Source organism: Hyperolius riggenbachi, chromosome 8 (genome assembly GCF_040937935.1).
Source record: "Hyperolius riggenbachi isolate aHypRig1 chromosome 8, aHypRig1.pri, whole genome shotgun sequence".
In the NCBI taxonomy this organism is placed as follows: Eukaryota; Metazoa; Chordata; class Amphibia; order Anura; family Hyperoliidae; genus Hyperolius; species Hyperolius riggenbachi.
Window position 1 is genome coordinate 30,393,937 of NC_090653.1, and position 243,793 is coordinate 30,637,729.

A 243,793-nucleotide genomic window follows, 5' to 3' on the forward strand; every position below is an offset into this window, starting at 1 on the left:
CTTTAAGGTTCCTGGCATCAAAACTGTGTGAATGGAAGCAGTTTATCCAGCAAAGTGATGTGATTGGCCCTTTGTGGCTCTGCCTCCTTTGGTGAATTTAAATCCAAGTCACTTAATGACCTACTGTAGCAGGTTTGAGGTCTCTGCCATTAACAGTGGAAGAATGGGAGCATTTTAAATATCCCCCTTAAAAATCAATAGGTGGGTTATGATTGGCTGTTGTAGGCTCCACCCACTTTTCTGAATATTAATCCCAATCACCCAGTGGCCAACTGTGTCAAGTTTGAGAACCCTGTCATGAACAGAGTAAGAATGGCTGCAGTTTATATTTTCCCATGTAAAAAGTTGGCTGTTTTTGGCTCCGCCCACTGTTTCTAACATTGATATACAGTCACTTAATGACCAAGTTTATGAGCTTTGGTGTCCTTGTTATCAATAATTGCATTTTCCCATAGAAATTAAACAAATCTGGCTGGTTTTGGCCCTGCCCCCTTTTCAGAATTTGAACCCCAGTCACCCAATGACACAGACTGTACCAGATTTGAGGCCTGTGCCATTAACAGTGTAAGAATAGCAGCAATGTAAATATTCCAATTGAAAATCAATAGGTGAGTTTTGATTGGCTGTTGTAAGCTTAAGCTCCACCCACTTTCCTGAAGTTTAATTCCAGTCCCCCAGTGACCAACTGTGTCGAGTTTGAGAACCCTGCCATTAACAGAGTAAGAATGGCTACAGTATACATTTTTCCATGTAAAAATGTAGTTGTTGGCTCCGCCCACTTTTTCAAACCTTGACACACACACAGTTGCTGTATAACCAAGTTTGTGAGCTTGTGGTCCTTGGCATCAACAATTTATACTTTCCCACTGAAATGAAACAAATCTGATTGGCTGTTTGCGGCTCCACCCCCTTTTCAGAATGTGAACCCCAGTCACCCAATGACCAACTGTAGCAAGTCTGAAGCCTCTGCCATTAACAGTGTAAGAATGGCAGCAGTTTAAATATTCCCCTTGAAAATCAATAGGTGAATTTTGATTGGCTGTTGTAGGTTCCACCCACTTTCCTGAATATTTATCCCAGTCACCCAGTGGCCGACTGTGCAAAGTTTGAGAACTCTGCCATTAACCACTTCACCACTGAGGGGTTTTACCCCCTGACCACCAGAGCAATTTTCACCTTTCAGCGCTCCTTCCATTCATTCGTCTATAACGTTATCATTACTTATCGCAATGACATGAACTATATCTTGTTTTTTCCGCCACCAATTAGGCTTTCTTTAGGTGGGACATTATGCCAAGAATTATTTTATTCTAAATGTGTTTTAATGGGAAAATAGGAAAAAATTTGGGAAAAAATGTATTATTTTTCAGTTTTCGGCCATTATAGTTTTTAAATAATGCATGCTACTGTAATTAAAACCCATGAAATGTATTTGCCCTTTTGTCCCGGTTATAAAACCATTTAAATTATGTCCCTATCACAATGTTTGGCGCCAATATTTTATTTGGAAATAAAGGTGCATTTTTTTTCAGTTTTGCGTCCATCCCTAATTACAAGCCCATAGTTTATAAAGTAACATTGTTGTACCCTCTTGATATAAATATTTAAAAAGTTCAGTCCCTAAGGTAACTATTTATGTATTTTTTTTATTGTACATTTTTTAATTTTTTTTTTAATTACAAAAAAAAAAAAATTGGGAGTGTGGGAGGTAATGAGTTAATTTTTTGTGTAAAAGTAATTTATTTGTATGTGAAAAATGTTTAGGGTGTAGTTTTACTATTTGGCCACAAGACGGCCACAGTAACTTTTTGTTTAATGCGACCTCCAAGAGTCCTTCCGGACTCTTGGAGGAAGTACTAGGAGGCTGGGTAAGTGTTTTTTTTTTCACAAGGATCGCGCTGCTCATCGGAGAGCAGCGGATCATTGCGGGGCTTAGATCAATGAACGGGAATGGATTTTCCCGTTCATTGATCTCCGGGCGAGCGGCGGGCGGCGTGTTTACGAGCGGCGGGCGGCGTGTTTACGAGCGGGAGCGCGGGCAGCGGCGGGAGTGCGCAAAGTACGGATTTCTCCGTCCCTGGGGGTTAAAGGATGGAAAAAGGGACGGAGAAATCCGTACGGGCGGGGGTAAAGTGGTTAAAAGTGTACAAATGGCTGCAGTTTATATTTTCCCATGTAAAAAAAATTAGTTGTTGACTCCATCCACTTTTCCTAACCTTGACATAGTCACTCAATGACCAAGTTTATGAGCTTTGGGGTCCTTGGCAACAATACTTTAAATTTTACCATTGAAATGAAACAAATCTGGCTGTTTGTGGCTCCAACCCCTTTTCAGAATTTGAACCCCAGTCACACCCAATGACTGACTGTACCAGATTCGAGGCCTCTGCAATTAACAGTGTAAGAATGGCAAATATTCCCCTTGAAAATCAATAGGTTAATTTTGATTGGCTGTTGTAAGCTCCAAAGAGATAAAAACAACAAAACAGGAGGAGCGCTCCGTAGTGTGATACATTTTCATCAATAAAAAAATGCGCGAATACAGAATTGCACTTACTAGATATATACAGATAACAGGCATTCAATAAAGCATATAGCCTAAAACAGAACCGTCCCCTCATAAGAGAAAAACCTGGGGCTGTAGTGGCCAGCGGTAGTGTTGGGCGAACATCTAGATGTTCGGGTTCGGGCCGAACAGGCCGAACATGGCCGCGATGTTCGGGTGTTCGACCCGAACTCCGAACATAATGGAAGTCAATGGGGACCCGAACTTTTGTGGTTTGTAAAGCCTCCTTGCATGCTACATACCCCAAATTTACAGGGTATGTGCACCTTGGGAGTGGGTACAAGAGGAAAAAAAATTAGCAAAAAGAGCTTATAGTTTTTGAGAAAATCGATTTTAAAGTTTCAAAGGGAAAACTGTCTTTTAAATGCGGGAAATGTCTGTTTTCTTTGCACAGGTAACATGTTTTTTGTCGGCATGCAGTCATAAATGTAATACATATAAGAGGTTCCAGGAAAAGGGACCGGTAACGCTAACCCAGCAGCAGCACACGTGATGGAACAGGAGGAGGGTGGCGCAGGAGGAGAAGAAGGCCACGCTTTGTGAGACACAACAACCCCGGCCTTGCATGAGGGCAAGAAGCGTGCGGATAGCAGGCTTTGTACCGCCATGCAGTCATAAATGTAATAAAGATAAGTGGTTCAATAAACAGGGACCACGCGGCAACGCTAACCCAGCAGCAGCAGACGTGATGGAACAGGAGCAGGCGCAGGAGGAGAAGGCCACGCTTTGTGAGACACAACAACCCAGGCCTTGCATGAGGGCAAGAAGCGTGCGGATAGCATGCTTTGTACCGCCATGCAGTCATAAATGTAATAAAGATAAGTGGTTCAATAAACAGGGACCACGCGGCAACGCTAACCCAGCAGCAGCAGACGTGATGGAACAGGAGGAGGCGCAGGAGGAGAAGGCCACGCTTTGTGAGACACAACAACCCAGGCCTTGCATGAGGGCAAGAAGCGTGCGGATAGCATGCTTTGTACCGCCATGCAGTCATAAATGTAATAAAGATAAGTGGTTCAATAAACAGGGACCACGCGGCAACGCTAACCCAGCAGCAGCAGACGTGATGGAACAGGAGCAGGCGCAGGAGGAGAAGGCCACGCTTTGTGAGACACAACAACCCAGGCCTTGCATGAGGGCAAGAAGTGTGCGGATAGCATGCTTTGTACCGCCATGCAGTCATAAATGTAATAAAGATAAGTGGTTCAATAAACAGGGACCACGCGGCAACGCTAACCCAGCAGCAGCAGACGTGATGGAACAGGAGGAGGCGCAGGAGGAGAAGGCCACGCTTTGTGAGACACAACAACCCAGGCCTTGCATGAGGGCAAGAAGCGTGCGGATAGCATGCTTTGTACCGCCATGCAGTCATAAATGTAATAAAGATAAGTGGTTCAATAAACAGGGACCACGCGGCAACGCTAACCCAGCAGCAGCAGACGTGATGGAACAGGAGCAGGCGCAGGAGGAGAAGGCCACGCTTTGTGAGACACAACAACCCAGGCCTTGCATGAGGGCAAGAAGCGTGCGGATAGCATGCTTTGTACCGCCATGCAGTCATAAATGTAATAAAGATAAGTGGTTCAATAAACAGGGACCACGCGGCAACGCTAACCCAGCAGCAGCAGACGTGATGGAACAGGAGCAGGCGCAGGAGGAGAAGGCCACGCTTTGTGAGACACAACAACCCAGGCCTTGCATGTGGACAAAAAGCGTGCGGATATAGCAGCAATGCTTTTTGCCGCCATGCAGTCATAAATGTAATACAGATGAGAGGTTCAATAAACAGGGCCCGGAAACGCAACACCATCCCAGATGTTCATTGGTCATGTTACTTGGTTGGGGTCCTGGAGTGTTGCGTAGTCATTTCCAATCCAGGATTGATTCATTTTAATTTGAGTCAGACGGTCTGCATTTTCTGTAGAGAGGCGGATACGCCGATCTGTGACGATGCCTCCGGCAGCACTGAAACAGCGTTCCGACATAACGCTGGCTGCCGGGCAAGCCAGCACCTCTATTGCGTACATTGCCAGTTCGTGCCAGGTGTCTAGCTTCGATACCCAATAGTTGAAGGGTGCAGATGGATGGTTCGACACAGCTACGCCATCTGACATGTAGTCCTTGACCATCTTCTCCAGGCGATCGGTGTTGGAGGTGGATCTGCACGCTTGCTGTTCAGTGGGCTGCGGCTGCATGGGTGTCAGAAAATTTTCCCACTCCAAGGACACTGCCGATACCATTCCCTTTTGGGTACTAGCTGCGGCTTGCGTTGTTTGCTGCCCTCCTGGTCGTCCTGGGTTTGCGGAAGTCAGTCTGTCTGCGTACAACTGGCTAGAGGAGGGTGAGGATGTCAATCTCCTCTCTAAAGTCTCCACAAGGGCCTGCTGGTATTCTTCCATTTTGACCTGTCTGACTCTTTCTTCAAGCAGTTTTGGAACATTGTGTTTGTACCGTGGATCCAGAAGGGTATAAACCCAGTAATTGGTGTTGTCCAGAATGCGCACAATGCGTGGGTCACGTTCAATGCAGTCTAGCATGAATTGAGCCATGTGTGCCAGAGTCCTACCAGAATCCTCATCATCCTCTTGTGAGCGTTGTGATAGTTGTTGTGATGCATCATAGTCGTCACCTTCCTCCTGGTCTGCTTCTGCTGACCATTCGCGTTGAATTGTGGAAGTCCAACGTGCACCGCTCTGGCCCTCGTCAGTGGTGGCATGAAATTCCTGCTCCAACTCCAGCTGTTCCTCCTCCTCTTCTTCGTCATAGCTGCTGGGGCCAGCGTTCCCTGAGGCGGATGGCCTGATGTTGGTACCATCACGCTGATCGTTTTCTCCTTCAGATTCCCCCAGTTGCATCATGACAGCTGTTTCCTTGATTTTTAACATCGACCTCTTCAGTAAACACAGCAGTGGTATGGTAATGCTGACTGAAGAGTTGTCACTGCTCACAAGCAACGTGGATTGCTCAAAATTTTGGAGGACTTGGCAGAGGTCCAACATGTTGGCCCAATCGGATCCACAGAAGCTTGGCAGCTGGCCGGATGCGCCTCGGTACTGCGCCGTCATGTACTGGACCACTGCACTCTTCTGCTCGCAAAAGCGGGCTAGCATGTGCAGCGTAGAATTCCAGCGCGTAGGGACATCACACAGCAAGCGATGGTGGGGGAGATTGAAGCGCTCCTGCATCTTGGCGAGTGCCCCCGAAGCAGTACTGGAATTTCTACAATGTTTGGACACTCGACGCACCTTCAACAGCAGATCGGGCACGCCTGGGTATGTCCTCAGGAACCGCTGAACTACTAGGTTCATCACGTGCGCCAGGCAAGGGATGTGTGTCAGCTTAGCCAACCTTAAAGCGCGAATGAGATTACTCCCATTATCACACACAACCATGCCCGGTTTCAGGTCCAGCGGTGCCAGCCACAAATCCGTCTGTTCCTTTATTCCCCTCCAAATTTCCTCCCCTGTGTGCTGCTTATCCCCAAGGCAGATTAGCTTCAGCAACGCTTGCTGACGCATGCCAACAGCTGTGCTGCACTGCTTCCACGATCCTACTGCTGCTGGGTTAGCGTTTCCGGATGAGGTACAGCTTTGAGATGCGTTGGAGGAGAAGGAGTCAGAGAGGTAGGTGCTGCTGTTATCCAGTGGGAGGGACGGCGGTGCAGCTGTTTGTGGCGTGGGCAACACCCGTGCCGTAGCAGGTGAGGAATCGCTGCCAGGCTCCACAAGGTTCACCCAGTGCGCGGTAAGGGAGATGTATCGACCCTGGCCGAACGCACTCGTCCAGGTGTCAGTGGTGAGGTGAACCTTGCAGGCAACGGCATTCTTCAAGCTTCGGGTTATTTTGCTGACCACGTGCTCATGCAACTCAGGCACTGCAGAGCGTGCAAAGTGGTAGCGGCTGGGAACCACGTAACGTGGGATGGCCACTGACATCATGCCCTTGAAGCTGTTTGTCTCCACCAATCGATATGGCAGCATTTCGCAGGCCAGAAGCTTGGCTATGCTGGCTGTTACTGCCACGGCCCGGGGGTCATTTGCTGGCAATTTCCTCTTGCGCTCAAACATCTCCGACACAGACAACTGAACCGTAGCGCTGCACACGGAAGGGCTGTTGGTTGTTGTGTTTGATGAACACTGGGAGACCTCAAGAGCACTACTCCGGAAAGTGACAGTGTCAGCGTCGTCTGATGTTTGTGAATGTTGTGAACCACGCAATGGCTGGGCTACTGCTGCTGCTGAGGCGGGTCTGGTGGTGAGTCTGGTGAACCCAAGGGAGGCAGTGTTGTTTCTGGTACCCTGTCCTGACGCGTTTGCCCAAAGAGTGGGATGTTTGGATAGCATGTGACGGCTCATGCTGGTGGTGGAGAGGTTGTTAATATTTTTCCCCCTGCTCAGGCGGGTCTTGCACACCTTGCAAATCGCCATGGTAACATCCTCAGTGCAGTCTTCAAAGAAAGCCCAGACTTTGGAGCACCTGCCTCCTTGCTGGCGATTTCTGTTTGCTCCTCTTTTGCCTCTCACTTGAACTTCCACGCTTGTGGTGCCTGAAATTGCGCGCCGCCTACCTTGTGGCACAAGGCGAACTCGTGCAGCAGTGTGTTCTTCAACAGACTCATCTGTGCTGCTGCTACGACGGCGATGTTCTCGTTCACAAACAAAATCTGGGTCTCTGTCCACATTGTCCATACCCTCCTCTTCCATCTCCTCAAACTCGTCATATGTCATTGTGGGCCACCGCCGTGGAGTAGAGCTCCCCACAACAACCTCTGCGCAGCACACTCCAACGTCGTCTTCCAGATCTTGTCGGCCGACCTCCTGCAATTGCAACCCCTCCTGCCCAAATTGCTCTGGGATTTGGGTTTCCGAGTCCTCTTCGGACTCGCCTTGTATTTCAGTGCGCGGTGCATTTCCCACAGTTAACGGTTGTGAATCCAGGCACAACATTTCTGGCTGTTCCTCCATTGACCTTTGAAAGGTGGAAGTTTGTTGGGCTGGGAATAGCTCCTGCGAATACCCCATTGTGTCCTGAGGTAATTCATCGGACTGGTTATCTGGCAGTTGTGTGCGTGGTGTCGCTGCCGGTTGTGTCAGCTTTGTGCCCACTGGCTCCTTGTAACTGGCTGAGGACTCGGACCTCGTGCGTGATGTGCTGGTGCTGCTTAACCCACTGCTGGACGCTTGAGAGGTCATCCAAGTAATTATCTGGTCCTGTTCTTTTGGATTTGTGAGGGTTGTTGTCCTGGACAACATGGGCGGTATTGAGTGGGTTTTCTTGGGTGCTCCCCTGTGGCCTGTACGTGAACCGTCAGGGGAAACACCTCTTCCCTTGCCCCTCCCTCTTTCACCGGATTTCTTCCTCATTTCACTTATCCTTACAGTACACGCTGACTGGCAGCAGTACAGTGGCAGTACAGAAATGCTATACAGTACCACTATTCCCAGCAGCGACACAGAGCACAATGCTATACAGTGACGGGTGAGCGGTGTACCACTATTCCCAGCAGCGACACAGAGCACAATGCTATACAGTGACGGGTGAGCGGTGTACCACTATTCCCAGCAGCGACACAGAGCACAATGCTATACAGTGGCGAACGAGCGGTGTACCACTATTCCCAGCAGACACAGAACAGTACACAGAATGCTATATAGTGTGGCTGAACGAGCGGTGTACCACTATTCCCAGCAGACACAGAACAGTACACAGAATGCTATATAGTGTGGCTGAACGAGCGGTGTACTACTGTTCCCAGCAGACACAGAACAGTACACAGAATGCTATATAGTGTGGCTGAACGAGCGGTGTACTACTGTTCCCAGCAGACACAGAACAGTACACAGAATGCTATATAGTGTGGCTGAACGAGCGGTGTACTACTGTTCCCAGCAGACACAGAACAGTACACAGAATGCTATATAGTGTGGCTGAACGAGCGGTGTACCACTGTTCCCAGCAGACACAGAACAGTACACAGAATGCTATATAGTGTGGCTGAACGAGCGGTGTACCACTGTTCCCAGCAGACACAGAACAGTACACAGAATGCTATATAGTGTGGCTGAACGAGCGGTGTACCACTATTCCCAGCAGACACAGAACAGTACACAGAATGCTATATAGTGTGGCTGAACGAGCGGTGTACTACTGTTCCCAGCAGACACAGAACAGTACACAGAATGCTATATAGTGTGGCTGAACGAGCGGTGTACTACTGTTCCCAGCAGACACAGAACAGTACACAGAATGCTATATAGTGTGGCTGAACGAGCGGTGTACCACTATTCCCAGCAGACACAGAACAGTACACAGAATGCTATATAGTGTGGCTGAACGAGCGGTGTACTACTGTTCCCAGCAGACACAGAACAGTACACAGAATGCTATATAGTGTGGCTGAACGAGCGGTGTACTACTGTTCCCAGCAGACACAGAACAGTACACAGAATGCTATATAGTGTGGCTGAACGAGCGGTGTACTACTGTTCCCAGCAGACACAGAACAGTACACAGAATGCTATATAGTGTGGCTGAACGAGCGGTGTACTACTGTTCCCAGCAGACACAGAACAGTACACAGAATGCTATATAGTGTGGCTGAACGAGCGGTGTACCACTATTCCCAGCAGACACAGAACAGTACACAGAATGCTATATAGTGTGGCTGAACGAGCGGTGTACTACTGTTCCCAGCAGACACAGAACAGTACACAGAATGCTATATAGTGTGGCTGAACGAGCGGTGTACTACTGTTCCCAGCAGACACAGAACAGTACACAGAATGCTATATAGTGTGGCTGAACGAGCGGTGTACTACTGTTCCCAGCAGACACAGAACAGTACACAGAATGCTATATAGTGTGGCTGAACGAGCGGTGTACCACTGTTCCCAGCAGACACAGAACAGTACACAGAATGCTATATAGTGTGGCTGAACGAGCGGTGTACCACTGTTCCCAGCAGACACAGAACAGTACACAGAATGCTATATAGTGTGGCTGAACGAGCGGTGTACTACTGTTCCCAGCAGTGACACACAATGACTGGGGGGGACCCTGGCTAGCGTGGCTGGAGCGCGAACTACCCTGCCTGCCTACCCAAAGCTAAACCCACAGACAAATGGCGGAGATATGACGTGGTTCGGGTATTTATTTACCCGAACCACGTGACAGTTCGGCCAATCAGAGCGCGTTCGGGTCCGAACCACGTGACCCGTTCGGCCAATCACAGCGCTAGCCGAACGTTCGGGGAACGTTCGGCCATGCGCTCTTAGTTCGGCCATATGGCCGAACGGTTTGGCCGAGCACCGTCAGGTGTTCGGCCGAACTCGAACATCACCCGAACAGGGTGATGTTCTGCAGAACCCGAACAGTGGCGAACACTGTTCGCCCAACACTAGCCAGCGGCAGCGTTGGTCCAGATGGTGGATGGACATCAGGTCGCTCTCTGGGGTGACTGTGTGCAGGTATCGTCAAGACGCGTTTCGTCGTATTCACGCCTTCGTCAGTTAACGAACCTGCATGCACACTATACTCCTATATATACCAAAAAGAATGGAAATGCTTCCTAGGGTAAATTAGGGTTAACGAGGGTGAAAGGGCGGGAGGCAGGATTAGCCCCACACGAATGTGTGGGCTTATCTTTCAGCCACCCGGAAGGCTTGATAGTCTAAAGATATGGTATCAAATTAGCAAATTGTGTTGTTAAAATCAAAGGAAGAAAAAAAAAGAATAGCTAAATTGCTCATAACAGCACATACTTTAAGGCTTTAACGGTAAATAACAATAAGGCTTTAACGTTAAATAGCGATCTGCGGTTCTGTTTTAGGCTATATGCCTTATTGAATGCCTGTTATCTGTATATATCTAGTAAGTGCAATTCTGTATTTGCGCATTTTTTTTATTGATTAAAAGGTATCACACTACGGAGCACTCCTCCTGTTTTTTTGTTTTTATCTCTTAGTAGTCTGCTCACAGCCGAGCGTTAAATGAGCTGCTATTGTGTGATCCTTGCTGGTTCATATCGACCTTTTACCTGCAGTAGCGGCAAGATTTCACTTCTTTACTCTTTGTTGTAAGCTCCACCCACTTTCCTGAATATTAACCCCAGTCACTCAGTGACCAACTGTGTGAAGTTTGAGAGCGCTGCCATTAACAGTGTAAGAATGGCTGCATTTTATATTTTCCCACGTAAAAAGTTTAGTTATTGGCTCTGCCCACTTTTTCTGACCTTGACATACAGTTACTCACTGTGTTAGTTACTTTACAGAGGGCAGCATCTGTTGTTATCTGTGACTGCCTGTCATCTCTGCCTGACCCTATTGATTGCGTCCGTGTGTGATAGACTTTGATTGTCACTCTCGGTCACACAAGTTAGTTATCGGCTACCGTAGACTACACTACTAGTACTACTAGTATTAAAAAAAAATAAAAAAATAAAAATATTTTTTTTTTGGTAACTCACCCACGAACCCAGTCTCTATATTTAAGTTTACACCCTTTCCCGCCCTTATCTACATATATATTTTTTTGTTTTTCTTATTGTATTTGTATAATTGTATGATGACTGGCAGAGGTAGAGGCACCACCAGGAGAGAGAGCAGGATTGCCGCAGCCACTGCCAGCAGGTCTGTGACTGGTCCGCCTCCAGCCCAGGGCCAGCGCTACCATAGAGGCAAAGGAGGCAGCTGCCCCAGGGCCCCAGAGCTTGTAGGGGCCCCCAGTGGCTACAAGAGGAAAAACAATTTTTCAAATCGGCCTTATAGTTTTTGAGAAAATCGATTTTAAAGTTTCAAAGGAAAAAGAATACACATTTAAAAACCTGCCGACTTTAATGGTTAATAGCAAATCCACCTTAAATGCTAGAAACCCTAAATTTGCAGAACACGTTAAGGAGATCATTAGGAATAAGCGGAAAAAACAATTTTTCAAAAAGACCTTATAGTTTTTGAGAAAATCGATTTTAAAGTTTCGAAGGAAAAAAGTATACTTTTAAATGCGGTAAATGTCACTTTTAGTAGCAAACCTAACGGTAGTGTAATTTTACATGCATCAAACGAAAGCGCAATAAATTTCCTGATGGGGTTTCCAGGGGGTCTATACGCAGCCGCAACGCTTTGGCCAGGGATCGCTATACAGCCGCAATATGGCTGTATGAAGATCCCTGGCATTTTTTCCTATTTTCCCCAATTTTTTTTTTTTTTTTTTTTTTTTTATGTTTAGAGTGTGGGAGTTTTTTTTTTTTTTTTAAATTATATGGTGTCCCCCCTCCTGAAACTTTTTAACCCCTTGTCCCCCATGCAGGCTGGGATAGCCAGAATGTGGAGCTCCGACCGATTGGGACTTCACACCCTGACTACGGGTCTATTAAAAATGGCGCCAGATACCGTTTTTAAAAAATGGCGCCCCATAGAAATGCATTATTCAACGATAATTATCGTTTTACAGTGTTAAAAAATGGCACCGCCGGCCAAAACGTTATTTATCGTTTTTGTGCTAATTTTTTTTATCGTTTACGGGTAGCCCTAACTAATCCGCCGCATTCCCGACGCTCTATTCTAACTAAATCCCCCCCTAAATCCCCGGGGGGCAATCTGGCAGCGTTTCTCGAGTGAAGCAGGGCTATGAGCTGAAGCCCTGCCCCACAGGTGTCTGTCATCTGCGGAACTCCGCCTCTCCCCCGCCCCTCTCAGAGGAGGAAGACTGAAAGGGGCGGGGAGAGGCGGAGATCCGCCGATGACAGAGACCTGTGGGGCAGGCTTCAGCTCAAAGCCCTGCTTTACTCGAGAAACGCTGCCAGATTGCCCCCCGGGGATTTAGGGGGGGATTTAGTTAGAATAGAGCGTCGGGAATGCGGCGGATTAGTTAGGGCTAACATTGAAAACGATAAATTTCGTGCAGAGCAATTAAAAACTATAATTATCGTTTTTATATAAAACGATAAATATCGTTTTAAAATATCATTCTAAAAATGGCGCCATTATTCGGCTGGCGCCATTTTTAACTAGACGCCCCTGACTATACCAGCTGCAAAAAAGGTCCCCTAATGCCGATTTTTGTTCCGGGGTATATGTTGGGGGGGCCCCCCAGGTTTAGTTTGCCCTGGGGCCCCATTGTTGCTTAAACCGACCCTGCTCCAGCCACTGACCGCAGAGTTGTGGAGGAGGGAACAGAGGCGCAGCAGCAGCGTGTTGCATTCATCTTTGCCTTGGGTTGTCATCCCCGGCCCATTGCGGAGAGTCAGGCACAGACTGTGGTGGAAATGATGGCGGACCAGCAAGCCACCGTTTCCAGCCAGACCTCCAGCGCCAGCGACACCAGTGCCACCACTGCAGCAGCCGCCCTCCACCACCGCTTGAGGTCACGTCGACCCCAGCGACTAGCCTGCCCTCACTGACCTTGCTCTCCACCCCAGGGAGTGTGCTGTCTGTCCACAGCCAGTCCCTCTAGTGGACACTTTCAAAATAGCATTTGTTCCTTGCTGTATTATCCAGAAGTCATTATTATTATTATTAATATTATTATTTATTTATTTATAAAGCGCCAACATATTCCGTGGCGCTGTACAATGTAAGAAAACAAACAAGGGATACATAATGATACAGACAATGATATACATGGAAATATGAACACTGATACAAGATACAGCACTGCTGATTACAATTTGATTTAACAGGATGACTAAAATGTATAAATTTCTAACAGTGTGCAAGCAATTGAATTAATAACATTCCATGACACAAAAGGGTGAGGGAGGAAGTAGATGCTCTGTGAACAGGAAGAAGTTTGTTGTACAGGCCCAGCCAGATTCCCACTGTGCTGTTGCAATCCACATCCATCTATCCTTCATCCACGCCAATCCAAGCATCGTTGGTATGTCAAACCTCATCTTTTACCTATATCTGTAATGTAGAATGCATATTTGTTGTATACATGCATTTGTTAGAGCTTTATAGCTAGGCCATAGCTCATGTATGTTGGGAGATGCCTGTCACATGCTCTGAGATCTGTGTAGTACTTCTGCACACAGATCCATTCATCATTAGTGTTGTCCGGATCATGAACGATTCGGATCTTTGAAGTCGAATCATCCGAATCATCAAAATGAGTGATTCGGATCGAAAAAGGGGCGGGGCAAGGAGCGACACGCCCCCTCTCAGCGGGCAGCGGGGTCCTGGAAGCAGAGCAGGGATGGATCGCTGAGTTGGAGGGGAGCCAGCCTTGCAGGGAGACAGGTAGATGAGAGAGAGGGGACATGGGTGCCACTGACAGATATGTGTAGAGCACACATACTGGCTGCAATGTGCTGCTCATTACAGGCTGTCTGTTCCGTAGTTGTGCACAGTGATCACATTGGAAACTTTTGGCTCAGCTCAGCACAGATCAGTAACTTTGCAGGCACTGTGATAGAAAGGCAATATGATCCTCCTGCACTCTGCTCTAAACAGCTGCACTTCACTTCTGGGAATGCTTTGCTTTGGGGAATGCTTTCTTTCACTGCGACGTTTGCTTTCAAAGTACACAGATGAACATATAGGTGAAATACATGTAAAGCATATGATTGCAGCATGTGGGTATTGTGTGCAAACAAACATTTCTGCTCTCTGCTCGTCCCTCCTCCCTTCTCTGTCCACTCCCTGCCCTCTGTCCATCTACTCCCCTTCTCTGTGTCCATCTTCTCCCCTTCTCTGTGTGTCCACCCCCCTCCCCTTCTCCTGTCCACAGCAGGGAAAGACCTGTCCTGCTATTCATTTCACCCCCGAATGCTTCGGTAGTAAAATGATCCGATTCGAATCATCCGGATCATTGAAAAGATCCGAACTTCCCATCTCTATTCATCATGCTGTTATATATGTTCTGATCCATAGTTCATGATGTGATAGTTTCCTCATCTGCAGCAGCATTCTATGTTGCACAGTGAATTCTCATGCATATGATGTTTGATAGATGGTGTATTGTATGAATCCACACCTTTGCCAGGGCCGGCCTTAGACTTTTTGCCGCCTGAGGCAAATTTAGGAGAAAATTGCTGCCCCCCCCTCCATCCGTGGGGGCCGGCCGCCGAGCCGGAGGGGTAGCGGGCAGGTCGGGGGTATTGGGCCTAGCCCCCCTCCCTCCCTCGCCTAGGTCCCCCGATCTGCGCTTCCCTCCAGCTGTAATTAGGAAGCAGCCGCTTGCAGATCGTAAGAGGCAACGGGCGGGGAGGACTCACCTTATCCCCGTTCCATCGTGCGCTCCACTGACGTCACTTCCTGCATCACCGTCCACTTACAATACAGTGGGCGGCGATGCAGGAAGTGACGTCAGTGGAGCGCTCGCTGGAACGCGGAAAAGGTGAGTCCTCCCTGCCCGTTGCCTCTTACGATCTGCAAGCGGCTGCTTCCTAATTACAGCTGGAGGGGAGCGCAGATCAGGTGACCCAGGCGAGGGGGGGGGGGTCCGACCCCCCCTCCCCACCGCTAGGCCCAATACCCCCGACCTGCCCGCTACTAGTGTTGGGCGAACAGTGTTCGCCACTGTTCGGGTTCTGCAGAACATCACCCTGTTCGGGTGATGTTCGCGTTCGGCTGAACACCTGATGGTGTTCGGCCTTTTAAGTTCGGGTTCGCCCCGAACTTCTAATGGCCGCCGAACAGGGCCGAACAGGGCCCTGTTCGGCCGAATACTGCCCCCCTATGGGGTCGCAGGCATAAGGGGGGAGCATGCCCCGATCGCGGGGGGGGTCGGAAATTCCCCCCACCCCCTCCGCTAGCGCTCCCCCCTCTGCCCGCTTCCCCATACAAAAGTTTAAGCAAAGTACCTGTAGTGGATGGCCTGGCAGTGGGCGGCACTGTGGAGTGAGGAGGAGGAGCCTGGAGAGTGACGAGTTGAGGGAGGCCGGGCAGCGGGCGGTTCAGCGGAAGTACCCTTGTGGTACTTCCGCCCTTTCTCTGACCTCACGCCCGCTGCCCGGCCTCCCTCAACTTGTCACTCTCCGGACTCCTCCTCCTCACTCCACAGTGCCGCCCACTGCCAGGCCATCCACTACAGGTACTTTGCTTAAACTTTTGTATGGGGAAGCGGGCAGAGGGGGGAGCGCTAGCGGAGGGGGTGGGGGGAATTTCCGACCCCCCCCCCCGCGATCGGGGCATGCTCCCCCCTTATGCCTGCGACCCCATATGGCCCCCAAAAGCTGGATGTTCGGAAAGTTCGGGGTTCGGCCCGAACATGCCGAACATCTCGGCCATGTTCGGCGAACTTTCCCGAACCCGAACATCCAGGTGTTCGCCCATCACTACCCGCTACCCCTCCGGCTCGGCGGCCGGCCCCCCCGGGCGGGTGCTACCCCTAGTAGTTTGCCGCCTGAGGCAAATGTTTCACTCCACCTCATAAGCGGACCGGCCCTGACCTTTGCATTGCATGCATGGTCTGATACTATGCCTTTGTTTGCATTTACAGTTTTACCTTCTTTTGATCATTTACATTAAACAAGTTACCGGAACTTACGCAGTGTGATGATTGAAGGGCGAGTAAACTACCTGTGGAATTATTCTTCACAATAAGGGGAACAGGACAGTAAAACAACGGCTTCCACGGAGAAGGCCCTTGAATGCGATAGAGCAACGCGAGCAGAATAAGCGCTTCATCCGGGTGCAGCAACACTGCACAGACAGCATCACCTTGCAGCCACAGCTTCTACTTCAGAGTGACTGAAGGTACTGTCTCATAGACCCACACCTAGCAACACAAAGATGTCTGAAGTTTCACACAAGACTAGATCCAGAGTGTCACTCTCATCCAGACTCTCACATCGATCCCGTGCTTCTGAAGCTGCAGCACTAGCCAGAGCCGAAGCAGAGGCCATGAAAGCACAGATAGCATTTGCAGAACAAGAAGCAAAGATAAAGCAAGAAAAGGCATGTCTAGAAGCTTCACTAGAAGTACTCAGCTTGAAAAAGTCAGCAGCTGCAGCAACTGCAAAAACACAAGTATTAGAGGCTGCATTAGAAACTGACAACCACTTTAACGACAAACAACGCATCCAGTCTGACTTACAGCAAGAAGCTGCAATACGGCGTACTGAGGAATACGTGAGAGAACATTCACAGATACTCCATCAATCTGATCAAATCGCAGAAGATGGAAACGAGTACCCACACAGCAATGCAAGCTTTCCACTTCAGCAAAGTGTCCATCAGCAGAACGCTTCTTGCCAACACCCTCCCTTTACTGCAGACGCATCATGTTATGCCCCTCCAATGAGAAACTCCAGAGGTCAGATCTTCCAGGAAGATCCTGCAATGGACAGCAAGCGATGTGACACTCCACGCTACTGCTCAGATCCACCTGACGGCTACAGTTATCCTAGACCTCCAGTGAAAAAAGGGACTTATACTCATTCATCAGATGCGAGAATGATACCACCAGCTAATCACTATACAGACTCACTAGCTCATAACCAAGTCACATCAGATCTTGTAAGATATATGGCAAGACGAGAAATCATTTCTAAGGGACTTGTTCAGTTTGACGATTTGCCAGAGAACTTTAGGGCTTGGCGGGCTTCATTCAGAAATGCTATAGCAGATCTTAATCTCTCTTACAAAGAAGAAATAGATCTTTTGGTGAGATGGTTAGGCACTGACTCATGCAAGCAGGTAAAACGCATACAAGCTGTACATGTGAACGACTCCAGAAAGGGTTTGCAGATGGCATGGCAGAGACTTGATGAGTGCTATGGGGCTCCTGAGATTATTGAGGACTCTCTGTGGAATAGAGTAGACAGCTTTGGGAAAATCTCCAGTAAAGACCACATCAGGCTCAGAGAGTTAGGAGACCTGCTAATGGAAATGCAAGCTGCAAAGGAAGAAGGTGACTTTCCAGGTTTAGCCGTTCTTGATACAGCTAGAGGTATAAGTAACATTGTTCAAAAATTGCCAATTTCCCTACAAGAGAGGTGGATGACTCAGGGTTCCAGATACAAAGAACTGCACCGAGTGCTTTTTCCACCATTCTCTTTCTTTGTGAGTTTTATTACACAACAAGCAAAGATGCACAATGACCCAGGGTTCATCCTGTCCCCTCAGAGCTCTGATTGTCAGAGACTAGAGAAACACCATCACAAGAATGCTACTCATAGAACATCTGTCTCAGTGCACAAGACTGAGACTTCTCCAAATATACCATCACAGAAAGAGCCTGCCCATGCCAAGACAGTGGACCTTACCCAAGGTTGCACTATTCATCGCAAGCCCCATCCTTTGCATGAATGCCATGGCTTCAGGGTAAAGCCTTTAGTCCAAAGAAAGGCCTTCCTGAAACAAAATAACATTTGTTACCATTGTTGTACATCTACTTCACATTTTTCAAAAGACTGTGATAAGACTATTTGTTGTACAGAATTTGATAGCAATAAGCATGTGTCTGCTATGCATCCTGGTCCCACTCCATGGACTGTGAAGGCTGAAACAGAGGAAGAGCATGGCGGGGAGGGACAGGAAAGTAGCTCAGCACCAGATGTGTCAGCCATGTGTACTGAAGTTTGTAGAGAGAATCCACAAGGCAGGTCATGTTCAAAAATTTGTTTGGTCAATGTGTATGCTACAGGGCATAAGGAAAGAGCTATCAAAGTTTATGCAATCTTAGATGACCAGAGCAATAGATCTTTGGCAAGACCAGAGTTATTTGAGCTTTTGGGGTCAAAAGGTCACCAATTTTCCTATTCCCTCAGAACATGTGCAGGAGTGATTAACACTACTGGGAGAATGGTACATGGCTTTCAGTTGGAATCCCTTGACAGAAAGGTGTCCATTCCACTACCCACGCTGATAGAATGTGATGAAATCCCAGATGTTCGATCAGAGATCCCAACTCCAGAGGTTGCACTTCATCATATACATCTGAGACAGTTAGCCACTCAGATACCTGAGCTCGATCCTAATGCCTCCATTCTCCTGTTGCTAGGCAGAGATATTATCAGGATCTACAAGGTCAGGGACCACATTAACGGGCCACACGACTCTCCTTACACCCAAAGATTAGACCTGCAGTGGGTTATTGTGGGCAATGTATGTCTAGGTGAGGTCCACAGACCAGAGACAGTGCATAGCCTCTATACCAACACCTTAGACAATGGCAGGAGATCGCTGTTCACTCCTTGCCCAAACTACTTCACTGTGAAGGAAAGCTTCAATACAAGCACATCCTTGACCCTGCAGGCCTCATCTGTATGGAATTCCTCTTGTATGGAAGACTGTTTTGGACATAAAGCCTTTGAAATTACCAAAGAAGATGATATAATGGCTCCTTCCCATAGTGAGCTTGCTTTCATGGAGATAATGAAGAGCGGTTTCTACAGGGATGAAGACAACAGTTGGGTTGCTCCACTGCCTTTTAAAGCACAGAGACAACAGTTGCCAAATAACAAAACACAGGTTTTGCGCCGATTCAGGTCTCTTCAAAAAGCCTTCAAGCAGAAGCCTGACATGAAAGAACATTTCTTTGCCTTCATGGAGAAAACGATACAGAATGGCCATTGTGAAGTAGCGCCACCCCTTGATACAGAAGAGGAATGCTGGTATCTGCCTCTGTTTGGGGTATACCACCCGAAGAAATCCTTGCAAATCAGGGTGGTCTTTGATTCAAGTGCCCAGTGTGGTGGGATATCTCTGAACGACATCCTTTTGAAGGGTCCAGACCTCAAAAACAATCTCTTAGGAGTATTACTCCGCTTTGGAAAGGATGCCATTGCCTTTGTGGCTGACATTGGTCAAATGTTCCATTGTTTCCTGGTTAGACCTGAAGATAGGAACTTTTCAAAATTATTCTGGCATAAGGATAATAACCCAGCAGAAGACATCATCGAATGGCGGATGAAAGTGCATATTTTTGGCAACAGCCCCTCACCAGCAGTAGCCATTTTTGGCCTCAAACTCACAGCACGCGAAGCAGAAAGACAGTTTGGTGCAGATGCAAGAGAATTTGTGGAAAGAGACTTTTACGTTGACGATGGGTTAAAATCTCTTCCGACTGCGACACAAGCCATCAACCTTTTGAAGAGAACTAGAGAGATGCTGGCATGTTCCAACCTACTGGATAGAAAAGGTTGCAGATGACTGGCACTCGAAGGAGGCTGGAGCTGGCAGTCGGAATGTAGTTACCGAGCAGACTGTGCTCCTTACCTGGTGAAGATATCACACAGTATAGCCGAGAAGAAAAGCAGGTCTGGCACCAGTCTCAATGCTTCAGTGAATTTTTATTCCAACAGGTACAGTATAGCAAGGCACATGGAGGTACAAAAAGACCGCCTTTTTGTACCTCCATGTGCCTTGCTATACTGTACCTGTTGGAATAAAAATTCACTGAAGCATTGAGACTGGTGCCAGACCTGCTTTTCTTCTCGGCTATACTATGTTCCAACCTACGCCTACATAAGCTAGCATCAAACAGCACAGAAGTCATGATGGCCTTCCCTTCAGAAGATCGGGCAAGTGACCTAAGGGATCTTGATTTCAGTGCTGATGCATTACCCATTCAGAGAAGCCTTGGCATTAGCTGGGACCTCAAAAAAGATGTTTTGACATTCCAAGTATCACAAGAGAAAAGACCTTTCACTCGTCGAGGAGTCCTCTCTACTATGAACAGTGTATATGATCCTCTAGGTATAGCCGCACCAGTCACCATAAGAGGAAAACTTCTTCTTCGTAATCTCACTGCAGATACTCAAGAGTGCAGTGTTCTCCCCAGGCTCTTTTAGCCGGGTGCTCCACCCGGCTAGTTTTGGTGACCACCCGGCTGTCATCGGCTCACATCCTTCTATGCTGTAAGCAGAGTTGCTCACAGACAGGGACGGATCTAGGGGGGGGGGGCAGACGGGTCTCTTGCCCCAGGCGCAATTTGTTGAATTCTTAAAAAGGCGGCAAAATTTGGATGGGGAATGGCAGTTTAGGCGCCAAAACCTGATCTTTAGGCACCAAAACCTGACCATTAGGCGCCAAAACTGGATGGGGAATGGCAGTTTAGGTGCCAAAACCTGACCTTTAGGCGCCAAAACTGGATGGGGAATGGCAGTTTAGGCGCCAAAACCTGACCTTGCCCCAGGCGCAACTTGGTCTAGATCCGTCCCTGCTCACAGAAGCACTGGCCCTGCATTCTTATCTCTCCCCACCCAGCTACTATTTCATGCCACCCGGCTAATATTTCATGCCACCCGGCTGGAAAAAAATTCTGGGGAGAACACTGGAGTGGGATGCACCCCTACCTGAAGAGAAGAAACAGCAGTGGGAAGATTGGAGAGAATCCCTACAGCAGTTGAGACACGTTGAGGTATCCAGACCTTATGGGTCGATTTCCTGCTCTAATGCTTAGTATAAGGAACTTTGTGTATTCTCAGATGCCTCTGTCCAGGCAATAACAGCAGTAGCCTACTTAAAGGTTGTCGATGCTCAAGGAGAAGCTCACATTGGGTTCGTCTTAGGAAAGGCAAAGCTAACCCCACATCCAGAACTCACCATCCCCTGGCTGGAGCTTAGCGCAGCTGTCCTTGCTGTGGACATTGCTAAATTAATCACCACAGAAATCGACTTGAACATAGACACTGTTAGCTATTTCACTGATAGTAAAATCGTTCTGGGCTACATTTACAATGAGAAAAGAAGATTTTATGTGTTTGTCAGTAATCGAGTCCAGAGGATAAGAAGATGTTCGATCCCAAAGCAATGGCATTATGTGCCTACAAAGGATAATCCAGCAGATCTCGCCACCAGATCTGTCTCAACAGCACATCTACAAGACTCAATGTGGCTTACAGTTCCAACATTCCTACTCCAGTCAAATTCACTGTTCAAAAAGACTGAGACTGAGGCCTTCGACCTTGTTGATCCAACGATAGATACAGACATCCATCCTGAGGTAACAGCATTAAGTACCTTATATAGAGAGAAGAGACTAGGATCTGAGCGTTTTTGCCGATTCTCTAGCTGGAATACTTTGACACGAGCTGTCGCTCGTCTCATTCATATTACCCAACTTTACAAGGTGAAGACAGAAGAACGTCCTGAAAACTGCAATGGTTGGCACCTCTGCACAGGACCACATCTTATCGAGTTCCTCATTTCTGCCAGAATAACCATCCTCAAAAATGTGCAAGAAGAAACATTTCCTAGGGAGATCCTCTGCATTCAAGAGAAAAAGAGTATCCCAAATGACAGTCCACTTAGAGCTTTAGATCCCTTTATAGATGAAGATGGGCTATTAAGAGTAGGCGGACGTCTACGCAACGCAAATCTTGGACATGATGAGAAAAATCTAGTCATTATCCCCGGTCGACACCACATTGCCACCCTCATAATCCGTTACTAGCATACCCAGTCACAGCACCAAGGACGGCACATTACAGAAGGAGCTATTCGTTCAGAGGGGTATTGGGTACTGGGAGTTAAGAGGAATGTTTACAGTCTCATCTTCAAATGTGTTACCTGCCGGAAGCTCAGAAGGACCTGCAAAACACAGAAAATGGCAGACTTACCACCTGAGAGACTCAGCACAGATCCTCCATTCACTCATATTGGCCTAGATGTATTTGGTCCTTGGTCAATTTGCTCCAGCCTGCGCTTCCTCCCCGATTGGTGTTAGGCGGTCGCAGAGCAGGTAAAGGGCATTTAATGACAAGTTGTGAAAACATCGCCTAGGAGAAAACTTAAGTCCTTCTCCTGGTAAACTGGCCGCAGGATTTTAGGCCAAGTGTAATATTTACAGGCCCCGGAATAACCTTTGCCAACCAACCCTCCTCCTCTATAAACAGCAGCTTATAGCCCTCAGCAAAGTTGAATAAAACGTTTACTAGCTGCATTTATCAGAACAGTCCCTCTATAAACAATGTACATACATACATGGCGTGCCAGGAGATCGGATGTGCGGAAGAAGTAACACCATGTAGACAATAATAATCTTTTGTTTGATCACACCCATCAATGTAAAGTAAACCTGAAGATTTAAAAAAAAAAAATTCATACTTATGTCGGTAGAGAGAAGCCCCTGGATGCTCCACAGACAACAACAACAACAACAAACAACATCTGCAAAGCGCTTTTCTCCCGTAGGACTCAAAGCGCATAAGCATGGCTCAGGCCATCGTGGTACAGAGGAAGAATTTTACAAGTCTGGAAATGCCAGGCTAAACAGGTGGCTTTTCAGTCTGGATTTGAATAGCTCCAGGGATGGTGCTGTCTTTACTGGGTGTGGCAGGGAGTTCCAAAGAGTAGGGGCAGCATGACAGAAGGCTCTGTCTCCAGATTTTTTGAGGTGCACTCTGGGAGTGACCAGGTTTATAGAACTTGCTGATCTGAGGTTGTGAGAGGTGTGGTGCAGCTTCAGCAAGTCCTTCATGTATCCAGGGCCCAGATTGTGCAGGGATTTGAATGTCAGCAGTCCATCTTGAAGAGTATTCTCGATTCTACTGGTAGCCAGTGCAGTGAGCGAAGGCTCGGTGTAATGTGACAGTGGCGAGGCTGGTGTGTTAGTAATCTGCCAGCAGCATTCTGCACTAATTGCAGGCGACGCAGGTCCTTTTTGGGGAGGCCAGCATAAAGGGCATTGCAGTAGTCCAGCTGTGATGTGATGAAGGTGTGGACTAGGGTTGGAAGATCCTCTGGGGGAATCAGATGTTTAATCTTTGCAATGTTCTTCAGATGAAAGTAGGAAGATTTAACTACAGATGAAATTTGGTTTCTGAAACTCAAGTCCCCATCGATTAGTACGCCAAGGCTGCGCACAAGGTTGGAGCTGTTTATGTCTGAATTCCCAATCCTGATTGGTGTTGCTTTAGGATAGAGCTGTTTTGATGGCGAGCGCTGGCTTTGGACAAAAAGGACCTCAGTTTTGTCAGCATTCAGTTTCAACCAGTTATCATTCACCCATGCCTGTAGCTCAGCTAAGCAAGAGTTTGTTTTTGGGGTAGGGTCTGTTCCACCAGGTTTGAAGGACAGGCATATCTGTGTGTCATCGGCGTAGCCGTGGTACGTCAGACCTTCCCGATCCCCCAGGACCCCTCCGCCACCAGCTGCAAGCCCAGTGAACCAATGAGGGTTGGTTCAAACTAGTGATGATGGTAATCAGCTAATTAGGATTTCGCACATTTTCACGTACATTTTGGCAATTTCTCCTACACGTAATTACGATTTGTACTTTTCAGGGCCCGTTTTCTGCATGCAGATTCGCATAACCAATATAAATCAATGGGCCCGTTTCCACTTGTCAGAAATTGTGTGTGGTGCAGAAAAATATGCACAGCAGAGCCGTCGGAATTCGCACACCGCAAGGCTACTGTAATGTAATTAAGAGGAAAACGCATGTGTTTTTCGTTATGCAAATTTTTCATGCCAATTTGCGTACGTTTTCGCATAACTACTTTAGGACCGCCTAACGCCAATTGACGTCAAGTCCTGGGGCTGCACTTTGCAGGAGATTGCGCGCAGGCTGTGTGCGCATCTACTGCTCGGGGGGCGGAGCTCCGCCCCGCCTTGAGTCTCCAAGCGGCGGGAGACTGTTAGACGGCGTGATCGCCGTCTATTTACATGTACAGCGCTGTGATCAGCAGCAGCGCTGTACTGAGGACAGCCGTGTGACACGGCTGTCCCCTCCTGAGGCTGGGAAGTGATCAGCTGTCATAGGCTGAAGCCTATGACAGCCGATCATGCTGATTGGCTGGCGGGGGGAGTCAGGGAGGGAGCAGGGGAAAATAGATTTTAAAAAAAGCTAAATTTATTAAAAAATAAATAAAATAAATATTTATAAAAAAAAATAAATAAACAACTGTGGAGCGATCAGACCCCACCAGCAGAGAGCTCTGTTGGTGGGGGGAAAAGGGGGGGGGGGGGATTCACTCGTGTGCTGTGTTGTTTGGCCTTAAAGCTGCAAAGGCCAATTTAGAAATAATTAGACTGGTCTTTAGGAGGGTTTAACACTGCAGTCTTCAAGTGGTTAAAATCAATGTAAAAGCACACAGGCAGTGGCATGGTTAAATCCACATACTTACAGATGCAAATTTTAACGAGTTTTCGTGTTAACATTCGCATACAAACGCACATTTGCAACGGAATCACACCGCACTAGTGGAAACGGGCCCAATTTTCGCGTAAAATTTCGAGTAATTTTCACGTAATTTTGTGCCGACTTTAGCAGTGAATAGCAAAGTCCCTATACATGCTAGTGACATCAAAATTGCTGCATATGTTAAGAAGAATGGTGGGTACAAGTAAAAAAAGAACAAAAAAAAAAAAACACCTTGTCGTTTTTGAGAAAATCGATTTTAAATATGCAAACAAAAGAAAAATGGTTTTTAAACCTAGAAAAATGCCAATTTAAAAACATTTTTTCTTTGCTCTTTGCATTTTGCAAGGTCTTTTTAAAGATTTTTTTTTGTCTTGTACCCACTATGCTCCATACCATATATAGCAATTCTGGTAGCAATAGCATGTATGGGGACTTTGCTTTTAAAGGGGCAAACATATGTGCAAACATAGACAAATAAGAAGTACGTTTTTTTCCAGAGTAAAATGAGCCATTAATGACTTTTCCCTATGTTGTTGTCACTTACAGTAGGTAGTAGAAATCTGACAGAAGTGACAGGTTTTGGACTAGTCCATCTCTTCATAGGGGATTCTCAGGGATATATTTATTTTCAAAATCACTTAGTGAATGGCAGTTGCTCTGTATGTATGTGCCGCGATTACGCAAAAACGGCTTGACCGATTTCAACGAAACTTGGTATACAGATCCCTTACTAGCTGGGATGATATGTTCTGGGGGTCTCATGTCCCCCCTGCACACCTGGGCGGAGCTACAAACAGCCAATCAGATTTCACCCATTCAAGTCAATGGAAAAAATGTAAAAGGCTGTCATTCTGACAGTAGTCAAGCCAGAGTCCCCACACTTGGCACAGTGGGTCACTTGGTGACCGAGGGTACAAATCCAGGAAAAGTGCCAGCCATTCATTTTTAAATGGGAAAATCTAAACAGCAGCCATTCTTACACTCGCAGGGTTTTCACACTTGGCACACTTGGTCACTGGGTGACTGGGATTAATATTCAGGAAAGTGGGTGGAGCCTACAACAGTCAAACAAAATTCACCTATTTATTTTCAAGGGGAATATTTAAATTGCTGCCATTCTTACACTGTTAATGGCAGAGGCTTCAAACTTGCTACAGTCGGTCTTTGGGTGACTGGGGTCCAAATTCACTAAAAGGGCGGGGCCACAAACAGCCAATCAGATTTCCTTGGATAAACTGCTTCCATTCACACATTTTTGATGCCAGGAACCTGAAAGCTCACAAACTTGGTCATTGAGTGACTGTGTCCAGGTTACAAAAAGTGGGCGGAGCCAAAAACAACTTTTACTGGGAAAATATAAACTGCAGCCATTCTTACACTGTTAATGGCAGGGTTCTCAAACTTTGCACAGTTGGTCACTGGGTGAATGAGATTAAGATTTTGGAAGGTAGGTGGAGCCTGCAATAGCCAATAAAAATTCACCTTTCGATTTTCAAAGCGAATATTTAAGCTGCTACCATTCTTATACTGTTAATAGCAGATGCCTCAAACCTGGTACAGTTGGTCACTAGGGTTCAAATTCAGTAAGGGGGCGGAGCCACAAACAGCCAATCAGATTTGTTTATTTTTCAATAGGAATTGATACCAAGGACCCCAAAGCTGATAAACTTGATAATTGAGTGACTGTATGTCAAGGTTAGAAAAAGTGGGCGGCGCCACCAACTTAATGTTTTACATGGCAGGGTTCCCAAACTTGACACAATTGGCCACTGGGTGACTGGGATTATGATTCAGAAATGTGGGTGGAGCCTAAAACAGCCAATCAAAATTCACCTATTGATTTCCAAGGGGAATATTTACATTGCTACCATTCTTACACTGTTAATGGCAGAGGCTTTAAACCTGATACAGTCAGCTATTGGGTAACTGGGGTCCAAATTCACTAAAGGGGGTGGAGCCACAAACAGCCAATCAGATTTTTTAGATTGATTTCAGCCATACTGTTATCGGCAGGGTTCTCAAACTTGACACAGTTGGCCACTGGGTGACTGAGACTAATATTCCGGAAAATGGGTGGAGCCTACAGCAGCCAATCAAAATTCACCTTTTTATTTTCAAGGTGAATATTTATATTGCTGCCATTCACACACTCTTAATGGCAGAGGCCTCAATTCTAGTACAATCAGTCACTGGGAGACTGGGGTTTAAATTCTGAAAAGTGAGCGGGCCAAAAACAGCCAATCTGATTTGTTTCATTTCAATGGTAAAATGGAACTAATTGATGCCAAAGACCCCACAGCTCATAAACTTGGTCATTGAGTGACTGTATGTCAAGATTACAAATAGTGGGCAGTGCCAAAAACAACTAACTTTTTACATGGGAAAGTATAAACTGCAGCTATTCTTACACTGTTAATGGCAGGGTTCTCAAACTTGACACAGTTGGTCACTGGGGGACTAGGATTAATATTCGGAAAAGTAGGTGGAGGCTTCAAGAGCCAATCAAAATTTACCTATTGATTTTCAAGGGGAATATTGAAACTGTTGTCATTCTTACACTGTTAATGGCAGAGGCCTCAAAGCTGCCACAGTCGGTCATCAAGTGACTGGGGTTCAAATTCACTAAAGGGGTGGAGCCACAAACAGCCAATCAGATTTGCTTTTCTGTATAACCTGCTTCCATTCACACAATTTTGATGCCAGGAACCCAAAAGCTCTCAAACTTGGTCATTGAGTAGTGACTGTGTGTCAAGGTTACACAAAGTTGGCGGAGCTAAAAACAAATTTCACATAAAAATTACATTAAAAAAAAAAAAATTTCACTGGGAAAATATAAACTGCAGGCCTTCTTACACTGTTTATGGCAGGGTTCCCAAACTTTGCCCAGATGGTCACTGGGTGACTGAGATTAATATTCACAGAAGTGAGTGGAGCCTAGAATAGCCAATCAAAATTCACCTTTTGATTTTCAAGGGGAATATTTAAATTGCTGCCATTTTTACACTGGTAATAGCAGATGCCTCAAACCTGCTACAGTTGGTCATTGAGTGACTGGGGTTCAAATGCTGGAGAGGGGCGCAGGCACAAACAGCCAATCTGATTTGTTTAATTTCTATGGGAATATACAAATTATTGATGCTAAAGACCCCAAAGCTCACAAACTTGGTCATTGAGTGTTTGTGTGTTAGGGTTAGAAAAAGTGGCCGGAACCAACACAAGTCAAATACATACCCGGGCAACACCGGTCAATCAGTGGGTGGAGACAAATACAAATTTCACTGGGAAAATATAAACTGCAGCCATTCTTACACTGTTAATGGCAGGGTTCTTAAACTTTGCACAGTTGGACACTCAGTGAATGGGATTAATATTCAGAAAAGTGGGTGGAGCCTACAAAAGGGAATAAAGCTTCACCTATTGATTTTCAAGGGGAATATTCAATTGCTGCCATTCTTGCACTGTTAATGGCACAGGCCTCAAACCTGCTACAGTCGGTCATTGGGTGACTGGGGTTCAAATTCAGAAAAGAGGGTGGGGCCACAAACAGCCCATCAGATTTTTTTTATTTCAATGCTAATTATTGATGCCAAGGACCACAAAGCTCACAAACTTGGTCATTGAGTAAATGTGTGTTAGGGTTAGAAAAAGTGAGTGGGTGAAGCCGACACCAGCCAAATACATACCCGGGCAACGCCGGGCAATCAGCTAGTAAAGAATAAAATCCTTGCTGAGAATCCACTATAAAGAGATGGACTAGTCCAAAACCTGTCACTTCTGTCAGATTTCTACTACCTGCTGTAAGTGACAGCAACATAGGAGAAAAGTAATTTATGGGTCATTTTACTCTGAAAAAAATGTACTTCTTATTTGTATATGTTTGCACATATTTAAAATTTTACAGTTTTTCGCTGTAGTGCCCCTTTAACCACTAAATTTAGCACAACATTATGAAAAATGTTGCGAACAATTACGCAAAAAATTACACAAAATTCTGTAATATTACGATTACAATGCATAATTGCGAATTTTGATGCGAAATTTTGGCCCACCACTGGTCCACACTCTCCGGTGATCGGCAAAGTGCTGCTGCTAACGTATCCCTATGGGATCATTCTCACCGCAGTGTTTGCCATTTGCATAAATCTCAAACATGCTGCATGCAGCATTCGGAGGCCATTGTGTTGTGATTCCTGTTCTATTGAAATAGAATCACAAATCGCAGTTAAAACTCAAAATTTTGTGCCGCACAATTGCGATCGCAGTGTGAATGAGCCCTAAGAGTGAAGAGCTAGAAAACCGTGAAGAATTTGCAAGGCAGAGGGTCCTAGATCAGGCATGGGCAAACTTGGCCCTCCAGCTGTGAAGGAACTACAAATCCCACAATGCATTTGCCTTTATGAGTCACGACTGTGGCTGTAGACTCCTGCAATGCATTGTGGGACTTGTAGTTCCTTAACAGCTAGATGGCCAAGTTTGCCCATGCCTGTCCTAGATACAGATAAAGCAGTTATCATGAGTATGATTGCCCAAGTAAGAAAGTAATACAGCAAAGTCCCCATTATCTGGAATTCAGGCAATCGGAAGTCTCAACTAATCAGCATTCCTGAGGTGGTCCATGGGGACAGTATTTTTGCCATTTGCAGACTTTTGCGTGAGCGGAAGCAACTTGTCAAACCTCCAGGCGCCGTCTTCTACACTTTTGCAGCTTCCAGTTCTCTCTCCCTCCCACCCTTCCAATCGCCGCCGGCGTTAATACCCATCAGGAAATCCCGTTCTGAACAGGATTTCATGTAGGGCTTCCCCCATCGCCATGGCGACAATCGGACTGACGTCATCAACGTCATGACGTCAGGGGGTGTCCTGATCCACCCCATAGTGCAGCCTGGCGGTGATTGGCCAGGCTGCGCAAGGGGTCTGCGGGGGAGGGGGGGCCTCTTTCGCGGTGGATCGGCGACGAGCGGCGGCGATCGGGAAAACACGCAGCTAGCAAAGTGCTAGGTGCATGTTTTAAAAAAAAATGTATGCAAATCGGCCCACCAGGGTCTGAGCAATGCACTGCGACGTTACTGGTAATGCCCAGGTGGTTAACCCGAGGGCAGCATGGTGGTGTAATGGGTAGCTCTCTCGCCTTGCAGCGCCGGGGCCCTGGTTAGAGTCCCAGCCACAGCAGTATCTGCACAGAGTTTGTATGTTCTCCCTGTGTCTGTGTGGGTTTCCTCCAGGCTCTCCGGTTTCCTTCTGTATCCCAAAAACATACAAATAAGTTAATTGGCTCCCCCTAATTTGGCCCTAGACAAGGATACATACACTACACAATATATACATAGACATATGACTATAGTAGGGATTAGATTATGTGCCCCTCTGAGAGACCATTAAGTCAATATAGTCTGTGGAAGATGTTGGCGCTATAATAATACTGAGGGGTGTGGTTTTTATTGGTCACACCGCAGCTATAATGTGCAGTGCAAATTGTCGGGTGCTGTGACATCATTCCAAATGGGGGGGGGGGGGGAGGGGGAGGGCATCCTCACAAGCTTGCCTTAGGCAGCAAACAGTAGAACCAGTCCTGGCCGGGAGACCTGCACAGAGGATGCCAGAAAGCCACTGGAAGCTGCTAAACAGTAGAAGACGACACCTGGAGGATCCGTAAGTTGCTTTCGCTGCATGGTGGGAGGGTTGTGCTATTTCTGGCAAGTTGCTCCAGCAAGCGGGAAGCACATGGCATCATGATATTGGGGATTTTGCTGTACTTTCGAAAGGAATGACGAGTGACGAAGCGAGAGTAAGGGTGTGGCTATGTAATGAGTGGAAAGGCAGGAGACGGTAAAAGAGATCTCAGTGTGTGAGACAGGGGCGTTGCTAGGATCTGAAGGGATCCAGGGCATTTTGGGCACTCCTGGGAAATGGGTGTGGCCACACACCAGAATGTGGGTGTGGTCATGGATGGAGCCAAATGAACTTCACAGCGGTCTAAGTTGGTCCTCCCAGCAAAATGTTGGATACAGCCCCTGTCACAGGAACCCTAGTGGCTGACCGCACTTAGCCTTCTAAACGGTGCCAGCGCACAGATCGTGCGAACTCTGGTCGCAGTCAATGCGCAGGAACCGTTAAGAATTAGCCGCAGACAACTCAGAAGGGAGCCTGTGAGACACGGGTAATTACAACGTCACCTACTGGTTCAGAGTAAACTGCCACCACCGCGGTTACCATGGGACCGTGGAGCCCATTAACTGACTGATCCTGCGAATAAAACGGTTAAACACACGATATTCTGTCTAGCCAACAACAAACAAACAGTAGCGTATCTTCAGAGACCCGGGATCAGTCCTGTGTGTGCTGATAAGCAGGGTAGCAGACAGTGAATGACTTGGAGAAAGTCGTTTATTCACACAATATAAATAATTAATATATACAGACAATTATTAAAATCAACAATTATTAAAACAGTAATAGCCAGTATGAAAAATAAAAGAAGGGAGAAAAATACTTAGTTCCTGGAAAGATGTCCTTTTTGTGGGAAAAATCAGTTCTGGATTTCAATCAAAGTTCAGAGTTCAGACCAGGTGGATGCCAGCATATCCTCAAGCTGGCATCTGATGAGTGCAAGATGTTTCAGGCTGGAGGACACTGAGTTTGGGTCCTCAGCCATTCTTATGCCCCTGCTTCAGTAGGAGGGAGTGAGGGCGGGGAGCCATACACCCCCTTAGAAGATGAGATGAGCCCTCCCCTTATCCTGGGGGCTAGAAATCATATCTACCCATATGTGGGCTCTATCTCACAGAACCGTACAGGTCAGGGCAGATTTATTAACATTTTCAGGTCTGTCTCGATTTACCCAGCGCCCTGATACCAGACATGAGGGGTGGGACCCCTGTGGTATCATCAGGGCATTTTCAAACTGCCTAACTGGCAGTCCTTACCTCAGAATGTTCTGAAACTTCCTCAGAACCAGCACCGGGGCTCATGCTACACTTCCCCCACGTTTGGTGAAGCTGCCATCTCAGGAACCCCAGAAATATTACAGATCTGGGAAGTTATGGATTATGCCATGAGCCTCAGGTTAATTCAGGAGGTGTTCTAGCTGCTAACAGCTGACTTTCCTTTGATCTTTACTAGGGAGCAAAGTGTCAAGACCTCCCGTGGATTCGTAGCCTGCCTGGCTGTACCTAGGCATCCTTTGGTTAACCTCCTGAGCGGTATGGACGAGCTCAGCTCGTCCATCACCGCCGGAGGCTGCCGCTCAGGCCCTGCTGGGCCGATTTTCCCCAAATAAAAAGCAGCACACGCAGCCGGCACTTTGCCAGCCGCGTGTGCTGCCTGATCGCCGCCGCTCTGCGGCGATCCGCCGCGAGCAGCGGCGAAAGAGGGTCCCCCCAGTCGCCCGAGCCCTGCGCAGCCGGACCAATCAGTTCCGGCCAGCGCTAAGGGCTGGATCGGAGGCGGCTGACGTCAGGACGTCGGCTGACGTCCATGACGTCACTCCGCTCGTCGCCATGGCGACGAGGAAAGCCAAACAAGGAAGGCTGCTCATTGCGGCCTTCCTTGTTTGTTCTGGGCGCCGGAGGCGATCGGAAGAACGCCTCCGGAGCGCCCTCTAGTGGGCTTTCATGCAGCCAACTTTCAGTTGGCTGCATGAAATAGTTTTTTTTTTATTGAAAAAAACCCCTCCCGCAGCCTCCCTGGCGATCTCAATAGAACGCCGGGGAGGTTAATTAACATCTCCATGAGATCAGCTAAGTGTCACCTGGTTCCCAGAACCAAAAGGGGAATTGTGCCTTCCACAGGGAATATGTCCAAGCTAATTAACACCTTCCCCCCAGGCTGTCACTTCAGCTAAGACAGATCCCCCAGCTGTTCCTAGGCATAGGGATACTACACGTCAAATCTTGGTTCTATTGATCTGAGGCGCAATCGATGCAGGAATCGAGTGCGATCGTTCTTTTCTTCACGGGCGGTTCCAGGACGCGCCTGCGTCCCCACAACCGTCCGTGACAGCCCCCTTCTCCGTTAATACAAAAACAGAATGTAGCATATTGCATTAAAAGGCAGTGTTATTTAAAACTAAGCAGAGTTACCTGGCTTTGTGCTACCAGTAAATTGCTTTCTGCTGGACAGGCTGGCCTGCAGCCTGGTTATCTGACAGTTCCCCTATAGCATTCCGTGACCTTCTACTGGACTCCCTCCCATAATCCCACAGGCATCCCATTCAGGCACCACAGCTCCCAGCATGCCACCATAAAAGAACCACAGCTCCCTACATGCCCACATAGAGGCACCATAGCACCCAGCAGGGGCGTAGCAATAGGGATTGCTGAGGTTGCAACCGCATTGGGGCCCTTGGGCCAGGAGGGCCCCAAGGACCCTCCTTCAACTTCATTAGCTCTCTATTGGTCCTGTGCTCATAATAATCACTTCTATAGATACTGTGAATAGTGGTAATCATTAACAAGCTGTTCCCCATTCCCTTCTTGCAAATCTGACACACTGTAGTTGCCATTGGCAGGTTTTGGTGCGCCGTATCAATTGTTATGTATAGAGTGCTTGGGGGCCCCAATGTAAAACTTGCATCGGGACCCACAGCTCCTTAGCTACGCCACTGGCACCCAGCATACCTCCATTTGATGCACCACAGCTCCCAGCATGCCCACCATTGATGCAACACAGCTGGCTCTGTCTAGGGGACGTCCAGGGCACCCCAGAACAGATCCAGGGCACGTGCCACTGATCTTTGGGGCTAGCAACACCACTGTGAGGGTATGAGAACAAAGGACTCAGTCGGACCTGATGCATGTGAAGGGCCTCTGAAGAAGTGGGTATGGCCCGCGACACACGTGAGGTCTGGCAGGGCCCACTGTTCTCTATCTCACACACTGAGATCTGTCGATATTTTAAGCTGTACCATTGAATCATTGGTCGCAAGTAAAGGACTGTTTTTCTTGTTTGGGGTTTAGAGAGATGTCAGCAAAGAAAAAGGAATGGTTTGTTAAGTATAACTATTACTCAAAGCACATGTAGGGGTGATTAATCATGGGTGCATATTATTTTGGCGCCGCTCAGTTCGGTGACTGCTCTCACCGCTGCCGCTAAACTCCGAGGCGGCGTTAAATATTATTCCCCCTCCGAGTTGTCGAAACTCGGAGGGAGATGTAATTCGGGGTCTGGCAGCCGCCAGAGCCTCGTAATTACCGATACGCGCCCCACGCAGCATAGCATTGCTGCTATGGGGCGCCCAGTTTCGGCACTCGGCTCTCAGAGCTGCACGCCGGAATCAGCTGATCCAATTAATCATTACCAAACAGCATCAATGAAGACCTAATACAGCAAATGGACAAGGGCCCCTTAGATCCATGGCCCTGGTGATGTCATAACGTCTATATCTTGTATTGCTATACCACTGTTTCTCCGTTGCAGGGGTTTTTTCCATTGGCCATCCCTTGTAGGTACAGTGTATACGATGTTTAGAGAAGGTGTTTTCTAAATTTAACAGCAAATAAAAAGTGCTGTTTTACTTTGTTTAGTACTTTTGCCTCCCTGTCAGGTGACGTTTATATGTTTACTAACCCCGTAAAACTATTCCATATCTGTGTTGACCACCCCCTTCCGACATGATCACCAAGGTTACCTGGGCCTAAACATAACATCACCCCCCCCCCATCCAACAAACATCAATCAAATCCGCTTCCTTATAGATTCTCCCTACACCTCTATCCGCATAATCTTAAAGTGGACCTGAACTTGTGCACAGGACAGAAGGGAATCCTAGAGAAATGCAGCCTGTGTGTATTTAGAGAGTTTAGCCTGTCTAATTCACCCTCATCTGTGACTAATCACATCCGCAATTTGATCTCTCAACTTTGTCAGCTCAGGAACCCCCTCTGCCTTTGCAGAGCCGCTAATTTGTAAACATAGGATGTTAACCATATGTCTGCTTCCATGAAAGCAGGAAGTAGACACACTGCAGATTTATTGCAGGATTAGTATCAGCTGTAACAAAGAAATGTTTTTGGTTATTATGCTGTTGCTTATCTTTTAGAGGAGGGAGGAAGGTCTGAGGTAAGGTCCGCTTTAAAGCACACCTGAACTGAAAGAGATGTGGAGGCTGACATGTTAAGTTCCTTTTACACAATGCAGATTGCCTGGCTGCCCTGCTGATCATCTGGCCTGTACACACACTGGATTTATGTCGCCCGACGGGTATTGGGATCCAATCCCTCGGGCAAAATCACTGTACAGACGTGTAGTTGTCCTGCAGGCAGACTTTAGTCTGGCGTGTGTGTGACGTGTTCTGTTGCAATGTAGCGATCAGTGTAGATGTGATGTCGCTCAGCGAGTCGGGAGGACAAAGCTATTGGCCATCGCTCGGCCAAATTGATCCTCCAGGCAGATCGCTGGCCGGGTGGTGGTTGGGGGCTGCTGTGTACATGCCAGATTACCAGCAGAGGCGGACATTATCTGCCAACGTTAATCTAGCGTGTGCAAGGCCGGATTTAACATAAGGCAAAATAGGCACGTGCCTACAGGTGCATAAATAATGGAAAGGCGGCCCACTCCCCTCCCCGAGTGTCCCCTCCTTCCCGTCCCAAGTGGAGCATAAATTAGATGTTACTAACCCAGCTCTCCGCATTCCACTGCCCAGATCTCCCTTCAGTCAGTGGCACCTCTAGCTACCTTATACCTGGGGGCACCTCTGGCTACTTAGCATTAGGTAGCCAGAGGCACACTTAGTATTAGGGGACACCTGTGGCTACCTACACTGGGCAGGGGAAGTGAGAGAGAAGTTGTGCAGTTCGGCTTGGGATTGTTGGTTCATGGAGGGCGGAGTCTAAGGTGCCAGGACATCTGCACCTATAGGCTCCTGTGATGTTAATCGAGCCTGAGCGTGTGTACAGGCCTTGAAGTGGTCTGAAACTCTGACATAACATTCACTAAAAATGTGTTTTTCTACTTTTTATTACCCATACAGTTAATATATTTGCTTTTGTGCACAAGTAATATTGTCTGTCTACAAAGTACAAGTTTCCAAAGTGTATGTTTTTTTGCCCTGAACTACTACATTGGATTGTATTCTAACTGCTTTTTACTATATATTAAAATCTTGTAATGCTGGGCATACACTGCTCGATTTTGCCGCTCGATTCCGCGCCCGATCGTTTTACACGCTCGATTCTGCAGCCGATTCTCTTATCTTCTGCTCGATTCTCTTATCTTTTCCCATTGTCCTCCATGCAGAATCGAGCGCGGAAACGATCGGGCGGAATATCGGATATGTCAGAAATTATCTATCGAGCCATCTAAATGGCTCAGAATCGAGCCGTGTATTCCCAGCATTATGAGTTGTTCCTGAGCTGTGTGTGTGCATGGAGCAAAGACAGCTTCTTAGAAAGTGTTATTTGCTTGTTTCACACAATGTATCAACATTGGAATGTAAACAAAGATACTGTTATCTTCAGTTTGGATGTGGATTTGAAGCTGAATAGCAGGACAAAGGGCTTTGTTTAACCATTTCAGTGATGTTCTGCTAAAAAACTAAATTCAGATAGTAGTTTTCAAGCTGTGAGGAATCTTTTAGAGCTAAGTAGAAATGTTGACTTTCAGACCACTTTAATACGTTTAGCCGTAGACCCTGAACAAGCATGCAGCAGATCAGATGTTTCTGACTGAAGTCTGACTGAATTATCCACATGCCTGTTTCAGGTGTGTGCTTCAGACACTGCTGCCACCATAGAGATCAGCAGGACAGACAGGCAACTGGTATTGTTTAACCACTTCGCATCCAGACCTTGTTTTCCCCTAATGGACCAGAGCAGTTTTGACGCTTTTAGCGGTGTCCCTTTTTAATCAGCAATAACTTCATCTGTACTCGTGCCACTTAAATGATCTATATATCGTATTTTTCAAGACAAACTAAGCTTTCAGTAAAACTAAGTAAAATGTTCCTCTCTATGCATTTTAATGGGAAAAAGTGGGGAAAAAATAAAAAAAAATGCATTATTTCTCAATTTTGACCAATTTCTGTTTAAAAATAAAAACTGCTATTGACATAAAAACTGTGCCACCAGTTAAAGTCGCCCCAGTATAGATATCCAGATGTTTCCTCAGTATCACCCCCCCCAGTATAGCCAGATGGTGTCCCCAATATATGTGTCCCCTGTGTTTGCCACCCCCAGAATAGATTGACAGATGCACCCCCAGTAATAGTGCCCCTCTTTATAGCCAGATGTGTCCCCGGGATCAGGAGTACCCCATTATAGCCAGATGTACCCCCAGGATTAGCTCTGCCCCCCCCCCCCCCCCCCATTATAGCCAAATGTGCCATTAGTATTTGGTTATGCCCCCCCTTAGGTAATCAGATGCCCCCCAGTAAATATGTATCCCCACCTTTTACGTATCCTACTCCCGCCCCCCATTATTGATAGCCAGATGTGTCGCCCCCATCAGGCAGCCCCCTCCTTGCACAAATCATTAAAAAAAATCATCCAGCAAGCAGCCTCACTCACCTTACCCCGTTCCTGCGACTATCCTGAAGTCCGAGCCTCCGATCCCCGCTCTGCAGTCAGCCGCGTAATGCCGGTTACCCGGGTCCCGCTTGATGACATCATCAAGCTGGGACCCGGGTAATCGGCAATACACGGCACAATGCAGAGCGGGGAACGGAAGCTCGGGCTTCAAGATAGTCGCAGGAACAAGGTAAGGTGAATGAGGCTGCTTGCTGGAGGATTTTTTTTTTATGATTTCTGCACGGAGGGGGACAGATGAAGGATCGCTGCAGTTGACTACTGCAGTGATCGTTTATGGTAGGGGGGTGGTCTAATTAGCTACAGGGAACATGTTGCCTTTTACCAATTAGTAATGCAGCTGAAAGTGCCGGGAGGTGCGCTCTGAAGCGCATCCGAAGGTGCACAGCAGGGCTGCAACTTAGTCAGTATATCTACGTCATGGTGGCTTGGAGGGTGCCACAGATGATGTAGATATACTGTAGCAGTAGAGAAAGTGTTTAAAGTGGACCAGAGACCAGAGATATGCCAAAGTTTTATACATACCTGGGGCTTCCTTCATGCCCATCCGCACAGATCACTCCCATGCCGCCGTCCTCAGTCTTTTGCCTCTTTGGTAACTGGTCCTGTCATTTTGGCCAGTTGCGGCCGGTTGACGCATGCGCAGTGCGATTCTCCATCTCCCTCTGGCGGCAGTGAGCGACTGGGCACGACTGGCCAAAATGACGGAACCTGTTACCAGAAGGCTGAGGACAGCGGCGTGGGAGCGATCCGTGCGGATGGGGCTGGAGGAAGCCCCAGGTATGTATAAAACTTGGGCCTGTACTCGTCTCTGGTTTCCTTTAAAAGGAAATAAATATGGCAGCTTCCATACCCCTCTCACTTTAGGTTCTCTTATAAAAATTCTCACAATTCTAATCTCTAATGACAAAAATGTTTGATTTTGTTTCCTTACAGCACTACAGTGCAAACCACCTTTCTGGGTATATAATGTCCAAGTGTCACGGTCAGTTACCTGTCCAGGCGAGGCGGCTGGCACACACGAATGTCGGCAGGCGTCCGGGAGCATTGCGTCGGGTCTCCACTGTTGGCGAACGCCAGACCCCCAACAGTGGAGACCCGACGCAATGCTCCCGGACGCCTGCCGACATTCGTGTGTGCCAGCCGCCTCGCCTGGACAGGTAACTGACCGTGACACCCAGTGGCACTTAGCCACCAAAAGTCCAAGAAAAAACTTTTTTGGGGGGTGCTGCAAGATATGCCAGGTTGCTCTGGTAATAGTCTATGCAGGAAAATAATCATGCGCTCCCTCTTATCCACAATAGTCACACTAGATATTGGGAAGGAGAGCACTTGGGAAGGAGAGCACAGCAGAGCCAGTAGCCACTGGAGGATACACAGCAGCCAGAGAGGCGACGGGAGGGCCAACACCCCCGGAAGCGAGACTTGGTCACTTGAGACCTTAGGATCTGGTGAGTCTGTACCCGCAAGGGGATCTGCGTTTCCATATTATATCAAGTGTGACTATTGTGGATAAGGGGGATCGCATGATTATTTTCCTGCCTAGTAAGAAAATACATATTAGTCTTGTTTCTTGATATGTTCCTCGACCTGCATAGAAAATTACTGACTGTAGTTTGGGGGCTTTGACTCAACCACTCAAATTTGTACCAAAGTAATTTTTGCATCAAAAATGCTATTTTTGACTTTGAAGAAATACATTGGGCTTGATTCACAAAGTGCTAACTGTTAAGCACGGGTGTGTTAAACAGTTAGCACGTGAAGTGCCGTTCGCAGACTTTTGCGCACGCAACGTGCCGCGATTCGCGTGATCGCGGCACGTTGCGCGCGCAAAAGTCTGCAAACGGCACTTCACGTGCTAACTGTTTAGCACACCCGTGCTTAACAAAGTGTGATTTTATTGTGCTTTTTTTTCTTCTATTTTTAGCTTTAAAAGGTAATTTGCTATTAATTCATGAATGGCAAATTAGGCAAAAATTCTGTCAATTTTGGCTCACATTTTGGGAAAAAAAAATTTTAATATTCACATTGCAAAAATACAACAGGCTTGATTCACAAAGCGGTGCTAACTGTTAAGAAAAAAAAATCGCTAAAAATGCTGAAAATCATAAACATATTACAAAATGATTTTTAGAGACATTTTTGCTCGAAGGCTGAAGTTTACATTATTTTCGTGAAAAATAATGTGAAAAGAATATTACATTTTCGCTCTTCATTGCCAAATACTCAGAAAAGTAAGTGAGGAAATTTACAGTAATTCAAAGAGAGACGCAGCAAATTAAAGACAATATATGTATTTTTTTACGAGTCGGGCTGTAACATTTTATAGCTGTGAGGTTTAGTAATGACAAGCAATAAAGGCTGAACTTTATAAGCATTTATCTCAGGCAGTAAAGAGTTATGTCTTGTTGTTAGAAGAATGTTGTGAAGGAATACAACACATGGATCAGTGACTAGCTAGAGATCATGAGGCCCCATGGCAAAGCTTTCTTGGGGCCCTCAGATGTAGGTACTCTTAGGGCTCGTTAACATTGAGGGTGTTTTTGCCCTTCTTTCAAACGCAGGCGATCTTCAAAACCGCCCTAAGGACGCTTGTGCAATGATTCTCTATGACAGAGTTCACATGAGCCGTTTGTTTCCGATCTGTTTAGGAAAGCGCTGCCTGTACCATTTTTTAGGCGATTCCGCCTCAATGGAAGGTATAGGAAAACGCAAAACGCTCAAAAAATCTCTTTGTGCAGCGATTGCGTTTTTAAAGGAATACTATCGATTCACATATTTTTTTCAATTGACATAGGAATTGTTTGGGAAGTGCTGCTAAGGGCTCTTTCACATCAGACAACGTGAACAGGAGCGGTTCTCCTGCACGCGTTGTCTGCCTGCGGTGTTTCGTCGGGTATCTGCGGTGCGACGCAATCAACAGCGGTAGCTGGTAATTAAACGTGACGGAAAACGCCGGCTCGCGGGTGCGTTGGAGGAAAAACTGCGCCCGGGTGCGTCGGAACCGAAACGCATCGAAACGCAGCGTCGAGTGTGAAAGGTAAAATGAAAGTCTATGGACTTTCATCTTACCTTGGTTAACGCAAACGGCTGCCGTTTGCGTTAACGCACAAAGTCTGCCCTAATGTGAAAGAGCCCTAAGTACTGGTGTATACATTTTAGTAGCTACTTCTTTGTTTACTGTTAGCAAAATACTTTCAATCTTTACTGACGCCAAAACTGACAGCTGACTGAGCCATGAGGAGAGGGGAAATTCCCCTCACACTTGATCAGTTAACTCTATGTGTAGCTCTGTGTGTGAGAGAGAGAGACAGGACACAGGAGCTGCAGCTGTTGGGAGCTCTGTTTCTGACTGAAGTGGCTGAAGAGAGCAGAGGAAATGTAACTAATTGTCACAGCTTTTCATACTGTTTTTGCTTTCTGAGTTTGATATGTTTGATATTTGCTTTCTGTAGTCTGATCTGCAACTCTGACTGTGCATTGAAGCAGAAACACCCCTTCTGCAATTGATTTGTCCCAATATAGCTAAATCCTACCCTCAATAAATTACAGCTTTTGCCTCTGATATTTAACAGGAAAAGTAGGAAAATGTTTACACAGCTACTTAGACATTATTTGCACACTGTCATTTTAGAACACTTGGGTATCAATAGTATTCCTTTAAGCATAAATACATTGTATCTATTCTTTTCCGGGTCAAAGAGTTCACTTCCTGACTTGCGCCAGGGAGTGAATTACAAAACCGTTCGGGAAAAACACTTAGAAAACCGCTTACCACAAAAACGAATCGCCCACCCAAGCGCCGGGCATAAAACAAAGAAGAGAGTCAAAAACCACCCACTGCTAACGGCCACACGAATGGAACGCAATGTGAACAAGGCCTTAACCTCCCTGGTGTTCTATTTCCCCAGGATTTCTGTGCAAAAAGTGATCTCCTTTCTTTTCATTACCTTTTTTTCCCCCTGTAACTTGCCAAAATGTGTCAAGTATACAGTGCAGGAGAGTATTAACGTGTATGCACATCAATACTGCTCACTCTTTTGGAGCCCTGTCCCTCTTTCCTCCTCATTTGTCCCTCTTTCAGGACTTTGTCCCTCTTTCTATGTAAATATATATATTTCTCTACTAAAAATGTGTTTGATTGACTCTAAACTTTATTCCCATCCTTTCAATTGATATATTACTCATTGTAAAATGTTAATATGAAGGAAAATGAACCAGGATAGAAAGGACCGGTGTCATCTGAATTATAAAACAACATATTATTCTTATGAAATCTTTATGGTATGAGTGACTAGGGTTGTGATGGGGGCGTGGTTGGGGGTGTGGCAGGGGTGTTGCTTAAGTGTCCCTCTTTCTCATCTCAAAAAGTTGGGAGGTATGGTATAAGAGCTGGTCCACACTAGGTCCGGAAACGTATCTGTGGCTGCGTTTTTCAAACCTGATGAAAAAAGGAGTCCCGGATACTAATGTTGAAATTAGCAGCCAGCCTCACCCAAGTAAAAAACGGATCCGTCTGCGTTTGCGGGGACCCGTTTTCAAAACCTGAACGGAAGGTCCGGATCTGCTGCATTTTCACGCAACGGATCAGGACCACGGATACACGCAGGGGTAGTGAAAGTAATGAGAAAACGCATCTCCAGCTCCACAGGCAAAAAACGGATGTGAAAACGGATAGCCTGAGCTTTCTGATTGGCCCAAAAAAATCCTCCCACTCCTTCCTAATGATGGAGACGTTTTCTGTCAGGGAAAAACTGAACGGAAACTGATGCAAAACTGATGCAAAACTGATGCACTTTCATCAGTTTGCAGTACGGTGGGTACTTCCCCTAATCTTCCCCTGATCCAGACTGCAGTGTCCGTCCTGCAACTGTGCCTAGTGTGGACCTAGCCTAACTGTCAATACCGCTAGGGAGGTTAAACAACGGGACCTGCCCCTACTCTATGGATATTAGCTAATTGGGCAATTTACATTCTCATGCAATCAACACTGGGCCCTGAGACGAAGTCAGAGGTTGGAGAAACGCAAGAAAGTTAATGATAAATACACTAAAGGGAAGGTTCAGGGAGTAGCAAAAAAAATAGAAATCCAAATCCACTTACCTGGGGCTTCCTCCAGCCCGTGGCAGGCAGGACGTGCCCTCAGCGCCGCTCCGCAGGCTCCCGGTGGTCTCCGGTGGCGCCCCCAACCTGGCCAGGCCGGCTGCCAGGTCAGGCTTCTTCTGCGCTCCAAACTGCGTCTTACTGGTGCATGCTGACTTCATCGGACGTCCTCCGGGCTGTACTGTGCAGGCTCAGAACTACTGAGCCTGCGCAGTACAGCCCGGAGGACATCCGATGACGTCAGCGAGCACCAGTTTTAATAATATATTAAATAATAATATTTAACGTAATTGCACACGCTAGCTTCTAATGCCTAACGCTAACATACTCCCTCAGATATTATCTGAAGCCTAACCCTAATCTCCTTCCCAACAAACACCCCATACTGCTGCCTAACCTTAACCTCCCCCCAAACTGGGAAGATTGGACACACTTCTGAAGGCTATGAAAAGCAGAAAACCCCTATGGGGTACAGGAAATTAGGGATGGTCAACGAGATGATGAAGCGGATTCCTGTGGGTGGGGGGAGTGGAAACAGCATTGTTTTTGGTCGTACTAGGGCATCGGATCCTTAAAGGAGTTATTTCACGAATTAGGAAAAAAATAAAAAGTGGTTTATGCATAAACTATTAAACATCCTTCTAAAATAGTGTAAAACGTTTTTTTTTTTTTTAAATGAATGGTTTCATTAATACAACATGTAATGTAAACAGTGACGGATGACAGATTGTGAGGCTGATCCATTTGTTAGGGGTATTTTTTTTTTACTTTCAGTTCACAAATATAACTGCTGCCTGCCTAGTTTTCATTGGTGTAATCCATTTCTGGCAGGAATTGCTGTTACAGCTGTTATAATAAGGGCTTCGTATGTGTTTATTTGGCTGCAGAAGTGTCTGAATCGCATCAGAAACAAGCATGCAGCTAATCTTGTCAGGTCTGACAATAATGTCAGAAACACCTGTTCTGCTGCATGCTTGTTCGGGGTCTATGGACCCTTTCACACCATGGTGGTGCGGTATTTTTACCACACCCCACCGCCGGACAATGAAAGTATAAGAAGACTTTCATACTGCCACGGTATGACGCAACACAATGGAAGTGAGGTTTTATCCGCATCCCTGATGCTAGGCTTCTTCCCCACTTTGTGTCTCCTTCTGTCCCCCTGTGCCTTCTTCTGTCCTCTTTTGTGCCTCCTGCTGGCCCTCATGCCTTCTTCTGTCCCCCTGTACGGCTGTCCCTCTGTGTACATTCTTCTCTCCTCCTGTGCCTCCTTCTGTACTCCTTTGTGTCTCTTTCTGTCATGATTGCTGAATTTGTCTTGGAACATGCTGGAAGGTACATACTGAGGGAGGGTGGGTGAGCGTGAGCCTGCTAACATCCATGTACATTTGGCTCCACCCATAACCACGCCCACATTTGGCCACGCCCCTTCACCCATTGTGCCTCCTTCTGTCCCCCTGTGTGCTTCCTTCTGTCCCCTTTTGCCTCCTTCTGTCATCCTTTGTGACTTCATCTGAGCCTTGTGCCTCCTTCTGTCCCCCTGGGCCTCCCTATGTCCCCTTATGTGCCTTCTTCAGTCCCCCTGTGCCTCCTTCTGTTCCCCTTTGTGCCTCATGAAAGTGGAGCCCTTCCTATGTATATTTTCTGGTGAACGCTACCCACATTACGTTTATTTTCTGGTGAAATGCTGCCCGCATTGTGTATTTTCTGGTGAAAACGCTGCCACATTTATGTGTTTTTTGTGGTGTAATGCTTCCGCAATAAGTGTAATTTTTGATGAAACGTTGCCGCATTCTGATTATTTTCTGGTTAAACATTGCCTCATTACGATTATTTTCTGGTGAAACGCTGCAGCATTACGATTTTCTGGTGAAACGCTGCCGCATTACGATTGTTTTCATGGGGGGGGGGGCACATTGTGGGGGGGGGGGGGGACACCACAGGTTTTCTCACCTGGAGTGACAAAATAGCTAGAGGCGCCCCTGCTGGAAGCATTTAAAGTGGACCTGCACTCAGAACATCGTCTCTGCTCTGATAGATACACAACAGCATAATAACCTTTTCAACAAAAAACATTTATTTGCTACAGCTAATACAAAACCTAAAACAAATCTGCTGTGTTTCTACTTCCATATTCATGAAATCAGACATATTAACATGTTAACAGCCTGTGCTTTTAAATGGGCTTATCTGCCATCTCTGCCATGGCAGCCATGTGACACAGGAAGAGATCAAATTACAACTTGTGATTAGACACAAATGAGGGGGAATTAACAGCCTAAACTTTCTAAATACATTTCTCTATGTTTTCTTTATTGTCTTGTACAAGAGTTCAGGTCCACTTTAAATTCAAACTGAAACGTCACCTAAGTCTGGCATTTATGAACACCTGACTTATTTCTCCTGTAAGTAACAACACAGTCAGAATCAGAATCAGCTTTAGACATACCCGGAATTGTTTTTGGAGCACATGGCATGGCATTTGTACATACAAACATACATAAGAACTACGTGCATACGGTGTAGGGTAGGCTACATAAACATGAACATGAACATAGACATGTACATAGTGGGCGGCATTCAGTCAAACCGGGGTTATATGCAAGGGGAAAGGCACAAGTTGTCATGTGGGGTTCGAGTTCAGTTGGAGTACCGCTTGGGGGAAGAAGGTATTCCAGTGTCTGGTGGTTCTGGTGGGGACAGCCCTGTAGCGGCGGCCCAGTGGAAGGAGCCTGAAGAATCGACTGCCCGGGTGGGAGGGGTCGGTCGAGATCTTGGTGGCCCTCGTCCTCATCCTGGCCGTGTGGAGGAGATCGAGGGGTGGCAGTGGTAGTCCGATGATCTTTTCTGCAGTGCTGATTACTCTGTGGAGTTTGTACTTATTGCTAGCAGATGCCCCTGCGTACCAGACGATGAGGGATGAGCAAAGAATGGACTCCACGGTGGCAGTGTAAAAGTCCAGCCTGCAACCCTGTATTGAGACATATCTATGCGCTTTGAGTCCTATGGGAGAAAAGCGCTTTACAAATGTCATTGTATTGTATTGTATTATTATTGTATCGAGAGTTGGTGAAGGAATTTTGAACAGCAACATTTATACTTCGTCATATTACTATGACTAAGGGCGAACTCTGAGCCCGATACGCATCAGTTGTTACTGGATTTTTTTCGTGTCATTGCATGTGGTTTTTTTCAATAAAGTGTACCAGCTTTTATCTATCCCACTGTGCCTGCAGATCCTCCTTCTCCTGATTTATACTTACCTGGGGCTTCCTCCCACCCCAATGTACTGTGGGTGCTTCCTCATCGTCCTCCCAGGTGGCTCAAGCCCAGTACTACCTGGATGGAGGCGCGCATGTGACCGGCCCGCACATGTGCAGTGCAGCCCGACTGGATCCTATCACCAGAGAAAAATGTAGAAGAATGCCCAGGAGGACAGGCGAAGGAGCCACAGAGGCAGTACATGGGGCTGGAGGAAGTCCCAGGTAAGCATAAATGCCAGGGTTGCTCGGATAGCCCAGATCACGAATACGAGTGATCACAAGCATGACTCCGCCCACTTCCGCATTGACTCGTGGTCACGAGCATGACTCCGCCCACTTCCGTATTGACTCGTGACCACGAGCATGACTCCGCCCACTTGCGAATTGACTCGTGATCACGAGTAGAAAGGGATATCTGATTCGAGTGTGGTTTTGAGTCGAATAACCGCATGTAATCACTAATCATGAGTCGGTATTCGTGATTAAAAACCCGCCAAATTTAGCAGTTAATAGCAAAGCCCCCTTACATGCTAGAAACACCATATTTGTAGGTTATGTTAAGAAAAACAGTGGGAACAAGAGATACAATTTTTTTTTTCAAAAAGACCTTATATTTTTTGAGAACATTTTAAAATTTCATAGGAAAAAAGTATACAATTAAATGCGGCAAATGACAGTTACTGTAGCAAACCTAACGGTAGTGTAAATTTATAGATCAAAAGAAAGAGCAATGAATTTCCTGACGAGGTTTCCAGGGGGTCCGTAGACAGTGCATACGGACCCCCTGGAAACCCCTCCGGAGCCACAATGCTTTGGCCAGGGATCGCTATACAGCCGCAATATAGCTGTATAAAGATCCCTGACATCTCTTCCTATTTTTTTAAAACCTTTTTTGTTATGTTCAGAGGGTGGGAAATTTTTACAAAAAAATGACGTGCGGTCCCCCGTCCTGAGCATCTTTAACCCCTTGTTCCCCATGCAGGCTGGGACAACGAGAATGCGGAGTCCTGGCCGTGTGGGGCTTCACACCTTGAGCTATACCAGCCCGCATGGTCCATCATATATGGGGGGGCCCCGGGGGAGAGGGGCGGCCAAGCCTCCAATCCATAGACCAGGGGTTCTTCCCCACCTCCAGTGGTCCAGGATGAGGTGGGGGCCTGTTGTTCCCACTGTTCGTCTTATCGATATCCTGCAAATTTGTTGATTCTAGCATGTAAGGGGACTTTGCTATTAACCGATAAAGTCGGCAGGTTTTTAAATCACGATTCCGAATACCGACTTGTGATCACGAGTCTGGTAACAAGTGCGATCATGAGTGCATTCGTGATCGAGCGCCAACCGTGGATGCCGATCATGAACTCATGATCGCAAAAAACAGCTTGTGACCACTGATAAATGCTGCTATTTAAAATGTCAATAGTTCAGTTTAACCCTCCTGGCGGTATGAAAAATTCCGCCAGGAGGCAGCGCGGCAGTTTTTTTTTTTTTTAAATCATGTAGCGAGCCCAGGGCTCGCTACATGATAGCCTTCGGCGATCTCCGATCAGGAAAACCCGTTCAAATAACGGGACTTCCTGGAGGGCTTCCCCCGTCGCCATGGCGACGGGGCGGGATGACGTCAGCGACGTCGTGACGTCATTGGGAGTCCCGATCCACCCCTCGGCGCTGCCTGGCACTGATTGGCCAGGCAACGCACGGGGTCTGGGGGGGGGGGGGGGGCCCGCGCGCCGCAACGGATAGCGGCGATCGGGCGCAGGCCGGCGGCGATCAGTGTGCTGGCACAGCTAGCAAAGTGCTAGCTGCGTCCAGCCAGGAAGGTTAAGGATCCGATGCCTTAGCATGACCAAAAACAATGCTGTTTCCACTCCCCCCACCCACAGGAATCCGCTTCATCATCTCATTGACCATCCCTACTTTCCTTTACCCCCATAGGGTTTTTCTGCTTTTCATTGCCTTCAGAAGTGTGTCCAATCTTCCCAGTTTGGGGGGAGGTTAAGGTTAGGCAGCAGTATGGGGTGTTTGTTGGGAAGGAGAATAGGGTTAGGCTTCAGATAATATCTGAGGGAGTATGTTAGGGTTAGGCATTAGAAGCTAGCGTGTGCAATTACGTTAAATATTAGTGCACCAAAAACTACGGATTACCAGTCTAGTATTATTCAGCGAAAAGTCACTGGAAATATACAGCAGTGGCCAAACATTAGTCACATTTGTGCTTATTATAAAACCTGTTCTGGTGTGAATGATTCATGCCATTGTATTGTAAATGTGTTGGCGTGCTTGGAATTCTTGCCCTGCTGAGTGACACAGTTTCGGTAAAGCTTTACCTTTTGCTCAGGTAGCCTCAGATGTAGCTCTAGAATACTTTGATTGACAGAGAAGATCTTGGTTGAATTGCCGTGAGGTACCGTTGCTTTAAAAAAAACTTCCACCGCCATGCCTCACAGTTGGTGCAAGTTGTTTGTGCTGATGAGCCGAATCTCCATTTAAACTGACCCTTTCTGCGACACATGGCACACAGCTTCTATTGAATGCAGAGTAATCACTTCACATATCTTATGGTGGCCATACATGGTACAATAAAAATGTTTGATTATCCTGTATATTCAATCTAAATGATCGAATTGACTGAAAGTTGAAATTGTTTTTTTTTCGATCAAGAAATTCGAAAGATTATCCTGTTTTTTCGAGAAAAATCAGATCGGACATGCTGGAAAAATCTGTATATTCGATCTAACTGAATAATCGAACTAAATTATCTAATCGAAAAAAATTAAAAATTGTACCATGTATGGCCACCTTTAGTCAGAGCTAACGCACATAACAATTACCAATATTATCATTTGACTGCATTTTACTGCATCTTAACAGCGGCCATCGATTCCCTGACCAATTGATAGTTGAAACACATGGTATCTGCTTGGGGACCATGTGGCTCAACCTCTAAATTTGTCTGAACCGGAATACCATTATTCACTATTAGCGGTTCTGATGCAATTAGTATTTCTACAGCTGGTTTTACAATAATGTGTTCTCTATTACCACCTAGTGGACAAATAGCTGCTACACACTTTCTTTCACACTACCCATAAGATCAGTTATGGTTATTGAAAATTTTGGATATTTTGCAAAAAAAATTAGCATACAAACTTTTTTCACCTGTGTCCCTTGAGCATGCAAAAAAGACAATTTTACTCTGTGGTATTCCATAAAATTGCAAAATTTCAATGTGATAGCGCAACAATTAGGCCAATTAGTTAGGCAAACCTTGCAAAGTTACAAGACCAGATTAATTTTAACCACTTCCCAACTGAGGGGTTTTACCCCCTGACCACCAGAGCAATTTTCACCTTTCAGCGCTCCTTCCATTCATTCGTCTATAATTTTATCATTACTTATCGCAATGAAATGAACTATATCTTGTTTTTTTCGCCACCAATTAGGCTTTCTTTAGGTGGGACATTATGCCAAGAATAATTTTATTCTAAATGTGTTTTAATGGGAAAATAGGAAAAAATGTGGGAAAAAAATTATTATTTTTCAGTTTTCGGCCTTTATAGTTTTTAAATAATGCATGCTACTGTAATTAAAACCCATTAAATGTATATGCCTATTTATCCCGGTTATAAAACCGTTTAAATTATGTCCCTATCACAATGTTTGCCACCAATATTTTAGTTGGAAATAAAGGTGCATTTTTTTCAGTTTTGCGTCCATCCCTAATTACAAGCCCATAGTTTATAAAGTAACAGTGTTATACCCTCTTGACATAAATATTTAAAAAGTTCAGTCCCTAAGGTAACTATTTATGTATTTTTTTTAAATTGTACATTTTTTTTTTTTTTTTTAATTACAAAAAAAAAAAATTGGGGAGTGTGGGAGGTAAGGAGTTAATTTTTTGTGTAAAACAAGTTTATTTGTGTGTAAAGAATGGTTAGGATGTAGTTTTACTATTTGGCCACAAGATGGCACCATTACCAATTTGTTTCATACGACCTGCAAGCGTCCTTCTGGACTCTTGCAGGAAGTAGAAAGAGGCTGGGACTTTGTTAGTTTTTCACAATGATCGGGCTGCTCAGCCGAGCGGCAGCAGATCATTGCGGGGCTGAGATCAACGAACGGGAATGGATTTTCCCGTTCATTGATCTCCGGGCGAGCGGGCGGCGGCGTGTTTACTAGCGGCGGGCGGCGTGTTTACGAGCGGGAGCGCGGACAGCGGCGGGATTTCTCCGTCCCTGGGGGTGAAAGGATGGAAAAAGGGGCGGAGAAATCCGTACGCGCGGGGGTAAAGTGGTTAAATACATTGTGCTCTATTGCCATCTTGTGGACAGATGCATGCCACACACTTTCTTTTCTGCCTTTCTAGTTGCACAGAATCTCATTGCATTCTTTCCTAGCGTAAACAAAAATGGTGGCATAGCAACAGGGGATGCAGAGTTTGCGACTGCATCAGGGCTCCTGAACAAGAGGGGTCCACTAGGCCCTGTATTAGCTCTTCATTGGTGCTTTGCTGCTAAAGGTAACATTAATATGTGCTTAAAATGTGGGTAATTATTAAAGGACACCCGAGGCGAAAATAAACTCATGAAATAAACAATTGTATCTATCCTCCTTCTCCTAAAATGACATTTTAAGATATTCTACAGTTTTATTTTATGTTTAAATCAAATTTTTAAGTTTTAACTGTTTTATTGTTGACACATTCATTGAAGTATGCCAGAGCTAAAATCTATGAACTGTTGACCGTTTTTTGTCTCTTTCTTGCTCTTCGAAGCAATTTTCTGCTAGGAAAGTGTTTTATAGTTGGAATTTCTTATCAGTGACGGTCACGCTGTAGTCACTTCCTGCCCGAGTCAGGACTGAGTCAGCCACTTACCGTATTTTTCGCCGTATAAGACGCACTTTTTCTCCCCCAAAAATGGGGAGAAAAAGTCCCTGCGTCTTATACGGCAAAGGCAGGGAATCCCCAACTTAATAACGCCCGCCGTTCCGAACCGCCGACCCGCCGCCATGTTGGGGATTCCCTGCCAGCTTTCCCTATGCCGGCCCGAGTCTCCTGGCCCCCCCGGATGAAAATGTCAATAGCAGCGGCAACTTACCTTTGGCAGGCTCCTGCGCTGATCCTTTATCATCGCGCTGCCCCCCGCTAGCCTCCTCTGCCTCCCCCCTCTGTATCTGGCCCCCCCGGGTGAAGGAATAAGTATCGGCAGCTTACCTCCGCAGTGCGCCCACGATGACTGCAGACGTCCGTCGTCAGGGCACTTCTCGCTCTAGTGACCGGCTTTGAACTGCGTGTCATCAGTTCAAGCCGGTCACTAGAGCGAGAAGCGCTCTGAAGACGGACGTCTGCAGTCATCGCGGGCGCACTGCGGAGGTAAGCTGCCGATACTTATTCCTTCACCCGGGGGGGGCAGATACAGAGGGGGGAGGCAGAGGAGGCTAGCGGGGGCAGCGCGATGATAAAGGATCAGCGCAGGAGCCTGCCAAAGGTAAGTTGCCGCTGCTATTGACATTTTCATCCGGGGGGGGGGGGCCAGGAGACGCAGGTGGGAGGGAGGAAGGCTGGGGGGCACTGGAGGACATATGGGGGCACTGGAGGACATATGGGGGCACTGGAGGACACATGGGGGCACTGGAGGACACATGGGGGGCACATGAGGATACACAGGAGGACACATGGGCGGCACAGAAGGACACATGGGGGCACATGAGGACACATGGGGGGCACATGAGGACACATGGGGGGCACATTAGGATACACAGGAGGACACATGGGAGGCACAGAAGGACACATGAGGGCACATGAGGACACAGGACACATGGGGGCACATGAGGACACATGGGGGGCACATTAGGACACACAGGAGGACACATGGGGGGCACAGAAGGACACATGAGGGCACAGGAGGACACACAGAAGGACACATGAGGATATGGGGGGCACAGGAGCACACATGAGGACACACAAGGTTATGTACAAGACGCTCCTTGAATATGGACGCACCAGGTTTAGTAATTTTTTTTCCCCTGGTTTTTGCCCTCTAAACCTGGGTGCGTCTTATATTCCGGAGCGTCTTATACGGCGCGAAATACGGTACATACCTGATATTTAACTCTTTCAGGCAGGGAAAGGAAAAAAGGAACACAGCCTAGTTATTTGTGTGCTAGGCACTGTACATACACATGTCTATCTCATCATGTCACATGTCACTTCGGGTATCCTTTAAAGAGAACCTCTAACAACCCCCCCCCCCCCGCCTTCCAGTGGATACTTACCTTGGGAGGAGGAAGCCTCAGGGTCCCAATGAGGCTTCTTCGGCCTCTGAAGCTTGGAGCAATCCAGCGCTGGCTCTGCCGAAACCTCCTCCGACAAGCTTGACAAGCGATGACATATTTACCTACTGTGATCCTGCGCAGGTGCACTAGCAGCTCTACGTTCGGGCTAGGCGGAAATAGCCGAGCCGATCGTATCCGCTCTACTGCACAGACGCAAAGGACTTGCCACCGCCGATTGTTAGATTTGCATCCATTGATGCCTGCGTCACTTCCCTAGTTACAATGTAGCAACACATTTACTTCCTATAGCGTACTTATTGTACACAAATAGTAAGTGCTCAGTGGGGACATCTTGTGGACAAATAGTAAAATTACACCTACTGTGTTTAGGGAATAAAAATTGTTTAATATGTATGTCAAGAGGGCATATTATTATTCGTTTAAGGGCTAAAAATTAGTGATGGATATACAACTGAAAAATGCACCTTTAATTCCAAATAAAATTTTGTCACCATACATTATACTAGGGATATTATTTTAAGGTTGTAATAACGGAGACAAATGGGAAAATAAAATGTGTGGATTTTAATTACGGTAGCATGAATTATTTTAAAACTATAATGGACGAAACCTGAGAAATAAAAATGCATTTAGAATAAAATAATTTTTAACATAATGTACCACCCAAAGAAAGCCTAATTAGTGGTGGAAAAAAAAGGTATAGATCATTTTGTTATGATAAGTAGTGATAAAGTCATTGGGGAATGAAAGGGAGGAGTTCTGAAATGTGAAATTTCCTCTCGTCTATAAGGTGAAAAATACCCGCGGGCTGAAAGTAAAACTGAAGTGAGCTAAAATAAAAAGTTAGATACTCACCTATGGAAAGGGAAGGTTCTGATTCCCATAAAGCCTTCCTGGTCCTCTCTCCATTCTCTTGTTCCACCACTGGGCCTCAAAAAAGTTTTTCCACCAGATTGGTGGAATACGTCTTTGACCCTCCTCGGACAGGCCTCGGCAGTACTTGCTGAACAGTTCTGTACAAGCGCAAATTCGCACCTGTGTAGCACGTAGCCATTTGTCTTAGAAGGTACTTGGGTACATATGAAGCCTTTTGATTAGTCCTGAAGAAAGGTGCTGACTTTGAATAGGGGAACGAGCACACAGAGAGGGGACCGGGAGGGACTATGGTATCCAGTCTTCCCCCTCCATAGGTGAGTATATAACTTTATTTAGCTCACTTTACATTTGCTTTAAAGCGGTATTAAACTCTGACCTAATATTCGATAAAAATGTGTTTTCCTACTTTTTATGTCCCATACAGTTATCATATTTGCTTTTGTGCATAAGTATTAGTATTCATTTAGAAATGACAAGTTCCCAAAGTACCGTTTTATTTGCTCTGAAAAGCTGCCATTGCATTTTATTCATAACTGGTGTATTTATATTGTAATGTACTCAGTAATGATTTCTGAGCAGTGTATCAGTTCTGGACACATTAGAGGGAGTTTCTGCACTGCCAGGGAATGTTTACATTATTCTCTGCTACAATTATGTAAACACAAGATAATGTTAACACCAGTTTGGATGCAGATCTCCCTGCAGGGAGCTTTCTATTGAAAAAGTAAAAGTCCCTTTGAATGCTATTCTGCTAAAAATAAAAATGCTGGGTTTTATACCACTTTAAATCTTGTCCCACACTTAAGTCCTTCTCCTCAACTAATCATAATAAGATTCAGGATACTGTGTCTGACCTACAAATCTGTCCACAAAACCTGTCCAACCTACATTTCCGATCTTACTCAGAGGTACACACCTAGCTGCTCACTCCGCTCTTCCAATGAACTTCGCCTAACCGCCCCCGCATCACCCAGTCCCATGCACACCTCCAGGACTTCTCAAGAGCCGCTCCAACACTATGGAAATTATTTCCTACCTCCACCCATTAGGGAAGCCCCCCAGTGGCATAGCTAAGGAGCTGTGGGCCCCGATGCAAGTTTTACATCGGGCCCCCAAAGCACTCTATACATAAGTGATACGGCGCACCATAACCCGCCAATGAAAACTATAGTGTCAGAGGTGTAAGAAGGGGATGGGGAACAGTTTGTTAATGATTACCACTATTCAAAGTATCTATAGAAGTGATTATTATGAGCACAGGACCAATAGAGAGCTAATACTGTAGTTGTGGGAGAGCCCTATGGGGCCCCTCTGGCCCAAGGGCCCCGATGCGGTCGCTACCTCTGCACCCCCTATTGCTACGCCCCTGAAGCCCCCTCCTTCTACATCTTCAAGAAGACCCTCAAAACTCAACTTTTCACCCCCCCCCCCCCCTAACTAGTGCTCTAAACCCACAGCTGAACTCTGGTCCCCTATCTTTCGTGCCCCCACCCTTTCCTCTAGATTGTAAGCCTCCTTGTGTCTCCTACCTGATCATGCGCCTCCATTACTGAACATCCATCCCATGGATCTGAGTGAACTCTACTTGCCTAATCTCCATGCTCCCATCCAGTGACTGACTAAGCATTACCTGTACTCATACTGTGCTGCGTGATCTGGTTTGCATGTATTCCTGTATTGTCATATTGCTGTATGTCACCTCTAAATATTGTCTGTATCCTTAACTAACGCTGTGTAATATGTTGGAGCTTTATAAATTAAATAAATAAATAATAAGTAAGCCCTCTCCCTCAGTCTCCTCCAGCTACGCTGATGCCCCAGCACAAAGAATGCATACCCATATGTTATTGCACCATGTTATTGTCGCTGTTGTTCTTGGGGATCTTGCCTCAGAGAGAACAGAGTTCAGGGGAACTGGAGTTTGTTGCAGTCAATTCATTAGAGCAAGTTTTAGAATAATAAATAGCAAAATCCAGGGCCGGTTCTCTCATGAAGCAAGGTGAAACATTTGCCTCAGGCAGCAGAGATTACAGGGCAGCATGTTGTACTGTGTTTACACATTTACAGCATGCAGTCAGAGTAGGAGGAGAAGTGAGAGGAGAGCGAGGTGAAGAGGTCATCACTGGGGAAAAGCAGCTTGTTGTGCTGTGTGAGGAGTCTGGCAGTGAGTGAGGAGGGGGGAGACTGGAGAGCAGTAGTGTTTCATTTGACTTGCACAACAGAAAGGAGGAGGTGGCACTGCTGTCCTGACTGAGGAGGAATGGAGGTGGCACTGCTGTCCTGACTGAGGAGGAATGGAGAAGGTGGCACTGCTGTCCTGACTGCAGAGGAATGGAGGACGGCCGACTGGCTGAGGGTGAGCCATTTGTTTGTCACAAACTCGCAGCCAACCAGCCAGTTTGTTATTGTGTTGAGCTGCAGCATGTCATGTCTCAGGCTGTTGCATATGCTCCCTTGCTGACTGAAGCAGAGTGAATGATCGGGTGCTGTGCAATCATTCCAAAAACCGGTTGACAAGGAGAGAGAGAGTGAATGGATGACTATAAATAGCTATATCTATATACAGCTGAGCTCCAGGTAAACAGGTTGAAGCATCTCTCGTGCCAATAGACACAGTATGTCCAGCTCTTCTTGTGACTGACACAGCTCTAGACAGTGCAGCCAGGTCCCAGAGCCAGGTACCTGCTGTCACTTATCTGAGCTGCAGTGCAGACATACGCAGCCAGGTCATGGCATGCTGCTAGGAGCGCTCTGTGCCAAGGCACAGCGATGAGTCATCACTCTGCATCTCCTCCTGTCACACCGCTCACTACGTAGCATTAGCAGCGCGCATTGTACACTGCTGAGCCAGGGACTGCAGTAGATCCGAGGACTCGTACTGGCTGTATATAAGAAAATGCATTTATTCATGAGCTTAGAGAGGAACTGTAGTAAAAATAACGTCATAAATAAAATTGCTTCTTTTTTTACAATATTTATTTATAAATTATTTTCTCAGTGTTTACCCATTTTTTTCACCCCGATTTACCACAGATGACCCCATCTTTAGTCCTGCCAGGTGATTTCTGCGGAATGTTTGTTTCTGAGAGTTCTATGCCCAGATGGACAGGGCCGGTTCTTGTAACAATGGGGGCCCTGGGCAAAGTGAACCCAGGGGCCCCCCTGACAGATGCCCCTCTTCCCCCAACCATAAAGCAACATTAGGGCCCCTTTGTTGCAGCCATATTTCCCCACAGGGCCACTGAGCTGGCTGCACCCCCTCCCCACTTACCCTCAACTTAACCGTGGTCCTCCGGGCCCCACAATGCCTTCAACAGAGTAGCAACTCACCTGTCCCAGCAGGAATGCTCCTCTACATACCTCCCAACTTTTTGGGACGAGAAAGAGGGACTCTTAAGCCACACCCCTGTCACACCCCTAATCACGCCCCTGCCACGCTTCCTAGTCATGCATACCATAAAGATTTCATAAGAAAAATGTGTTGTTTTATAATTCAAACCACACTGGTCCTTTCTATACTGGTCCATTTTTCTTCATGTTAAAGAGACACTGAAGTGAAAAAAAATGATGATATTATGATTTGTATGTGTAGCACAGCTAAGAAATAAAACATTAAGATCAGATACATCAGTGTAATTGTTTCCAGTACAGAAAGAGTTGAGAAACTCCAGTTGTTATCTCTATGCAAACAAGCCATTAAGCTCTCCGACTAAGTTAGTCGTGGAGAGGGCTGTTATCTGACTTTTATTATCTCAACTGTAATTGAACTGTTTACTTTTCCTCTGCCAGAGGAGAGGTCATTACTTCACAAACTGCTCTGAAAGACTCATTTTGAATGCTGAGTGTTGTGTAATCTGCACATATTATAGAATGATGCAATGTTAGAAAAAACACTATATACCTGAAAATAAAAGTATGAGAATATTTTCTTTGCTGCTAATCTTCTAGTAATTATTCATAGTACACAACCAATTCATTATATCATATTTTTTTTTTCGCTTTAGTGTCTCTTTAACAATTTAAAATTAGTAATATATCACTTTAAAGGATAGGAATAAACCTTAAGAGTCAATCAAACACATCTTTTAGTAGAGAAATACATATATTTACATAGAAAGAGGGACAAAGTCCTGAAAGAGGGACAAATGAGGAGGAAAGAGGGACAGAGGGACAGAGCTTCCAAAGAGGGACTGTCCCTGCGAAAGAGGGACACTTGGGAGCTATGCTCCTCTGTCACCCACGCCCGCTAGGACAGGCGAAATGCTACTCTGCCAAATATGTGGCAGGGGAGCACAGTTAAGTTGGGGAGGAGACACATTGGGGCCCCTACAGGTTCTGGGGCCCTGGGGCAGATGCTCCCTTTGCCTCTATGGTAGTGCCGGCCCTGCAGATGGAGATAATGCTTGCTTGGTCATCAATGGCTTGGTTCATGAAGTTAAGCCTATGACGGAGCCAGGGGCGTAGCAATAGGGGTTTGCAGAGGTTGTGACTGCATCGGGGCCCTTGGGCCAGAGGGGCTAGAGATGAGCGTAATGACTTAATTATGATTTCGCGAAATTTCGCGTAATTAGTGTAATTACGATTATAGCCGTAAGTACATAATCGTAATGAAGAAGGATTTCGCGAAATTCCGCGTAAGCGTAATTTTCGCATTACAGTGGATATCGCGAAATTACGTTTGCCTTGCATGCAACCGTTTGTAAGCGTAGTTACATAACGTAATTTCGCGATAGTTCATATTACTGTAAGCGTTAATTTTCGCGTCGTTTTCGCGTTACGGAATGCTATTTCGCATATAAAATTCGCCCTGTAGTGATATTTCGCATCAAAATTCGCCATGCAGACGAAAATGCCTTTGGCGAAAATTCGCGAGCAACCCTGCTAACAAGTAATTACGAAATTCGCGAAATTACGAAGAAATGTGAAATTACGTTATGGTTTAACGCGAAATTACGTTATGGTTTAACGCGAAATTACGTTATGAACGAAACGCAAAATTACGCGTTGAAAATTACGCTTACGGTATTTTCAATTTTAATGGCAATTACGCTACCATAATTTCGTATTGTAATAGCAAATTTCGAATGCGTAATTATAGTAACGCGAAATTTCGAAAATTTTGGCTCAACACTGAGGGGCCCTCCCTCAACTACAGTATTAGCTCTCTATTGGTCCTGTGCTCATACTAATCACTTCTATAGATGCTTTGAATAGTAGTAATCATTAACAAGCTGTTCCCCATCCCCTTCTTGCACCTCTGACACTGTAGTTGCCATTGGCAGGTTCTGGTGCGCCGTATCAATTGTTATGTATAGAGTGCTTGGGGGGCCCCAATGTAAAACTTGCATCGGGGCCCACAGCTCCTTAGCTACGTCGCTGGACGGAGGAGAGGAGGGCGGCCAGGGACTACAAGGTAACACGCACAGCGGCCGCGGGGAGGGAGGGGGGAGCAGGCTGGGAGGCAACTATTCTAGCTACCTATACTGGGGCACCTATAACTGGCTACCCTATGCAGGGGGCACCTATACCTGGCTGGCTACCTACTTACCTATACTGAGGGTCAAAATTATCAGGTGCTGCACGATCCTTCCAATTCGGGGGGGGGGGGGGAGGGGGAGAGGGCGTCATCCTCACAAGTTTGCCTCAGGCAGCAAAGTCTAGACCCGTCCCTGGATAGCAGGATACATCCAATTTCAGTTTAGCTGAGCCGTGCTGAGTTTTCATGAACTCATGAAATGATGATTGTTGACAGAAAACGGTACTTCAATCATTTTGTCTCAAATGTACTCAGCTTACCTTTATACAAGAAAAGAAAAGAACAAGAAATATGTTGATGTCAGTGGGGTTAAATGGCAATAAACAGCTGCTATGCTGCACAGTGTCCACTAGATGTCACCAGCAGCACATTGTTAGTCGGACGCTTTGATTAGCTGACATAATATTGATGTACAGGGCAGGCAGCACAACCAACAATTATATGCGCAGTAAATATCATGTAAATGAGGGCTAATTGTGAGTTAATAGCCTCATATCGTCTCGCTCAGCGCTGTGTCTAAACAGGTACGGTAATGATGATGGGTGGGGGAGTCACCGCGAGCGCAGGCGATGACTCACCGATATTATAATTACATGGCGGGAATGCAGAGCGGCCTGGGAGCTCATCAACTCGCCACGCTAATGTTCTATCCATGGAAATCGACGCCCAGCTTCCACTTCTAAGCGGAATCAATAGACACCATGGGAATTCACCGAACACAGCGAAACGCTGTAACTCTCTCCTCGCCGCGAGCCATCGAAGAAGACACGTCCACTGAGCTCGCTGCATTCACCTGACTCCTGCGCAAACTGAACAACATGGCCACCGTGACAGGAAACGCAGCTCAGGGAGAGATAAACGAGCAGGAGGATACATCGGAGCAGGTACAATGGGCACAAGGCGCACTCGGTACTTGCGGCTAATGGACGATTTGGGTGTCCCATTGGCACTGTTGCAAATATCGGCTATTGGGCGCCCAAAGCAGAAATCTGGGCACCCAATAAATAGTGGGCGCCGGGCCCATCTAACTGAAATTTTTCATTACAGATTTATAGTTTTTGAAATGTTTTTGCCTTTTGTATTTACTTTTTTTTAAATTATAATTTTGTAATGTATCGTTTTTAAAATTATAAGGTCAGCGGGGGGGGGGGGGGTTAGGGTTAGCCGTCAGGATGTCAGATAGGGGGGTTTAGGGTTGGGTATCAGGAAAGGGGGTTGAAGGCAGTGCTGGGCCGAAATTACGCATGAGCGTAATTACGCATCGTAATTCAATGCAAAATTACGCGTAACTTACGGTCTTACGCGTAATTATTTACATGTAAGCCGTAAAGCGGTATCGTAATTACGCTGTCTACCGTAATTGCTAGGTATGCGTAATTTTACAATATATCTTACGCGTAATTACTAACGTACAACTCCCCTTTTCTAAGAGTAGCCAAACAGTCAACATTCTAAGCAACTAATAGTATCTTCTCCCGCCCTTCAGTATATAAGCGTACGTTTTGACGCATACGAATGATGTGTACGTAATAGCTGTCACATTGACGGCTATTGCATACACATCATCCGCATGCGTCAAAAAGTACGCATTAATGGATAATACGGCATTACGCGTAACATCGTAGTGTAAGCGCCTACATTACAGTATCCTTACACGTAACTGCGTAAGTTTACGCGTAATTACAGTGATGTACCGTAGATAATTTCCTACGCCGTAACCGTAATTGCGTAATGCGTAATATCGTAAAATTATGCGTAATGATCCGTAAGCGTAGATTTTTTTTCATTACGACCAGCACTGGTTGAAGGGTTAGGCGTCAGGAAGGGGGGTTTTAGGGTCAGGCGTCAAGAAGGGGGCTTTTAGAATTAGGCATTAGAAATGGGAGTTTTAGGATTAGGCATCAGGAAGGGGGGGGGTTAGGGTTGGGTATCAGGAAGGGGGGTTTAGGGTTAGGCGTCAGGAAGAGGGGCTTAGGGTTAGGTGTCAGGAAGAGGAGCTTAGGGTTAGGTGTCAGGAAGAGGGGCTTAGGGTTGGGTGTCAGGAAGGTGGGTTTTAGGGTTTGGAGTCAGGAAGCGGGGTTGTAAGGTTAGGCATCAGGAAGGGGGGTCTCAGGGTTAGGAGTTAGAAAATGGGGGTTAGGGTTAGGTGTCAGAAATGGGGGATTTAGAGTTAGGCCTCACGAAGGAGGTTTTTAGGGTTAAGCTTAAAGAAGGGGGGTTTTAGGGTTAGGTGTCATGAAGGGGGGTTTTAGGGTTAGGCGTCATGAAGGGGGGTTTTAGGGTTAGGCTTCAGGAAGGGGGGTTTAGGGTTAGGTGTCAGGAAGGGGGGTTTTAGGGTTAGGTGTCAGGAAGGGGGGTTTTAGGGTTAGGCGTCAGGAAGGGGAGTGTTAGGGTTAGGCTTCAGGAAGGGAGGTTGTTGGGTTAGGCGTGAGGAGGGAGGTTTTAGGGATAGGTGTCAGGAAGAGGGGGTGTTAGGGTTAGAAACCAGAAAGGGGGGGTTTTAGGGTTAGGGGTCAGGAAGGGGGGGTTTCAGGGTTAAGCATCAGGAAGAAGCGTTTTAAGGTTAGGGTTCTGTGTGAGAGTTGGGTTAGGTTTACTTGTAGTAAAATACTGGTAACATTTATTTACCAATGTTTTACTATAGTCATTAGTCAGGACAGGAATGGGTCACCAGTAGCAGGCTGCAGAATACTCGGGTTACCTCACAGATGGGGTTCTGGAGTCAGGACAGGAATGGGTCATCAGCAGCAGGCTGCAGGATACTCAGGTTACCTCACAGATGGGGTTCTGGGGTCAGGACAGGAATGGGTCACCAGTAGAAGGCTGCAGGATACTCGGATTACCTCACAGATGGGGTTCTGGGGTCAGGACAGGAATGGGTCACCAGTAGCAGGCTGCAGGATACTCGGGTTACCTCACAGATGGGGTTCTGGAGTCAGGACAGGAATGGGTCATTAGTAGCAGGCTGCAGAATACTCGGGTTACCTCACAGATGGGGTTCTGGAGTCAGGACAGGAATGGGTCACCAGTAGCAGGCTGCAGGATACTCGGGTTACCTCACAGATGGGGTTCTGGTGTCAGGACAGGAATGGGTCATCAGTAGCAGGCTGCAGGGTACTCGGGTTACCTCACAGATGGGGTTCTGAGATCAGGAAAGGAATGGGTCACCAGTAGCAGGCTGCAGGATACTCAGGTTACCTCACAGATGGGGTTCTGGAGTCAGGACAGGAATGGGTCATCAGTAGCAGGCTGCAGAATACTCGGGTTACTTCACAGATGGGGTTCTGGAGTCAGGACAGGAATGGGTCATCAGTAGCAGGCTGCAGGGTACTTAGGTTACCTCAAAGATGGGGTTCTGGAGTCAGGACAGGAATGGGTCATCAGTAGCAGGCTGCAGGATACTCAGGTTTCCTCACAGATGGGGTTCTGGGGTCAGGACAGGAATGGGTCACCAGTAGCAGGCTGCAGGATACTCGGATTACCTCACAGATGGGGTTCTGAGGTCAGGACAGGAATGGGTCACCAGTAGCAGGCTGCAGGATACTCGGGTTACCTCACAGATGGGGTTCTGAGGTCAGGACAGGAATGGGTCACCAGTAGCAGGCTGCAGGATACTCGGGTTACCTCACAGATGGGGTTCTGGAGTCAGGACAGGAATGGGTCACCAGTAGCAGGCTGCAGAGTACTCGGGTTACCTCACAGATAGGGTTCTGGAGTCAGTACAGGAATGGGTCACCAGTAGCAGGCTGCAGGATACTCAGGTTTCCTCACAGATGGGGTTCTGGGGTCAGGACAGGAATGGGTCACCAGTAGCAGGCTGCAGGATACTCAGGTTTCCTCACAGATGGGGTTCTGGGGTCAGGACAGGAATGGGTCACCAGTAGCAGGCTGCAGGATACTCAGGTTACCTCACAGATGGGGTTCTGGAGTCAGGACAGGAATGGGTCACCAGTAGCAGGCTGCAGGATACTCGGGTTACTTCACAGATGGGGTTCTGGAGTCAGGACAGGAATGGGTCATCAGTAGCAGGCTGCAGGGTACTTAGGTTACCTCAAAGATGGGGTTCTGGAGTCAGGACAGGAATGGGTCATCAGTAGCAGGCTGCAGGATACTCAGGTTTCCTCACAGATGGGGTTCTGGGGTCAGGACAGGAATGGGTCACCAGTAGCAGGCTGCAGGATACTCGGATTACCTCACAGATGGGGTTCTGAGGTCAGGACAGGAATGGGTCACCAGTAGCAGGCTGCAGGATACTCGGGTTACCTCACAGATGGGGTTCTGAGGTCAGGACAGGAATGGGTCACCAGTAGCAGGCTGCAGGATACTCGGGTTACCTCACAGATGGGGTTCTGGAGTCAGGACAGGAATGGGTCACCAGTAGCAGGCTGCAGAGTACTCGGGTTACCTCACAGATAGGGTTCTGGAGTCAGTACAGGAATGGGTCACCAGTAGCAGGCTGCAGGATACTCAGGTTTCCTCACAGATGGGGTTCTGGGGTCAGGACAGGAATGGGTCACCAGTAGCAGGCTGCAGGATACTCGGATTACCTCACAGATGGGGTTCTGGGGTCAGGACAGAAATGGGTCACCAGTAGCAGGCTGCAGGATACTCAGGTTACCTCACAGATGGGGTTCTGGGGTCAGGACAGGAATGGGTCACCAGTAGCAGGCTGCAGAATAATTGGGTTACCTCACAGATAGGGTTCTGGAGTCAGGACAGGAATGGGTCACCAGTAACAGGCTGCAGGATAATTGGGTTACCTCACAGATAGGGTTCTGGAGTCAGGACAGGACAGGAATGGGTCAATAGCAGGCTGCAGGATACTCGGGTTACCTCACAGACGGGGTTCTGGAGTCAGGGCAGAATTGGTTCGCCAGATTACTCAGGTTGGTTCATGCAATCAGCAGGAGGCTTGTGGAGGCTGGATGCCTGATTAATGCAGAGCAGTTGTCACAGCCAATTAAGGCTAACACACTCAAGTGAGATCCAGTGTTCTCCTAGACTGGCTGGCAGGGAATGTATGACGCGACCCTGGTGATGGCACCCAGCCTATACCTGGTGTCAGGAACGGGGTCAGCGGCACACCTGCAGAGACAGTTCCTGACGGGGGTTTCACCGAAATCAAGAGGAGCATCCTTATTTACGATAGGACAAGTCTGTCGCCCTCAACCACATTCTGCAAGACTCCACTAGCAGTCATCCAAGACGATACTGCTAGACACTATACGTGCACAGATTCCTGTACCAAAGGAAATCTGTCCCTGTCTATGGCAATTAGGACAATTTCTGCCAATCACCACTCTCTTAAAGTGACATTGAAGCAAAAAGAAAGAAAACGTATGATTTAATGAATTGTATGTGTAGTACAGGTAATTCATAGAACATTAGTAGCATAGAAATTGTCTCATATTTTTATTTTCAGTTATGAGCTGCTTTCACAGTGGGACGTTACAGGCACACGTTAGTGCACCTGTAACGCTCCCCCAACGCACAGCAATGTAACACAAGTGGGCTGTTCACAGTGCCCACGTTGCGTTACATGTAACGCTGCACGTTGTAGTGAAAGTGCAGCATGCTGTGCCTTCGCCACGTCAGACTGTTTGCACATGCTTAGTGGGGGGCGGAGAGGAGACGGGGAGATGCCGCTACAGTAGCCACACACATGGCTACTTAATATGCACTGCACTGGTGGCCACTGATTGGCCGGCGGGACCACGTGATGCGGAGTGTCTCGCTCCGCTTCACGTGGTCCCGCCGGCCAATCAGCGCCACTCTGGGAGACCTTATGCGGATAGAGCCGCCTAACGTGGCTCACTCTAACGTCCTCTCCCGCACCACCATACGTTGCGTTAGGGGCACGTTATGCGACCATAACATCCCCTAAAACGCAACGTCTTAGTGTGTAAGTAGCCATATAGCTGTTTTTTATAACATTGCTTCATTCTCTAATATTTGCAGTTTACAAACTACACTCCTGTATTTTAAACCAGGAAACAGAGCAGGAAAGTTCATAGGTTCATTACCTCTGCAGTAAAACCTTAAACACTTAAGCCCACAGGGTTGTAATTTTTTTTTTGCATCTGAGCATCTTTCACCTCCCATTCATTTGCCAATAACTTTATCACTACTCATCACAATGAACTGATCTATATCTTTTTTCCGTCACCAATTAGGCTTTTCTTGGGTAATACATTTTGGTAAAAATTAATTTTCTCTAAATCCATTTTAACAGGAATATTAAGAAACAAATGGAAAAAAATCCTTATTTCTCAGTTTTTGGCCATCATAGTTTAAATTGAATACGTTACCGTAATTAAAACCCATGTATTTAATTTGCCTATTTGTCCCGCTTATAACACCATTTCAATTATGTCCGTATCGCAATGTATGGTGCCAATATTTTATTTGGAAATAAAGGTGCATTTTTTCAATTTGTGTCCATCAATATTTACAAGCACATCATTTGAAAAAAGTATATTAATATACTCCTTTGACATGCATATTAAAAAGTTCAGACCCTGTGTTTGTTTGTTTGTTTTTTAATTGTAATTTTTGTTATTAAAATATGTATTTGTGTAATTTTTGGTGTGGGGAAGTAAACAGCTAATTTTTAAATGTAATTGAATGTATTTATTTATTAAAAAATGTATGTGTGTGTAGTTTACTATTTGGCCACAAGATGGCCATGGTCAAAGTCATGGAAGCGTACAATGACGCTTCCAGGAACTAGAATAAAGATGGGAACCTTTTTTTTGCAGGGGAACTTAGATCGGTAAATGGGAATTATATTCCCATTCACTGATCGGGGGGCGAATGCCAGGCGGCGGAAGCATGCGCGATCGTGCGCACTGCACACTACAAGCAGCGAAACCTATCTGGACGAACATATTCGTCCAGATAGGCTTAAATGAATACTGTAAGGGGGTCGGGGGAAAACGAGTTGGATTTACCCGGGGCTTCTATGGTCCCCCGCAGACATCCTGTGCCTGCGCAGCCACTCACCGATGCTCCGGCCCCGCCTCCAGTTCACTTCTGGAATTTCAGACTTTAAAGTCTGAAAACCACTGCGCCTGCGTTGCCGTGTCCTCACTCCCCCTGATGTCACCAGGAGCGTACTACGCAGGCACACACCATACTGGGCCTGCGCCGTATGCTCCTGGTGACATCAGTGGGCGTGAGCACACGGCAACGCAGGCGCAGTGGTTTACAGACTTTAAAGTCTGAAATTCCAGAATGGAACCGGAGGCGGGAACAGTAGCATCGGTGAGTGGCTGCGTGAGCACAGGATGTCTGCGGGGGACCATAGAAGCCCCGGGTAAGTTCTACTCATTTTCCCCTGACCACCCTACAGTATTCCTTTAAGTGGTTTAACAAACAAGAAACGGTGAGAGACGGGTTGAGATAAGTGCTTCGGAAAATAGCATTGCTCTTTGACTAAATTAGTCGGAGAGCTCAGATAAGCTCTTTTGCATAGATAACAAGTGAAGTTTCTTAACTCTTCCTGTACTGGAAACAATATGAGACTCATGTCTTTGCTACTAATGTTTTATTTCTTAGCTGCACTACACATACAATTCATTATATTATAGGTTAAAGTGGATCCGAGATCAACTTTTACTCATTGCATAATTGTGTTCCTTTCATATAGTTTATAGGGCATTCCTCAAGCCAAATATTTTTTTGTTTTTGTTTTAATACTCTAATTCCCTATAAGCTAAACAAGCCTCGCCCACAGCTTTTCAGAGTGCCTTGGCATTTTCAGACAGTAGCAAGGGCTCATGGGAGCTCAGTCTTGGCAGGAGGATGGGGAGGTGTTACTAGCCAGAGATTTCAGAGGCAGAGGGGAGGAGGAGAGGGGATTGAGCTGAGGGCTTACCTATGTAATGTTTACAAACAACATGGCTGCCCTCCTCTCATTGTATCACAGGAATAAATAATCATTTTCTTTTGAAGCTGTTTGCAGCCAGATTTGCTGTGTAAACTTTAGAGAAGATATATAGACAAGTTACTTTTTATAGTTAGTTTTTCATCTCGGATCCCCTTTAATTTTCACTTCAGATTCCCTTTAAGCCTGGTACACACCTTCAATTTTGATTGACCAATCAACGGTGCTGTACCTTCAGACACAGATGGAGCTGGCTGGGACACACGGAGGCTAAGCTCACAGGAGGAGCTGCGTTGCTTCCCCAGACTTGTTTGAGCAATCAGATAATTCTGATCGGAAGTGAAATTGTTCACTACACCATTGAACCAATTTTTGCTATCACAACCAACAAGAAAATCCAAATTTTGGTTCGATGGGAATCCAGTCGGATGACTGTTTTTATAATCGCTCGTAATCGATTGTGCCCATCAATGGAGATTATTTACAACCAATCCGATCAGGACCACTCGAAAGATTTTTTCGTTAGAAATTGGACCATTAGTGGCCACCTTTAGAAGAATATATAAGGAGGGGGAACACCGAGAGCCCAAATATAGTGTAGTATACATGGTAACTTATGGGTATAGAAGGAGAAGGAGAGAAGGAGAAGGAGAACTTCCCTGTTCTCACAATCCATAAAGAACACAGGGTTCCCTCTTGCCTAAAAATCTTCACAATCATCCCCATCCCAAAGAAACCAGGTGCCACTGAACTAAACAACTTCAGACCTGTCGCACTAACATCAAACATCATGAAGGTCTTCGAGAGGCTTGTTCTTTCCCACCTGAAACGCACCACCAAGGATTTGATGGATCCTTACCAGTTCGCCTACAGGGCCAACAGGTCCGTGGAGGATGCCATCAATATCAGCCTGGAGCACGTTATGAGTCACCTAGACAGACCAAACACCTATGTCAAGATCCTCCTTTTGGACTTCAACTCCGCCTTCAATACCATTAGCCCCGACATCCTCTCTGACAGGCTAGTTCTCCTCAATGTGCATCCCAGCCTCTGTAGCTGGCTGAAGGACTTTCTCACAAACAGGACTTAGAAAGGAAAGCTGGGCACCTTCACCAGAGGAAAGCGCAACAACGACTGTTTTTCCTACGACAGCTGAAAAAGTTCGGAACGTCGCTAGACATTATGACCTGCTTCTACTCTGCCGCCATTGAGTCAATACTTGGCTCTTCCATCATCGTGTGGTATACAGGGGCCTCTGCAAGCGACAGGTACAGGCTACAAAGAGTCATAAAGTCTGCCGAAAGGATCATCGGTGCCCCCCTCCCACCACTCAACCTTCTCTACTCGTCCAGACTACGCTCAAGGGCCGCTAGGATAGCAAGAGACCCCACCCACCCTGGCTACCGCTATTTCAGTCTTCTCCCTTTAGGCCGCCGCTACAGGTCCTTACCCACCAGGACCACTAGACACAGAAATACCTTCTTTCCACAAGCTATTGACCTCCTCAACGTTCCCTCCCAACCGCACTCCCCAGCTCCAGCACTTACACCCCGGTAGTAGCCCGCCCATGTTAAATCACCCCAACTATTCTAGAGTTATTTAACTACTCTACTGCCCTCCTGTACTACTATTGTATATCTGTTTATGTACTGTATATCTGTATTACTTGTCATGTGTACCACTCGAGCCTGTCTGTGCCAAAAATAATTCCAGGTGCAAACCCCTGTACTTGGCCAGTAAACTTGATTCTGTTTCTGAGAAGTATAATATTATACTCACAAATCTGGGTCACCGTATCAGGCAACCACTTTGAAGGCAGGTGGAGAGTATTAGACCTGTCCCCACTAAGGATTAAGAAGTCGCTCTCAGTAGATCGGAAAAAAGGGAACCAAGTCCCCTCCACCAGGGGTGGACATTTATTGTACAGTTGTATAGAGGCGCCAAAAAGTATAAAAGTAGGATAAAATGTTTTAAAAGAGAACAATGGTGATTTATTTACATACTCCGGATAGATGCAACGCGTTTCGCGGGCACATCCCACTTCATCAGGCAATAAAATTGGAGTACAATCAACTCATACGTTCTCAGTACAAGCTTAGCACCTCTGTCTCAAAGAGGCGCTAAGCGTGTACTGAGAACGTATGAGTTAATTGTACTCCAATTTTATTGCCTGATGAAGTGGGATGTGCCCACGAAACGCGTTGCATCTCTCCGGAGTATGTAAATAAATCACCATTGTTCTCTTTTAAAACATTTTATCCTACTTTTATACTTTTGGCGCCACTGTACAACTGTACAATAACCTTTAGAAGAATAGATGGACGGACAGACAGGCAGACAAAGGGCTGGTGCACACTTAAAAGTGCTAGCACAATAGCAAACGCTAATGTTTTATTTGTAGCTATTGTTCAAAGCGATTTCAGGCATGTGCCGAGCAATTTTCTAGCTATGCCTAGCAATATTTGTAGCGTTTTGGTGTAGAGATTTTTTTGTTTTTGTTTTGTACTGTAGAACTGGAAGTGTACAGCTTTTGTAAAAAAAAAAAAAAAAAAAAAGCTTGGAAAATCGCTCTGTTCTAGCGTTTTTAGAGCGATTTTCCACTGTTCTATACTTAAAGAGAACCTGTACTGAGTAAAAATATTTAAAATAAACACATGAGGTGACTTCAAATGAACATTACAGAGTTACCTCACCATCAGTTCCTCTCAGAAGCTCACCATTTTCTTCTGACAATAATCCCTTCCAGTTCTGACAATATTTTGTCAGATCTGAAATATATCACTTGCTGTCAGTAAAATATCCGTTGCTGTCAGTTATAGCTGAGAGGAAAACTGATGTACCAGGTAATGTCCATGTTTTCCTATGGCTCAAGTGGGCGATGTTACAGTTTAACTGTGTGCTGACCAGGAAGCTGTTATGGGGTAATGACCATTTTCAAAATGGAGGACGGAAAATTCCCTTGATCACATTGAACAAACAGGACGCGGGACAGGAAAAAGACACGGAGGAGTAGACTACATGGAAGGTAAGTATGACTTGTGTATGCTTATTTTGACTTTTAATTTTCAGTTGAGGTTTTCTTTAACATTGAGGCTGTATCGCCTCAAAAATGCTGCTCGACCCGCGTTTGTGTCGTGGGTGGGATTTTTTATTTATATAGCGCCAACATATTCCGCAGCGCTTTACAAAGCACAATAAGAGGACAAGGGGAACATAGATACAACAAAAAAATGTACAGCAGAGTCTCAAGCAGCGATAAAAAACAGTAAACATTAGGAGGAGGACCCTGCCCTTGCGAGATTACAATCCTTTCCATTCAAATACATTAGCCTAGCGCTTTTCAAAGCGCTATCGTTAAGATATATAGATAGATAGATAGATGCCGGATGTACACATGACAAACGCTAGCGGAGTGGGAAACGTTGCGTTTTATGCAGCAATGTTAGTCTATGGGACGCAGAAGGACCAGTGTTGCACTTGCGACTTACATTCTGCAGACGCTGGTAGTTTTGCGTATTATGCAGGCTGGCTGCAAAAACGCACATAATGAAAGTCTATGGTAACGCATATGCATTTCATGCGTTTTTAATGCGTTTTTCATTAAAAAGTAAATATCTGTGATGTTTTTCACCTTCCTGTTGTTTTCCAAGTGATTTGCATAAATCTTTTTAAAAAAACGCATACAAAACGCATATGCGTTTTCCATTAGCGAACCCCAAGCGCATTAAAACGCATGAAAAATGCATCTGCGTAAAAACGCAGCAAAGACGGTGTAAAATCGCAATAGCAAATCGCAAACGCACCATTCGAAAATGCTACTTTTTCACGCTATGACATATGTGAACCCAGCTAGATAGATAGATAGATAGATAGATAGATAGATAGATAGATAGATAGACAAGTAGATGTACAGAGGCGCCAAAAGGATAAAGTATGCTAAAATGTTTAAAATATTCGGGTGGCGGCGGTGGACCGGCCACTCAGAAATAGACTCGATGCTGTCGCTCTGTCTGTCCAGAGGCGCTATTCGTGACCTTGAGACTGTACTGTGTACTCCTATCTGTTTATTGCCTGAGGAAGCGGGAATATACCCGTGAAACGCGTTGCGGTTCTGTTCATGGAGTATGTGAATAAATTGTCTTTATCTTAAGCGTCAGCATCAAGTCTATTTCTGAGTGGCCGGTCCACCGCCGCCACCCGAATATTTTAAACTTTTTAGCATATTTTATCCTTTTGGCGCCTCTGTACTTCTATTTGTCAAGATATCCACCCTTGGTGGTTGGAAGGGTGACAAACCCTCCTTTCCTTCTTCAGAGAGCGACATCTTAATCCTGAGTGGGGACAGGTCTAATCTCCCCACCTGCCTATATAGTGGTTGCCTAAATGGTAACCCATATTTGTAAGTATAATACTTACTCCACACTAATTCTCCCTGATCCAATACATACTACACTATATTGGGCTCTCGGTTTCTCTGTTTGATAGATAGATAGATAGATAGATAGATAGATAGGTAGGTAGGTAGATAGGTAGGTAGATAGGTAGGTAGGTAGATAGATAGGTAGGTAGGTAGGTAGGTAGATAGATAGATAGATAGATAGATAGATAGATAGATAGATAGATAGATAGATAGATAGATAGATAGATAGATAGATAGATAGATAGATAGATAGATAGATAGATAGATAGATAGATAGATAGATAGATAGATAGATAGTAGTAGCTACAGTGGTAATAATGTCGCAAACAGCTGTCATGCTGTACGGTATCCACTAGGTGTCACTAGCACCCACATCATTAACAGGACATGATACCCATAGGGCAGGTGGCCAAATCACCACTTGTGTGATAAACACCATCAGGTAAGCAGGTGATAATAATAATATAATGGCCCTCATCACACACAGCGTTGTCTCTAAACAGTCATGGTAATGATCAGAGATGCAGGCCAGGCACGGGCAGCGATTCCCAGATCAGCAAATTAGCCTGGATTGGATTCGCCCTGACTCGCTTAAATCGGCCATGAAATTATCTTTGTCAGCAAATAATCGATTGACTCGTGAAAGTCACAACATTTTACGGGGTTTAAGAACAGTTGGTGTGGTGCCGGAAAACAATTTTCACTGAAATTTTTCTATTTTATGTATTATATTCTTACAGCATCGTCTGAAAGCACAGGATGTTAACAATATGTCTGCTTCCATGAAAGCAGGAAGTAGACACCCTGCAGAAATATTGCAGGATTTTGTATCAGTTTTAAATGTTATTATGCTGCTGCTTATCTTTTAGAGCAGAAAGTTCTGAGTTCAGGTCCGCTTTAAGTAGGATACTAAGGTTAGGTCTCAAAAAGTGTTTTGATTTGTTTTTGTGTTTTGGTTAGGGCTATTAAAGTGGACCTGAACAGGACAGAAGGAAAACGGAGAGAAATTCACCCTGTACATATTAAAGGGAAACTAAAGAGAGAGAGGTATATGGAGGCTGCCATATTTATTTCCTTTTAAGCAATACCAGTTGCCTGGCAGCCCTTCTGATCCTCTGCCTCTAATACTATTAGCCATAGCCCCTGAACAAGCATGCAGCAGATCAGGTGTTTCAGACTTTAAAGTCAGATCTGACAAGACTACCTGCATGCTTGTTTCTGGTGTTATTCAGATACTACTGCAGAGAAATAGACCAGCAGGGCTGCCAGGCAGCTGGTATTGATTAACCTCCCTGGCGGTAAGCCTGAGCTGAGCTCGGGCTATGCCGCGCAGGAGGATTTCTCAGGGTCTACTGGGGCGATTCGCCCCATTCAAAGTGCTGTGCGCGCAGCCAGCACTTTGCTAGCCGCGCGCACAGCTCGATCGCCGCCGCTCTGCGGCGATCGCCCGCACGCAGTGGCGGAAGAGGGCCCCCCTCCGCCAGAGCCCTGCGCTGCCCGGATCAATGAGTTCCGGGCAGCGCTATGGGCTGGATCGAGTGCGCATGACGTCAGGACGTCGGCTGACGTCAGGACGTCGGATGACGTCATGCCGATCGTCGCCATGGCGACAGGAGAAGCCAAACTCCCCTGTTTGCTATTGATGCCGGCGACTATCGCACTAGAGGGCCACATGCGCCCTCTAGTGGTGTTTCATGTAGCTACCACTCTGGTAGCTTTACATGAAACAAAATTTTTTTTTTTTTTTTAAAAAGGGATTTTTGCCCATTTTGAAAAATAAATTAACCGCCAGGGAGGTTAAAAGGAAATAAACATGGCAGCCTCCGTATACCTCTTACTTCAGTTCCCCTTTAAGAGAGTTAAGTCTGTCTAAGGCCCCATTCCCCCCCAAAAGGGAAAAACGCCATTGTTTTGCAGGAGTGATTTGTCCGTGATTTCACACAGAAAAATTACTGGACAGTGCAGCGTCCAGCGACAGTGTAGTTCTTCTATGGCATTGAAACGTGATCGCCAGGAAATCGCCTGAAAATGGAGCAGACTATGCGTTTGCATTTCGCAATTTTGGGCGATTAGCGCAAATCGCCCAAGTAAGAACGGCCCATTAGGTTTTATTACACTAGCGCTTTCAAAAGCGCTAGCGTTTGAGCGTTTTGCCAAAATTGCCGGCAAAACGCTCAAGTGTGAATGGGCCCTCAAGCCTCATCTACACGGTACAATTTTCCATCAGATTTGATCTATTAGACGGAGCTATCAGATAATTTCCAACCATTCCAATTGGATTGTGATAGATTTTCCAATAGATATTGGGTACTTCTCAATGCAAAATCTATCACAAAATTGATCTGAAACAATTTGGACATCTACACACAATGCAATTTCTTATCAGATCACCGGTCAATCTGATGGCAAATTTTACCGTGTAGATGAGGCTTAATTCTCCCTCATTTGTGTCTAATCACAAGTTGTAATTTGATCTCTCCCCTGTGTCACTTGACTGCCATGGCAGAGATGGCAGATAAACTCATTTGAAAGCACAGGATGGTAACAATATGTCTGCTTCCATGAAATCAGGAAGTAGAAACTGTGCAGATTGATTTTAGGATGTGTATCAGCAGCTGTAACAAAGACATGTTTTTTGTTTAAGGGTTATTATTCTGTTGTGTATCTTTTGGAGCAGAGAGGAGTTCTGAGTTCAGGGAAGGCAAACTACAGATCTGGAATGTAAAGTGTGTGCAGTTTGAAATTTGACCAATCAGAATAACTTCCTGTCAAGTTTCATTGGTCCAGGTTCAAGCTGCATATCATTTACATGAAATTTGAATACAAGAAGAAATTATTTACATCTTGTTGATCATCCCTACCACAGATGATGGCAGAAACATAATGCCTGGTACACACCATGCTATTTCCCGTCAGACAGGTCCGATCGATTATTTCCAACAGGTCTGCTCTGATTTCCGATCGTTTTTCTAATCGATTTTACGATCATTTCTATACATAATCAATCAGAAAAATGATCGGAAATAATCAATTTGACCTGTCTATTAGAGATGGCCCGAACCTCCGATTTTAGGTTCGCGAACCTACCGCGAAAGTTCGCGAACCGCAATAGACTTCAATGGGGAGGCGAACTTGGAAAATTAGAAAAAATTATGCTGGCCAGAAAAGTGATGAAAAAGATGTTTCAAGGGGTCTAACACCTGGAGGGAGACATGGTTGAGTGGGATAGACAACAAAAGTCCCAGAAAAAAATCTGGATTTGACACAAAGCAGCGTTTTAAAAGCAGAAATCACATTGCATGCTAAATTGCAGGCCTAAACTACTTTAAAACATCTTGCATGTACATCAATATACATCAATCAGGGAGTGTAATTCTTCCACCCTTCCTCCCTCCTTCCTCCTCCTCTCTTGTCTTGTCTACCAGGGATGTTGGGTTCGATTCCTGGCCAATGTATGTAAGCTGGCTTTTGACATCCTACAAATCCCTAAGCAAGCTCATTTTTCTCTTGGGTATGTCACAGTGGTACATGCTAGGCTGGCTTCAGCATGTAGTGTTGGCGGTATAGTGGTGAGCATAGCTGCCTTCAAAGCAGTTGACCTGGGTTCGATTCCCGGCCAATTTATGTAAGCTGGCTTTTGAAATCCTACAAATCCCTGGAAGACAAGACAAGAGGGGGAGGAAGAGGAGGGAGGAGAGAAAAAAAAAAGCGCAAGAACAAGATTAGCTCTCAAAAGAGCTGTTGAGGGGTGCTATTTTAGGAATATCAATCAGCCAGGAGAAAGCTAACAAGCCTACAAGAGCCTAACTAATCTTTCCCTATGAGAGTCTGCCAGCAGCTTTCCCTTCACTAATAACTACAGGGACTCGCGCTGCCTGCCTTATATAAGGGGGGTGGGGCTCCAGTAGATAGTGTAGCCTGATTGGCTACAATGTGCCTGCTGACTGTGATGTAGAGGGTCAAAGTTGACCCTCATGATGCACTATGGGGGCAAACCGAACTTCCGGGAAAGTTCGCGTTTGCATGCGATTGCGAACCACCCAAAGTTCGCTGGGAACCATTCGCGGCGAACCGTTCGGGCCATCTCTACTGTCTATCTGATCGATGTGAAATTGCATGGTGTGTAACAGGCATTACAATGAAAATACTGTAGTTCTTGTCACACAAGTAAGAAAAGCAAAAGATAATTTACCAGTAAAAACTTGGCGCCAGCAGCACCCCTCCCACCAGGGCCGGATTTACCATGAGGCACTGTAGGCACATGCCTACAGGCACCTGAAAATGGAAAGGCGGCTCACTCCCCTTCCCTAGTGCCTCCCTACCTCCTTCCCTATTTAGAGTCCTGATGACAGTGTAAATGAGAGATCACTCAGCCTGCTCTCTGCATTCCACTAATGAGATCTGCCTTCAATCAAGGGCACCTCTAGCTACTTAATATTGAGGGTACTTCTACTACATAATACCAAGGGGCACCTGTAGCTGACGGGCAAGGAAAGTAAGGTACAAATGACAGCTGGGACAGCCAGCACACTTGCAGGCAGGGACGTGACTAGAAATCACTGGGCTCCCCTGCAAAACTTTATCGCCCCCCCCCCCCCCTGCTTTCTGTACAGGTAAACTAAGAACAAATGTTAATCAGTTTGTATGATCCTTATCAGTGGCTGAGCAGATGCAGTCATTAGCACAATTGGGCAGAGAGCAGAAAGCGTTTTCTCTCTGTGCCCTTAGTTGTCAGTCTCTCAGGACGGGGATAAGAAACTTTTCCCCCCACAGGGCCAACTTTGGCTTCTAGGCCCCCCTGCGGCTGCATCCCTTGCAGGGTCTATTGTGTATGGGGCTTGAGGTGCCAGGAGGACATCTGTTCCTGTAGGCTCCTGTGATGTAAATCCAGGCCTGCCTCCCACACACATCCACGCCCGACCTGCAAAGGCAACAACAGAAACAGGCATCAGGCAGGAGGTCAGGGGACACTCATACAGCAATTTCAAGGATTACAATTTCAGGATGGAAAGAAAACAATCTGTAATAATATCAGGCAATTAGATTCCAGCCTGGCCAAACGGAAAGCCTTACTGTCATATTTCTGAGACCGGAGAGGACTTTGGACGAGATTGCGCTGAATGGAGGATATTTTTGTGAGCTGCCCGGTGATCTTTGTCCATGCTCTATAGATGATAGTTTGATACGGTTGTTATTAAAAATCCATAAAAGTTATTTATTAACAGGACGGGAAGTTCTGAGGAAGAAATGGAGGAGGAATCAATACGGATGCACAAAATACAATCAGCACAATCATTATCCGTTGTTATCCAGCCAGGTGATGGGGAGGCGGAGACAGGAAATACACGTCAGTCCTTTAAAGAGAATCTGTATTGTTAAAATCGCACAAAGGTAAACATACCAGTGCGTTAGGGGACATCTCCTATTACCCTCTGACACAATTTCGCAGCTCCTCGCCGCATTAAAAGTGGTTAAAAACAGTTTTAAAAAGTTTGTTTATAAACAAACAAAATGGCCACCAAAACAGGAAGTAGGTTGATGTGCAGTATGTCCACACATAGAAAATACATCCATACACAAGCAGGCTGTATACAGCCTTCCTTTTGAATCTCAAGAGATCATTTGTGTGTTTCTTTCTCCCTGCAGCTATCTTCCACTGAAGTGTCAGGCTGTTTCTTCCTGCAGAGTGCAGACAGCTCTGCCTGTATGTAATTCCTCAGTATGTGAAAGCCCAGCCAGCTCAGAGGAGGATTTATCCAGCTTGTAAAAGATAAGAGAGAAGCTGCTCTAATCTAAATAACCCACAGGCAGTGTGCAGAGAGGGGCCAGGAGGGGGGAGATGCATCACAGAACCACAACACTGAAGAACTTGGCAGCCTTCCAGACACAGGCTGACAAGTCTGACAAGAGAGAGATAAGTTGATTTATTACAGAGATGGTGATAGTAGAAAGTGCTGCAGTAAGCCAGAGCACATTAGAATAGCTTTTGGAAGTTGTAGGATGATAAAAAACAGGATGCAATTTTTGTTACGGAGTCTCTTTAAGGCTGCTTCCACACAGGGACGTTACAGGCGCACGTTAGTGCAGCCTGTAACGCTGCCACAACGCACAGCAATGTAACACAAGTGGGCTGTTCACACTGCCCACGTTGCGTTACATGTAACGCTGCACGTTGTAGCGAAAGTGCTGCATGCTGTGCGTTCTACGCGGCTCTAGCCGCGTTAGACTGTCTGCACATGCTCAGTCGTGTTGGGGAGGAACCGAGAGCGGCCAGGCACATGGCTAATTAATATTCATTGCACGTTGTGAAGTGCAGTGTTTACTTCCTGGTGCGGCCGCTCTGTGCGGCGATTGACCGGGCGGGACCACGTGATGCCGCATGCGTCCAAGAGTACGCATCACGGCATCACGGACGCCAGAGTGAGCTGCACAATGCGGCTCACTCTGACGTCCACAGCAGAGAGCACCAGGCGTTGCGTTAGGGGCACATTATGCGACCTTAACGTAGCACCTAATGCAATGTCCTGGTGTGTCACTAGCCTAAAGGGAACCTGAAGAGAAAGGTATATGGAGGCTGCCATATTTATTCCCTTTTAAAGAGAACCAGAGATGAAGCACCCTCTTGGATTTTACCTTATAAATCAGTGGTAACATGACAGTAAACACCTAATCTGGTCTTTGTTTCATTGTTCTCTGTTTAATCTGACTGTTATCACCTCTGATAAGAATCCCCGACTGAGCACTCAGTCTGGCTTTGCTACGGAAAGATTAGAGCTGAGTCTGTCTTCTCTGGTGTCTTTTCAAGGCCAAGCCTGCCCCCTTGTGGCTCTGCTAAAATGACTCAGCTATAATTATTCCCTGCAAAGCCAGACTGAGGGCTCGTTTCCTCTATCGCAAAACCGCATGCGTCCAACGCATGCGGATTCGCACATGTAATGCAAGTGGATGGGCCTGTTTCCACTGTAGCGTTGTTGAGGTGCATTTTTTTCAGCGGTGAAAAAACGCACAAAAGAGCCGCAGAATTCGCCTGCGAGTGGAATGCATGCGCATGCAATGTATTTAATAGGAAAATCGCATGTGATTTCCCCATGCGTTTTTTGCTAATGTAAATTCACACAGGCAGTGACATGGTTAAAATCGCATATACCCTCACTTATGCAAATTCACATGAATTCGCGGCAAAAATGCATGGGGAATCGCATCCGCATGCGATTTTATCAGCGGTGGAATCCAGGCGATTCCGCACCGCAATAGTGGAAACGAGCCCTGAATGCTCAGTCCGGGATTCTTATCACAGCTGATAACAGACACTTTTAGCAGTGAGGATGAAACAGAGAGCAGGGTAGGTGTTTTCTCTAATGTTCTTACTGATATATATGGTAAAATACACAAGGGTGCTTCGTCTCTGGTTCCCTTTAAGCAATACCAGTTGCCTGGCTGCCTGACTGATCCTCTACCTCATTTAGCCATAGCCCCTGAACAAGCATGCAGCAGATCAGGTGTTTCTGACATTTTTGTCAGATCTGACAAGATTAGCTGCATGCTTGTTTCTGGCGCTATTCAGACACTACTGCAGCCAAATAGACCAGTAGGACTGCCGGGCAGCAGGGTTTTCCCGTTGTATTTCCGTTGTGCGCTGCACCGCCACCGCCAACGTATTTAAAATGTCTGCGTCACCGATTGACTTACTTTACTTCTGCCGCCGCTGTGTCGCCATGGAAGTCGATGGTAACGTCAAGATGACTTTGCATTGGCTGGGTAGACAATCTGGCACTTCTGGCGCATTGCGGTGCGGTAATTGTCCTAGGCTTCATTGCCGTGCATTGTCGTTGTGTTACCCTGCGGTAAAACAGGATGACGCAACACACACTTGCAAGGCAAGTGTAAAAGTGGCCTAAAGGGTCCGACACAGACAGACATGGAAGCCCCAGGAGGAGAGCCTGTGCAGGTAGTGTGACCAGGGAGCCCTGGAGGATGAGGCCCACTTCCTGCTACACTGCAGCAAATACGCATCTGTGAGGACTAACCACTTCCAGAGAATCTCCGCCCATATCCCAGATTTCACCTACAGAGATGAGGAGAGGAAACTCTACATCCTACTGGGGGAAGAGGAAACAACCGTGCAATTAGCGGCCTGATATGTCACAGCCTGCCACCAACTGAGAGGAACATGATACCCCATGGACTGTATACCCCTTATAAACCCTCCTCATCCAGCACACTATACTCCTCTCCCCTATGGACTGTATATCCCAGCCTCTCATACTGTCCCTTATATCCTTTACCTCAGAGAAGCCTACAGGCACAGAAATCCTGGTACCTTAGACTTTGCCTTCTAGGAATCTACAAACCTCCACCAAACTGCACTGCAGTGTGCTGCCTGGCCCAGCTGTCTCCTCCCTTACTTCCCTTGCTCATCATAGGTAGCTACAGATGTCCCTTAGTATTAGGTAGCCAGACGAACTCTCAACGTTAAGTAGCTAGAGGTGCCCCCAAGTATTAAGTAGCTAAAGGAACCTCACTATTAAGTGGCTAGAGTTGTTCACAAGTATTAGGTAGCAAGAGGTGTCCCTGTCTGAAGGAAGATTTTGTCAGTTAAATGCAGAGATGGCAGGTTGACCTATCTCTTATTTACTATCTTATCAGGACTCTGCATAGGGAAGGAGGGAGGGTGGCGCTCGGGGAGGTGGGGTGTGCCGCCTTTTATCATCCGGCACCTGTAGGCAAGTGCCTACAATGCCTTATGGTAAATACGGCCCTGTCCACACCCTTATGGGCTGTATTCCTTAACCATCTATACCCTTCCCTTATTCCACCCCTTGATTGGCACTTCAATTGGCACTAATAACAGTGGCGTAGCTAGCTCCTCCCTCCCCCCCCCCCCCCCCCCCTCCGCCCAAGCACTCTATACATAACAATTGATATGGCGCATCACAACCTGCTGATTGCAACCACAGTGTCAGAGGTGTCAGAAGGGGAACAGCTTGTTAATGATTACTACTATTCAAAGTATCTATAGAAGTGATTATTACAAGCAGGGACGGATCTAGGGGGGGGTGCAGGAGGGTCTCTTGCCCCAGGCGCAGTTTGTTGAATTCTTAAAAAGGCGACAAAATTTGGATGGGGAATGGCAGTTTAGGCGCCAAAACCTGACCTTTGGGCGCCAAAACCTGACCTTGCCCCGGGCGCAACTTGGTCTAGATCCGTCCCTGATTACAAGCACAGGACCAATAAAGAGCTAATACTGCGGTTGAGGGAGGGCCCTAGGGGGCCCCTCTGGCCCAAGGGCCCCGGTGCGGTCGAGAACCTCAGCAACCCCTATTGCTATGCCACTGACTAATAGTAAAAGAAGTTTACGTATTACAGTTTTGTATTCCTGTCCATGAGTTACAGTCCTGGTAATGAATGTTTATGTTGCGTATCGCGCCGCCACTTTTCATGCATTACATCGTGCTACGTGTGTCTGTAGCTTTCCATTTATCTTTCTATTTCATCGATTTTAGCAATCTGTCTCTTGCATTGAGATCTCACGGCAGCCCATACGAGACAGCCGGGCCCAATGTCTATCCGGCGCACAGCCTATTGTGGCGGCACCCCGCTGCTCCCCTGAATAATTCAGTACAGGCACCACACGTAGCTCATTTTTATTCAGTTCATTTACGGCGTGTGAACTCAGCGCTCCTCCGTCTCGTTCCCGGCACAAACGGCTTTTGTGCGAAGCCAGACCGCCTTCTTGTTCTGTTTTATTGATGCTCGGCACACCTAGAAACGGATAACTTTGTAGCTGCTAGAGAAGTATAACCCCATCACCAGGCATGGGTCTACATACCAAGAGATATCAATGTGTATTAAATGCGGTCTCCGCAGCTAATAAGCCTGTGGTGCCTGGACCTGGCGAAGCTCAGCTGAAGGAGATAACAACAGGCAAGGCTGCTTCTAGAGCTTCTAGGCTTTTTGCCACCTGAAGTAATACATTGTGAGAATGTCCCCCGATGTGTGTGTGCAAAGCTGGACCAGAGAGCAGAGACACATCGGGCTGTGAATTGCAGGCATTGGCAATACACTCACTTCCCTCTGCTTCCTCCAAGACAGCATCTCCTCCCTGCTGGCCTGCAGCATCTGATCCCCAGGATGCCGGGTATGTGCTGCACCTCCTCCCATAGCATCTCCTCCCTGCTGGCCTGCAGCATCTGATCCCCAGGATGCCGGGTATGTGCTGCACCTCCCCCCATAGCATCTCCTACCTGCTGGCCCGCAGCATCTGATCCCCAGGATGCCGGGTATGTGCTGCACCTCTCCCCATAGCATCTCCTACCTGCTGGCCCGCAGCATCTGATCCCCAGGATGCCGGGTATGTGCTGCACCTCCTCCCATAGCATCTCCTCCCTGCTGGCCTGCAGCATCTGATCCCCAGGATGCCGGGTATGTGCTGCACCTCCTCCCATAGCATCTCCTCCCTGCTGGCCCGCAGCATCTGATCCCCAGGATGTCGGATATGTGCTGCACCTCCTCCCATACCATCTCCTCCCTGCTGGCCCGCAGCATCTGATCCCCAGGATGCCCGGTATGTGCTGCACCTCCTCCCATAGCTTCTCCTCCCTGCTGGCCTGCAGCATCTGATCCCCAGGATGGAGGGTATGTGCTGCACCTCCTCCCATAGCATCTCCTCCCAGCTGGCCCGCAGCATCTGATCCCCAGGATGCCGGGTATGTGCTACACCTCCTCCCATAGCATCTCCTCCCTGCTGGCCCGCAGCATCTGATCCCCAGGATGCCGGGTATGTGCTGCACCTCCTCCCATAGCATCTCCTCCCTGCTGGCCCGCAGCATCTGATCCCTGGGATGCCGGGTATGTGCTGCACCTCCTCCCATAGCATCTCCTCCCTGCTGGCCCGCAGCATCTGATCCCCAGGATGCCCGGTATGTGCTGCACCTCCTCCCATAGCATCTCCTCCCTGCTGGCCCGCAGCATCTGATCCCCAGGATGGAGGGTATGTGCTGCACCTCCTCCCATAGCATCTCCTCCCAGCTGGCCTGCAGCATCTAATCCCCAGGATGCCGGGTATGTGCTACACCTCCTCCCATAGCCTCTCCTCCCTGCTGGCCCGCAGCATCTGATCACCAGGATGCCGGGTATGTGCTGCACCTCCTCCCATAGCATCTCATCCCAGCTGGCCTGCAGCATCTAATCCCCAGGATGCCGGGTATGTGCTACACCTCCTCCCATAGCCTCTCCTCCCTGCTGGCCCGCAGCATCTGATCACCAGGATGCCGGGTATGTGCTGCACCTCCTCCCATAGCCTCTCCTCCCTGCTGGCCCGCAGCATCTGATCCCCAGGATGCCGGGTATGTGCTACACCTCCTCCCATAGCCTCTCCTCCCTGCTGGCTCGCAGCATCTGATCCTCAGGATGCCGGGTATGTGCTGCACCTCCTCCCATAGCATCTCCTCCCTGCTGGTCCGCAGCATCTGATCCCCAGGATGCCGGGTATGTGCTGCACCTCCTTCCATAGCATCTCCGCGTACGTTAAAAAAGGGCGCCGGGAAAAAAGGGCGCAGGGTTTTAAACGATAAGCATAAATAACGTTTAAAAAAAATGTGCTATATTTCGTTTAAAAATAATGTTTTATAAAGTTATAAATCATTAAATAAAGTGTATGAAATCGAAAATTGTAAAAACGTTAATCTTCCCTGTTTAAAAAGTGAAATGTATAATAACATTTTATAAAAGATTAATAAGAATGTTACTAAAACTATACTTAACCCTACTCTCACACAGGACCCTCCCTGTACCTACCCCTAACCCCTAGACCCCCCTGGTGGTGCCTAAACCTTAGGCCCCGTTCACACTTGCGGTTTTGCAAAAACCGCACCGGATGTCCGGACCGCACCGGAGCCAGATCGGACCTGAACCGTACGGTTCCTGTCCGGATCCGGTCCGGTTGCATACGGTTTCCGTGCGGTATGAACACGGTTGCGGTCCGGATCCGGATTCTTAAAGAGATAACAACCTGTATAAATACCTGGGGTTCTGGGAGGTCAGCAGAAGCTCTGGGGTCATTGTTGGAGACAGCTGGACGTGTGGAGACCATCCTTGGATACAGAGACAGCAGTTGGGACCATGGATCCAGTCATTTTTTACGCTTATTACCTGGGAATTCTCTCCTTCCTGTTGTTTACCTACTACTATGTGGGGAGAAGGCGTGCTCCTCGCAGGAGATGGTGGGTGCACCCTCTACTAGCCAGGAGGCAGAGGAAGGGAGAGTTCCAGGCCCTCTACCGGGACCTCAGACGACACCCACAGAAGTTCTACAGCTACACTCGGATGTCTATTCCCCTGTAAGTATCTAGGCCTAAATACACCAACCCCCACCATTCCTAAACACCCCACCCTCACCCCCACAACACCTCATCCCTGTATACCTAGCTAAACACACCACCCTGACCCCCACACCCCTGTATACCTAGCTATACACTACACCCCCACCCTCCACAACACTCCCAAACCTCTGTAAACACACCTCCCCCATCCTCCACCCAACACCTTGTCCCACAACATACTTTACAGCTTCTTCCTTTCCATCTCCTGACAGGTTTGATACCCTTTTGGAGATGGTGAAGGATGACCTTAGGAAGAAGGATACCACGTTCAGGAGAGCAGTCACACCACAAGAACAACTACTCATCACACTGAGGTATGTAAAAACAAATTTTTTTATTGCAAAAACAACCACTTTCCAACATGGAAACATTCTTCCAACATGGAAGAAAAAAAATAACATATCTATGGTATAGCCCGGTCAGTTTTAAGGAACACCAACCACCAACTTTGTGCTGGAAGAGTTGCAGGGCATAGCTGCCCAAGTGTCTTTCGGGGACACCAGTCCCTAATATTAAAGTGCTTCAAAAACCTAACCACTGGCACAGGACCCTCTGAGCCATGGATGAAGGACACAGGTCAGTGAAAAGGCTAGGCCTCTCACCGACCAGTGTAGGTGTCCTTCATCCATGGCTCCAAGGGTCTTGTGCAAGTGATTAGGAACAAGAACAAAGTGAGGAGCAAGAGGAACCGATGGCAGAGGAGCAGGACTACAGGTAGTGTCTTTCAGGGACACCAGGCCCTAAATTTTTAGTGCTTCTAAAACCTAACCACTGGCACAGGACCCTCTGAGCCATGGATGAAGGACACAGGTCAGTGAAAAGGCTAGGCCTCTCACCGACCAGTCAAGGTGTCCTTCATCCATAGCTCCAAGGGTCTTGTGCAAGTGGTTAGGAACAAGAACAAAGTGAGGAGCAAGAGGAACCGATGGCAGAGGTGCATGACTACAGGTGCAGTGCAACAGGCACAAGGTTGTGACCCAGGTAGTGTCTTTCGGGGACACCAGGCCCTAATAAATTGAAGTGCTTTAAAAACCTAACCACTGGCACATGACCCTCTGAGCCATGGATGAAGGACACAGGTCAGTGAAAAGGCTAGGCCTCTCACCGACCAGTGTAGGTGTCCTTCATCCATGGTTTCAAGGGTCTTGTGCAAGTGATTAGGAACAAGAACAAAGTGAGGAGCAAGAGGAACCGATGGCAGAGGAGCAGGACTACAGGTGCAGTGCAACAGGCACAAGGTTGTGACCCAGGTAGTAGTGTTGGGCGAACAGTGTTCGCCACTGTTCGGGTTCTGCAGAACATCACCCTGTTCGGGTGATGTTCGAGTTCGGCCGAACACCTGACGGTGCTCGGCCAAACCGTTCGGCCATATGGCCGAACTAAGAGCGCATGGCCGAACGTTCCCCGAACGTTCGGCTAGCGCTGTGATTGGCCGAACGGGTCACGTGGTTCGGACCCGAACGCGCTCTGATTGGCCGAACTGTCACGTGGTTCGGGTAAATAAATACCCGAACCACGTCATATCTCCGCCATTTGTCTGTGGGTTTAGCTTTGGGTAGGCAGGCAGGGTAGTTCGCGCTCCAGCCACGCTAGCCAGGGTCCCCCCCAGTCATTGTGTGTCGCTGCTGGGAATAGTAGTACACCGCTCGCTCAGCATTCTGTTTACTGCCACTCTGTGTACCTCGCTCAGCCACACTATATAGCATTCTGTTTACTGCCACTCTGTGTCTGCTGGGAATAGTAGTACACCGCTTGCACAGCCACACTATATAGCATTCTGTTTACTGCCACTCTGTGTACCTCGCTCAGCCACACTATATAGCATTCTGTTTACTGCCACTCTGTGTCTGCTGGGAATAGTGGTACACCGCTCGCTCAGCCACACTATATAGCATTCTGTTCACTGTTCTGTGTCTGCTTGGAATAGTGGTACACCGCTCGTTCAGCCACACTATATAGCATTCTGTGTACTGTTCTGTGTCTGCTGGGAACAGTAGTACACCGCTCGTTCAGCCACACTATATAGCATTCTGTGTACTGTTCTGTGTCTGCTGGGAACAGTAGTACACCGCTCGCTCAGCCACACTATATAGCATTCTGTTCACTGTTCTGTGTCTGCTGGGAATAGTGGTACACCGCTCGCTCAGCCACACTATATAGCATTCTGTTCACTGTTCTGTGTCTGCTGGGAATAGTGGTACACCGCTCGCTCAGCCACACTATATAGCATTCTGTTTACTGTTCTGTGTCTGCTGGGAATAGTGGTACACCGCTCGCTCATCCACACTATATAGCATTCTGTTCACTGTTCTGTGTCTGCTGGGAATAGTGGTACACCGCTCGCTCAGCCACACTATATAGCATTCTGTTCACTGTTCTGTGTCTGCTGGGAATAGTGGTACACCGCTCGCTCAGCCACACTATATAGCATTCTGTTTACTGCCACTCTGTGTACCTCGCTCAGCCACACTATATAGCATTCTGTTTACTGCCACTCTGTGTCTGCTGGGAATAGTGGTACACCGCTCGCTCAGCCACACTATATAGCATTCTGTTCACTGTTCTGTGTCTGCTTGGAATAGTGGTACACCGCTCGCTCAGCCACACTATATAGCATTCTGTTTACTGTTCTGTGTCTGCTGGGAATAGTGGTACACCGCTCGCTCAGCCACACTATATAGCATTCTGTTCACTGTTCTGTGTCTGCTGGGAATAGTGGTACACCGCTCGCTCAGCCACACTATATAGCATTCTGTTTACTGTTCTGTGTCTGCTGGGAACAGTAGTACACCGCTCGCTCAGCCAGAGTATATAGCATTGTGTTTACTGCCACTCTGTGTACACCGCTCAGCCAGACTATATACCATTGTTTACTGACACTCTGTGTACACCACTCAGCCACACTATATACCATTGTTTACTGACACTCTGTGTACACCGCTCAGCCAGACTATATACCATTGTTTACTGCCACTCTGATTCTGCTGGGAACAGTAGTACACCGCTCGCTCAGCCAGACTATATACCATTGTTTACTGACACTCTGTGTACACCGCTCAGCCAGACTATATACCATTGTTTACTGACACTCTGTGTACACCACTCAGCCACACTATATACCATTGTTTACTGACACTCTGTGTACACCGCTCAGCCAGACTATATACCATTGTTTACTGCCACTCTGATTCTGCTGGGAACAGTAGTACACCGCTCGCTCAGCCAGACTATATACCATTGTTTACTGACACTATATAGCAGACTATATAGCATTGTGTGTACACCGCTCAGCCAGACTATATACCATTGTTTACTGACACTCTGTGTACACCGCTCAGCCAGACTATATACCATTGTTTACTGCCACTCTGATTCTGCTGGGAACAGTAGTACACCGCTCGCTCAGCCAGACTATATACCATTGTTTACTGACACTCTGTGTACACCGCTCAGCCAGACTATATACCATTGTTTACTGACACTATATAGCAGACTATATAGCATTGTGTGTACACCGCTCAGCCAGACTATATACCATTGTTTACTGACACTCTGTGTACACCGCTCAGCCAGACTATATACCATTGTTTACTGCCACTCTGATTCTGCTGGGAACAGTAGTACACCGCTCGCTCAGCCAGACTATATACCATTGTTTACTGACACTCTGTGTACACCGCTCAGCCAGACTATATACCATTGTTTACTGCCACTCTGATTCTGCTGGGAACAGTAGTACACCGCTCGCTCAGCCAGACTATATACCATTGTTTACTGACACTCTATGTACACCGCTCAGCCAGACTATATACCATTGTTTACTGCCACTCTGATTCTGCTGGGAACAGTAGTACACCGCTCGCTCAGCCAGACTATATAGCATTGTGTTTACTGCCACTCTGTGTACACCGCTCAGCCACACTATATAGCATTGCGTACTCTGCCAGTCAGTGTGTATATTGCTGGGATCAGTAATACTCCACTCACCGTCAACCACTATATGAGCTCAACATGAGTTCCCCAGAGACCTCCGCTGTGAGCAGCACTCCCAACAACAGCAACAGCCAACGCCCCACGCAAGCTATAACATCCACCCCAGCAGCCAGTGGTCAGCAGCAGCCCTCCCCGGAGGAGAACGTTGTGTCCATCAGTCCGTCGCCAGAGCGATTAATGAGGGCTGCCATTGAGGAGATGATGGGGCCTGATGTGGAGGAGGAGGTCTGGCTCAGGCCAGCATCCCAAGTTAATGTTGAGGACGATGAGGGGTCTGTGTCTGGGGATGTTGGGGTGGCAGAGGTGGTGGGTGGGTCAGACTCAGGAGAAGAGTTGTATGATGAGGATGATGATCGGGACCATCTGTATGTGCCTCAGAGTCCGACCCCGGAAAACATGTTGTATCGTGTGTTTAGGTACTAAAATCTGCGTTCCCTCCCAGTAGTGTTGGGCGAACAGTGTTTGCCACTGTTCGGGTTCTGCAGAACATCACCCTGTTCGGGGTGACTATATAGCAGACTATATAGCATTGTGTTTAATGCCACTCTGTGTACACGGCTCAGCCACACTATATAGCATTGTGTTTACTTCCACTCTGTGTCTGCTGGGAACAGTAGTACACCGCTCACCCGCCACTGTATAGCATTGTGCTCTGTGTCACTGCTGACAATAGTGGTACACCGCTCACCCACCACTGTATAGCATTTCTGTACTGCCACTGTACTGCTGCCAGTCAGCGTGTACTTTAAGGATAAGTGAAATGAGGAAGAAATCCGGTGAAAGAGGGAGGGGCAAGGGAAGAGGTGTTTCCCCTGACGGTTCACGTACAGGCCACAGGGGAGCACCCAAGAAAACCCACTCAATACTGCCCATGTTGTCCAGGACAACAACCCTCACAGATCCAAAAGAACAGGACCAGATAATTACTTGGATGACCTCTCAAGCGTCCAGCAGTGGGTTAAGCAGCACCAGCACATCACGCACGAGGTCCGAGTCCTCAGCCAGTTAAAGTCTGGGCTTTCTTTGAAGACTGCACTGAGGATGTTACCATGGCGATTTGCAAGGTGTGCAAGACCCGCCTGAGCAGGGGGAAAAGTATTAACAACCTCTCCACCACCAGCATGAGCCGCCACATTCTATCCAAACATCCCACTCTGTGGGCAAACGCGGCAGGACAGGGTACCACCAGCAACACTGCCTCCCTTGGGTTCACCAGACTCACCACCAGACCCGCCTCAGCAGCAGCAGTAGCCCAGCCATTGCGTGGTTCACAACATTCACAAACATCAGACGATGCTGACACTGTCACTTTCCGGACTAGTGCTCTTGAGGTCTCCCAGTGTTCATCAAACACAACAACCAACAGCCCTTCGGTGTGCAGCGCTACGGTTGAGTTGTCTGTTTCTGAGATGTTTGAGCACAAGAGGAAATTGCCAGCAAATGACCCCCGGGCCGTGGCAGTAACAGCCAGCCAGCATAGCCAAGCTTCTGGCCTGCGAAATGCTGCCATATCGAGTGGTGGAGACAAACAGCTTCAAGGGCATGATGTCAGTGGCCATCCCACGTTACGTGGTTCCCAGCCGCTACCACTTTGCGCGCTCTGCAGTGCCTGAGTTGCATGAGCACGTGGTCAGCTAAATAACCCGAAGCTTGAAGAATGCCGTTGCCTGCAAGGTTCACCTCACCACTGACACCTGGACGAGTGCGTTCGGCCAGGGTCGATACATCTCCCTTACCGCGCACTGGGTGAACCTTGTGGAGCCTGGCAGCGATTCCTCACCTGCTACGGCGCGGGTGTTGCCCACGCCGCAAACAGCTGGATAACAACAGCAGCACCTACCTCTCTGACTCCTTCTCCTCCAACGCATCTCAAAGCTGTACCTCATCCGGAAATGCTAACCCAGCACCAGCAGCAGTAGGATCGTGGAAGCAGTGCAGCACAGCTGTTGGCATGCGTCAGCAAGCGTTGCTGAAGCTGATCTGCCTTGGGGATAAGCAGCACACAGGGGAGGAAATTTGGAGGGGAATAAAGGAACAGACGGATTTGTGGCTGGCACCGCTGGACCTGAAACCGGGCATGAAGCTAGACACCTGGCACGAACTGGCAATGTACGCAATAGAGGTGCTGGCTTGCCCGGCAGCCAGCGTTATGTCGGAACGCTGTTTCAGTGCTGCCGGAGGCATCATCACAGATCGGCGTATCCGCCTCTCCACAGAAAATGCAGACCGTCTGACTCAAATTAAAATGAATCAATCCTGGATTGGAAACGACTACGCAACACTCCTGGACCCCAACCAAGTAACATGACCGATGAACATCTGGGATGGTTTAGCGTTTCCGGTCCCTGTTTATTGAACCTCTCATCTGTATTACATTTATGACTGCATGGCGGCAAAAAGCATTGCTGCTATATCCGCACGCTTTTTGTCCTCATGCAAGGCCTGGGTTGTTGTGTCTCACAAAGCGTGGCCTTCTCCTCCTGCGCCTCCTCCTGTTCCATCACGTGTGCTGCTGCTGCTGCTGGGTTACCGTTGCCGCGTGGTCCCTGTTTATTGAACCTCTTATCTTTATTACATTTATGACTACATGGCGGTACAAAGCATGCTATCCGCACGCTTTTTGTCCTCATGCAAGGCCTGGGTTGTTGTGTCTCACAAAGCGTGGCCTTCTCCTCCTGCGCCTCCTCCTGTTCCATCACGTGTGCTGCTGCTGCTGCTGCTGCTGGGTTAGCGTTGCCGCGTGGTCCCTGTTTATTGAACCTCTTATCTTTATTACATTTATGACTACATGGCGGTACAAAGCATGCTATCCGCACGCTTTTTGTCCTCATGCAAGGCCTGGGTTGTTGTGTCTCACAAAGCGTGGCCTTCTCCTCCTGCGCCTCCTCCTGTTCCATCACGTGTGCTGCTGCTGCTGCTGCTGGGTTACCGTTGCCGCGTGGTCCCTGTTTATTGAACCTCTTATCTTTATTACATTTATGACTACATGGCGGTACAAAGCATGCTATCCGCACGCTTTTTGTCCTCATGCAAGGCCTGGGTTGTTGTGTCTCACAAAGCGTGGCCTTCTCCTCCTGCGCCTCCTCCTGTTCCATCACGTGTGCTGCTGCTGCTGCTGGGTTACCGTTGCCGCGTGGTCACTGTTTATTGAACCTCTTATCTTTATTACATTTATGACTACATGGCGGTACAAAGCATGCTATCCGCACGCTTTTTGTCCTCATGCAAGGCCTGGGTTGTTGTGTCTCACAAAGCGTGGCCTTCTCCTCCTGCGCCTCCTCCTGTTCCATCACGTGTGCTGCTGCTGCTGCTGCTGCTGGGTTAGCGTTGCCGCGTGGTCCCTGTTTATTGAACCTCTTATCTTTATTACATTTATGACTACATGGCGGTACAAAGCATGCTATCCGCACGCTTTTTGTCCTCATGCAAGGCCTGGGTTGTTGTGTCTCACAAAGCGTGGCCTTCTCCTCCTGCGCCTCCTCCTGTTCCATCACGTGTGCTGCTGCTGGGTTAGCGTTGCCGCGTGGTCCCTGTTTATTGAACCACTTATCTTTATTACATTTATGACTGCATGGTGGTACAAAGCATGCTATCCGCACGCTTCTTGTCCTCATGCAAGGCCTGGGTTGTTGTGTCTCAAAGCGTGGCCTTCTCCTCCTGCGCCACCCTCCTCCTGTTCCATCACGTGTGCTGCTGCTGGGTTAGCATTACCGGTCCCTTTTCCTGGAACCTCTTATATGTATTACATTTATGACTGCATGCCGACAAAAAGCATGTTACCTGTGCAAAGAAAACAGACATTTCCCGCATTTAAAAGACAGTTTTCCCTTTGAAACTTTAAAATCGATTTTCTCAAAAACTATAAGCTCTTTTTGCTAAATTTTTTTTTCCTCTTGTACCCACTCCCAAGGTGCACATACCCTGTAAATTTGGGGTATGTAGCATATAAGGAGGCTTTACAAAGCACAAAAGTTCGGGTCCCCATTGACTTCCATTATGTTCGGAGTTCGGGTCGAACACCCGAACATCGCGGCCATGTTCGGCCTGTTCGGCCCGAACCCGAACATCTAGATGTTCGCCCAACACTACCAGGTAGTGTCTTTCGGGGACACCAGGCCCTAATAAATTGAAGTGCTTCAAAAACCTAACCACTGGCACATGACCCTCTGAGCCATGGATGAAGGACACAGGTCAGTGAAAAGGCTAGGCCTCTCACCGACCAGTGTAGGTGTCCTTCATCCATGGTTTCAAGGGTCTTGTGCAAGTGATTAGGAACAAGAACAAAGTGAGGAGCAAGAGGAACCGATGGCAGAGGAGCAGGACTACAGGTGCAGTGCAACAGGCACAAGGTTGTGACCCAGGTAGTGTCTTTCGGGGACACCAGACCCTAATAAATTGAAGTGCTTCAAAAACCTAACCACTGGCACATGACCCTCTAAGCCATGGATGAAGGACACAGGTCAGTGAAAAGGCTAGGCCTCTCACCGACCAGTGTAGGTGTCCTTCATCCATGGTTTCAAGGGTCTTGTGCAAGTGATTAGGAACAAGAACAAAGTGAGGAGCAAGAGGAACCGATGGCAGAGGAGCAGGACTACAGGTAGTGTCTTTCAGGGACACCAGGCCCTAAATTTTTAGTGCTTCTAAAACCTAACCACTGGCACATGACCCTCTGAGCCATGGATGAAGGACACAGGTCAGTGAAAAGGCTAGGCCTCTCACCGACCAGTGAAGGTGTCCTTCACCCATGGCTCCAAGGGTCTTGTGCAAGTGATTAGGAACAACAAAGTAAGGAACAAGAGGAATCAAAGGCACAGGTGCAGGACTACAGGTGCAGTGCAACAGGCACAAGGTTGTGACCCAGGTAGTGTCTTTCGGGGACACCAGGCCCTAAAATTGAAGTGCTTTAAAAACCTAACCACTGGCACATGACCCTCTGAGCCATGGATGAAGGACACAGGTCAGTGAAAAGGCTAGGCCTCTCACCGACCAGTGAAGGTGTCCTTCACCCATGGCTCCAAGGGTCTTGTGCAAGTGATTAGGAACAACAAAGTAAGGAACAAGAGGAATCAAAGGCACCGGTGCAGGACTACAGGTGCAGTGCAACAGGCACAAGGTTGTGACCCAGGTAGTGTCTTTCGGGGACACCAGGCCCTAAAGTTCAAGTCCAGCAAAAACAAAAGTTCCCTGACATGGTCATCTGAACACCTCTGAACCTTGGTTGAAGGAGATGGGGCAGGGAAAAGGTTGGGCTAAAAAGCCCTGGGATGGTATCCTTCCTCCGAGGATCGGAGGTATTCAGAGGAGCATGTCCAGGAACAATTTGACTTTTTTTTTCAAATTTGATCGGCACCACTACTAGAAAAGGTGGGAGTTGCTGCCTGGAAATCTGGACTCTCTTGGGTGCTGGTCGTGGATGAGCTGGACCCTGACAGCGGTGGCCCATATTGACTGCCTCTGTAGCCGGTGTACATCTGTGATGATTGCCAGGTGGGCACCGCTGTTGGTTGTGGGGGTCTAAAAATTGGTGGTTGCAATAATGGCGTGTCCATGTGTTGTTTGATCACCTCCAGCAAAGTGGAATGGCACGCCATCATGTTTTGGGAAGGCACCTTTTCCAAATATGGTATTAGAGACATCACAGTGTGAAAACACGGGTGTGCCTGCAATTTCAGTAGTTCCTTGCTTTGTTGATGCATTTGCTGCATCATGTTCTGCAGCTGGCCCACCGACTGATGATGCTGCGCACGCAGTTGGTCGATTTCTCCTCTGTGCATCTCATGCATCATTTTAAGCTCGTCCCTGTAGTGCCCATGTACAGCGTCGAGCTCACATTGCAGTGAAGTGATGTGGGACTTGTACTGCTCCATGATATGGCCCCTGTCCTCATCTTGCAACTGCCGGGTTATGAGAGTTTGGTGGCTCTGAAGAATCCCGAGAAGTCCGGAGACAGCCCCGGACATCTCGGACTCTGTCTCTCTCCTTGTTGGGGGGAGGGTACCTCGACGCCTCACTGGTGGGGTGGTCCTCACTGGTGGTGTGGCAGCATCTTCCCGTCCTCTGGCCTGTGTGGGGGTTACCCTGCGCGCTGGTTGTGCTGCAGTCTCTTGGTGCTCCTCACTTTGTTCTTGTTCCCCTGGAGCTTCCATAGCGGTCGATTGTGGAGGTGCAGCTTCTTCCACACTCGGTCCTGCAACCTCAACATCCAAGCTCTCTTCTACCAAGTCATCATCAAAGGAGAGAGCTGGGATAGCTAAGGACTCCCTCCTCCTACTCCTCTCCTCGGGGAAATAGGTTACATCGGCGACGTCATCATCCACCAAGCTCTCCTCACTGCTGAACCGTGCCTCCTGGGTCGGTTCCTCTTGCTCCAAATTGTCTTCAGTCCTGTAGATAAAAACAATATTTATTGGTGTGCCAAACAGCATGTGGCGTCAATTCACAGAGCTAGCAAACACTAGCAAACACTTTATCAACCGTTTCTACCAAACATTTGATAAAGCTTGTGAGAAAAGTTCGCTAGCCATGGGAATTGAGGCCAGTTTATAGCAATACATGGCCGAAGTCATGGTAGTTGTCTGCTAAAATGAGCTCTCAGTTCCTGCCCACAGTAGTGGTACTTACAGTCTAGGTTCCAGGCTTGCATTGATGAAAGACAATTGCTTGGCAAATTTGTAGTCTTTTTGTCGCTTTCCCCCGCCACTGCCACTTCGTTCGGCAAGTTTTTTCTTCCGTAGCCATTTCACGTATGCATCACGTATATTGCGCCACCTTGTCTTGAACCTTTCTCCTGTAACGACATGAAAAATTGATTTCGATTATTTCTCTTGTAGGTACATCGCAACTGGACAAACATATACATCGCTACATGTCACATTTCGTATTGGGAAGAGCACGGTGGCAGGCATCGTCGTGAGGACTTCGAGGATCCTTTGGACGCGACTGAGGGCCAGATACATGCCTGTGCCAGACACCACGAAATGGGAGGAGATCGCCCAGGGCTTCTGGACCGAGTGCAAGTTTCCTAATTGTGTTGGCGCACTGGATGGGAAACACATCCGGCTTCAGAAACCCGTGGGGAGTGGCAGCCATTATTTCAACTATAAAAAATACTTTAGCATTGTTCTAATGGCAGTGGCAGATGCGGACTACAAGTTTGTGTACGTGGACGTGGGGTCGTACGGTAGTTCCAATGACTCTGGAATTTTCCAGCGTACGACCCTTTGCCGGCTGATGGAGGAAGGCAGACTGCGTCTCCCCCGTGACAGACCCTGGCCTGGGACAAGGGCACCGGCCTACCCCTATGTGTTTGTGGGGGACGAGGCCTTCGCCCTGTCCGACCATGTAATGCGTCCGTACCCAGACAGGGGACTTGATGCCAGCCAGCTACACTTCAATGCTCGGTTGAGCCGTGCAAGGAGAATGGTGGAGTGCACATTTGGGATCCTGGTGTCAAAGTGGAGGGTGTTCCACACGCCCATGCTGCTGAAACCGGGCAACGCAGTTGTCGTGGTGAAGGCAGCATGCATCCTCCACAACTTTGTGCGGCAGGAGGAAAGAGAGACTCCGGAACCCCCGAATGTGCTTCCACTAATGCCCCTGCGGAGGTATGCAACCAGGCCAAGGGTAGTGTCACTGCGGAACAGGGACCAACTGAGACTTTATTTTACCACACCACCAGGACGAGGGTGAATGTTTGGTTTTTAATATGTTTTGTTGAAATGTGTTTATTTTGGAGTTTCAAGTTTTTAAGTGATTTTAAATGTCTTAATTTTTTACAATAAATTGATGTTTAATAATTGGTCATTGTGTATGTTTTATGTGCACAGGTGGGGTACATCGCAGGTGGGTGGGAGACATCACAGGTGGGTGGGATACATCACAGGTGGGGTACAGGTGGGTGGGATACATCACAGGTGGGTGGGATACATCACAGGTGGGGTACAGGTGGGTGGGAGACATCACAGGTGGGTGGGATACATCACAGGTGGGGTACAGGTGGGTGGGATACATCACAGGTGGGTGGGATACATCACAGGTGGGGTACAGGTGGGTGGGATACATCACAGGTGGGTGGGATACATCACAGGTGGGGTACAGGTGGGTGGGATACATCACAGGTGGGTGGGATACATCACAGGTGGGGTACAGGTGGGTGGGATACATCACAGGTGGGGTACAGGTGGGTGGGATACATCACAGGTGGGGTACAGGTGGGTGGGATACATCACAGGTGGGGTACAGGTGGGTGGGATACATCACAGGTGGGGTACAGGTGGGTGGGATACATCACAGGTGGGTGGGATACATCACAGGTGGGGTACAGGTGGGTGGGATACATCACAGGTGGGTGGGATACATCACAGGTGGGGTACAGGTGGGTGGGATACATCACAGGTGGGTGGGATACATCACAGGTGGGGTACAGGTGGGTGGGATACATCACAGGTGGGGTACAGGTGGGTGGGATACATCACAGGTGGGGTACAGGTGGGTGGGATACATCACAGGTGGGTGGGATACATCACAGGTGGGGTACAGGTGGGTGGGATACATCACAGGTGGGGTACAGGTGGGTGGGATACATCACAGGTGGGTGGGATACATCACAGGTGGGGTACAGGTGGGTGGGATACATCACAGGTGGGTGGGATACATCACAGGTGGGGTACAGGTGGGTGGGGAACAGGTGGGTGGGCAACACGTGGGTGACACAAATCCATAGCAAAAGTGGAATACATCACAAGCTAACCACAAGCCCCCCCAAAAAAAAGTTCTAGTCAACATACCCTCTGTGCCTTGCTGTCTCTTGCTCAAGTGCTCAAAGTCCTCCACATACAGCTTGGCAATTTTTTTCCACAGGCCTCTGCATTTTTTGATGTTGCTGTGGTCCGCATCCCCCTTGTCCCACAGGGCTGGTACCTGCTGCACCTGTAGGATGAGGTCTTCTGATGTGTAGGGCCTCACCCCCTCGTTATCAGACATATCGTCAGACATGTTGCTGCCAAAGAGCTCCAGCATGAAGTCACTGCTGCTCCACTCTGTGAACGCTGGTGCCATGTGGTCCCCATCCAAAATGGCCACTATACCATAGAGTCAGCATAGGAAGTGTGGTATAACATCCGGTTTTTATAGCCTGTGTGTTGTGCGCTCTCCGGTTCTCATTGGTTTCCATTGGCCGGATGCAACATTCCGGCTCCGGTCCGGATACGTCAGCCGGACCAGCCGGACCAAAAAATAGCGCATGTTGGAACGGACGCCGGAGTCCGGATCCGGTCCGGCTCCGGTCCGGACGAAACGGACGCATGTGAACGGCCGCATAGACTTTCATTGCTATGCCGTGCGTCCGTTTCCTCCGGTCCGCATGCGGTCCGGCTCCGGCACGGCTCCGGCACGGCGATTCCGGATAGCAACCGCTAATGTGAACCGGGCCTTAGACCCCCCTGGTGGTGCCTAAACCTAAGACTCCCCTGGTGGTGCCTAAAGGTCCGTACACACGCCGGACTTTAGGCAACGACGGGTCCGTCGTTGCCTCCCGCTGGGTGGGCGTGCCAGCGACAGTCCGGCGTGTGTACGCTCTGTCGTCAGACTGATACGGCTGTTTCTGAGCGATCCGCCCGGCGGATCGCTCAGGAACAGCCGTATCAGTCTGACGACAGAGCGTACACACGCCGGACTGTCGCTGGCACGCCCACCCAGCGGGAGGCAACGACGGACCCGTCGTTGCCTAAAGTCCGGCGTGTGTACGGACCTTAAACCTAAGACCCCCCCTGGTGGTGCCTAAACCTAAGACCCCCCCTGGTGGTGCCTAAACCTTACCTAAGACCCCCCTGGTGGTGCCTAAACCTAAGACCCCCCTGGTGGTGCCTAAACCTAAGACCCCCCTGTGATTAGCACTAATAACGTTTAAAAAAAATATTGTGCTGTTTTTCGTTTAAAAATAATGTTTTAAAAAGATATTGTACTGTTTTTCGTTTAAAAATGTTTAAAAAATTATAAATCATTAAATAATGTGTAATCATGAGAAGCAGTTATAAAACATTAAAAGTCTCCGAGCGCCGCTTGTAAAACGTTATTTTTCTCCGGCGCCCTTTTTTCCTGTTGGGCGCCCATTAAACGATATTTATTATAGGAGTGAATGACGGCGCCCTTTTTGTCCACCTGCCTCATGCGCCCAAATTTCCTGCTTCCGCATCTCCTCCCTGCTGGGGGTCCAAATTGCTACAAAAAAACCTGTTTAATTCGTCTGCCGAGACTTTTGCAGGAGCAGGGTGAGACTTTTTTGGCTTCATCCTGCGCCCACCTTTTGCTCGTTGGCCCTGCCAGGACTTGGACATGTATTTCTGTGAGTGACCCTATCACACACTGCCACAGGGGTAGACTGCAGGCAGAGGCAGGGGAATCTGTCCCTGAGTTGGTCTATGCTTACAGGCTGCTGGGAAGAGCACATGTAAACAGGCTGCCAGGGGGTTCCCAGATCTCTTAGCAGTCATTGATGGACTGCAATTATATTATCAATCACGGGACAGTTTGCAGAGGGCATAGCATATTTCTGTTATAAATAAAGTCACCTTTTAAAGTGTACCCAAAGCAATCCTTGGGTCAAATGTCAAATACTTAAGAAGAGGGAAGCCTCCTGATCCTGTAGTGGCTTCCCACGCTGTCCTCTGGTCCATCGTTGCTGAGTGCAGGCCGTCAAAAAGAATCTGAGAAGCGTTTGTCAGTTCCCAAGCTCGAGACAGCCCTCCTCTTCAAGCAAAAGCGCCTCCATAGTACTGTGCAGGCTTGCCTGTGCATAGAGAGGGGCGTGGTCGTGATATGAAGATGGAACTCCGGAGAACGCATGGGAAGCCTCTGAGGGATCCAGACGCTTCCCTTTCCTTAAGAATTTGATTTTAGACCAGAGGTTCACCTCAGGTTTTCTTTAAAGAGGAGCTAGTAAGAAAGAGAAAAAAAGACAACCGAGAGCTCCCGATAGTGTATTATTGTTGTACAGTTGGCATTAATGACGGGTTAGTTGAAATTATACTCACAAGTCTGGGTTGCCGAGTCCAGGCAACCACTTAAATCGCAGACGAGGAGATTAGACCTGTCCTCGCTCAGGTTAAAAAGTCGCTCTCCGTAGAAAGAAAAAAGAGGGTAAACACCCATCCACCAGGTGGATCAAATTTGGAATGTAGTGTACAGAGGCGCCAATAGAGTAAAAGTAGTACCAATTAAAATCAATAAAAAGTGTGGGTGGTAGGGGTGGACCTAACTGCCCAACAACAATCACAAGCACTGATTCGTATAGATTATGAAAAGATAAATTTAATAAGTACTCCTAATAAAAAACTACAGTTTGCAACGCGTTTCACGGGTCACAAGCCCGCTTCCTCAGGCAAAAAACGTATACAGGCAGGAGCAACAGTGTCTCTGTGCGGACGAGTGTGGCGCCACACTCGTCCGCACAGAGACACTGTTGCTCCTGCCTGTATACGTTTTTTGCCTGAGGAAGCGGGCTTGTGACCCGTGAAACGCGTTGCAAACTGTAATTTTTTATTAGGAGTACTTCTTAAATTTATCTTTTCATAATCTATACGAATCAGTGCTTGTGATTGTTGTTGGGCAGTTAGGTCCACCCCTACTTTTTATTGATTTTAATTGGTACTACTTTTACTCTATTGGCGCCTCTGTACACTACATTTAAAGAGGAGCTGTCAGCCATACTATCTTAGAAAAAACAACAACACATATATAAGTAGATAAATACTTGCTCTACTTACATAACAGATGTTTTGCACTGTCCACATTTTGATTTTAGTACTTGTTCTATAGTAAAAAAAAAGAGAAAATCCTTCTTAGCATTTCCCATTCTAACTGTGGCAATTTTGAAGCCAATCCTGTTGTCATTTCCTCCCTTACTTTCTTCTGCCTGATTGTGTATGCATTGCCCTCCCTTCACTATAGAAAGTGCATTGTCTCAGCATGAGAAATACTGGCCAATCAGAGAGGAACAGAGATGTGGGAGGGGAAAGCAGGAGGGAAAGAGGCTTCAGCCAATCAGGCTGCATTAGTTAAGTCTGAGGGGAAGTAGAAAAGCAAAAAAGGACAACCCAGCATGCCCTGCAACTTCCTCTGTGCGTATGAAATAAGAGTCGGGTAAACTGGGGAATGGTCATTTATCAACAATAAAAGTAATAGAGATTTTAACTTTTGGATTGCCTGGTTAGCATCCTTATTACTTGTTAACCAGATAAAAATAAAGAATGGATTTTTGATTTTATGCCCAACAGTTGCACTTTAAAGGAGACATGACGGTGAGTTTGAAAAAAAATGGTTTCTACTTGCTTCTGGGCATGTGCGGACCTTACTCGCACATGCCCAGTCCAGGTAGGCTTGCCAACAGCCAGAAGATGGTGAGGGATCCTGTGCTGGAATGGTGGGGTCTTCAACGATCCAGGAAGCCCCTGGACCATCCAGAGGCTTCCAACTGCCAGTGTTGTATCAATAGGGGGTGCGAGGTCTCGACTGCACTGGAGCACTTTGGCCAGAGGGGCCCCAAGGGGCCCTCCTTGAACCAAAGTATTAGCTCTCTATTGGTCCTGTGCTGGTAATAATTACTTCTATAGATGCTTTGCATAGTAGTGATCACTCAAAAGCTGTTCCCCATCCCCTCCTTGCACTTTCGACACTGTGGTTGCCCTTGGCGGGTTTTGGTGCACCAAATCAATTGTTATGTATAGAGTGCTTCGGGGGGCCCATTGTAAGACTTGCATTGGGGCACAAAGTTCCTTAGCTACGCCACTGCCAACTGCTGAGGTAAGTATGTAACTTCCCCCCTTCCCGACTACAGGTTTGCTTTAAAATCAGAGCCATATTAACCAGCAAGCAACCTATTTTTGGGGGGGAGGGTTTTTTCCCATCTTATCCATCTCTATTTAAAGATAATCTCTACTTTAAAATTCTTACAATAAAAAGCATACCATTCTATTCATTATGTTCTCCTGGCCCCCTCTGTGCTGTTTCTGCCACTCCCTGCTGCAATCCCGGCTTGTAATTGCCAGTTTTAGGCAGTGTTTACAAACAAAAGACATGGCTGCTAACAGCATGCGATAGGCTGAGAGTAGCTCAGTGTGTGAGTCATACAGAGCTTGAAGGGGGCCTGGAGAGGGTGTGTATAGCATTTATCCTATCACAAGCAGACCTGCACATTCCAGCCTGAGTGCCTGAGCCCGACAGAGGAAAGATTAGATTATATAACAGAGATAATACAGCCACTGTGCAACTAGGAAAGGCTGCAGTTAGACAGAGCACATTAGAACAGGTATAGAAACTTATAGGATAGAAGAAATAAGGCTGAACATTTTGTTACAGAGTCTCTCTAACCCTTTGGGGACCAGCTGCCTAACCCCCCTTAACGACCAGGCCATTTTACATGCGGGGGGGTTCATTGGGGGGGGTCAGGCAGCCGGATCCCCAGTATAGTTAGCTAGGCATGGTGTCCCCGGTATAGCCAGGTGTCCCTTTATTGCCAGCTGACTTTACTCACCCCCCAGGCTTTAGCGATGAGCAGCTCAAGCCCCCTCCGCTCTGGCCGGCATCCTCGCTCGCACTGCCGCTAAGTTCCGGTTTGCGTCTTGATTACGTCAACTTGATGACGTCATTGCGCAGTGGCCAGTGATCAAGCTAGTTGTCAAAAACGAAACAAAGCTGTGGCGGGGGACCTGAGGCTCGTTTAGAACCAGCATGGGCACAGGTTGAATGCAGGGGGCCGGTAGAAGCCCCAGATAAGTAAAACTGTTTTCCCCCAGGCTTAAAGCAAACCAGAGACCAAATAATAGAAATAGTTGCTCATGTGACGTCATACACATACGCAGGGCGCTCCCGGCTGTGGTCAAGCGATATGGGACCAGGGCAGGCGCAGTGGTGCCCAAGTCCAGAAGCTGCCGGAAGGGCTTTAGGTATGAAAGGAGGGATGCAGAGGAGAACAGGGGTAGCAGTGGTCATCAGCACAGCTCCCCCTACATGCCTGCTCCCCCTGTTTCTGCTAATGTTTTGGGCACTCATATCCTTTAAAATCAGAGCCAGATCATCCAGAGAACAATTTTTTTATTTGTTTTGTTTGTTTTCCTCTTATCCATTCCTATTTATATTCGCTGTAAATAAACTATTTGTATGCAAAAAAAGGAAAACACAAAGCCTAAAAAGTGGCAAACATAATTTTATATGTAAGGGTGAAGCATTAGGTACACAAAACATGGGAACAAATATATCATTTACAAAACATATATTTTTTTTTTTTTTGCAAACTGGTCCTTTGGTCAATCAGTGCCAACCAAAAGGGCATGTTTGGTGGATTATTCAATAACCATTTCTTCCAATTATGACATGGAGAAGTTGAACGCTATGCCAGGTCCAACATAGTAAAATGGATAGACAGGCTCGTGGAATTGGGTATTAAATGTGTAGAGACACTGATACGTCTCCACATCATAGAAAGACAGATGTCCTCTGTTGAAGTCCAGGTAAGTCCCAATTTTCTGTATTCGTCTAGGTTCATCTTGTTCTGATCCACCACCAAGTAAAGCCAGATCCCTAGGCTGCGGCATCTGGACCAGGAGAATCTCCTCTGCCGACATAGAGAGGCCTAAGTAACCCTGACTGGTCCCTCTAATGGCCCATATCAAATTCTCAGGAGACTCTCGAAGGCCTCCTTTCCTCCTAACGGACATGGCAGCTATCCCAATAGACCAGAACCTCTCGGTTTCCTCCACAATTTCCGTCTCCCAGTAGTGAATGCCGGAGGAGAAGGCCGGCTGACACAGGACACAAGGCTCGGTGTCAAACCTCTCCTCGTTCTCGGGGGCTTCCTGAGGTACATCAGTAGTCCTGATGGTGCGTTGGTCTGGCGAGATCAGCAAGCCTTTGAAAGCAGTGAGAGGGTCAAACAAAATGAATTCTGAAAGAAGAGGATAAAAAAATAACTGACTATACCGGTCTTCAAAAGTTGACTTTATGTGATGATTAGATAAAACCAGTCAACAGAGGCATCACTAGGGTTGGTGTCACCTCGTTTACTCATGGTGTCACCCCTTCTCTTCCCCAGGGACCTCATGACCTTATACATAGGGCCCTTGCATAGTAAGATGGAGGGTCCTCCCTAATTAGCTGGCAATCTGTGGCCATTTTTTCCCAGCAATCCACTGTCTTGATTGATTTCCTGACTGCAGTCAAATGGTCAAGAATGCCAAAGCAATGTACACAATTAAACAATGGGATCTTTGAGTAATTTCTAAGTTTCAAACGACCTCAATGATTTTGGTTCTTGACACATGGCACACCATACACACAACCAATCAATATTTTCGAATAGGTCTGACTCCTCATCCACCTGGCTTCCCCCTTTTTAAACGTTTTTATTCTTGTTGGCGCCTCTGTTAATTAATTACAAATTAATCCCTTGTCTAGTCCACCCTTGGTGGAGGGGTGTTACCCCCATTCTTCCTGTCTACAGAGAGTGACTTCTTAAACCCGAGTGGGGTCAGGTTCTAATTCTCCCCACCTGCCTTGATAGTGGTTGCCTGTGTGGTAATCCATGCTTGTGAGTATAATCTTTGCTACCTGTACTATAATCTACTTAATGGACTTAAATACTACACTATACTGGGCTCTTGGTTTGCCACTTTTCGCTTTAAGCAATTAGGCATAGCACAACTACATGCATCTCCCCAGTAGCATACATTTGAAAAAGTTGAGATCTATTTTAGGCGCGACGTTAAATAACAATATTACTAGCAATATCGGTAAATAACAATTTAAGCGCAATGTTAAATAACAAAAACAATAACAAATAATAATTTAATTGCGGGATTACATTGTCTGTAAATTTACCAATAATGTTGAACCTAAACTAAAACCTAACCTCTCCCTACTCTCACTCAGAACCCCACCCCCCCCAGTGGTGCCTAACCCTAAGACCCCCCTGGTGGTGCCTAACCCTAAGACCCCCCATGGTGCCTAACCCTAAGACCCCCCTGGTGGTGCTTAACCCTAAGACCCCCCTGGTGGTGCCTAACCCTAAGCCCCCCCCCCCCTGGTGGTGCCTAACCCTAAGACCCCCCTGGTGGTGCCTAACCCTAAGACCCCACCTGGTGGTGCCTAACCCTAAGACCCCCCTGGTGGTGCCTAACCCTAAGCCCCCCCCCCCCCTGGTGGTGCCTAACCCTAAGACCCCCCTGGTGGTGCCTAACCCTAAGACCCCCCTGGTGGTGCCTAACCCTAAGACCCCCCCCTGGTGGTGCCTAACCCTAAGACCCCCCTGGTGGTGCCTAACCCTAAGACCCTCCCTGGCAGGCATGAGCTCCGGATGAAATCTGAATGGGCTTCATTCGGATTTCATCCAGATAATTGGTGCAGCTGATGTGGCGGGTGAGCGGGGGTTGATCTGTCCCACGTCCCGTCTCGCGCTGTGTTCCAAGCAACGTCACGTGACTAATATACTTCCTCATTCCGGGTTGAAGGAGGAAGCATAGAAGTCACGTGACACGGCTTGGAATGCGGCATGAGACGCGACGTGGGACAGATTAAAAAAGACAGCTTCTGGGTAAGTTTAACTCCCCGCTCACCCGCCACATCAGCTGCACCAATTATCTGGCTGAAATCTGAATTAATCTCATTCGGGTTTCATCCAGAGCTCATCCCTGCCCCCTGGTGGTTCCTAACCCCAAGTCCTCCCTGGTGGTGCCTAACCCTAAGATTCCCCGGTGGCGCCTAACCCTAAAGCCCCATCTGCATGATACTATTCCACATGCAATTGATCAAATTCGATCGGATCAAATTCGATTGGATCGATTCAATCTGACATGTCCGGTTTTGATAGATAGTGTGATTGATTTTGTATTGATAACTAACCAAAATCGATCCCATTATCGATCGAGTCCTAATCAGACATGCTGAATTTAATTGATACATTTGAATTCGATCGATCGCAGGTGGAATTGTATCGTGTAGATGGGGCTTAAGACCCCCCAGGTGGTGCCTAACCCTAAGAACCCCCTGGTGGTGGATAACCCTAAGAACCCCCACTTGTGGTGCCTAATCCTAAGACCCTCATGGTGGTGCCTAACCCTAAGACCCCACTTGTGGTGCCTAACCCTAAGACCCCCTGGTGGTGCCTAACCCTAAGACCCCCCTATTCCCTGCTAACAATAATTCAATAGATTTCAATCTAATTGCAGCTGCCCGCTAAATGGCGTAATGGCTTTCTATATTACAATAAATAACAATTGCACCCACATATATCGATAAATAACAATTGCGCCCGTTTTTGGCCTTCTGGCCTCACCTGGACAGGATCCCAGCACACATATTTTCACTAGTAATAATTTAATTTTTTTCCCCCAGACACAGAATATATTGCTGGGTACAGACAATGCTATTTCTTGTCCGATTGACGGGAATCAGATGATTATTCATGTCCAATCTGTTCCCGTTTGTATACTGGATCGATTTTCTGCAATTATCATGGGAATATTGATCTTGTTATCGATTGGGAACACTTTGGACATTTACACAACTTCCTGTTAGATTACCCGTCGATTGGACGGGAAATTGCATTGTGTGTACCCAGCATAAGGCTTAGGTAGCCATGTGCCCTCTGATAAAAGAGTGAAGTAGTCATGTGTGAGAAGGTGGAATTTCTAGAGAGCCATACCTTTCCTGGTGGAAATCTTTCTCCATTCTAGAAGGGGAAAAACAAAATAAGAATTTAGAGAATTTAGACTGGAGGGACAATTCACTTAAAGAGAAACTCCAACCTAGAATTGAACTTTATCCCAATCAGTAGCTGATACCCCCTTTTACATGAGAAATATAATGCTTTTCACAAACAGACCATAAGGGGGCGCTGTATGACTGATTTTGTGCTGAAACCCCTCCCTCAAGAAGCTCTGGGACTGCGGTACTTTTGGCAGTTTGTTACAATGTAACAAGGTTCACAGACAGGAAATAGCTGGTTACAGCTGTCTCTAACAGCCAAAACAGCTAGGAGCAGCTACATAACCTGCCCACAGTAAAAATGTCACCATGGAATAAATGTCAGAATGTAAATCGGGGAGAGGAAAGATTTTACAATGAGCAAACACTGACTAAATCATTTATACATAATTATGGTAAAAATGAAGCACTTTTTTTACTACATTATTTTCACTGGAGTTCCTCTTTAATGTCATATCGTTGGGTATAACACAACTGTGTTTGCTGTGCTAAAACACAAAGACCCATTGCCAAGCATTTTATACTATTTTATTCATATGTGCCCAGCTATTACCATTTTGTTTCAAATGAGGCTTCTGCAGCTATAAAATCTGTCTTAAAAATAAAGTAATTACTAAAAGCAGTCCTGCTGAAGGAACTGACAGCCGGCTCTGTAGCTAGATTCTTGCAATGACAGCACCATCCAATTGTCATCATGCTCTTTTATTTGTAAAGGGTTACAGTCATCACAGCAATGTTTCAGGAAAAGAGTTCCTTTTTCAAGTTAGTCAGAACCCTAACTGATGCAAACAGTTCATTAGTATTTATACTCATGGTCAATCATCTATATCACACCACTCACATTGTCCAATCACAGTGCCATATTACAAAATGGGCCTGATAGGAAACTTGTCTAGAAATGGTCAGCCAGGGGCGTAACAATAGACCCTGCAAGGGATGCAGCTGCAGGGGGGGGGCAGAAGCCACAAGGAGCCCATCCTGAGAGACTGACAACTAAGGGCAAGGAGAGAAAAAGCTTTCTGCTCTCTGCACAATTGTTCTAATGACTGCATCTGCTCAGCCACTGATAAGGAATCATACAAAGTTTTGCAGACAGAGTTTTTGTAGACAGTCCCTATTCAGTGCTCAGCAGGGTCTTGTGTACAGTGCAGTTCTATCCCCAGCCTCTCTACCCTTCCCCATGTGCTGTGTACTGTAGTGATGCTTGGGGAGTCTGGGCATGCAGACAAAAAGCTTTCTATTCTCCGCACAATTGTTTTAAATGCTTGGCGGGAGGGATCCGCATCCAAAATTTCACAGGGGGGGGCCCAGTGATTTCTAGTTACGTCACTGGGGTCAGCCCCTCCCACCCACTGATGTAGCTCCCACAATGCAGCACTGGATCCCATTACCCAGAGATGGATTCAGATGTAATGGGGTCCTAGACAAGGTAGTAGATTTTGATGGTTAAGTTACTCTCCTGTCAGTCACAATAAAGCAGAAGGGACGGCATACTATCGCAGGAAAAATACATATATAAGTAGATAAATATTTGTTCTTTTTACGTAACAGATGTATTGTTCTGTCCACGTTTTGATTTCAGTTAATTTTATATAGTAAACTAGCTGGTTGCCCGGGAATGTATTTGGCTAGTGTTGGCTCCGCCCACTTTTTCTAACCCTAACACACAATTACTCACTGACCAAGTTTGTGAGCTTTGCTGTCTTTGGAATCAATAATTTGCATTGAAATGAAAAAAAAATCTGATTGGCTGTTTCTGGCTCCACCTCCTTTTCTGAATTTGAACCCCAGTCACCCAATGACCAACTGTAGCAGGTTTGAGGCCTGTGCCATTAACAGTGCAAGAATGGCAGCAATTAAATATTCCCCTTGAGAAGCAATAGGTGAAGTTTGATTCACTTTTGTAGGCTCCACCCACTTTTCTGAATATTAAACCCAGTCACCCAGTGACCAACTGTGTAAAGTTTGAGAACCCTGCCATTAACAGTGTAAGAATGGCTGCAGTATACATTTTCCCAGTGAAATTTGTATTTGTCTCCGCCCACTAATGACCTGGAACTGCCTGCCCGTGTATGTATTTGACCGGTTTTGGCTCCGCCCACTTTTTCTAACCCTAATGCACGGACACTCAATGGCCAAGTTTGTGAGCTTTGGGCAGTGGCGTAGCTAAGGAGCTGTGGGCCCCGATGCAAGTTTTACAATGGGGCCCCCCAAACACTCTATACATAACAATTGATACGGCGCACCAAAACCTACCAATGGCAACTACAGTGGCAGAGGTGCAAGAAGGGGATGGAAGAGGTGCAAGAAGGATGGAACAGTTTGTTAATGATAACCACTATTCAAAGTATCCATAGAAGTCATTATTATGAGCACAGGAGCAATAGAGATCTAATACTGTAGTTGAGGGAGGGCCCTTCGGGGCCCCTCTGGCCCAAGGGCCCCGATGCGGTCGCAACCTCTGCAACCCCTATTGCTACGCCCCTGGCTTTGGGGTCTTTGGCATCAATAATTTGTATATTCCCATAGAAATTAAACAAATCAGATAGGCTGTTTGTGGCTCCGCCCCTCTCCAGCATTTGAACCCCAGTCACCCAATGACCAACTATAGCAGGTTTGAGGCATCTGCTATTAACAGTGTAAAAATGGCAGCAATTTAAATATTCCCCTTGAAAATCAACAGGTGAATTTTGATTGGCTATGATAGGCTCCACCCACTTCCCTGAATATTTATCTCAGTCACCCAGTGACCATCTTGGCAAAGTTTGAGATCCCTGCCATTAACAGTGAAGAAGGGCTGCAGTGTACATTTTCCCAGTGAAATTTGTTTTTGGCTCCGCCCACTTTTTGTAACCTGGACACACAGTCACTCAATGACCATTTTTGTGAGCTTTTGGTCCTTGGTATCAATAATTTGTATTTTCCCAGTGAAATGAAACACATCTGATTGGCGGTTTGTGGCTATATCCCAGGCATGGGCAAACTTGGCCCTCCAGCTGTTAAGGAACTACAAATCCCACAATGCATTTGCCTTTATGAGTCATGACTGTGGCTGTCAGACTCCTGCAATGCATTGTGGGACTTGTAGTTCCTCAACAGCTGAAGGGCCAAGTTTGCCCGTGCCTGCTCTATCCCCTTTTCTGAATTTGAACCCCAGTGACCCAATGACCAACTGTATCAAGTTTGAGGCTTGTGCCATTAACAGTGCAAGAATGGCAGTAATTTTAATATTCCCCTTGAAAATCAACTGGTGAATTCTGATTGGCTTTTTTTAGGCTCCACCCACTTATCTGTATAATAATCTGTGCCATTAACAGTGCAAGAATGGCAGCAATGTAAATATTCCCCTTGAAAATCAAAAGATGAATTTTGATTGGCCGCTGTACGCTCCACCCACTTTCCTGAATATTAATCCTAGTCACCCAGTGGCCAACTGTGTCAAGTTTGAGAACCCTGCCAATAACAGAATGGCTGAAATCAATCTAAGAAATATGATTGGCTGTTTGTGCCTCCACCCCCTTTAGTGAATTTGGTCCCCATTCACCCAATTACTGACTGTACCAGGTTTAAGGCCTCTGCCATTAGCAGTGTAAGAATGGTAGCAATGTAAATATTCCCCATGAAAATCAATAGGTGAATTTTGATTGGCTGTTGTAGGCTCCACCCACATTTCTGAATAATAATCCCAGGCACCCAGTGGCCAATTGCGTCAAGTTTGGGAACCCTGCCATGTAAAAAATTAAGTTTCTGGCACCGCCCACTTTTTGTAACCTTGACATATAGTCACTCAATTACCAAGTTTATCAGCTTTGGGGTACTTGTTATCAATACTTTGTATATCTGATTGGCTATTCGTGGCTCCACCCCTTTCTGAATTTGAACCCCAGTCACCCAGTAACCAACTGTACCAGGGTTGAGGCATCTGCTATTAACAGTATAAGAATGATAGCAGTTTAAATATTCCCTTTGAAAATCAAAAGTTGAATTTTGATTGGCTGTTGTAGGCTCCACCCACTTTCCAAAATCTTAATTTCATTCACCCAACGACCAACTGTGCAAAGTTTGACAACCCTGCCATTAACAGTGTAAGAATGGCTGCAGTTTATATTTTCCCAGTAAAATTTGTTTTTGGCTCCGCCCACTTTGTGTAACTTTGTCACACAGTCACTCAATGACCAATTTTGTGAGCTTTCAGGTTCCTGGCATCAACAATCTGTGAATGGAAGCAGTTTATCCAGCAAAGAAATCTGATTGGCTGTTTTTGGCCCCGCCCCTTTAGTGAATTTGGACCCCAGTCACCCAATGACTGACTGCAGCAAGTCTGAAACCTCTGCCATAAACAGTGTAAGAATGGCAGCAGTTTAAATATTCCCCTTTAAACGCAATAGGTGAATTTTGATTGGCTGTTGTAGGCTCCACCCACTTTCCTAAATCGTAATCTTATTCACCCAGTGACCAAGTGTGGCAAGTTTGAGAACCCTGCGATTAACAGTGTAAGAATGGCTGCAGTTTACATTTTCCCATTTAAAATGAATGGCTGAATTTTGATTGGCTGTTTTATGCTCCGCCCACTTTTCCTGGATTTGTAACCTCAGTCACCAAGTGACCAACTGTGCCAAGTGTGGGGACTCTGGCTTGATTACTGTGAGAATGGCAGCCTTTTACATTTTTTCCATTGACTTGAATGGGTGAAATCTGATTTGCTGTTTGTAGCTCCGCCCAGGTGTGCAGGGGGGCCGCAAGACCCCCAGAACATATCATCCCAGGTAGTAAGGGATCTGTATACCAAGTTTCGTTCAAATCGGTCCAGCCGTTTTCGAGTGATCGCGGCACATACACACATACACACACACACACATACATCCAATTTTATATATATAGATAAAGAGAACACTGTTCCAGACATTTTCCATTTTTACTTCTGACTGAAGCCAATCCTGATGTCATTTCCTCCCTTACTCTTTTTTTTTTCTCCTTGAAACTGCATCTGTCATATCTAGCTTGCTTTGTAAACACACGTGAACACAGCATAGATTGTATTTCAGCAGCTTCTGCAGAGGGGTGTGGTGTATTTGCCTTCTTAGCCGCATGTCATACTGAACTTCCCTCAGCCAATCAGTGAGGAGCAGGAAAGTGGGAGGGGTGATGACAAGCTTCCCTCCCCCAGGCAATGTACCGGAAAGGAGGCAGGCTGACTGAGATACGATTTATTACAGCAGAAACATTTATGATTATATTGGAATGCAGGGTCACATTGTAGACTACATAATAAACACAGAGCAATGGGTAAATGGAATTTTATTTTGTGGCTGACAATCCTGATTTAATTACTGTAAACGCAAAGTGTTCAGCAAAAAAACCCTCTTATAGGTCCACTTGTGTTGTCTTTACTACATACAGGGCCGGTTCTCTCATGAAGCAAGGTGAAACATTTGCATCAGGCGCAGAGATTACGTAGGCGGCATGTTTGCAATGTGTGTTTGCACTTCCAGCATGCAGTCAGAGTAGGAGGTAGGAGGAGAAGCGAGATGAGGAGAGTGAGGTGAAAAGCAGCTTGTTGTGCTGTGTGAGGAGTCTGACAGTGATTAAGGAGGAGGGAGGCAAGTTGTTGCATATGCTCCCTTGTTGATCATTCCAAATCGGAGGGGGGGGGGGGGGGGGGTGCGCATCCTCACAAGTTAGCCTCAGGCAGCAAAAAGTCTAGAAACGGGCCCGACTGCATAACAAGTATTAGTTAGTCTAGACTTTTTCTTGCTGTGACTTATCTGCACATACTGTACATAGCACCCAACTGTCCCTCTTTTGGAGGGACAGTCCCTCTTTGGGAGCCCTGTCCCTCTGTCCTCCTCATTTGTCCCTCTTTCAGGACTCATGTGCATATCTATGTAAATATATATATTTTTCTACTGAAAAAAAATGTCTTTAATATACTCCATATGCTATTTATATCCTTTAAATTGATATATTTCTTATTTTTAAAAGTTATGATGAAGGAAAATTAACCAGGGTAGAAAGGACCAGTGTGGTTTAAATAATAAAACAACATATTTTCCCTATGAAATCTACAAAATATGCATGACTAGGGGAGTGTTGGGGGTGTGGTTAGGGGTGTGTCAGGGGTGTGGCCTAAGTGTCCCTCTTTCTTATCTCAAAATGTCGGGAGGTATGCACATACAAGTATAAACTGTCCACATTGGAATAGCAGAGCTTACCGATTTCTCGCTCCAGGGACTCTGTGAATGAGAGATAAAAAAAAAACATAGCTTAGTCACAGCTTATTTGTTCAATTTCATTTTAAAGCAGATCCGAGATGAAAAACTAACTATAACAAGTAACTTGTCTATATATCTCATCTAAAGTTTACACAACAAATCTAGCTGCAAACAGCTTTAATAGAATATGATTCTTTCTTCCTGTGATACAATGACAGCAGCCATGTTGTTTGTAAACATTACACATAGACAAGCTTATCTGCATCTTGAGCAAAAAAAACCTAATCCCACCTCCTCCTCCCCTCTGCCTCTGAAATCTCTGGCTAGTAATACCTCCCCCTCCTCCTGCCCAGACTGAGCTCCCATGAGCCCTTGCTACTGTCTGAAAGTGCCTTGGCTCTCTGAAAACCTGTGGGTGAGGCTTGTTTAGTTTATAGGGAATGAGAGTATTAAAACAAAAATAAAAAAGTATTTGGCTTGAGGAATGCCCTATAAACAATAGGAAAGGAACCCAATTATGCAATGTGTAAAAGTTCATCTCGGATCCACTTTAAAGAGAACCCGAGGTGGCTTTGTATAACGTTAGTGGGGCACAGAGGCTGGTTGGGCACACTAACACCAGCCTCTGTTGCCCCATTGTGTGTGTCAAAGACCCCCCTGCTCGCCGCTATACCCCCGCAATGCTGGCGACACGCAGCGTGTCGCCAGCACAATGTTTACCCTAGCGCTGTCTGTCAGCGCCGCTCCGCCGCCTCCTCCGCATCGCCGCTACCCGCCCTCGTCCCTTCCCTCACGCTGATTGGAGGGAAGGGACGAGGGCGGGTAGCGGCGATGCGGAGGAGGCGGGGGAGCGGCGCTGACAGACAGCGCTAGGGTAAACATAGTGCTGGCGACGCGCTGCGTGTCGCCAGCACTGCGGGGAGGATAGCGGCGAGCAGGGGGGTCTTTGACACACACAATGGGGCAACAGAGGCTGGTGTTAGTGTGCCCAACCAGCCTCTGTGCCCCACTAACGTTATACAAAGCCACCTCGGGTTCTCTTTAATGGAAACTCAGACTCAAAGCGCCAGAGCCGCGGCCACTAGGGTGCGCTCTATAGCAAAGCAGGGGGTTTTGGCGCTCAGCACCGGAGCCAGGCACCCCATGGCAGCAATGTAATGCTGCACGCGGTGTGTAAGGCTAATTCAGGACTGCAGACCCCAAATTACATCTCCCTCCGAGCTGCAACAACTTGGAGGGGGGATAGTATTTAACGCCACCGGGGAGTTTTGAGGCAGCTGGGAGAGCCGTCATTCGGCAACATGTACATATAGGCCTCTACAGACAGTAGCAGTGTTAGGGAGTCTTGCCCAAGGTCTCCTTACTGAATAGGTGCTGGCTTACTGAGCAGGAAGAGCTGAGATTCGATCTCTGGTCTCCTGTGTCATAGGCAGAGCCCTTAACCAGCACGCTATTCAGCCACTGCTGCTTTTATTTCAAAGATTTCAGGTTTTAGCTATCATGGGTTGATCGGAACAGCCAAATTCTGATTTTGTAGAAATTCAGTGTTCCGCGGGCAAATACTGATTTTCATTTTCCAAAGACATTTTCTATTGAAGTCAATGCGGTCATTAGTTCTGCCGATGTGAAAATTGGCTTCGGGAACAAGACTCTTCAGCAAACATGGTGTTAAATGGCTAAGAATCTGAAAATTGGCTTCGGAAACAAGAATTCGGCAAACAGTGACACCAACAAGATGGTTGTCGAGGATTTCCTGGTCCCTAGAAGTCACGTTAAAGTGGCAGAACGAGCAGTTTTCCACATGGATTCGGGGACCAGAGCAGGGGATGCACTCAGAAAATGTCGGGTATCGCTAGAAAAAAATCATGCACAAAAACACTCAGCGCTTGCAATAGCCCTGGGCGATTCATAATGTGAAAAAGGCCTAACCTTCACTTTAAGAGAGCCACTGCTCACCTGTGTATTTTGCTCTTTGCATCAGCTCTCTCTCTGCAATGACATAAAAGAACAGTTTGTAAACAGTCATTTTTTATCAACTACTTCGCCCCACAAGCCATTTTACCCTTACCGCCAAGAGCCATTTTCCCCTGCCAGAGCTCCTCCCATTCATTTGGCCATAATGTTATCACTGCTTATCACACCTAATTTGATCTATATCTTGTTTTTGTTTGTTTGTTTTTGCCACAAATTAGGCTTTTTGTGGGCGATACTTGTTTTCAGTAATTGCTTTATTTTCTATGCATTTTATAGAGATAAACAAGAAAGAAAAAAAAGGAAGAAAGAAAAAATACACCATTTCTCCAATTCAAATAAATAAATAAAATAAATTTCATCCCCTATAGTTTTAAAATAAGCAATGCTACTATAGAAAAAACCCACATATTTTATTTGCCCGTTAGTCCCAGCTATCACAACATTTAAATTAGGTTCCTAGTACAATGTATAATGACAATATATTACTTGGAAATATAGGTGTAATTTTACTGTTTTATTTTTTGTGTGTCCGGTCAATAATTACAAAAAAATTAGATACCTTCACAAAGGATATTAGGGGACTTACTTATCAGTCACCAAACCTGAGTAATTGGCTGTTGTAACATTACGTGTTCCTTGTGAAGTTTTGAGAGGCATTTTCGCACTGAAAATGCTGTTTTTGATTTCGCGAAAATTTTAGCAAAAATAACTCATATTTTGGTTTCGTGTTTTTCCTGAAAAATCGTTATTTCACTTTGAAAAGGGCAAAAACAATATTTTTTCTACAAAACCTTTCCCCCCCAAAAAATCAAAAAATTTTGGGTGGCATTTTTGAATTTAACATTATTTTCATGAAAATTAGTGCGAAAAGAATATTGGCATTTTCACTCATCACTGGTTACCAGACTTTGTACTGTGACAGTACAGCTACATACTCTAGTGTTCACAGATTTTGACCACTTCAACCAGCAGGTGGCGCTCCCCCATAAATGGTGGGGTTATTTGTAATATTCTGAAAGCTTTACTTCACTCTCCCAGATGCTATTGCAGGTGATTAGGGAACTATGCCCGCTACTAAACTAGAGTGACCAGACGTCCCGGATTGCCCGGGACGCGTCCCGGATTCGGGGTCCGCTGTCCCAGGCTTAATGAGGTCCCGGGAAATGTCCCGCTTTCAGCAGCGGGACATCCCGGCTTCGGGACTCTGGCCACTCTCTCCTCCATGAACTGGCAGCGGCGTCTATAGACGCCGTGCCAGTTCATTGTCAGCACCCCCGCTCCAGCCTCCTCTTCCGGTGTCTGTTCCGACACCGGCACCGACACCGGCAGGCGAGATGGCTGCCGAAGCCCTGTACTGGAGACTATTTGTGTCTCCAGCACAGGGCTTCGGGCGCCATCTTGCCGTAGCCCTGTCAGCGCGGGAGACTGCAGGAGAAGTAAGACGGTCCCAGGAGCAGCGCGCCAGAGGCCGGAGACTTCTGCCAGGTGAGTAAATCAATGCTTTCTTTTCCAGGTGAAATGTTTGCCCGCATTGTTTCTTTTACAGGTGAAATGTTTGCCCGCATTGTTTCTTTTACAGGTGAAATGTTTGCCCGCATTTTCTTTTACAGGTGAAATGTTTGCCTGCATTGTTTCTTTTACAGGTGAAATGTTTGCCCGCATTGTTTCTTTTACAGGTGAAATGTTTGCCCGCATTGTTTCTTTTACAGGTGAAATGTTTGCCCGCATTGTTTCTTTTCCAGGTGAAATGTTTGCCCGCATTGTTTCTTTTCCGGTGAAATGTTTGCCCGCAGTGTGTTTCTTTTCTGGTGAAATGTTTGCCCGCATTGCATTTCTTTTCTGGTGAAATGTTTGCCCGCATTGCGTTTCTTTTGTACTGACATGTTGCCCGTATTGCGTTTATTTTGTACTGACATGTTTGCCCGCATTGCGTTTATTTTGTACTGACATGTTTGCCCGCATTGCGTTTATTTTGTACTGACATGTTTGCCCGCATTGCGTTTATTTTGTACTGACATGTTTGCCCGCATTGCGTTTACTTTGTACTGACATGTTTGCCCGCATTGCATTTATTTTATACTGACATGTTTGCCCGCATTGCATTTATTTTATACTGACATGTTGCCCGCATTGCGGTTATTTTGTGCTGACATGTTGCCTATTGCGTTTATTTTCTGGTGTCTGGGGTAACCGTTACTGCATTTATTATTTAATGGTCATAGATGGCTATGTTTGCTGCTTTGTGGTTACGGTATACTATTAGCATCACACAGTTTCTGCACACCCATGATGCAAAGTCTCGTTTGTCCATATCATGACGTAAACACTGCTTTCTTATGCCTCGCTGTTACATCATTACGTTAGCTCCGCCCATACAATGTCATGGCCCCCCCCCCAGTCTTCGCCGCTGCGCGCTCCTCAGTCCTCCCCACTTTTCGCCGCTGCGCGCGCCGCCCCCCCCCCCCCCCCACACACACACACACACACACGCCACCCTCCCCGTCCCAGGTTGGACCCACAAAAATCTGGTCACTCTAACTAAACCCAACAGAGATTCCAGTCATCCCCCACTCCATCCAACAAGAGCTGTAACTTCCAGCCAAGCCTGGCACCATCTCACCTTTTTCCTTTTGCTTCTTGCGGAAGTACCAGGCAGCTGTGGCAAAGCCAGCAATGCTGAGGACCAGGAGAAGCCAGAAGACGATGGCCCAGGGGGAGAAGCGGGGGAATATTTCATCTGCGTGACACGCAATGGGAACACAAGGAAAACATCAGGGAAGAAGATATACTTTATAGCTGACCAGGCGTGCATGAAAAAAGGCCACCAGGAAAAAAGGGCCCGGCTGGATAAGGAAATCTTATTAATGATAAACATTGTTAACGAAATTGGTTAATAATAAAAACCGTTTTAAAACAGATGGGAGATAATAACGAAACTATATAAGCGTTAAAAATCGTTACATAATTGACCAGTACAGCTTAACCCAACCCTACTCTCACACAGAACCCTCCCCTGGTGGTGCCTAAACCTAACCACTCCCCTGGTGGTGCCTAACCCTAACCACCCCCCGGTGGTGCCTAACCCTAAACACCATCCCCTGGTGGTGCCTAACCCTAACCATCCCCCTGGAGGTGCCTAAACCTAACCCCTCCCAGTGGTACCTAACCCTAACCACCCCCTGCTGGTGCCTAACCCTAACCACTCCTCCGGTGGTGCCTAAGCCTAACCACCCCCCTGGTGGTGTCTAACCCTAACCCCTCCCAGTGGTGCCTAACCCTAACCACTCCCCTGGTGGTGCCTAACCCTAACCACCCCCACCCAAGTGGTGCCTAACCCCCCCACGCCTGGTGGTGCCTAACTCTACCCTCCCGGTGATGTATAACCCAAACCACCCCCCCTGGTGGTGCCTAACCCTAACCACCACCACCCAGGTGGTGCCTAACCACTCCCCCTGCAGAAACACCCTTATGTACATAGAAACAATATTATGTTTGATAACGTAAAATCCGTACATACAAACAAAACACAACATGACAAAAACTATAACGTTGCAAGCTTCTAAAACGATAACATACTTCAAAGACTTTAATGTCCTAATGTTGCTAATTATATTTATTGGGGGCCCTTTATTCTGCTTTTTTCGGCGTATTAACGATAAATGCATTAGAGTCTATGGCAGCGCCCTTTTCTTCCACTAGCTGCCGGCGCCCTTTTTCCTGCTACCCTCACCAGAGATGGCACATGATGGTCATTAGTGTTAATTCTATTCTATTTTTTTTTTTTTGGGGCTATTGGACAATTGTCGGCCGAAACAAAACAAAGCAAGCAAAATGGAGGCGGGGTGAGCTGATTCCAGTGTATTGCACACCCTCCTTTAGACCGTCAATCCAGCGCGCTCCTGTACGTAAAAACAGGCCTGGATTTACATCTCAGGAGCCTATAGGCACAGATGTCCTGGCACCCTAGACACCGCCCTCCATGCATGCAGGCCTGGATTTACATCTCAGGAGCCTATAGGCACAGATGTCCTGGCACCCTAGACACCGCCCTCCATGCATGCAGGCCTGGATTTACATCTCAGGAGCCTATAGGCACAGATGTCCTGGCACCCGAGACACCGCCCTCCATGCATGCAGGCCTGGATTTACATCTCAGGAGCCTATAGGCACAGATGTCCTGGCACCCTAGACACCGCCCTCCATGCATGCAGGCCTGGATTTACATCTCAGGAGCCTATAGGCACAGATGTCCTGGCACCCTAGACACCGCCCTCCATGCATGCAGGCCTGGATTTACATCTCAGGAGCCTTTAGGCACAGATGTCCTGGCACCCTAGACTCCGCCCTCCATGGGCCTACAAACACCCGCTGAACAGCACTGCAAGTGTGCTGGCTGGCCCAGCTGTCACTTCTACCTTACTTCCCTTGCCTGTCATAGGCAGCTACTGGTGCCTCTTAGTATTAGGTAGCCAGAAGTGCCCTCAATAATAAGCAGCTAGAGCTGCCCCCAAGTATTAGGAAGCTAGAGGAACCTCATTATTAAGTAGCTGGAGGTGTCCCTGACTAAAGGGAGATCAGTGGAATGCTAAGTAAAGTAACCTCTCATTTACACTCCACTCGGGACTCTGCATAGGAAAGGAGGGAGGGAGGCATTCTGGGTGGGGAGTGAGCTGCCTTTCCATCATCAGGCGCTTGCAGGCACTTGCCTACAGTGCCTTATGGAAAATCTGGCTCTGTGTAAAAGCGTGGCGCACTGCACAGGTGCAGGACACCTCATGCCTGAGCAGTAGCACAGAGTCGCTCGGGCGAGGCTTTTTCTGCCGAGCCCGAGCAACTCCGTGCTAATGCACCAGTGTGTGGTTTCCTGCGCAGCGCGGAAACACTCTTCCACAGACAGAAGCATGGCCGCTAGCACTTCGACAAGCCTTGTCAAAGAGGTTCGAGGGCGGGGTTTCCCTTGACTCGGTTAAAGGGAACCAGAGACGAAGCACCCTTGTGTATTTTACCACGTATATCAGTAAGAACATTAGAGAAAACACTTACCATGCTCTCTGTTTCATCCTCACTGCTAAAAGTGTCTGTTATCAGCAGTCACAAGAATCCCAGACTGAGCAATTAAATCTGGCTTTGCTGGGAATGATTATTGCTGAGTCATTATAGCAGAGCCACAAGGGGGCAGGCTTGGGCTTGAAATAACACCACAGAAGACAGACTTCGCTATAATCTTTCTGTAGCAAAGCTAGACAGAGCAGCCTGACTGCTCAGTCGGGGATTCTTATCAGAGGTGGTAACAGTCAGATTACACAGAGAACAATGAAACAAAGGGCAGATTAGGTGTTTACTGTCATGTTCCCACTGATTTATAAGGTAAAATACAAGAGGGTGCTTCATCTCTGGTTCTCTTTAAGTAACAATTTGAGGCACTTTTTTTCCCCTTCAGATACGCTTTAACTGGCTGTATAATCATCCTTAAAAATTCTAATGGATGCAGACCTGAGACCACCACATAGACGCCCCTCTCTTCCTTCGTCACCGGATGCTGCAGTCCGCAGTACAGCTGCCCGAGGGCGGAGTCTCCAAGGTGAATATCGCTGTGTATATGGAAGAGACCACTGGAGTCGTTTTTGCGGGATTCCGGAGCTAAGTGCGGAACGTATCCCTTGCCATTCCTCCAGAAGATGGTGGGTGTCGGGAACCAGCCGTCAGAAGAGCAGGAGAGGACAACCGAACTGTCTTCTACAGAAACCTTTATGAGCGGAGGAGTTCCCACACCTACAAGAGAGATACGATGTCAGGCTGAGGGCCAGAGACAATGGCCACACCGGGATATCTTACAAGGAAATGTATTCAGGGAATGATACGATCCGCCTGTGAGATACATCAGCCAAAACTACAGAAACACATCCTGTATTTCCTGTATGGGAAGATAATCCAATTTCTCCATCTCAGTACAAATGATATTGACTCCGTAGCCAACGTTGACAGTGAAGTGGTGTAAAACTGAACAAGCTCACTTAAAGCAAACCTGAAGTGAAAATAAACTTATGAGATAATGAAGTGCATGTGTAGTACAGCAAAGAAATAGAACATTGGTAGCAAAGAAACCAGTCTCATATTGTTTCCAGTACAGGAAGAGTTAAAGGGGAACTGAAGAGAGAGGTATATGGAGGCTGTCATGTTTATTTCCTTTTAATCAATACCAGTTGCCTGGCAGCCCTGCTGGTCTATTGCTCTGCAGTAGTATCTGATTAAAACCAGAAACAAGCATGCAGCTAGTCTTGTCAGATCAGACTTATAAGTCTGAACCACTGAAACACCTGATCTGCTGCATGCTTGTTCAGGGGCTATGGCTAATAGTATTAGAGGCAGAGGATCAGCAGGGCTGCCAGGCAACTGGTATTGTCTAAAAGGAAATACACATGACAGCCTCCATATACCTCTCTCTTCAGTTCCCCTTTAAAGGGGCACTATAGTGAAAAATTTTAAAATTTAAAATATGTGCAAACATACACAAATAAGAAGTACGTTTTTTCCAGAGTAAAATGAGCCATAAATTACTTTTCTCCTATGTTGCTGTCACTTACAGTAGGTAGTAGAAATCTGACAGAAGCGACAGGTTTTGGACTAGTCCATCTCTTCCTGGGGAATTCTCAGGGATTTATTTATTTTCAAAAGCACTTAGTGAATGGCAGTTGCACTGTCCAACTTCCAGTAAACTATGTAGTGAGCAGGGAGCCTGGCCAGCATCAATGTTTAAATCCTTTTTAGGGAATATCTTTATAAAGAATAAAAGCCTTGCTGAGAATCCCCCCATGAAGAGATGGACTAGTCCAAAACCTGTCGCTTCTGTCAGATTTCTGCTACCTACTGTAAGTGACAGCAACATAGGAGAAAAGTAATTTATGGCTCATTTCACTCTGGAAAAAACATACTTCTTATTTGTCTATGTTTGCACATATTTTAAATTTAAAATTTTTTCACTATAGTGCCCCTTTAAAAAACTTCAGTTGTTATCTATGCAAAAGAGCTTCTCTGAGCTCTTCCACCCACTGTGTTGAATACAGTCCTGTTTTTTGAAGCTCTTAAACAGCCAAGAAAGAGTGAGGGCCCTTTTCCACTGAGATTGATTTGCTTAAAATCGCAAAACGCTAGAGATTTGTAAATCGCTAGAATTGTTACTTTAACATAGGAATCGTGAAGTAGCTTCCACCGTAGCGTTTCGATTTTCTGTAAAACGCAATCGCTTTTTGGAGTCATTTTACTTGCGATTGTGCTTCAATGTTAAATGCAAAATCCCAATCGCATTACAAAATTGAAAAATCGAAGAAAAACCGTAATCGCTTGCGTTTGTAATTTTCTTTTGTAATTGCTAGTGGAAAAGAGCGCTGAGAGACAGTTTGTGATAAGGTTTTAGCGCAGGAAAGTTCAAAGGGTCATTATTTCTGTGTTTTATAGCTTAAAGGATACCTTAGCACAAAAAGACCATGCGGGCAGCGCCTGCGCAGTCAGCCGCGACCAACCCAACCCAGGAGTACGTTCGGGGGGTTGGTAGACAGTGCTGGAGGGGGATGGAGGAGGACGGGGGAGCGGTGGGCATGAGGAGAGACCACTAAACATGCCTGCTTTCCCGGTTTTCATTTCTTTTTGCGCTAAGGTATCCTTTAAAAGACAGAGTGGGTTTTTAAAACTGCAACTGTGAGAGTCTGATGCAATGTTACAGAAAAAGCTATAGAACTGAAAATAAAAGTATGAGACTCTTTTCTTTGCTATGAATGTTCTATTCAAACAAAAAGTTTGATGGAGGCAAACAGGGCCAAACATCTGAGCCGGCCAGCACATGTGAACACACCATTTCCTGCTGATAAGGAATTACAGCCATAAAGCCCTTTCCTGGCAGAGAACAGATTTTGAGTGCAGGAGATTAAAAAAAGGTCTCGGATTCATAGATTTTTGCTCAGGCATACTTCAAATGCTCTGTCATTGAAATGAGTTAATGAACCATTAAAAACTTAAAAAGTAGATTTAAACATACAATAAAATCGAGGTATATTTTAAAAAGTCATTTTGGGAGGAGGGGTTTGATAAAATAATTTATCTCCTCAGTTTATTTTCCTTTATAGGGAACCTCAGGTGAGAGGGTTATGGAGACTGACATATTTATTTCCTTTTAAACAATGCAAATTGCCTGGCTGTCCTGCTGATCAATTGCCTCTAATACTTTTAGCCACAGCCCCTGAACAAGCATGCAGATCAGATATTTCTGGCAAAAATATGACAAGATTAACTGCATGCTTGTTTCAGGTGTTTGAGTTAGACACTGATGACAAGAAGGTTTAGCAGGACTGCCAGGGAACTGGTATTATTTAAAAGGAAATACATATGGCAGCTTTCCTATGTCTCACTTCTTGTTCCTTTTAAGTCTAGCTGAAGTTACTTGTTCCGAGAGACTTCTACACCGACCTAACCAAAGAGTCAAAGATTACCGTCAGCCCTTATTGTAACAAAACATGAGAAAAACTAACCCACAACTTTAAGTTCCACCTTTCCCTCTTCGTAAAGCTGACTGGTAGTGACGTTGGTGTTCTCCACAAAGCAGTGATATGTTCCATTATCGGCGAGTTGCACTCTTTGTAGACTTATTGACAAGTCTCCTTTATCTGGTCCAGCCAGCAGGGAGACTCGACCTCGATAATTTGGAAGCTGTTGTTGGCGGTCTTCGCGTCCATCTTTGAGTAGGAAAACAACACTGTGATAAAGGCCATGGAACCAGCGCACTTCCAATCCAGCCGCAGGTAAAGGTGGTGAGACTGTGCAAGGCAAAGTGATGGTCGATCCCACTGCTGCCACCAGTTGTTGCTCTGTCGTAGTTACTGAAAACTGGGCTACAAAATAAACATAAAATGTAGAATTAAGTTATAATCAGCAAACAAAGAAAAAAAGTGCTGATATTTCACTAATGCTTAATATGTTTTTGACGGTCTGTTGATTGTCAGAAACATAATGGCTATCATTCATAAAGCATTTCCGCATGCAGAAATGCTAAAAACAGCTGACTTTACCGTCCACTCGGCAAAGTCAGCATTCATAAAGCCTCTTTCCGCATAAAAAAATGACATTACCGAGCAGAGTAATAAATCACCGCCTTGTGCGGTGATTATCCGAACAAATGTAGCAAAATGTTCATTCATAAAGATCACCGCAAGCGGTGTGAGGTCGGAAAGTCCCGCTCCCTCTGATGTGGCGATACCAATGTAAGTGAATGGAGACACACAGACCTCCCAGGCAGCTGCAGCAGAGCGGAACACGGAGAAATGTATCAACTCGGCAGCTTCCGTGTCTCCGCCTGCCTACCGCCTGCCTAGTTCGGGAAATCTCCGCACTGCCACCGCACCTGGATGTTTTTTTATGAATGCCCACCCAGAAGTCTAAAACACCGGCAGCGGTGTTTTCCCGCACTGATTCCCCGTACCGACAGCTCCTTTATGAATGATAGCCAATGTATAGATTTGTAGACATTGGTGCTTCATCCGGGATCCAGTAACATTTCAAATAGGGATGATCAATTAGATTCAAATACTTCTGAAACTATACACATTTTTATGTAAATGTATGCAGTTTGCAAATGGACCAATCAATTTAAACCTAGGTTTAAATTGATTGTTACACTTTTAAGCTGCATATATTTGCATAAAAAAATGCATACATTTGCATTAACTCTGAAGAATTTGCATATTTTTGATCCTCCCTAATTTCAGATTGACAGAAATATTTGCTGTTCACAACTGTTCAATATTATTGGAGGAAGGCATTTATTTTTTATTCTGGTGCGAAGATCTCACTCACACTGAACACATTACGGAATGATAAAATGTATACATGATACTGATACCCATATATTTCAATGACAATTTGAATCATGTGCTATGTGAATGCACTACTGAAACACAGCAATAATGTTGCTTTATTGCACACAATGCACAGCACAATCCACTGTAGTAATTACTATAATGTAATACTGTAATGCTTTGGTAACACATGTTCACCAGTGTTGGTTGCCAAATGTATTCATTACAGGGGCGTAACAATAGACCCCGCAAGGGATGCAGCAGCAGGGGGGGCCAGGATCCACAGGGGGGCCCAGTCCTGAGAGATTGACAACTAAGAGCAAGGAGAGAAAAAAAACTTTCTGCTTTCCCACAATTGTTCTAATGACTGCATCTGCTCAGCCACTGACAAGGAATCATACAAAGTTTTGCAAACAAAGATTTGTAGACATTCAGTGTTTGTCGTTATTCAGTGTCCACTGTTCATCAGGGTCTTGTGTACAGCGCTGTTTGGGGGGGGGGGGCATCTGGCAGAAGGGGGCCCCATCTAAAGTTTTGCAGGGGGCCCAGTGATTTCTAGTTACGCCACTGATTCATTTTATATATATATAAATATATATATATATACTGTAGATATGTGTGTGTTCAGAGTGTGGGGAATACAAAAAATGATGTGGGTTCCCCCTCCCAAGCCTCTGTAACCCCTTGTCCCCATGCAGAAGCCAGAATGCGGAGCCCCGGCCGCGTGGGGCTTCCCACCCTGAGCTATTCCAGGAAGCCCACATGGTTCATGGTATGGGGGTTCTCTAGAGGAGAGGGGTGGCCAAGTCTCCCCCTCTCCCCCAGAGCCCTTGTCCAATCCATGGACAAGGGGTTCTTCCCCACCTCTGGTGCACCAGGAGGAGGTGGGGGCCTCATAGAGTGGACTCATAGATGCCCCAGGGCATCAGCAGCCCTCACCTCCTCCAGCTGCACTGCAGAGGAAGAGCACCTTGTCCATGGATTGGACAAGTGCTCTTGGGGAGAGGGGGAGGCTTGTTTGCCCCCCCCCCCCCCCGAGCCCCCTCAAATAATGGACCATTTGGGCCGGTATAGCTCAGGGTGTAAAGCCCGACATGGTTGGGGCTCCGTATTCTGGCTAGCCCAGCCTGCATGGGGTACAAGGGGTTAAAGAGGCTCGGGAGGGAGACCCACAGTGCAAGAGCAGGTAAACATTACAACGCTCCCTGTGCTACTCTACATGTGGGTAATGAGAGGGAGGAGAAGTGGGCCCCCCCAGCGGTTGTGGGCGTTGCATGGGTTATTGTTACGCCTCTGGAGTCAGGTTTTTATCGTACATAATGCACGGCTGTGATTACACATTCATTTAGAATGAGGCAGCAGCTCATGACATTTCCATTCCATTCAAATTATTTCACCATAAGCATTGCATTTAGGATTTGCGTTGGATTACGTTTTTAAGCTCATTTTAATTCCTTTCGTGGGGAAAAAAGTAAAATGCCCTTTTGTCCTGCAGTCTTCTAGGTGTTGATATAATAAGGACGAAGCGTGTGAAGGGGACAGAGGCAGGGGAGAGGGGCTCTGATCTATAAGGCTGCTTGTTGTGAGTCACCCAGGCCAGCGCAGGATTGAATTGCTGCAATGTGATTAAGAACAAGGAACATGAAATAGCATTGCTATCGATTGTCAATGAATCGCGGTCCTCAGGTTTACTGCGGGAATCAATACAAACAGCCAGCGCCTGCAGACACCGAGCCTAAATCTCTGCTTGTCTTGTTTAACGCTGAACGCCGGTGAGAAAAAAAAAATCAACAATATAAGCAATTAGTATCGTTATTATTGGACGTTTATACATCGCTGACACATTTCAAGCCTACTTACTGGGATTTTCTTCTTTTAAGCTAATCCCAAACTCTCCCTTAAAGGAAACCTCCGGGCTAAAAATCTACTCAGCAGAACTGAAAAGGCTTGGTGTTTCTTTAACAGTTTGACAGCATCAGAACTTTGTTTTTCTTTCCAAAGCATCATTTTTAGCTGCATTTTTAGCTAAGCTCCACCCATCAAAGAAAACTGCCGGGCTTTTTTTCCCTGATGCTGTGCAAAGCATGATGGGATTTCCTATGTTGTTATTCACGTTGCCTAGCAACTGGGAGGGGTGATCAGGACACAGGACAGTTGGAACTGTGTCTCATGCTCCCTGTCACCTCCTTTCAACCAAAAAGATGGCTGCCCTCATGAAATCAAACATTTGCCTGTTCTTTTAAAACAGGGTGGGTAAGAGATTATATTACCTATCTATTTTAATTAACATAACTAATGTAACTTAATGACAGTATGTTTGTTTAGGTTGGAGTTCCTCTTCAACTAGCCTCATGCTGCAATTGCTCCCCCCCCCCCCCCCCATGATAAAAAAAAAAACATCTCTTCAACACAAGACGGGTAAATTAGACACAATGCCCACCCATGGGTGTAAGAGTAGCCCCTGCCATGGCAGGGAGGCCTGGGGGCTGTGAGGGCCTCCTTCTCTTCGCTCTCCCCACCCGCAACTGCAGGAAATGTCAAGAAAATTGGTACATATATTTAAAGCAAGTCTGAAGCGTAAATCAAAATAAAAAACAGATACCTAAGGAGAGGGAAGGCTCTGGGGCCTATAGAGCCTCCTTATTCTCCTCCCGGTGTCCTCGTTCCTCCGCAGCTCCTCCGTTTGAGGCTAGGAACACACTTAGCAGAAACGATAGCGTTGCGGAAAACGCAGTGTTTTTGCCGCTAATGGAAGTCTATGGTCCGCATAAAAAAACGCATATAAAACATGCATATGCATTTTGTATGCGTTTTCAAATATGCATTTTTAAAAACACTGATTTTGTTGCATCTTGAAATATTTGTTGCAATATTCAAAAACGCATCAAAAATGCACATAATGAAAGTCAATGGGAATGCAATGTATTGCGATTTGTATGCGTTGTTCATGCTTTTTATATGTGTTTTTTTTATTGTTTTGTGATGTATTTCCGCTTCCTGTTGATTGATTTGCATAACACGCAATTGAAAAACACATGGAAAACGCATACAAAACTCATATGCGTGCGAACTGCAAATGCACAAAAATGCACGCAAAATGTTTGAAAAACGCATATGTGGAAAAAAATGCTAATGCAAGCGCACTAAAAACGCACACGACCTAAAACTCAACCTTTCACGCACAGCCATGTGTGCAGCCAGCCTGAATCTCCCACCAGATACTTCGGCAATCTTCATAAGCACTCGGGCTCACGAAGACCGGCGGCTCTGTACTGTGCATGCATGAGAGAGGGTGCTTGCACGTGCGCAGTATATAGCAACCCACCTTCAGAAGCCTGAGTGCTACCGAAAACTGCCAAAGGCCACCCAACACGGAAGAGAGCAGTTCATGACTGAACGGTCGTGGACTGGTAACGGAGGAGCCTGTGGGGGAACCTGGAGACCGGGATGGAACTATAGGACCCACAGCCTTTCCTCTCCTTAGGTGAGTATCTGTTTTTATTTTTATTTTCCCTTCAGACGCCCTTTAAAGTAAACATAAAACTATTTGTGCTGTCCCATGATTTGTGCTTCCTCCAGCCCCTTACAGCTGACATGTCCCACGCAGCATCTCCACTCGCAGCCTCTGGCCTGGGGTCCCCGACGGTGCTGAGGCCAACCTCAAGGTCGTCCTCACTGCGTCTGCGTGAAGCGCCGCTGTCAAGCCCATGTTGACAACGTGGACTTTACAGCGACGCTTGCTCAGGCGCAGTAGAGGAGGTCGGCCTCTACACCGGCGGTGACCCGGGCTGGCGGCTGCGAGCGGAGATGCTGCGTGGGACATGTCAGCTGTAAGGGGCTGCAGGAAGCACAAATCATGGAGCAGCACAAATTGCTTTATGTTTCCTTTAAACAAAACCTCACCCATTACCTTACAAAAACCGTCTCCGCCCCCTCTTCTCGCCATGCAGTATAGCGCAGGAAGCAGGTGTAATATTGACCAGCTTCCAGGCGCTATGAGTTTCCTGCATGCACAGCCGAACACTTCCTGTTGCCAATCACAGGCTACTCAATGTCACGTGACCAGGAGTCGGCGAATGGCAGCAGGAAGCATTCGGCTGTGCATGCAGGAAACCCAAAGTGCCTGCAAGCAGGTAAATAGTACACCAGTTCCCCGCGCTACTGCGTGGCAGGAGGAGGTGCCGGGGACGGCTTTAGTAAAGGTATGGTGAGTTTTTTGGTTTTTTTTAAATATATGTTCCTTTGTCTTGATGTTGGCTGGGGTGGGGGAGGGCACAGTGTGGACCAGGTGGGCCCCATGCTTTCTGTGTTGCAGGGGGGTTTCATTCAGTGTAGTTATGCCTCTGTAGCTCCCTGATCAATTGGGCGTGGCCATAGGTAGCAGACACATTGCAAATATCGGCTGCTGAGGTCCCGACAGGGTAAATTGGGTGCTGGAGGTAGGCTGTAGTATAGCTGAACTCTGACTAGCAGCGGTGTTAGTAATTTACCAAGACATAGTTAAGCAGAGAAAAATTATTTATTGTGTTTATATCTCTCCATAGGGGATTCTCAGCATGGCCTTTATTCTTTATAAAGACACTCCCTGAAAAAGATTTGTACAAAGATGCTGGCCAGCCTCCCTGTTTACCGTACACTTTTTTTGGCAGTTAGATGGAGCAACTGCCATTCACTAACTGCATTTTGAAAATAAGGAAATCCCTGTGAACCCCCCATGAGGATATGGGCTAGTCCAAAACCTGTCGGTTCCATCAGACTCCTACTACCTACTGTAAGTGACAGCAACATAGGGAAAAAAAGTAATCTTGCTTAAAAAAAAAAGTCAGGTGATCATCACCAGCGGTTGACAAAAACTGCTATCTTGCCCAGGGCCCAACTTCATCCGAATCCATTTCTGATGAAGACTATCATTTGGTACGGACACCTTTAGTGCTGAGTTTTTGCTACAGCTGGCCAGACACTTATAGATTGCCGCCTGATGTAGCAAAATGATCAATTCCTCTCTAATTGGAATTGATTCGGAAAGTAATTGAGAAGGACATGGCTTTCTCGTCCTCATTTTCTGTCTTGGAATTTGCAATTCATGCTGTATAATCTAATTTTAATAAACTCTGATATAGTAAACATTTGGGTATAGTAAACGAAGTGTCCAGGTCCTGGCCAACCTCCATTATAAGTATAACGCCTGGTATAGTAAACTCTGATATAATAGCACTTCTGCTATAGTAAGCCTGTTTTTGGCCCCTGTGGTATACTGTATCTGGCTATAGTGGAAAGTGTGTGCGTGTGTGTGGGGGGTGCATGTGTCATACGTCAGTCGAACCGCCCCCATCTTCTTAATCAGTTCACTACGTATATCACTGTTTCTATCTACAAAGCTTAGGATTGCCAATGCTGCATTCAGCTGAAAATCTTTGCTTCGATTTTTGGTAAAATGACCTATTTCGCCCCAGAATTTCATTATTACAGGACATGACCACCACATGTGGATAGTGGATCCACCCTCTTGCCCACATCTCCAGCAACTATCCCCTCGATGGGAGAATTTATTTTTGTGTTCTGGGGTTAAAAACCACCTAGAAGTCGTCTTAAATTGCAACAGCTGGAGATCTAGTTCAGGGAGTCTGAGGCCATTCAACCAAATCTGGGGCCATTCAACAAAATCAATTTTTCTATTAAGCTCTTTTCCCACATATCACAGTACCGGGGACGTGGTTGTGATTGATAATCCATAATTTGTAAACATTTACTTAGGGTTGGATAATGCTTTTTAATGGTTTCTTTAAGAAGATATGTTTTTCATAGCTATTGAACTCTTTTGTCATTTTATTCCTCTCTATTTTACATAAATAGCTTTGTACCTGAAGTATACCCCAGTTCATATTACGGTACTTCTTGTATTTTCAAAAACGCTCTCAATTCCCAGTGATTTGTCTTTGCTAAGATTGATAATACAGGTATCTTTATCAAGATGATTTTTAACAAACCAAGCTGTAGATTGTGTGGGGGGGAAGTCAGGGTTTTTTCGTAAGGAGGTGATAGGCGACAGGCCTGACTTTCTATGCCATCGGGTCACTACTGTAAGTAAAGTCCCCACAGCCGGTTTTTATCAGTGGGTTTTGGGAAGTAGTAAATTATTTTTGGATATTGAGAGGAATCCAAGAAAAAAACATTGTCAAATTTACATTCTTCTGCCTCCAGCCATGGCTTAGGAGATCCTGCCCAGTATATTAAAACAAGGGCGATCCCAGTTCTTTAATTTTTAATTACTTTTATTCATGAGATTTGAGAAGTTATTTTTAAATAAATTATTCTGATTACTAAATAGATATATACCCAGATTATTTAATCCTATAATTGTTCCACCCAAATTTAGTGTTCCTCCTAATAAATTGTTCAGATCCTATCGAACACCCCAAGTTAAGAATCACTGTTTTTTGTTTAATTTAAAGTTAGAAAATTTCCCAAAGTGTTCTAAAATGTCTTGACTTGTTATAATTGATTTCATAGGGTCAGTTAATATTAGGAGAAGATCATCTGCATATGCTAGGACTTTAATATGATCGTTGTCTGACTGGACTCCTCTAATCTCAGAATCTTGTTGGATCTGCTGAATAACTGGTTCTAAACTAAGTTTGAAAAGCCACGAGGTCAGAAGGCATCCTTGTCTGACTCCATTACTACTGTTTCCCTGAAAATAAGACACTGTCTTATATTAATTTTTGCTCCAAAAGATGTGCTAGGGCTTATTTTCAGAGGATGTCTTATTTTTTGCGGAAGCACTGGTAGTTTTCCTATAGAAAATGTATATACTGCATGTCATGCTGAAACACAAGCAGCATGCACAGAGCTTGTGGTTTTCAGATATTGGCTCTCGCTTACAAGAAATTGATTCTGCTGATCATGTGGGTAAGACTTTGGCCTCGATTCATAAAGCATTCCCGCATGCGGGAATGCAGAAAACGGCACACTTTACCGACCACACAGCAAGATCTGTATTCATAAAGGCTTTTCCGCATGAAAAGCCGACATTCGCGAGCAAAGTGATAAATCACCGCCTTGCGCGGTGATTATCACAGCAAAAGTAACAAGTGGTCAATTCATAAAGATTAGAGGTAGCGGTATGCGGACGGGTATTACCGCTACCTCTGATGTGGCGAGAAGCGTGCGGAATCCGTTGCAGTGAATGGGACAGACCACCCAAGCAGCTGCAGAGAGAACACCGCACGGAGGGATTCCGCCTGCTTCTCCGGCTTCCGCATGTCTCCCGACAGCCTAACGCCTGCCTACAGCGGAGTATCTCCGCACGCCTGTCACAACAGGCAACATTTTTATGAATTACCACCCTGAAGGCGGAAATACCGACAGCGGTGTTTCCCCGCTCGACTTTCCCCGCTCGCAGGCACTTTTATGAATCGAGGCCTAAGAGTCTATTTCTTGCAGGCAGAGAACTCTGTCAGGCTCCCCAGAGCTATGATAGGATAAGCTGTGTGTCCTGGGAAGAGGTGAAGTGCTGCTGCTGCTTATCATGACACATCAGGAGGGCTGGCTCCAACAAAAACACAAATTGCCTGACCCACATATACAGGACTGTAGAACTCACATTATACTGCTGCTCTCCTGTATCCAAGCTTTGTATTGAGCGTGACTTGCTGGTGTCATGTGAGCTGCTGCTAGGGCTTAAATTCAGGGGAGGTCTTATATTTCAAGCATGCTAGGAATTCCTGCTAGGTCTTATTCTCAGGGGATGTCTTACTTTAGGGGAAACACAGTAATTAAAAATGTTGGGGTACAGCGTCCATTTATCCTAATCATTGAGTATTGATTAGCGTAGAACTTTTTAATTTTCCCAATAAAGTTTTCACCAAGGCCATATTGTTTCAGAGTCTTAAAGATAAAGTTTCTATTCAAACGATCAAATGCTTTTCTGCATCAATGGTCATCATGATTGCCTCCAGGCTTTTGCTCTTACAACGGTGAATCAAGTTAATTGCTGTAAAAATATTATCTTGAATTTGCTTGTTTTTAATAAAGCCTGATTGTTGTTTACCTATTAATTGATCGGATATGGAACTCAGGCGATTCGCCAGGATCTTCACATGTATTTAAACATATATGTTGATTAATGAAATTGGTCTAAAGTGAGAACGCTCTTCCAGAGATTCCCCATCTTAGGAATGAGGGTAACTATTGCACTATTCATCGTGTTTGAAAAAACTGGGTCTGAACCAGATTGATTCACCATTTTGCAGAAGACTGGAGCCAGCTCCTGTTGATAAAATTCATTATTATATCCATGTGGCCCAGGGGTTTTAACTTTTGGAGCTTTGGCCACTGTCTCAAAAAACTCTCATTCAGAAATAGCTATGTCTAATACCTCTCTGTCCTCATGCCCAATTTTTGGCAAAATAACTTTTGTCAGGAAGTCTTTAGGGTCTTCCAAGTTCACTTTATCTATGTTATAAAGATTTAAAACATTTTTTTGAAATGTCTTAGTGACGTTCTCTATGTTGTTCACTATATTACCATGATTATCTAATTTTTTTTCAATGAAGTTAGATTTTTTTCATTTTCTGTAATAATTCTGAAAGAATCTTCCCTTATCTGTTTTTACCCTGTACATATTGTTTTTGTTTTGTTTGTTTTTTTGTCTTTCATAGTTTTGTAAACATTTGTCATTTAACAGTTGATTTATCCTCCCTGGCGGTCAATTAAAACCGCCAGGGAGGCAGCGCTGCAGTTTTTTTTTTATTTATTTACTTTTTAAATCATGTAGCTAGCCTAGCACTAGCTACATGATATCCGCTGAGCAGCGGCATCCCCCACCCCTTCCGATCGCCTCCGGCGATCAGGCCCATCAGGAAATCCTGTTCTGAACGGGATTTCCATTAGGTCTTTCCTCGTCGCCATGGCGACGGGCGCAATGACGTCACCGACGTCATGATGTCAGAGGGAGTCCCGATCCACCCCTCAGCGCTGCCTGGCACTGATTGGCCAGGCTGCGCAGGGGTCTCGGGGGGGGGACGACACCCTCTAACGCGGCGAGTGGCGGCAAATCGGCGGCAAGCGGCGGCGATCGGTGAGGTCACGCAGCTAGCAAAGTGCTAGCTGTGTGCAACAACAAATAAATTATGTAAATCGGCCCAGCGAGGCATGACCAATCCTCCTGCGCGGCATAGCCTGAGCTCAGATCGCGATTACCGCCAAGGAGGTTAACTCTGTTCTTATTCTAGTGCTTTTAATAAAAGATCGGACAGACAGCGTGGTCTTATGTTCAGTCTCAGCTGCCTGTAAGTTAGAGAACAGTTCTAACAAGCTTCTTTCTTTTTCCTTCTTTTTTTATACTATTTATGCTAATCAAACTACCTCTTATTACACATTTGAGGGAATCCCAAAGAGTAGATGGAGATGTCACAGAGTGTTGGTTCAGCTCTATAAATTCCAAAATATTTTTTTTAATTTGGTTCTTTTCCTCTGGATCATCCAATATTGATGTGTTTATTCCCCATTGAAAGTTGGCGTTATGGTATGTAAGTACCGGTAGGTCAATTGACATTCGTACTGGGGTGTGATCAGAGAAGGAGATCTGGCCAATATTAGCAACACCTACAGATGCAGCAATAAATATTGTAGGGAACTAGAGATAAATCTATCCTTGAATATTATTTATTATTATTAGTATTTATATAGCGCCGACATATTACGCAGCGCTGTACAGTGTGTATATATATATATATATATATATATATATATATATATATATATCTTGGCACTAACTGTCCCTTAAAGGAGCTCACAATCTAATCCCTACCATTGCCATATGTCTATATTATGTAGTGTAAGTACTGTAGTCTAGGGCCAATTTTTTAGGGGGAGCCAATTAACTTATCTGTATGTTTTTGGAATGTGGGAGGAAACCGGAGTGCCCGGAGGAAACCCACACAGACACGGAGAGAACATACAAACTCTTTGCAGATAGTGCCCTGGCTGGGATTCGAACCAGGGACCCAGCGCTGCAAGGCGAGAGAGCTAACCACTACCCCACCGTGCTGCCCAATAGTGTTTATGTACCTGTGAAAAGGTGTAATCTCTTTCGGTAGGGTTTTTGTTCTCCAGACATCAGTTAAGTTACATTTTACTAAAATCTCCTGAATTATTTCATTATCTTTTTTTAGATATACTAGATGTACCTTTAGATGTATCTTTTTTAGAATCTAGTGTTAGATTAAAGTCACTGCCAATAATAATGGTACCTTTAGCTACTCTATTAATTTTATTAAGAAAGTTTATCAAAAAGTCTGTTTGGCCTCTATTAGGGGCATAGGCATTTGCTAAAGTAATTTGTACCCTATTAAGTTTTCCTACTACGATAAGTTCGTAGTTCGAGGTATTTTAAAATTGTGGCACTTGTCTTGTAAAAGTTAGGAAAAGTGAAACATGAAAACAAATGTAATTTTTTTGGTTTACGCCTAATTTTCTTCGATAAAATGCCTGTGAAATTAAACAATACTTGGAAAAAAAATATATCCCCCCCCCCCCCCCCCCAAAAGTCATTAACCAAAAAACCCTCCCCGCCGCTTCCTCCAACCCCTTGCAGCCAACATGCCCCACGCTGCAGCTCCGCTCTCAGCCGCCAGCCCGGGGTCCCCGCCAGTCGTCCTCTACCGCGCCTGCGTAAGCGCCGCTGTCAGTCAAGTCCCTGTTGTCCGCAGTGTACTGTGCAAGCGCAGAATGCTCCAAGCCACCGCTGCGCCGTCTGGCCCCAAGTGAACGACTTACGGGTCTGATTGCGGAAGATACAGGAGGCGGCGGAGGGCAATGAGGGAGCGATCAGCTTGGAGGGGGTTGGAGGAAGCCCCAGGTATGTATACATTATCTCTCCCTCGCCATCTCAGGTACACTTTAAAGGAGTTCTGTGTAATTAAAAAAGTAAAACGAGCTGACACTTACCTGGGGCTTCTATCATCCCCCTGCAGCGGTAATGTCCTGCGTCGTTCTCTCCTGATGCGCCGTTCTCCGCCGCCAGTCCCCGTGTAATCACGCGAGTGATTACACTGCGGCTGCGCGGCCGAGCTCTCGCTTCCGCACGCGTCATCGGAGCTTACTGTGCAGGCGCAGTACAAGACAACTTTGTACTGCGCCTGCGCAGTAAGCACCCGATGATGCGAACGGGAGCGCGCATTATTCGTCTGTCGTCAGACGAATAATGCCCAGTGCCGGCGGCGGGGAACGGCAGATCGGAGGAGGACGGCACGGGACATTACTGCTACAGGGGGCTGATAGAATCCCCAGGTAAGTGTCAGCTTGTTTTACTTTTTAACTAGCACAGAACCCCTTTAAGAGTAGACTCTCTGGAAGACAAAGCTTTGCTCAGGAGAGGACTTACCTGCAGCCCCCGCTGTCAGGACCAGAGCGGTGATAATAAGTTGTATCTCCATCCTTCTTCTCCTTGTGATGTATTCTCCCAAACACCACCTGTTACCTGGTCCTCCTTCACAGCACCCCCCCCCCCCCTTACACTTCTCTCCCTCTCTCCCCCTCTATCTTCTCTTCCTCTCGTACTCCCTTCTCCGTCCCCCTCCTCCTCTTTCTCCCTTTCTTGTCTCTCCCTCTATCTCCCCTCTCTCTGTCTGCCGTCTATCTTCCCTTTCTTACCCCCTCTCTCTTCTCCCCCCTCTGTCTTCTCTCCCTCTCTATGTCCTCTTTGTCTCTCTATCTTCCCTCTCTCTCTCCTCTTTGTCTCTCTATCTACCCTCTCTCTCTCACACACACACTCTCTCTCCCTCTCTCTTTCTCCCCTCTCTGTCTCTCTCCTCTTTGTCTCTCTCTCCCCTCTCTGTCTCTCTTTCTTCCCTCTCTCTCTCACACACACACACTCTCTCTCTTTCTCTCCTCCTTCTCTCTCTCTCCCCTCTCTGTCTCTCTTTCTTCCCCCTCTCTCTCTCTCTCTCTCTCCTCTTTGTCTCTCTTTCTCTCTCTCTCACACACACTCTCTCTCCCTCTCTCTTTCTCTCCTCTCTGTCTCTCTCTCTCTCCCCTCTTTCTCTGTCTCCTCTCTTTCTCTATCTCTCTGTCTCTCCTCTGTTCTGTTTTGTCTCACTCACCCTCTATGCTGTATCCTCTAGCCACCCATCCGCCTCGGCCGTCTCTCTTTCACTTTCGCTTTCAGTCGCCCCCCTCCCTCCTCTTGGCGTCTCCAGGCTGCTGAGATACTCCTAACAACGATTCCGTTTCCTCCAACACGAAAGCACATGATCACCGCAGAGAGAGAGGGAATTGCAACACACAGGAAGGAGACAACCCCTGTCCCTGTGCAGAGGCGAGGGAAGTGACAGGGCGACAGAGGGACACAGTCACACCGAGAGAGGGCTGAGGATGCTGCACTCAGGCCTGCCGGTACTCCTCACACTCCTGGCTACCACAGTCTCAGGTAAGCATTCCTTCCTGTATTATCTCTATCATTCCTCTGAGTGCAGGAATTGCAGCCAGGGGTCACACTTGTCTTTCAGTTTTCTGCACGTGTTTTTTTTCCTGCACATTATGTGTGTTTGTATGCAGAAAAGAAAAGTGTTTGGTCTTTGTTTGTTTTTTTTCACAGCAGCTAAGGTAATTGATGGAGAAAACTTGACAAAAAAATGTGCAGAATTAGCCTGAAGGATGTTTTTTTTTCTGTGTGAAAAATCTGCATTCAGGTGTGAACTTGCCCATTGATTTACATGAGTCCTCAGCTGAAATCAGTTTCTGTGCTGAGGAAAATGCACACAAAAGCAGACAAGTGTGACCCCTGCCCAGGACAGCTTCTAGGGTAAACTGCTCGCAGGACGAGGGTGTAGAAATTACACCCCCCCCCCCCGGCTCGTGAATGTTATTTACAATGCAATATGTAGCCCTCCAGTATAGGTAGCCAGCCATAGGTGCCCCCAGTATAGGTAGCCAGCTATAGGTGCTCCAGTTTAGGTTAACCAGCCATAGGTGCCCCAGTATAGGCCAGCCAGCCAGCCATAGGTGCCCCAATATAGGATAGCAAGCCATAGGTGCCCCATTATAGGTTAACCAGCCATAGGCGCCCCAGTATAGGCCAGCCAGCCAGCCATAGGTGCCCCAATATAGGATAGCAAGCCATATGTTCCCCAGTATAGGTTAGCAAGCCATAGGCGCCCCAGTATAGGCCAGCCAGCCAGCCATATGTGCCCCAATATAGGATAGCAAGCCATAGGTGCCCCAGTATAGGTTAACCAGCCATAGGTGCCCCAGTATAGGCCAGCCAGCCAGCCATAGGTGCCCCAATATAGGATAGCAAGCCATATGTTCCCCAGTATAGGTTAGCAAGCCATAGGTGCCCTAGTAAAGGTTAGCCCGGTATAGGTTAGTCAGGTACAGGTTAGCCCAACTATAGGTGATCCCCCTTCCAAAAGATGCCAGCGCTATATAAATACATAATAATATGGCAGGACATTAGACTAGGACTATGGTAGGATTAGATTGTGAGCTCCTCTGAGGACAGTCAGTGACATGACTATGTACTCTGTAAAGTGCTGCAGGAGATGTCAGTGCTATATAAATACATAATAATATGGCAGGACATTAGACTAGGACTATGGTAGGATTAGAGTGTGAGTTCCTCTGAGGACAGTCAGTGACATGACTATGTACTCTGTAAAGTGCTGCAGGAGATGTCAGTGCTATATAAATACATAATAATAATATGGTAGGACATTAGACTATGACTATGGTAGGATTAGAGTGTGAGCTCCTCTGAGGACAGTCAGTGACATGACTATGTACTCTGTAAAGTGCTGCAGGAGATGTCAGTGCTATATAAATACATAATAATATGGCAGGACATTAGACTAGGACTATGGTAGGATTAGATTGTGAGCTCCTCTGAGGACAGTCAGTGACATGACTATGTATTCTGTACAGTGCTGCAGAAGATGTCAGGGCTATATAAATACATAATAATAATATGGCAGGACATTAGACTAGGACTATGGTAGGATTAGAGTGTGATCTGCTCTGAGGACTGTCAGTGACATGACTATGTACTCTGTACAGTGCTGCAGAAGATGTCAGTGCTATATAAATACATAATAATAATATGGTAGGACATTAGACTATGACTATGGTAGGGATTAGAGTGTGAGCCCCTCTGAGGACAGTCAGTGACATGACTATGTACTCTGTACAGTGCTGCAGAAGATGTCAGTGCTATATAAATACATAATAATAATATGGTAGGACATTAGACTATGACTATGGTAGGATTAGAGTGTGAGCTCCTCTGAGGACAGTCAGTGACATGACTATGTACTCTGTAAAGTGCTGCAGGAGATGTCAGTGCTATATAAATACATAATAATAGTAGTAAAAATCAAGACTAATAAGGGTTAGTTAAAGCCCTGATAAAGCCAAGATTGAATAAGGCAAATTCCAACAGCAATCAGGCTGATCTGTGAATATAAACAGTAAACTGACGTCTGTTTCATGGCCTAAATGTGCTGCCACTGGACATACAACTTGCTAGCTTTTCTCCTCACTGGATTCAGCAGCTGGTAAAATAAATCATGCGTGACCAAAATAGAGGGAACAATGAATGACAGGTTATGTTTCTCAGCATCCTTGAAATGCAGTAAAAACTATTTGCCTGCACCAGAAGGTGGACCTGTAGTAAAAGCAGAAAATGATCAGGAAGTCTTGTTTTTAAGCCTATGTGGATAGGTGCACAGCTGCAAGCAAACACAGCTACACAACAGATTGTTGAATTAGAAAAGTTCTAATTTTAAATTACACTAATCAACAGAACTGCTTTGAGAATTTACTATGTACAGTTTTGGGCCTTAACATTTTCCAGGACTAGAGATTATTGGAGAACATGTGTAAGGCTGCAGACCTGACCTGGATTTATTAAAGAGAATCTGTACTCTAAATTTTTTACAGCAAAAAGCATACCATTCTATTCATTATGTTCTCCTGTGCCCCTCTGTGCTGTTTCTGTCACTCTCTGCTGCAATCCTGGCTTGTAATTGCCAGTTTTAGGCAGTGTTTACAAACAAACTAACCAGCTTGTGATAGGCTCACATAAGCAGAGTGTGAGTCATACAGAGCCTGCAGGGGGCCTGGAGGGGGTGGGTATAGCTTCTATCCAATCACAAGCAACCCTGCACATTCCACACATTCCAGCCTAGCCTAACTGTGCCAACAGAAGGAAACAGATTAGATCATATAACAGAGATAACACAGCCACTGTGCAATTAGGAAAGGCTGCAGTAAGCCAGAGCACATTAGAACAGGCAAAGGAGCTTATAGGATAGAAGAACTAAGGCTGAAAATTTTGTTACAGAGTCTCTTTAAGAGGCAGATTAGACCTTACCAGGGTTTTCTGAAAGGCCATAGGAGCCTCTTACTGTGGTGTGACCATTTGTGCTGCATTTTACCACAGTGATGTCACTACAAGGAGGTGGGTGGTCATTTTGGTTTCAGCTTCCCATTCTTTGCTAGTGATAAGAGAGTCAGAAGCCGTGACATACTGGAGAGCTGTATGAAAGGTCATTGTCCTTAGCAGAGATCTGCAGTTTCCTTTCCGGAGCTGCGTTCAATATCCAGCAATATACAGTATAGCTATAAGCAGCATTTCTAATGCTGAAACCAGGTAACATTACTGTAAAAGTTGGGCATCCTGAATAATTGATTACATTATACTATTTGTCACTACAGGGCCTCTTTAAGGTTGTTTGCTCAAAAAAGGAAAACCTGCAGGAAGCTAATCCTTTTTGAAACTGATGTTATTGCAAAAAAATTACAAAAATTACAAAAAATAAAATACAGTAGTAAAAATGGACCTGACTTGTGCACAGGACAGACACAGAAGGAAAACATAGAGGAACCCACCCTGTATGTATTTAGATTGTCTAATTCCCCCTTATCTGTGACTAATCACGAGTGTAATTTGATCTCTCAACCTTGTCAGCTGGCAGCCTCAGTAGAGCAGCTAATTTGTAAACACAGGATGTTAACAATATGTCTGCTTCAATGAAAGCAGGAATTAGACACACTGCAGATTTATTGCAGGATTTGTATAGGCTGTAAGGGCTGGTGCACACCGAGCGGCTTTTTGGGCGTTTTCAGATCCGCTTGCGGCTGCGGATCTGCTAGCGGGGCAAAATGCTAGCAGATTTTTAAACGCTTTTTTTTATTTTTATGAGGCGTTTTGCTAGCGTTTTGCGGATTGCTGCTGCGGTTTTCAGTATAGTAGATTTCATATATTGTTACAGTAAAGCTGTTACTGAACAGCTTCTGTAACAAAAACGCCTGCAAAACCGCTCTGAAGTGCCGTTTTTCAGAGCGGTTTGCGTTTTTCCTATACTTAACAATACTTAACATTGAGGCAGAAACGCATCCGAAATCCAAAAAATGCCTCACCCAGGCATTTTTCGTTTCTGCAAAACGCCTGCCGCTCTGGTGTGCACCACCCCATTGAGATACATTGACCAAGCAGATCCGCAGCCGCAAGCGGATCTGAAAACGCCGCTCGGTGTGCACCAGCCCTAACAAAGAATTCTTTCAAAGAGAACTGAAGAGAGAGGTATACGGAGGCTGCCATATTTATTTCCTTTTTAAGCAATACCAGTTGCCTGGCAGCCCTGCTGATCCTCTGCCTCTAATACTATTAGCCATAGCCCCTGAACAAGCATACAGCAGATCAGGTGTGTCTGACTTTAAAGTCAGATCTGACAAGATTAGCTGCATGCTTGTTTCTGGTGTGATTCAGACACTACTGCAGAGAAATAGACCAGCAGGGCAGCCAGGCAACTGGTATTGATTAAAAGGAAATTAATATGACAGCCTCCGTATACCTCTTACTTCAGTTCCCCTTTAAAGGTTATTATGCCTGTTGCGTATCTTTTAGAGCAGAGAGGAAGTTGTGAGTTCAGGTCCGCTGTAACCTCTCATCTTAAGGGGCCCATACACCTAACGATTTTCCCGCCGATATACGGCCGAATCGGCTGTGAAATCGCAGCGCACACCTCTGACAGAACAATCGTTCCCGTCGCTCCGTCTGTGCGGAAGATTTTTCTCGATCGCCGGTGGGGTCGGGAGTGCGTCGTTAGCGGCGTTCGAATGCCTGACGACCGACGCATTACAGCGGGTATACATTACCTGTTCCGGCCGGCGCGAGTCCCCTCTGTCTTCTTTCCGCGCTGGGTTCCGGACCGGCTGCAGCTACACAGAACTTCCTGTCCTGGCAGGAAGTTTAAACAGCAGAGCGCCCTCTACTGTTTAAACTTCCCCTGGACAGGAAGTTCAGTAGCTGCAGGAACGGTCTGGAGCCCGGAGCGGAGAAGAAGACAGCGGGGACCAGGGGACTCGCGCCGGCCGGAACAGGTAATGTATGCAGGGGGGGAGGGGGGGGGCAGCACCACCACCACAGATTGTGAACGGTTTCAGGCTGAAATCGATTCACAATCTGTTTGCAGTAAAGGTGGCCATACGTTCCCTCTCTGATCAGATTCGATCAGAGAGAGATCTATCTGTTGGTCGAATCTGATGGTAAATCGACCAGTGTATGGCCACCTTTAGTGCCGTAACAGCCACGATCATGTAGCACAGACTGATATAGGCCATTTAGCAGCAGTTCGCGCTGAACCTCTTTGCCGCCGGTAAGTAGCCTATCAGAAGATCGGTGCATTCCTGCGGTTTACCCAGTAGGTTAGGTTGTGGTTGGATAACGGTGTCTGAGAGAGTGTTGGGCAATCCCACTATCTGCGTATTGAGATAACAGCAGAGGCCCTTAATGAACCATAAAGCAATCCACACACAGCTGAGATAAGAAATGTTTTCCTTTCAGTGTTTCCTTCAATGCAGAAGTGTGTTGGTAAGATCAGGCCTGTGCTGTAATAAAATCAAGCTGCCTCCGGACTAAAGTCCTTCATACACTTGTTTATATTTCACCAGCATAAAATTTTCCAGTAATCTACTGACAGCATGAGCGTAATTCAAGGCGGGTATCAATTAAGAAGGGCGGCCGGGCCGTCTGTGTAAAAAGGGCACATCTTACGGCTATAAGAGGGCGCCAGATATAGCCAACATTTTTTTTATGCCTATATAAATGCAGTTATGGCTTGTTCATACCTAGTGCATTTTGCGTTTTTTTTGTAGGCCTCTTTCACAGTGGGACGTTAAAGTCGCACGTTACAAAAAATTATAACGCAGACTAACGCACGGCAACACAAAGTCTGTGCGACATTCACAGTGCACACGTCGCGTTGTGTGTAACGTGTAGCAATATTTAGAAAGCTGCTGCATGCTGTGTGTTTAGCAATACATTTGCTGTGTTATGTGTGTTGCACATGCTCAGTAATGTTTTGTTTTTTTTTTAAAATGTAACGCATGCGCAGTTGTCGTTCCATCAGTATGCGACGAAAACGGCGCACCAAGAGACACATTACGCAGTGCAAAATAACATCCAATTTCATGACCTACATGCGCTGCGTTAGGGGAACGTTGTGCGACTTTAACGTCGCATCAAATGCAACGTCCCACTGTGAAAGAGGCCTAAAGCGCCGGCGATTTTCAGAATTGCACTAAAAGCGCTTGTGCAATCAATGCTTATGGGATAGTTCATATCTGAGCATTTTTTCAGCTTCCCGCTCACCAAAGCGCTGCCTGTACCATTTTTAGGGCGATTTTGCTACAATGGAAGGTATTGGAAAAGCGCAAACCGCTTACAAAATAGCTTTGTGCGGCAATGGCGTTTGCTCTATTAAAAATGAATACATTGTATTTATTCTTTTCCGGGTCAAAGAGTTCACTTCCTGACTTGCGTCAGGAAGTGAAAATATAGAATCGCTCTGCAAAAGAGCTTTCTAAAGTGTGGTACACAAAATTGTATCGCACAGGAGGGGGAAAAAAATCACTCACAAAATCACAAAACACGCCCATTTGCGATTTCGATTTTAGATGTAAACTAAGCTTTACAAGGAGGACGTTATATCAGCAGGTGCCTAAATTTGCTTATGTCAGTTCAAAACAACATGTATGTTTGACATGAAATGTGTCAAAGATTATTATGGGGGATTAAGGTTAGACAGCACCAGGGGGGTCTTAGGGTTAGGCAGGGGGTGTTGGGGTTAGGCACCACCAGGGGGGTGGTTAGGGTTAGGCACCACCGGGGGGGGGAGGGATGTTAGGGTTAGGCACCACCAGGTGGCGTCTTAGGGTTAAGCACCACCGGGGAGGTGGTTAAGGTTAGGCACCACCAGGGAGGTTTTAGGATTAGGCACCACCAGGTGGGGTCTTAGGGTTAGGCACCACCAGGTGGGGACTTAGGGTTAGGCACCACCAGGGGGGGTTTAGGATTAGGCACCACTAGGTGGGGTCTTAGGGTTAGGCACCACCAGGTGAGGTCTTAGGGTTAGGCACCACCAGGTGGGGTCTTAGGGTTAGGCACCACCAGGGGGGCTTTAGGATTAGGCACCACCAGGTGGGGTCTCAGGGTTAGGCACCACCAGGAGGGGTCTTAGAGTTAGGCACCACCAGGAGGGGTCTTAGGGTTAGGCACCACCAGGAGGGGTCTTAGGGTTAGGCACCACCAGGTGGGGTCTTAGGGTTAGGCACCACCAGGTGGTGTCTTAGGGTTAGGCACCGCCAGGTGGGGTTTTAGGGTTAGGCACCACCAGGTGGGGTCTTAGGGTTAGGCACCACCAGGAGGGGTCCTAGGGTTAGGCACCACCAGGTGGGGTCTTAGGGTTAGGCACCACCAGGTGGGGTCTTAGGGTTGGGCACCACCAGGGGGGTTTTAGGATTAGGCACCACCAGGTGGGGTCTTAGGGTTAGGCACCACCAGGTGGGGACTTAGGGTTAGGCACCACCAGGGGGGTTTTAGGATTAGGCACCACCAGGTGGGGTCTTAGGGTTAGGCACCACCAGGTGAGGTCTTAGGGTTAGGCACCACCAGGTGGGGTCTTAGGGTTAGGCACCACCAGGGGGGCTTTAGGATTAGGCACCACCAGGAGGGGTCTTAGGGTTAGGCACCACCAGGTGGGGTCTTAGGGTTAGGCACCACCAGGTGGTGTCTTAGGGTTAGGCACCGCCAGGTGGGGTTTTAGGGTTAGGCACCACCAGGTGGGGTCTTAGGGTTAGGCACCACCAGGAGGGGTCCTAGGGTTAGGCACCACCAGGTGGGGTCTTAGGGTTAGGCACCACCAGGTGGGGTCTTAGGGTTGGGCACCACCTGGGGGGTTTTAGGATTAGGCACCACCAGGTGGGGTCTTAGGGTTAGGCACCACCAGGAGGGGTCTTAGGGTTAGGCACCACCAGGAGGGGTCTTAGGGTTAGGCACCACCAGGTGGGGTCTTAGGGTCAGGCACCACCAGGTGGTGTCTTAGGGTTAGGCACCGCCAGGTGGGGTTTTAGGGTTAGGCACCACCAGGTGGGGTCTTAGGGTTAGGCACCACCAGGTGGGGTCTTAGGGTTAGGCACCACCAGGTGGGGTCTTAGGGTTAGGCACCACCAGGGGGGGTTTAGGATTAGGCACCACCAGGTGGGGTCTTAGGGTTAGGCACCACCAGGGGGGTTTTAGGATTAGGCACCACCAGGAGGGGTTTTAGGGTTAGGCACCACCAGGTGGGGTTTTAGGGTTAGGCACCACCAGGTGGGGTCTTAGGGTTAGGCACCACCAGGTGGGGTCTTAGGGTTAGGCACCACCAGGTGGGGTCTTAGGGTTAGGCACCACCAGGGGGGGTTTAGGATTAGGCACCACCAGGTGGGGTCTTAGGGTTAGGCACCACCAGGGGGGGTTTAGGATTAGGCACCATCAGGTGGGGTCTTAGGGTTAGGCACCACCAGGGGGGGGCTTAGGGTTAGGCACCACCATGTCATGCTAAAACTTATCGGGAATTGGCCTGCAGTTTATGACGTACAACAGATCTCTCTCCAATCAAATTCAATCAGAGAGAGATCTGTCTCTTGGTCGATCCGCCCATACATCACCTTAATAATTTTTTGCCTGCCTGCGGTTATTTTCTTTGGCTGTAGCACCTTACAAACTCTTGGGTCACACATGCACAGCCGTTTCTAGACATAGGCTTGCTAGGCGGGAACCTCCTAAAAGGAAATATCACTGATTCCCGCCAAGAACACAAATCATAATGCAATCCTTATACACAATGGCAACATATGTGAAGAACTATATGGGAACACAGGGTAATATGGAGCTATATGGAACCCCAGGTTAGCATAAAATAGTAAGCATAATAATAGTGACTTGATTAGCATAGTAATGGAATGCCAGGTGTTGTCACGGTGATAATTAACCTTTTGGGCACCGCAGTGCTGCCTACGAGTCCTTCTGCTCAGGGGACCGTTGGGCTTCAAAAGTTTCATTTCACAAGAAAAAAAGTACCACATATTTCCATCTATTCACTGCTGCCTAAACTCCCACATGACGAGTTTAAAGGGGAATACCGCTAGCATTACATAACTGCCAGGAGGCCGGGACGTCCCGTGGCTAAAAGCAGGACATTTCCCGGGACCTAGCGCAGCCTGGGACAGGGGACCCTGAATCTGGGACCTGTCCCGGGTAAAGCGTATGGGTAAAGTATGGTCACCGTAGCTTAGACCAAAACAACAGAGTAACCAAGCAACTCGGGGTGACCCAAACCACTAGGAAAGTATAGGGGGGACTAAAGAGACAGAAAAGTCCTCCTACTGAAAAGCACTGATGTGATAAAACTATAGGAGACCACTAATGATACTATTTAAAGAGACACTGAAGCGGAAAAAAATATATGATATAATGAATTGGTTGTGTACTATGAATAATTACTAGAAGATTAGCAGCAAAGAAAATATTCTCATATTTTTATTTTCAGGTATATAGTGTTTTTTCTAACATTGCATCACTCTATAATATGTGCAGATTACACAACACTCAGCATTCAAAATTATTCTTTCAGAGCAGTCTGTGAAGTGATGACCTCTCCTCTAGCAGAGGAAAAGTAAACAGTTCAATTACAGTTGAGATAATAAAAGTCAGATAACAGCCCTCTCCACAACTAACTTAGTCGTAGAGATTAATGTCTTGTTTGCATAGAGATAACAACTGGAGTTTCTCAACTCTTCCTGCACTGGAAACAATTAGACTGATGTATCTGATCTTAATGTTTTTTTTCTTAGCTGTACTACACATACAGATCATAATATCATAATTTTTTTTTCGCTTCAGTGTCTCTTTAACAAACTATCGATTTTTAACGATTCTGTGTATGAATAATTGTTTGGGACCACCAATGTACATACATTTTCTAACTAATCCAATCAGATTAAGGGTATCAAACAAATTCGGATCAATTTCATTAATCTGATCGGATTGGTTAGGAGATTTTTGTCCGTTAGTGGTCCCAAACAAATCATTTCCGATCATTCATACAAAGAATCGTTGGTAATCGATCATTTGGCAAATTGTATCATTAGTGACCACCTTACAGGGGCTTAGCAATAGGGGGTGCAGAGGTAGCAACCGCATCTGGGCCATTGGGCTAGAGGGGCCCCTGGGGGCCCACCCTCAACCACCTCTTTATTGCTCCTGTGCTGATAATAGTCACTTCTATAGATACTTTGAATAGTGGTATTCATTAACAAGCTGTTCCCCATTCCCTTCTTGCACCTCTGACACTGGTTGTCCTTCATTGGTTTTGGTGCGCCGTATCAATTGTTATGTATAGCATGCTTGGGGGGGGGGGGGGGGGGGGGGGCAATGCTAAACTTGCACCAGGGCCCACAGCTTCTTAGCTACGCCACTGCCACCTTACTTCACAGTGCAACATTATCGTTGCATTATAAGGTGTATGGTTATGGTAACACACTGCTGCAGTGACAGTTGCGGTCGGGACTCTCCGGGCGGTGATATCTCATTTCCACCAAAACATTTCTTCTTTTTATTTACTGTAGCTGCTGCGGTTTTCACTGATGACAGAAAGTGCTGAAACCACAGCGCTGTGCCTGTGTGAATGAACCCGGTGCAGCTGCCAGGAATAACGTCAGCGATCTGATGTTCAGAGCAGCGACAGTTATCCGCACTGGCGGGAGAAGCAGACCTAGCAGTAGCGCAGGCCGTCACACTGGTATTTCCACTACACAGAATAGAGTCCTGGTGCAACTACAAAACACAGCAGCTGAATAGGATTTATGTGGATGGGTTACAAAGTACAACAACAACAAAATCCTGCTGTAGTCTTTATAAACAGTCTTGTCACGAACAAGCCCTCCCAGCATGCACTGCATGTCTGCAGGACAAACAGTCACGACTTCGAGCTGAAGATCACAAGACATAAGGGTCCTTATACAAGTCACATTTTCCCTTAAATTTTCTCCTAGGAGATAATGTTTACAATAGCTGTGTACAATAACTTTTCAGTGCTCTGCAATTGAAAAAGTATTAAAAAGTTGGTGAGAAAGTTCTGTCAAAAGCTGTTACTCTGGGCCTATACTGACAGTAAACTAGCTGCAGCGTGTGCTGATCAATGCTACCTCCAGTATGTACAGTATAAGCTGTTACTCTGTGCTTGTAATGATAGTAAATTAGCTGCAGCATGTGCTGATCTCTGCTACCTACAGTATGTACAGTATAAGCTGACACTCTGTGCTTGTACTGATAGTAAATTAGCTGCAGCATGTGCTGATCTCTGCAACATCCAGTATGTACAGTATAAGCTGATACTCTGTGCCTGTACTGATAGTAAATTAGCTGCAGCATGTGCTGATTTCTGCTACCTCCAGTATGTACAGTATAAGCTGTTACTGTGTGCCTGTACTGATAGTAAACTAGCTGCAGTGTGTGCTGATCTCTGCTACCTCCAGTATGTACAGTATAAGCTGATACTCTGTGCCCGTACTGATAGTAAATTAGCTGCAGCATGTGCTGATCTCTGCTACCTACAGTATGTACAGTATAAGCTGATACTGTGTGCCTGTACTGATAGTAAATTAGCTGCAGCATGTGCTGATTTCTGCTACCTCCAGTATGTACAGTATGAGCTGATACTCTGTGCCCGTACTGATAGTAAATTAGCTGCAGCATGTGCTGATCTCTGCTACCTACAGTATGTACAGTATAAGCTGATACTCTGTGCCTGTACTGATAGTAAATTAGCTGCAGCATGTGCTGATCTCTGCTACCTCCAGTATGTACAGTATAAGCTGATACTCTGTTCCCGTACTGATAGTAAATTAGCTGCAGCATGTCTGATCTCTGCTGCCTCCAGTATGTACAGTATAAGCTGATACTCTGTGCCTGTGCTGATAGTAAATTAGCTGCAGCATGTGCTGATGTCTGCTGCCTCCAGTATGTACAGTATAAGCTGTTACCCTGTGCCTGTGCTGATAGTAAATTAGCTGCAGCATGTGCTGATCTCTGCTGCCTCCAGTATGTACAGTATAAGCTGTTACCCTGTGCCTGTGCTGATAGTAAATTAGCTGCAGCATGTGCTGATCTCTGCTGCCTCCAGTATGTACAGTATAAGCTGATACTCTGTGGCTGTACTGATAGTAAACTAGCTGCAGTGTGGGCTAATCTCTGCTACCCCTAGTATGTACAGTATAAGCTGATACTCTGTGCCTGTACTGATAGTAAACTAGATGCAGTGTGGGCTAATCTCTGCTACCCCAGTATGTGCAGTATAAGCTGATACTCTGTGCCTGTACTGACAGTAAACTACAAACAGTGTGGGCTAATCTCTGCTACCCCCAGTATGTACAGTATAAGGTGTTACTCTGTGCCTGTACTGATAGTAAAGTGGCTGCAGTGTGTGCTGATCTGTGCTACCCCCTGTATGTACAGTATAAGCCATTACTCTGTGCCTGTACTGATTGTAAACTAGCTTCAGTGTGTGCTGTTCCCTGCTATCTCCAGTATAAGATGTTACTCTGTGCCTGTACTGATTGTAAACGAGCTTCAGCGTGTGCTGATCTCTGCTGCCCCCAGTATGTACAGTATAAGCTGTTACACTGTGCCTGTACAGATAGTAAATTAGCTGTAGTGTGTGCTGAAAACTTTTACCACCAGTATGTACAGTATAAGCTGCTACTCTGTGCCTGTACTGATAGTAAAATAGCTACAGTGTGTGCTGATCTCTGCTACCTCCAGTATGTACAGTATAAGTTGTTACTTTGTGCTTGTACTGATAGTAAACTAGCTGCAGTGTGTGCTAACCTCTGCTACCTCCAGTATGTACAGTATAAGTTGTTACTCTGTGCTTGCACTGATAGTAAACTGGCTGCAGTGTGTGATGATCTCTGCAACATCCAGTATGTACAGTATAAGCTGTTACACTATGCCTGTACTGATAGTAAACTATCTGCAATTTGTGCTGATTTCTGCTACCTCCAGTATGTATAGTATAAGTTGTTACTCTGTGCTTGTACTGATAGTAAACTAGCTGCAGTGTGTGCTGATCTCTGCTACCTCTAGTATGTACAGTATAAGTTGTTACTCTGTGCTTGTACTGATAGTAAACTAGCTGCAGTGTGTGCTGATCTCTGCAACATCCAGTATGTACATTATAAGCTGTTACTCTGTGCCTGTACTGATAGTAAACTAGCTGAAGTGTGTGCTGATCTCTGCAGCCTCCAGTATGTACAGTATATGTTGTTACTCTGTGATTGTACTGATAGTAAACTGGGTGCAGTGTGAGCTGATCTTGGCAACATCCAGTATGTACAGTATAAGATGTTACTTTGTGTGCCTGCACTGATAGTAAACTGGATGCAGTGTGTGCTGATCTCTGCTACCCTTAAGTATGCACAGTATAAGCTGTTACACTGTGCCTGTACTGACAGTAAACTAGCTGCAGTGTGTGCTGATCTCTGCTACCTCCAGTATGTACAGTATAAGCTGTTACTATGTGCCTTTACTGATAGTAAACTAGCTGCAGCGTGTGCTGATCTCTGCTGCCCCCCAGTATGTACACATGAGCTGTTACTATATGCCTGAACTGATAGTAAACCAGCTGCAGCGTGTGCTGATCTCTGCTACCTCCAGTATGTACACATGAGCTGTTACTGTACTGACCCAGAACCTTCTCTTCTATAGGTAAGTATCTGTTGTTTTATCTTAACTTCACTTCAGATTTGCTTTAAATATATGAAAGTGGTGTATAGAGATGGTAGTTTGTTGCAGCGTGTTTCGCTTCTGCTTCATCCAGGAAGTAATGCGGTGGCTGGATAGTGTTAAGGGCTCTGCCTCTGACACAGGAGACCAGGGTTCGAATCTCGGCTCTGCCTGTTGAGTAAGCCAGCACCTATTCAGTAGGAGACCTTGGGCAAGACTCCCTAACACTGCTACTGCCTATAGAGCACGTCCTAGTGGCTGCAGCTCTGGCGATTTGGGTCCGCCAGGAGAAAAGCGCGATATAAATGTTCAGTGTTTGTTTGTTGTTTGTAATGCTGGGGCCAGCTACCATCTCTAGCGATATATTACTGTACATCAGCAGCCTTGCTTCGTTACATAGCGATGATGATGTATATATTACATAAGGTAATTGTTTGCCACCAGCCAGCTATTCTACATCAATATCTTTCCAAGCATGTAATAAATTCATGGTAGGCAGAGGACAATGCTAATGGCCAATCTGTCACTCTTTAATCACGGTCACAGTTCAGGAAACCATGCAGAGCCATGTTTGCCAAGCAGCCTGTGGAGGATAGACATGTCAAACCTTTCCATGGGAACGCCAGACAACAGTAACGTTCATCATGAACCATCAACTTTTATTCTTATTAGAATATACGCAGGGGTGTTGCTAGGATCCTAAGAGATCTGGGACATTTCTGGGCACTCCAGATGAAAAATGGGTGTGGCCACTCACCAGAATGTGGGTGTGGTCATGGGTGGAGCAAAATTTACATGAACTTAACAGCGGTCTAAGTAGGCTGGCCCAGCAAAATGTTGGAAGAAGCCCTCTCTCCATTAATACAAAAAATAAAATGCAGCATATCACATAAATAGGCAGTGAGAATGCTAGGAGCTCTAGCGTCTGATTCATTCAGGGCACCACAGACTAGATCCAGGGCACGTGCCACTTTGGGGCTAGCAACACCCCTGAATATATATATATATATATATATATATATATATATATATATATATATATATATATATATATATATATTAGAGTCCTGGTCATCCGGAATTCAACCACCCAGCACAAATTGCCGGCAGCACTCGCAGTGGTGAAGGCCAACTTCTCAGGCTGTTTGTGGGCTCTGCTGTGCTTAAAGTGTACCTGAGATGTCCTTAAAGAGGACCTCCAGTGTAGAACTTCGGGACGGCATCACGGGACAAGGCTTCTCGGGTAAATATAACTTTCTTTTACTTGCAGGCTGTTGGATTTTTGTTTCTACTCTGGAGGTCCTCTTTAAAGATAATGTCCCAGGAAGGTAAAAACACATAAATCTACTTACCCGGGGCTTCCTCCAGCCCCTGGCAGCCGTCCTGTGCCCTCGCTGCAGCTCCGATCCCAGCCGGTGGCCCAGAGGTCCCCTTCGGTGCAGATGCCGACCTCACCAGGTCAGCATCTACAGCACCTGCGCAAGAGCCACTCGCGGTCTCTCTGACATCATCTGGAGTGTTCTGCGACATCAGCACGACCGTGGGCGGCTCTCTTGCAGGCGCAGTAGAAACTGACCTGGGGAGGTTGGCATCTGCAAACACTAGTGCACATGACAGGCGGGGGCCCCGAGCGGGGGCCCCGAGCACTGCCACTACTCAGGACCACAATAGGGAAGCACAGGCGAGCTCCAGAGCTGCCACCATCAGGAACTCGCCCCCACTAACCCTTCAACTTAGGTTTGCATCTGCACCGGAGGGGGATCGGAGCTGTGGCGAGGGCACAGGATGCCTGCCAGGGGCTGGAGTGTCAGGTCCTCAGACACTCCCTTTAAAGTGATCCAGAGCCAAAGGTCGGGATCAAAATCAGATACTTACCTTTAAAGCGGGAAGCCTCAGGATCCGTTTGAGGCTTCCCTCACCACTCCGTTGTCCCCCATCACTGAGCGTGGCTCTTCTCCAGATCAGGGCTGCCCTCCTCCTCTGTTATGAATGTAGCCGTGCAGTAGACGCATGAGCACAGCCGTGCATGCGCAGCAGCACGGAGCTGTTTGTACATGAGCGGCCCCAGCTTACTGCGCATGCGCGGGTGAGCTCACGCGGCTACTGCATGGCCAGGCTGTAGGGAGAGGAGCACGCTCAGTGATGGGGGACATCAGAATACAGAGGAAAGCCATAATAGGATCCTGAGGCTTCCCTCTGTTTAGGTAAGTATCTAATTTTGTACTGTGTGCATTTATACTTTCCCGGGGCTTCCTCCAGCCCCACGAGGTGCGTAGGCTTCCTTGCTGCCCTCCCCATTGCCTTGTAATCTTCTCCAATAATTCAGCCAGTCACGTGCTTCTGCGCAAGCGCGTCCCAGCCATGCATGTGTTCCTGCCATGCTCCTGAGCCTGAGAGCATTCCATGACGCGCATGCGCACAAGAGCGTGACGGGCAGATTTGCGGCGGGGATACAACGGGGCAGCCGGGGAGGATGACGAGAGAGTCCGGGAACCTCAAGCAGTAGGCTACCGCTTTGTCAGAGGCCTACCAGTTAGACCTCTGATGAAGCAGCAGTACTCTACCATGAAACAGCTGTGAGGCAGTTCTTTCTTCAACCCCACTGCCTAAAATTGATATTTGTATGAAGCGGACAATAAAGGTGTGTTTTTATGTATGCAGTGCCTCTCTCTCCCCTCTCTTCATTGTGAACTCATCATATAGAAGCAGCATCTGACGTCAGGCCAGTAAGCGGTGGAAGACATTCACTGTGGGGGAGGTGCTCTCCTGAGAATACGTAAAGCGGACAATCAGGCTAGCAGCTGGAGGAATAGCGCAAACCCACAATTAAGTCGGTCAACAGAAACTGAGCATACAGTGGAAAAAAAGTACATAATCCAAAGTTACCTTCAGTGAAAGCTTCAAAACTCAATCTAGGAGAGACCAAAAGTCCCAGAGAATTACTCTTTTTCTAAAGTCAAAGCAAAATAGAGAGAAAAGTCAGCAAAACTCTTTAGCTTCCTGAGGCTTCCCGCCAAAAGGGAAGTGGAAGAGGCGGAGACACAATTGACTTTTACAGATCTAGTCAAAATTTGCATGCTGCCTAACAGGAAGGGGAGGAGGGAGGAAGGCTTATGTTTGATCTTACGAAGGAATGCTACAAGTAAAGCTGGGTTCTGTCACCGCAGTGGACACTGGACAGAAGGAATGTGCCACCACAGGTCTAAATGGATCCAATGCTAAATATGATCCATCGACATGCCCGTTGTGGTCCGTTCCCTCATTTTCAAAGCATTTTGGGCTCTAGTATGAACCAACTATTCTGCAGTCCATCTAATTTTTCTAATGAATGTCCATTCTTACCTGTGGGCATAGCTCCCAACTGTCCCTATTTTGGAGGGACAGTCCTCTTTTGGGAACCTAATCCCTCTCAGGGGCATTCCTATCATTGGGCGCCGAGAGGCGTGGCACACCGGGGACTGATAGCAAGGGGGGTGTCGCCAAGTGCCCCCACAGCAGCAGAGCAGGAGGGGAAGCAGCGCAAGAAGGAGGGGCAACAGGGAAAGCGACGGGGAGGGGGGCCAGAGCCCCCCCTCCCTCACCTAGGTCTTCTCCTTCTGCTTCTATCTCCCTCCATATATGCAGCGGCAAGCAGGCATACTCACCGGACTTCTGCATTCCAAACGATGGAGCGCAGCATCCCCGTTGCCACAGGTTTCCGCCTTCAACGCTGCTCACTGTGCTTCTGCTAATCAGCTGCTTCCCCCTCCTGGGGCAACTATACTAGCTACACTGGGGGCAGCTATACCAGCTACACTGGGGACAACTATACCAGCTACACTGGGGACAACTATACTAGCTACACTGAGGGCAACTATGCTAGCTATACAAAACAGAGAGAAAAGTCAGACAAAACTCTTTAGCTTCCTGAGGCTATTCCAACAAGATGGCGCCATGTAAGGACACCACGGCCACAGGGCTCCGGTCTTTTTCTCTTTTTTTCCCCTAATTCCCCCACTGGCAACCTCCTGACCACCTCCACCCACCTGGGGTTGATGCAGGGGCCTCAGATGTGCCTCGCGGGCTGCTAGAGGATCGGGAGGTCGCGTGCTCTGCTCCGCTGCGGGGTGGGGATCGTTGCAGCCAAGGGAGCCGGGACGCCGCTCGCTGTAGCCAGGGGAGCAGGGACGCCGCTCGCAGTGCTGCCTCCACGCGGCCCACGTTCTACCTATCCTGCCGGGGACCACATGGAGAAGGGCAGCAGCGGCTCCACACTGCCCTCAGCTGTCTGGGGCTGGCACCTAGGAAGAGGCCACCACGCGGGCTGAGCACGTGCACCGCCGCTCTGTCATTTCCAGGGGCCGCAACCATGACCACCACTGCTGCCCAGCTGGGGTGTCCTCCGGCCCCACGTCCACCACTGCTGCCCAGCAAAGGTGCCCCCTGGCCCCACCGGGCCTGCACCCTCATTACCCAGCCGTGCGGACTTGAAACCAGGAGCGCTACTCCTCGGGCAACCTGGTCCAAGTGAACTCTGCTGTCCGCCTCCATCATGATGGCCCTCAGCTTTCTCTCTACTTTCGTGGACAATCGGTAGCACCTGTCTTGTTGGGAGCGTGTCGCTGTGTAGCGTACAGCGCCGGAAATGGTAGCGCTCATATCAGCTCTCAGGCTGCTCCTCCAGTCCCACTCTTTTCTGTTCCTGCTATCAGTGTATGTTTTGCTATGTTTGTATTACGTTAACTGTACGTGTGCTGTAATGCTCTCTGTTTTGCATTTTATTGTTTATGTATGTACCATGCTTAACTGTATGCGATGCTGTTACTCTGCTTCATTGTACGCACAAGCTGTAATGTTGTCCTATGTATGCTTGTCCCCTGTCTATTTATGTACCATCCTTATCTGTATGCTATTTCTTGTTTTTTCACCAACGACCCTGTATGCGCCAAAACCAATTCCGGGTACAATCCACCGTTGTACTTGGCGATAATAAATTCTGATTCTGATACTGGGGGCAACTATACTAGTTACACTGGGGGCAAGTATACTAGCTACACTGGGGGCAACTATATTAGCTACACTGGGGGCAACTATATTAGCTACACTGGGGGCAACTATACTAGCTACACTGGGGGCAACTATACTAGCTACACTGGGGGCAACTATACTAGCTACACTGGGGGCAACTATACTAGCTACACTGGGGCAACTATACTAGCTACACTGGGGCAACTATACTAGCTACACTGGGGCAACTATACTAGCTACACTGGGGCAACTATACTAGCTACACTGGGGCAACTATACTAGCTACACTGGGGGCAACTATACTAGCTACACTGGGGGCAACTATACTAGCTACACTGGGGGCAACTATACTAGCTACACTGGGGCAACTATACTAGCTACACTGGGGCAACTATACTAGCTACACTGGGGCAACTATACTAGCTACACTGGGGCAACTATACTAGCTACACTGGGGCAACTATACTAGCTACACTGGGGCAACTATACTAGCTACACTAGGGGCAACTATACTACCTACACTGGTGGCAACTATATCAGCTATATTAGCTATACTGGGGCAACTATACTACCTATACTGGGGGCAACTATACTATCTACACTGGGGGCAACTATACTAGCTATACTGGAGCAACTATACTAGCTATACTGGTGGCAACTATATCAGCTATATTAGCTATACTGGGGGCAACTATACTAGCAATACTGGGGCAACTATACTACGGGCAACTATACTACCTAGACTGGTGGCAACTATATCAACTATATTAGCTATACTGGGTCAACTGACACTGGCACATTTCTAACCTGTTGTAAGCCTGTCACCGTGCTTGAATAAAGTATTCTCTGCATTCGGAGTTCCGATGTATGCGAATTTAAGCATGGCAGTTCTGGTGTGCTTTTCCATTGTTTCTATGTGAATTTGCATGCGAATTCACATGAAAATTCGCATACCCAAACCTCATGCGAATTTCCTATTAAATACATTGTATGCGATTCGCATAGCGGTATGCGGTATGCGAATTCTGATGGCTCTGCCATGCGAATTTTTTCTGCACAGAAAAACGCAAAGGAATCCTGACAAGTGGAAACAGTCCCATTCACTTGTATTGCTATGTGAATTTGCATGAGAAAAACGCATGCAAATTCTCGATAGTGGAAATGAGCCCTTATTGGTTCTATGAGGTCCTTGTAAAGACATAATTCCAACGTTCCATTCTCTTCCAGGAAAACGGCCAAAATATTTAAACTGTTCACATTTCTGTCTTCTGCAATTATCTGTTTTTGGCAGCAGGTGGCGCCAGTGACAGCGAAAAGTTGTGGAATGCCGTTGCCTGTTATGAATAGTCTTACTTGTAACAGCAGAGTTTGCTGCACTGTTCTGTTATAATACAATTCACTTTTTCTTTACAGTTTTCTCCTAGGTGATATTTTCACAACTTGTCATTAAATGCCTTTTAAACCACCAGCAAGCGAGAAAATGATGAAAATACATTTTTTTTTCACAAACTTTTGGGTACTTTTTCAATTTTAACCATTTCACCTCCAAGGGTTTTTCCCCTTAAAAAAAAACGGAGCAATTTTCCCCTGTCATCGCTGCTTCGTGTACAAAGATACGTGCTGCTGACACCCACCATAGCATCCTGTAACTGCGGTAACACATGCAATGATACGCTTGGCGGCCCGCGTCAGCAAAAACGAAGCTAGCTGGCGGCCGGGGACCAGAGGATGTGGGAGTGACATCGAGGGTACAGGAAGGCTGCAGGGGTCTGGTAGAAGCCCCAGGTAAGTGAAACTCATTTTTTTCAATTGGGTTTAGGTTCCCTTTAAGGACCACTTTTTACAATTCACTGCTCTGCAGCTTTAAGGGCTGGTGCACACCGAGCGGGTTTTTCTGCGTTTTTGCAGCCGCTTGCGGCTGCGAATACGCTTGGGTAATGTATCTCAATGGGGTGGTTCACACCAGAGCGGGAGGCGTTTTGCTGAAACGCATTGCGAAGGCGTTTCTGCCTCCAATGTAAAGTATAGGAAAAACGCAAACCGCTCTGAAAAACGGCAGTTCAGAGTGGTTTGCCAGGCGTTTTTGTTAGAGAAGCTGTTCAGTAACAGCTTTACTGTAACAATACATGAAATCTACTACACCAAAAACGCTTCACAAAACCGCAAAATGCTAGCTGAAACGCTACAGAAAAATAAGAAAAAGCGTTTCAAAATCTGCTAGCATTTTGCGGATCTGCTAGCGGTTTTTGGTGTGCACCAGCCCTAACTGTGTGCTGCAGAGCCATACAACGTAGCACCCAGATGGATCCCCACCCCACCCCTTTTCTGCCCACCAACAGAGCTTTCTGTTGGTGGGCTCTGATCGCTGCTACAGGGCTTTTTTTATTATTAACTAGCTGATTGCCCGGCGTTGCCCGGGTATGTATTTGGCTGGTGTTGACTCTGCATAATTTTTCTAGCCCTAACACACAATTACTCACTGACCAAGTTTGTGAGCTTTGCGGTCTTTGGTATCAATAATTTGCATTGAAATGAAAAAATCTGATTGGCTGTTTGTGGCTCCACACCCTTTTCTGAATTTGAACCCCAGTCACCCAATAACCAACTGTACCAGGTTTGAGGCCTGTGCCATTAACAGTGCAAGAATGGTAGCAATTAAATATTCCCATTGAAAAGCAATAGGTGAAGTTTGATACACTTTTGTAGGCTCCACCCACTTTTCTGAATATTAATCCCAGTCACCCAGTGACCAACTGTGCAAAGTTTAAAAACCCTGCCATTAACAGTGTAAGAATAGCTGCAGTTTACATTTTCCCAGTGAAATTTGTATTTGTCTCCACCCATTGATGACCCGGCATTGCCCGTGTATGTATTTGGCTGGTGTGGGCTCCGGCCACTTTATAACCCTAACGGACAAACACTCAATTACCAAGTTTGTGAGCTTTGGGGTCCTTGGCATCAATAATTTGTATATTCCAATAGAAATTAAACAAATCAGATTGGCTGTTTGTGGCTTCACCCCCTCTCCAGCATTTGAACCCCAGTCACCCAATGACCAACTGTAGCAGGTTTGAGGCATCTGCTATTAACAGTGGAAAAATGGCAGCAATTGAAATTATCCACTTGAAAATCAACAGGTGAATTTTGATTGGCTATTATAGGTTCCACCCACTTCCCTGAATATTAATCTCAGTCACTCAGTGACCATCTGGGCAAAGTTTGGGAACCCTGCCATAAACAGTTTAAGAAGGGCTGCAGTTTACACTTTCCCAGTGAAATTTGTTTTTGGCATGACCAAGTTTGTGAGCTTTGGGGTCCTTGGCATCAATAATTTGTATTTTCCCATGAAATGAAACCAATCTGATTCACTGTTTGTGGCTCTGTCCCCTTTTCTGAATTTGATCCCCTGTGACCCAATGACCAACTGTACCAGGTGTGAGGCTTGTGCCATTAATAGTGCAAGAATAGCAGCAATTGTAATTTTCTCCTTGAAAAGCGACATGTGATTTTTGATTGGCATTTTTAGGTTCCACCAACTTTTCTGAACATTAATCCCAGTCACCCAGTAAGCAGCTATGCTAAGTTTGAGAACCCTTCCATTAACAGTGAAGAAGGGCTGCAGTTTACAATTTCCCAGAAAAATCTGTTTTAACTCCTCCCACTTTTTGTAACCTGGACACACAGTCACTACACAATGACCAAGTTTGTGAGCTTTTGGGTTCCTGGCATCAAAATTGTGGTAATGGAAGCAGTTTATCCAGCAAAGAAATCTGGCTGGTTTTGGCTCCGCCCCTTTACTGAATTTGAACCCCAGACACTTAACGACTGACTGTAGCAGGTTTGAGGCCTCTGCCATTAACAGTGTAAGAATGGCTGCAGTTGCAATATTTCCCTTGAAAATCAAAAGGTGAATTTTGATTGGCTGCTGTAGGCTCCACCCACTTTCCTAAATATTAGTCCCAGTCACCCAGTGGCCAATTGAGTAAAGTTTGAGAACCCTGCCAATAACAGAATGGCTGAAATCAATCTAACAAATCTGATAGGCTGTTTGTGGCTCCACCCCTTTAGTGAATTTGGACCCCAGTCACCCAATGACTGACTGTATCAGGTTTGAGGCCTCTGCCATCAACAGTGTAAGAATGGTAGCAATGTGAATAGTCCCCTTGAAAATCAATAGGTAAATTTTGATTGGCTGTTGTAGGCTCCACCCACATTTCTGAATATTCATCCCAGTCTCCCAGTGGCCAATTGAGTAAAGTTTGGGAACCCTGCCATGTTAAAAATGTAGTTGTTGGCACCGACCACTTTTTCTAACCTTGACATACAGTCACTCAATTATCAAGTTTATCAGCTTTGGGGTCCTTGGTATCAATACTTTGTATATTCCCATTGAAAAATAAACAAATCTTATTGGCTGTTTGTGGCTCCGCCACCTTTCTGAGTTTGGGCCCTAGTCACCCAGTGACTGACTGTACCAGGTTTGATGCATCTGCTTTTAACAGTATAAGGGCCTGTACACACTGCTGCGCTTTTAAAATCGCATGCGATTTTTAAATCGCAAGCCTTCATGAGAATAGGAAAAGCGCATCGCACCAGTGTATACAGGTCTCTACGATTTTCATTATTTTTCAAAAGACCTTGCGATTAAAAAGCGCATGTGATTTGAAAAGCGCAGCGCAAGCGCAGCAGTGTGTACAGGCCCTAAGAGAATGGTAGCAGCTTAAACATTCCCTTTGAAAATCGAAAGGTGAATTTTTATTGGCTGTTGTAGGCTCCACCCACCTTCCAAAATCTTAATCTCAGTTACCCAATGACCAACTGTGCAAAGTTTGAGAACCCTGCCATTAACGATGTAAGAATGGCTGCAGTTTATATTTTCCCAGTAAAAGCTGGTTTTGGCTCCGCCCACTTTTTGTGACCTTGACACACAGTCACTCAATGACCACATTTGTGAGCTTTCAGGTTCCTGGCATCAAAAATGCGTGAATGGAAGCAGTTTATCCACCAAGGAAATCTGATTGGCTGTATGTGGCCCCACCCCTTTAGTGAATTTGGACCCCAGTCACCCAATGACGACTGTAGCAAGTTTGAAGCCTCTGCCATTAACAGTGTAAGAATGGCAGCAGTTTAAATATTCCCCTTGAAAATCTATAAGTGAATTTTGATTGGCTGTTGTAGGCTCCACCCATTTTCTTGAATCTTAATCGCATTCACCCAGTGACCAACTGTGGCAAGTTTGAGAACTCTGCGATTAACATTCTAAGAATGGCTGCAGTTTACATTTTCCCATTTAAAATGAACGGCTGAAATTTGATTGGCTGTTTTATGCTCCGCCCACTTTTCCTGGATTTGTAACCTCGGTCACCAAGTGACCACCTGTGCCATGTGTGGGGACTCTGGCTTGATTGCTGTGAGAATGGCAGCCTTTTAAATTTTTTCCATTGACTTGAATGGGTGAAATCTGATTTGCTCTTTGTAGCTCCGCCCAGGTGTGCAGGGGGGCCGCGAGACCCCCAGAACCTATCATCCCAGGTAGTAAGGGATCTGTGTACCAAGTTTCGTTCAAATCGGTCAAGCCGTTTTCGCGTGATCGCGGCGCGCGCACACACACACACACACACACACACACACACACACACACACACACACACACACACACACACACACACACACACACACACACACACACACACACACACACACACACACACACACACACACACACACACACACACACACACACACACACACACACACACACACACTTTTATATATATAGATTATTTGCTTTCTTTTATAAAAATACGTTTTTGTTTTTTTTTTGTTTTTTTACTTATGCTTCCCCCCTCCCTCCCCCCAACAGCCAATCAGGGCGATCCCCTCTCATAGGCATCAGCCTATGAGAGGGGATCACTTTCGGGGGCTCCCCATTGGACAGCCGAGTGACAAGGCTGTCCCCAGTACAGCGTTTTCATCGTCTAAACAGTCTGCTAGCGGCGATCGCCACTGGCAGACTGATGACAGAGTAGAACTCCATCATTTCAGCGGATATCTGCGCTCGATGCCCTGAGAACAACTCCCCCAGGACTTGACGTCGATAGGCGTTACACGGTCCTGGGGAAGCCACCTTTCGGCGTTAGGAGGTCGTAAGGTGGTTATAGAGAAGATGAAAATTATCTCCTAGGAGATAACTCAGGTGAAAAATGTAATTGCATATGGGCCCGGCTATCCATCACCATCTGTTCTCACCTGCATGATGGCTAGGTTTACACCAATAAGACTAATAATATTTTATAGCGCTTTTCAGTGACGCTTGCAAATTTTTGATTGAAGTTTGCTTGTACATTCTGCAGGCTCCAAGGCTCAGGAGGTGGGTTTTTGGCCTTTTCTTAAAGTGTACCTGAAACGGAGGAAAATCAAAAATGTATACATACCTTCCTCCAGCCCCCTCTGGCCTGATCACTCCTTAGCCGCCATTCTCTGCTGCCTGCAGCCTCCGCAAATTGTTTCCCGGAAAGTCCCTCCGGTCCGGGGCATACCGAGCAGGCGCAGGCTGGTTGCAATGTGCTCTCCCGTCGCACTTCTGGGACCAGAAGCGTTCTGTGCAGTAGTACTGCGCAGGTGCAAAACGCTCCCAGCTATGGGAGCAAGACGGGGGTGCGCGCACAGCCCACTCCCAACACAGTTCCATAGAGTAGGGGCTGCATGGGAGAAGGCCTGTGCACCAGATGTTTTTAAAGGATACCCGAAGTGACATGTGACATGATGAGATAGACATGGGTATGTACAGTGCCTAGTACAAAATAACTATGCTGTGTCCCTTTTTTTCTTTCTCTGCCTGAAAGAGTTAAATATCAGGTATGTAAGTGGCTGACTCAGTCCTGACTCAGACAGGAAGTGACTACAGTGTGACCCTCACTGATAAGAAATTCCCCTTTTTACCTCTTTCTTGCTCTCAAAAACCATTTTCAGCTAGGAAAGTGTTTCATAGTTGGAATTTCTTATCAGTGAGGGTCACACTGTAGTCACTTCCTGTCTAGATGTCACTTCGGGTATCCTTAAAGGGGAACTGAAGAGAGAGGTATATGGAGGCTGCCGTGTTTATTTCCTTTTAAGCAATACCAGTTGCCTGGCAGCCCTGCTGATCCTCTGCCTCTAATACTATAAGCATAGCCCCTGAACAAGCATGCAGCAGATCAGGCGTTTCCAACTTTAAAGTCAGATCTGACAAGATCTGAACAAGCTGCATGCTTGTTTCTGGTGTTATTCAGATACTACTGCAGAGAAATAGTCCAGCAGGGCTGCCAGGCAACTGGTATTGATTAAAAGGAAATAAATATGGCTGCCTCCGTATACCTCTTACTTCAGTTCCCCTTTAAGAACCTGAAAATAACCAAATCCATCTTAGGGCCATTGCACACCAAAAACAGCTAGTGGAACCGCAAACACTTAGGGCCTGTTTCTACTACACGCAGATTAGACGCAGATTGGATGCAGAAAAACTGACTCCAATGAAGGCCTATGGGAAAATTTGCATCAGAAAAATCGCGTTTAGTGGAAACAGGCCCATAGACATTCATTGGAGTCAGTTTTTCTGCATCCAATCTGCGTGTAGTGGAAACAGGCCCTTAGCGTTTTTTGAAGTGGTTTTTCAGAACGATTCTAGGCATGTGCCTACCGATTTTCTAAACAAGCCTTGCGTTTTTTGGAGCGTTTTTGTGTAATGTTTTTTTATATTTTGTTACGGTAAAGCTGTAACTGAACAGCTTCTGTAACAAAAACTCTAATTAAGCGTTTTTCAGAGCGATTTTCCATTTTCCTATACTTAACATTGAGGCAGAAACGCCTCAGAAATCAGCAAAAATGCTGCAGGGCCCGAGTTTGCGTTTGTGGAAAAAACGAACTGCTCTGGTGGGCACCATACCATTGCAATACATTAGCCAAGCGGTTTTCAAACCACAAGCGTTTTTAAAAACGCTCAGATCCGCTCTTGGTGTGCACCAGCCCTTATTTTCAGAGCAGAGTGTGCGTGAAGGGGTGTATAGTTATAAATTATAAATCTGCCCTGTACTGGGTTCCCATGTGGTTTAGAGCCTTGCATGACAGCAGGAAGATCTTTAAAGAGGAACTCCAGTAAAAATAATGTAATAAAAAAAAGTGCTTCATTTTTACAATAATTATGTATAAATGATTTAGTCAGTGTTTGCCCATTGTAAAATTTTTCCTCTCCCTGATTTACATTCTGACATTTATCACATGGTGACACTTTTACTGCTGGCAGGTGATGTAGCTGCTGCATGTTTTATTTGGCAGTTGGAAAGCTGTAAACAGCTATTTCCCACAATGCAGCAAAGTTCCCAGACAGGAAACTGCCAAGAGTAGTACTTTTCTTGTTTCTTGTGGGAGGAGTTTCACCACAATATCAGCCATACAGCACCCCCTGATGGTCTGTTTGTGAAAAGGAATAGATTTCTCATGTAAAAGGGGGTATCAGCTACTGATTGGGATAAAGTTCAATTCTTGGTCGGAGTTTCTCTTTAAATGGATTCTCCATTTTACTGGAAACCAGTGAAAAGTGTGCAGTACTGGGGAGATGTCCTGCCACCTCAGGTACACTTTAGATGTAAAGGGGTCCTAGGAAAGGTTGTAGATGTGGCACCCCCTATGTGGTCCTTTTAGTAAGCTGAAGTGGAGAGAGGTCAGAGAAGGTGGCAGGTAAGCACCTTCACACCCACTAGGCCTGCTTATCCTGATTATCCTGCTCTGTTGTAAGGGGAGCATAACTTCTGATGAATAGGGCAGTGCAGTACTCCAGACGGGAGGATACAAATGCATGAATAGAGTAGGTAGATCTCCAAGCTGGGATAAGGTGGTTAATTCTCGCTACAGTACAGCTATCGCCCTGCAGTGGAAATTCCCCTCCCAGCTACAGGAATAGCCTTCAGATTTCACCTTAAGGAAACTCCCCTTTCTATGTGCTTTAAATAAGGTATACCTCCCAACATATTGAGATTAGAAAGAGGGACACTTAAGCCACGCCCCTGATCACGCCCATGTCACACCACTGATCACACATAGCATAAAGATTTCATAAGAAAAATTGGTTATTTTATAATTCAAGCCACACTGGTCCTTTCTATCCTGGTCATGGCCCGATTTCGGGTTTCTGTATAGGAGGATCGATTTAAATCAAGTGAAGCCACAAAAAAGCGATCTGCTTCCAAAATTTTTGTTTCACACTTTATTATTTTCACAAAAAATATTTTTCTTCTTCAAAAAGGTAGAAAATTCTTTTGTAAAACAGCAGAAAAATGTGTGGTACAGACATAAAAAAAGCAATACAAAAAGCAGATCATAGACACTGTGTGCTTCGTTTGATGAAAAAAGTAATTTTAGTTCAGGCGACGACACTAATCCGTTTCGGGTTATTGACCCTTCGTCAGGCCTTTACAAAGCATAGAAAATTATCTATAAATTAAACAAATACATATACATTAAAATCAATAAAAATCACTTTCAATGTGATTTAGTAACAAAACACCAGAAAAGAATATATGAATGAAGGTGGAAACAAGAGAGCAGAGAAGATAAGAAAAGAAAGAGCAAACGTGAAGAAAAAGTTACCCATTAGTGTTCCAGAAAAGAAAAACTATGCAAATCAAATGGCTCATCACCAATCATAAGCCACATGGCCCGATTTCGGGCAAAGCCACAGAGGCCATGGCCTAGGGTAGTGATCTGCAAACATGGCTCTCCAGTTGTTAAGGAACTACAAGTCCCACAATGCATTTGCCTTTATGAATCATGACTGTGGCTGTCAGACTCCTGCAATGCATTGTGGGACTTGTAGTTCCTTAAAGAGACTCCGTAACAAAAATTGCATCCTGTTTTTTCTCATCCTACAAGTTCCAAAAGCTATTCTAATGTGTTCTGGCTTACTGCAGCACTTTCTACTATCACAGTCTCTGTAATAAATCAATGTATCTTTCCCCTGTCAGACTTGTCGGCCTGTGTCTGGAAGGCTGCCAAGTTCTTCAGTGTTGTGGTTCTGCTATGAACTCCCCCTTCCAGGCCCCTCTCTGCACACTGCCTGTGTGTTATTTAGATTAGTGCAGCTTCTCTCTTCTCTCTTATCTTTTACAAGCTGGATAAATCGTCCTCTGAGCTGGCTGGGCTTCCACATACTGAAGAATGAGGGCTCGTTCCCACTGTTGCGACGCGATTTCGGCCGCATTCCGACGCTTGTAAAAACGCATGCGGATGAGTTTCCGCATGCGTTTTTACCCGCGATTTCGCATGCGATTTCGCATGGCAGGGTGCCATGCGAAATTAACCATGACACTGCCAGGGCTAAATAAAATTGAAAAAGGTGCGAAATCGCACGCGAAATCGCGGGTAAAAACGCATGTAACAAACGCATGCGTTTTTACTATTAAATACATTAGCGGCGATTCGCACGGATTCCCGACGCAGGCGAAATCGTTGGCTCTTTTGTGCGTTTTTTTCACGCTGAAAAAAACGCACCTCAACAACGCTACAGTGGAAACAGGCCCATCCACTTGCATTACATGTGCGGATCTGCATGCGTTGGACGCATGCAGATTCGCGATAGTGGGAACGAGCCCTTACAGACAAGGGCAAAGCTGTTTGCAGGAAGAAAAGAGCAGCCTGAAACTTCAGTGCATGAGAGCAGAAGGGGGAACGAAACACACAATGATCTCTTGAGATACAAAAGGAAGGCTGTATACAGCCTGCTTGTGTATGGATGTATTTTCTATGTGTGGACATACTGTACATCAACCTACTTCCTGTTTTGGTGGCCATTTTGTTTGTTTATAAACAAACTTTTTAAAACTGTTTTTAACCACTTTTAATGCGGCGAGGAGCGGCGAAATTGTGACAGAGGGGAATAGGAGATGTCCCCTAACGCACTGGTATGTTTACTTTTGTGCGATTTTAACAATACAGATTCTCTTTAACAGCTGGAGAGCCAGGTTTGCAGATCACTGGCCTAGGGCACCAGGAAAGCAAGGGGCTACAGGCTGTGGGCAGCAGGGTGGCAGTAGCAGTTAGCCTGACAAAACTTCGTCCTGCTAAACAGAGTTTGCACATATCGGTGGGTGGCTACCAACAGCCGGGTCTAACATTTGGTGTGTGAAGGTGCAGCTGCCTGTCACTCACTGACTATGCTGCTCGCCAAAGAGCTCACAATCTAATCCCTGCTATCATGTCACTAACTGTCCTCAGAGGAGATTATAATGTAATCTCTGCTGTGTTGGGGGAAAGTTTAGGCTGCTTTCGGTCCGGGGTAGCTGGTGATAGTGGGGCCTTGGGTGGTAAAAAACACAAATCCGGCACTAATCCTGGTTCATTTTCCTTCATATTAACATGTGAAAATAAGAATATATATCAATTTAAAGGATGGGAATAAAGTTTAGAGCCAATGAAAAACAATTTAAAGAAAACCTGAACTGAAAATTAAAAGTCAAAATAAGCATACACAAGTCATACTTCCCTTCCATGTAGTCTACTCCTCAGTGTCTTTCTCCAGTCCCGCGTCCTGTTTGTTCACTGTGATCAATGGAATTCTCTGTCCTCCATTTTGAAAATGGCCATTACACCATAACAGCTTTCTGGTCAGCACACAGTTAAACTGTAACATCGCCCACTTGAGCCATAGGGAAACATAGACACATCAGTTCTCCTCTCAGCTATAACTGACAGCAACTGATATTTTACTGACAGCAACTGATATATTTCAGATCTGACAAAATATTGTCAGAACTGGAAGGGATTATTGTCAGAAGAAAGTGGTGAGCTTCTGAGAGGTACTGATGGCAAGGTAACTATGTAATGTTCATTTGATGTTACCTTATGTGTTTATTTTACATAGTTTTACTCAGTACAGGTTCTCTTTAATCCTGAGAGGGGTCAGGACAATCTCCCCACCTCCTTTGACAGTGGTTGCCTAATTGGTCACCCTGGTTTGTGAGTATTAAATGAATATTATTACTCTTCCAATTATACATTACCAGTACGTACTACACTATATTGGGCTCTTGGTGTTCTCTCTTTTTCTCTGTAGTGGCATATAGTAGAATGCAGTACATTATTCAGGATACCCTCAATTGCGGTAACTATCCTCAGCATCAGAATCACTTCCTAGATCTGTATATTGGTATGTAGCTCCGCCCTCCCAGTGACGCTTAGCATAGGCTGAGCATAATACCTTGTCTTCCCTCCGAGAATTCTGGGAGAACAGGTATTATTTGTACTAGCTTTAGAACACCCAGTAACCAAACATTCTGCAGAGCTGCACCTAGCAGAACTAAAGATGTAAATCAGGGAAAGGGAAGATTTCACAACGGGCAAACACTAAATAATTTATAAATGAATATTGTATTAAAATAAGAAATTCTATGTATTACGTTATTTTCACTTCAGTTCCTCTTTAATATGGGTTCATAAAAGCTGGTAGAAAAAAAGTTTACTGCGACTTGGGTAAGTTGCGTAAATTAAAGTGATCTGCAGTACTTGAATAGAGATGGGCCGAACCTCCGATTTTAGGTTCGCGAACTTCCGCGGAAGGTTCGGTTCGCGGAAAAGTTCGCGAACCCCAATAGACTTCAATGGGGAGGCGAACTTTGAAAACTAGAAACACTTATGCTGGCCACAAAGTGATGGAAAATATGTTTCAAGGGGTCTAACACCTGGAGGGGGGCATGGCGGAGTGGGATACATGCCCAAAGTCCCGGGGAAAAATCTGGATTGGACGCAAAGCAGCGTTTTAAGGGCAGAAATCACATTGAATGCTAAATGACAGGCCTAAAGTGCTTTCAAACATCTTGCATGTGTATACATCAATCAGGGAGTGTAATTAGAGTTCTGCTTCACACTGACACACCAAACTCACTGTGTAACGCACCACAAACAGCTGTTTGCGTAGTGACGGCCGTGCTGGACTGATGCGCAACATGGCCAGAGTGCAGGTCAGGCCGTGACAGTTTTCAAGCCCATATGGTCGCCGGGCTGTGGTAGCTCAATGATAGAACAACAGTGACTGTCCAGCTGATCAAATTTGGTCTGTCCACAATGAAGCAACAACCTTATTATCTTCTTGTATGTAGGTAGGCATAGGTAGGAGTCCCAGTATAGGTAGGTAGGCATAGGTACGTGCCTCAGTAGTTAGCTAGGCATAGGTAGGAGTCCCAGTATAGGTAGGTAGGCATAGGTAGGTGTCCCAGTAGTTAGCTAGGCATAGGTAGGAGACCCAGTATAGGTAGGTAGGCATAGGTAGGTCCCCTAGTATAGGTAGGTAGGCATAGGTAGGAGTCCCAGTATAGGTAGGTAGGCATAGGTAGGTCCCCTAGTATAGGTAGGTAGGTAGGTGTCCCCGTATAGGTAAGTAGGTGCCCCAGTAGTTAGGTAGGCATAGGTAGGTGTCCCAGTATAGATAGTTAGGCAGGGCCTGGCTGGCACAGTAATAACAATTACCAAGGTCCAGCTGCAACAGATAGGGCTGTATAATGTCAGTGAGCAACACACACAAAAAAAACACACACCTGGAAAACATTAGCTCTCAAAAGAGCTGTTGAGGGGTGCTATTTTAGCAATAACAATCAGCCAGGAGCAAGCCAAGAGCCTAACTAATCTTTCCCTAGGAGAACAAGTCTGCAGCAGCTCTCCCTAGTCTGTCTCTAGCAGGCACACGAGTGGGTGTCATGGCCGGCAAACCTGCCTTATATAAGGGGGGGGGGGGGGGGGGGCTCCAGGGCTTAGTGTAGCCTGAATGGCTACAATGTGCCTGCTGACTGTGATGCAGAGGGTCAAAGTTGACCCTCATAGTGCATTATGGGGCGAATCGAACTTCCGCAAAAGTTCGCCTGGTCCAGGCAAACGCAAACCACCGAAGTTCGCCTTGAACCGTTCGGCCCATCTCTATACTTGAATAGTATGGTATCGCGTGTTACACTATTTAATAATAATTCCAACATTTATATTGTGCTCTTCTCCTGGTGGACTCAAAGCACCAGAGATGCAGCCACTAGGGGGTGCTCAGTGTTAGGGAGCCTTGCCCAAGGTCTCCTTTACTGAATAGGTGCTAGCAGGGTTGGACTGTGACACTAAGGGCCCACCAGGTAAGCTTCAGCCTGGGGCTTTATTACAGAGATGGACAGAGAGAGTGTAATAAGCTGAGGCTGGGAGCACACTCGTCTGTCGGTTTTCTATATGTGCTCTCTGCACACCATGTGTGTCTGTATGTGTGAAAACATGCACATTTTATCACCGAGGCTAATGTAATTGATAGAGAAAATGTTTGCAGTGCTTCGCTGCTGGCAGTTTTTATCTGCATGCGGAAAGCACATTCAAGTGTGCACTAGCCAATTGAATAACATTGGTTTACCTGTGCAGAAAGTGGGTTGGGGGGTGGGAGCATCCAAAGTCTCGTAGGGGGCAGGGGCGTAACTAGAAATCCCCGGACCCCCCTGCAAAAAAAATCCCCCCCTCCCCGGGGGGCAGGAGGGGTCACAACATAAGAGTAGAGCTTTGCACATCGGTGGGGAGGGGGGACATACCCCTCCCCACCTCGGGCTCTCCCCTCTGCGCTCCCCCTCCTGCAATCATTAGTGGCAGCAGGCGGGCGGCATACAAACCTCCATCGCGCAGGAGGTCTCCGATGAGTAAGTGCTTCATGTTACTTCCTGTGTAAACAGGAAGTAGCATGAAGCTCTTAGAGAATCGCATATGCGTTTTCCACTATGTGCTATAGAAATCTCATATGCGATTCTGCCTAGCGTTTTCCTACCCTCAAGTAGAAGCGCATAGGGCTGGTCAATGAGATGCAAATAATTTAAAGTTGATGCACCATTGTGCAAATTTCATATTTATGCAGCTTAAAAATAAACCAGTCAAATCCTGCTGAGGTAAAATGCGATCCATTTTCAAGTTGCATAAATTTGCATTAAAAAAATTTGCAAAATCCTGCATCAACTCGAAATTATTTGCATCTCGTTCACTATCCCTGCAAGCAAATACTTCAGGCTGAGTGCTCACATAGCAGAAACGCTAGCATAGCGGGAAACGCTGCGTCTTATGCAGCAATGTTAGTCTATGGGACGCAGAAGAAGCTGCGTTTCACTGCGTTTTTACAGTATGTGTTTCGCAAATGCTGGTAGTGTTGCAGGTTATGCAGGACTAGTAACCTTAGCCCATTTAAAAGGGGTCTAGGTCTGTCTGTATTCCTCCAGGCGCGCCTGCCTGCCGCTCGTGCACCCGCCCGCCCCTTCTGGCCCTGTCCTCCCGCCTGCACGGGACACACCCACACACACACAGGAAGTCAGGCACAGGGACGCTGAGGAACCTGCATATTATTATAGAGGATGGCTGCCAAGAAGCACATAATGAAAGTCTATGGTAACACACATGCATTGCGTTTTGCATGCGGTTTTTTTATGCATTTTCCACTTCCTGTTGTCTACCTTATGATTTGCAGGCATTTAAATAATTTTTAAAAAAGCATCCAAAACGCTTAACGCAAACACAAAATGCACCAAAAACGCAATAGAAAATCGCAAGCGCACCGTCCGAAAACGCTACTTTTTAACACTGTCATATGTGAACCCAGCCTCAGAGCTGATGCAGATGTTATGCTAATTTGTGCAAATTGATGCAGCTTTGAGGCCTCTTTTCCACGGACTGTTGAGCTGTGTGCTCAGCAAGCAGTTACCAGGCAGCAGTGAGCAGTTACCAGGCAGCAGTGAGCAGTCGTGAGAGTTTGAGGGGCATTTCACTGCCTATCAACAGTTCGTGGAAAAGAGGCCTGAAACAGTCCAATCAGCAGCAAATGCATTTAGGCCACGCCCAGCAGTGCCTCCCACTTGGTGTTAATTTCTCATAGAGGGACAAACTGACTACAAGAAGAAGCGTTTTTTTTTTTCGCCTTCCCAGAATACAGCTGTACAAGTTCTTTGTTTAATAATGACTTCGCAAATAGCTCCCATTTAATGAATTCTTACAATAGGTCACTGGCTAAGCTTCGCTCCGCTGATTGCCCTCTATTCATATCTTTCCTCTGACATCACTCGCTCGCTTCGAAGGCGACAAGCGTGTGAATTGTTCCCTTTCTGCTTCTCTACCAAATTTTTTTTTTTTTTTTTTTTGCATTATCAAAAAGAATTAAAAAAAAAATAAAACAAAATTGAGATTTGCTGCCACACTACAATAGCAAATAATAGCTCACTAGGCGGTAAAAATAGCACTGAATTTATCAGTCAGTCATTATCGCGCAGCCTTCATCACCGTCTTGTCTCTCTGCCTCCGACCGTGTCATTACGGCTTCCAAGCGCTATGTCATTATCTCTGTCAATTAACTGACAGATGTGCGCGCGTCTGCAGCTGCGGAGAGCAGAACGCCTTCGCACGCTCGTCTTCCCGAACAGGAGGGCGATAACGTCCCCCAGCTGCCCGCGACCGAATACCAGCGATCCTCGCGTCGGGTGCCGCCGCTCAGGGTATAATTGTTTATCAGTTTTTCTGAAGTCACCCTGAAGTGAAATATAGCACGGCGAGATAAAACGCCGGTCTAACGAAATTTCTCTTAAACGGGCCTTGATTGTTTTTGTTATACGTTTATCGATGCTCCAATTCTACGTGTGTGCCCTCTCCTCCTGATTGGCCAACTTTTGTCTTTCACTGGCCTGGACTAAATCACGGGAATGGTTACACAGCCTCGCCTCTGGGGGTTATCTCATGTTTTAAAGGATACCCGAACTGACATGTGACATTATGAGATAGACATGTGTATGTACAGTGCCTAGCACACAAATAACTATGCTGTGTTCCTTTTTTTCTTTCTCTGCCTGAAAGAGTTAAATATCAGGTATGTAAGTGGCTGACTCAGTCCTGACTCAGACAGGAAGTGACTAAAGTGTGACCCTCACTGATAAGAAATTCCCCTTTTTACCTCTTTCTTGCTCTCAGAAGCCATGTTCTGCTAGGAAACTGTTTTATAGTTGGAATTTCTTATCAGTGAGGGTCATACTGTAGTCATTTCCTGTCTGAGTCAGCCACTTACATACCTGATATTTAACTCTTTCAGGCAGAGAAAGAAAAAAAAAGGAGCACAACATAGTTATTTGTGTGCTAGGCACTGTACATACACATGTCTATCTCATCATGTCACATGTCAGTTCGGGTATCCTTTAACCCTTATTAAGGCCTCTTTTCCACGGACAGTTGAACTGTGTGCTCAGCAAGCAGTTGCCAGCGGCAGCAGTTACCAGGCAGCAGTGAGCAGTTATCTAGCAGCAGCAAGCAGTTACCAGGCAGCAGTGAGCAGTTACCAGGCAGCAGTGAGCAGTTGTGAGAGTTTGAGAGGCATTTCACTGCCTATTATCTGTCCCTGGAAAAGAGGCCTTGAGGCTGGGTGCACACATAACATAACATGAAAGGCAGCGGTTTATGTCAATATTGTGTACGTTTTTACTGCGTTTTTGGTGCATTTGCGATGCGTTTTGAGTGTGTTTTAATGCGTTTGCGGTTCGCATATACAAACCGCATATGCGTTTCTAAGTTTTCCATGAGTTTTTATATTTCTATTTATGCAAATCACTAGGAAGACAACAGGAAGTGGAAATACAGCATTACGTTCCTATTGTCTTTCTTTATGTGCGTTTTTGATGCGTTCATAAATATTATGCAACGAAACCAGCGTTTTTTAAAACGCATGCATATAAAATGCATTGTATGTGTTTTTTTCCTGCGGCCCATAGACTTCAGTTAGCGGCAAAAACGCAGCATTTTTTCGCAACGCTAGCGTTTCTGCTATGCGTGCACCCAGCCTAAACATTTCCTTTTCACTCCTCATCATCTGAGTCTGATAAATCCTTCGGTAATTAGGTCAGTGAATAGAACTGAGATAAGCAGCAGATAAACAATGGTAAGGAAGAGGATAACCGGAAAAGGTTCCACCAGATGAGCTGAGTTTTGGTGAGACCATGGAAAGTTTGAGGGCACAATGCAATATCAGAATGCACTGCTGTGCTGAACTCCCACCCCCATGAGAAGGTGGAATACATTTCTCAGTTATGAAGCAGTTAAAGGGGGTCTTTCGCGAAAAAAGTAGGCAGTTAAAAAATGTGACAGATGACAGGTTTTGGGCCAGTCCATCTTTTTAGGGGGGATTCTCAGGGCTTTCTTTGTTTTCAACAGCATTTCCTGAACAGCAGTTTAACTGCCAAAATAGCAAGATACCAGCCGGCCTCCCTAATCACTTGCACACTATTATGTCAGTTAGATTTTGCAACTGTTGTTCAGGAAATGCTGTTGAAAACAAAGAAAGCCCTGAGAATCCCCCTTAAAAAGATGGACTGGCCCAAAACCTGTCACATTTTTTAACTGCCTACTTTTTTCGTGAAAGAACCCCTTTAAGTGGAATATAACCCAGAATTTCTTCTTTGCTCTAAAAGATTATTTACAGCATATAATATACTAACACAATGTTTTTTTTTTTTAGTAAAACAGCATTCAAAGGGTTACATAACAGGGCTGACTCTTTCTTCTGCAGGGAGAACCTGCATGGGAACTGCTTATAATTTTATCTTGTGTACACATTCTTTACTTGATACATTTATGGTATCCTTTAAGCATTAGTATTGGCAGATAAAGTGGCAGAGGGGTTGGCTAGGGTTAGGCATAGGTATGGGGATTGGTTAGGGTTAAGCTTGGGCGGGGGAGTTAGGACTAGGCATCGATGGGCAGGGGTTGGTTAAGGTAGGGCATCGAAAGGGGGGGGGGGTTAAAGTCAGGCATGGAAAGGGGAGTTGGTTAGGGTTAGGCATTGAGAGGGAGGTTGGTTAGGGTTAGGTATTGGTGGGGGGCAGTCAGTTAAAGTGAACCTCGTGACTAAAGATCTACACTGTAGCACTGAAAAGGCTTGGAGTTTCTTTAAGGGCCCATTCACACTAGAAGCGCTTTTCTGAGCGTTTCGCGATTGATTAGCGTTTTTTTTAAATTGCTCCCACTCACTTTCATAAAAATCGTGGAAAAAAAATTGCCACAATTTCATGATCGCGTACGCAAAAATTGCGTTGATTTTTCCACAATTTTAATGAAAGTGAATGGGAGCGATTTTAAAATACGCTAATCGATTGCAAAATGCTCAGAAAAGCGCTTCTAGTGTGAATGGGCCCTAACACTTTCACAGCATCAGAACTTTGTTTTTCTTACCCAAGCCTCATTTTTAGCTGCACAGAAGAAAACTGCCCGGGCATTTTTCCCCTGATGCTGAGCAAAGCATGATGGGATTCCTGATGTTGTTGTTCTTCTGCTGTTTTGGTGCAAATGTGTTTTTTACATTTTTGAATTTGATATTAGAAGCCTAGCGTGCGCAGCTGGCAGGGGTGATCAGGACACAGGACAGTTGGAACTGTGTATCGTGCTCCCTGTCACCTCCTTTCAACCAAAAAGATGGCTGCCCCCATGAAAAAGTTGGCTGCCACCATGAAATCACAAACATTTGCCTGTTCTTTTAAAACAGTGTGGGTAAGAGATTATATTACCTATCTATTTTAATTAACATAACTAATGTAACTTAATGACAGTATGTTTGTTTAGGCTGAAGTTCCCCTTTAAGATTAGGCATCCAGAGGGTGGTTTGTGTGAGAGTATAGGTGCGTACACACATGCGACTATAGTCGTTTGAAATGATCGTTCCCCGATCGTTTCAAACGACGTTCGTTTAAAAAAAAGCAGCCAACGACTATTAAGTCTAACGACGGACGAGCTAGATCGTTAAAAACGAACGATCTAGCTTGGCGGATTTTTTCCAACGACGATCGTTTGCAAAAGTAGTACATCGTTGGAAACGGTCGTTCGTACTAGGCTTGCCATGCGCATTTCACTATTTCTCCATGGAACTTTTCATTTTTATGCGCAAGCGCAATAGTTGCTTTTACATGATGTAACGTTCGTTCTAACGATCTGATCGTTACACACATTTTAAAACTAACTTTACTTAGGTCGTTCTTTCATCAATTAAAAGTTCGTTCGACGTTGACAACGAACGATCGTTGTTGCATGTGTGTACGTAGCATAAGGTTGGATTAGGCCATACATAGCCGGCCTTTGACCTGTGCGACTGGAGCGGTCACTCAGGGCGCCGGCTTCCAAGGGGGCAACTATAGCTGGTTGCCTATACTGAGGGCACCTACACCTGATTTCCTATACTGGGGGCACCTATAGTTGGCTACCTTTACTGAGGGCAGCAACACCTGGCTACCTATACTGGAGGCACCTACACCTGGCTACCTATCGGGGGAAATGGAGGCCTTCAACTAACTTCCTATACTGGGGGCACCTATTTTTGGCAACCTATATTGAGGGCACCTACACATGAGATCCTATACTGTGGGGCACCTATTCATGGCTACCTACCTATACTGAGTCTGGCCTGGGGCACACCAGAGGAGTTTTTCTGAGCGTTTTGAGTTTTTAAATCTGCTGCTAATGTTATCCTATGTGTCTGTGCACCAGGGCTGTGGAGTCGGAGTCGTGGAGTCGGGCAATTTTGGGTGCCTGGAGTCGGAGTCGGGAAAAAATGCACCGACTCCGACTCCTAATGAATTTGTAACTGTAATTAAAATAGAAAATATGATAAAATGTTCTATTTCTCAGATAATAGTCATTAAAAATAATGTATATATACAGTAATAGCTGTGCTTAGTCCACAAAAATGAAATAAACCAATCAAAATTAGTTACTTGTGCTGCTTCAATAAAGCAGTCCCCGTATTTTTAAGGTCAGATATACATATCTGATTGTGAATGTATAGTATATATGATGTGTACACAGGAATCTCTTATATATACTAAATAACATCTATGCTGTAAGAATAAAGCCTGATGTGTAGCTGTGTCACTAAGAGATGGTCAACGAGATGGAAATAATTCTGCATTGATGCTGATTTATGCAAATGTATGCACTCCCTTTGCTGATTAAATAAAATAATTTGATATGTTATTAAAATTTGGTTTGGTGACTACAAATTAAAGGGTAACTGAGACGGATGAAAAGTAAAGTTTTATACATACCTGGGGCTTCCTCCAGCCCCCTTCAGGCTAATCAGTCCCTCGCTGTCCTCCACCACCCGGATCTTCTGCTATGAGTCCTGGTAATTCAGCCAGTCAGCGCTGTCCGGCCGCATGCCGCTCCCACAGCCAGGAACATTCTGCACCTGCGCAATAGTGCTGCACAGGTGTAGTATGCTCCTGGCGGCGGAGTGTGTGCATGCGCACTACGCCTGACTGGCTCAAGTACCTGGACTCAAAGCAGAAGATCCAGGTGGTGGAGGAGGACAACGAGGGACTGATTGTCCTGAAGGCGGCTGGAGGAAGTCCCAGGTATGTATAAAACTTTAATTTCATCTGTCTCAGGTTTACTTTGTTACACAGTAGTACTATACTCTACATATGCACTCCCCACAGAGCCGCAGGGAATCCACTGAGAATGCTGTGCACATTGAACACAGAGGTGTTTATCACCCATAAACCTTGTTCAGATTGTGCATGAAGAATGTGTAATAGAGGAAGAATCTCCTCATTCCCCTGCAGAGTACCTGCACATCATTCTTACATGTACCCACACTTACATTGCCTAGGGCCTGATAGATGTTCTTTGTTCCGGTTTGTACCTTTTACAACTACTCTTACCAAGGACTAGTTTTAGTCTAAAGGGAATAAATATAGTAGTCTACATATCCTTCTCACTTCAGTTGTCTTGTAAAATTCCTAAGCGTTGGCAGTTAAGAGACGAATTTCATGTTACATACTTTTAATCAACAAAATTGTAATATGCAAATTAGAGGAGTCGGAGTCGTGGAGTCGGAGTCGGTGGAATCCTAAACTGAGGAGTCGGAGTCGGTGGATTTTTGGACCGACTCCACAGCCCTGCTGTGCACACTGGAGCAATGAGGTTTTGTAAAAAAAAAACCATAGCATTACATTGGGAAGAGCTTTTAGAGGTTTCAAAAGCTCTTCCCAATGTAATGCTATGGGTTTTTTTTGTACAAAACCTCATTGCTCCAGTGTGCACAGACACATAGGATAACATTAGCAGCAGATTTAAAAACTCAAAACGCTCAGAAAAACTCCTCTGGTGTGCACCAGGCCTCTGAGGGCGGTTTTTTTTTGGGGGGTGCACTGCGGCTATAACGCGTGGTGCAAATTGTCGGTGCTGTGCTATTATTCTAAATGCGGGGGGGGGGGGGGGGGCGCGTAGCGGCTAACTGTCCCACTGATTGTTTGATGTGTCATGACGTCAAAAAGGTTGGGAACCATTGTCCTAGGAGATATCTCAGGGGAAAAGGTGAATTGCATATGGGCCTGTGTGTATGTGCGTGTGCATGTGTGTGTGCATGCAACTGGGAAGAGGATGAAGGGGGGGGGGGGCACAAAAATCAGGTTTTGCTCAGGGCGATGTGAAACCTAAGGCCGGCCCTGAGGCCATAGTAACATATCGGTAAAGATCACCAATATTCTACTATTGGAATTACCCAGGGATCCATAGTAGAATATTGGTAATTAACCGATATTCTACTTGCGGCTATATCTGACAGCCAAATAGTGGAAGCACTACATAGAGCTGAACAGTCTATTTCTCAGTAATAGCCGTGTTTCAGCCTAATAAGGGCTGAAGAAGCCCCCTGCAGACACAGATGTAAATAAAGCATCTGATAGGTCAGTGAGGGCTGTGTGATCGCAGTTATTTGCTCACGCCCGCTGTGCGAACTATTTGAATAATTCAGACTGCGCTGGAATTATTGAAGATCAGACCTTGCTGTTGGGGGCTGTGTGTCACTGCGGTAATCAAGAGAAAGGTGGGGGGGGGATCCTCCACACTACGCGGCTCGTACTGTATATCTCTAGCTGTATACGGACTGTTTTATATAGCCTCATTGTGTAATAGGGCTGCATTTCGAAGATGGTGATAGGCTATGCATTAGTCTATGCTATGTATAAAGGTGCGTACACACATGCGACTATAGTCATTTGAAACGATTGTTCCCCGATCATTTCAAACGACGATCGTTTAAAAAAAAAGCAGCCAACGACCATTAAGTCTAACGACGGACAAGCTTGTTCGTTATAAACAAACGATCTAGCTTGTCGGATTTTTTCCAACGACGATTGTCACGGACGGTTGCGGGGCCGCAGGCGCGTCCTGTAACCGCCCGTGAAGAAAAAGCGATCGCACTCGATTCCCTGCATCGATTGCGCTTCAAATCGATACAATCTGGGTTGAGTGTGTAGGGGGAGCTGAAGTCCTTTTCTTAGCAGAGAGAGCACCATCCTAAAGGCTGGATGGCTCTTTTGATATGCTAATGAGCCTGGGCCCAGAGAGTCCCTGGCTTCAAGCTGTGCGGATGGCCCATCCATCAGGTATAAGGTGACACCTAGCTGATCTCATGTAGATGTTAATTAACCAAGGGGTGATCAGGATGCCTAGGTGCAGCCAGGCAGGCTACAAATCTCCGGGAGGTCTTGACACCTTGCTCACTGGTAAAGATCAAAGGGAAGTTAGCAGCTAGAACACATCCTGAATAAACCTGAGTCTCATAGCATAATCCATAACTTCCCAGATCTGTCATATTTCTGGGGTTCCTGAGATGGCAGCTTCGCCAAACGTGGGGGAAGTGTAGCATGAGCCCCGGTGCTGGTTCTGAGGAAGTTTCAGAACATTCTGAGGTAAGGACTGCCAGTTAGGCAGTTTGAAAATGCCCTGATGATACCACAGGGGTCCCACCCCTCATGTCTGGTATCAGGGCGCTGGGTAAATCGAGACAGACCTGAAAATGTTAATAAATCTGCCCTGACCTGTACGGTTCGGTGAGATAGAGCCCATATATGGGTAGATATGATTTCTAGCCCCCAGGATAAGGGGAGGGCTCATCTCATCTTCTAAGGGGGTGTATGGCTCCCCGCCCTCACTCCCTCCTACTGAAGCAGGGGCATAAGAATGGCTGAGGACCCAAACTCAGTGTCCTCCACACTGAAACATCTTGAACTCATCAGATGCCAGCTTGAGGATATGCTGGCATCCACCTGGTCTGAACTCTGAACTCAAATTGAAACCCAGAACTCTGTTTTCCCACAAAAAGGACATCTTTCCAGGAACTAAGTATTTTTCTCCCTTCTTTTATTTTTTATACTGGCTATTACTGTCTTAATAATTGTGATTTTAATAATTGTCTGTATATATTAATTATTTATATTGCGTAAATAAACGACTTTCTCCAAGTCATTCACTGTCCGCTACCCTGCTTATCAGCACACACACAGAACTGATCCCGGGTCTCTGAAGATACGCTACTGTTTGTTTGTTGTTGGCTAGACAGAATACCGTGTGTTTAACCGTTTTATTCGCAGGACTAGTCAGTCAGTTAGTGGGCTCCACGGTCCCATGGTAACCGCGGTGGTGGCAGTTTACTCTGAACCAGTAGGTGACGTTGTAATTACCCGTGTCTCACAGGCTCCCTTCTGAGTTGTCTGCGGCTAATTCTTAACGGTTCCTGCGCATTGACTGCGACCAGAGTTCGCACGATCTGTGCGCTGGCACCGTTTAGAAGGCTAAGTGCGGTCAGCCACTAGGGCTCCTGTGACAGTGTTAGGCAGCGGTTGGGACCTGTGTTGTGCTGAAAGTATCTGCGATAGCGCTAGCGCTATCGAGAAACGAACTAATTCGTTGGTGTAGCTGGAAGGCAATATATTTTTTATATATACAGAGAGACTGTGTAGCCAGTACCCCTCCCCAAAAGTTTTATTTTATTTGGCATGGAAATGTCCGGGAACTACAAGCTCATGGCCGTATCCGACCTGGAAAATCTTTGTCAGCTGCGGGGCATTGACACCCTCCGCAGGAACAAACAGGACATGGTAAATGACTTGTTTCAATGGGATACCCAGCAACCGCGGGAGCTGGATGTGTCTGCTGAGGTAGACGCTGCCCCATCTGACTCAAGGCAAGGGGAACCAGAGGCTGAAGATCCTAGGCGTACAGAGGTTGAGCATCCTGCGGGCCCTGTTGCAACAGTTACGCCAGAGACTGTCAGTATGGACCCCAATCCCAGAGTTTCTGAAAGTACTCGCCTGGAACCGGCCAGTACTGGACTGTCCGTTTGTACTGATCCGCTAATGCAGCAGGCATTACAAAAGCTGATGGACACTGACCTGGACAAGTACCTGCAGTACATGTGTGAGGAGCGCCAATCTGCAGAAGCGCGGACAGAGCGCCAAATGCGGGAGGAACGGGAGCGGCAAGCTGCTGCTGCTGAACGCCACGCGGAGAGGTATGCCGCTGAGCGAGAACGGGAGCGCCAACGACAGCATGAGCTAAACATGGCAAAAGTGCAACAGGCCAGCCGGAGTTCACCGCCCAGCCTCCCTGCTGAAGGAGCTGCACCACCCGTAAGTGCAAAATTTAAATTTGCTAATATTGAAAAAAACACAGACATTGACTTGTTTTTGCGGTCTTTTGAAAAAGCATGCCGTCAGTATCGTCTGTCCCAAGACCAGTGGGCCAGACATCTGACACCTTTGCTGCGCTACAAAGCGCTTGATGCCTTCGCAGAATTGCCTGCGGAGAAGGATAATGATTATGCTGCTATAAAAGACGCTATCATTACTAAGTACCAGCTGACGCCAGAAGCCTATCGGAAAAAGTTCAGGGCCTGGCAGAAAAAGTCTTCTGATTCGTACCGAGATGTGGTCAGCAGCTTGCTCACCACACTCCGCCAGTGGACACTAGGCCTCACCAAAGGGTCTTATGGCGTCCTGGAGGACTTTATAGTCCTCGAACAATTTCTGAACATTTGCCCTGCTGATGTACGACAGTTTGTGTTAGAACGCAGGCCGGCTTCAGCCACTGTCGCTGCAGACCTTGCTGAGACTTTTGCAACTACCCGGGTGGCTGATACCCGCAGAACTGTCCCATCCAGCTGGAGAGGAGGTCAGCCCAATACCTCGGCAGACCCTCCTGCCCCTGTGAGCCGTCCGCCACAGAGGCCACCCAGCGCAGCTGCTGCACCCAGGCCTGCAGCGCCTGGAGAGGTCACCTGTCACTACTGCCGCCAGCCCGGACACATGAAATTCGACTGCCCGGAGCGGAGACAGACACCACCAGCACCTGGATCATCTGCAGCACCTGCACCTCACCCACAGCAGAGGCAACCCGCCAGCGAACCACAGCCTGGATCATCAGATTTTGTCCTGTTTGCCCGCGGAAAGGAAATCCGCGACCGAACCGACCAGCAACAACTTGTTAGAGTGAACGGCAAAGTTGTCACCGGATTTCGAGACACCGGAGCTGACATCACGTTAGTTCACTCACACCTTGTGCCAAAGGAGAGCATCAGCTCCAGCCGATCCCTTGCCCTTACTGGAGTAGAGGGCACCCTTTTTCACATAGCCCACGCGACAGTGAAGCTGGATTGGGGATTAGGAATCCAAGAAAGGGTTGTTGGGGTTATGAAGGATCTCCCAGTCCCTGTGTTGCTGGGGACTGATTTGGGCAAGCTTGTGTCCTACTATGAACCTGCCACGACCGCCTTGTCGCTCACGGAAGGAGACGGACTCTCCACCCACCACCAGGTACTTTATACACTTGGGGGAGCACCAGGGGGAGGTGGGTTGAATGTGCCCAGTTCAAGGGTACCAGGTTCAATAGTGCCTGCTTCAAAGGCACCTGAGTTTGATGTACAGACTGTCTGTTGTGATGATGCTGTAGCTGTACCTGAGTTTACTGTACAACCTGTCTGTAATGAAAAAATGTCTATACCTGTCAATGTCATTACTGCATGCAATGATGATTTGAGTAATGTCCGTCTGTGCCATTCTGACAGTGTACCTGTGCTAGCAGTACCGCGCAGCTGCACTGCTCAGAACCCGAGCTCAGAACAGGTGGAGGGGGTTGCGGCCTCCTCCCCCTCCTCTGACCGCAGGGATGAGACCTTTCAGCCGCTGGCCTCGTGTGACATGAGCCAGTTGGCTGAAACTGACAGCGCCGTATTCTCAGCCGCACTACAACGTGACCCAAGCCTGGAGGTGCTCAGGCAGCAAGCCGCTGAGCCCCTCGCAGACGGGGCCGCTTTCAAGGTGTACTGGGAAGGTGGGAGACTGTACAGTGAGTCTGTACAGCCCCCTACAGGTAGATCCCACGCGAATACCAAATGGCTTGTGGTCCCGAGTGCGTTCAGGGGACATGTGCTGAAATCCGCACATGGTAATCCTCTGACAGGGCACTCAGGGGTCCGCAGGACACTTGCCGGTATTCGGAAACAGTTTTATTGGCCCCGGATGAACAGGGATGTAGCAAACTACTGCAGAGCATGTGCCGTCTGTCAAGAGCTGGGAAGGTCCAGGGATCCCCGTGGGGTTCCCTTAGGTCCACAGCCACTTAGCAGGGGAACCCTGCGTGGGCTGGCTGTTGACCTAACCAACCCACTGCCCGTTGTCAGCAGTCCCGGCAGACACCACGTCCGACTGCAGTGGCGCAAACGCCCTGTCCAGAACGGTCCATGTCGGGTCAACCCTGAGGGTAGCAGACCGCGACCGGTCCAGGGGAACCGAGCCACAGGCTCCAATAGGTTTTCCCGCCGCACCGGCAACCCGAGACCCGTCAGCCAGGTTGGCCGACACGCAGCGGGCAGCCGACACCAGAACGCCGACGGGCTATCCCGTTGCAACGGGGAACTAGATCAGATCTCGCAGGTTAGCGGCAACGACACACATCTTGCTGATGAATGTCTATCTGCCTTCTCCCCAGGGAGGGCTGTCACGGACGGTTGCGGGGCCGCAGGCGCGTCCTGTAACCGCCCGTGAAGAAAAAGCGATCGCACTCGATTCCCTGCATCGATTGCGCTTCAAATCGATACAATCTGGGTTGAGTGTGTAGGGGGAGCTGAAGTCCTTTTCTTAGCAGAGAGAGCACCATCCTAAAGGCTGGATGGCTCTTTTGATATGCTAATGAGCCTGGGCCCAGAGAGTCCCTGGCTTCAAGCTGTGCGGATGGCCCATCCATCAGGTATAAGGTGACACCTAGCTGATCTCATGTAGATGTTAATTAACCAAGGGGTGATCAGGATGCCTAGGTGCAGCCAGGCAGGCTACAAATCTCCGGGAGGTCTTGACACCTTGCTCACTGGTAAAGATCAAAGGGAAGTTAGCAGCTAGAACACATCCTGAATAAACCTGAGTCTCATAGCATAATCCATAACTTCCCAGATCTGTCATATTTCTGGGGTTCCTGAGATGGCAGCTTCGCCAAACGTGGGGGAAGTGTAGCATGAGCCCCGGTGCTGGTTCTGAGGAAGTTTCAGAACATTCTGAGGTAAGGACTGCCAGTTAGGCAGTTTGAAAATGCCCTGATGATACCACAGGGGTCCCACCCCTCATGTCTGGTATCAGGGCGCTGGGTAAATCGAGACAGACCTGAAAATGTTAATAAATCTGCCCTGACCTGTACGGTTCGGTGAGATAGAGCCCATATATGGGTAGATATGATTTCTAGCCCCCAGGATAAGGGGAGGGCTCATCTCATCTTCTAAGGGGGTGTATGGCTCCCCGCCCTCACTCCCTCCTACTGAAGCAGGGGCATAAGAATGGCTGAGGACCCAAACTCAGTGTCCTCCACACTGAAACATCTTGAACTCATCAGATGCCAGCTTGAGGATATGCTGGCATCCACCTGGTCTGAACTCTGAACTCAAATTGAAACCCAGAACTCTGTTTTCCCACAAAAAGGACATCTTTCCAGGAACTAAGTATTTTTCTCCCTTCTTTTATTTTTTATACTGGCTATTACTGTCTTAATAATTGTGATTTTAATAATTGTCTGTATATATTAATTATTTATATTGCGTAAATAAACGACTTTCTCCAAGTCATTCACTGTCCGCTACCCTGCTTATCAGCACACACACAGAACTGATCCCGGGTCTCTGAAGATACGCTACTGTTTGTTTGTTGTTGGCTAGACAGAATACCGTGTGTTTAACCGTTTTATTCGCAGGACTAGTCAGTCAGTTAGTGGGCTCCACGGTCCCATGGTAACCGCGGTGGTGGCAGTTTACTCTGAACCAGTAGGTGACGTTGTAATTACCCGTGTCTCACAGGCTCCCTTCTGAGTTGTCTGCGGCTAATTCTTAACGGTTCCTGCGCATTGACTGCGACCAGAGTTCGCACGATCTGTGCGCTGGCACCGTTTAGAAGGCTAAGTGCGGTCAGCCACTAGGGCTCCTGTGACAACGATCATTTGCAAAAGTTGTACATCGTTGGAAACGGTCGTTCGTACTCGGCTTGCCATGCGCATTTCACTATTTCTCCATGGAAATTGTCATTTTTATGCACAAGCGCAATAGTTGCTTTACGTGATGTAACGTTTGTTCTAACGATCAGATCGTTACACACCTTTAAAAGCTAACTTTACTTAGGTCGTTCACAAGGAACGATCGTTGTCGTATGTGTGTACGTAGCTTGATGGCCCATACTCACGGGCTGCAAAAGTGGCCTGTCGCCAGCACACGTGAGCGTGTGGGCGACAGGCCGGCGATAGCTCCTCGCCAGGTCCCTCCGCGTACACACGCCGAAGAGGGACCAGCGGTGCGACGGAAGCTGTCGCCGACGCTCCTCCTCCCCCCGCCGGAAACTCCGTATACCTCAATGGAGGTTGCTGTCGCTAGTCCGCGTACTCACGCGGACTAGCGACAGTTGCGGCGGCGACTGTCGCCAGGCGATTGAAACTTTTAATCGCCTGGCGACATCAGCGACGGGCGACAGTTCGGGGTGCGCACCCGTGCGACGGCCCATACTCACGGGCGACCTGTCGCCGCAACACGCGCGCACCGCGTGTTGCGGCGACAATTGTAGCCCATGAGTATGGGCCATAAGTCTATGGCTAGGTTCTCAGTGGTCAGTTGCATAATGCACACGTTAAAATGTGTGTGAACTGCAGTGGCAGGGCAGTTTCTAGTCTAAATTGCCCCCAGGGCGAGGGTGTAAAAATTGCGTCCCCTTCCCCCCCACCCCCCCATGGACTCACGAACCCTTACTCTTTAGGGACAATCAGGCCCCATTCACACTAAAGCGTTTGCTGCTGCTGCGATTTCACGATTTAATGAAACCCTATGGGCCCGTTCTTACTTGGGCGATTTGCGCTAATCGCCCAAAAATGTGCGCAAACGCGTCGCCTGCACCATTTTCAGGCAATTTCCCGGCGATCGCGTTTCAGCGCACAAAAATCACTCCTGCAAACCGTCGGAGATTTTTTCCGGCGTTTTGCAGGAGTGATTTTTCAGCGATTTCACGTCGAAAAATCACTGAACACTGCAGCGATTTTGCTGCGATTGCGTTTAGCGCTTCTATAGCACTGAAACGCGATTGCCTGGAAATCGCCTGAAAATGTTGCAGGTTTTCGCACATTTTTTGGGCGATTTGTGGCGATTAGCGCAAATCGCCCAAGTAAGAATGGGCCCATAGGGTTTCATTAAATCGCGAAATCGCAGCAAACGCTCTAGTGTGAATGGGGCCTGACTGTCCCTAAAGAGTAAGGGTTCGTGCGTCCATGGGGGTGGGAGAAGGGGACGCAATTTTTACACCCTCGCCCTAAGTGTGAATGGGGCCTCACACAGCCACAGATCACAAGTAGATCTGCCTAATTACTAGTGACCAGCCGCTCATTCAGGAGGAAGCAGGGACCAGGAAAACACACAGGTGAGGGAGCCCGGAAAGCCGACTCCTCCATAGGCACCGCACACTAACAGCCTGCAGTACCGCTACAGGACATCAGGTGTCGTCACGCGGTGGTGACGTGATGATGACTTGACATCTGACGCAGGCAGCCCAGGAGGAGTCAAGGATGGTCATTGCGCTCTTAATCTTCTTCCATTTGGCTGTACTGCGCATCACCAGCTCCGTAGAAGTTATGTCCTTCTGCCTGTGCCCCCTTCTTCTATTTGCCAGTCTGCACCCAGGGTGGCCGCCCTGCCCAAGAAACGGCCCTGTGCAGTAGAGACTTGACATAGACTTTAATGTAAAACCTGCAGTTAGAATAACACGATTGATTACTGTAAACAGGCCCATAGAATTGTATGGGCGGTGAGTTAATATGCAGAATTGAGCGCTGTGAACACGGCCTAAAACAGATTGCGGGCCCTTTCACTCTGCGCATTTTGCCGCAGCCTAACACTAGGGCAATTAAAGTCTATCGGGTAGTTCAAATTGCATGCGGTACGCTGAACTGAGCCGGAAATACAAGCGCATTTCTGTTACCCTGTGGCTCCTGCGGACCTGCAGCGACTTTGAAAGTCATGCAATTCTATGGTGACACTGTTTTTTTTTTAAAATGACCACTGCAAGTTTTACGCAGTGCGCAAGCGCAGAAGTATAATTTTGGCAATACGCTTCCGCGCAAGTCTTCGATTCGGCCACAGGAAGTAAGCATCACTTCCTGCTTGGCCTTCTGTCACACTGGGATTACCGCGTACTAACACAGTAATCCCCAAAGGCCTGTTTTTGGCAGAGCAGTTCGGCCACCGGACCGCATTGCCCCACTACTGCCAATTTTCAGTGTGAAACCGGCCTAAGGTGAGGGCTTGGTGCTGAGGGGTGTTAAAAAGGAAGCCAACGTAAAAGGGATATGAAGTTTGGCATATTTATTTCCTTTTGAACAATGCACATTGCCTGGCTGTCCTGCTGATGCTCTGCCTCTTATACTTTTAGCTATAGACCCTAATAAAGAGTACACAAATGCAGGGGTTTTGTTTTTTTTTTGCTTGGACAGTTTTTATGGCGTTCTCTAGTAAGTCACCCTTGGGTAATGAAAGTCTATTTGTAGCACAATGGAATGTTTTCTCTGGGTAAATGTCACATTCCTTCAGGTACTGTACATAACTGTCATAGCAGAGACACTGTGCAAACAGAACAGGTTCCACAGGCACGTCAAGGTACCGCCACAGCACAGTCCCAGCATTCCTCTCACCTAGCCTCCGACACCCACCCGCCACACAAAGGCCACAGCATGGGCTTCCGACCTACCTACTGCTTACCACAGCTCACAGTCCCAGCATTCCTTTCACCTACCTACCGACACCCACCCGGCACAAAGGCCACAGCATGGGCGTCCGACCTCCCTACTGCTGACCACAGCTCACAGTCCCAGCATTCCTCTCACCTACCTACCGACACCCACCCGGCACACAAAGGCCACAGCATGGGCGTCCGACCTACCTACTGCTTACCACAGCTCACAGTCCCAGCATTCCTTTCACCTAGCCACCGACACCCACCCGTCACACAAAGGCCACAGCATGGGCGTCCGACCTCCCTACTGCTTACCACAGCTCACAGTCCCAGCATTCCTTTCACCTACCTACCGACACCCACCCGGCACAAAGGCCACAGCATGGGCGTCCGACCTACCTACTGCTGACCACAGCTCACAGTCCCAGCATACCTTTCACCTAGCCACCGACACCCACCCGTCACACAAAGGCCACAGCATGGGCGTCCGACCTACCTACTGCTTACCACAGCTCACAGTCCCAGCATTCCTCTCACCTAGCCACCGACACCCACCCGGCACACAAAGGCCACAGCATGGGCGTCCAACCTCCCTACTGCTTACCACAGCTCACAGTCCCAGCATTCCTTTCACCTACCTACCGACACCCACCCGGCACAAAGGCCACAGCATGGGTGTCCGACCTCCCTACTGCTGACCAGGAGGCATGAGCTCACGAGTAGTTACGAGTCCCTAAGGCCTCGGATTTCGTGATTTAAATGAGGCCTCAGGTGTGTGGTAGGAAAGGAAGGGGTTAGTTACCCATAAGTCTGTCATCCTCCCTGCGCCCCAGCTTGCACACGTCCTATTGGACGTGTTGCAAGCCACACTACGTGCACCTCCTCCTTCAACCCGGAAGGTGGAAGTGCACGGTGGTGAGGCTTACTATGCGACGAAAAGGACGTGTGCAAGCGGGAGCGCAGGGAGGATGACAGACTTATGGGTAACTAACCCCTTCCTATCCTGCCACACACCTGAGGCAATTAAGCCTCATTTAAATCACAAATTCGAGTCCTTAGGGACTCGTAACTACTCATGAGCCCATGCCTCCTGGTCAGAGCTTACATCCCAGCATTCCTCTCACCTAGCCACAGTCACCGACACCCACCCGGCACAAAGACCACAGCATGGGCGTCCGACCTACCCACGGCTTACCACAGCTGAAAGGAATACTGTAGGTGGGGTCGGGGGGAAATTAGTTTACCCGGGGCTTCTAATGGTCCCCCGCAGGCCACAGACATCCTGTGCCCACGCAGCCACTCACCGATGCTCTGGGCCCCGCCTCCGGTTCACTTCTGGAATTTCAGACTTTGAAGTCTGAAAACCACCCGCGCCTGCGTTGCCGTGTCCTCGTTCCCGCTGATGTCACCAGGAGTTTACTGCGCAGGCCCAGTATGGTCTGTGCCTCCGCAGTATGCTCCTGGTGACATCAGCGGGAGCGAGGACACGGCAACACAGGCACAGGTGGTTTTCAGACTTCAAAGTCTGAAATTCCAGAAGTGAACCGGAGGCGGGGCCGGAGCATCGGTGAGTGGCTGCGTGGGCACAGGATGTCTGCGGGGGACCATTAGAAAGTTCAACTAATTTTCCCCCGACCCCCCCCTACAGTATTCCTTTAAGAATAAGGCCTCTTTTCCACGAACTGTTGAGCTGTGTGCTCAGCAAGCAGTTACCAGGCAGCAGCAAGCAGTTACCAGGCAGCAGTAAGCAGTTACCATGCAGGAACAAGCAGTTACCAGGCAACACTGCAGTGAGCAGTTGTGAGAGTTTGAGAGGCATTTCACTGCTTATCAACAGTCCGTGGAAAAGAGGCCTTATGGTCTCATTTCCACAAGCAGTTGATAGGCAGTGAAAAGCCTCTCAAACTCTCACAACTGTTTGCTGCTACCTGGCAACAGCTTGCTGAGTACACAGTTCAACTGCCCATGGAAATGAGCCTAAAACGGAAAAAAAAAAAATGAGAATCCCCCATGAAGAGATGAACTAGTCAAAACCCTGCCAGGTCCATATGGGACGCCAACATAGGAGAGATGTAATTTATAGTTTATTTTACTCTGGAAGAAACATACTTCTCATTTGTATCTTGTATATCTAACCACTGGCTCTTTTCAGCTCTTATCAATCTAGGGCTGTCAAACCTCTGTGACAGCTGCCCGCTGATTGGCCGGGAGAGGTCACTGTCCACAGCGCAGCGCCTCCAGCTGGGTGAAATCAGGGCACTGCTCTTGCCGGGTTATATCAGTGCACAAAGCCAACAGAAACCTACCTCAGAGTATATAAAATAGTTGTCTGCACCCCACCACCCACTAGATTGTAAGCTCATTGTGCTGTAAGTAATCATACGAAGTGCATTCAGAAGAAAAAGAGGCGTGGCTCTCACTAGGAATCAGAGCTGCTCAAATCCCATCCGGATTAAATCTGGATAGTTGTATTCCAGATTTCACACTGTTAAAATCAAGTCACCTGTTCGGGGGGGGGGGGGTTTAATCTTACCTATCATGACGTCTTCTTCGTCCGTCCCTCGGCGCCTCCCACGATGCAGTCCAAACCGACGTCACGTGACTAAAAACACTTCCTCCCTCTGGGTTGAAGGAGGAAGTGTATAGTCACGTGACACTGGATAGGAGGGCGCCGAGGGGCGGACGAAAAAGACGTCATGACAGGTAAGATTACCCACCCCCCACCCCCCCAGGTGTTTTGATTTTAACAGTATGAAATCCGGAATACAACTATCCAGATTTCATCCGGATCGGATTTGAGCAGCACTGCTTGGAATCACCCAACTTATATACTGGCTGCCAAAATGTCTATTGACAAATGAAGGCTTCTTTTCCACAGACTGTTGAGCTGTGTGCTCTGCAAGCAGTTACCAGGCAGCAGCGAGCAGTTACCAGGCAGCAGCGAGCAGTTACCAGGCAGCAGCGAGCAGTTACCAGGCAGCAGCGAGCAGTTACCAGGCAGCAGCAAGCAGTTACCAGGCAGCAGCAAGCAGTTACCAGGCAGCAGCAAGCAGGTACCAGGCAGCAGCAAGCGATTACCAGGCAGCAGATAGCGATTACCAGGCAGCAGCAAGCAGTTACCAGGCAGCAGCAAGCAGGTACCAGGCAGCAGCAAGCGATTACCAGGCAGCAGATAGCGATTACCAGGCAGCAGTGAGCAGTTACCAGGCAGCAGTGAGCAGTTACCAGGCAGCAGATAGCGATTACCAGGCAGCAGTGAGCAGTTACCAGGCAGCAGATAGCGATTACCTGGCAGCAGTGAGCAGTTACCAAGCAGCAGCAATGAGCAGTTGTGCAATTTTGAGAGACATTTCACTGCCTATCAACAGTCCGTGGAAAATAGGTCTCACTCTGATTTGATGCAATGGGCTATGAGGTGGGTCTTTCAGTGTATCAAAGCAGAGGAAGCTGCAAATCTGCGGGCATCCCTGCATCCCTTTAGATGTGCATATTAGTATTGTAGCATACAGAAGCGCTCCCCCTGGTGGCTGCAGCACATCTAAAGGGATGACTGGGATGCCCAGGACAGAAAACCTCTGAGTCACACACTGCTCCCTGTCTGCTTGCTGCCCTGCTAGAAGTCTGGAAAGTGTCACTTAGGGCCCTTTTCCACTAGCAGTCGCTAGCGTTCACGCTGAACGCTAGCGATTGCTGAATCGCAATTACCGGCGATTCCCCGACGTTTGCGGCTGCGATTTTGCTATGCTATGCACTGCATAGCAAAATCGCGGCAAATATCGCTCCGCCGCGCGTTCGCGTTCCCGTAAAAACGAATCGCGGTAGTGGAAATGACCTACCACGATTCCTATGTTAAAAAGCAAACCGTAGCGATTGTAAAATCGCTAGCGGTTTGCGTCTTTGCGATTCAGCCAGCGCTGGTGGAAAAGGGCCCTAAGGGGTCTTTCCCATTAGCCAACTCGTGCAGGAGCCGTTCTCCTGCACGCGTTGATGGCCTGCGGTGTGTCGGCGGTGCGACGCAATCAGCAGCGGTAGCTATTAATTAACTCGACGGGAAACGCCGGTTCCCAGCGGATCAACGCTCCCGGGTGCGTCAAACCGCAATGCACCAAAACGCAGCGGCGGGTATGAAAGATAAAATGAAAGTCTATGGCTTTTATTATACCTTGGTTAACGCAAAGCATTGCCTTTGCGTTAAAACGCACGAAAAGGGCTCTGGTGTGAAAGAGCCCTTACCGAGCAGGGCTTAGTGAACTGAGGCATGTTTGTTCGGGAAATTACCGAACTTCTGCCTCATGGGGGAAAACTTTAGTGAATTTGAAAAAAAAGTGTAAAATACCACATGAGGTATTTTACCATCCAAAATGATTTTACCAAACTGCTTATTGTGAATAGAGCCCATTCTAGCAAGCAGACGAAATATGCATTTGCTGTGTCAATAGACAGTTTGGCAGCCAGTATATACTGTAAGCCAGGTGATTCCTGGTATAAGCCACACCTCTTTTTCTTTTGAATGGATTAAATAAAGTTATCATATGAACACGTGCCAGTATTGGTGATGCCTCAAACCACACATAAACTATGCATGTATCTGTATCACTGGATGTACAGAGGTTTGAGGGCTTGGAACCTCATGTTCTATGTTCCCCACTATCTGTTTTGTGCTATGTGCAGAGCTACAGAATGTGTTGGCGCTATATAAATAAAATAATAATAATAGGACTCCAGGTAAAAAATCCTTGGGTTAAACTTTAACCCAAGGATTTAACACTGACAGCTGGGCGGATGACTTTGCATTAGATAAGTTGTGCAGTATCAGGAGAGAAGATGACTCACCATGCTTGGAGAATGGGCTGTACAGCTGTCTGGCCCTGGTGTGCCAAACACAGGCTATGGCAACAGGGGGCGCTGTACCTGCTATAATGCACAGTTCAGGGCGAGTTTAACATCAGGCCGGATAGCCTGCAGGGAGAGGTAATAGCCTGCAGGGAGAGGGAGAGGTAATAGCCTGCAGGGAGAGGGAGAGGTAATAGCCTGCAGGGAGAGGGAGAGGTGATAGCCTGCAGGGAGAGGGAGAGGTAATAGCCTGCAGGTAGAGGAGGAAGTGATGTCCTGCAGGGAGAGGAAGAAGTGATAGCCTGCAGGGAGAGGAGGAAAGGATAGCCTGCAGAAAGAGGAGGAAAGGATAGCCTGCAGAAAGAAGAGGAAGTGATAGCCTGCAGGATGAGGGGGAAGTGATAGCCTGCAGGGAGAGGAGGAAGTGATAGCCTGCAGGATGAGGGGGAAGTGATAGCCTGCGGGGAGAGGAGGAAGTGATAGCCTGCAGGGAGAGGAAGAAATGATAGCCTGCAGGGAGAGGAGGAAAGGATAGCCTGCAGGGAGAGGTAGAATTGACAGCCTGCAGGGAGAGGGAGAAGTGATAGCCTGCAGGGAGAGGTGATAGCCTGCAGGGAGAGGCAGAAGTGATAGCCTGCAGGGAGAGGCAGAAGTGATAGCGTGCAGGGAGAGGCAGAAGTGATAGCCTGCAGGGAGAGGCAGAAGTGATAGCCTGCAGGGAGAGGAAGAAGTGATAGCCTGCAGGGAGAGGAAGAAGTGATAGCCTGCAGGGAGAGGAAGAAATGATAGCCTGCAGGGAGAGGAGGAAAGGATAGCCTGCAGGGAGAGGTAGAATTGACAGCCTGCAGGGAGAGGGAGAAGTGATAGCCTGCAGGGAGAGGTGATAGCCTGCAGGGAGAGGCAGAAGTGATAGCCTGCAGGGATAGGCAGAAGTGATAGCCTGCAGGGAGAGGTGATAGCCTGCAGGGAGAGGGAGAAGTGATAGCCTGCAGGGAGAGGTAGAAGTGACAGCCTGCAGGGAGAGGGAGAAGTGATAGCCTGCAGGGAGAGGCAGAAGTGATAGCCTGCAGGGAGAGGCAGAAGTGATAGCCTGCAGGGAGAGGCAGAAGTGATAGCCTGCAGGGAGAGGCAGAAGTGATAGCCTGCAGGGAGAGGTAGAAGTGATAGCCTGCAGGGAGAGGAGGAAGTGATAGCCTGCAGGGAGAGGCGATAGCCTGCAGGGAGAGGCAGAAGCGATAGCCTGCAGGGAGAGGCAGAAGTGATAGCCTGCAGAGAGAGGTAGAAGTGATAGCCTGCAGGGAGAGGCAGAAGTGATAGCCTGCAGGGAGAGGTAGAAGTGACAGCCTGCAGGGAGAGGGAGAAGTGATAGCCTGCAGGGAGAGGCAGAAGTGATAGCCTGCAGGGAGAGGCAGAAGTGATAGCCTGCAGGGAGAGGCAGAAGTGATAGCCTGCAGGGAGAGGTAGAAGTGATAGCCTGCAGGGAGAGGCAGAAGTGATAGCCTGCAGGGAGAGGGAGAAGTGATAGCCTGCAGGGAGAGGGAGAAGTGATAGCCTGCAGGGAGAGGTAGAAGTGATAGCCTGCAGGGAGAGGTAGAAGTGATAGCCTGCAGGGAGAGGGAGAAGTGATAGCCTGCAGGGAGAGGGAGAAGTGATAGCCTGCAGGGAGAGGGAGAAGTGATAGCCTGCAGGGAGAGGCAGAAGTGATAGCCTGCAGGGAGAGGCAGAAGTGATAGCCTGCAGGGAGAGGCAGAAGTGATAGCCTGCAGGGAGAGGCAGAAGTGATAGCCTGCAGGGAGAGGGATTAGTCATAGCCTGCAGGGAAAGGGAGAGGTGATAGCCTGCAGGGAGAGGGAGAGGTGATAGCCTGCAGGGAGAGGGAGAGGTGATAGCCTGCAGGGAGAGGCAGAAGTGATAGCGTGCAGGGAGAGGCAGAAGTGATAGCCTGCAGGGAGAGGCAGAAGTGATAGCCTGCAGGGAGAGGAAGAAGTGATAGCCTGCAGGGAGAGGAGGAAAGGATAGCCTGCAGGGAGAGGTAGAATTGACAGCCTGCAGGGAGAGGGAGAAGTGATAGCCTGCAGGGAGAGGTGATAGCCTGCAGGGAGAGGCAGAAGTGATAGCCTGCAGGGAGAGGCAGAAGTGATAGCCTGCAGGGAGAGGGAGAGGTGATAGCCTGCAGGGAGAGGGAGAAGTGATAGCCTGCAGGGAGAGGTAGAAGTGACAGCCTGCAGGGAGAGGGAGAAGTGATAGCCTGCAGGGAGAGGTGATAGCCTGCAGGGAGATGCAGAAGTGATAGCGTGCAGGGAGAGGCAGAAGTGATAGCCTGCAGGGAGAGGCAGAAGTGATAGCCTGCAGGGAGAGGCAGAAGTGATAGCCTGCAGGGAGAGGCAGAAGTGATAGCCTGCAGGGAGAGGCAGAAGCGATAGCCTGCAGGGAGAGGCAGAAGTGATAGCCTGCAGAGAGAGGTAGAAGTGATAGCCTGCAGGGAGAGGCAGAAGTGATAGCCTGCAGGGAGAGGTAGAAGTGACAGCCTGCAGGGAGAGGGAGAAGTGATAGCCTGCAGGGAGAGGCAGAAGTGATAGCCTGCAGGGAGAGGCAGAAGTGATAGCCTGCAGGGAGAGGCAGAAGTGATAGCCTGCAGGGAGAGGCAGAAGTGATAGCCTGCAGGGAGAGGCAGAAGTGATAGCCTGCAGGGAGAGGCAGAAATGATAGCCTGCAGGGAGAGGCAGAAGTGATAGCCTGCAGGGAGAGGCAGAAGTGATAGCCTGCAGGGAGAGGCAGAAGTGATAGCCTGCAGGGAGAGGCAGAAGTGATAGCCTGCAGGGAGAGGCAGAAGTGATAGCCTGCAGGGAGAGGAAGAAGTGATAGCCTGCAGGGAGAGGTAGAAGTAATAGCCTGCAGGGAGAGGTAGACGTGATAGCCTGCAGGGAGAGGGATTAGTGATAGCCTGCAGAGAGAGGGAGAAGTGATAGCCTGCAGGGAAAGGGAGAGGTGATAGCCTGCAGGGAGAGGGAGAGGTGATAGCCTGCAGGGAGAGGCAGAAGTGATAGCCTGCAGGGAGAGGGAGAGGTGATAGCCTGCAGGGAGAGGCAGAAGTGATAGCCTGCAGGGAGAGGCAGAAGTGATAGCCTGCAGGGAGAGGCAGAAGTGATAGCCTGCAGGGAGAGGTAGAAGTGATAGCCTGCAGGGAGAGGCAGAAGTGATAGCCTGCAGGGAGAGGGAGAAGTGATAGCCTGCAGGGAGAGGGAGAAGTAATAGACAGACAGTAAATAAATAGTTAACTATCAACAGCAAGAAACTCATCCCTTCATAAGTTCTGTTATGGATTTTGGCATTTCGGTCCTGATCTTATTACACATCATGCTCCCCCCCTTGTACTTCCTGTAGGGGAGGTGAGGTCTTCCTCTGCATCTGCCATTCATGTCCCTTCCTCCTGTATTCATCTCCTGGGATGAGAACTCTGCTGGCCGCAGCATTATAATGGCTTTTGTTTAATCTTTTGTCAATATTATTTTTTAATTTTATGCAATGGCGCCGGGAACAGATCTTTTTATTAAAGAAAATAAATGCAGCATTTTAGATTTTATTTTTTAAAGGGAGGAACCTGAGGTGAGAGGGACATGTAGGCTGACTATTTTTATTTTGTCTTTTTAAACCATACACATTGCCTGGCAGTCCTGCTGATCGTGTGCCCGTCCAACATACTTTTAGCCACAGCCCCTGAACAAGCATGCAGATCAGGTGTTTCTGACATAAATCTGACTGGATTAGCTGCATGCTTGTTTCAGGTGTGTGATTCAGACACTACTGATGCCAGAATGATCAGCCAGGTGACTGGTATTGTTTAAAAAAAAAATGGCATCCTCCACATTTCTATCACCTCAGGTTCCTTTTAAAGAGGAACTGTAACCCAGGATTGAACATCATCCCAATCCGTACCTGATACCCCCTTTCCCATGAAAATGTTTTCCTTTTCTCGAATAGACCATCAGGGTGATCTGTATGGCTGATATTGTGGTAAAACCCCTCCCACAGTGTGATGTCATGACCATGGCCCTGACAGTTTGCTGTCTGTGAACCTTGTTGCATTGTGGGAAATAATGGCTTTTTCCAACTGCCAAGCAAGCAATATCTCCCTCTGTGCATAGAACTCTCAGTAATGAACATTCAGTACAGATCACCTGGCAGAACTATCGTCTGACGAGCGTGAGGCAGAAAGCTCCCTCCCTCCCTGTTGTTCTGATATTTTCTATAGTTTTTTGTTTTGAATTCTTCTCATTGCAGCCGGAGGGGTTCTATAGGAGGGATTTGCCTTGGGTGCAAATCACCCAGTTCCGTTTTTCTTTGGCAAATGATACCTTGGTGGGGCATGCAGGCTCCCGGTCTCCTCTGGTGGCGCACCCGACCTGGTCAGGCCGCCTGCGCAGTACAGCCTGGAGGACGTCCGATGACGTCAGCGCGCCCGCATGAGGCGCATTTTGGAGCGCAGAATAGCCCGACCTGGCAGGCGGGCCTGGTCAGGTCGGGTGAGCCACCGGAGGAGATTGCGGAGCGGCGGCGAGGGCACGTCCTGGCTGCCACGGGCTGGAGGAAGCCCCAGGTAAGGGGATGTGCATTTTTATTCCCCCCCCACCGCGGATCTTCCCTTTAAAGGGAACCTGAGATGAGAGGGACATGAAGGATGTTGTATTTATTTCCTTTTAAACAATACCAGTTGCCTGGCAGCCCTGCTGATTCTGTGCCTCTAAGGCTAGGTTCACATATGACACAGAGTGAAAATCCGGCGTTTTCCGCAGGTGCGTTTGCGTTAATGTAACGTTAATGTTTTTGGTGCATTTCTGTTTTGCTTTATTTTCATGAAGATGCGTTTTTCAGCCGTGTTGTGTGCGTTTACGGTTTGCTAATACAAAACGCACATGCATTTTGTATGCGTATTTACATACAGTGGGATGCGAAAGTTTGGGCAACCTTGTTAATCGTCATGATATTTCTGTATAAAGCGTTGGTTGTTACGATAAAAAAATGTCAGTTAACCAGCTGAGCGGTCTGGACGAGCTCAGCTCGTCCAACACCGCCAGCGGCTGCCGCTCAGGCCCTGCTGGGCCGATTTTAATGAAATAAAAAGCAGCACACGCAGCCGGCACTTTGCCAGCCGCGTGTGCTGCCTGATCGCCGCCGCTCTGCGGCGATTCGCCGCGAGCAGCGGCGAAAGAGGGTCCCCCCAGCCGCCTGAGCCCAGCGTAGCCGGAACAAAAAGTTCCGGCCAGCGCTAAGGGCTGGATCGGAGGCGGCTGACGTCAGGACGTCGGCTGACGTCGATGACGTCACTCCGCTCGTCGCTATGGCGACGATATAAGCAAAACAAGGAAGGCCGCTCATTGCGGCCTTCCTTGTTTATTCTGGGCGCCGGAGGCGATCGGAAGATCGCCTCCGGAGCGCCCTCTAGTGGGCTTTCATGCAGCCAACTTTCAGTTGGCTGCATGAAATAGTTTTTTTTTTATTTAAAAAAAACCCTCCCGCAGCCACCCTGGCGATTTAATCAGAACGCCAGGGTGGTTAAACGTATCATATAGGAGACACACTCAGTGATATTTGAGATGTGAACTGAAGTTTATTGGATTTACAGAAAGTGCGCAATAATTGTTTAAATAAAATTAGGCAGGTGCATAAATATGGGCACTGTTGTCATTTTATTGATTCCAAAACCTTTAGAACTAATTATTTGAACTCAAATTAGCTTGGTAATCTCAGTGACCCCTGACCTACATACACAGGTGAATCCAATTATGAGAGAGTATTTAAGGGGGTCAACTGTAAGTTTACCTCCTCTTTTAATTTTCCCTGAAGAGTAGCAACATGGGGGTCTCAAAACAACTCTCAAATGACCTGAAGACAAAGATTGTTCACCATCATGGTTTAGGGCAAGGATACAGAAAGCTGTCTCAGAGATTTCAGCTGTCTGTTTCCACAGTTAGGAACATATTGAAGAAATGGAAGACCACAGGCTCAGTTCAAGTTAACCTGCTGAGCGGTCTGGACGAGCTCAGCTCGTCCAACACCGCCAGAGGCTGCCGCTCAGGCCCTGCTGGGCCGATTTCAATGAAATAAAAAGCAGCACACGCAGCCGGCACTTTGCCAGCCGCGTGTGCTGCCTGATCGCGTGCAGCGGCGAAAGAGGGTCCCCCCAGCCGCCCGAGCCCAGCGTAGCCGGAACAAACAGTTCCGGCCAGCGCTAAGGGCTGGATCGGAGGCGGCAGACGTCAGGACGTCGGCTGACGTCCATGACGTCACTCCGCTCGTCGCCATGGCGACGAGGGAAGCGAAACACGGAGGGCCGCTCATTGCGGCCTTCCGTGTTATTCCTTGCCGCCGGAGGCGATCGGAAGATCGCCTCCGGAGCGCCCTCTAGTGGGCTTTCATGCAGCCAACTTTCAGTTGGCTGCATGAAATAGTTTTTTTTTTATTTAAAAAAAACCCTCCCGCAGCCACCCTGGCGATTTAATCAGAACGCCAGGGTGGTTAAACGTATCATATAGGAGACACACTCAGTGATATTTGAGACGTGAACTGAAGTTTATTGGATTTACAGAAAGTGCGCAATAATTGTTTAAATAAAATTAGGCAGGTGCATAAATATGGGCACTGTTGTCATTTTATTGATTCCAAAACCTTTAGAACTAATTATTTGAACTCAAATTAGCTTGGTAATCTCAGTGACCCCTGACCTACATACACAGGTGAATCCAATTATGAGAGAGTATTTAAGGGGGTCAACTGTAAGTTTACCTCCTCTTTTAATTTTCCCTGAAGAGTAGCAACATGGGGGTCTCAAAACAACTCTCAAATGACCTGAAGACAAAGATTGTTCACCATCATGGTTTAGGGCAAGGATACAGAAAGCTGTCTCAGAGATTTCAGCTGTCTGTTTCCACAGTTAGGAACATATTGAAGAAATGGAAGACCACAGGCTCAGTTCAAGTTAACCTGCTGAGCGGTCTGGACGAGCTCAGCTCGTCCAACACCGCCAGAGGCTGCCGCTCAGGCCCTGCTGGGCCGATTTCAATGAAATAAAAAGCAGCACACGCAGCCGGCACTTTGCCAGCCGCGTGTGCTGCCTGATCGCGTGCAGCGGCGAAAGAGGGTCCCCCCAGCCGCCCGAGCCCAGCGTAGCCGGAACAAACAGTTCCGGCCAGCGCTAAGGGCTGGATCGGAGGCGGCAGACGTCAGGACGTCGGCTGACGTCCATGACGTCACTCCGCTCGTCGCCATGGCGACGAGGGAAGCGAAACACGGAGGGCCGCTCATTGCGGCCTTCCGTGTTATTCCTTGCCGCCGGAGGCGATCGGAAGATCGCCTCCGGAGCGCCCTCTAGTGGGCTTTCATGCAGCCAACTTTCAGTTGGCTGCATGAAATAGTTTTTTTTTTATTTAAAAAAAACCCTCCCGCAGCCACCCTGGCGATTTAATCAGAACGCCAGGGTGGTTAAAGTGAACCAGAGACGAAGCACCCTTGTGTATTTTACCATAGAAATCAGTGGGAACATTAGAGAAAACATTTACCATGCTCTCTGTTCCATCCTCACTGCTAAAAGTGTCTGTTATCTAGCTGAGATAAGAATCCCGGACTGAGCATTGATTCTGGCTTTGCTATAATGACTCAGCTATAATGATTCCTGAGCAAAGCCAGCAGGGGGCAGGCTTGGACTTGAAGACAGCAAAGAACACAGTCTCAGCTATAATTATTCTGTAGCAAAGCCAGACCGACTGCTTAGTCGGGATTCTTATCTTAGAGGTGATAACAGGCAAATTAAACAGAGAACAATGTAACAAAGAGCAGATTAGGTGTTTACTGTCATGTTCCCACTGATTTATAAGGTAAAATACATGAGGTTGCTTCATCTCTGGTTCTCTTTAAGGCTTGAAGTGGCAGACCAAGAAAAATCTCAGATAGACAGAAGCGACGTATGGTGATGAGAACAGTCAGAGTCAACCCACAGACCAGCACCAAAGACCTACAACATCATCTTGCTGCAGATGGCGTCACTGTGCATCGTTCAACCATTCGGCGCACTTTACACAAGGAGATGCTGTATGTGAGAGTGATACAGAGGAAGCCTTTTCTCCGCCCACAGCACACACAGAGCCACTTAAGGCATGCTAAAGCACATTTGGACAAGCCAGCTTCATTTTGGAATAAGGTGCTGTGGACTAGTTAAACTAAAATTGAGTTACTTGGGCGTAAGAAGGGACATTATGCATAGAGGAAAAACAACACAGCATTCCAAGAAAAACACCTGCTACCTACAGTAAAATATGGTGGTTGTTCCATTTTGCTGTGGGGCTGTGTGGCCAGTGCAGGGACTGGGAATCTTGTCAAAGTTGAGGGCTGCATGGATTCCACATAGTATCAGCGGATTCTAGGGAACCAATATCTAGGAATCAGTGGGGAAAAAAAAAAAAGTACAATGTTCTGGAATGGCCATTTCAGTCCCCAGACCTGAATATAATTGAAAATCTGTGGTGTGAGTTAAAGAGAGCTGTCCATGCTCGGAAGCCATCAAACCTGAATGAACTAGAGATGTTTTGTAAAGAGAAATGGTCCAAAATACCTTCAACCAGAATCCAGACTCTCATTGGAACCTACAGGAAGCGTTTAGAGGCTGTAATTTCTGCAAAAGGAGGATCTACTAAATATTGATTTCATTTCTTTTTTGTGGTGCCCAAATTTATGCACCTTCCTAATTTTGTTTAAACAATTATTGCGCACTTTCTGTAAATCCAATAAACTTCATTTCACTTCTCAAATATCACTGTGCGTGTCTCCTATATGATATATTTAACTGACATTTTTTATCGTAACAACCAACGATTTATACAGGAAAATCATGACGATTTACAAGGTTGCCCAAACTTTTGCACCCCATTGTATATGCAAATCCAGGGCTGTGAAGTCGGTCCAAAAATCCACCGACTCCGACTCCTCAGTTTAGGATTCCACCGACTCCGACTCCTTTAATTTGCATATTACAATTTTGAATGAGGAGATTCTTCCTCTATTACACATTCTTCATGCACAATCTGAACCAGGTTTATGGGTGATAGACAACACCTCTGTGTTCAATGTGCACAGCATTCTCAGTGGATTCCCTGCAGCTCTGTGGGGAGGGCATATGTAAAGTATATTACTACTGTGTAACAAAGTAAACCTGAGACAGATGAACTTAAAGTTTTATACATACCTGGGGCTTCCTCCAGCCCCCTTCAGGCTAATCAGTCTCTCGCTGTCCTTCTCCGCCACCTGGATTTTCTGCTATGAGTCCAGGCACTTGAGCCAGTCTGGTGTAGTGGGCATGCACACACTCCGCCACCGGGAGCATACTACACCTGTGCAGCACTATTGCACAGGTGCAGAGTGCTCCTGGCCGTGGAAGCGGCATGCGGCCGGACAGCGCTGACTGGCTGAATTACCAGGACTCATAGCAGAAGATCCGGGTGGCGGAGGAGGACAGCGAGGGACTGAATGGCCTGAAGGGGGCTGGAAGAAGCCCCAGGTATGTATAAAGCTTTTCTTTTAATTCGCATCAGGTACCCTTTAATTCATAGTCACCAAACCAAATTTTAACAACATATCAATTTATTTGATTTCATGAGCAAAGAGTGCATATATTTGCATAAACCAGCATCAATGCAGAATTATTTCCATCTCATTGACCATCTCTATTAGTGACACAGCTACACATCAGGCTTTATTCTTACAACATAGATGTTATTTAGTATATATAAGAGATTCCTGTGTACACATCATATATACTGTACAGTCACAATCAGATATGTATATCTGACTTTAAAAATACGGGGACTGCTTTATTGAAGCAGCACAAGTAACTAATTTTGATTGGTTGATTTCATTTTTGTGGACTAAGCACAGCTATTACTGTATATACAGGGCCGGATTACAGACCAGGCAACAAAAGCAGTCGCTTGGGGCCCCATTCAGAGTCAAAGGGGCCCCATCAGCACATAAACCAGCCCCTGCCATCCTGTCAGCGGTGGCTGAATGGTATAATGGTTAAAGGGACTCTGAGCAGTGCAGTAACTATGGAAAGATGCATATCATTTTAAAGCTCTCTTTCTCCTCTCTCCAATGATATATAAACCACCGTCCTATCCCTTTTACTTTTCACTATTTTTGCTATCGAAATCGCGGCCACAGCAATTTCGATCGTGAAAATAGCGAAAACTAAAAGGCGTAGGGTGGCAGTTTATCTATCAATGGAAAGAGGAGAAAGAGAGCTTCAACATGATATGCATCTTTCCATAGTTACATTGTATTACACAGGACGACTTTTCTCCAAAGTCGGCAGCTCGATTCAGCACAATGCAATGAAATATAAGGAACCCAGGGGGATATAATTACAAACATCATGTTGGTAGGTGTGAGGATGTAATTAATTAGTTGTGGGTATGCTTAAAGGCATACCCAAAGGCACTGCTCGGAGTCCCTTTAAGGGCTCTGACACAGGAGACCAGGGTTTGAATCTCGGCTCTGCCTGTTCAGTAAGCCAGCACCTATTTAGTAGGAGACCTTAGGCAAGTCTCTCTAACACTGCTACTGCCTATAGGGCGCGTCCTAGTGGCTGCAGCTCTGGCGCTTTGAGTCCGCCAAGAGAAAAGCGCGATATAAATGTTATTTGTCTTGTCAAATGATGCCGTGCTCTGCTGATTGTCTTCAGAGCCAGGCTCTCCTCCTAGGTCCCCCTCCTGCTACTGTGTGCTCTGCCGCTGCCCACTCCTCCCTCCCTTCACACAGAGAACCACAGCTGCAGCAAGAATGATAGCAGCAGATGGAAAACGCTCACTCACCTATCTATGATCCAAGCGATAGAGATCCCGTCATCTGAAACCCATCTGTCTCTTCTACAGTGCAGCCGCTCACTCTGAACTTCCTGATTCTCAGATCAGACAGGAAGTAGTAATAGTAGTAGTAACAGAGCGGCAGCACTCTAGAGGAGACAGATGGGCTCCGGATGACGGGACCTCTATTGCTTGGATCGCAATAGGTGAATGTGATTCATCTGGTGCTGTCATTCTCCCCCGCTGCGGCTGCCTTCTCTGCTGGACTATCGTATTCACTGGGATGGAGGCTGCATGGTGGCTGTCTAGTTTGGGAGGAATCCGGTTGTTCAGTGGTGGGGGTGGTTATGTAATTCTGTCTGGGGAACGGCTTCTGGTTTGGCGGTGTCCAGAGCTTTCGGCTATTGCCAGGCTGGAGATGCAGGGGGAAAGTGCTGCTGCTGTGATATCTGGCGCCCTCTTCACAGGGGTGCCCCAGCCCCTAAGTGCAAATGTCCCAGCCATTCATCCCTCACTCTGCATTTTGCCGCTGCTATTCCCTGCATTGTGCACCCCCAGAGGAAAGCGGGCTGTTGCCCATAGCAACCAGTAGCTCGGCTGCCCCGGTGTGTGCGGCATGTTGCTGTGCAGCTGCATCTTTTGATTCTATTACGACATGATGGGGGGGGCCCAAATCAGTTACTTTGCTTAGGGCCCCATTTAGCCTTAATCCGGCTCTGTGTATATATATGGTAATGGTAGGGATTAGATTGTGAGCTCCTTTGAAGGACAGTTAGTGACAAGATATATATATACATACACTGTACAGCGCTGCGTAATATGTCGGCGCTATATAAATACTAAAATAATAAATAATAATAATATACTGTATATATACACATTATTTTTAATGACTTATCTGAGAAATAGAACATTTTATCATATTTTCTATTTTAATTACAGTTACAAATTCATTAGTAGTCGGAGTCGGTGCATTTTTTCCTGACTCCGACTCCAGGCACCCAAAATTGCTCCGACTCCACGACTCCGACTCCGACTCCACAGCCCTGTGCAAATCAATAGGAATACAACAGGAAGCGGAAATACATCAGAGATCTTTAATTTTTAATAAAAATACATAAAAAAACGCATTGAAAGTGCAATGCATGTGTGTTACCATAGCCTTTCATTATGTGCGTTTTGGCATCCAGCCTGCATATTACGCAACACTACAAGCATCTACAGAACGTTTACTGTAAATCGCAAGTCCCATAGACCAACATTGCTGCATAAAACACAGTGTTTCCCGCTCCGCAAGCGTTTCTGCCATGTGTGCACCCACCTAATAGTGCCAGTGCCAGTGCCTGTGCTACGCTGCCTAAACCACGTACTGCCCACTCCACACCTTCTAGACATCTTGGGCTGCTTACTTACCGGGCTACGCGCACCAGACCATCTACCGTGCCACGCACCGGGCTGTGCCGTCTGCTCCAGTCCACCTATTTGTGCCCCACACCGGGACGTGCTGCCCGCCCCATACCATCCAACTGTTGTGCTGCCTGCTCCGTACCACAGACTGTTGTGCTGCCTGCTCCGTACCACGGACTGTTGTGCTGCCTGCTCCATACCACAGACTGTTGCGCTGCCTGCTCCATACCACTTGCACCATATCTGTGCCACAGTCTGCGCCGTGCGGCCCACCCCACGCCCTCTGACTCGTGCCACGCACTGTGCCAGGCCGCTGCCTCTTTCCTACCTCCATCTTCTGGTAGCCTCTTCACTGTGCTGCCCGCTTATCCCACCTACCGGGGCCACACACTGTGCCACCTACTGAGGAAATTGGACCATGAGCGCGAAACGGACCGCCACCCTCTCCAGAGAAGCCCTTCTTGAATGGGAACCCCCGGACAGCCCCAACCCAACACCGGGCTCTCCCCTGTGGGATGCTGTCACTGCACACATCGAATACCTCTCCACCAAGCGAGCACCAAACAAGCGCCGCCACAGAGGAAGGAGGGCGGGGGCCCAGGTCCGACTGAAAAGGAAAGGCCTACGCTCGCCTGTCCCTGCCATCCTACTAGCAAACGTCTGCTCGCTCCCCAACAAACTGGACGAGCTGCTTCTCCTTCTCGACAGCAAACCCCAGATCAGCAAGAACACCCCTGTTCTCTGTTTTACCGAGACCTGGCTGTGCGAAAGCATCCCCGACGACTCCCTACAGGTACCAGACTACAACCTCCTAAGAGCAGACCGTGATGCAGCCCTCTCTGGGAAAACGAGAGGCGGCGGAATCTGCTTTTACATAAACACCTCCTGGTGCTCCAACACCACCACTCTCCACAAGGCCTGCACCCCAGACGTTGAGCTCCTTGCCATAAACTGCAGGCCCCGGTACTCTCCGAGGGAATTCTCTTCCCTTGTCCTCGTTGGGGTCTATATTCCACCCGATGCATGCTCCAAGTCCGCCCTGCATGTACTCAGTGACTGTATCTCGCGGTGGGAAACAGCCCTCCCAGAGGCCCTGTTCATCATCTTGGGCGACTTCAATAAGGCGAACCTTCGGCACGTGAGGCCCCTCTACAAGCAGCACATCACCTGCCCTACCAGGAGCGGTAACACCCTGGATCACTGCTACACGGTTCACAAGAACGCCTACAAAGCCACCCAAGGAGCCCCCCTGGGAAACTCTGACCACAATACAGTACACCTGATCCCCTCCTACAGGAGGCTCCTAGAGACTTCAAAGCCCATCACCAAAACCGTCAAAAAATGGACTGCAGACGCCAAACTGCAGCTCCAAGCTTGCTTTGAAACCACCGACTGGACGGCTCTGGAGGCACCTACCCTTGATGAATGGGCCGAGAACATCTCCTCCTACATCACCTTCTGCGAAGAAGCGTGTATCCCGTCCAAGTCCTTCAGGGTCTACCCCAACAACAAGCCCTGGTTCAACGACAGGCTTCGCCGACTTCGGAAACGCAAAGAGGAGGCGCACAGGTCTGGCTCCTTAGAGGAATTCAGAGAAGCTAGGCTCGCCCTGAAAAGAGAACTGCGATCGGCAAAGAGGGCCTACGCTGAGAAGCTGGGGCTCTGCCTCCAGTCCACCAACACACGGGAAGTATGGAAGGGCCTGAGAGCAGCCACAAACTTCAAACCAACATCCCAAACGGCGACCCCGAGCCCTCGACTGGCGGAGGAGCTCAATGAGTTCTACTGCAGGTTCGAGCAACATTCCAACCAGCCCGTAGGCAAATCCACATCGACCTCTGACGTACTCGGCGCCCTGACTCCTAGCGCTGTTCGGGAATCCGAGGTACTCCGGCACCTCCAGAAGCTGAATCCCAGGAAATCTTCCGGCCCGGACGGAGTGTCGTCTGTCTGCCTGCGAACCTGCGCCGATCAGCTAGCCCCTGTGCTCACCTCCTTGTTTAAGCAGTCATTATCTGATGGTACAGTCCCCTCCTGTTTCAAGAGGTCCATAATTGTACCAGTCCCAAAAAAAACAGGCAGTTCCGAGCACAATAACTTCCGCCCAGTGGCCCTAACCTCTAACATCATGAAGCTCCTCGAGCGGCTGGTCCTTGCCCACCTGAAGAGGTCCACAGACGCCCTTTTAGACCCGCTCCAATTTGCATATAGGGCAAACAGATCCGTGGAGGATGCCATCAATGTCAGCGTGGCACACATCACTGAGCACTTAGACAGGCCGGCCTCCTATGCCAGGATCCTGTTCCTAGACTTTAGCTCAGCGTTCAACACGATCTGCCCTGACATCCTGATCACCAATCTGACACAGCTCGGAGTTGATCCCACTCTCCGAGCATGGATCAAGGACTTCCTGACAAATAGAACACAACAGGTGAAGCTCGGCAACTATTACTCCAGCATTCGAACCACCAATACTGGGGCTCCACAAGGCTGTGTTCTGTCACCTCTACTGTTCTCCCTTTATACCAACGACTGTATCTCATCCGCTGACTCTGTGAAGGTCATCAAATTTGCGGATGACACCACCATTATTGGCCTAATTGGAAGCAACGGAGAGCATGAATACCGGAGCGAGGTCGAGAGAATATGCAATTGGTGCAGGGAGAACAACCTAGTTCTCAACACAGCAAAGACTGTTGAACTAGTTGTAGACTTCAGGAGGAACCCTCCCCCCCCCCTCGCCTGTCCTCATTGGAGGAACAGAAGTTTCTATAGTGTCATCGGTTCGGTTCCTCGGCACGACTCTCACCAATAATCTGAAATGGGGGCAGAACACCACTAAAATTCAAAAGAAATCCCAACAGAGGCTGTTCTTCCTGCGCCAACTGAAGAGATTTGGCATGCCACGGGAGCTGCTGGCCAGCTTCTATACCGCCACCATAGAATCCATCCTCTGCTCCTCAGTCATTGTTTGGTACGCGGGTGCATCGGCCAGTGATAAACATAAACTGCAGAGGGTCATAGCTGATGCAGAGAGAATCATCGGGTCTCCTCTTCCACCTCTTGATCTCCTCCACTCCGCTAGATTGAGTAAGAGGGCCACCATGATCTCCCGTGACCCCTCTCACCCTGGCAGCCACTACTTCAGGCTCCTCCCGTTGGGCCGCCGCTTCAGGACTATACCATCCAAAACCACCAGGCGGAAGAACACCTTCTTTCCCCAGGCCGTTCGGTCACTGAACTCTGACTTTCCCCAGTCCGGCCTGCACTCATAATTGCCGGGTCGACAGCTGGTCCCCGTCGCTGCCTCCTCTGTATATCTGATTACTGCATTTCAAATTGTATGTGCTGTTGTATCTGTCTATGCCATGTGTACCACAAATAATTCCGATTATGGCTCTTGCTGTACTTGGCGAAATAAAACTGATTCTGATTCTGATTCTGATAATACTTTTGGCCATAGACCCTAAACAAGCATGCAGATCAGGTGCTCTGATTCAACTGACTGAGGTTTTACTGGATTAACCATATGCTTGTACCAGGGTTTTGACTCAGGCTCTATGTATGCCAGAAGATCAACAGGACTGCCAGGCAACTGGCATAGTTTACAAGGAAATAAATATGGTAGTCTCCATATCCCTCTCCCCTAGGGTCCCCTTCAAACTTCTACTTATCCCTTTACTAAGGTATGTATCAAACCTGCAGTAAGTTTCCTCACCATCAGATTTCAGCCAGACCACACAGAAAGCAATAACTTCCTGTTTCTCCATGCAGGGGCATGCCTTAGGTTTATATCCTGCTAACATACACATCCGAAAATAATCTGTATGATAATAGAGGGTGTTTTATGAGCCGCAGACCCCGGAGCAGAGAGCAGAGGCGCAACATCCAACACATTCAGGAGAAATAGCGGAATATCGGCATCAGCAAGCTGCTGTTAATGAGGTGTGTCCGGGGGATGGAGCGGGGTGGAGGGACACCACGCCGGCGCTTAAGGAAGATAATAGACTCTCTTATGCTCATAAATGGAAAGCAGATTGAAAGAAGCGCCGCTTACAGACTCCCAGCACGCTATTTTCACACAAATCCAAATCTCAGCAGGCAGAGTACACGGGAGAGCGCAGAGCAATTGGCGAGAGAAAGGGCCTCACCGCGCATTATCCTGGTTCCCTGATATACAGGGTCGTCTCCGCTCAACGCTGCTAATGTGTCCGCTTATCAGAAGTACATAGGGGGTCATTCACAAAAGTTTTCTCATAAATGATCTCTAACTTTTCATTTCTCACCTCGTTTGTTACAAAAATAAAATTACTTTAAATTGTTCCTGAATAACCTAAGGTGGCCACTATCTGTCCAATTTCTAGCAAAAAATAGTTAGAGCGATCAGAGATTCTGATTTGATTGGTTGTAAATAATCTCTGCTGATGGGCACAATCGATTATGAACGATTATAAAAACATTTGTCCGATCAGATTTTCATTGAACCAAAATTTGGATTTTCTTGTTGGTCATTTATTTATTTTATTTATTTATTTATTGCATGATAAGGTCATGATAGATATGAAGCAAAGACTGGTTCGTTGATGGTGTAGTGAATGATTTCACTTGCGATCAGAATTATCTGATCGCTCTAACTGTTTTTCCCGAGAAATTGGATCATTAGTGGCCAACTTTATGCTCCATACCCACTAAGCGATTTTCGGAATCGCTTTTGCGCGATTACGATTTTTCTCAAGATATCGCACAACATCGTTTAACAAAAATTTGGTAACCATTGTTTAATACACGCCACTTGTGACGATTGTTTGCTTTTGAATGACCGACATGTCCGATTGTAAAGTTGAGGATCGTTCCAATCCTCATTGACTTTTGTCGTCATCGTGTTTCTGACACTGCGAACAAAGCTTGCTTATTCGCCCAGATGGATCTGGGAAACAATCATTTCTCACCGGAGATCCCCGATCCATCTGAATGTTATCTGCAAGTACGTATTCAGCTTTAAAGAGGCCCTGTAGTGATCAGTGATGTGCTCACGAGTAATTACGACTGCCTAAGCACTCGAATTCGTGATTTAAATGAGGCTTAATTGCCTCAGGTGTGCGTCGGGGAAATAAGGGGTTATTTACCCATAAGTCCGTGTATAGTGCGCGCTCCAAATAGCTTGCATGCGTCCTATTGGATGTGTTGCAAGCCTCACTATGGTGCACTTCCTCCTTCTTGCTTGAAGGGGTAACCAGGCATTTTTCCTGGTTTTAGCATCAGAAACACTTCCAAAATGTATATATTGTATATAATGTATATATTGTATATATTGCCGTATGTTAGTATGTGGCCCCACCCTCTTAGTGATGTCACAGCTATTCTGAATCCCTCCCCCCCCCCTTTCCAAAAGCATCCCGTGAGACCAGGTGTATTTTCCCCGATGACTGCTTCCGCGAGGGGGTGGGGCTACAGGGCAGGGTGCAACAGACACAGGGCCGGAGCTACCATAGGAAAAAATAGGCAGTTGCCCCAGGGCCCCAGAGCCTGTAGGGGCCCCCAAGATGTCCCTCCCCATCTTAAATGTTGCTCCCCAGGGACTCTGCAGAGTCTGTTAAGTTGGGAGGTGATTGGGGGAGGGTCAGCAGCCAGCTCAGGGGCCTAGGAGAGAAATTTGGCTGCAAAAAAGGGCCTTTAATGGAACTTTTTGGTCGGGGGGTGTCTGTTGGGGGGCCCCCAGGCTAATTTTGCCCTAGGGCCCAATTGTTACTTGAACCGGCCCTGAACAGACATGGACCTTTAGAGACTCGGGAGGTAGTTTAATCCCAGGCCCTAGATTGTACAGTGCTTGCAATCACAGCTGAAATTGTGCCACAGAACGTGGCCAAAAATGCTACGCAAAGCGCTGTTGTCAGTCGGCCCCTGATCAGGAAAGGATTAGGATGAACTGGGGCCCCAGGCAAGATAGCGTTTTTTGCCCAGCGCTGATGGTCACCTGGCTTTTTTTAGTTAGAATTGTTGAGGTCTAGCATCCACCAGGTGGAGCAGGAAAAAAGGGCGCCGCCATAGGTGCCAATTGTAAAAGCCACGATTTGCGGCAAAACACTGACATTTGGGCTCATGGCAGCGCCCGTTATCAGATGTCTCCCGGCCCCGAAATTTACCTTCTATTCTGCAGGCCGCAGCTTTTACAATCGCAGAGCGCCCGCTATGCATGCCGCAATTTGCATTTTCCGGTAATCAGGCCCCTTCTGATGCTGAAATGTACCCCCCTAGTCACATATCGTGGCTTGTGGAAAAGGATGAACTAATGTTTGAGGCATGGGCGGAGGTTTAGGGGTTCAAGGAGATAGGGTTACGCAGCGGGGGGGGGGGGGGGGGGGGGGTCTTAGGGTTAGGTACCACCGGGGGGGGGTCTCAGGGTTAGGTACCAACATGGGGTCTTAGGGTTAGGCACCACCAGGGAAGGGGGGTCTTAAGGTTAGGCACCACCAGGGGAGGATCTTGGGGTAAGGAACCACCTGGGAGGTCTTAGGGTTAGGCACCACCAGGTGGGGTCTTAGGGTTAGGCACCACCAGGGGGGGGTCTTAGGGTTAGGCACTCCCAGGGAGTTCTTAGGGTTAGGCACCACCAGGGGGGTTCTTAGGGTTAGGCACCACCAGGGGGGTCTTAGGGTTAGGCACCACCAGGGGGGTTCTTAGGGTTAGGCACCACCAGGGGGGTCTTAGGGTTAGGCACCACCAGGGGGGTTCTTAGGGTTAGGCACCACCAGGGGTCTTAGGGTTAGGCACTACCGCAAGGGTCTTAGGGTTAGGCACTACCAGGGGAGGATCTTGGGGTAAGGAACCACCTGGGAGGTCTTAGGGTTAGGCACCACCGGGGGGTCTTAGGGTTAGGCACCACCAGGGGGGTCTTAGGGTTAGGCACTACCGCAGGGGTCTTAGGGTTAGGCACTACCAGGGGAGGATCTTGGGGTAAGGAACCACCTGGGAGGTCTTAGGGTTAGGCACCCCCAGGGGGTTCTTAGGGTTAGGTACCACCAGGGGGGTCTTAGGGTTAGGCACCACCAGGGGGGTCTTAGGGTTAGGCACCACCAGGGGGGTTCTTAGGGTTAGGCACCACCAGGGAGGGGTTCTGAGTGAGAGTAGGGTTAGCCATAGTAAAATATTGGTAATCATTACCCATATTTTTCTATTGGAATCCAGCAGTAGAATATCACTAATTGTAGTGACATTCTACTACCGGCAATTCCCTGCACCCTTCTTTCCAGGCGCCTTTTTTCCCGGTATGTTCCACCAAGCCCCTAGACTCTCTGCAGGCCCTGAGCAGCTGCCTAGCATTCCCTTGTGGATGATCCGGCTCTGCCCCTGACCTAAGTCCGCCAGCGGAAGGTAAAGGGTTTATTTTTGCCGGCGTTCGGCGGCTTAGCGTTCGCACTGTGTGTTTTGCTGGGGAAGAGGCGCAGCTGTGCTCAGTAACCACACTGAGTAGGAAAACAACATGCAGCAAGAGAAGCTCTTGACAATGATTTGCAATTAACTGGTCAAGTGTGTTTTTCTCCCGGTGACCCCCTGCAGAGGCGGCGGGGAGCGCAGAACAATACCTGCGGGGGGCGGCTGCAGAGCTGAATAACTTAGCGTGGGACCAGCGCCGTACCTGCCATAACCCGGCATCATTTAAAAGCAAAAAATATCATTAATATATCATTATGCGGAGACTGCGTCAGTCGCGGCGGCAGAGATGATATTTATGCCCAAGATTGTCCCAACAACGGTGTGACGATTTTCCATTCCCTCCCGCATCCCTCGTCTCTCTCTCTCTCTCTCCTTGTTTACGAGGGAGCTGAGAAAAACATTTAAAGCCTTATTCCGAAGACAAATGTTTTCTTCGATCCGTGCCGCATTGAGTTGCAGAACTTGTTTTTGTAGAAAAGTTGCTTGTTTTTTCTTTTTGTCTGTAACAGACTGTCATTGCTATAGGCTGTAATCTTCTGAGTGAGAGGCAGGCTGTGCCCCGCCCACTCGTAGTCCAAACAGCTGGATGTTGCAATCCGAGCAGCAGCCCCGCCCACAGATCCTGAAATGAGCCTCAGCTGATGGAATTTTTAGCAGTAGAAGCCTCTGTTCACACAAATAATGTAAGAGGCTTGTGGTGTTTCAGTGGCCAGCTATAATACCAGCCTTCATAGCCTGTTTGTGGCAAAATATGGAGAATCTGAACAGAATGTGTAAAGTTGGTCGGAATTCGATTGAAAAGAGAAAATTTGATGAAAATCGATTGTTCCAGTTCAGGGATATCGCTACAAATCATAGGCCCCTCCTACTTTTGCCATTTCTCCCCCATCCTTCCCCCATGATGACCCTTGTAGCTAAGGGGGGGGCTCACTAATTGAAATGATTATGGTGACAAAGACCATAAAAGTAGCATAATGAGATAAACATATGTGTCTATGGTAATCCTGCTTATAACTTCCCTTTTTACCCATTGTGAGCTTTAACCACTAGCCGATCGCGTCACGCCGCTGGGCGTGGCCACGGCGGCAGCCCCAGGACTGCATAACACCGATTGGCGTAAGGTCCTTTTTTGCAGGAGATTACGTGCGCTGATGGGCACGCATCTCCGCTTGAATGACGTAGCTCTGCTCCGTCATCAGCCTCCCAGCGCTGCTAGGAGACTGTTAGATGGCGAAACCGCCGTCTATTTACATAGTACAGCCGTGTGACACGGCTGTCCCCCCGGGATGCAGGAGAGGAATCAGCTCTCATTGGCTGAAGCCTATGACAGCCGATCACAGTCACAGGGGCCCCAACCGTCCCGTTTCGTCGGGACGGTCACGGGTTGGAGGAGGGGTCCTGCTGTCCCGGGATACCCCCCCCCCCCCGCCCCCCTTGTGTCCCGGCAGGCAGCGGAAGTGAAAAAAGGATGGAGGTGCCAGCCGGCAGCTGTGGTGTGTGGGATGCGGGCCTGGGATAAGATTGTCTCTCCCTCCCTCTGAATGTGCCCCCCAGTGTCCCCCCTGTATGGAGAGATAAGAGCGCAGCAGAGCGGGCAGTCTTACCATTCCTCCTCGCGTACCGGGCATCTCTGGCTTCCATCTACTTCCTGTGACGTCACAGGAAGCGGAGAAGAGCCAGAGATGCCCGGTACGTGAGAATGAATGGTAAGACTGATATATATATATATATATATATATATATATATATATATATATATATATATATATATATATATAATAACAATATTCCTAGAAAAATTTTTTTTATACAAAAGTAAATATCCTGGGAGCGATCCAGGCCCACCAACAGAAATCTCTGTTGGTGGGCAGAAAAGGGGAGGGGGTGCGGGAATCACTTGTGTGCTGAGTTGTACGGCCCTGCAGCTTGGCCTTAAAGCTGCAGTGGCCTAATTAGTGAAAAATGGCCTGGTCACTGGGGGGTTTAAGCCTGGGGTCCTTAGGTGGTTAATAACCCTGTGCTGTAAATTACAGTTTCTCTACAGTACAATTTTTCCATCAGATCGATCAGATAATTCCCAACCGTTCCGATTAGATTCCGATAACGCAATCGATTTTGGGTAGTTTCAACTGAAAATCAATTGCATTATCGATCGGGAAGAATTTGGGCACCTACACACGATGCAATTACTTTTCAGATTAGCAGTTGATGTGATGGAAAATAGTACCCTGTGTACTCATCTTAATTCTCTCTTATAACTAATTAGAGGTCATATAAAGCCTTTGTTTTCTTTGACAAACATTCCTGACAGCAGGGAAGAGATAAGGAGTTCAATAGGTCTTCATTACTCTGTATGGGAGCTGAATAAACAAAAGGATTATCAGCATATGCCAGTGAAACAGGTTAGAACTCTAGGAAACCCCAATTTAGGATTATTTTTGTAGATATAATTGTTTTTCTCATCAGTTTTTTTTTCATTTCAGGTTCACTTTAAAGGACAACCGAAGTGAGAGGTATGTGGAGGCTGTCATATTTATTTCCTGTTAAACAATACCAGTTGCCTGGCAGCTTTGCTGATCTATTTGGCTGCAGTAATGTCTAAATCACAACAGCTTGCTTAGGGCCTATGGCTAAAAGTATTAGAGGCAGAGGATCATCAGGATAGCCAGGAAACTGATATTGTTTAAAGAGACACTGAAGCTGAAAAAAAATTATGATATAATGAATTGGTTAGTACGGATAATTACTAGAAGATTAGTAGCAAAATATTCTCATATTTTTATTTTCAGTTATTTAGGTTTTTTTTTATAACATTGCATCATTCTCTAATGTTTGCAGTTTACAAACTACTCGGTATTCTGAATGATTTTACAGAGCAGACCAGTGAACTATTGACCTGTCCTCTGCAGAGAAAAAGAAGCTACAGTGACTGACAGACAAGCTTCAGAAGACAGAGTTCTCTGTCACTTTGAAAGCCGTGGAGCTCAATGGCTCCTTTGTATAGATAACTGGAGTTTAACTCTTCCTGTACTGGAAACAATATTAGACTCATGACTCTGCTCCAAATATTTTATTTCTTAGCTGTACTACACATACAAATCATTACATCATAATTTTTTTCCGCTTCAGTGTCTCTTTAAAGGGAAATAAATATGACAGCCTCCATATCCCAGTCACTTCAGTTGTCCTTAAAGAGAACCAGAGATGAAGCAACCTCATGTATTTTACCTTATAAATCAGTGGGAACATGACAGTAAACACCTAATCTGCTCTTTGTTACATTGTTCTCTGTTTAATTTGCCTGTTATCACCTCTAAGATAAGAATCCCGACTAAGCAGTCGGTCTGGCTTTGCTACAGAATAATTATAGCTGAGACTGTGTTCTTTGCTGTCTTCGAGTCCAAGCCTGCCCCCTGCTGGCTTTGCTCAGGAATCATTATAGCTGAGTCATTATAGCAAAGCCAGAATCAATGCTCAGTCCGGGATTCTTATCTCAGCTAGATAACAGACACTTTTAGCAGTGAGGATGGAACAGAGAGCATGGTAAATGTTTTCTCTAATGTTCCCACTGATTTCTATGGTAAAATACACAAGGGTGCTTCGTCTCTGGTTCACTTTAAAGTGTAAGTGCACAACCTCCGAAATCCTTCAGTTGCAGTTTGTCTTTATCTGTGTAGCAGTTCCTTGATTAGCTGATATGAAAGTAATCAGCATAGTTCCACTCTGTGACCTCTCTGTTTCTCTCTCGCAGGTAAATTTCAGGTTCAGTCTTCAGACACGAGGCAGGTGGTGGAGGTGGGACATAACACGTCGCTGCACTGCAGCCTGTCGCCTCCCCTCGGTCCTGAGGGCCTGCAGGTGCACTGGTTCCGATCCACGTCCGTCACTACCGTGCTGCTGCTGAGGAACGGGAAGGAGGAGAAGGAGCGTCAGAGCAGCGAGTACAGCGGCAGAGCAGCGCTGCGGCCGGGGGCTGGGCCTGGAGACCTGACGCTTCTTCTAAACAAGGTGGTTCTGTCTGACGCCGACACCTATCACTGCCTGGTGGAGAACCTCGCCAATGGGGACTACGATGAGGCGGTCATTGAACTCGCCGTCATAGGTCTGTGTCTCATCTGCCAACTGGTATTTACATAAATGTGGGAGTGTCAGCCACAAAATCAAATTACATTTACCCACTGCTCTGTGTTTATTATGTAGTCTACATGCAGTCTGCATTGCCTGGCTCTTTTTTAGGTACATTGCCAGCGAGAAAGAAGCTTGTTATGTCCCCTCCCACTTTCCTGCTCCTCACTGATTGGCTGAGGGCAGTTCAATGTGACAGGAGGCTGAGAAGGGAAATACACCTCACCCCTCTGCAGAAGCTGCTAAAATACATTCTATGCTGTGCTTACATACCGTATATACTCGCATACAAGCCGAATCTTCGACCCCCAAAAAGGGGGCCAAAAGTTGGGGGGTCGGCTTGTATGTGGCGAGTCCTGTTCCGTGGTGGTCCGTGGCTCCCCCAGCCCCCCCCCCCCACGGCCGCCACTGCTATTACCTGCTCAGCCAGCGTCCACTTCCTCTAATCCGGGTTCCCCTCTCCATGCGCCTGGCGCTGCTGCTGTGACGAGGCAGGAAAGAGCGGTTCCCCTGGTAACGGCGATACACATACTGGGCACTATACTAGCTATACTGGACACTACCTACCTATACAGGGCACTATACTGGGCACTATCTACCCATACTGGGCACTATACTAGCTATACTGGGGCACTACCTACCAATACTGGGCACTTTACTAGCTATACTGGGCACTATACTAGCTACACTGGGGCACTATACTAGCTATACTGGGGCACTACCTACCCATACTGGGCACTACACTAGCTATACTGGGGCACTACCTACCCATACTGGGCACTATACTAGCTATACTGGGGCACTACCTATCCATACTGGGCACTTTACTAGCTATACTGGGCACTATACTAGCTATACTGGGGCACCACCTACTCATACTGGGCACTATACTAGCTATACTGGGCACTTTACTAGCTATACTAAGGCACTACCTACCCATACTGGGCACTATACTAGCTATACTGGGACACACTGGGGGGATCACGCGGCCTGCACCAACCCAGCATTTCCTACCCCCGGCTTATATGGGGGTCATTTTTTCCGGGTTTTTCGGGTAAAAGTTGGGGGGTCGGCTTATATGCGGGTCGGCTTGCTTGCGAGTATATACGGTATGTTTACAAAGCAAGCTAGATATGACAGTGCAGTTTCTAGGAGAAACGGTTTTGGCCGGTTTTTACACTCACACACGCTTGTGCAATGAATGTCTATGAGAATGTTCATATCAGCGCAGGTCGTGCGGTGTGCGGGCAGCAAAGCGGCGCATGGACCATTTTTGGGGCGATTGCGCCTTAATGGAAGGTATAGGAGAAATGCAAAACATTCACAAAACCGCTTTGTGCAGCTATTGCGTTTTTAAGAATAAATGCATTGTATTTATTCTTTTCCGGGTCAAAGAGTTCACTTCCTGACTTGCGTCAGGGAGTGAAAAAAAAAAAACACAATCGCTCTGAAAAAGCGCTTGTTGAAGCGCTTTCCAAAAACGCAGCGCCCACCCTGTCCTTACTGCTTTAACTTCCTATTCTTACCGATCCTTTCCTCTCTTCCTCTCTTACCGCAATTTTAATGAAAGTGAATGGGAGCGATTTTAAAAAATGCTAATCAATCGCAAGACACTCAGAAAAGCGCTTCTAGGGTGAATGGGCCCTTAGGGCTTGTTCACACCTGGGGAGTTTTGCGCTTTTTTTGAGTGCCGGGGACTTTGAAAAACGCCCTAAAATACATTGTGCAATGATTCCTTATGGGATAGTTCATATCAGCACATTTCGTCTGCTTTCCTTCCACAAAAGTGCTGCATGTACCATTTTCGGGGTGATTTTGCTACAATGGAAGGTATAGGAAAAACGCAAAACGTTCACAAATGTGCTTTTTTTTTTTTTATCTGGCAATTGCGTTCCCGTTTCTAAGATCTAATACATTGTATTTATTCTTTTTCTGACATCAGGAAGTGAAAATACAGAATCGCTCTGCAAAAGCGCTTAATAAGCGCTTTGCACAAAAATCGTACCGGGAGGGGGAAAAAAAGATGCTCAAAAAAAATTTGAAAATCACTGCTGTCAGCGATTTCGATTTTGGATGTGAACAAAGCCTTACTCCCTCAGTTGCTGTTGCATCCTTCCTTCTCCCCTATTAGTAGGTAAGATGCATTACCAGCTATAGCCACAGGGTGTGCAGTGTTTTAGTAGCAAATGTCTTGCTACATCCTGTGTCTGTAATGAGAGTTGTAAATAAAGTTTGTGTTGTATTCTTGGTGTGTAATAGCCAAGAGCCATTAGCCACGAGGCTGATTAACCACTTCACCACTGAGGGGTTTTACCCCTTGAGCTCCAGAGCAATTTTCACCTTTCAGCGCTCCTTCCATTCATTCGTCTATAACTTTATTATTACTTATCGCAATGAAATGAACTATATCTTGTTTTTTTGCCACCAATTAGGCTTTCTTTAGGTGGGACATTATGCCAAGAATTATTTTATTCTAAATGTGTTTTAATGGGAAAATAGGAAAATAATAATTATTATTCAGTTTTCGGCCATTATAGTTTTTAAATAATGCATGCTACTGTAATTAAAATCCATGAAATTTATTTGCCCTTTTGTCCCGGTTATAAAACCGTTTAAATTATGTCCCTATCACAATGTTTGGCGACAATATTTTATTTGGAAATAAAGGTGCATTTTTTTCATTTTTGCGTCCATCCCTAATTACAAGCCCATAGTTTATAAAGTAACAGTGTTGTACCCTCTTGACATAAATATTTAAAAAGTTCAGTCCCTAAGGTAACTATTTATGTATTTTTTTTAATTGTAAATTTTTGAATTTTTTTTTAATTACAAAAAAAAAAAAATGGGGAGTGTGGGAGGTAATGAGTTAATTTTTTGTGTAAAAATCATTTGTATGTGAAAAATTGTGTAGGGTGTAGTTTACTATTTGGCCACAAGATGGCCACAGTAACTTTTTGTTTTAATGCGACCTCCAAGCGTCCTTCCGGAAGCTTGGAGGAAGTATAAGGAGGCTGGACACGTGAGTTTTTTCTCACAATGATCGCGCTGCCCATAGGAGAGCAGCGGATCATTGTGGGGCTTAGATCAACGAACGGGAATGGATTTTCCCGTTCATTGATCTCCGGGCGAGCGGGCGGCGGCGTGTTTACTAGCGACGGGCGGCGTGTTTACGAGCGGGAGCGCGGACAGCGTCGGGAACGCGGAAAGTACGGATTTCTCCGTCCCTGGGGGTTAAAGGATGGAAAAAGGGACGGAGAAATTCGTACGGGCGGGGTTAAAGTGGTTAATATCTGTTTCTCCTGCATTCTACATTGCTGCACACTAAGAAACTAGATTATTATAGCATTACTAACACAAAAAATCCTCCAATGAATGAGAATATTATATACACTCTTGTTTTGAACATACCGGCCTGTCATTAGCCCCGCCACAGCTATCACAGGGGTTCAGTTCCTTCCTTGTAGTTCCCTCATGTAACAGTGTAAACGGCTTGTCAGTTAAATTGGAATGTCCTCTCTGACGACAATAATTTAGCCTGATGGAGGCTCACACTGTGACACTCCCACTGCCGTGTTCTGGAGGGGAGTGTGTACAGTGACATCACTCTGCTGCCTGAATGTGGGCGGGGCTTTCCTGGTTTGTGAAGCTGTGGTGACTGAATTTGATTTGAATGCCTGCTATTGTAATTTCAGCTGTGAACTGCAGAGGAATACCTCCTGCTCTTCCTACCCCTCCCCTCTCCATAGAGCACAATGAGCTGGCAGAGAAACAGTCATTCAAAGCAACCACAAAATGATATTTTAGGTGACATCTATCGCAAGTGTCAATGTAACTTGCAGGCCAAATCCAAGGGAGCTAGTGGTGCCTAACCCTAAGACCACCCCCACCCCCCTGTGGTGCCTAACCCTAAGAGCCCCCTGGTGGTGCTTGATGCTAAGACCTCACTTGGTGGTGCCTAACCCTAAAACTCCCCTGGTGGTGCCTAACCCTAAGATCTCCCTGGTGGTGCCTAACCCTAAAACTCTCCTTGTGGTGCCTAACCCCCCTGGTAGTGCCTAACACTAAACCCCACCCCTGCAAAAACACCCTTCCTGATGCCTAAGGGCCCATTTACACTTAATCAGTTGGTGTGTGTTAGTGTGTGTTGGTACGTGTTAGTACGCGTTTTTTCCATAGCAGAGCATTGTGAAAAAGATTTACGTTAAAACGCGTGCCATAGGAAAACATGGGCATTACTTTGAAAATCAGTTTTCTTTCTGTTATAAGTGTAAACGGGGCCTAACCCTAACCGTTCCCCCCCCCCCCCTGCACAAACACCTTTACAAACGTAAAAATTGTACATACAAACGATAAAATATTTGATACAACTAAACACAAATAATATTACAAAGCCTATAACATTACAAGTTTCAATACAATAACAGGTTTCAAAAAACTTTAATGTTCTAATGTTGCAAACAATATTTATCGGGCTGCCAAATTTCTGCTCTGGGCTCCGTATTAATGATATTTGCATTAGCGACTATGGGCGCCCAAATCGTCCACTAGCCGCCGGCACCCAAATTTCCTGCTACCGAATAATCCTCATTAGAGGAGCCCTGACAACGCCGAGCTCTCTCCTTGCTGTTTCTCCTCCTAGTATGATCCCCTCCCCCCATTCTTCCTTATAGGAGTCTAATTATATTTGTCTTCCCAGCTTCTCTGAAGGTCGTTGCAAATGAGATTCAGGTTGATTTTTTATGGATTACTAAATTGGGATGTGGCGGTCGGACAGCGGTCTCAGCATTGAAGCGGAATTGAATAATTAAATGGGAGGGGTGATGTGCAGCCGAGCATTACCGCGCACGGACACCTGTCATTGCAGGGGAGAGGTGGCTGCTGCACGGATAGGGGCGACCTCTGCGGCCTGGCATTACCGTGCATGGACACCTGTCATTGCAGAGGAGAGATAGGGGATAGGATAGGGGCGTCCCGGCGTTACTGCGCACGGACACCTGTCACGTCAGTGGAGAGGGGGCTGCTGCACGGACACCTGTCATTGCAAGGGAGAGGTGGCTGCTGCACGGATAGGGGCGACGTACGCGTGCTGGCATTGCCGCACACGGACACCTGTCACTGCAGGGGAGAGATAGCGGATAGGATAGGGGCGGCCCTGCGTTGCCGTGCATGGACACCTGTCACTGCAGCGTAGAGATAGCGGATAGGATAGGGGCGGCCCTGCGTTACCGCGCACGGACACCTGTCACTGCAGCGGAAAGATAGCGGATAGGATAGGGGTGCCCTGGCATTACTGCGCACGGACACCTGTCATTGCAGAGGAGAGGTGGCTGCTGCACGGATAGGGGCGACCTCGCATTACCGCGCACGGACACCTGTCACTGCAGTGGAAAGATAGAGGATAGGATAGGGGCGGCCCGGCGTTACCGTGCATGGACACCTGTCACTGCAGGGGAGAGATAGCGGATAGGATAGGGGCGGCCCTGCGTTGCCGTGCACGGACACCTGTCACTGCAGGGGAGAGATAGCGGATAGGATAGGGGCAGCCCTGCGTTACCGCGCACGGACACCTGTCACTGCAGGGGAGAGATAGCGGATAGGATAGGGGTGGCCCTGCGTTGCCGCGCACGGACACCTGTCACTGCAGCGGAGAGATAGCGGATAGGATAGGGGCGGCCCTGCGTTGCCGTGCATGGACACCTGTCACTGCAGCGGAGAGATAGCGGATAGGATAGGGGCGGCCCTGCGTTGCCGCGCACGGACACCTGTCACTGCAGGGGAGAGATAGCGGATAGGATAGGGGTGCCCTGGCATTACCGTGCATGGACACCTGTCACTGCAGCGGAGAGATAGCAGATAGGATAGGGGCGGCCCTGCGTTGCCGTGCATGGACACCTGTCACTGCAGCGGAGACATAGCAGATAGGATAGGGGTGGCCCTGCGTTACCGTGCATGGACACCTGTCACTGCAGCGGAGAGATAGCGGATAGGATAGGGGCGGCCCTGCGTTGCCGTGCATGGACACCTGTCACTGCAGCGGAGAGATAGCGGATAGGATAGGGGCGGCCCTGCGTTACCGTGCATGGACACCTGTCACTGCAGCGGAGAGATAGGGGATAGGATAGGGGCGGCCCGGGGTTACCGCGCACGGACACCTGTCACTGCAGCGGAGAGATAGCGGATAGGATAGGGGCGGCCCTGCGTTACCGTGCATGGACACCTGTCACTGCAGCGGAGAGATAGGGGATAGGATAGGGGCGGCCCGGGGTTACCGCGCACGGACACCTGTCACTGCAGCGGAGAGATAGCGGATAGGATAGGGGCGGCCCTGCGTTACCGTGCATGGACACCTGTCACTGCAGCGGAGAGATAGCGGATAGGATAGGGGCGGCCCTGCGTTGCTGTGCATGGACACCTGTCACTGCAGCGGAGAGATAGCGGATAGGATAGGGGCGGCCCTGCGTTACCGTGCATGGACACCTGTCACTGCAGGGGAGAGATAGCGGATAGGATAGGGGTGCCCTGCGTTACCGTGCATGGACACCTGTCACTGCAGCGGAGAGATAGCGGATAGGATAGGGGCGGCCCTGCGTTACCGCGCACGGACACCTGTCACTGCAGGGATGAGGTGGCTGCTGCGTGGATAGGGGCGACCGGAACTTTCATTAAGAGTTGCTATAAATACTTATCAGTGCCTGACATATCATTTAGCATTAAAGGACACTTGAAGTGAGAGGGATATTTAGGCTGCCATATTTATTTCCTTTTAAACAATACACTTGCCTGGCAGCCCTGCTGGTCTTTCATGCATCAGTAGTGTCTAAAATCACCACGGCCGTTTCTACGGCCGTGCGGCCCGTGCCGCTGCCCTGGGCGCAGAGGAAGGGGGGGCGCTGTGATAGCGGGGGAGCCGGAGCCGCGGGGAGGGCAGCCCGACCTCTTCCTCCCTCTCCTCTCCCGGCCGCCCTCCGTGCTCCCCCCTCGGACTGCAGCAGAGTTAGCGTGCAGGGAAGCGCTGCTGTACACAGTTGTTACTCACCTTCCTGGATCCGATCGCCGCTCCCGCCCTGCTGGTCTCCTCTCTGCAATGTAGCCTGATACACACGTCACGCTGCTTCCTATGTAAACAGGAAGCAGCGTGTGTATCAGGCTACATTGCAGAGAGGAGACCAGCAGGGCGTGGCGTGAGCGGCGATTGGATCCAGGGAGGTGAGTAACTGTGTATAGCAGCGCTTCCCTGCGCGCTAACTCTGCTGCAGTCCGAGGGGGGAGCACGGAGGGCGGCCGGGAGAGGAGAGGGAGGAAGAGGTCGGGCTGCCCTCCCTGCGGCTCTGGCTCCCCCCGCCATTGAGGGGGCACCTACCTACTTAACCTATACTGGGCAAGCTACCTATCTATCCTATACTGGGGGGCACCTACCTAATCTAACCTGTACTGGGGGCAGCTACCTATCTATCCTATACTGGTGGTCACCTACCTAATCTAACCTGTACTGGGGGCAGCTACCTATCTATCCTATACTGGGGGGCACCTACCTAATCTAACCTGTACTGGGGGGCAGCTACCTATCTAACCTATACTGGGGGCACCTACCTAATCTAACCTGTACTGGGGGCAGCTACCTATCTATCCTATACTGGGGGGCACCTACCTAATCTAACCTGTACTGGGGGCAGCTACCTATCTATCCTATACTGGGGGGCACCTACCTAATCTAACCTGTGCTGGGGGCCAGCTACCTATCTAACCTATACTGGGGGCAGCTATCTATCTAACCTACACTGGGGGCACCTACCTAATCTAATTTGTACTGGGGGGCAGCTACCTATCTAACCTATACTGGGGGCAGCTACCTATCTATCCTATACGGGGGGCATCTACCTAATCTAACCTGTACTGGGGGGCACCTACCTAATCTAACCTGTACTGGGGGGCAGCTACCTATCTAACCTATAGTGGGGGGCACCTACCTAATCTAACCTGTACTGGGGGCAGCTACCTATCTATCCTATACTGGGGGGCACCTACCTAATATAACCTGTACTGGGGGAAGCTACCTATCTATCTATCTATCTATCCTATACTGGGGGGCACCTACCTAATCTAACCTGTACTGGGGGGCAGCTACCTATCTAACCTATACTGGGGGCAGCTACCTATCTAACCTATACTGGGGGGGCAGCTACCTATCTAACCTATGCTGGGGGGCAGCTACCTGTCTAACCTATGCTAGGGGGCAGCTACCTGTCTAACCTATGCTGGGGGGCAGCTACCTGTCTAACCTATGCTGGGGGGCAGCTACCTATCTAATCTATACTGGGGGCACATACCTAATCTAACCTATACTGGAGGCACCTACCTATCTAACCTATACTAAGGGGCAGCTACCTAATCTAACCTATACTGGGGGGCAGCTACATATCTAACCTATACTGGGGGCACTTATCTAACCTGTATTGGGGGCACCTACCTACCGAGCTAGCCTATACAGGTGGCAACTATACTGGCTACCTATACTGGGGGCACCTACCTAACTAACCTATACTGGGGGTACCTACCTATCTAACCTATGCTGGGGGCAACTATACTGGCTACCTATATTGGAGGCACCTACCTAGCTAACCTGTTCTGGGGGCACCTACTTATCTAACTTATACCGGGGGGGAGGGGTGCCTGCCTATCTAACATATACTGGGGGCAACTATACTGGCTACCTATACTGAAGGTAACTACCTGGCTAACCTATACGGGGGGCAACTTTACTGGCTCACCTATGCCTGGCCACCTATACTCGGGGGGGACCTATAGCTGGCTACCTATCCTGGGGGGGGGGGCGCAATTTTTACACCCTCGCCCTGGGTGCATTTTAGCCTAGAAACTGCACTGAAAATCACACATCTGAAACAAGCATGCCGCTAATCCAGCCACACATAAAGCATACCTCCCAACTTTTTGAGATGAGAAAAAGGGACACTTAAGCCACACCCCTAGCCACGCCCCAGACACACCCCTAAATCCATAAAGATTTCATAACAAAAATATGTTTTATAATTGAAACCACACTGGTCCTTTCTATTCTGGTTCATTTTCCTTCATATTAACATTTTAAAATTAGTAATATATCTATATAGAGAAATATATATATTTACATAGAAAGAGGGACAATGTCCTGAAAGAGGGACAAATGAGGAGGAAAGAGGGACAGGGCTCCCAAAGAGGGACCGTCCCTCCAAAAGAGAGAAAGTTGGGAGCTATGCATAAAGGACAACTGACGTAAGAAGAATATGGAATCTGCCATATTTGTTTACTTTTAAAACAATACCTGTTGCCTGGCAGCCCTGCTGGCCTATTTGGCTGCAGTATTGTTTGTTGTAAGCTTTTGCTATTATTCAGTGTCTGAATAATACCAGAAACAAGCATGCAGCTAATCTTGTCAGATCTGACAATAATGTCAGAAACACCTTATCTGCTGCATGCTTGTTCAGGGGATATGGCTAAATGTATAAGAGGCAGAGGATCAGCAGGACTGCCAGGCAACTGGTATTGATTAAAAGGAAATAAATATGGCAGGTTCCACAACCCTCTCGCTTCAGTTGTCCTTTAAAAAAATAAAAAAGGATGCTGTATACATGTACATTGAAGCCTAACTACACGCAAAATTTACATTGTTAAAGGGACCCCCTGAACAGTCACTAAAAATAAAATTGGTACTTACCTGGGGCTTCCTCCAGCCCACCATAGGCCGCGAGGTCCCCCGGCGTCCTCCTGGCTCCTCTCCTGGGCCCACTGGCGGCTCCGGTACCGGCGACCTTCGGGCTGAAGGTCGGCCGGGTTGTTCGTGAGCGGGGAAGCTCCACGTCATTATGCCGCCTGCTACTTGTCAGTCCAGCACATGCACGTTTCAGAGTTAGAAAACCGCTCATGCGCAGGACTGTCGCGCCGGCCGGCGTGATGCCGCATAGCAGCCGGCGTGATGACGCGGAGCATCCCCGTCCAGGAAGTGTACTGCTGACCTTCAGCCTGAAAGTCGCAGGTACCGGAGCCGCCAGCGGGACTGGGGGAGGAGCCAGGAGACCGCCATAGGACTTCGCGGCCTACGGTGGGCTGGAGGAAGCCCCAGGTGAGTACCAATTTCATTTTGATTGCCTGTTCAGGATTTCATTAAATCCTGGAAGCAGACATTCTATTTAGTGAACATTGCAAGTATTACTATTTTGCAATACATTTTCGAATTGTAAAGATCCCATCGACAGCTTTGCTTGCTTGTAGCTTTACCCCTATCTATACCGATGCAAGACCTCTGGTTCTCTTTAAATAGTAAGGTGTGTGGGGCCACCGTTAGAGTTTGGGGTGATTGCAGGTGAAGGAGAGAGTAACTCTGGGTATACAAGGCGAGGCCGGCTGCCTATAAACACGTTTGATCTTGCGTTAAGCATGAGAAGGTCTTTGTGTAATTGTATATACTTACGTTCTCTCTAACGTTAATGCCATCAGATCATTAAATCCCCCGCTCATTCCCTGCTAATGACCAAGGTATTAGAAGGCTCAGTTCCATCTCAAACCTCTTAAAATGGGATTACCTGACCCCGGATGCAGGATGCCGAAAAGCACCCAAATCTCAATTAACAGTTGCAAAAGTCTTTGAAGCCGCACAAAAGTTTTACGTGAAAGCAATGAAGGATCCGCGTGTCGTGGGTTGGTGGAGAACACAGCAGAGGACTTAGGTGAGCCCGAAGAGCAGTCACTTTACAAAAAAATGAGGAGGGATAGATAAGATACACACACACATGACTATTCCCCCGATATGGCAATACAATCAAACTTTCTCCAATTGGAATTTGATCAGAGACGGATAGATTCAAGGAGGGGTTTGTACTTTTTACCGCCCAAGGCCACTATCACCAGCTGCTGCCTGGCAAACAGCAAACCTCCTACCACAGACACTTTTTATGCACGCAGTATTCAATGTATTTAAAGATGCTTATTAACCATGCAGTTTTACTGAGCGATCAACCTTACGATTGATTGGGTTGGACAGTGTTGATGGTACCAATCGACTACAAATGACCAATTTGTCAATCCTTTTATTACTCTAATTTGTGGATCGATTACATCTGAAATGATTATATTTTTTTATCCATTTTATGGGCTAAATTTGGGCTTTTCGCTCTGATGGGTTGGAGCTGGGTGGAGGGCGGAGCTGGACTCAGAGCGGCGGCCGGTGATGATAAGTGACAGCTCAGGTCACAGACAGTAAGCGGCCCCTGTTTGCTGCCCCATCATCCCCTGAGTCCCAGACACTTGCCGGACTGCTGCATTTTACATGTTTGGCAGCTTGACTGCATGAGTGTGCCAGCCCACTGCCCGCCCCTTACTTCCTGGCGCCCTAGGCCATGGCCTTTGTGGCCTTTCCTCAAATCCGGCCATGGATAGATTCCTTTCACACAAAACACATCAATTCTCAATAGATTTTAGCAAGAAAACTCTAAAGAATTGGTCGATCCACACTGTTGCATGGTTCAATTCAGATATGGCCCATCGATTGGCTTCCACCCATGCCCCACCTCCGATTGACTAGAAACCTTACCTGATTAATAGAAGGGTGGGGTGGAGGCACCCAAAATATATGGGTGTTGAACCTTTAAAACACAACGTGTGAATGAGAGGTAATTGCTTACCTCTCCAGAAGATACAGACACCAGTTCAACTGGAAAAATATTTATTCAAAAAAATTGACAATGCGTTTCGTAAGCCATGGCCTGCTTCCTCGGGTCAATACAAAAAAAGTCTTACCAGCACAAGGAGTAGAGTGTAGGCACCTCTATTCTGATTAACACCTCCCTTCGATCTTGATCGAATTGTAGCTCGATCGATCGGACATGATGTTGTGCAATAGATTCCCGGCAGATTCGATCAGAGTAATTACATCTGCCAGGAATCGAAAAGGAAGTTTGATACCGTTGTTTCAGCTATGCATGAAGATTTGTGGTTGTGTTGGTGGTTGTTGGATTTGTAATCGTAATGTTTGTGAACTTGTATCTCTGTGTTATAATCCAGCTATTATCTGTATTGTATTCTGTACAGCACCACAGAATGGAGTAGTTAATAATAGTGCGGCCAAAAATGGATGGGCGCAAATTTTTAGCCGTGGGGAAGGGGGGGGGGGGGGGGTTATTAGTTGCTCGGGGGGAGGGTTATTCATTTCTTGGGGGTGTGGTTTTTTTAATTGCTCGAGGGGAGGGTTATTAGTTGCTCGGGGTGGGGGTTATTAGTTGCTCGGGGTGGGGGGTTATTAGTTGCCCGGGGGAGGGTTATTAGTTGCTCGGGGTGGGGGGTTATTAGTTGCCCGGGGGAGGGTTATTAGTTGGGTGGGAGTTATTGGTTTCCTGGATGGGGGAGGTTATTAGTTGCCCATGGGGGGAAGATATTAGTTGCCTGGGGAGGGTTTTAGTTGCCTGGGGGGGGGAGAGGTTAATAGTTGCTTGAGGGGAAGGTTATTAGTTGCTTAAGGAGGGTAATTAGTTGCTCGGGAGTGGGGGGTTATTGCCCGGGAAGGAGATTTTTAGTTGCCCGGGGGAGGTTATTAGTTGCTCTGGGGGGGAGGGTTATTAGTTGCTCTGGGGGGGAGGGTTATTAGTTGCTCGGGGGTGAGGGTTATTAGTTGCTCTGGGGGGGAGGGTTATTAGTTGCTCGGGGGTGAGGGTTATTAGTTGCTCTGGGGGGGGGAGGGTTATTAGTTGCTCGGGGGTGAGGGTTATTAGTTGCTCTGGGAGGGGAAGGTTATTAGTTGCTTAAGGAGGGTTATTAGTTGCTCGGGAGTGGGGGGTTATTGCCCGGGAAGGAGATTTTTAGTTGCCCGGGGGAGGTTATTAGTTTATCTGGGGGTGGGGGTTATTAGTTGCTCTGGGGGGGAGGGTTATTAGTTGCTCGGGGGTGAGGGTTATTAGTTGCTCTGGGGGGGGAGGGTTATTAGTTGCTCGGGGGTGAGGGTTATTAGTTGCTTGGGAGAGGGTAATTAGTTGGGTGGGAGTTATTTGCTTCCCAGGTAGGGGAGGTTATTAGTTGCCCATGGGGGGAGGATATTAGTTGTCCCGGAAGCTGCCTAGGAAATTGCCTAGGACGGAGGTTATTAGTTCCCGTGGGGCAGATTATTAGCTGCCCAGGGGAGGGTTATTAGTTGCCCACAGGGGAGGGTTCTGTGTGAGGGCAGGAAGAGGTGAGGTCATAGTGAAATATTGTCAAATATTGCCGTTATTTCAATATATCAATCAGGTTGTAAAATATTGGTAAATTTACCAATATTCTACTAACGCAATAAAATGCTGATTAAATTAGCATGCTGCATTTTCAAATGTATGCCGACAGAAGACAATGGGCTATATAACTATCACGTTAATATTATAATGTGTACTTACCAGCAGTGAGGTGATAACAGTAACACAGGCAGTTCTGTTTGGCAGGCACCGGCTCCCTCCCTAACACCTCCGTCTCTCTGAAGGATGGCGGCATCATGGTCTCATTCCTCACCTCTGATTGGTTCCCGGAGCCAGAGATGCACTGGGAGCTGGACGGCGTTTCCATCGCGGGCGTCAGCTCGGAGGACGTCACCCGTCAGAGCAACGGACTCTACAGAATGGAGAGCAGCGTCCTGCTGAGGGACACCAACTACAGGCATCTGTACGGCGCAGTGCGGCACCCAGTGACCGGGAGATCGACTGGACTCTATATTCATATCTCAGGTACGTGTCTTAAGGTATCCGTACATCTATGGATGTATGGGCAGATCGATCAAGAGACAATTCTCTCTGAGATCGAATCTGATTAGAGCGAGATCTGTTGGCAGCCCATACACTGCAGACCGATTCCCAATCAATTTCATACTGAAATCGATCTGGAATTGGCCTCCGCCTCGACGACCCAGCGACGTCCTCTCTAATATTCAATGTGCCCAGTGCACCAAACATCAACTGTTCGCGTCCGCCGTTTGTCTGCCGCTGCCTCCGGGTTCCTGCATCCAGATACACGCCCCATGTGATTGCCGTAGTAACTGGGCACATGTGTAACGTCACACACATGCAGAGCCGAGGCAGAGGCGAGAGAGGCTCCAGCCTCAGGGCGCAGTGTAGGAGGGGGCACACAACTCACTCAGCTATCATTCCCCTATTGTGTTTGAAGCAGAGAGAAACAAGAGCGCATACACAGCAGTAACTGCAAGCCAGATAACTAGAGATTAAGGTGTTGTGGGGGGTTGGGGGCCCTTGGTCTAATAGCAATCAGGGTGTGATGGGTGGGAGGGATGGAGGGGCGCACTTTGGTGTCTCAGCTTCGGGTGCTGGAAGACTTTGTCCGGCTCTGCACAAGTGCCAAACTAGTACGCAACGTGTACGCCGTCAATCACAGGGGGCACGTGTATGGGAGGACAATGCCTGGAGCCAGCGGCGGCCGCGGACAAGCAACGTTTGGTGCACTGGGCAACAGGAAGGGGGGACAGCGTCGGGGGTTTTGTCGCGTTCATCGCTCGTCCTAATGTCGCTCGCTGTTACCGCCGTGCACCGGACTGACCATGAAGGCCCGACATCTTGCAGCATGTCCGACCGATTACTGTGACCAATTTTGGCCCGATATTGATTGCATCATCAATCGGGCATGTACATGGCGGCACCGATTTTTATCCGATTTGATTATAATAATCAAATCGGATGATCGATTGGCCGCCAAGTTGCGTGATGTATGGCCACCGTTAGCTTAGAAGTATTTGCATCCATCTGACATGATCATAGCTGAAAGCAGCATGTCCAGCACTGACTCTGAGTCCGCTCTGCACTGAGAAGGACTGTTTTGTTGCCTCTTGTCCATCTCAGAATGTCCGGAGGCACAACTATGCTGGGATCTAGGTGGAGTAATTCTGAGCACATTCAGTTTTATGAGCTGCAATTGATGACTTGTACCTACGCCTTAATCCTAATTACCATGGCTGCAGAAGAACAGTTTTATAAGCAGAATGTCAATTGATACCGGCACGGCACGCATTCTAACAATTTTATATGTAAAAGGTCAGTCGATACCATCAATGCACTCGCTCTAACAGTCTTACATGCAAAAGGTCAATAGATACCCGTACTGCACTCAGCCTACAGGTGTGTGCACACGTACAATTGCCATTGCAAGCAGAGATCAGGACTCGATACCTGGGGCCACAGTTTGGGCCAAGTGTTGTTCAGACGCGTTGCTTGACTTTAGACTAGAAACCAGTGCCATAACTACATTTAATGGGTCCCCCAGCGAAACTTTGATTGCCGCCTTCTACCGCCCCCACCACCACCAATGTTCACACCTTGGCTACACTTGGTGCTCTTTATGGCCTTGGGGCCCATCTCACAAGGGTCATAAAAAAAATTTGATCTGCAATGCTTGTTCTGGTTCTATGGCTGAAAGTATTTGAGGCTGAGGATCAGCAGGATAGCCAGGCAACTGGTATTGTTTAAAAAGAAATAAAAATAGCAGCCTTCATACCCCACTCGGTTAATTTGTCCCTTAAAGAGAACCCGAGGTGTGTTTAAAGAATGTTATCTGCATACAGAGGCTGGGTCTGCCTATACAGCCCAGCCTCTGTTGCTATCCCAAACCCCACTAAGGTCCCCCTGCACTCTGCAATCCCTCCATAAATCACAGCCGTGCTGTGAGGCTGTGTTTACATCTGTAGTGTCAGTCTCAGCTGCTCCCCCGCCTCCTGCATAGCTCCGGTCCCTGCCCCCGTCCCTTCCCTCCAATCAGCAGGGAGGGAAGGGATGCAGGCGGGGACTGGAGTTCTGCAGGAGGCGGGGAGAGCAGCAGACTGACACTATAGAGATAAACACAGCCAGCTCTGACAAGCTGTTTGTCAGCAGCGTGGCTGTGATTTATGAGGGATTGCAGAGTTCAGGGGGACCTTAGGGGGGTTTAGGATAGCAACAGAGCCTGGGCTGTATAGGCAGATCCAGCCTCTGTATGCATATAATATTCTTCAAACCCACCTCGGGTTCTCTTTAAAGTGATACTGGGCTGCTTTAAAAAAAAAATTGCACTTACCTGTGGCTTCCTCCAGCCCACTGTAGGCCGCGAGGTTCCCCGGCACCCTCCTTGCTCCTCTCCCAGTGCAGCTGGTGGCTCCGTTAATTGCTGACTTCAGCCTGAAGTCACCAGTACGAGTCCCTGCCGGCGTGAGAGTCCGGTGCATGCGCTGTTCAGCGTTAGAGAACCGCGCATGCAAAACGACTCTCACGCCGGCCGGCGTGATGACGCGTAGCAGGCAGCGCGATGACGTGTAGTGGGCGCAGCAGGGACTCGTACTGGTGACTTCAGGCCGAAGTCGGCAATTAACGGAGCCACCAGCGGCACTGGGAGGGGGGCCAGGAGGGCGCCGGGGAACCTCGCGGCCCACAGTGGGCTGCAGGAAGCCACAGGTAAGCGCAATTTTTTTTGAAAAGCAGTATCACTTTAAGCTAGGTTCACACCACACACAAAAATGTGTATTTCCAACTCAACTGTCTCCCTTACAAGTAGCAATTATCATAATCAGCTGATTACGATTACGCAAAATTTCATGTAAATTTTCACAATTATGCCTATACGTAATTACGATTTGTAAATTCAATTCATTTTGTGTAATCCGTAATTTCACATAAATTTTGCGTAATTTCTTGCTGACTTTATCGGTGAATTGTTGTCATCAAAATCGCTACATATGTTAAGGAGAATAGTGGCTACCAGTCAAAAAGACCCTGTAGTTTTTGACAAAGTCGATTTTAAAAATCCAAAGGAAACATTTTTTCTAACGTTGTTTTTTTAAAATGCAAAACGGTTTTCCTTAGCATTTTTAAAATCGATTGGTGGCAATAGCATTTATGGTGACTTTGCTATTGACCGCTAAAGTCGGCACAACATTACATGAAAATTACGCGAAATTACAGTTACAGACAAAATTAATGACGTTTTTTCCTGAACTTTCGCATGGCGATTCTGAATCGTCATTGCAAGTTTTGATACAAAATAGTCGACCAGAAGTAGACTAGCTGATGCATTTGACTGGACCATTTTCGAACTACATAGATTTTGATAGGATTGGCATAAATTAGCATCGACTTGGAATTTTCTGCATCTCATTGACTGTCATTAGTTCTTATGTTTAACAATGGTTGGTCGTTTTCTCTCCACAGAGGATCTGTTCCCGCGAATCTCGGCCTGGCTCTACGCGTTTCTCTTTGTCGTCCTCCTGTTGGTAGTCGGCGCGGTAGTCATGGTGATCATGGTGAAAAAACAGGAATCCCGGAATGGTGGGTACAAACCTCAGCTGGGCTATGGCTGGTCACACACTACACAATCTGATTGTCCGTAGTATTGAGGCCTATCTGGATAATATATCCATAACTATACACAATCTCTTGACCCTCATATGACAAATATATGGGCAGTCGGTTAGACAGTCAGATTACATGGTGTATGGCCAGCTTCACAGAGGGTTAAAACTGTATCACATGACTTTCTTAAAGGAGAATTGTAGTGAGAGGTATATGGAGGCTGCCATATTTATTTCCTATACCAGTTGCCTGGCAGCCCTACTGATCTATTTGGCTGCAGTGGGGTCTGAATCACACCAGAAACAAGCACGCAGCTAATCTTGTCAGATCTGTCAAAATTGTCAGAAAAACCTGATCTGCTGCATGCTTGTTCAGGGGCTATGGCTAATAGTATTAGAGGCAGAGGATCAGCAGGGCTGCCAGGCAACTGGTATTGCTTAAATGGAAATAAGTTTGGCAGCCTCCATACACCTCTCTCTACAGTTCTCCTTTAAAGAGGCCCTGTAGTGACATATAGTAGAATGCATTAACCACTTTTATGGTAATTTTCCTGGTTTCAGCTTCAGAAATACTTAATATATCTGATCAGTGGTGGGCCGAAATTTCGCATCAAAATTTGCATCGTAATCGTAATGCGAAATTTCAGAGAAAATCGTAATTAATTTTATATGTAATAGTAGTATTTTAAAATTTCGCGTCATTTTGTGCCGACTTAAGAGCCCCCAGACTGCTAATTTTTCAAAAAGACCTTGTAGTTTTTGAGAAACTATTTTAAATCTGCAAAGAAAAATGGTTTTTAAACTGCCATTTTTCTAAGTTTAAAGACTATTTTTTACTTGCATTTTTAAAATCGAGTTTCTCAAAAACTATAAGGTCTTTTTACAAAAATCTTTTTTTTTTTTACTTGTACCCACGATTATAATTAACATATGTTAGCAATTTTGGTGTCAATAGCATGTATGCGGTCTTTGCTATTCAATGCTAAAGTCGGCAAGAAATTACACGAAATCAATTGAATTTGCAAATCGTAATTACGTATAAGCGTAATTGCGAAAATGTACGCGAAATTTAGCGAAATCATAATTTGTTTACGATCATCACTACATATTTCTGTACATTAGTGTTAGCCCCGCCCTCCCACTGGTGTTTAGCCTAGGCTGTTTAGCTATATGGAATTCTCCTCCCAGAGCATGCTGGGAGCCAAGAGCATTATTTTCACTGGCTTCGGAACACTCAGTAAACAAACATTCTGCTGGGCTGCACCTGACAGGACTAAAGATGCTGCCACCTGAGATACATTTCAGAATGCAATCGTCTGTTGCTCGGTTTAGATGATCCACTTCGCGGATTGCTAGCCGAGCAGCAGTTGCTAGTCGGTGGCTGATCCACACACACCGGATTATTGGCTGAGGCGGTCAATATCGCCCCACTTCAGCCGACTTTAATCGTTAAACAATATACCAGTTGCCTGGCTGCCCTGCTGGTCTATTTGGCTGCAGTAGTGTCTGAATAACCCCAGAAACAAGCATGCAGCTAATCTTGTCATATCTGACAATAATGTCAGACACGCCTGATCTGCTGCATGCTTGTTCAGGGGCTATGGCTAAAAGCATTAGAGGCAGAGGATCAGCAGGGCTGCCAGGCAACTGGTATCATATAAAAGGAAATAAATATGGCAGCCTCCATATACCTCTCTCTACAGGTGTCCTTTTTGGCCCAGTTCACATCTAAGTGGGAATCACGCGATTCCTGCTAACCGCAAACCGCGAGCGTTTTTACAAAACGCTACTCCTATTCTACCCTATGGCAGTGTTCTCACTGCCACGATTGTGTGCGCTTTGCGATTATCGCTAATTGCAAACGCGTTACTTGCTGCGGTTTGCCGGCAATTCTGGAGTGATCGCGATTAGCACGTATAGAACCACTCATCGCGAACGCTCCCGAAACGCTAAGGGCCCGTTTCCACTATCGCGAATCCGCATGTGGTAGTGGATGGCCCTGTTTCCACTTGTCAGTAATCCTGAGCGTTTTTCTGTGCGGGCAAAATCTGCACGGAAGAGCCCTCAGAATTCGCAACCCGCACTCCGCTATGCGAATCGCCGCTAATGTATTTAATAGGGAAATCGCATGTGGGTTTGGCATGCGTATTTTACCGTGATTTCGCATAGAAAGTAATGTTAAATCACACAGGCATGGTTAAAATCGCATAAATACTAACCTATGCGAAATCACGGTAAAATACGCATGTGGAATCGCACCCGCATGCGATTTCATCAGCGGGGAATCAGTGGCGATTCCGCACCGCACAAGTGGAAACAGGCCCTAATTCAGCCAGTGATTTTTCTGCGTTTATCACGGAAAAATCACTCCCACAAAACGCTAGCGGTAATCGCTAGCGTTTTGCGATTTCTGAGTGCGGATGGGCCCTAAAGCACATTTTGCTGCATTACATAAATAATTTTTTTAGGGTAGTAAAATGTCAACATTTTCACTACAGTGGTTCTTTCTTTGTGGAAAATTGACAGTTTTTTCCATTTTGTTTTTTACAGACAAGCTGAGAAAGGATAACGGTAAGTGGAATTCAGTCAGCTGTGAAATATAACTGCCAATTACTGTCATTTCCTGTAAATGGTAACAGCCTAACGTTCTCCCCTCTTCTCTGTGGTCCTGCAGGTGATCTGTCTTCTGAAGTGGGTAAGTAGACCGTGGGAAGACAGGGGATAATATGACATCTGTGGCTCCACCTCTTCCTGCCCCCATGATTCTCAGCGTGGGAAATAACTGAAATAAAGGGGGGCTCCGGGGATGTGAGCCATACAGGCGGGCAGGACATACCACAGAAGGGTTTATTCATTCATTCGCCATTGTGTGGTTTTCCCTACAAGGACGTTAGTGGTGGTTGATGTGTGTGTAACGCGTGTGTCCATAGTCACCAGTCACTATTCCTACTCTGTTACCTTTTAAAGTGAAACAAAACTCGGAACTTCCTCTCTGCTCTAAAAGTTTAAACAAAACATGATACCTTTATGGAAAAAGAAACTTCATTATAATATATGGAAATCCTAAAATAACTGAAGTTTTAGATTTCACTTTTGCAGGGAGCAGGTTGATCCACATGGCAGATTTTTCCATAGATAGGATTGTCAGGGGTTTATACATGATCACAGAGCTGTAAGGAGGGGCCCAACTATTACTCCCTCTGATAAAGGGGCCCGTCCTCCAGATCAGGGGTCTTGTGGCTACACTTTTTATGGGTGTGAAGATCATGATGACTCGTGAGATGGGCCTCCAGGCTGTGAGGGTCACCAGGGGTAGGCATGGGAAGGGTGTGACCATTGGGGGGGGCATCAATGTTGTGTTGGGGGGCCCCATGATCCATTAGGAAAGGTCAGCACACCTAAAAAGATATAGCAGGTAGCGTTTTATCATACATTTTATTGGTTTGTGCTCTTTGCCAATTGCTTGATACTTGCGTTACTGTTATTGACTTTACTGTCTTTTGCCATTTATAATATACCGTACTTATACATGCAAGTTACAATCTGGTGTGCTGGTCTTCTATACATTGTAGCTACGTCCCTGACATGGTACTTTCCAGCTATGATAGTGTTAATATGCTTTCCATATGATGACCTAACGCTGTTCTCCTGTACAGTTTGCATACAAGTGCAAACATCATTACGCTGATCTCTATGCACTGAAGCCTGGCTGCTGCTAGTTCTGACTTTATCTCCGGGTAGGAACGCACTAGGCAGAAACGCTAGCCTTGCATAAAACGCAGTGTTAACGTGTATAATGTATGTCAATGGGCCGCATGAAAAAAAACGCATTTGTTTGTGTTCTGCAGTGAGCGTTTTTGAAAACTCAGAACTTGCTGCATATTTTCCAAACCGTATCCAAAACGCACATAAGGAATGTCAATGGTGACGCTTTTTTGTATAAAAACCAAGTCTGATGTGTTTTTAGGGCGCGTGGTTTTAGACGCATTCCAGAAAAAGTACATAAAACCCATATAAGAAACCATAGAAAACCGCACTTACGATTCATAGTTGTGAAATGCAAGCAAGAGCGTGCGCCAGACGCATGTGGGAAACCCAAACGCACTCAAAATGCACTTCATTATAACAAAAACGCACAAATGCTTATGCAGCAATGCGCAAACTTTCACGCACCGAAACCCGAGTTAAGGCCCTTTTCCACAAGTGTGCTGAATTGCAAAATCGCAAAACGCTAGCGATTTTTAAACCGCTAGGCTTTGCTATTAACCTAGGAATCGTGGTAGATATTTTCCACTACCATGATTCGATTTTGCCCAAATCGCCAATGCGTTTGGGAGATTTTTAAAGCGATTTTGCAATGCAAGTGCATGGTGTACGCAAAATCACAATCGCGTAAACAAATCAGTGACAAAACACAATCGCTAGTGTTTCAAGATTGTGATTGCGATTGCCAGTGGAAAAGGGCCCTTCAAAAGGATATGGAGGCTACCATATTTATTTCCTTGTAAAAAATGCCAGATGCCTGGCAGCCGTGCTGATCTTCTACCATAAGTTGTGTCTGAATCAAAACCCCGGAACAAGCATATGGCTAATAATCCGGTAAAACCTGAGCCTGCTGAGCCAGAGTACCTGATCTGCTGTGTGCTTGTTCAGGGTTCTATGGCTAAATGTATTAGAGATCCCAGGCTCGGATTTACCTCACAGGAGCCTATAGGCACAGAGATCCTAGCACCTTTGACTCCTCCTTCCATGAATCAAAAAACCTTCTGAACCGCACTGCAAGTGTGCTGGCTGTCCCAGCTGTCACTTCTACCTTACTTCCTGTGCCCCTTAGTGTTAGGTAACCAGAAGTACCCTCCCAAAGTATTAGGTAGCTAGAAGAACATCAGTATTAAGTAGCTAGAGGTGCCCCTGACTGGAGAGGCAGATCTCGTCAGTGGAATAGTGTTGTCCTTTGTTCCGAATCTATTTTGTGAGTCGAATCATCCGAATCATCAAAATGAGTGATTCGGATCGCAAAGGGGGCGGGGCCAGGAGCGACACGCCCCCCTCTCAGCGGGCAGCGGGGTCCTGGAAGCAGAGCTGAGATGGATCGCTCTGTTGGTGGGGAGCCAGCCTTGCAGGGAGACAGGTAGATGAGAGAAGAGGGGACATGGGTGCCACTGCCAGATATGTGTAGAGCACACATACCGGCTATAACGTGCTGCTCATTATAGGCTGTCTGTTCCGCAGTTGTGCACATTGAATACATTGGAAACTTTTGGCACAGCTCAGTAACGTTACAGGCAGCATGCTGGGCTAGGACAGGGCAGGCACTGTGATTGCTGTGCAATATGATCCTCATGCACTGCTCTAAACAGCTGCACTTCACTTCTGGGAATGCTTTGGGGAATGGGAGTTGGGAGTATACAGATGAACATATAGGTGAAATACATGTAAAGCATATGATTGCAGCATGTGGGTATTGTGTGCAAGCAAACATTTCTGCTCTCTGCTCGTCCCTCCTCCCTTCTCTGTCCACTCCCTGCCCTCTGTCCATCTTCTCCCCTTCTCTGTGTGTCCACCCCCCTCCCCTTCTCCTGTCATGCTAGTCATTTCACCCCCGAAAACTTCCCTTGTAAAATGATCAAAGATTCGGATCTTCTCAATGATCCAATTCGAATCATCCGGATCATTGAAAAGATCCGAACTTCGCATCTCTACAGTGGAATGCCGAGAGTAGGGTAAGTAACCTCTCATTTACGCTCTCATCAGGACTCTGTTTAGGGAAAGAGGGAGGGAGGCGCTCGGGGGAGGGGAGTAAGCCGCCTTTCCAACGTCAGGCGCCTGTAGGCATGTGCCTATAGTACCTAATGGTAAATCTGGCCCTGAGAGATCCAGGATCAGGAGGACTGCCAGGCAACTGGGATTGTTTAAAAGGAAATAAATATGGCTGGGTCGGGGATATTAGATTGTAGTCATGCTTTAGTAATTGTTTATGTCACTCACTGATTTGCTGTGTGTTGTCTGATTTCAGCTTGGAGGAAAGCCGTCATGACCCCAGGTAAACTTTCTGCTGCTCCCAGACATCTCCCGCCCACTCCTTTGTCTTCTTCCCACCAACTGCCAAACTTCCCAACAGCGACAAATTCAGAAATTAGAAAGCGCAATAGAGTTAATTCTCGATTTTTGTTTGTTCCTGTATGGGAACGCATTTACTGCACTGTACTTTATATTTTTTACAACTCTAAACTTTCATCAAGAATAAAACGCGTAGCTGGTCTCTTCGCGGCAAACATGCTGCTCCTGCACACCTTCTCCTCCAACCTCAGGCAGAACCCCGCCCCCGCAGTGACATAATCAGCAGGAGGAAGGAGGTGACTGTTGCTCGTAGGCTGTCCATCAGTAGTGACACATGACTTCAGAGAGGAGAGAAGTCACCTGGGAAGATTGCCACAATAGCAGGTCTGCGATAAGAACCAGTTCTCACTGAACCCTGAACCGCGATCGCGATTCCACACGCATTTACGGCAATTGCCGCTTGTGAATCCTGTTCAATAGAATAAGAATCACAGCGCAATCATCGCCAAAGCACTGCATGCAGCACACTTGCGACTGATCTTTGTGCTGTAATATGTACGAACAGAGGCGCCAAGCAGAGTAAAACAATGTTCTAAAAATGATAAAAAGAGGGAAGTCGAGGTGGACTTACCTCCCTCTGGTAGTGGACATATACTCAAATGCAGAGTAAAAATATATATACAATTTATTCACCACTCCATAAAATCGCAACGCGTTTCGCGGTCAACAGTCCCGCTTCATCAGGCAGTATAGGAGCATAAAAAACTGGTTCAGGTCCATAAAGCGTGTGAGCGCCTCTGTGAGTATTGGTGCTCATACGCTTTATGGACCTGAACCAGTTTTTTATGCTCCTATACTGCCTGATGAAGCGGTACTGTTGACCGCGAAACGCGTTGCGATTTTATGGAGTGGTGAATAATTGTATATATATTTTTACTCTGCATTTGAGTATATGTCCACTACCAGAGGGAGGTAAGTCCACCTCGACTTCCCTCTTTTTATCATTTTTAGAACAGTGTTTTACTCTGCTTGGCGCCTCTGTTCGTACATATTACAGCACAATTAGGTCCACCCCTGGTGGAGGGGTTCTTTCCCCATTTTCCTATCTACAGAGAGCGACTTTTATACCTGAGTGGGGTCAGGTACTAATACTCCCCACCTGCCTGTCAAGTGGTTGCCTGATGGTAACCCACCTTTGTGAGTATAAGAACCTTTGACATTACATTATATATTGAGCTTACCAGACAATATTGCACTATTGGGCTCTCGGTGTCCTCTGTTTTGTTTTTACAAGTTGCGACTGATCGCACATGCTGCAGTGTGAATGTATCCATGGGGATACATCAGCAGCAGCGCGGCGATCAGCAAAGCACTGCAAAAGCGCCAAGTGTGAACCAGCTCTTAGGGATGGTCGGAAATGTCCATTTTTCGATTCCGTGGAAATTCTGATTCCCGCCAATACCAATTTCTGTTTCTGGTTTTCCGATTTCCAATTTTCCGTTTTTTTTATCTCCATTTTTCCAATTTTATGATTTTCCGATTTCTGAGGAATATTGTATTCGTAATTTTTTGCATCAGAGAATGCTACAAATTAAAAAAAATAAAAAATAAAAAGGAAATCGGTAAAACAGAATCTAGAGATTGGTTTTAAAATATCGAGGCAATACAATGTTTGCGGAAAAATTCAGCATTCACTGATTGGTCCAATGTTTCCGAGTTCTGTGACTGGGCTAAAATTGCCGAGTTGCGGTAAATCGGATTTACACGGAATTCCGATTTCTGAATTCCGACGGGAAATGCCAATTTCCGATCGGAAGTTTAAATTCTGTGGCGTTCGAATGAGCATCCCTATCTGCGATATGGATACCGGCAACAATCACCCGTTACATCAGTTATAATAGGAAAGGACCCCAGTGAGAAAAGCACACACAAGCTTACATGCCACTGGAGCAGCCATTTGGCACTGTTACCTGATGAAGTGAGCTTGGCTCACAAAACGAGTTGCACTTCTTACTTATTAGTATTTTACTTATTTTAACTCCCCTTTTACATATGTACATATGGTCACAATTTTTTATAGCAATCGCCCAAAAAATTTTCTTTCTTTTTATTTTATTAAAATTTGACTTAGATTGAAATTATAAAATACAATGGTATTAAAAACATCCCCCCCCAAAAAAAAAGGTTCCCTGATATTAGTCCTGGTAATGTATGTGTTATAGTCACTATAGTCACACAATTCTGAAATTAATTTCACTTTTTGTAGGTTTTTAATATTTTACAAATGAAACATTACCTGTGAATATTTTGTGTGTTCCATGTGCTACCATTAGGTGGCGTGCTAAACGACCATGACATTACTCTTAGGCCCACTGGTGCTGTGGGACCATATAAACTCATTCTGCTTGCCTTTTCTGTTCCCCCCCTAGAAACCATCACATTTTCCTCAGAGACCGCCCACCCAGAGTTGTCTGTCAGCCCCGACTTCCTGACGCTCCTAAACCAGCCACCCGCCACGAAGCCTAAGCCAAGTGAAGACCGTTTTGAGACTGAGCGCTGCTGTCTTGCTATGCCACCTTTTTCCTCTGACTGCCACTACTGGGAGGTGGAGGTGGGAACTGGACTAGAGTGGGCAGTGGGCGTGGCCTCCCCAGAGGTGAAACGAAGCGGTGAAGCCTACATGTTTCGCCCCGAAACGCATATTTGGTGCATCTCCCGTTTTACAGAAACTTTCAAAGCCTTGGATGAAAGAGAGGAGCCGCTAGATCTGAATGGGAACGCCCTGGAGAAAGTTGGGGTCTACCTCAATCTTTCCGGCCCCAGGCAGGTCACATTTTACAACCCACGAAACTGTGAAACCCCTCTCTATACCTTTGACAATGTCGGTCAGGAAGGGAGGCGTGTCTTGCCGTTCTTCTGGCTTGGCAAGCATGGAAGCACTATCCGGTTAAAGGATCAAAATGGTAGCCAACCGGATGCTACAAATGACTGATAAGAAGAAAGGAGATTCTTATGGCTGTTAAAGGGAACCTGTTAGAACTCTGAGCATTCAAACCTGAGAAAAACACACCACATTCAGGGGGAAAAGTGCTTGTCAGAATGATCAGTGGTTCTGGGTATCTAGGATGCTAAAGTCAAAGGGAAGTGACAGTGAATTGAGCTTCCTGCTGGTCAAATAAGCCACCCAATCAAATTAAGCTAGAAATAAAGAACCAAAGAAAATAGAAGGGACAGGGTCAAGCTTTACTGTTTTGTATATTAGTTTAGCAGTTTAATGAATGTTTCTGGAACTACTGACCATTTTGATATGTAGCTTTAACTGAAATCAGCCTAATGTTTGGTATGGTTAAGTCGGTGAGAGATTGAAAGCTGGGTTAATCCTGAGCAAAATGGCCATGAAAGGTCCAAGTTTACAGCCCCAGAGGATTCTGGGAACCAGTGGAGGTGGGGCAGCCAGTAGTCTTTCTGACTGTTGTACGACTCCTTATACATACAAATACGTACAACAGAACAATGGTTTCCCAGGAGGCTGGATAAAGTCATCTGGTTGTCTCTTTGTCTCTTCACCATCATACTTGGGGTGTAAGGCTGTGTACATACATACAATTTTAATTGGCCAATGGGTGGCCAATTTTACCACTTCTATGTAATATGAGAGCTTCCCTACACAATCTGTTCATATTATTCAAAATTCACTGGCCCTCCTACTACATGGAGGTGGTAAAATTGGTTAGTGATTGGCCAATCAAAAGACGTTGATGAATCTTATGAACCTACTGTTATGAATGTAAGTCTGTTACAGCACGTTACTGTATTTCTGTATAGAAAGGTGAGGATTAGGTGAGAGTTTCTAAAACTCAAAAAATATTAATTTTACATCAGATGAACAACTAAAAACTTCCTTAAAATTCTGAGATAATGGCCTCGATTCATAAACAGCAGTGCGATAAAAAAAATCTTGTCGGGAAAATACCGCACTCGGTATTTTCCCGGTCTGTGTGCTAATTCATAAAGATTTCCCCAGCTGCCCTTGGAGGTCGGTAAATTACCGCAGCCCATTGAGCGGTAGAGTAGAGCAGTGTCCCGATTCCCTCTTTGCCCTGCAGAAATGAATCACACAGACGGCTCTCTCTGGCTCTCCCACTGATGACTCAGACAGATGAGTCACACAGTCTTTCCCTGCCTGCTGAAATGACTCACACAGCCGGCTCTCTCCAATGATGACTCAGACAGATGAGTCACACAGTCTTTCCCTGCCTGCTAAAATGACTCACACAGACGGCTCTCTCCACTGATGACTCAGACAGATGACTCACACAGTCTTTCCCTGCCTGCTGAAATAACTCACACAGAGGGCTCTCTGGCTCTCTCCACTGATGACTCAAACAGACTTCGGCTCTCTGCACTTTTGCATTCATCAGAGCGGTCGGTAACTTGTTATCGCCTCACTAGAGGTGTCGGTAACTACCGCCAGGCTTATCGCTTGTTGAAGGCTTTATGAATTGACATTTGCTGACAATTTACTGACATGTGTTGTCGGTAACTGCAGCCAAGTCGGTAATTTATCTCCCTGGTCGGTAATGTCAGCTTTTCATGCGGCAACAGCCTTTATGAATTGACATTTTGCTAAATGGTCGGTAAAGTCTGCTGTTTTCAGCATTACCGCATGAGGTAATGCTTTATGAACCGAGGCCAATGTCACTGAATACTAACAATAAGGCTAAACTTCTCCTGCCCTATCCCCTGACCCTTGTTACCAGCGCTAACCCTAACTCTCTGTAACTGGCTGACAGTACTAACTACCCTATTGCCCAATCATACCGTCCTTATGACATCCAAACGTAGGCTTCTGATTCTGGGCTCTAATTCAATTCACTTTTTCTCCGAGGAGATAATTGTTCATCTTTTGTTTAAAATAACTTTTCAGCACTTTGCAAATGAAAAAATACCAAAAAGTCAGTGAAAAAGTTCTAAAAAATGTGTCTAAATAGAAGGTGAAAAAGTATCTCTTAGGAGAGAACTCAAGTGAAGGAGTTCATTGCATATGGGCCCTGGGCCCTAGGAGATCATTTGTAATCTTCTATTTCTTCTTCTAAAATAATTTTTCAGAACTTTGCAATTGAAAAAGTACCAAAAAGTAGGTGAAAAGGTACTATCAAAATTATTTTGAGTATTTTTTTTGCTTGCTGATGGTTTAAAAGACATTCTATTTACAAGTTATGAAAATATCTCCTAGGAGAAAACTCCGGTGAAAAATGTAATTGCATATGGGCCCTGGGCCCATATGCAATTCCAGTTTTCTCCTAGATGATATTTTGAAAGTTGTCAATAAAATTACTTTTAAACCATCAACAAGCAACAAAGATGCTCAAAATAATTTTGATAGTACTTTTACCTACATTTTGATACTTTTTTTTCCATTGGGAAGTGCTAAAATATTATATTAAATCGAAGATGAAACTTTTTCTCATGGGAGAAAACTAAGGTGAAAAAGTGAATTGCATCTGGGCCCTGGTCTCTGGATCAGCCTTCCCCTGGTCTATACCTAAAAGTGAACCCTAGGTGAAAATTATCTGATTAGATAAACAATACTATCCATCCTCCTTCTCCTAAACATTCCTTGTTTTAGATACTCCACATTTTTGTTTTATGTTTAAAAACCTAGAAAAAATAGATTTAATATTTTATTGTCTCAATAGAACAGTCTTTCAGTGTCCCAGAGCTAAAGCATATGAACTATTGATCTTTTCTTATCTATGCCCTGCACCCAGAAGCCGTTTTCTTCCAGGGAAGACTTTTATAGCTGTAATTCCTTATCAGTGAGGGTGGGTTATGCAATAGTGTGACTGGGACTCAACTGCAGAGAAACTGTCACTTGCATACCTGAATGTTTAACTCTTTCAGGCAGAAAAAGAAAAAGACAA

General features: G+C 47.0%; 2 protein-coding genes across 2 annotated transcripts; one reads left to right on the forward strand and one right to left on the reverse strand.

Annotated features, from left to right (window-relative positions):
- Nucleotides 1-101,045: 101,045 nt before the first annotated feature.
- LOC137528070 (butyrophilin subfamily 1 member A1-like) lies at nt 101,046-134,140 on the reverse strand. The gene is made up of 8 exons (XM_068249325.1): nt 134,035-134,140; nt 121,326-121,685; nt 118,297-118,575; nt 115,424-115,540; nt 112,786-112,818; nt 110,830-110,850; nt 104,556-104,582; nt 101,046-101,801 (listed from the first exon to the last, which is right to left on the reverse strand). Exons 1-8 carry the CDS (start codon nt 134,084-134,086, stop codon nt 101,224-101,226), a joined length of 1,467 nt encoding a protein of 488 aa, XP_068105426.1. The 5' UTR covers nt 134,087-134,140; the 3' UTR covers nt 101,046-101,223.
- A 103-nt stretch (nt 134,141-134,243) lies between these two features.
- Nucleotides 134,244-243,206, forward strand: LOC137528684 (butyrophilin subfamily 1 member A1-like). The gene is made up of 8 exons (XM_068250150.1): nt 134,244-135,078; nt 214,104-214,454; nt 227,935-228,213; nt 231,670-231,786; nt 234,360-234,380; nt 234,484-234,504; nt 237,826-237,852; nt 240,299-243,206. The coding sequence occupies exons 1-8, from the start codon at nt 135,024-135,026 to the stop codon at nt 240,859-240,861; spliced, it is 1,434 nt and encodes a 477-aa protein (XP_068106251.1). The 5' UTR covers nt 134,244-135,023; the 3' UTR covers nt 240,862-243,206.
- The last annotated feature ends 587 nt before the right edge of the window (nt 243,207-243,793 follow it).

Coding starts and splice junctions, on each gene's coding strand:
- LOC137528070 (XM_068249325.1), bottom strand. CDS start 134,086: ATGGAGATACAACTTATTATCACCGCTCTGGTCCTGACAGCGGGGGCT. Junction 118,576..121,325: donor GGTGGAACTTAAAGTTGTGG/GTTAGTTTTTCT, acceptor TCTCTCTTGTAG/GTGTGGGAACTCCTCCGCTC. Junction 112,819..115,423: donor CAAGAAGCAAAAGGAAAAAG/GTGAGATGGTGC, acceptor ATGTCATTGCAG/AGAGAGAGCTGATGCAAAGA.
- LOC137528684 (XM_068250150.1), top strand. CDS start 135,024: ATGCTGCACTCAGGCCTGCCGGTACTCCTCACACTCCTGGCTACCACA. Junction 234,381..234,483: donor CAAGCTGAGAAAGGATAACG/GTAAGTGGAATT, acceptor GTGGTCCTGCAG/GTGATCTGTCTTCTGAAGTG. Junction 234,505..237,825: donor TGATCTGTCTTCTGAAGTGG/GTAAGTAGACCG, acceptor GTCTGATTTCAG/CTTGGAGGAAAGCCGTCATG.